This window comes from Taudactylus pleione, unplaced genomic scaffold (genome assembly GCF_031769625.1).
Source record: "Taudactylus pleione unplaced genomic scaffold, aTauple2 ptg000290l, whole genome shotgun sequence".
In the NCBI taxonomy this organism is placed as follows: domain Eukaryota; kingdom Metazoa; phylum Chordata; class Amphibia; order Anura; family Myobatrachidae; genus Taudactylus; species Taudactylus pleione.
In genome coordinates this window covers 9,152,497-9,386,431 of record NW_028284692.1, presented here as the reverse complement: position 1 = coordinate 9,386,431, position 233,935 = coordinate 9,152,497, and the positions used below count along the sequence as shown (strand labels likewise).

At 45.5% G+C, this 233,935-nt stretch overlaps 1 protein-coding gene across 1 annotated transcript; it reads left to right on the top strand.

The window, feature by feature from the left end:
* Positions 1-46,106: 46,106 nt before the first annotated feature.
* On the top strand, positions 46,107-196,254 carry LOC148511885 (cilia- and flagella-associated protein 337-like). The gene is given in 23 exon segments (XM_088482663.1): positions 46,107-46,522; positions 50,063-50,121; positions 84,690-84,966; positions 87,166-87,309; positions 88,471-88,593; positions 89,689-89,860; positions 96,200-96,246; positions 96,332-96,469; positions 97,306-97,494; positions 97,758-97,949; positions 101,093-101,353; positions 115,272-115,436; positions 115,773-115,922; positions 131,443-131,609; positions 131,715-131,813; positions 135,700-135,830; positions 138,095-138,240; positions 144,297-144,514; positions 175,605-175,741; positions 185,896-185,987; positions 187,859-187,981; positions 195,883-195,990; positions 195,993-196,254. Coding segments are annotated over 23 exon segments (3,315 nt in total). The 5' UTR covers positions 46,107-46,414; the 3' UTR covers positions 196,062-196,254.
* The last annotated feature ends 37,681 nt before the right edge of the window (positions 196,255-233,935 follow it).

The following is a 233,935-nucleotide window of genomic DNA, read 5'->3' as shown; positions in this document are numbered from 1 at the left end:
TTCAGAATAGACTGGAAATGAGTGGAAATTAAGGTTATTGAGGTTAATAATAGCATAGGAGCAGAAAAACCCACAAATTCTGTGATTTTAGCTGTTTTTATGCTTTTTTTTCAAAAAAATACAGATCCAAAACACAATACCCAGAACCCAAAACACGGAAGGGTGGTTTTGGCAAAACCAATCCAGATCCAAAACACGAAGAAAGATCCAGATCCAAAACCAAAACACAAAAAGTGGCCGGTGCACACCCCTAGCTAATACTGTTGTAAAAGCAAAGACAATACTTTTTATATGTTTGAATATACAGTAGTCAGTTTTAGACAATATAGTCAGCTGGTACCCTGGGGGCAGCATGCTTCTCTAGGACTTAGGTTTTCCATTTTGATGGATGAGTGGCAGCAGAATATGATTATGGGGCCAATTTATCAAGCGATTCTGCCATTCAAAACTGGAAACTGCTGTTTCTGCATGGATAAAGGCAGAATTAAGTGTCTTTAGAATGTAATAACATAGGAAGTTTCTTTCCAGCAGCCATCCTTCATAGCAGCCTTCCCCACTATGGGGACAATATTTAATAAGACCTGAGAAGCGTAGCTTTTAGGATCTTGCATGAGTGGACTAACATCTGTTAACATCAAAGGGGCTTCTTGATCGCATTGCTCATGAGCAGCTGGATACTTCTCAAACCTGGAAATAAAGTGATCACACAACTAACGGCCCCTGCTGTACTTACCATCGGGATGCCAGCTGTCGGGATCCCGGTGTCGGGATTCTGGTGTCCTGTCCGCGGTTTGGGATTCCGACACCAGGATTCCATCAGCCGGCATCCCTATGGTCGGCAATTTAACTACATCACATATTGTGCAGCCCTTTGGATGAGGTGGAATGTAGATTGGCCATCACTGTTATAAAGTCTGTGCATTCATTCCTGAGCTATATATTATTCCTGAAATACTGATATGTTTATATTTAATCTGTCCAGTATGTTGTCTTTTATGTCCATTAGAGAAAGCGGCATATAGGAGGGTGCTTCTTTAGTTTCCGTTATTATGAGTCCGTTTAATGGAGCATACACACGGTCAGATTTGTCAGATGTGTCAGATGAACGATTTGACCAACGATTTGACCAACGATTTGAACGATTTGAACTATGAACGATTTTTGACTGCATTAAAATGAATGGAATCGTCAAATCTGACTGCAAACACATCAGATGTCAGATATCGTTATCTGACCATCGGGAACGCACATCTTTCATTGTTTAGACATGTCAGATATGTCAGATTTTCCTTCAGATATGAACGATTGATTTGTTTTTTCAATCTGACCGTGTGTATGCACCATAATACTGGCCACACGAATTGAGCGATAGGATGATATTGCAGAATTCTGTATGGGCAGCTTTAAAGCAGAGTTTGCTCAGTATCTCATAGAAATGAAAATAAGTTTGCTGAAAGTATGTAACTGAAAACTACCAACTAACATTTCAAAGCTTCTAAAATTATCCTTAACATGGACAAACAAAATTGTGCTATGGAGGCTATCTGAATTTACAGTAGTTCTTGGCCAGTAGTGAGGTTTTACACTTTTGTCCTGTAAGGCCTGGTACTGCCAGGCTTAAGCCGTGCCTCCCAATTATATCAGCTGTCAGTGAACAGGACAGAGCGAGGCACAGGATTCACAGTTTAGTGACACAGGCTTGTTTGGCATGGCCAGGTGATGGTGCCCTGCTGGCTTGTCTGGAGATCACATAGTAATCCAAAACTTGCTTTTGACAAATGCACTGCTCAAAAAAATAAATGGAAGACTAAAATAACACATCCTAGATCTGAATGAATGAAATATTCTAATTAAATACTTTGTTCTTTACATAGTTGAATGTGCTGACAACAAAATCACACAAAAATTGTCATTGGAAATCAAATTTATTAACCCATGGAGGTCTGGTTTTGGAGCCACACTACAGGCTGCTCCAACTTTGATGTAATGTCCTTAAAACAAGTCAAACTGAGGATCAGTAATGTGTGTGGCCTCCACGTGCCTGTATGACCTCCCTACAACGCCTGGGCATGCTCCTGATGAGGTGGCGGATGGACTCCTGAGGGATCTCCTCCCAGACCTGGACTAAAGCATCTGCCAACTCCTGGACAGTCTGTGGTGCAACGTGGCGTTGGTGGATGGAGCGAGACATGACGTCCCAGATGTGCTCAATTGGATTCAGGTCTGGGGAACGGGCGGGCCAGTCCATAGCATTAATGCCATCGTCTTGCAGGAACTGCTCACACACTCGAGCCTCATGAGGTCTAGCATTGTCTTGCATTAGGAGGAACCCAGTGCCAACCGCACCAGCATATGGTCTCACAAGGGGTCTGAGGATCTCATCTCGGTACCTAATGGCAGTCAGGCTACCTCTAGTGAGCACATGGAGGGCTGTGCAGCCCCCCAAAGAAATGCCACCCCACACCATTACTGACCCACTGCCAAACCGGTCATGCTGGAGGATGTTGCAGGCAGCAGAACGTTCTCCTTGACGTCTCCAGACTCTGTCACGTCTGTCACATGTGCTCAGTGTGAACCTGCTTTCATCTGTGAAGAGCACAGGGCGCCAGTGGTGAATTTGCCAATCTTGGTGCTCTCTGGCAAATGCCAAACGTCCTGCACGGTGTTGGGCTGTAAGCACAACCCCCCCCCCCCCCCGTGGACGTCGGGCCCTCATCCCACCCTCATGGAGTCTGTTTCTGACTGTTTGAGCAGACACATGCACATTTGTGGCCTGCTGGAGGTCATTTTGCAGGGCTCTGGCAGTGCTCCTCCTGTTCCTCCTTGCACAAAGGCAGAGGTAGCGGTCCTGCTGCTGGGTTGTTGCCTTCCTACGGCCTTCTCCACATCTCCTGATGTACTGGCCTGTCTCTTGGTAGCGCCTCCATGCTCTAGACACTACACTGACAGACACAGTAAACCTTCTTGCCACAGCTCCCATTGATGTGCCATCCTGGATGAGTTGCACTACCTGAGCCGCTTGTGTGGGTTGTAGACTCCGTCTCATGCTACCACTAGAGTGAAAGCACCGCCAGCATTTAAAAGTGACCAAAACTTCAGCCAAAAAGCATAGGAACTGAGAAGTGGTCTGTGGTCACCATCTGCAGAACCACTCCTTTATTGGGAGTGTCTTGCTAATTGCCTATAATTTCCCCCTGTTGTCTATTGCATTTACACAACAGCATGTGAAATTGATTGTCAATCAATGTTGCTTCCTAAGTGGACAGTTTGATTTCACAGAAGTGTGAATGACTTGGAGTTACATTGCGTTGTTTAAGTGTTCCCTGTATTTTTTTGAGCAGTGTACATTGCAAGGACAGTCGGACAGGAGGGAAGTGATCCTAGCAGCCTGTTTAAAAAATAGTGGAGTACTACCTATGATGTGTAGGAGAAGAGGCAGGGCCATATTATTAAAGTCTAGGGGCCCCGCAGGGAGAAGTTGCAAGGCACACTCATAGTCAACTGAGGTTTGTTTTGAGACAATGGGGGGAAGGAGACACAGCAGACCAATATCACACTAGCATCGCGTTTGTTACACATCCATGAGAGGACTTGTAACTGCTGCATCAAAGCTGCTGTCACCGCCACTAACTGGAGAAAATTCTCTCTCCTCCAGACCTCAGCACGCACAAGCACAGGAGATTACACAGGACTTGCAGGCATTCCGGCAGCCCACTAGAGAACCACCAGTGCAGTGCAAGGACACCCCAGCATAGGGGTGGAGCCAACTGGATTGAAGATCTTGAGTGCACACACCAGGACAGATGCTTAAGTAAGTGCATAGTGTGGGACACTGCCATGACACACACACAAGGACAATGGAACAATTTTATTCACTTAGAAATATTACAGTATTGAACAATTATACCCCCAAAATGTGCTCTCCTCAAAATTTCTACTTGCGCAATAAAAATCTAAGAAAAAATTGTGAATAGAATTCTTTAGGAGACCCTCAAAATGGATATAGGGCTATGTCCTGCGGTCCAGTACTTACTGTACCAGGGTCAGGCTGTCAGCTGTAGTGGGGTGAAAGGTAGAGGGTCCTCCATTTTGTGTGTTATAGGATCTCTGGCCCTCATTCAGAGTCGTTCGTTAGCATCAGTACGCTCGTTGCGTTCCGATATTGGGAAACCACGCATGCGCCGGTGTTCCACTGCGCATGTGCGTACGGCAGATTGCAAGCTTTTTTTGTCTCGTTCGTCAAATTGCGAACAGGAAGTGACATGTCAAATGTGATTGACAGAACAGGCCGTTTTGGGGCGTTGACGGGGGTGGAGATGGAAAAACGCAGGCGTGGCGAGGCGTTTTTGGGGTGTACATAAATTTTCAGATGCGAACGTCAAATGTGTTCGTACCAAGTCATACGTCACTGGATGATCCTCTTTCCGTGAAAACTGCTCGCACAGCTTGGGGTGTGGATTACTCGACCACAATGGCGATGGCCTTGTCCTCCGTCCCGGGCCTCCACGATGTTTCATCGATTAATCACGGCTTGTCAGAAAAACAATCAACTTTGAATTGAAAACCAGCTTGTAAAGTGTTTTGAAAAGAGTTTTTTTGGTTAGCACAAAACCGTACGCAGGTGGAAATCACAGCAGCTAATTTCAGGATTACACAATCAATTAGCGTACATTTGTAGGAATGTTTTTTTATTTTTTATTTTGGTTTTGTGCTATTGTAACATTAATGTCATCATGTTTGTGTGTATTTTACCATTTTGCTTTGGCCAGGAGAATTTGCATCCTTTTTTAATTTTTAAAGTGTTCCTTAAAGAGACCTTTTTTAAAAAACACTTTTTTTTTTTTTTGGAGGTCGTTTTTGGCTTGTGGGCCAGGATTAACTCTAAACCATTTATAAAATAATGTCACAATACAATGTAGATCATTTTTCTAAATTTTAATTTGACACACACATTTTCAACGTTTTCGGGCCCATTTTGCCCAAACACTTTTTGGCCAGTGTTAGGCACAAAAAAATAATAATTTGGACAAACATAAAAGGTTTGGGCAACTTAAACAAACAAATTAAAAACAATTCACAAGAAAGGAGAGGGAAGTTTTGGCCAGAAAGGAATATGGGGCAAGCACAGAAGGAGTGTGGGAAAATTAGCCAGTGCTGTCATCGTTTTTTTCCCAGTTTGGCTGGGGTAGGGTGGGCGCCAGACCGGGTCCGGGATGTCCTCTGGCTGGCCTGTCCAGAGGCAGATGTTGTGGCCTCTGGACTAGGCACAGGGCTAGGCACATTTGGAGGAATGGCTGTTGTTGTGCCAGAGGTGGAGGATCCTGATGTTCCAGCAGGAAGGGAGGGCGGCTCCACCATGTGCTGGCGAATGAGCTGTTCCAGGGCATTGGTGATTCTGATGTTGGCCCTGGTATTTTCAGCCAGGGCCTGACCAATGGTCACGTTGGCCGCAGCATTTTGCTCCAGGGCCTCAGCCACCCATAGCAGACTGGCGTCCATCCTCTGCAGAATATCCGTATGGTAATCCGATTTAAAATTGAGTTCTGTGAGGAGTGCCACTGCCTGCGAGGGGGATTGCCCTGGACTGGCTTCTGTAGGGTCCTCAGTCGGATGTACTGGTTCCTCCCCTGCAGAGCCAGCAGAAATTCTGTGGCCAAGGCTCCCCTCTGGAGCAGACTCATCCGCCTGTGTCTCTGTGAGAAAAAAGAGAAAAGAGTCACATTAGAATCTACATATTGGCACAATAACATTTCCGAGTTGGTTACATCACAACATTTACCTGGGACAACATGAGGAGCCGCAAAGTCTGGCATGTCCGTATCCATGTTGGACACGCCAAACACCACCACATCCTGCACACACCCCTGTGCCAGCTCTTCCAAATCTGTCAGCTCCAATGACACAGGGGTGGGACCTCCACCTGTCCCCCTTGCGTGCCTAGCCCTGTCAGCCAGTTTTTGCTTCAGGCGATATTTGAAGTCTTGCCATCTGTGGGTGAAAAAGTTGGCATTATTCCTACATTATTTGGCCCTGTATACTTTTTTTTAATTTAGGTTTTAACTTACCGCCGTTTGACATCCCGGGCTAGATGGACATAATCACCCACCCTATTGACAGCACTGGCTATCTCCTCCCACATTCTCCACTTCTGGCTTACACCCATATTCCTGTCTGTCTGTGGCAGGATGTCCACACACTTCTGAACCAAAACCTCCATCTCCTTTTTTGTGAATTGTGGCTGCCTTTTCTATTTTGGCGCTTTGGCGGGAAGACTGGGCCCAGCAGCCTCTTCCATGTCATCCTCAACACCTATTGACATTAAATTATTTTAAATTGAGATGTCAATCTTTCACTATATTCTGATTCAAAATAATCCTAGAATATAAATTATAGAAATACTTACCGGCCGCCTCTTGGCCATTGTTGGGCTGGTCTGTAGCCATTTTTCAATCCAAAACTTGAACTACACCAGACCGTTTGTGTTTTTCCGTGACGTATTTATACATGCGTCCTTATTTTTCGTCCGCATCATTGATTGTGCGTTCCTATGATCCGTCCTTAATTTGAGCGGGAAACGAAACACTATTTTTGGCTGTTGGCGACTCGAGGCGAGGTAGCGGGTGTTGTTTGTTGGAGGTTGCGTGGTTCGGAGTGTATTGTTGGAGGGAGTAGTGTTTGGAGTAGGTTTTTTGGAGTGTGTTCGAGGCGTTTTTTTTTAAAACAACTTTCCGTTCGCATTTTTTGTTCTGGTTATTTTATTTGTGTTGTATTTTTTGTGTAAGTTTTTACCCATCATCCTTGTGTAAAATTTGGTTCTACCATTTTTTATTTTGAGGTCCAAAATAATATATATATTTTTTTTTTGTAGGTTTTTTTTGGCTGTGCCCCAACGACGTTTTTGTTCTGTGATTTATTTATCGTGTATTGGTAAGTTTTGATTTTAACTTGATTGTAAAATGTTCATGTATTATTCTTCGCATATTTTGGACTCATTACGTTTTTTTTATGGTTTTTGGGGATGTTCAAAATGCGAACCATTTAGCGCACTTTTGTAGGCTTTATTCCCCTGTTCAAAATGCGAACCATTTAGCGCACTTTTGTAGGCTTTATTCCCCTGTTCAAAATGCGAACCATTTAGCGCACTTTTGTAGGCTTTATTCCCCTGTTTAAAATGCGAACCATTTAGCGCTCAAAATCGTGTTTTTTTTAATTATGGGGGCAAATTGTGGAAGTCCTCTCAATGTAGGTTTACTATTGTTCGAAATGTGTGCTCACCCCCTTTATTTTGGCCCATTTTCAAAAAACACAAGATTACAAAATGGCCAACCCAAATTCTAATATTTTTTTGTTTTTTGGAAATGTAGGTTTTTGAAATCATGACAATACCCCGGCATGTAAGCATCTTTGGATTTTAACGTAAAGATAAGTATTTTTTTTATTATTTTGGGGCAACATACCTTAACTACAATTCTTACCATTTCAGGTTGATGTTGGTCGTATTATTGTGGCCATGCTGCCGGAAGCCGACCAACCTCAATCTCGTCCCAGGCGTAGGCATCGTAGGCATGCAAGGCCCCAGATATATAGAACACGTGTCACCCTTTTTGGAATGCCCGATGATGAGGTGTTAAGGCGCTACCGTCTTCCGCCCCAAATCATCATAGACACTCTCTCATTAATAGAGAGTGATCTTGAGCGGCATATTGACAGTAATACAGCAATACCACCACTTACGCAATTTATGGCGGTGTTACATTTCTGTGCCTCAGGATCCTTTCAAACCACGGTGGGAATAGTTGCGGGAATCTCCCAATCCTTCTTTTCAAGGATCCTGAGGGCAGTGATGGAGGCCCTTTTCAAGCACCTCCATCATTTTATTCAAATGCCTTTGGATATGGGTTCCCTTAGTGTGGCGAAGGCCAATTTTTACCAAATAGCTGGCTTCCCACACATCATAGGGGTTGTGGATGGTACTCACATACCACTTCAGCCTCCAACACGGCTGGAGGCCATTTTTCGGAACCGAAAACACTATCACTCACTGAATGTAATGGTGGTATGTGATGCCTCCCTCCAGATCCTGTCCCTGAATGCAAAATTACCCGGGAGTGCGCATGACTCATTCGTCATCCGGCAATCAGGGATTTGGCATAAATTAACCAACCTACAAGCTGGTGATGCGTGGCTTCTGGGTAAGTTGAGACCTTTTTTAGATACCAATGCAAAGCTTGATACACAGTGATCCTGATTTTGTGACTTCTTTTTCACAGGAGACAGTGGCTACCCTTGCACGCCCAGGCAAGTGGTGGAGCGCTGTATCGGCCTTTTAAAAGGCCGATTCAGATGCCTCCACCGCTCTGGTGGCGAGCTCATGTATTTGCCGGATATGGTTTAGAAAATTGTGGTCCTGTGTGGGATATTTCATAACATCGCCATAAGGAGTGGTGTCCCAATGCAGCCAGAGGATGCCTTGCCTGAGGATGGCCCCCCCGAGGTTGGTCGGAGGTCAGTATGTGGGGGGGCCATACGCGATGATGTGGTGGCCTGATTTTTTAGGTAATTATTGTCCCAAATGAAGTTATATGATACAATGTAGACATGTAATAATGTAATTAACAATTTTAACTTTTTTTTTGTGTGTGTTTTATTCCATAATTTATTTCGGAAAACCATGACTACTACCTGATCGTAAAAAATTACTTCATGTGGACACATTGGATTTAACTTCTGGACCAAATTTGTCATCAACTCATTTGTGGAATCATGTTGGCATGCTACTTCGTCAAACAGTTCTTGATTTTTTTGATTATGAATATTTTGTGTGGTGTGTATTTATTGTCCTTAATCGCTTTGTGTTTCTTAATTTTGAGTAAATAAATGTTGGTTACGTTAAAAAAAAGTTTTCCTCTCTAAATTACATGCAAGTGTAACCGTGTTCAAAAAATGCCAACTTGCTTAAGGGCTAATCCTGTAATGTTTTAAATTTTGCATTATTTTACCATGCTTAGTGGCTCAAAACAAACACCCAAAGGTATTATGTTGATTCAGTATGTTTTCTAATCTCGGCCTAAACAGGTTTCATTTAATATTTACCTTACCCCCCCCAAAAAAAAAAACAACAAACCTATTAGTATTGTTAGGTGTTGAATGTGCCAGCTTACATAATTCAGCTTTCTAGAATCTAAGTTACATTACTTTAAAATACTTTCTGCACTAGTCGACTTATGTAAGGTTAAACAATATAATATTTACAGAGAAGGAATGAGACTTTAAACAAAATTTTTTTTTTATTTTGAAGAAAACATGGCCAAATTTGGCAAAAACAAAAAAATTAGGGTCGTAGAATCCCCGCCATGTGATCGAGGACCACCAGCATGCCTATAACATGGCCCCTCAGCCTCTGCACACATGCTGCTGCCTCCATCAGCCGCCTCTGGTCCTCTGTGGGTTAAAAAATTGAGGTGCTTAATAAAATAAATCAGTAATTTAGATTGACAAACAACTTCCTAAGGAAATACAACTTTATAAAAAGTGTAAATTTTGCCAAACATTACAATTCAAAGCCAACATTCTTGGCCCAAGTAAATTCATAAAAATGACTCTGAAAAAAAAAAAAAAAATGAGAAGTACGCTGAAAAACTACTTTTGGGGGTACCGTAAACAAGAGATACAAGTATGAGTGTTTGGACATGTGTGATATGTGTAAGGGGCAAACATCATAGACATTTTTAAATCAAGATATATATAACAAACATTATGAAAAAGTCAAATTTGAAAAATGCACAGGCAAAGGATAACATCCCCCCCCCAAAAAATATAAAAAATAAAAGGGAAACATACCGTTGCCAATGACGCCTTGACCTGTAGCCCCACCATCGTCCTCCTCGGAGGTGGGCAAATGCAGGTCAGTTGGAGGAGGGGTGATTTCTGAAGGGGGGGAGGGGGTGTAAAAGAGAGGGGTGTTTGGAGGGGAGGGTGATGAAAAGAGAGAGGGGGGTTGAGGGGAGGGGGAATTTTGAGGGATGGGAAGTATGGGAGAGGGATGGGCGTCCGGGTCTGGCCAGGCTGGGTTGGAGGGTGAATTAGGGGTAGGGTGGGAGGAGGAGGATTGGCTGGGAGTTGGGGATAGGGGACGAGGCCGACGGCGTCGCTGCCGATGCCGGCGTAGACTGCGCTCTGCCCCTAAATGATGGATAACAATGTAAGTTATGATTAATTTTTAACCTTGAAAACATCCTCAAAAATGTTGTTTAAAAAAAAAAAAAACCCATGCACACGCAGATATGTAGTAAATAAACAAACAGGGCAAGAATGAAAACATGCACATGCAGATATGTAGTAAATAAACAAACAGGGCAAGAATGAAAACATGCACACGCAGATATGTAGTAAATAAACAAACAGGGCAAGAATGAAAACATGCACACGCAGATATGTAGTAAATAAACAAACAGGGCAAGAATGAAAACATGCACAGGCAGATATGTAGTAAATAAACAAACAGGGCAAGAATGAAAACATGCACACGCAGGTATGTAGTAAATAAACAAACAGGGCAAGAATGAAAACATGCACACGCAGATAGGGCCGCAAAATAAAAATGGAAAGCGAAAAAGAAAAAACTTACTTTCAGCTATACGCTGGCAAAAACATGCCAGCAAGCGTGGCGTCCGTCTTTGGAGATCCGACCACCTGCTCTCCAGCTGGCCAATCTGTCGGCGTGAGCCGAAGAAGCGCAGGCGGCGGCGAACCTCCGCATAGGCGGATCGCTTCTCTCTGTTGGTGATGGGGGGAGGCTGGCTGGTTATCCGCCGGTCCATTACCTCCGTCAGGACTAGAAGCTCCCGCCTGGTGAACGCAGAGGCTCTCGTCAGCCAACACTCACCACTTTTCCGCGGCAGAGTCCTAGAGCCTTCGTTCCCAAATTGCCAACTGATCTACGATCCGGATCCTCTTCACCGTTGTGTTTTCAGGTTCAAACCAGCCTGACGCTGTAAAAGAATGGGGTATTCAATAACAATCCTCCTATGCTTGGTGGCACAATAACCGCTAGGGATGAACGCGACCTTCACCGGTTGGGAGAATGGTCATCATTGGCACGGGGCCTCAGCTACCCAGTTTTCACCTATACAGAGCTCACACACTCAGGTGTAGTTTGGATCTCACACCGTTGTGAGAGATCCCCTAACCGGTGTTCAAAGGAAGAACAGACAGAGGAAGAGAAAGTATAGGATGTTTGGATCTCTCACCGTTGTGAGAGATCCCCTATCGAACGCTCCAATGAAAGACAGACAGACACTGAGAGATACTCACACTAGCCCCCTTGTCACCTTGACGGGTCGTCCGCCGCCCCTGAGAATCAAACAAAACAATCCCCCCCTTCCTTCACGGACAAACACGCAAACAATGCTGTACCAACGGGGTTACCTCTTTGTATGCCTGGAAGCTTGAACCTTACTTCCAGAAACTTCCTCCATGAACTCTCTGCTATAACGAGAAGATTCAGGGCAAACAACAAATAAACGTCTTCTTACACACTATATTAACTAGGCTTGGGGACAATACACCTCTAGCGGAAACACTCTCGTCTCAGCTGTCCCTCTCTTTCTCTTCCTGGCCGGCCGGCCCTGTCTGCGCCCTTCTATGAACACACCGCTGCCTTGACCTTCTAGGCTAAATCTTCAGAGCTCCCCCTGCAGGGGTTCAGAACCGAAGCCGCACAGCCCCTTGCACTGACTCCCGAGAGGGCTTACTCAATAATCTATGCCCAGTATTCAACCTCACCCAGCTGGGGCTAACGCGAGTGATCCGAGACTATTACTCGGATTACTTTATCCCTTGAACCGCTTATCAGCACTCTGTACCCAGTGGTACAGACCTCCAGCACCGGTCACTCTGTGGCACAGGTCCGCCGACCTGTGGATGATCGCTTTTGGTTCTTACCAGGATGCCTTTCACTTTAAACCCACCTTCCTTCGGCCGATCCCTAGGAATCTAGGCCTAACGCCCAGATCACTTTGGGGCTGGGCCACCACTAGTGAACCTAATGGTCTTTTAGTGAACTGGGCCTAATGCCCAGACCACCTTATATGTAGGGCTGCCTCTGAGGGTCGTTTTAGTGACCTGGGCCTACTGCCCAGACCACTTTATGCGCAGTACTACCAGAGGGTCGTTTCAGTGACCTGGGCCTAATGCCCAGACCACTTTATATGCAGGTCTACCAGAGGGTCGTTTCAGTGACCTGGGCCTAATGCCCAGACCACTTTATATGCAGGTCTACCAGAGGGTCGTTTCAGTGACCTGGGCCTAATGCCCAGACCACTTTATATGCTGGTCTGCCGCCTATTTGAGCCTAAACAACCTGGGCCTAATGCCCAGGTTGCTGACTGTAGCGCCTAAGGATTTTCCCTACAGGGCCTAATGCCCCCTGCTATCCCCGGGGCCTTGTGCCCCTCCTACGTGGCCACAGGCCTAGTGCCTGATGATACCCACGGGCCTTAAGCCCGACAACACTTGATGTACTTATTATTAAATATAAGTAAAGGTGGCCCACGGCCGCCTACCCTGTTCGTTGGGAGAGCCTGCAGTGGGGAACTTCGATAAGCTCTTTAACTTTCCTCCACTGCAGAGCTCTCCGGTCCTCAGCTTCGGCTCCGCTGACCGCCGCCCGCTGCCGTCTTCCTCCTCCAGCAACAGCGCCTCCGTCTTCAGCTGTTGAACACGGCGTCTTCCGGCGTTTTCCTGCGCCTCTGGAACTCTTCTCCTCCGCGGACGGTCTTCCTGGCTTGCTCTCCGCCGACGGACTGACTCGCCCCGCTCAGCGGCGCCTAATATATGGAGCCGCGAGGGGGCGGAGCCATGACGCGGCGAGCCACAATTGGCCCGCCGTGCCAGACTCGGATTGGCTGTCCGCCCGCGAGCCATTACTGGCTCGCCAGCGGCACCAAATTCAAAATCCGCGCTAGTGGTTGGACGAGCTTGAATCTTTCCAGATGCAAGCTCGTCCAGCCCCGTCCTCCGCCGCTGCACCGCGCCGCCCGAACCGCCGACGCCTGCCCGTCCAGCGGTCACTGGATCTCGGGCCGGACCAGGCCCCGCACCGATGACCCCGCTCACAATGGCAATGGTGGATTTTTGTAAAAACAGTTTTAATAAAGACCAGATAATAATTTTGATTGGCTAATGTATTTGGAAAATTAACAGGAACCATTCTATTGGTTAATGTATGAGTCATGTGTTCGACAGGCTAAAAAATCAAATGAGAGATATGATTGGCTTAATGCAGTGACATGCGTTAGCTAATTTAACCCAAAAAATGAAACAAGTAAAATATGCGTCAGACAAAACACAGAAAACAATATGAAAAATGCCCAAAACATGTATTTTGGATAAAGGAAACCATTGTTTAAACCGTACGTATTCTGCGTGAAAAAACAAACACGGACAAGAGTAAAGTTTACTGAAAATGAAAAAAAAACGAATTTCAAACATGTGAAGAGCAATTAAGCTAATTGATCTCTTGATTGGCATGATACGATTAAAGGATGTATGGAGAATGAACGAGCAGGTAATCGAAATCTGACAGGCCCACTTCCGGTTTGTACTTGTGTGAGCGTTCCCTGCATGCAAAATTGGAGATGTACGCTCGCAATTTGGCTCGCTCGTTAGCTAGAGGAGGGGTTTGGAGACTATGGGGCGGAAGATCAGCTGCGTATGAAATTACGAGCGAGCGCTTGAATTAACATTTTTCGGCACGTACGCCGAACGTGCGAACGGCCACTTGCGTCAGGGTCTGAATGAGGGCCTCTATTTGCATAGCTCACTGTAAAGTGCTTCCATAGTTTGAAATGGGGAGTCACTGCAGCATGGCTAGTAGTGGGCAGGGCAGGCTCCAGGGGTAGACGTACCCTGTGCCGGCTCGGTGTAAAGCGCCTCTGGCATGGCCTAATTACCATAGGCCATGCCCCCTAACTGCCGTTATTTGGGGGCGTGCCTGCATGGCTCGCCTCTTGTGTAACGTCAGGCTGGGGGAGAGGCCAGCACTCCGTCACTAGCTGGGCTTCCCCCAGCCCTCTACCGGCACTGAATGGATGCCACACGCATGCGCGCAGCATCCATTCAGCTACTCCGGGTTCCGGCACCGCCGCACTGCTGCGGCAGTGGGGGTGCCCAAACTCCCGGTTTGGGCACCCGCAAGACACTTGGCCCACGGGTGGAACAGTGGGACAATGAAATCGGGATGTTGGGAGGGGGTGCGCCCTCTATGGGGTGGTGCCACTGTTCGACCGCACTGGTCGAACACCCCAAGAGATGCCCTGCTGGCAGAATCTCTTGAGATTAGAACATCAGTATGTCTATTTGAGGATGATGTATGCAGTGTGATGGAAAGAGAGAGGATCTGTGTGATGGATGTGCCGCATACAGTAAAATGAAAAACAACAAACATTTCTAATGCAACCTTTAATAAGAATATTGTGAATATAGGTGAAGAAGAAGATTGCTATATTTCACATCTACTTAGTCTTGTGCTGGGGAGGAAGTTGGTGAAGCTGAGGCTTGAATCATTATCCTTACTGTGCTGGATGATGTGAAGAGCATACTTGTCTACTCTCCTGGAAGGTGACTCCTGTTTTTCGGGTAGTCTCCCGCACCCCCAGAAGACTGGGTGGATCTTCCACATCCAACCCACTTCCTAGTGAAGAGGGCAGGATGGAAAGATAATACTGAGAATCGTGGGTCCTGCAGAGAGGGGATGGGGCTAAATTATGCAAATCACATAATTTTAGCCCTTCCAACTCCCTATGGGGTCACGATTCACTGCATTTTGCCATGAAGTGGGCAGGGCCTAATGACAAAGAGCCTGGCCCTGCCCCCAAAGTGGTCATTTGCATGTCCTTTCCAGGATTTAGGCAAGTATGGTGAAGATTTAATACAGTTTTGTTATTGTTTCACCACAAGATGGTCTAGTGCAGGAATGGCCAACCTGTGGCTCTCCAGCTGTTGTAAAACTACAAGTCCCAGCATACACTGCTTCAGTTTTGCTACTAGGGAATGCTAAAACTGTGGCAGGACATGCTGGGATGTGTAGTTTCACAACAGCTGGAGAGCCATAGGTTGGCCAGGCCTGGTCTAGTGTCTAACATTTTTTGACTTGTGCTCCACTGTCCCCTGCCATGTGCTGATGACCCTTGTATTGAGTAACTCTTCTGTTTCTGGCAACATACACATGCCATAGCATGAGCAGAGGAGTGGTACTCCAAGTAAGTGCACCACAGCACCAACAGCATTCACAGTTCTAGATGGGTTGAAGTTTTCCTGACAAGTTAACAAACTGAGTGAAGCGTGATTAATACTGGGCCTATACCCTTCACTGGCATGCTGCTTCCTAGTGGTGGTACAACATCTGTGTTTGGGGTCCCGAAAGTCCCAATATGCTCATTGTCAAAATTTTAGTTTTCAGTTTATTCCTGCATCATTTTCAAGGGCACTGAGAGGGGGGACAAGATACCGATTACCTGGGCCTGAGTCTCTGTAGGGACCCAGAAACTCAGGGGAAGCAAAACCACTTCCCCACAATGCTGTGTCCATACCAAACTCCCTCTCTCCCATTGTATGTGTGTGTGCAATACATATGTACTGAACAATTGAGCATAGCCATGCATCCTACCTCCCGTGGCCATGAAGACCAGCATCCAGACCCACTGGAAGTCTCATTGACCCTGATCATATTCCTTTCTAATACTGTACTTTGCAGAATTAGAAATTTTTAAATCTGGTCACATTTTAAGGATGGGCCGTAACAGGGCTTTTCTGTGCCCTATGCAGGCCACACCGCACCCCCACCCCCCGAGAGCATGACGTCATGCAGAGGTAATTACAGCTCTGACCAGAGCATCCTCAGGATGCTCCAGGGGTGCTGTTAGAACTGGGAACACGCCACTGGCACTGCAGTAGTGATTCTGGCCTTTCCAGGCACCCTGCTAGCCACATGCAGGGGCCGTGGGTGAGAGGCAGTGCTGGCACTGGTGTGAAATGGTTCAAGTATAGAAGATGTAGTTGGGAATAATTATGGAGGGTATCCATCCACTAAGCGATTTAAACAAGCGATTGCACGATAACGATGTCGTTATCGTACAATCTCTTGCAAATCGCGCATGCATCGGGCATGTTTTGGTCGGAAGCAACCAGCGATGCGCGAGCCCGCTGGTCGCTTCCGACATCCGACATCGCCCGTACATGCAGGTCAACCTGACGATCTCATCAGGTTCAGCATGTGCGGGGATGAGGGATGTGCCGGGACTGGACAAATGAACATTCAGTCCTAGCACATCACTAGCTATACAAACGACAGCACGATTGCAATGTCGCAATCGTGCTCTCGTTTGTATATCGCTAAGTGGATACCACCCATTAGGTAAAAAGATGGTTAAAGATTTTCCTTATGCAAAGGTCTGCCTTGGCTTTTTTTTAAATGCAGTATGTTGTTATAGGCTTAGACATTTTAATGCATCAGGGAAGTCAACATTATGTACTAATAAATAGTAACCTAAGTGCCATGTTCACATAGGCTACTTGCAGAAAGGTTGGATGATCTTTGGTCAGTAATATAAGACAGTAGTGTGAAGAAAGTTCAAATCATTCTAGACAATATGTATAAAATCCCCTGCACTGCGGTTTTCTGGGGATCTCACATATGTGATTGCTTTACTTCTTCCTGATCGCCAGGACACAGGCTCCAATAAAAGCCCATCCCAGCAATCAGGAAGAAGTAAAGAGATTTATAGTGGTACATTTAGGTAAAAAAGAATCCTTATTGCCGCAATATGCAGCTATAAGGGTAATTAATATTGAGGGCGTACCGCATATTTTCATAACTAAGGCCCTCATTCAGAGCCGTTCGTTAACAGCAGTACGCTCGTTGCATTCCGATGTTGATTAACCGCGCATGCCTCGGTGTTACACTGCGCATGTGCGTACGGCAGATTGCGAGTTTTTTTTGTCTCGTTCGTAAAATAGCGTACAGGAAGTGACATGTCAAATGTGATTGACAGAACGGCGTTTTTGGGTGTTGACGGGGGTGGAGATGGAAAAACGCAGGCGTGGCGAGGGGTTTTTGGGGCGTACATACATTATCACATGTGAACGTCAAATGTGTTCGTACCAACTCATACGTCACTGGATGATCCTCTTTCCCTTCAAAATGCTCGCACAGTTTAGGGTCTGGATTACTCGACCACATTGGCGATGACCTTCTCCTCCGTCCCGGCACTCCACGATGTAGCATCGATTAATCACGGCTTGTCAGAAAATCAATTAGTGTTGGATTGAAAACCGGCTTGGTATGTGTTTGGAAATCAGTTTTTTGGGTTAGCACAAAACCGTACGCAGGTGGAAATCATAGCTGCTAATGTCAGGATTACACAATCAATTTGCGTACATTTGTGGGGGTTTATTTTGGCCTCAATTTTTGGTTTTTGGCCTATTGTAACAATAATGTCATCATGTTTGTGTTTTTTTGGCCATTTTGTTTTTGCCTGGTGAATTTGCATCCTTATGTAAATTTTTAAACTTTCCTTAAAGAGCCCTTTTTTTTTCATGTAAAATGTTGTTGTTGCACGTTGTTGCCTTGTGGGCCAGGATTAAATGTAACCCATTTTTACAATAATGTCAGAATACAAAGTCGTACATTTTTGGAAAATTTATTGCTATAAAAAATCAATTTCATGCACATATTTTACACAAACATTTTTTGCAGTGTTCATTCCAAAATATTTAATAATTGTGCAAACATAAAAGTTTTTGGAAACGTAAAGCTAAAAATTAAAAACAATTCACAAGAAAGAAGAGGGAAGTTTTGGCCCGAAAGGAATATGAGGCAAGCACAGAAGGAGTGTGGGAAAAGTAGCCAGTGCTGTCAACGTTTTTTCCCCCGTTTGGCTGGGGGAGGGAGGGCGCCAGACCGGGTCCGGGATGTCATCGGGCTGGCCTGTCCAGAGGCAGATGTTGTGGCCTCTGGACTAGGCACAGGGCTAGGCACATTTGGAGGATTGGCTGATGGTGTGCCAGAGGTGGAGGATCCTGATGTTCGGCAGGAAGGGAGGTCGGCTCCAGCATGTGCTGGCGAACGAGCTGCTCCAGGGCATTGTCGATGCGGATGTTGGCCCTGGTATTTTCCGCCAGGGCCTGACCAATGGTCACGTTGGCCGCAGCATTTTGCTCCAGGGCCTCAGCCACCCGTACCAGACTGGCGTCCATCCTCTGCAGAATCTCTGTATGGAAATCCGATTTAAAATTGAGTTCTGTGAAGAGGGACACTGCCTGCGAGGGGGATTGCCCTGGACTGGCTTCTGCAGGGTCCTCAGCCGGATGTACTGGTTCCTCCCCTGCAGAGCCAGCAGAAATTCTGCGGCCAAGGCTCCCCTCTGGAGCAGACTCATCCGCCTGTGTCTCTGTTGGAAAAATGAGAAAAGACTCACATTAGAATCTACATATTGGCACAATAACATTTCAGAGTTGGTGACATCACAATATTTACCTTGGACAACATGAGGAGCCGCAAAGTCTGGCATCTCCGTATCCATGTTGGACACGCCAAACACCTCCACAGCCTGCACACACCCCTGTGCCAGCTCTTCTAAATCATTCAACTCCAATGACACAGGGGTGGGACTCCCACCTGTCCCCCTTGCATGCCTAGCCCTGTCCGCAAGTTTTTGCTTCAGGCGATATTTGAAGTCGGCCCATCTGTGGGTGAAATTGGAACCATTATCCTTTTGTTTTAAATGGGTTTTGGTTTTAGGGGGGGTCAAGTGTTTACTTACCGCCGTTTGACATCCCGGGCTAGACGGACATAATCACCCACCTATTGACAGCAACGGCTACCTCCTCCCACATTCTCCACTTCTGGCTTGCACTCATATTCCTGTCTGCCTGTGGCAGGATGTCCACACACTTCTGAACCAAAACCTCCATCTCCTTTCTTGTGAATTGTGGCTGCCTTTTCTTTTTGCCAGCTTTGGCCGGAATACTGGGCCCAGCAGCCTCTTCCATGTCATCCTCCTCACCTATTTTTTTAAATGTGGAGAATTGTAAACTTCACAACTTGCACTATATTATGTTTCAAATTAATCATTGTTTACAAATGCCTGAAATACTTACCGCCAGACTGTTGCCCATTGTTTCCCTGGTCTGTAGCCATGTCTGAGCTCAAAACAAGAAATACACCAGAAGTTTTGGTTTGGCTCGTGACGTATTTATACATGCGTCCTTATTTTTCGGCCGCATCATTGATTGTGCGTTCCTATGATCCCTCCATAATTTGTGCGGGAAAATAAACACTATTTATGGCTTGGGGCGTCTCGAGTCGAGGTGGCGTTTTTGGATTGTTGGAGGTTACGTTGGTCGGAGTTGATTGTTGGCGGGTTTTGGAGTTGGCGTTGGTGGGAGTAGTTTTTGTTTGCTTTATTTGCTTTTTGTTTTTCCGTTCGCATTTTTTCTGTTGGTTTTCTTTTTGGCGTTTCTTTATTTGGTAAGTTTTTGGCAGTCTAACTTTTGTTCAATTTGTGTCTTTTTCTGATTTTTCTAAAGTTTTTTTGGCGTAATTTCATCTCTGTTAGGTGTTTTTTTGGCTCTGCCCCAAAGACCTTTTGATCCGGAATCTTATATATTATCTCTTGGTAAGTTCATTTTTTCACTTGGTTAGTAAATGTTCATGTTTGTCTTTACGCAACTTTGTTGGACCTTACACTTGTAACCTTTGTTTTTCTTATTCAGAAAAGTTTCTAAAATGTTGTGTTTTTCTAGCTGCGTATTTTTTAACTTGTATTTGCGAACTAATTTGCGCATTTTTATCTGCTTCTATTGTGACTTGTATTTGCGAACTAATTAGCGCATTTTTAAATGCTTATTCATCCCGTTAAATTGTTTGTGTTTTCACTTTAGCATTTGTTGCTTACATTTGGCCCCAATTTGACATAGTGTGCGCAATGTCGTTTTGCTCTTTGGGCAAATGTGTGTTTCTCCCCTTTTATGTTTTGTCTTGCACAAAATTTTGAAACAGAAATGCCCAGCATAAATTGATGTATTTTTATTTTGTGATTATTTACAGTTTGCACGTATCATGACAATTACACCGGCATGTAAGCATCAATGGATGGTATCATCAAGCTAAGTTAATTTCTTTTGTTTTGAGGGGTTAAAAAGCCTTACATTCAAATTTTGCCATTTCAGGTTTATCTGGGTCGGATTGTTCTGGCCATGCTCCCGGAAGCCGACCAACCTCAATCTCGTCCCAGACGTAGGCATCGTAGGCGTGCAAGACCCCAGATATTTCGAACACGTGTCACCCTTTTTGGAATGCCCGATGATGAGGTTTTAAGATGCTACCGTCCTCCTCCCAAAATCATCATAGACACTCTCTCATTAATAGAGAGTGATCTTGAGCGGCAAATTGACAATCCTACAGCAATAACACCACTTACGCAATTTATGGCGGTGTTACATTTCTGTGCCTCAGGATCGTTTCAAACAACGGTGGGAATAGTGGCGGGCATCTCCCAATCCTCCTTTTCCCGGATCCTGAGGGCAGTGATGGAGGCACTTTTCAAGCACCTCCATCATTTTATTCAAATGCCTTTGGATATGGGTGCCCTTAGTGTGGCCAAGGCCAATTTTTACCAAATAGCTGGCTTCCCACACATCATAGGGGTTGTGGATGGTACTCACATACCACTTCAGCCTCCAGCACGGCTGGAGGCCATATTTCGCAACCGGAAACACTATCACTCCCTGAATGTAATGGTGGTATGTGATGCCTCCCTCCAGATCCTGTCCCTGAATGCAAAATTACCAGGAAGTGCACATGACTCATTCGTCATCCGGCAATCAGGGATATGGCACAAATTAAACAACCTACAAGCTGGTGATGCGTGGCTTCTGGGTAAGTGGAGACCTTTAGTACATTACAATGTTAAGCTTGATACACAGTGATCCTGATGTTGTCTATTCTTTTTCACAGGAGACAGTGGCTACCCTTGCACGCCCTGGCTGCTCACTCCTTATTTGGCTCCCACACCAGGGCCACAAAGTGAGTTTAATGCCGCACTTACAGCCACCAGGCAAGTGGTGGAGCGCTGTATCGGCCTTTTAAAAGGCCGATTCAGATGCCTCCACCGCTCTGGTGGCGAGCTCATGTATTTGCCGGATATGGTTTCGAAAATTGTGGTCCTGTGTGGAATATTTCACAACATCGCCATAAGGAGTGGTGTCCCAATGCAGCCAGAGGATGCCTTACCTGAGGATGGCCCCCCCGAGGTTGGTCGGAGGTCAGTATGTGGGGGGGCCATACGCGATGATGTGGTGGCCAGATATTTTAGGTAATTATTGTCAAAACAACAGTGTTTATACCCAATGTGGTACGGTTTGTTTGAGAACATCTAATTAATTGTTTTTTTTTTCTCCATCTTCTGTTTGTTTGCATAATCTTTGGCACTCCAACGATGACTACTTCCTGCTACCCTTAAAAAACCTTCATGTGGAAACTTTGGGAATATATTATGGAACCCATATTGCAACGCCACATTTGTGGAATCATGTTGGCATGGTCCTTCGTCAACCAGTTCTTGATTTGTTGTGTGTTTTTTTATAGATTTTGGTATGTGTTGTATTTATGATTATCACTGTGTGTTTTGTTTGTGAGTGACCACTTTGTTTTTTTAGTTATGTTGTGAATAAATGTCTTGAGAGTGTAATTTTGTTCTTTTTTTTGCACGTTACAAGCAAGTGTAACCAGGTTCACACACGTTACATTTGCCTAAGGGGTAATCCAGTAATGACGCAAGTTGAGCTAAAATGTAATATGTTTTCTGGGTCCAAACCAACACCCAAAGAAATCCTGTACAATCAGTTGGCTTCGTAATATCGGCCTAAGCAGCTTGCCCCCCAAATAGGAACCTGTAAAATGTAATAATATATAATTTTGACAACACCAAAAAAGGGAAATGAGATTGTTACTGTTAGGTGTTTCTTGTGCCTGTTTTCCTTAAAAATACAACACACAATCTTAGTGACAATAATTGCAAATCCTTGCTGGAAGAGTCTACTTATGTCAGTGTAAACAATCTCAGATTTTGAAACAAGGAATGAGACAGAACGTTAAGTTGAAAATATTAATTTATTTACATTTTGAAAAAATAAAACAAAAAACTAGTTCCTAAGGAGGACCGACATATGGTCAAGGACCACCAGCAGACCGATGATGTTTTCCCGCATACGGCCCACACAGCCGGCTAATTCAGCCCTACGCCTCTGTTCCTCTGTGAATTAGAAAAGTGTGGGGATTAATACATCAATAATGAAACCACATTAAAAAACAAGCCAAAACAAGCAAACCAAAAATGAAAATATTGGGGCACAAAGCATAATTACACCGATAAAACCCAGCCCCCCAAAATGGTCTAGCCCAAAAATACAAGTCCAAAAAACAGATTCCGACAGGTGTGATATGTGTATGGTGAAATCAGCAGTAACAGGTAAAGACAACCCGAAAATTCCCAAAAAGTCTACCAATAAACGCAAAAAAAGGGAACGACACATGATTACATACAAACAGTTTGTGGCGCAAAAAAAAACAAAATAAAAAACATACCGTTCGAAAAAACGGCAGCTCCAGAAGGCACTCCCTCGTCCTCCTCGAAGGTGCCTCCATTCCCCAAAGATTTTGGCGGGGTGATTTCAGATTCCGGGGAGGGGGTAGTTCGAAGAGGGGTGGTTGGAGGAGAGGGGGAATTGGGATGGAGGGGAAGGAGCCTCGAAATATCCGCCACAGGGTCTTGGCAGGCTGGGGAGGAGGGGGGAATATGGGAATTTGGGGTTGTGGAGGGTTGGCTTGGGGTTGGGGAGAGTGGGCGAGAGCGCCGCCTGGGATGACGATGATGCCGTAGTCTTCGCTGTGCCCCTAAAAGATGTGAAACAAAATGTGGTTAGTTTAAACCAAAATCCGAGAAAAACACTATTTTATGACAACACAAATCGGAAAACATGGCCATGCAGATATGAGTACAATGAATAAATAGGACATACATGAAAACATGGCCATGCAGATATGAGTACAATGAATAAATAGGACATACATGAAAACATGGCCATGCAGATATGAGTACAATGAATAAATAGGACATACATGAAAACATGGCCATGCAGATATGAGTACAATGAATAAATAGGACATACATGAAAACATGGCCATGCAGATATGAGTACAATGAATAAATAGGACATTCATGAAAACATGGCCATGCAGAGATGAGTACAATGAATAAATAGGACATACATGAAAACATGGCCATGCAGAGATGAGTACAATTAATAAATAGGACATACATGAAAACATGGCCATGCAGAGATGAGTACAATGAATAAATAGGACATACATGAAAACATGGCCATGCAGATATGAGTACAATGAATAAATAGGACATTCATGAAAACATGGCCATGCAGAGATGAGTACAATGAATAAATAGGACATACATGAAAACATGCACACGCAGTTAGGGCCACAAAGATAAACATGACAACCACAGTCCCTAAAACTTACTTTCAGCGATCTGCATGCGAAAGCATGCCAGCAAGCGGGGCTTCCGCCGTTGCAGGTCCGACCACCTGTGCTCCAGCTGGCCGATCTGGCGGCGTGAGCCGAAGGAGCGCAGGCGGCCACGTACCTCCGCATATGCGGAACGCTTCTCGCGATTGGTGATGGGTGGAGGCTGGCTGGTGATCCGCCTATCCATCACCTCCGTTAGCACCAGCAGCTCGCGCCTGGTGAATGCGGAGGCTCTCATGATGGCAATGGTGTATTTGTTAAAAATCATTTTTAATAAAGACCCGAAAATAATTTTGATTGGCTAATGTATTTGGGTAATTAACAGGACCAATTCTATTGGTTAGTTTATGAGTCATGTGTTCGACAGGGCCAGAAATCTCTTGAGAGTTATGATAGGCTTGATGCAGTGACATGCGTAAGCAAATTTAAATAAAGTAATGAACCCCGGGAAATATGCGGGGATAAAAACAAATAAAACAATTGTTTAATTGGGGCTAACATGTATTTTGACAAATAAAAGCGAATGTTTAAGCCGTACGTATTCTGCGGGTGAACACAAACACGGACAAGATTAAAGTTTATTGCATTGTGTTTAAAAAAAAAAAACAATTAAGCTAATTGATATATTGATTGGCATGATACGATTGAGGGAGGTAGGCAGAATAAACGAGCAGTTAATCGAAATCTGACAGTCCCACTTCCGGTTTGTACTTGTGCGTGCGTTCCCTTCAAGCCATTTCGGGGATGTACGCTCGCTATTTGGCACACTCGTTAGTTAGAGGAGGGGTCGGTTGAGTTTGGGGAGGATGTTTGTCTGCGTTCGAAAATACGAGCGAGTGCTTGAATTTACATATTTTTTTACGTACGCCGAACGTACGAACGGCCACTTGCGTCCGGGTCTGAATGAGGGCCTATGCCCCTTAGATTAACTCTTTGCATTGTGTAGTAATGAGCAGATGAGCAGCTGCCTCGGATACATTCACCCTCATACAAACACCATTGCAGTCAGTAGAACTTAAGTACTGTACCTGTTTGGAATCACACACAAAAGGGCACACAGGAAAACCCCCTTAACCTGTGTACATCTGTGTAGCCAAATGTGTAAGGACTGAAGCGCCCCACTTTTTACGTCCATGCATGCTATAATAACGGTTGGTGCATCCTTACACGCCACTATCGGTCGCCACCAACGACCGATAGCATTATGGCAGGTGCAGTTTCTCCATCTGACCATGGCCTCCTATGATTGTGACGGTGCGCCTGAGAATGCAGTCTCTTATATTGACATGCCACTGACTCTCCCATAACGTGCCCACAGAATGGACCTTTTTTGCTGCATTTCTAGCCACCACCAAGTCACTGATGGTATCAGAAATGTGCCAGGAAAGTGACACCAATCACTTTTATGCCACTTTGCTGATACCTGTACCATCTGAATCAATGGTAACAGCACCTTTGTGCGCACTCTCTGTGTAACACGTTCACCATGGGGGATTTCAGACATTTCCGTGCAGTTGCAAAATGTGGCTCAACTACATTAACATCAGCATTGTGTGCGGATTGTGGTCCCGATTCATTATGAACCGCAACTGCAACATCGCACGCAGTTGGCCGATTGTTGCGTACTGTGCATGCATCACAGTGTGTGAAGGTTACACTGCGATCTCACTGTGATTACGCAGCGCACGGTAAGCCATCGCAGAGTGTGTGACAAGCAGTGAGCCATTGGGGGTGTTGACAGGGGTGTGATCGGAGAAATGCAGGCATGTCTGTCCGTTTGAACGCCCCCGTTACATGGGCGTGCATAAATGACTAAATTAGGCACTGCGATGGCATACGCAGCTTGAGTACTTACCGCATGCAACGAGGTTAGCAATTTGTAAGTAAGGTCAGGGCTGTATATGCACTACGCGGGACTGCAAGGTTTTACGGATGTGAGATGGCGGTAGTTGGCGTCTCTATGCTGGCAATGCGACGGCATTACATTAGCATATTTTCACAGCAAACATGCATGCGATTACGGAGCTGCGATTGCAATAGCGATTCTTAATGAATCAGGCCCTGTGTGCGGCTCTGAATGAGGCCCAGGATTACTAGCTTTGATTCGAATAACAATAAGAAATTTTACCATAATCCTTTTGCAGGTGGTAATATTTGCTGCGTATCTGACCTGCTTAGGAAAGGAAGACATATATACATAAACAAGGGTGCCCCGAAATGAAAGTTACTCTTTCCTCCTCTCATTTCTATGTAACTGCACACTGACTCTGGGGAGCAGCACCAAAACAGCTACCAGACACCACAGGCATTCAACCCCCTACTCAGATGTCAGAAACTAACCAGGTTTTCTCTCAGGGGCAGTGAAAATTTGTGTTAAATGGGAGAAACTGCTTTTGAGGAAGAAAGGTTGCTGCTAGCGTCAGGTAACCCTAAGGGTATATTTACTAAAGTGCGGGTTTATAGAAGAGGAGGTGTTGCCCATAGCAACCAATCAGATTCTACTTATTTATCTAGCACCTTTGAAGATGATAGCTAGAATCTGATTGGTTGCTATGGGCAATATCTCCACTTCTATAAACCTGCACATTAGTGAATATACCCCTGAAGCTGAGTACACACTAGATGATATGTAGTCCGATCCCGCGGATCGGAGTGACTTGTCAGGTACATCGTCTAGTGTGTACCCATGATATGCGCGCTCCCGTGGGTCATTAGCGACATCCCCTGTCAGCCCTACTGCAGGGCCGGTGGGGGATGTCGCTGACGATGTCATGCCGCAGAATGGCGCTCCCTCCCCCCGTTGGAGTGCTGCATCGGTAAATGTGTATGCACTTATTGCATGTCGGGTCCAGTCACCCGCAACTTCGGGCTGGGTACACATTGTCTGATGTGTACCCAGCTGACGAGTCCTACTGCCTTAACCTATTTTTTCAAGGGTGTAACTACAATAGGTGCAGGGAGTGCAACTGCTATGTGGCCCAGAGCTGAGTGGGGTCCACCTCATACTTACATACCCTCCCGATTTGGTCAGGGGCCTCCCGAAAATTGGGTGCTGCTCCCGGCCCCCCGGAAATGTAGGTAAGTCTCCCGGTCCCCGGCGATCCATCTGGCTCGCCGCCTCTCCCCCCGCGAATACAGTATTATCCCCGTCAGCGGGGGGCCCGATGACGCGATTCGCGTCATCATGGCCCCGCCCCCTGCTTCACACTGCCATTTATCTTGGCATTGTGAAGAGGGGACGGGGCCGCGATGACGTGATCGCGTTGTCACGCCCATGCCCCGCCCCCATTGACTAGTCATAGTCCGGATCACGCCCCCTTCTGATGGGACACGCCCCCCTGCTGAGGATGCCCGGCAAACAAGTCGGCAACTCTGGTCCACCTTCAAAGACAAAAAGTTACATGTGCTATACATGTTCACCATTACAAATTTTTGCTATGTGGGCTACAATTAATATATTTAGTTACACCCCTGCCCCTTTTCCTGACCCTGCAGTTATAGATTCCTTAGTCCTGTTACAAAACACTAAGCAGCTGAAAGTGGGCACTCTATCCACAACTGTGATGCTTGATACTTTTGTCCCCTGACAGTGTGCTGAGGCAGAATTCCAAACTGGACAGAGTGGGAATGGTGGTTACTCACCGCAGGATCCAGCAGTGACTCAGACAGTATCAGATGAGGTGAGATCCAAAGAACTGGGTATGAAGGATGGAGAGGCCACAATTGGGGGACCCAATCATTAACCATGTACTGTCCCAGGAAAGAGGAAAAAGAGTAATGTCCATAAGGAACTATGGCCCTCATTCAGAGCCGTACGCTCTGAGCAGAGCGCACGCTCTGAATGAGGGCCGGGCTCCATTTTCATGGAGCGTCCTCCTGGACGCTCGTATAGCTGTGGGTCACCACCCACAGGCTATACGAGCGTGCTTTGTGATGGCTGCGATGGTCGAGACCATCGCGACCATCGAAATTGCGAGCCGGAGCCTGCGGTTGAGGTTTTCAACCGCAAGCTCCGGAGTGATTTTGGCTCTATCAGAGCCAAAATCACTCCCACTGACATCACTAGTGATGTCAGTGGGCCGGCTTCTGACGGGAGGCGTTCCCGTGGGAACGCCCCCGTCAGGGAGGCACGCCCCCGGCATGCCCACCAAAGGGGGCGTGCTGTCAATCAACATTGACAGCACGCCCCCTTTGATCGGACACAACGAGCGAAGGACTTTCCTTCGCTCGTCGCGTCTGGCGCATGCGCACGACGGAGCTCCCTCCGTCGTGCGCATGCTCAGTGCATAACATCGACCCACTTGCGAGCGGACAGCCGCTCGCGAGTGGGTCTGAATCAGGCCCTATGGGCCTTATTCAGAAATGTACGCATTTCTGATGGTGAGAGATCTGCACATCTACTGAGAACGCCTCTGCTCTGTCACACACTGACAAATCTCTAAACTGCCTGTAGTTGAAAAAAAAGAAACCACTCATACAACAATGCAACCGTATTTGGAACATCTACAAAATGGAGTGTATGATTAGTCTTCAAAATAATAATGTGAAACATTTCCGCAAGATTTAGGGACATGTTTAACATTATACTTACTTAACCTTCATACTTATATTTCTACCATCTATTTACCTCATGAGATGGGGGTTTCCACAGCCAGGTGCATTCCTCCACTCTCCTTCCTGCCATCCCCTGTACCCCTCTTCCCTTCCCTTTCTTTAGGGATAAATTCCAACCATATCTGCAAACTTTAAATACAACAATGACAGAAAAGTGTTTATACAAGTGTGTTTAATGATGTTTTTATAATACAATTGTTGTAATTGCAGTTGTTCCATAAAGTTAGAAGTGTTCTGTCTCAAACACAGGATTTTTCCCTCAGGCGTAAAGCGTTCCCTTGCTTGGTCTGCGCTTTATTGGTTCTCACTGTAAAATAAAATATTTGAAACAAAAGTAAATAAAGAGAATGGAAAAATAAATGCATTGAGGTGACTACGTATTTGAACACAGGTAGCTAGTACAAAGCAACATTTACTACACAACAGACAAAATATATTCAGAAGTCATGCAAACTCTGCTCACAGTTATAAAAGCAGAGAAAATGCTTCTTACATCTGTAATTATAGTCACCGTGCTTGGTGCCCAACTGTGGGTGTTTATTCGTAATTGTGGGCTGTTCAGGGATGAGTGTACACAGAGATCTTCTGATGTCATATGGATCTCATGTACCAAGGACAGGGCTGCTGCAAGTCCGCACTGAGGGATTCAGAGGTGGACTCTAATGCCGCTGTGACTGCGACTTTTTCCGCAGCATGACTGTGTCTTTAAACTAATGCCGCAGCCAATGGAATTTATACAGAGACGCCCTCCGGCTGCACCACTAATCCTCTGCTTAGCATACAAAGAAGCACCATCGGTCGCACCATCGAAACTTGCACCAGCACTATGGAGGAGCAGAATGCCTGCCTGAACATGGCCGCCAGAACCAGTGCAACTGCAGAAAAAGACGCATTTGCTAACAGTGACACACCCATGTCTGGTAAGCCACCCCCTATTACCACCCAGGAACGCCCACTGACATTCCCTCTGCATCCAAATTCATTCTGCATCCCCCAGCAGTAACCCTCAGGATGCATGCGCAGTGCGACTCAGACGCATACGCAGACTTAAAACATTGGCCAATTGCATCCGTCATTACCACTGCGTCCACCTCTGAGTCAGACACTGAGGGTGAGATCAGCTACTTACAAAAGGAGGTTGACAGAACTGGTGCGGCCACATAGACGCGACTCTGCATACAGTTATTTCTATAACTGCAATGTGACTGCATCTGCCGCCGACTTACGTACAACTCTGAATTAAGCCTTTGCATTTAACCGGCCATAAACTATTGGAGACTTGGGAGTCAATCCAATTAGGTGCGAGTTTGTTTCATGAAACTCGCAGACTGCGCACCAGAGAATTCTCCAATCCAATTGCGAATTATCAGCCACATGCAATCTGAGAGAAGTGAAAAATGGGGTGACCTTCCTGGACCTAAAAATTACATGTAATTATTGGACTATTTAGCTAATTGGAAACTTCCAGTCATCGCCGGGGGGGGGGGGGGGGGGGGGGGGATGTCCAAGGTGCTCTGCACAGTGTCCCAACAATTTAACCTTAAAAAAAGAGATTTTCCCTTCCATCTCTCACCCTCAGGGTGAACGGAAATATGCGAGTTTACTGGTTCAATTCGAGTTGCTAATTGTATTGCAAAGTGAATTTGCCATGCGACTTTGCAGAGAAAATGGCGAGTAGCACCTCGCATTTCGCAACTTGCACCTAATTGGATTGACCCCCAAATGTCTGATAGTTAGAAGCTAATTTAAAGATCAGAACTAATATATTTTTTTTAGAATAAATATTTTTGAAATGCTGAATTATTTAAATCCAGATCCCTTTCTTAACCTACAGAAAAGCAAATAATATCACACATCACACACATCACCAAATATATATATCTGCACAGAGCCCTGTAACTTACTGCCTGCATTTGCAGAACGGGCCTTTGCATGATTGCTCTTAGTACCTCCTAAGTTGCGGCATGATTGGGCAACACTGACAGTCTTACAAAATGGGGGCATATTGCCCCCATTTTGTAGGCGTGCGGAGGCCAGGGTCTGGCCCTGGCTGAGCTACCATACAATGCTGTGTCTTCAGACGCAGCACTTGGATCTGCGATGCCGACATGAGGCGTCTTTTTTCTTCAGACGCCCCCCTGCTGCATTAGTATATTTTAGCACCGCTGCTGTGTCGAAAAAGGAATGGCATTGTATTGCCGAAGGCTGTATAGCTGCCGGTTCAAATCCCGACAGCGGCTGGCCGAAGGGAGGAAATCCCGACAGTGGAGGTAAGTACAGCTAACCCTCCCCACTCCCACCCCTAACCCTCAATTAGGGGTGCCTAACCCTACCCTTCCCCCTTAGTTCCTAACCCCAACCTACCCCCGTTAGTGCCTAAACCTAACCCCCCCTTCCCCGCACCCTAAACTTAACCTTCCCGGGGGGGGGGATGCCTTACCCAAACCTCCCCCCGGGGGTTCCTAACCCTAATGCCCCCTTCCCCTAGCCTAACCCTAACCCTCCATGGGGGGTGCCTAACCCTAAGTCCCATGGGGTGCCCAAAACCTAACACTCCCCCCCTCCCGCGGCTAAGAGGATGGGTGCCCGTACTTACCTTGTTCAGACCCGCGTCGTTCTGCATTCCGGCGTCGGGATTATGACAAGCGTTGGTATCTTGACGCCTGTTTTAAATCCGTAGTCAGCATTCCGGTCACAGAACTACATCCCATCCAAAGACATTGCAGCGATGTTTATGGTGTACAACTCTGAATCAGGCCAACTATCAAATTATTTGGCCGATCAGCCGATAATTGGCTGATGGGCCCATAATTGGACGTTGTGTATGCAGAAGTGAAGCCAATAAACGGCTTGAAATGCTCTTGCAACAGTCAGATTGGGAGTTTGGAATCTGGTGTGCTGCACACACTATCTCGTTCCCAACCTCTAGTTCCCGTTGGAGAGATCACAAGGAAATACACATACTGAGCTAGAATTTGCTCAGGGTGTACGTGTGCACACTGATCCAATAATTGCTCGGTTGAATCGGAGCATTATCGGATTAGCAGCATTTATGTGATAATTGGTGGTTTTGAAACTGGAATGTAAAATATCAATAATATTAATTCAAAATATGCCTGGTTTTAATGGGTCATTCATCACCACTTTATTTATACAAGAGCTAGCGAAAATTAACATTTTCACCTACTTTTCTATAAATTAAGTATCAGTCCTATTCATTATAAAGGTAATGCTGGAGGATTTATTTTCTTTAATATGTTCTTCAACATTGGCCCACTAGTGTAGGGGTGGGCACAATATGTCTTGCGGGCCATATGTGGCCCACCAAATCATTGGTACCGGCCCATGTCCTATTGCTCTTACACAGTCTACATGTGACCTGCTGCACTGGGATGGCTGCATTGTGGGAGCAGATGCAGGTCCTATATAAATTAAAAGTCTGCTAATTGAATTGCACCCCAAGGGGTCTATTCATCAATACTTAATTTATACAAATGTAAGTAAAAATTAAAATTTTCACATACTTTTGTATAAATTAAGAATTGGAGCTATTCATTACATAGGTAATGCAGGAGATATCTCCTGCTTACCTTTCAGCCCCTGACCTGGCCCCTGTCCCCTAAATTCATCAAGCTCTGAAAATACAATATTTTCAGAGCTTGACTGCGGAAACATTCGCCATCGTACTGATGGGAAGGAGTCTCGTGTTGTGAAGAGGGAGCCATTTGGATTCCTCCGCCTCTGCCAGGTTCTTTCCACCGAACATCGGGGCTTTGTGCGCCAGTGTGAACCCCAGTTCATGCAGGTGCACTAGCACTGCAGAGTCAGACTCGTGTAAAGACATTCTTGGGAACAGCTGATCTTCGGATCAGCTGTCTTCACGCCGAAGCAGTGATGAATTGCTCTGGCGCTCTCGGCGAGATAGAATGTGAATTATCGGGTGCCGTCCAACCCCCGATAAGTAACATAATGAATAGGCCCCTAAGTGTCTGCAATCACAAGATGTCACTCTTTCAAAGGTTATTTGGTTATAGGGGTCTACAGTATGTACTAAGCCGTGAAGAGAGATAAAGTGGATGGAGATAAAGTACCAATCAGCTCCTAACTGTCATTTTTCAAACACAGCCTGTGACTTGGCAGTCAGGAGCTGATTGGCTGGTACTTTATCTCCGCTCACTTTATCTCCATCCAAGGTTTAGTAAATAGACTCCATAGTTTCCATTTGAATTGGCTGAATGTTGATCTTTCATTTCTTGTCACAACATATAAATTACTATTATACGAGTTACATGTCTCTCAATTTTGTCCTCTTGACTCCAAGTTACTCCACATACATTTATCTAGAGCATCTATGCATAAATACGGTACCTGAGTTGTGGCCAGTGGGTGTTACTCCCTGAGGGGTGTGTGGCACTGTAATGATATCCATAGTTGGGAGAGATTTTTCATATCCCCGGAATTTGGAATTTCCTATGGAATTTAAACAAAGGTAATTATCAAAAATGTCAAATGAATTCTTTACATATGGTATTGTGACCATACCACACCTCCAGCAGCTACCAATGGCGGCTAATGGTGGCTGGTAGTAGTGGGGATGAGGTTCTGGGGAGGTGCCACAGCCATATAGAGTTTATACAAAGGCAATGCACCCGCCATGGCATCCAGGCCTGCCAGATGTCTCACTAGCCCTGCCTGTAAACAGTTCTACCATACAGTAGCCATATACACTTTAGACACCAAAATATATAATTGTTATAATACTACCTTATGTGTAGAGTGTCTTCCAAATTATATTGTAAGCTCTTTTGATCAGGGCCATCTTAACCTTCTGTGTCATGACATGGAAAGTAATGCATTGTATATCCCTTCATCGTATGTAGCTACAAACTATGTTGTGCTTTTTAAATAAAGGATAAAAATAATAACCTTTGGAGGGTTTATTTTCTGTAATATGTTCTTCAACATAGACCCACTAATGCAGGGGTGGGAAATATATGTCTCGCTGGGCATATGTGGCCCATCAAATGATTGTCCCATGTCCTATTGCCCTTACAAAGTCTACATGTGGTCTGCTGCGCTGGGATGGCTGCATGGTGACAGATGCAGATCATATATCCATGTCTTGAATGGGCAATGTGTTGTCACTTAGTGCACAGTCACGCAGCCTTTAGCTTTGCACATGTGCAGCCCCGCCTCCCAGCTTTCTCTATTGGCCCTTATCTCCCAGCTACAGGGGTCTATTTACTGAGCAGTGTTAGGAGACAGACTGATCTATTTACTAAGCAGTGTTAGGTAGACAGAGTGAAAAGTGATAAGAAAGTGATAAGGTGCCAGTCAATTAGCTCCTAACTGTCATCTCACAGGCTGCGTTTGAAAAATGACAGTTGGGAGTTGATTGGCTGGCACCTTATCACTTTATTATCACTTTTCACTCTGTCTCCTAACACTGCTTAGTAAATAGACCCCTCAGTGTGACTGACTGGCTTTCTCTGAGCTCCACAGGATCATGATCCAGACTATTTCGGGTTGATGTATTTGCCCATAGCAACCAATCAGCATCCAGGTAACATTCCTCAAGTACATTCTATAAAATGATAGGTAGAAGCTGATTGGTTGCTATGGGCAACTTCTGCACTTGGACACTTCTCCACTTTTTTCACTACTTGGTACACCAACCCCATATTTGTCACAGCACAGGTGTTTCTCTGTTTAAAACAGATTCTCTGGCAGTTGTTTGTGTTGCGATGATTGGCACTCCATTTTGTTATGTCTCATTTTATCCTAAGTTGTGAATCGCATGGGCTCCTGTAGAATCTCTTCAGTGCAGACCTTGCAACCAATTAAGTAAACTTATGTCCTTGAGGGCTCTATTAATTAACATTATTTTGACTAAAATAAAGTGAAAAGGGGTGTTTTCACACCCTTTTCACATTATTTTAGTATCACCTATAGTTGTAGAATTTGTAAAATTCTACTCCAACCCCTAAGTATCACTTATTTTTAGTAATCAGATCGCATTTCTCATAATTGTAATGAAAAATGTGATCTGTCTGGTAGTTACTAAAAGTAAATTGTGAAAAAAATACCTAGGGAGGCCCTGTGATAATAACGCCACCTGGAGGTAGCGTTATCCAGGGTCTCCCCCGGTTACCGGACTCATACTCTGCTCTAACAGGGAGAGCAGAGCCGGAAGTCGGTCCCAGTAATCAGCTGTGTGGTCTAAACAGACCGCAAGCTGATTCACTGCAAAAAAAAAATCTAAAAAAATAGTTAAAAAAAAAATTAACTTACCTGACTCCAGGGACCGTTGGTCGGGGCTCCTTGTGATGTCCTCCCTCCGGTCAGCTGGTCTCCCATGCTGCACTGCGGCCCGGTCATCAGGTGATCGGGTCCCAGTGCAGTATGGGATATCACCTGACCGGAGGCATGGAGGACTTCACCGGAGGCCGGATAATGCAGGTAAGTGTAATTAAGGGAGGGAAGGGGGTCGCGGGGGTGGGGCTTAGCGCCAGGGGGTGGGGCCGGGAGGGGATAGCAGCGGCAGCCGGTCGGCGCATGCGCGGGCACTTTGTCACAGTATTTTTTCCGAAAATACCGTGACTAGTGTGCGGAGGGGATTCGCAGAGACAGAGCTTTATTGCAAGGGATTTGTAGTAAATCCCTTTGATATTGCCTGAATTCGCAATGTGAATTCAGTCGTTAATATTACACTACAATCTGCATTCAATATGTGGATTGTAGTAAATAGAGCCCTGAGTCCCATGTGGGCATTGTGTAAGTCACTGGGAAAATGGTGTGGCCGCCATCCCCCCCCCCCCCCCCGAGATTTGAGCATACAGCGTACATAAATCACTGAAGACATGGCAAAGACGCCATGTTCCCAGAGATCCACACATGCGCAGTAGACTCTGGCACAGTACCAGAGATTACTCGTCTCTGTGCCACGGACAGAGGAGGGGGGGGCCGCATGGAGGTTGCACACGTGCCCCATCCTCTCAATCCACCACTATCCATAGGGCAAGAATTTGCATCTACACTTGCAGAAAGTAATATAACTACATAAGTTACTTCCTGCCACACAGTGAGTCCACAGGTGCAGTGGTAAATATGTGCTGGAAGATTTTCGCCTCTCTCCAGGTCCCCCTCTCTTACTGTAAATCAATTCCTCTTCATGTAATCTCCCCATAGGACGAGTAAATTATAGGTTGTTCCTTACCATGCTTGGAGTGAATTGGTGGTAATGGAGCATCCATCCTGCCCCTGTAGATCTTCCCATCTGAGCCACGTATATTGCCTTCCACCTGCTGGTGCTGGTTAGAGAACAAAATAAAGAAAAGTATAAAGTATAGTATACAGTAGTATTGAAGGTGTGGGCAGTAGAGAGATGTGAGTAGGATAACACAAGTTATGGGGAATATATAGCAGCAGCCAGCAACTCTAGTTTATGATGCAGTAGATAAGAGATGCACTACAAACAGGGTAAGAGAGTACATATAGGGGCCTATTCATCATCGAAGGCCATATGGCCTCCGATGATGAAGTTTAGAACTCGCTGCGAGGGATACTTTAGTATCCAACTTGCAGCGGGGGAAGCCTGACACCGGAGCAATTCATCATTGCTCCAGTGAGGGGACAACTGCTCCGAAAAGCAGTTGTCCCCATGGAAAGTAAAGCAGCTATTTCTGTAGTTGCGTTACTTACCTGCTCCCCCTTTGCCTGGCAACGCATGCGTGACCTCGGGTCAAGCATGCGCACAGCCGCTGGGGAGCTGGTGAGGAGGCGGTAGAGGGATCCCTCTTCGCATCCCCAGAACCCATTTTCGTAGTTTGCTGCCGAGAACAAGAGCCATCACCAGACTTGTATCTTGTAGCCCCGCTGCTTCCTATGGAAAGGAGCAGGTCTGGATCCAGGGGTCGGAGCACCCTGTGCTGACTCTTCAGAGGGCGCCCTTACTTCGCCCATGGTGATGCCGCGCATGACCGAAAATGGGGGTGTGGCAGCATCCATTCAGACTCCGGGGTTCGCCACTGCCGCACAGCTGTGGCGGTGGGGGTCCCCAACCTCCCGATTTGACCACCCGTGGGCCACTTCGGCGCACGGGTGGAACAGCGAGACAGTACTGACCCGCTGAACTCAGGATGTTGGGGAGGGGTGCGCCCTCTATGGGTGGCGCCACTGTGTGACCGCACTGGTCGAACACCCCTAGAGCCGGCCCTGGGAAGGAGTTCCGAGGATGCGAAGAGGGATCCAATCAGATCCCTCCGCTGCCTCCTCACTACCTCCCCGGCAGCTTTGCGCATGTGTGACCCGAGGTCACGTTTGCGTAGCCGGGCCGACAGGGAGGAGGCAAGTAACTCAGCTACATCTGTAGCTGCGATACTAACCGAGGGGACAGCTGCTTTTCGGAGCAGTGGTCCCCTACCAGCAATGATGAACTGCTCCGGTGTCAAGATTCCCCCGCTGCGAGTTGGATACTTAAGTATCCCTCGCAGCGAGTGCAGTACTTCATATCAGAGGCCGTACGGCCTTCAATGATGAATACTAGGCCCCTATATCTTTGTTATTTCAGGCATGCCTCCTTTTTCTTACCTTCAGGCCAGACATCACATTTTCTAGTTGGGCAGATGGAGTGATGCCCTGCAGCTTGGCATAACGCTGGAAGACGGTTAGAGTGTGGCGGCCGCCACAGCTCCTGGGGACTGTCATATGTCCGTTATCAGTTCGCTCAGGAATGCTGTCACTAATAAATAAAAATACACAGAGGATGAAACCAGTCCCTGCAGTATGTGGTCATGAGGTCAACACTCTATGGGGGGTATTCAATTCAGGAGTGAAAAGTCCGTGCTGGACTTTTCGCTCCACATCAGAGGTTTGACGGGGATAAAGTATCGGGCGCGTGCCCGCTTTATCCCCATATTCAATTAGGAAGCAGCGAAAACGGGAGCCAGAGGAAAGGACATAAGGAATCACTATGTGTACCCTCATTTATGCGTGCTTTAGGAAGTAGGGATTTGTAATAGCCACAGCAGGTGCATAAATACAGTTTAAGAAGGAGTGAAGAATAGCACTTAGAGATTATTTTTTATTTTATTTTTTAAACTATTTCAATCAAATTTGGAGTACATGAAAATGTGTGCAAGCATACTTTTAAGTCCCTAAAGTTCTTTTTAAAAATTCTGCAAAAAATGCACTTGCCGCTACTACCCGCAATGAAGAAAACACCTGCCGCATACCTCTGGAATTAATGTCGGTACTTTAGGAGTTTGTCCCTTTTTGTTTTCTTTTTCACCCCTAAATTAAACTTAATTTTTTGGGGTGTCCCAATTTTTTTTTTTTTTACTTTTTTTGACATAGATTATTTTTAGGGGTCACTCCCAAGGGTCCAGGCTATTTATTTTAAGCTTGCACCCCTAAACCCCAATTCTGCACTTTTTTTCGCCATTTAAACATGGTGAAAAGTTATCCCCATTTTTTTTGCACCTGCGAAAAGTCTTTGAAATTGAATACGGGAATAATGAAAATTGGCGAAAATTACATCGATGATAAATTATCGCCGATAATGAGTTTTCGCTTCAAATTGAATACTGCCCTATGTCTACTACAGTGAGTATGTCGACCTCACAATTACGGCTCTGGGATCCTGACACTGGTGTAATGCTACTACAGCATTATTTACCCATTTGTGTGTTAGAACTTTAAATAGGTCACTCACTGTAATAAGTATCCGACACAATGGTGGAAAAGTAAAACTGTGTTTAGTGAACCTCCCCAATGTACATCTATGGCTTCCCATACCCTCTTCATTCTCTCTCGTACTTCTACCCAGCCCTTTATGTGACTCTGGGCCTGATTCAGATAAGTACACAAATTTGTACCCAGCGGATGCATGAAAATATGCAAATGTCATAGCCGCCATCATTTGTATTCAGACGCCCACCAGCGGCTTCAAAAACCAAACAACTGTGTACAAAGTCGCAGCATCGGACACAGATCAGTCCATTATTACATTTCTAAGTAACCCTATGGTCGCGCAGATTGACCACCATAACTGAGACACCGGAGCTATTTCTTCTGCCTACTGGATCATAGTCGCAGGCACGACCCAAAAACATTTGCAACACGTCTTCCTTTTTGTCGCCACCCATCCAGAAACGGTCCCTGTCTGTCAATCGCTTTGCAAATAAATCGTCACTGTAAGTGATGATGGTAATGAAACTTGACGCATGCACAGTGAGACTCAGACACATGCGCAGACCACAGATAAACTCTCAACTACGTTCTCATCGGCATTGTGCCCATCTACGTTCTCATCGGCATTGTGCCTATCTCCAGATCAGGTAATTTGTCTCATTGTTATGTATTTTAATTTCCATGATCTTTTTTTCTCATTTCCTCTAACTTCACTTTTCCAGTTCACTACATAGTTCTCCCCTTTCTGTGGCATGGTAATACATAGACTCTGTGCTCCCGGTCTCCTCTCTCACCTGATGTTACTGAGCTGCAGATTAATCTTGCTGGTTTTATGCACCCTCAGGTTATGGATTTCTGATCTTTGTCTCAATCCTGGGACGCAATGTTTTTGTATCAGTTCCTGCTAAAAGAATCAGTATGTGAGTAAAACACACAATTGGATGGTTGAAATTCAAAGCCCACTAATAAATAGCAGGAAGAAGGGATTGGTAAAGCAGAAGAGACTACATAAAGGAAGAGTAAAGTGGGCCGGAACTGCGTTCCATCAGTAGTATTTGGAGAGGGAACACGTTCTGCCTGTGCTGGCCCACTTCACGCGGCCTCAGTTTCTTTTTCCAAGGTCACTGCAGTGCTGCTGCGGATGCCATACTAAACATCATGCGGCCACACATATCAATAGATGCTGTGTGCAGTCGATGCTAAAGTGACAGACTTGGCCCAGCCCCGCCTCCCCCTCCTATGGCACAGGTGGGAATGACACACAGTGACGCCACTAGGCGACATCTGTCGAATTCCCAGAGTACAAAGAAGGAGAGGACCCATGTGGACACTGACGTTGTTTGTGTTGTGTGACTGCATTCACTGCACAAGCACTACAGACCCAGGCAGGTGACAATGGACACAACAGGACTCCAGGCTGTGACCAGTCACCAGGTACAAGTCATTTCATTACGCTGAGTAGCTGTAGGGACACAGGTGGGTATGCTGTGGAGAGACACAGGTGGGGTGAGTTGTGGGGAGACACAGATGGGGTGAGCTGTGGGCAAACACAGGTGGGGTGAGCTGTGGAGAGACACAGGTGGGGTGAGCTGTGGAGAGACACAGATGGGGTGAGCTGTGGAGACGGAAGATGGTGCTGGAGTGATGCGGGGGTGATGCTGGTGAGACACAGGGGGGGTTTGTGATAAAGAGACACAATGGGGGCTTGTGTTGGATAGATGCAGGGGGGGAAAATGCAGCAGGAATAATGTTGGTAAGACACAAGTGGTGATGATACTGAAGAGACGCAAGTTGTTGCTAAAGAGTCGCAAAGGGAGGTTGGTGTTTGAGAGACGCAGCGGGGATGAAGTTGGTGAGACACAGTATGATGGTGCTGAAGAGATGCAGAGGGAATGGTAGTGAAGTGACATAGCAGCAGATAATGCTGATAGACGCAGTGGGGTTTAAGTGGTAGAAACTAGAGACGCAGGGGGGATGGCAGTAGAGAGATGTAGAAAATGTATTTTACACTATCAAAACCCTTAAAGTTTCTGGGGGCCTAAGTGGCCCCAGGGTCCTGGCCATTCACTTTAAATTTTTCTATACACAACAGTGTGTGTACGTGCTATTATCCCAGTCATATTGAGGTACTTCACTTATTTGTGTTTCCAATGTGTGTTTCCATACCAATATAATTTAAAGAACAGTTTCCAAGAGACAGATCTTTTTTATTTGCTCCTGGTACCATCAGAATTAGTTCCGCCTCTGCCAAGACACCATCTCATAGCAGCTCCACCTAATGTGTGTGTATGTGTGTGTGGGGTGGGGGGGGCCGCAGTGCAGGACATGAGTTCCACCACCCCTCTTTAAGCCCTGGGCGTATTAATATAGAAGTGGGCAGTCTCCACAATCACTCTGCGATGGGTCTACGTGGTCACTGCAATCGCAGTCCCGAACGCAGTGACTGGTTCGTGCACTCGCACACATGCGCAGAATGCAACAATCGGCCGATTGCGTGTGTATTAGCAACTGTGTTCCTTGCTGAATCAGGCCCAGAGTCAATGCCACATAACCGAACCAATTCTATTCCACGCGAAGTGAATAGCGCCGGGAATCAGCTCCAGGAGCTATACAATTCACTTGCGCTGCTAAGCCCGACTAAGGATTTCTTCTCGCATCCCTCCGGGGATGCGAGCGGAAATCCAACAAAAGTCCAGACGCGATGCTGTTTTCTGCCCTTAGCGCCGTGAAAACAGCATCGCGCCGGCAAGCTTAGTCGAATGCCTGTTCTCGCGCCTAAACACCTTGTTTAAGGTGTGAGAACGAGCCTTCCCCGGCCTAACTTCGCGCAGCATTGAATAGCTCCGGGAACTCATTCCCGGCGCTGTTCACTTCGCGTTTAATTGAATCGTGCCCACAGTGCTTATATGTCTCCCTGCAGTTTATCTGGACAACATAATAGTGATCTGGTGGGCACTAGAAGAAGCACTATATCTATATGAATAACGGAGGGCTCGAATGAGCCAGGAGTGGCTTAAACCAGAAGGCCACAGTTTAGGAGTGTGGCTGTTGCAGAGTATAGTGTTGGGTTGGAGGCTTTAGGCCTCTTTCCTGAAGAAAATTTGCCCGCCCGCCCTTCCCTAGTGGTTATTTGTTGTTAGCTATTGTTTTGGGCGTCAAAGTATGGCTTATCATCAGCCCGGGTGCAGCTGATGTATTGGGTGCACTCACCTTCTAGTAATTGTGGAAGAATACTGTACCACCTTTACGGGGGCAGTATGGCCATCTCCGGATGGGATTGTTTAAGGTTTGTGCTTAGTACACTAGTGTTTGGTTTTTACATCCACTGGGCAGACACCACCCACAATGCAATGTTTGGTTGTTTGGTTTGCATTGTTGAGCTGCTGTGTGTAGGGGCCGTACTTTCTAGCCACCATACAATATTTTAAAATTAAAATGAAATTCTTCAAATAAATAGCTGACCTGTTTTAAATCCATTTACTGTCTCTGTGTGTTTATTTTAGATAAGTTTGGATTATGTATGATGATCACACACCCACGACACACCTCAGCCGTTACCAGGTTTAATACTCGTTAGATGGGCACCAAATGTATACTATACTTATAAGCCCATGAGTACAAGGCCAAAAGCAAACCTGCCAGCTCTGAAGGAAAGTATGCTATATTGGTACAGATGTTTCATCCATCAGACCAACATTATATACAAAGCAGCACAGACAGGGCTAGATGAGGACTACAAGGGTCATATAGCAGCTCAGACAGGGCTAGATGATTTGTATAAGGGCTACAAGGGTCATATATACATAGCAATGTAGGGGAGATGGAGATGGAGCATGGAAGTCAGCTTCAACACTCAAATGCATTAATTACACCAGTACTGATTTTACAGTTGTCTGCACTATATATAATATATAACTCAGATTACTGATTGCATATACATAGTATGTAGCTAAGCTAAGGGGGAGTGTGCTTCGCGGCAGATGTCTTTTTTGATCCCAGTGCGTGTCACCTAGCGAAATGTCAGCTTTTGACAAAAAATGCTAATTTGAACTGCAGGAGGGAGGGGCTAGGGAATAATATTGGAAGTACACAAATGTTTTTCTTACCCTACAGACTGTATCATCACTGGCATGATGTTTCTCCATCAGGCATATGTCTTCTACTGGAGCTATGTCCACACATTGTGCCTCTGTTCTTACCTCCTCCACCTTAGCCGACCCTGTTGCTGGCTTGTACATATTCCAGTCCTCGGGAATTTCCACCTTCTCATCTTCAATATTTAAGTGTTTGAGTATGGCATGTAGAAGGGTGTGCAGAGCCCTGCAATTAACCACCCCAATGTCTGGATTCTCTATGGCCATATTGGCCAGATCCAGAAGGGTGGCAACCCTTGCCATACTCACCTATCCAATGTAAATCTATATTAGGTGTTGGTATATAGTTTACAATTAGTCATATTATAACCTCTATATAAAAAATGATGCACTTTCTAGAAAATTAGAGCCTGTTCAAGAAATACCTCCTAGTACTCTCCTTGCTCAAACAGCTCTGTAACACAAGTCCCATGAGCTCATAACCAGCCTCTGACCTCTACTTGTGACATCACAAACAGCTGTTCAGTGGGGGAGGGGCTAGTGTCAGTTGCTAGGCAGAAGCATGGTACAATATTAAAGAGACATTGGGGGAGATATACAACACCTTGGAGAGAGATTAAGTACCAACCAATCAGCTCCTGTCAGTTTACAGGATGTAGAGCTTGATGTAGCAAGCAGTGATAAGAGTGGAGAAGTGGATCAGTGGTCCATAGCAACCAATTAGCTTTGAGGAAGAATTTATCAAGTACTTTATATAAAATGATATGTAGATGCTGATTGGTTACTATGGGCAACTTATCTACTTCTCCATTCTTTTCACTGCTTGATACATCAAGGTAGGAGCTGATTGGTTGGTACTTTATTTATCTCCAATTTATTACTCTCCAAGGCTTAGTACATCTTCCACATTTACAGAATTTTCATGACAATTGTCTCTCCTTATCTTATGGTTAGGCTTCCCATAATATCTCCTAAATACAAGACACCTATGATTTACAGATGTGTCCTCATACATCTAGCCTCCCTGCGCGCTAAACAGCCCTTCTAGTCTTGCTGTAGCAGGGCTGAGTGTACCAGTGCGGTCACTCACCCTGCTACTAGGCATCCTCACCCTCCACGCCTGGATGGTGGGGGTGCCTTGGGGCAGCGGGAGCCCCAGGCATCAGAGTGGGGTGGGATCCGGAGAGATCCCAGCCACGTTCGAGCGTGTGGCGGGGCCCATCCGCAAGCTGGCCGGCGGGTTAGGATCGGTCGTGATCCCACCCCCCATCCGGCGCAGCGGGCGTGGACGTAGCGGCGGATTGCCGCCGCTACTCCACGGGCATGATGGCAAGTCTGAATCCTGGTGGATTCAGACTCAGCCAATCAGCACGTGCCCCTTTGAATGTGGCACCGACTGTGAACCAATCAGGGCTCACAGATCGGCAGCCAGCAGGGGATGGCCACGGCGAGCCAATCGTAGCTCGCTGCGTCATCACCCCGCCCCCTGGCGTCGGCTTGAATTAGCTGGCGTGAGGAGAGGACGGGGAGTGCGACGGCCGGGATGGAGCGATGAAGAGCTCCCGAAGATAGGAGACGGAAGACAACGGAAGTCCCGCAGGGCGGCGGCCATCGAAAAAGAGCTCGCCCAGGCCGCCGCCCGCCGGGCGAAGAGCTGCAGACCGGCGCCCACCAGGAGTGAAGACGGAGAAGGCACCGGAGGCCCTGGGGCAGCAGTGTGCGACGCAAAAGAGCTAGCCCCGGCCACTGCTGGCCAGGTGAAGACTGCAGGAAGCCCGGAGGTGGCGGACGTTGTTCCACCTCCGGTGAAGACCACGCGGAGGCTGGGCCAGGCTCGGCTCCGCCGGAGGCCCCAGGATTGGTAAGTCCCTCACCCCTCCCTAGACCACCAGGGTTCGGCGCTAGGCCGTGGGTCATTGTAATTCGGCGCTAGGCCGTGCCTCATTGTAGTTCGGTGCTAGGCCGTGGGTCATTGTAATTCGGCGCTAGGCCGTGTCTCATTGTAGTTCGGCGCTAGGCCGTGGGTCATTGTAATTCGGTGCTAGGCCGTGGGTCATTGTAATTCGGCGCTAGGCCGTGTCTCATTGTAGTTCGGCGCTAGGCCGTGGGTCATTGTAATTCGGCGCTAGGCCGTGTCTCATTGTAGTTCGGCGCTAGGCCGTGGGTCATTGTAATTCGGCGCTAGGCCGTGTCTCTTTGTAATTCGGCGCTAGGCCGTGGGTCATTGTAATTCGGCGCTAGGCCGTGTCGATGGTAATTTGGCGCTAGGCCGTGTTGCATGGTAATTCGGTGCTAGGCTGTGTCTCATGGTAAGTCGGCGCTAGGCCGTGGGGTATGTTAATTCGGCACCAGGCCGTGGTCACTGTGAGTCTGTGTTAGGCCATAGGAGTTGTTGCTGTCGGCGTTAGGCCGTGATCTTTGTAGTTCGGCGCTAGGCCTTGGACAAGGGACAGTCAGGCTAGGCCACAGGTACGCAAGGGCAGAAGGCCCTAGAAGCATCGTGAAAATTGGTCAGGCGGTCAGGCCCCCATCAAAGGTAGACCGGGCTGGGACCAGGATGATCCCCCCCTCAGTCAGGCCCCCATTAAAGGTAGGCTGTTGGTAAGTCGCTGTATCTCCCACAGTCAGGCCCCCATTAAAGGTAGGCAGTGGTAAGGTATCTGTTATTGTATCGGGTCCTGTGCGGGGCTCTTGCTGTTGTGTTCATCTACAGGTGCTGAGATCAGGACTCGTCCAGCAAAGGGACAAGATTATTTTCGGTGAGCGTAATTGTTTTGTGTGCTGTTTGTGTTGTTTGTCACCCAACTTCCCTTTTCCCTGTCGGGCGTTTTTGTACTTGGCACGTAGGTGTAGCCAGTCTGAGGCCTAAAGTGCCAATGATGACCATCCACTGATCCCAGTGGAGGTCACCCCGCCTTAGCACCTTGTTCTTTTCCAGGGCCAGGAGTGGAAACCCAGTTCGCGACTGTCCGCGTCTGACCTGTGTTCCAGGACCGTCGACGGGAGCGCCCTCGGCGGCCTGAAGGTGAGAGTCTGGGAGTCAGGAGGTAAGTGTCCGAGTCCACCGGCACCGCAGCCGAGGTTTCACACACACAGTTCAGGGTGACCCCCCCCCTCCCACCTCTTACATTGCCATGCTGTGGAGTGACTCGGTAGCGCTGAGCGTCTTTTCGTGCCACTTTTTACCTTCAAATCCATCTTATTTGCACAGTGATGCGAATATTTAGCACAAGCAGCTTCTGCTAATTAAAATGATAAGCAGCATGCCTTGTTCTGTGAGCGAGTGCGGGTGTATCTGCATGCAAAACGCTACATTACAGTGTTGGCGGCTGTAATACCTACATGTGCCGTGACACTAGACCCTGAGATGAAGAGACCTGAGGTAGCCTTAAGCTGGCCACACATCTAAAGATTATCTGTCCAACCAGCCAACTAGTTGATTGGTTGGAATGAAAATCTGGTAAGGTATGAAAGCAAATGACAATCAGCAATTTGCTCCCAAACGCCGGAAAATGGACAAAAACTGTTGTTTGAACAAATTGTTTAGAACAAACATTTAACAAACTTGTCTAACGACCATTTTCATCTGTTTTCTGGCACTTAGGAGCAAATTGCTGATCATCAGTTACTCCCATACGTTACCAGATTTTCATTCCAACCAATCAACTAGTTGGCTAGTTGGACAGATAATCTTTAGATGTGTGGTCAGTTTAAGAGACACTTATCCAGAGATAGGTATCAAGGCAATACACTTACACCTGGCTGCCAGCGGCTTATATACAAGCTTATCGGGAGTGTTTCTGAGATTTACAAGGCCTGATTTATTTCTCCAGCCTGCCACACCATTATTTACTTGTTAAATAACGTAACAATACCTTATGTCTGTAGGTGGATTTTTGATACATGAGCTAAAATAACTGGGGCGGTGATCAGGGTAAACCACTTTTTCCGTGTCAGCAGCTTAACACAAAGGCATGTTGTAGAGATAGTATAAAACAACACAACATGACAGTGTATCTAACAAGGTGTGCTATAATCACTATAAACTGGCGTGGGAGCAGGGGAAAAAAGCCAAAACATCTAGAGGAACGAGGCATAAGCAGCAAGATAACAGGGCCTCCTAGAACCAGCAAACATCTAATAGTTTACAGGGGTCCTATATAATCCCTAAAGCCAGAGAACAACTAAATTCAAAGTATATTCTTTATAAAATAATTATCCATAATAATTTACCATAAAACAAAAACTTTTTTTTTACTTTTTTTGAAAACAATCTTACAGATGAAAAGTCCAGGAGGAAACGTTTATCAAGGTGTGCACTAAGTGACAATGTGTTACAGACCCTTTTAATCCTGACCATACTGAAGTTATCGATCAAGCTTAGTAAGTTCTGTCCTAAAGTGAAAGAGACCTTATGAGGATGCCCCTTCCTCCGATATTACAGAAAAGGGCTCAAGCTCTTCAGAGACAGATCCTGTCTGCTTCTCTGCTCCAAGAACTGGAGAGCTTCCTGAGAAAGAAGGTAAGTGACCTTGGCGAATCATTACTTGACTGCCCTGTAAATCCTGACAGATCTAGATCCTCTATTTCTATGGTGGGGTCATTTTGCTGTGGTATCATTGGCTTTAGTATACTTTACTATTTCCTACAGTGTGTCCTCATGATTTATACAGTGCTACCTTTTTATACTGTCCTTTATATTGCTACTCTTGCTTGTTAGCATGTATATTTTTGGAACAATGTATTAATTCCACTATACTGTACGTCCCCCTTTTAAACTTGTTGTCACTGTCCACAAAAGGTATAAAATCGTCATGGCAACCAGCAATCTAGACCTGGCACATACTGTATGCTGCAGTAATGTTCAACTGGCACAATATCACAATGGGCCTGATTCCGAGTTGCACGCAAAGCGAACCCAGCAGTGTATATTGTTGGTCGCTCCTCTGCAATTTTATGCAAATGGCCTACAAACTACTCACCTTGTGTACATCCGTGCACCCGAATGTGCAAGGACTGATACACCAACATTTACCAATTGCTGTAATAGCAATTGGTGCGTCCTTATACGCCACCATCGGTCGCACCATCAAAAATTGTACAAGCACTATGGCAGGTGCAGTTTCTCCATCTGACCACGGCCCTCCTATGCTTGCGGCTGTGAGCGCACTCGTATGCATCGACATGCCAGCAACACTCCTATATACACCACGGAACAAACAATTTTTGCATGCATTTCAAGCCAGTCACTGCCCAAGAGCGCCCATCACTTTTCTGCCACCTTTCTGATACCAGTGCAGCAAATATCGGCAATATCTGCTCCAATCCCCCGTTTTCTATCGCAAAGGCAGCCTCCATTCTATGATGGCTGCTGTGTTGCAAAATTTTCCAAGCTTGCCCCTAACAACTAATGTCACCTATAGGCTACTTACTGCACAATTTAAAGGGAGAGGGATCTGTAGGATCCCGTTGCGGTAAAGATCGCCCGTGCTTGTGCAGTAGCGCCCCGGGGTCCCTTAAAAGAAGGCATGTGATTGCATTTCAGACCCCCTGTCCCTGTGGGTGATCATTAATACATTTGGGCAAACAGTTATTTCATATTGCCGCTATAAGCGGAGATATTAAATTTTAATTGTCAGGTCCAGAACCCGATGATTAATAAATATGCCCCTCCCTCTCTCTATCCTTTCTCCCAACTTGTCTGTTACCCTCCACTGGTACTACCCTCCTTTCCTGGTTCTCTTTCCTCTACACCTCCATTTCCCAATGCCTCCTCTGCACTGCAAAGCATAATTGTAATTTACTTTGTAGTATGACATGGAAGCTGCAGTTCTGCATTTTTGTAAATGGCATTTGCTTCATGTTATTCTCATAGCATTGGTATCTTACGATTGATGGGGTCACCAAAGCTATGAAGCAATGGGATCTTTCCTGTGGCACCCCTCAAAAAACCCTGATCTTAAATGTTGAGGGTTGCTAGAACTCAAAAACACCTTCATCCTGCAGGAAAGACCATTACTTAGCCAAGTTCTATATTGACAATTTTTAGGTGTGTAGAAGTGTAGGAACAATTTTTTTCATATTTCTCCTGTGCATTTGTATGTCAGGTACAGTATTTCATGCAGTGTTTGATATACTTAATCTGGATTGGTGTGAAAGGCTTGTTATACATCAGTTATTGTAATTCAATGCACAAGATTAATTCTAAACGTAAGCGTCTCAGAATTTGAAAGGGGGACAGTGATTCAATTTCTCACATTCCCCACTTTGCGTCAATGTGTGGTTAGACTTTTTGACCTTACAGCGCCAACTGTATCATATTTGTTTTATATGTTGTTTTTTGTTATTTGTTTATTTGTCACAATTTATAGGGTTATAGATTAGTGTCATGTAGCACTCAATGGGATAATTTTATTTTTCTGTAATTAGTCATTAAAAGACTATAAAATTGCATTTTTTTAAGGCTTTAAGAACAAACAACAGTTAATATAAGAAATTTCAACAACAATTTAATTCACTCCACTTCATAAAATAATGTTATATTCATTTGTGTATTTTACTGCAATTTGCTCATTTTAAGATTATTTCTTATGCTGGGCATACACTATACAATTTATCTGTCAGACATCTGTCCAATCTGGCTGGTTGGAATGAAAACCTGATAATGTATGGGAGCAAATAACATTCGACCATATGTTCCCAAACACTTGAAAATGGTCAAAATCGATTGTTCAAATAGGTTAAATTTGTCTGATTTAACCTATTTGTCTGTATGACCATTTTTGTCTGTTTTCCAGTGTTCGTGAGCAAATGGTTGAATGTCATTTGCTCCCATACATTACCAGAGTTTCATTCCAACCACCCAGATTGGACAGATATCTGACAGATAATTGTATAGTGTATGCCCAGCATTATTAATAACACTGTTCTAAATTCATCCAATATCTTATGTTTAATGCTTCTTCAGTGCCAAATTCAGCAATTGCCCATTTGAAACACTTCCATGGTAATCTTTAAAAAAAAAAAAAAAGACATAAGATTACCTGAGTAAAGGGGCCTATCCATTACACGACTTTGTGAACAATCCGACCAAAACCAGGAGGTTTTGGTACCATTGTTCACAAAGTCGGGTAATGGATAGCCGGCAAGGACCACCGATGCGTGTGCATGCTGGATCCTTGGCAACCCCAACTATCTACTGAACATGCCCATCAACCTGACGACGCTCGTCAGGTTCAGCATGTTCAGAAATAGGAGGTCGGACTCCTGCACTTAATGACGTTCAGTGAACGCCGTTCAGTGCGGGCACCGCTCCTCGGCGACCTGAAGGTCTGACCACTAGACGTTCAGTCTTTCAGGTCGCCTAGGTGATAGGCCCCTTAATGTACTAAATTATAATGGAGTCATAAAATTCCAATTCTGGATTTTCTGGCCACAAATACGAAATTCCTTCTTAAATTCTCTAAAACATGTGGTTAAAACACTGGGGTACTGACATACAATTATAAACTTATCCTGAAAGCTTTCATAACTAACTTTCCTGTATAATTTCCTATGTTTTTAAGATAGAGTGACACAACGCATGCTTGCACTGCCCATTATCGTTTAGTTCATCAAAACCATAAAATGGTTTGTAGGGGCCTCCTCTGCTCAGATTGGTTGAGCCAGGTCAGGTGGTCATGATGACTAAATTATGTTGAAAGCCATCCCCTAATCTATAATCTGCCGACAAAAGCCTTGGAATGTTTTGGGGTTTGCGTTGGGAGGGGGGTTGGTTAAACCGATAGATTAAATCAGAATTATCAGTATTTCCCAGTCATTTCATGATCAGCGTCAACAGTAAGTTAAGGTAGATGGAGACACTGGGGTGCATGTTCATGAATACTGGTATAATGGTTACCTCTATAGGATGTGGGAACAATTTAATTATCCACCACAGTAGCCATATTTTATCTCAGCTATGTATAACTTACACACATAGAAATGAAATTTAAATGTAAATTGGAGTTTGTTTATAACTCCTGTATGCCAGTGCATCTACATCATAGTGTCTTTTCTTTAGGGAGCCCAAAAATGTGATGCCCGACGTCTGAGCTTCAGTGATGAGGAGATCATCTTAAGGTAAGTCTACTAACTAGCTGATTATCTAGCACTTTTCTAAAATTATTCATATACTTATTCACAGTTTGCTGCCCTTGGCAAATGCATAAAGGTTGGAGGAGTTTTACTAGTTGCTCCTTTCATCATCCATATTGGAGTGCTCTGCTGGAGTGCTGAGAAACAGCTGTGTTTGCATTACTATGGTTCTTTTAATAAGGGAGTATATTTGAAAAAAGACTATGCAGACTAGTTACACATAGTGGGGCTGATGCAGAATGACTACTGTAATTTTGTGTAGAAATTTTTCCACCATGACCATATTGACTTCACTGGTCTTGAGGTAAACTAACTGATATGCAAACTAACCTACATAATTTCCTACTATATATTGCATTTCTGTGAATCTATCCAACCTCTATAAGGGGCCAATTTATCAATTATTATTTGCGGGTTATCTCCTGAAAATACCTGTTTTTGGAGGGTACCCACAGATAATAAGTATCCCCGAATGGATCTATGGAGAACAACAGCAGTTATTGGAGATGTCTACTGCAATCCCCCGGTTACATTCGCAAAAGCAGCCCCATAGAAATCTATGGGGGATGCTTTCCTGTTGAGTTTAGCAATCTCCAAAATGTGAAGCATTCCCGAGCTTGGTCCCAATAGCTAACGCCATCTGAAGATGATGGTAGCCATTGTAGCCTATTGGCTGCACATCACAAATGTACAGGCAGAGGGATCCGCATGATCCCTCCGCAGCAGGGCTGGCTCGAGGAGGAGCCGCACTCTGTGCATAGATGGACCGTGGTGCCCCTTACCCTGCCACGCTCCCTAAATGATGCTAATTGGGGACGTGCCCGTATGGCACGCCTTCCATTTAACGTCAGGCTGGGGGCGAGCCCAGCACTCTTTCAGTAGCTGGGCTGCCCCCAACGATCTCCCTGCATTGAATGGATGCCATGTGCATGCGTGCGGCAGCCATTCCTCTACACCGGGGCCGGCACCTCTGCACAGCTGTGGCTGTGGGGGTGCCCAACCTCCCGGCCATCGGCAGGACACTTCGGCCTGCTGAAAATCAGGATGGTTGGGAGGGGTGCACCCTCTATGGGGTGGCGCCCCTGTTTGCCCGCACTGGTCAAACATGCCTTGAGCGAAGAGCGACCCTGCTCCCCAGCACTCACCACTTGCGCATGTGCGGTCACACACATATGCGCAGTAGTGCAACAGCTGCTGGCAAATTAAGTTAAGTGATTACTAATTCAATCACTTTGGTTTTGCAAATCGCTGACAGGACAGGAGACATTGGGTGTGATGCATCAAAACTAAGAATGAGGGTTTGTCCGCATTTTCCGTATGCACCAAGCAGCTTGGACCCAATATTCAATACCATCTATAGATAGTGTTGCCTAATAGAAGCCTATGGTCTTATTGAGAAACTTCCCCGAGAGGAATCCAATAGGATCCTTCCCAGGGTTCCCCGTGGCTCGCACATGTACTGTGCATGCTCAGAGGGACTCTCTGGTCATAAACTCGGAAGTCCCGACACTGCAAAGGACAGCTCTTATCGGAAGAGCTGCCCTTTGCTTTAATGATCATGCATATGGTGTTAATAAACACCAGTATGCATGCGATCATTGGCGGGATGCAAAAACATGCTGATTATGATGACGTGGCTTAAAAAATAGCTGCATCTGCTGCCAATGAGGAGCGGGAGACATCTGAAGGTGTGAACGGCGTCTCTACATACAGTACGTGTGTAATGGTGCCTCCACACATAGCGATGTGCTCACGATCTGACCTGAGGCACGATATCCCCTGAACTCTCCCCAGGCAGCTCCCCGGCAGTCGTGATCATGATTTGGAGTAAAAAATGTCCAATCTGACTTAAGATCTATCGTGCATCCAGTGCATTGTGTCCCAGATTGGCAAATCTGCCCTACAGCTCGGCAGATCTGAAGATGCGATGTACGACGAGCGGGGATGCGCATTCGCTTCGTGATCGTGAGTGGAAACTCACGATTTGGGCATATTTTACACGATTTGTCATCACGATTCATGAAAATCGGCCAAATCAGGTAAAAAATCGCTATGTGTGTAGGCACCTTAAGAATGTTCTTTCTAGAGTCATTCATGAACAAGCCATTTATGGGAACACCTCTGCATCAACTCCAGTGTTTACTAACTGATTATAGAGCAACTGGCAACTCATTTTTTTCATTTTTTTATAGTGCTTTTATACCTGAATTATTGGACAATTTGCTGAGATGTAATAGTTTCATTGTAGGCAGTCATTATGAGTGGAGGTTTTACTAAGGTGAGGTACATTATACTTTATTTAACCACTCTTATACATGTGTATCATATTTATTATCTATGCTGAAATTTATGCTGCTTAATATTTTTGAAGGCCATTCTGATTGCAGTATTAGCTGATACTGATGTTTATACTTATTCTATTTTACTGATGTGGATTATAATTTGGTGTAAGTGCCCAATAGCTTGTTCTTTTTCATTATTTTATAATCTCTATTTTTATAGGTGAAAAGTGTGTTTTTTTGTATTTTACATTATTTTCTTTATACATTTACTGTAGTACTTTATTTCTTGGATCTCTGGCTGCTCACAGCCCATGTTATCTATGCAATTCCAGTAGGTACAGTTACAGAATTGTCATTTATAACAAGCTGTGACACAATAACGTGAGGTCACAGAGTGCTAATGGTACATAAATATAAATAATGTACAGTAAGTGTCACCGCCATCAGCTTCATTATACAGGAAGCAATAACCATTTACGTAATTGTTTGTTCTTCTGTTGCACGCACTAGTTTATCTGGCTGTATATACACATTGCTATGGAGGCAAACTTATACAACTACTGATTATCCTTCAATGTAAATAGAAAAGTGTAATGTGTCCACCTTTGCTTTATTTGCATTTAAAAAATCAAAGGGGCCTCCTAATGCAATAAATCCAAAATACACCACTGTGAAATGACACACGTAACTAACAAGTGAAAAATTAGCCCTGTAACAGATAACATAAAGAGAATGATTATCTGAACCAAACACCAGACGTGCCACTCAGGGTCCACACTTCTGCAAATTCAAGGAGATTCACTTTCCATGAAAGCGAAGAAGCATACTCCAACCATAGTGTAGTATATAAAATGTAAAATATCTATATAATAAGCGAGAAAGTGTGTCTGTCTGTCCGTCTTTTTGTCCTTTATGCCAGAGTTTTGGACCTAGCTCCACCAATTGGCATGGTAGTGTAGTTTGATCAGGATTAGTTTTTTTTGCCATGGTTTGAACTTCGTTAGAGCCACACACTGTCACACAATCTCTAAAAATGGGGTCACTCTTAAATAACACAGGTTCCAGGGCTGGCCCCTATTCAGATAGTGACACCTTTGCTTTCTGATGGTTCAATGTACTCAAACTTTGTTTAAAGCACAAAATTATTAAAAGTATTGTATAAAATTATCTTCAGGCTGTGTGTATAAGGTGTATATGTAACATAAATGTATTCTGTGTTAAGACCTGCATCCCATCCCCTAGAAATCTCATTATGGTATGCAAATATTCCAAAATACGAAAAAATACGATTTCCAAAATACTTCTGGTCCCAAGCATTTTGGATATGGGAGACTCAACTTGTATAATTATCAACCTTTTACTCACACAATGAACTATATTATAAAGTAGCAATGACCAAAAGAGAGTGACCAAGTATAAAAGGAAATAAATAGTACATTTTTTATTTTTTAATGGCATCAAAAAACATACAACGACTGTCTTGCATAAACAAATTACATAATGTTTTTTTTTCTCTTGGGCAGACAATAATTGATAAAAAAAGCACCTTACAACAAATAATTTAAAATCCAATTTAAAGCCAAATAAATGTAAAACAGTATCACATGATAAATTAGGACATAATAATTGATATACCTAAAAATAAAGCATATAATAAAATCTCATTTAGCTTGCAACGCATTTAACAGAATCCAAATGCTTCCTCAGGCAGTGACTGTTCATAATATTAATTATAATATTGTTCTTTACAGTTGAACTGCTGGTCCCAGCAAGGGTGCCAGAGCATGTGGCACTTGAAGAACCACAAGTGTCAACATGCCCAGGCATCAAAGGCCCACTGGAACTGTAGTCCAGCTGTGAAAAAAATGTTAAAATAAACACCGTACACAAACCTAATATAAAAGTCCTTTATTAAAATAAATCCCAGCACGCCTTGATTACCCATTTATTAGTCACACATTCCAAAGGGATAGGTCTCCTTACTTTCATGTAAGCATTCACGGGACTTGACAGAAAACTTTTAAAGAGCTAAAGATGGCGTTACCCACCGGGCACATACTCCGGAATGTATTCTATAGCTTGGTACATATGGAAATGTGGACAAAACTCTGAAAACAGGGTTTTTTTTCTGAGTTTTGGCCGCATTTCAAGCTTCAGTACATTCAAATCAAATGCAGGTTTCAGGACAATCTCATACAGTAATACTAATTAGCGATTGGAGAGCTGGGGCTGTGGGTCCTGCAGCCCCTAGATAAAATCTGTCACTGAATTATTATACACTGTACTGACGGTATGTAGTCAGGAAGCCGGCGGTCGAAATGATGACCGCTGGCTCTCCAACAGTGAAATCCCGGCATGGGACTAATGACAGGCGTCTAAATACCGACGCCTATCATTAGCCCCACGCCAAAATCCCGATGCCCGGCATTCTGATCGTAGGTAAGCCAAGCATCGGGAGCGGATAGCCGCAGGGGGGAGGGTTAGGTTTAGGGCCTCCCGCCGGGACTTAGGGTTAGGTACCCCCCCCCCCCCGGGAAGGTTAGGGTTAGGCTAGGGGAAGGAGGGGTTAGGGTCAGGCACCCCCAGGGGGAGGTTAGTGTTGGGCACCCCCCCTGGGAGGGTTAGGTTTAAGGTGCGGGGGGGGGTTAGGTTTAGGCACCCCTAAGGGAGGGTTAGGGGGGGAGAGGGTTAGGGATAGCCTACTTACCTCCCCTGTCGGGATCTTCATCTGCCGTACTTCCAGCGTCGGGATTTCATCTGCCAGGCTGACGTCCGACGGTATAACATACCAATTCCGTACTGACTACCACCCTAAGTACAAATATATCTGAGAACTTTGGGAATTTGTAGCAACTATCATTTGGAGACAAAACGCTCCACTGATGTAGTCATGTGTTATCTGCTTAGTGATACGACAAACCTGGTTATACTGATTACTAAATGTATTAAAAAAATTATACAATGAAAAAAACAAATTGTACGACCACACCTCCAAATCAGATATAATCTATATATAAGATCTGAATAAGAACTGACACACAACTATTGAAAAAGATTAATCCATAATTTCATATCTTCTATTTTTTTATTATTTCATTATTTTTAAACATAATTATTCTCAATTGAAACAACAAAAGTTATTTTTGTCTAAAGTGATTTAACATTTGAGTGCCCTACATATAGACAATCATGTTTCTACCTCTTATCATTAGGGGTGTGCATCGGCCACTTTTCGTGTTTTGTGTTTTGGTTTTGGATCTGGATCTTTCTTCGTGTTTTGGATCTGGATTGGTTTTGCCAAAACCACCCTTCCGTGTTTTGGGTTCTGGGTTTTGTGTTTTGGATCTGTATTTTTTTAATAAAAAGCATAAAAACAGCTAAAATCACAGAATTTGTGGGTTTTTCTGCTCCTGTGCTATTATTAACCTCAATAACCTTATTTTCCACTCATTTCCAGTCTATTCTGAACACCTCACACCTCACAATAGTGTTTTTATGTCCAAAATGTTGCACCGAGGTAGCTGGATGACTATGCTAAGCGACACAAGTGGGCGGCACAAACACGTGGTCCTTCTAGGAGTGACACTGCAGTGGCAGACAGGATGGCAGTTTGAAAAACTAGGCCCCAAACAGTACATAATGCAAAGAAAAAAAAGAGATGCAAGATGGAATTGTCCTTGGGCCCTCCCACCCACCCTTATGTTGTATAAACAGGACATGCACACTTTAACAAACCAATCATTTCAGCGCCAGGGTCTGCCACACGACTGTGGCTGAAATGATTGGTTCGTTTGGGCCCCCACAAAACAAGCTGGCAATTAATCTGTCCCTGCACAAACTGGCTCTACGGAGGCAAGATGTCATCCTCATCCTCCTCATCCACCGATTCCGCACCCTCTTCAGTGTTGTGTACATCCTCATCCTCACAGAGTATTAATTTGTCCCCGCTGGAATCCACAACCACAGGTCCCTCTGTACGTTCTGGAGGCTGGTCTCCCTGGAAGAGTTGATAATTCATTTTTATGAACATCATCTTCTCCACATTTTGTGGAAGCAACCTCCTACGCCTTTCGCTGACAAGATTCCCCGCATGCTTGTCGCTGCTGCTTTGAGGATGCAGGTGCGGCTACAGCCCACACAATTCACAAAGAGAAAAAAAAAAGAAGAATGAAGAATTAGTAATCACTTAACTTAATTTGCCAGCAGCTGTTGCGCTACTGCGCATATGTGTGTGACCGCACATGCGCAAGTGGTGAGTGCTGGGGAGCAGGGTCGCTTCGCTCAAGGCATGTTTGACCAGATGCAGGTGCGGCTACTGCGCATACATTTCACACACAAACACAGAAAAAAAGAAGATTATTTTATTTTGTTGGAGCGCACTTTGGGGGTAACACCACCCTTTAACAGACAGACGCACGCTTGTCGCTACTGCTTTGAGGACAGTATCATATGCAGTGACAGTAGACTTGTCAGAAATTGTTGGCACGTCCTTCAGTCCGGATGTCCAAACCGGCCCTTGACTTATGACACAGGCGCACGCTTGGCACTGCTACTGTGTTGATGCACAAGCGGCTACATCGCACACAAGTCACAAACACAGAAAAAAAATGTTTTTTATTTTTTGGAGCACTTTGGGAGTTACACCACCCTTTAACAGACTTATGGGACACAGGTGCATGCTTGGCACTGCTCCTTTGTTGATGCACGTGCAGCTACAGTGCACACAATTCAGAAAGACAGAAAAAAAATAATTTTTTATTTTTTGTGGAGCGCACTTTGAGGGTTACACCACCCTTTAACAGACAGATGCAGGCTTGTCGCTGCTGCTTTGAGGATGCAGCTGCGGCTACAGCCCACACAATTCACAAAGACAGAAAAAAAAAGAAGAATTTTTTTATTGTTTGTGGAGCGCACTTTGAGGGTTACACCACCCTTTAACAGACAGATGCCCACTTGTTGCTGCTGCTTTGAGGATGCAGGTGTGGCTACAGCCCACACAATTCACAAAGACAGAAAAAAAAAGATTTTTTTCTTATTGTTTGTGGAGCGCACTTTGAGGGTTACACCACCCTTTAACAGACAGACGCACGCTTGTCGCTGCTGCTTTAAGGATCCAGGTGCGGCTACAGCCCACACAATTCACAAAGACAGGAAAAAAAATAAGAATTTTTTTATTGTTTGTGGAGCGCACTTTGAGGGTTACACCACCCTTTAACGGACAAGCCAGCCGGCCCTTTACTTATGACACAGGCGCACGCAGTCGCTGAATGGCAAAAGTAGCCAGAAATTTTTCGGGCCACCCAAAGCGTCTCCTGCACGCCCCTGTCACTTTTCAGAAAATTCTGCACCACCAAGTTTATTGTGTGAGCAAAACATGGGACGTGCTGGAATTTGCCCAGATGTAATGCCCGCACAGTATTGGTGGCGTTGTCAGATATCACAAATCCCCAGGAGAGTCTAAGTGGGGTAAGCCACTGGGCGATGATTTCCCTCAGTTTCTCTAAGAGGTTGTCGGCGATGTGCCTCTTACTGAAACCGGTGATACACAGCGTAGCCTGCCTTGGAACGAGCTGGCGTTTCTGAGATGCTGCTACTGGTGACGCTGCTGTTGTTGCTGCGTAAGGTGATACATTTATGCAGTGGGCTTTCACAGTCATATAGTCCTTAGTCTGCCCTGTTCCACTTGTCCACATGTCTGTGGTTAAGTGGACATTGGGTACAACTGCATTTTTCAGGACACTGAGGACACTTTTTCTGACGTTTCTGTACAGTCTCGGTATTGCCTGCCTAGTGAAGTGGAATCTAGATGGGATTTGGAACCGGGGACACACTACCTCCATCAATTGTTTAAATCCCACTGCACCAATGGTGGATACCAGATGCACGTCTAACACCAACATAGCAGTCAAGGCCTTAGTTATATGTTTTGCTTCAGGATGACTGCTGTCGTACTTCATCCTCCTCGCTAAGGACTGTTGGAGGGTCAATTGTTTAGTAAAAGTAGTGGTGTTCCTACTTCCTCTCTGGGATGATGAACAACTCCCAGCAGCAGCAATAGCACTAGGAGGAAGTGGTTCTTGATCTTTCCCTATTTTATTTTTATCGGAGAAAGTTTGGTCCTCCATTTATGTTATATTGATATATACGTGCGGCTAAGGCGCACACAAACACAGAAAATATTTTTTTATTTTTGTTGGAGACTAGTGCAATTTGTGGGTTACACCACCCTTTAAGAAATGAGCCAGCCGGCCCTTTACTTATGGGACACAGGCGCACGCTTGGCGCTGCTCCTTTGTTGATGCACGTGCAGCCACAGTGCACACAATTCACAAACACAGAAAATATTTTTTTATTTTGTTTGGAGTGCACTTTGGGGGTTACAGCACCCTTTAATGGTCAAGCAAGCCGGCCCTTTACCTATGACACAGGCGCACGCTTGGCGCTACTTTGTTGATGCATGTGCGGCTACTGCGCACACAATTCACAAAGACAGAAAAAAAAAAAAATTGTTTGTGGAGCGCACTTTGAGGGTTACACCCACCCTTTAACAGACAGACGCACGCTTGTCGCTGCTGCTTTGAGGCTGCAGGTGCGGCTACAGCCCACACAATTCACAAAGACAGAAAAAAAAAGAAGAATTTGTTTTTTTGTTTGGAGTGCACTTTGGGGGTTACAGCACCCTTTAACGGACAAGCCAGCCAGCCCTTTACTTATGACACAGGCGCACGCAGTCGCTGAATGGCAAAAGTGGCCTGACTCGGATCGGCCTCGGATCGGGGGGGCTCGGGGGGGTTCGGAATTCAGAAATCCGAACCCGCTCACCCCTACTTCTCATGTGTACTCGTTATTAGTACAGTACCACCCACTTGAATACATACGTTACATAATATATTTATGTGAATATAAATAGGGGTCTACTTCTTGATTGCCAAATATATCTAGTGCAGATTAACATTCTCTTTCTATCTACACAGTGCAGCTCTCTTCAGACTTCAGTTTCCATTATCCCTGATTAATTTTGATAGGATCATGATCTGGTGTAATGGTAAAAGTGGGACTCTCTGAACGTAATCATTTTCCCCCATAATCATGATAATCATATGTAGAGACTGTAATAACCCCACTCTGTACCTTACTCTCTGCTCTCAGCACAGATCTAAACCTGTCTGGACATTTAATGAGCGTTAAAGTTGCCACTGGCAGAATAATAAGTCTCTTGGCAGATTCATTTATCTCCTGGAATTGGTCAACTGTGATCATATTAGTCCTTGTGTCACAGACGGCTTACAGGTTTCTAGCTGTACTGTACAGACACATTTTCATTAGTATCATCTGGCTCCAATCATTTATTAAGGTTTCAAATAATATAGTATGTTCTGCAAAAATATTTCTAAAATATAAATATCATCTGCTTCACTCGTTACTGTACGAACCCTGAAGATATTGGTACCCATTTATTAATAAGTTTTATCACCAAAACGAGTGATACATTTCACTGTGTATGATAAATGGTGCTCCAGCCAATCAGCTCCCAACTGTCATTTTTCTGACAATTTGACAGTTGGGAGCTGATTGGCTGGAGCACCACTTATTATACACAGTGAAATTTATCACTCGTTTTGGTGATAAAACTTGTTAATAAATCCTGTAACAACCAAATATTTATTATTGTTGTATTTGTATTTATTTTCTGCAAAAAAAACTGCTAAATGCTATTCTTCACCACATCTGCAAAGACGCTAATTAGCAGCTATTGAGATCATTTAAGTACCCCAAATACCTTCAGCAGGCCTATTCAGGGGTATCTATAGTCATCCCCAATGTCAGTGCATCTTTTGGGGGGTGTCAGGCTGATTTCCCCAAATCCCCAGGTCCGAATTCGCTGGGTCCCGTTTTCGACGATTTCTAATTGAATACGGGGATAAATGGGAACGAGCACAATACTTTTTCGCATGCAAAACCAGCGATGTCGGCAAAAAGTCCGGGATGCGAAAAGTGCGGGACTTTACGCGGCTAATTGAATATGCCCCATAGAGGGAAGAGAGTCCTGCTTGCAAATTCATAGTCTATAGCATTGAATTGTATGCTATAGGAGGAGAACTAGATGCTTTAAGACAGAGATACTGTATGTATTGTGGCAGTGTCACCAGAGATGGCGTTTGTGAGCAGCAGATTCTGTGAGGAGTTGGAGAGATCCTCCCACACAAGGTATTAATACTGAGTTGTGATACACCTGTGCCTGCCTTGTGGAGAGAGCTCAGGTGTGGGCTGATAAGGAGGCAGACCAGTCAGGCTGCTGTTGGAGACAGTCTATGTGGGACTGTGGCAGCCAGAGAGCCCAGTGAAGCTGAGCAAGCCATTGGGGGCCAGGAGGCCTGTGTCTGGACATTGCAGGAGGCAAGGGGGGCCATAAACCTCTCAGACTGTGTGACATTGAAGCAGCTGAGCTGCAAGCTGAGGAAGCCAGGGCCTACTGTATACTTGGAGGATACAGGGAAGGCCACAAAGACTGATGGTGTTTGTACAGCTGTGCAAGCCAAGCCAGGCTGGAGCTGGCAATAGACCTTCAGAGAAGCAGGCAGAGACTTTATTGGCAGACTAGCTGCACCTTGATAGAGAGGGTTCAAGAAGTGAGCTAGTGCCCTAAGAGAGAGCTAGGTTGTTGGTTATTTTCTATTTTTTTCTATTTCTTTCCTGATTACCATGCACCATTTTCTTTATTTTACTGGAATGCCATGTGTGGACTCTAATTCTGCACCTAATCACTGCACCACTGACCCCAATCTACCGAGCTAATTACCCCAAGTTATCACATATGGTGGAGAATGCGGGCATAAAGATTCTATGCAAGAAAGGTCTGTGCAAAAGTGGATTACAGCAGGTACAGAAAATGTGGAGTACAAATGGAAAGATGGATGCTTATTGCACTACATAATTGGACTCTCTAAAGGAGGCTCACTGCACCTGAGTGATGGAAGGCTCGTCAAGGTGGTGAGTGAAGAGAAGTCTATTGTGAAGTGTTGTTTAAAAAAAAAAATTGTCTGCAAGTGTGCACTTTTTCTTGAAAAGAAGAGAAATAAGTGTTACACAAGTTGCTGGAGACTTTTTGGCTTATGGGAGAGGCAAAGTTTGCCAGAAACAGAAGTATTGAAGTGTTTAGCAAAAGTGAAGTTGCAAGTATATTTTCTGCTAAAGAGAAAAAGTTAAAGTCTGTTGAAGTATTTCATGGAAAAGTTGTATGCATGCCTGCAAATCATGGTTTAGAGGTGTGCAAATTTATTGAAATGACCAGTTATGCAGTATATACTGTGTCTATGAAGATAAATGTGTGTAACCTCTAATGTTGAAAACCTGCAAGAAAAAGTGGTTTATGCTGCTGAATGCTTAGGACCTGCTCGTTAATTTCAAGGTGTGTTATTCTGTGTCCTGGACTTTTTCTTTTGCAATTAAAGAGAGAGACTTGTTATATGCTGTTGATTGCAATCAAAGTTGGTGCAAGTGACAACCAAAGCAGTTACTGTGTTATATTGTGAAGTGTATAAATTTTATAAACTTGAAAGCCAAGTGTTGCAAGTTAAAAACTGTGTGCTAAAAAAAAAAAGCATTTAAACCTTAAAGTGACAGACACCCAATTTGTTGTGGCTGAAAAGACCTGTGTTCCCCATGAAGGTGTAATTCGATGATTATTAGGCAAGTCAAATTCTGCTTCACTCTTACCCTTTGAGACAACATGGATGACATGGTGAAGCAGCTCAGCAAGAAGCCAACAAGCAACAGTGGGCAAATCTCAAGGCGTAAAAAGAAAGTGGTCAGTGTATGCTGCAAGGTCTGTCCAGAGAGGACTATATCAGCCTGGAAGAATTTGACAGTAGGCGTAAAGTTTTGAATTAAAGTAATGCATATTATGCTGGGAAGATTGATGACTTAATGGAACAATTGGCTGATGAGAGAGATGTTCATGAACAAGCTGAAAAGAAATTATGGAGTGAATTGTCCACTTTGAAAATGGCATTTGAGCAGGAAGAAATAAAAAACGTAAAGTTCTTAAAGAGACAGACCTCAAATTGGCAGCTATGTCTGAACACCTTTAGGAAGCTAAACTTTTCCGATGTGTTACAAAGTATGAGAATGATGTGCTCCTAGCAAATAATGACTTATTAGAGCAAGATGTTGTTGAGTTGCAGCAAAAGTGTGTGGTACTTCAGCAGGAAGTGGAGGAATTGAAAGAAGGTGTTCAGAGTGATGCAGATCGCACGCAAGTGAAAGTGGTGGATCTGACTCTGGTGTTAAAAGAAAAAGACTCTCTAATTGTGTGCACTCAAGTAAAGCTTCAAGATTGTGAATTGTAGAAAAATTCTCTGGCAGAAAAGTTTTGTGAAGTAAAAGATGCTGCAGACTTGCTCTCAGTGGGAAACTGACCGTGAAGGAAAAGAGATGGAGATGGTCCGTCTTGAAGTCAGCTGTAAGGAGCAAGTACAAACTCTCCACTCCAATTTAGCTGCAGCTAGAGCAATTTCAGAATGTCTGACAGAAAGAAATGTATTCCTGGAGGAAAGTCTGCATAAAGCCGCCAAGCATAATTAATCTTTGGAGAGAGAGCTTAACCTTGCCCATGGCAGGGCTTGGAAGTTGCAAGAACAGAGTGAGAACCTTGAGATGTGTCTGCTAAGTACACAGAACCAGTTGCAAAGATTCCAAGTGGAGAAGAGTACCAAAGAACATGAAGTTGTGGAACGCAATCTACTGCATTCTGAGAGCAAGTTGGAAAGCGCCATGGTGAAAATTGCCCAGCTGGAAGAGCAGCTGTCTATGGCTCAGAAAAAGTTCCACATGGTAGTGGGAAAATCAGAAGAGGAAAAGAAGTTAAATAACATTCTGAAGTTGGACTCTGGACCTAAAATGGCGTCCGATGTCTTCGCTGAACCCAGGGTGGCAGAAGTACATAAACACAGGCAGCAATTGTTACAGGTCGATCCTGAAAAGGCTGGCATGCAGAGTGATATGCTACCGGTACATAATGTCTTGTGTGATGAGCAGTGGGACCATAGAGATGTCTTCATTAACAGTACCAGTGTACAAGAAAAGACAGAAGTATAAAAGTTGGGAAATTCCCTAACGGACAGTATTTTAAAAGTAGATGAGATTCCTTGCAGTGACTTTCAGCTTACAGTGATAGCTAAGGGTATGAAGTCCTCCAAAAGGGGCACAGGTCCAGATTGCAAAACTGTGTCCAAAGTTGTTAATAAAGAACTGACGTATACAGATGGTGATCGCATAACCTGTTAAGCAAAGGTACAGAAGTCTACGGATATAGTGATGGCTTCAAAGGATGAGACTCTCTTGTTGCTGTGTGTTCAGAGTGATGAGAATGTGACTCAGTCACACAGTTTTGCTGTGGGAAGCAGACCTTTGGAGAAAGTTAATTCTGAGAGTCATGTGAAGAATACTACTCGTGTTTGTGAAACAATGCCTACATGCAAGCAAGATGGAATATGCAATGCAGCTGAATTTGTCTGTGGGAAAGTGGAGTGGTCTCACATGATAAAGCTTGAAGCAAGTAGTCCAGCTAGACAGTATTTGAAAATGAAGACCTCTGTGGAGAGTGAACTTCAAACTGTGCTGGTGGAACATGTTGAAATTGTTCATCATATTTTCAAGGCTCAGAAAGCAGGAGCACAAGAAAATGCAAATGATATATGCCTTAATGAAGTGACAGATAGCCATCAAAGCCGTGAGATAAAGTCTGCGGATTAAAGGAGTAAACACTCAAGTATCTTACATGGACATGAGAGTCTGGATTTTGATGTAGGTGGCTCTCTGGCTGCCACAGTCCCACATAGACTGTTTCCAACAGCAGCCTGACTGGTCTGCCTCCTTATCAGCCCACACCTGAGCTCTCTCCACAAGGCAGCCACAGGTGTATCACAACTCAGTATTAATACCCTGTGTGGGAGGATCTCTCCAACTCCACACAGAATCTGCTGCTCACCAACGCCATCTGGTGACACTGCCTCATATCCCCCTCCCCAGCTTGAAACCCCTGGGTTCAGCAACATGAGACGAGGCATTCTCATGACGATGTCCCTCTTCACTCTCCTCATGAGGGAAATCCACCGCATCCACGGTCATACAAACTGTTGTGATTTCTGGGGGTCTCATCCCCCAAGTTCCAGAGTTAATTTTTCTTCTTACTTTTTTCCTCACTTTATGTTACCAATGGTGGCACTTGTTTTCTTTATGCAGTACTTGAGGCTCACCCATAGGTACCACATGAGGCATTATTAACTTGAAGTAACCTTTTCCAAAGAGACATACTTCATCTTTACTCTTGCCACCTACATCAAAATCCAGACTCTCATGTCCATGTAAGATACTTGAGTGTTTACTCCTTTAATCCGCAGACTTTATCTCACGGCTTTGATGGCTATCTGTCACTTCATTAAGGCATATATCATTTGCATTTTCTTGTGCTCCTGCTTTTGGGGCACGTTTCACACCTGCATTCTAGTGCTACAGGAGCGCCTGTTATTTTAATTGTGGCCATTGCGAGTAATTCACTCTGCTCACTCACATTTCACTCTGTCTTCCCAATCTGTGTTTGTAAATGCCTAACCCTAACCCTAAAAATCATGAAAAATTGTGTTTACTTTTTCTGTTTCGATCATTTGTGAGTTGACCTTTTGACCATGTCGACCTTATGAGCCCATTGACTTTAGTTCATGTTGACCTTTTAACTGTCAACCTTTTGACCTTGTCGACCATTTGCATGTTGACCATCTGGTGTCGATCTTTTGACTGTCTATCTAGCCACTGTAGCTCTTCCATTCCTGTACCCTTCTGCTTATACTGGGATTTAACATAATGAAACCAACCAATATTTGGAGCACATGCGTGCTATATCCTGTGACCCCAGGTCTAAGGACCTCATTCAGAGGCGGTCGCAAGAAGCGATCACTGTCTCTGAATGAGGGCAGGCGCTTTTTTTTTTTGGTGCGGCCTCCTGGTCGCATGCTAAGCTGTGGGTTACCACCCACAGCTTAGCTAGCGACCAGGGTGATAGTCGCGATGGTAATCACCATCGCGACCATCGGGGCTTGCGACCAGACCCTAAGGTTGGGTCTGGGCACTCGCAAGCCCCAGGGAGCTTTCTGCTCTGATGGAGCAGGAAGCTCACCACTAACATCACTGATGTCAGTGCGGCCGCCCACAAAATGGTAGGCATTTCAGTTTTGGAAACCACCCCCCCCGGCCCGCCTACAAAAAGGGGCGAGCTGTCGATCAACATCGACAGCCGCCCCTTTTGTAGCGAGCTCCGGAGTGAGAGAGTTTCTCTCTCGCTCCGGGGCTTGCGCACGCGCAGTGCTGCTGCTGCGCGTGCGCAGGGCTACCCATCGACCCGGTTGCGAGCACATCGGTGCTTGCAACCGGGTCTGAATGACCCCCTAAGAGTGAAGTTTCACTGTCATTTTATCTACTTTATAACTATACTTCTCTTTAGACAAACCACCTAATACCCCTTCAACATTAAGTCACACATTTACCAGTCCCAGATCATATCTTTTCTCTTCCGCATTCACTAGTAGGAGGTTATCCTGTCTTTTATGATTATACAACCATTGCCATTACCCCACTAGGGAATATCTAATTATTAGATTAAAACTTACTATCACCCCTATAATCATTATTTTGTCCATTCTTCCAATATATTTTGGGACTATGTTGAATCAGTAAGAGGTAGCACTAAATCCGGAGGATAGATCCCTATCCATGGAACTCTGGCCCTGATTCAGAGCCGGACGCTCTGACAGAGTGCTCGCTCTGAATCAGGGCCGTCCCTCCTCCTTTTTGGAGCGGCCTCCTGGGGTTTCAAGCTGGGGAGGGGGATATGAGGCAGTGTCACCAGATGGCGTTGGTGAGCAGCAGATTCTGTGTGGAGTTGGAGAGATCCTCCCACACAGGGTATTAATACTGAGTTGTGATACACCTGTGGCTGCCTTGTGGAGAGAGCTCAGGTGTGGGCTGATAAGGAGGCAGACCAGTCAGGCTGCTGTTGGAAACAGTCTATGTGGGACTGTGGCAGCCAGAGAGCCCAGTGAAGCTGAGCAAGCCATTGGGGGCCAGGAGGCCTGTGTCTGGACCTTGCAGGACGCAAGGGGGGGACCATAAACCTCTCAGACTGTGTGACATTGAAGCAGCTGGGCTGCAGGCTGAGGAAGCCAGGGCCTACTGTATACCTGGAGAATACAGGGAAGGCCACAAAGACTGTTGGTGTTTGTATAGCTGTGCAAGCCAAGCCAGGCTGGAGCCGGCAATAGACCTGCAGAGAAGCAGGCAGAGACTTTATTGGCAGACTAGCTGCATCTTGATAGAGAGGGTTCAAGAAGTGAGCTAGTGCCCTAAGAGAGGGCTAGGTTGTTTGTTATTTTCTATTTTTGTTTCCTGATTACCATGCTGAAGTAAAGCACCATTTTCTTTATTTTACTGGAATGCCATGTGTAGACTCTAATTCTGCACCTAATCACTGCACCACTGACCCCAATCTACCGAGCTAATTACCCTAAGTTATCACAGTATGTAATAATTGCTATTCTGAACTTTTGAGGCTTGTAGCATTTGGTGTGAACTGGCACTGAATTCTCATGACTTGCACTAATATATTCTGTAATTATCAAGATAAACACTAATATATTCAATAATTATCATGATTAATACTAATATACTAAGTCAGTGGTTCTCGACCTCAGTCCTCAGAACCCCACACAGGTCACTTATTTCAGGTCACCCAGCAGGTGCACAGGTGTACTCAATACTCAATGACACATTTTAAAAGATCCACAGGTGGAGCTAATTATTTCACTTGTGATTCTGTGAGGAGACATGGAAAACATGCACTGTTTGGGGTCTTGAGGACCAAGTTTGAGAACCTGTGTACTAAGTAATTATTATGATTTGGGCTAATATATTCTGTAATCATGATGATTTGCACTAATATATTCTGTAAATATCATGATTTGCACTAATGTTCTATAGTTATTAAGATTGTCACTAATTTATGCCGTAATTTATCATGATTTAGACTAAGATGTTCTGTAATTTTCATGATTGCCACTAATATATTCTGTAATTATACTGAAGCAAAGAAAGATAACAAAGAAGACTCCTTTTTGGGGGCACTCGTTGAAAATAAATATATAGTAGATATGAATGGAAAAGAATGTGAACTTATAAAACATAAAAAAAAAGTTGCTATACCGAGCACCAAGAAAATAGACAAATAAACATATATATCCAATATTTGGCCAAATCGGGCCGATATCACTCCAGTTTAAGGATTAGAGGGCCTGATTCAGACCCGCTTGCCCAAGTGCGCATGCACACGACGGAGGCGGCTCCGTCATGCGCATGCGCGAGACCCGAATAACGACGGCCAAGCCGTCGTTATGGGTCTCGCACCAAAGGGGGCGTGCTGTCGATGGTGATTGACAGCACGCCCCTTTTGGTGGGCATGCCGGGGGCGTGGCTGCCCAGACGGAGGCATTCCCATGGGAACGCCTACCGTCTGGGGCCAGCCCCACTGACATCACTAGTGATGTCAGTGGGAGTGCTTGCGGCAGCCAGACCCAACCACAAGGGTCACGTCGCAAGCTCGATGGTCGTTGTGGTCTTGACCATCGCGACCATCATTTTGGCCGCTCGCTATAGCTGTGGGTGGTCACCCACAGCTATGCGAGCGGCCAGGAGGCCGCTCCAAAAAGGAGGAGGGACGGCCCTGATTCAGAGCGAGCACTCTGTCAGAGCGTCCGGCTCTGAATCAGGGCCAGAGTTCCATGGATAGGGATCTATCCTCCGGATTTAGTGCTACCTCTTACTGATTCAACATAGTCCCAAAATATATTGGAAGAATGGACAAAATAATGATTATAGGGGTGATAGTAAGTTTTAATCTAATAATTAGATATTCCCTAGTGGGGTAATGGCAATGGTTGTATAATCATAAAAGACAGGATAACCTCCTACTAGTGAATGCGGAAGAGAAAAGATATGATCTGGGACTGGTAAATGTGTGACTTAATGTTGAAGGGGTATTAGGTGGTTTGTCTAAAGAGAAGTATAGTTATAAAGTAGATAAAATGACAGTGAAACTTCACTCTTAGGGGGTCATTCAGACCCGGTTGCAAGCACCGATGTGCTCGCAACCGGGTCGATGGGTAGCCCTGCGCACGCGCAGCAGCAGCACTGCGCGTGCGCAAGCCCCGGAGCGAGAGAGAAACTCTCTCACTCCGGAGCTCGCTACAAAAGGGGCGGCTGTCGATGTTGATCGACAGCTCGCCCCTTTTTGTAGGCGGGCCGGGGGGGGTGGTTTCCAAAACTGAAATGCCTACCATTTTGTGGGCGGCCGCACTGACATCAGTGATGTTAGTGGTGAGCTTCCTGCTCCATCAGAGCAGAAAGCTCCCTGGGGCTTGCGAGTGCCCAGACCCAACCTTAGGGTCTGGTCGCAAGCCCCGATGGTCGCGATGGTGATTACCATCGCGACTATCACCCTGGTCGCTAGCTAAGCTGTGGGTGGTAACCCACAGCTTAGCTTGCGACCAGGAGGCCGCACCAAAAAAAAAAAGCGCCTGCCCTCATTCAGAGACAGTGATCGCTTCTTGCGACCGCCTCTGAATGAGGTCCTTAGACCTGGGGTCACAGGATATAGCACGCATGTGCTCCAAATATTGGTTGGTTTCATTATGTTAAATCCCAGTATAAGCAGAAGGGTACAGGAATGGAAGAGCTACAGTGGCTAGATAGACAGTCAAAAGATCGACACCAGATGGTCAACATGCAAATGGTCGACAAGGTCAAAAGGTTGACAGTTAAAAGGTCAACATGAACTAAAGTCAATGGGCTCATAAGGTCGACATGGTCAAAAGGTCAACTCACAAATGATCGAAACAGAAAAAGTAAACACAATTTTTCATGATTTTTAGGGTTAGGGTTAGGCATTTGTTGGAGGGTTAGGGTTAGACTGCAGAAGGGTATGGTTAGGGTTAGGCACTAGGAGGAAGTTTATAGTTAGGCACTAGGGGGAAGGTTAGGGTGAGGATTAGGGGTAAATAAAAAAGCGTCAACCTTTTATGTGGCGACAATTGGTGTTGACCTTTTGATCATGTCGACCATTTTCACCCTATTGACCTTAATCCACCTTAGTCCATATCGATCATTTAAACAGTCAACCATTTGACCTTGTCAACTATTGCATGTCTAACATATGGTGTCGATCTTTTGACTGTCTGTCTAAATAGTGTAGAACTTTCATTGTAAAATTTGTTGCAAGTTGCAGTGGTGGATATTAAATTACCAAAGTAATTCAACATTGTTTTGGTGCAGGAACTGCTGTTTCTGTGAACAGTAACACTGCTACTTCAGAGATACTTACTGCAGGTCACTCACTCACTGCCAAGGAGGCAGAGGGATACACTCGTAACCCTCTTCACAACCCCAGACCTCCTTCTTATAGGAAGGTGTAGAGCGCTGGGAATGAATGCCATCTGAAGATGGTGTTGATTCTCGCAAGTCAACTTATATTCTAAGCGTGTGTACCACCCACAATCGCCTGGGTTTGGTATGGGATGCCAGTGCTTGGGATCCCGGCGGTCAGAATCCCGACGCCGGCATTCAGATGGTTAGGATACCAACCGATCTAACCCTAACCCTGCCGTTCTGGTGCCAAAAGTTAACCTCTCCCCCAGTCCCTAAATCTAACCCTCCCCCCTTAGTGCCTAAATATAACCCACCCCCTACTGCCTAACCCTAAACTAGGGTTGTGCACCGGCCACTTTTCGTGTTTTGTGTTTTGGTTTTGGATCTTTCTTCGTGTTTTGGATCTGGATTGGTTTTGCCAAAACCACCCTTCTGTGTTTTGGGTTTTGGGTAGAGATGTGCGCCGACCCTCGTGTTTTGGATCTGGATCCCCCTGGTTTGGGATCTGGATTGATTTTGCCAATGGGGGCCTGACTGCAGAAGGTGCAATGACAAGGTGACTTACAGTACCATGGGGCCTTACCAAAAGCTATAGGCAGGGCCGGAAACAGAAATCTTGGGGCCCGGTACACTTATATCTCTGGGGCCCCCAAACCACCCCTCCCAATGCCCCATCTTGACCTCTCCTCCAAGCACACATGCCCAGGTCCACACACACAGAAACACACACACAATTATTACAGATAGAGAAATGCACACACACATATATATATATATATATATATATATATATACACATATACAGTATATATATATATATATATATGTATATTCGTGTGTGTGTGTTTATATACACAGATACCCACATATTTTATATATATATATATATATATTATATATATATATATACACATACACATACACAAACACGCACGCATATGTACAAACAATATGTTAAAAATTACAATAACACAGTCACTTACCTTCATGCTGAGGCTTGGGTTTGTCCCTACATTCTTCAGCTGGACCACTAAGGAGGAGGAGGAATGTGGGTGCCGTGAGGGGGGGAGGAAGAGGTGCCATGAGGGGGGGTTCGGGGGTGCCGCGAAGGAGGGTGATCTGTGCCACGTGAAAGAATTTAAACAACAGGGGATGATGGGAGAGGAACAGGAAAAGAAAGTGGTAGGAACCCAGGAGGAGGAGGAGCACTGCCCCCTGCGTGTCACGGTGTGAGCTGATGTTGTGAGCCTGGGGAAGGGTGTCAGTGGGCAGGGCTTCGGCTGGATGGCTGCTGTAAAAGCACAGCAGCTGTTTAAACAGTTTTAATAGATGCTGCTGCTCCTTTTTTCTGTTCCTGATCCTCGGGCGCCCCTCTGATCCTTGGGGCCCAGTATGTACAAAGTCTGCCAGATGTTTTAAAGTGGCAATAATTTTCGGGCAGACTCGCAGGAATCTTGCTGATGCCTTTAAGTCGCAGACTATTACATTTCCCCCTAGATCTTTTAAAGTTTGTATTTAATAGAAATTGATTGGGACTTTTATTTTGTATTTGCATCTGAATTTAAATTATAGTTCACATGGTAACACTGATAACATAGACTATATTGTGTATGAACTGGGTGCTGTAACTTTAGCCCTTTAAGTCACATCTCTTGGTATAAATCAGGTGCACATGCTACTGTTACAGAGATCAATGGCAAACGCAGTGGGGTGTCTGGAAACCCCCCTCCCCAGCCCACACAATCGCCACAACAGAAATAGTAATATAATACAATTTTACTAGTGCCGCATCTTCTTCTCACTATCACAAATGAAATAATTAGCACCACCTGTGGATATTTTAACATGTGTCAGCCAGTAATAAACATACTTGCCTACCCTCCCGATTCAGCGGGAGCCTCCATAAAATTGCTCCCGGCCCCCCGAAAATACAGTCAAGCCTCCGCCCCCACAGTTGTAATCACGGCAGCAGGGGGTGGGACATTATGTAGAGGGGTGGGTCCAAAATGACACATTCACGTGGCCACACCCCCCACTCAGCCCACAAATGCCAGGTAAGATGTCCGGCCGCGTCCCCCTATGCAGGCCACGACCCCTGCTATGCCGATCTGGCAGTTCCCGGAAGGGGCAGCCAGAATGTCGGCAAGCATGGTAATAAATTGTTACAAGTCGCAGTCACGACTTTTCTCCTTCGAGCAGTTTACCAAGTACTGGCATTATCCAGGGTCTCCACCAGTTACCGGACTCCTGCTCTGCTCCAACAGGCAGAGCAGAGCCTGGAGCCGGCCCAGTGATCAGCTGTGTGGTCTAAACAGACCACACGGTGATCTCTGCTAAAAAAAAAGAAAAACAAATTGTAAAAAATGAAAAACTTACCAGGGACCAGTGGTCGGCGCTCCGGTGATGTCTCCCCTCTGGTCAGCTGGTCTCCCAGCCTGCACTGGTGCCCGGTCATCACCTGACCAGGTCCCAGTGCAGTATGGGATGTCAGCTGACCGGAGCCACGGAGGACATCACTGGAGCACCGATGACTGCAGGTAAGTGTAATTAAGGGGGTGGGGCTTATTGCCAGGGGTGGGGCTTAGCGACGGTCGGTCGGCGCATGCGTTGGCCCTTGTCACGGTATTTTTTGCAAAAATACAGTGACTAGTGTGCGGATGGGATTCGCAGGGACAGAGCTTTATCGCAAGCTATGTCCCTGCAAGGGATTTGTAGTAAATCCCTGTGATATTGCCTGAATTCGCAATGCGAATTCAGTCGGTAATATCACACTACAATCTGCATTACAAATGCGGATTGTAGTAAATAGAGCCCTCTTCATGGACTGGCCCCACTCACTCTAAAAATCAAGAATTTGGAAACCCTCCTCCAGAAAACTTGCGTTTGCCACTGACAGAGATGGATACATTTTGTGAGACGTCCAGCTCTCTGCAAGATGCACAAAATGCGCCTTTTTGGGGCACGTTTCACACCTGCATTCTAGTGCTACAGGAGCGCCTGTTATTTTAATTGTGGCCATTGCGAGTAATTCACTCTGCTCACTCACATTTCACTCTGTCTTCCCAATCTGTGTTTGTAAATCCAGTCCTTTTTTTCTGATGGTACACAGTGCTATGCAGGACTGGCGTCTTTCATTCTTATACCTAGTTCTGGCAATAAGAAATCAGTGAAATTTTTTCAGAAATGAATAAAATAGCGTCTGAAGACTTGAGTGTAGAAGCTACTATAAGTCTGGTAACTTTAGGTGAGTACATGGACCTTTTTCTGATTTTACAACTCTTATGCTGGGCACACATCTGGACGACTTGTCAGCCGACCCAGGGATCCGATGATCGAGCGGCCAAATTGTACATGTCTGTGCTGACAACTAAGTGCCCAGTTGATATGTCAGTCACCATAGGTCCCTGCAGTAAGTGTACAGGCGGTCGGCGGGTCACCTGTACACACAGCTAGATGTACCGATATATCTGCAAGATGTATTGGCAACGGCTGTGCTGAAAGGCCGATGCGATATGTCTGTGAACAACATAGTTCATAGACATATCGTCTGTACACACCCACAATATGTCGTTCGTCGGCTGATTGAACATCATATTGCATAGTGGGCCTGATTCAGCAGCGATCGCAGCTGCGAATTCGCACGGAAAGCAGCTGCGAAAATATGCTAATGCTTGCCAAAGCACCGCTGACATAAAGACACCCACTGCTGCTTTCTCACATCCGACCACTGTATCTTTTCTGTGTAAACATTGGTACCTTCGACGCACATCAACCACTCACGCAGCATTTTCACCATGTCTGACCTGCCGCATACACTGCAAGTCTCTTCGCACGCAGTGGGCTCTCAAGCTGTGTATGCAATCACAGTGGCTAATTTATGCATGCCCAAGCAACAGCGTTTAAATGGACAGGCATGCCTGCGTGTTTTTCCTACCACTCCCCCGTCTCCACCACTAAACACTCACAGCCAGTCACTCACTCTGTGATGCATTCCTCTGTGCGTACGTCAGAGTTGCCTACCTTTGAAGATCTCTTCCTGGGAGAAGCCCGGGTAAGAGAAGCAGGAGGGAGGCAATGGGGGGGCGGAACCTGACGATTCACGTCATTAAGCCCTGCCCCCTCACAGTAAAATTGCCGCGATTGGCTAGAATTTGCATAGGGGGCGGGTCCAAATGACGTGATTAATGTAGAATCACATTTTAAGCCCCGCCCCCTACCGGGAGACCCGCGATCGCCGCTGGTATTCTCCTCATTCTGCCCACTTAACTAGGAAGTGGGCAGAATGCGGGAGACATGCCTACCCTTCCGGGGGTGCGGGGGGTTACCCGAAAAATCGGGAGCCTCCCGCGAAAACCGGGAGGGTAGGCTTGTATGGCGTACGTAATCGCAGTGCGATCGCAGTGCATGCTCTGTGTGGCTCATACGCATGTGCAAGGGCAAACAATGGCTCGATCTGCATACGTAGTTGCACTTGTGATCGCTGCTGAATCAGGCCCAGTGTGTGCCCAGCACTACGGTATCATTAAAGGCTAAAGACAGACACAGATTTCAAAGATCACACAAGCACATTGCATTGTTTAGCAATTAATTGATTGAATTCTAGTTGCTAAAATCCTAGACATCATTGCTTGTAAGATGCACTTCAACCCAGGGAACATTTTTTTGTAAGGAGTCGCCTCAACCCCAGAAGCTGCTCCATGTAGCAATTATTTTCCGGTGCCTCCTTCCCTGACAATCCGAAAATCAGGGGTAGGCTGGCTTTTTATCTTCCTGGTCTATTCAGGCATAGGATAAACCAGAAAAGCCCCATGAAAAATAACTGGATATGTGGGGGGGGGGGCTTATTTTAGGGAAAAATGCTTACTAGATGGTAGTGACATGCAATAAAATGTTAGTCCACTAAGTGTCGCTATTTGACTTTTAAATCACTGAATAACTTGCTATGTTTTTGAACTCCACATCATTTTCTTAGTTAAATATTAAATTGCAGCTTGGTCAGTGTAGATTAAGCAAACAAAATTTTTCCAGAAATGTATATTTATGTGTTATGTGCTCTTATATTCGGTTTACTTTCCAGACACAATTTCAAATCTAGTATTGTCATAGGCTTACTCTGTTGATAAGTAGAACATTTTCTTGGAGCTTATTGTGCAAAATTAAAAGCCCTTTGCGCTGCAATTTTGGAAAAAATAAATGGCTATGACAGGTGAGCGATACTCACCTACGTTGTTGATAATAGTCCAGATTAGCAAGGGTTAACTTACCACCTTGCCAGGCAAATGTGCATATGTGTGAGCTGGGATGTAGTTATTATACCTACCACTGGGATGCCGGCTGCCGAAATCTCGGCACTGGAATCCGAACCACAACCAGAAGACTGGTGCCGGTATCCCGACATCAGTGGAGATGCTGATGCCGGTATCCCGATCGCAAGTATAGCGGGCACCATTAGCTGTTAGCCGCGGGCTTAGGTTTAGGCACCCCGTGGGGGTTAGGGTTAGGCTGCGAACAGAGAGGGTTAGGGTTAGGCACCACCGGGGGGGAGGTTAGGGTTAGGCTGCGAACAGGGAGGGTTAGGCACCTCCGAGGGGGAGGTTAGGGTTAGGCGCTAAGGAGGAGTGTTAAGTTTAGGTACTAACCGGTAGAGTTAGGGTGCGAGGTAGGGAGGGTTAGAGTGCAAAAAAGGAGGGTTAGAGTTAGATGGTTAAGGGGAGAGGGGTAGAGTACTTACTGTGCCTCTGTCGGGATACCGCGCATCGGGATGCCGCTTTTGACAGCCGGCATCCTGACTGCCGGTGTCCCATACCCAACCCGTATGAGCTGGATTTCTGGCTTGGGCCAAACTTGGGCTTCAGGCCCTGATTCAGAGCCGGACACTCTGACAGAGCGCTCGCTCTGAATCAGGGCCGTCCCTGCTCCTTTTTGGAGCGGCCTCCTGGCCGCTCGCATAGCTGTGGGCGACGAGACCCTTGCGGTAGGGTCTCGCTGCCGCAAGCCCTGGAGTGCTTTTGGCTCTATCAGAGCCACAAGCACTCCCACTGACATCACTAGTGATGTCAGTGGGGCCGGCCCCAGACGGTAGGCGTTCCCATAAATTGCAGTTTCTGCATAATTTTATGTAAAAAACAGCTTGATACATAGGGCCGGCCTGAGCCCTATTTTTTTGTTATGCGAAAATATATTTCTGCCCCCCAGGTGTACTGATAAAAATTAAGGGGGCGTGGAAAAGCCATACCCACAAGCCACACCCCATTTTTGTTACACTGGAGGCATGCCCAGTACCTCGGGAGAGAGAAGGAAGCCAAAGGAGGGCAAATTCAAAGGGGAGAGAGACTGTAAACAGGTGCAAGGCATTTGAGAGAGACAGCAAGAGAGGTAGAAGGAGAGAGAGGAGGGGGGCAGAAATATGAGCACCCAATGTGCTGCTACATGTCAGTGTAGTAGGGGCCTCCTGTGTGACACCATGTTACCCCTCCAAGTCCCTCCTGCTGCTTCAGCTCTTGGCGCTTGCGGTGCTCTAGAGGGGGAATCTAAGCCCTGCCCTGTCCTGGCTTTCAGTGCACAGGTTGTTATAAAGGCACTGTGTCACACATTGCTGCAGGCTGGGTAATGGTGCTCTTGTCCTGTCATGGGTGTTAGTGTCGGGGGCAGGCAGGGGACAGAGTTAGTAACAGTGACTCGGTAACTAACTGTGGTGGCGCATGTCTGGCTGTGGTGCCCTCCTCAGACTGACACCTTACTCAGCTACGTACCCAGCGTAACTGTAGGGCCGGCCCTGACCTCACCTCTCCTCCTTAAGTCTCTCAACTTCCGCTTGCCATGGCTAGTGACACAGACTGCTTCATCTGTGCATCATGTCTGGTGACTCCTCTTTATACTCTATGCACAAAGCAGTGGCGTAAGTTCATACCAGGTGCCTGGAGGTAAGATAATGGTTGGTGTCCCCCTACCAACAAGCCAACCACCACCAAACAGAGACACATTCCCTCAACCACTAACATCTCAACCTCGGCAGCACCAAGAGACAACTCTCCCTCTAACACCCCATCCTCAGCAGCACCTATAGTTACTCTCACTTCAATCTAACTTACTTTAGGGCCCCCCCCCCAGCTAACCCTCTCTATTCTGGTTGTAACCCCAGTGCCGCTGTCCTTCTTACCCCAGCTAACCCCGTCTGTTCTGGCTGTAACCCCAGTGTTGCAGTCCCTCCCTTGCTCTTAGTCCTCTTACTGTGACAGACACCCTGCCTGCTGCTTAAAGGAACCATGGTGGGTGGTAGTATAGTATGTAAAACCCCAACCTAAGACAAACAAAAATTGGGGGGATGGGAGTTTCACGCTTGTCTTAATTTGGACATTCATTATGCAATTATTGTCCCGATCTGCTGATTATTGGTGGATGGGGACGATAATTGCATACTCTCTGGCATGAGAAATCTTCCAACATGCCCTACTGATTCGATCATTGATCGGCCGCATCCGGCAGCACATTCACTACTGCGGCTGACCACCCAACATTACCCCTATTCCTTCACAGGGAATAGGGACAACTCTCCCTCTAACACCCCAACAGGGAAATGTTTCCACCACAGGAGATAAAACCAGACATATCTCATGGCCTCGATATCCGCTGGATTTCAGGCTGTCAGATAAACTGTATGTTGGTCTGACATACATTTTATCTGACAGTGTATTCCCGGGATTAACATTAGCAGACAGGAGCAGACAGATATCTTCTGGATGACATGAGTCAGTTTGCATTTGTCCAAACTTAGCAGATATTTCTCCTGAAATCAGTATGATACAGTGATGTGGAAACGGCTTAGACAGGGAAGAGTTACTGCAGATTACAGTGATGTGGAAACGGCTTAGGGAAGAGTTACTGCAGGTTGGGAGAGGGAGAGAGAGGATTTTGTCCTAAACAGAATAACAGAATGTTCTCTCTCCTTTGTCTGATCATCCCAGGAGAGGCATCTACCTATTATACTATAACCGAGACACCAAGCCGGACAGGTCTATTATTTGTTGTTATAGAAACCTGCAAATTGCGACTGGGTAGATTAAATTAAGAAAAAGATACGACACACAAAAGTACCTGGCCCCTTATTCAGCAATGTTAACAATATGCTTCATTTCACCAGTCTGACACACTGTGATTTGTTTTTACTGCCCTGTGTCAGCAGCCTTTTATTCCATATGCATGTGGCCATAAATCGGAGCTAGTATAACATTATTTATATTTTATTATATGGTACAGAAATAACTGTTATTTTATTATATGGTACAGAAATAACTGTACTTAGCCCACTCTGATAGAATGTCTGAGAGCACAGTGTTTTTTGTTTGTTTTTGTAGAACAATATTGGAGAGATTTTTTACGAATGTGTTTATCAATGTTTATTGGGTTAACATAAAAATATAACCTATAGGAATATATTTATATCCATAAAGGTGTGCGTTGCTTAAATTTAGAAATGAAACACTGGAAATATTTATTTTCTATTACATAGTTGTTTCAACCAAAACTGTTCACTTGGTGTAGCGAAACCCATACCCCAACAGGAGGGGTCACTGGTGAAAACCACCAAGTGAGTTAGACTCCGCGCCTCTGGGAGGGTCTAGCCAAGCCTGGGTTTGGCCGCAATAGGGAGACCTAGTCATTTCCACTCACCTAGGGTTCCCTGGCTTTTGTCTCACCCAAACCTCTGGCTTTTGTTCTCATCTGAAGAACCTCTTTTACAGATTGTGACATACTGTACATGAATGCTAATATTGCATTCATTTGACTCTAGTATTGGTTAAATAAGAATTCTCAATATTCGCTTGGATGATGTTTCTCCTGTTCTGTCTAGTGGGAAAAAAAAGGTGATCAGGGAATTCTAAGGTGTCAAGTGGGCAACACAATAATAAGGTAGTGGAAACAACACTGATCCCATTCATATGCACATGCCAATGAACCCTGCATACTACAATGGAGACCGTTTGGACTGCCATTGTAAGCAGAGCCAAGTTGCCCATTAGGCAGTCTAGGTGTATCCTGACCACCTACTGACAACCATTTAAATTAAAAAATTTTATCACTTCTATTTTTTTACACTACACTTTACACTATCAACCCAGCAGCCACCGGCCAGGGGCGACGGGAATAGCCCTGGACTATCAGTCCGGGCCTGGGCCAGTCTGAGCTGAATAGTGGTCAGGGGTAATGCTTTGGCCCAGGGGACCCGGTGAAAGGGTTCCCCTGGCTGTGGCACTACTCCCCCGCTAGAAAGAGTCCAGTGCTGGTTATGAAAAATCTAGGGGACCCCTACTCCTTTTGTCCACTGTATTTCCAAAACCAGAACTGGCTCGTTTAGCCCAGTGCTGCTTGTGCTAAATACAGGGGACCCCTACGTCTTTTTTCCTCTGTATTTTCACAACCAGCACTGGCTTTGAAAAGCCTGGGGTGTGTTGTGCTTTAGGGAGGGGAAGGGGGGGTCACATTCTTTTTTTTTTTACAGTTTTAATAAAAAAAATTTATGCATGCACGGATCACTGATCTGTGCATGCACCTTTGTCATATAGTCCAGCCCATATATTGCGCACAATCTAATGATTTGCAAATCATTAGATCGTGCACGATATATCGTTTGTCAGATTGTACAGTTTATGCACCATATCGTGTCCTGGAGCGCCGGGGAGAGCTCAAGGGAAATCACTGATGAAATGGCATTTTTTGCAGGTCATCTAGTGTGTAGGCACCTTATGTATGTCAGTGTGCATGTCCAATGCAAGCAGTTTAAAGATGAAATAACATCTTTAATATTTAAATTTTTCTGTGCAATATTTCCTCTCTTCCACCAGCTTAGTATTCTTTTGCAGTATATCACAATAGTTCACCACTCTGTTAAACTTGCGATAGTAAACTGTGAGATCTTCTCCCACTGATATTTCCAAATACCTTTTGTGGCTTTTTAGTAAATCATTCACACATTGGTTAAATATAAACTTTAAGATCTGAGTTACAGTGCCATTTACTTTAATACTTCTTTGTCCTGAACTCACCGTCACTGAACATGTCATCTCACTGGTCCATCTAATCCACAATCATAATATGTCTAAACTCATCAAGGTGATTAACAGCCCATAACCAGCATGTTTTAGCAACAACACAGTTGAACATTCTGGCTTAGATAATGATTAGAACTGGGTTACCATTAGATACCATTATTTGTAGTTAGTGGGCTTAGTATTTAAGTGCCAGCTTCTCAATAGAATGGGAACAAGCTGTGTGTGGGTCAGATGGGACCACTGGCCTAAACCATATGAAATATCAATCTTGCTGGTACAAGGGATGCTGTAACAAATATGATCAGAAAAAACACAATATATGAAGATGAACTACCTACAACCATCAAACGGTAAACCATTTAATAATACTGTTTGTACTACTAGTGCAGAGGTTCCCAAATGCAGTTCTCAAGGCTGCCCAACAGCTCAGGTTTTAGTGATATCCATGTTTGAGCACAGGTGGTTAAATCAAATTGACTGAGATACTAATTAAGTCGTCTGTGCTCAACCTTGGATATCTCTAAAACCTGAACTGTTGGGGAGCCTTGAAGACAGTGTTTGGGAACCTCTGTACTAGTGTATTAAAGGACGCATAAAATCTTTATTTTATTTCATACAACACATTTTGCACCTTTGTAACATGAAGCTTATAGAAACTTAGGATGTTCTCCTATAGGTCAGTTGTCCATTTCTAAAAAAATATAGGTGTGGCAGATTTAGATGGCTGTTACTGCAAAAACTCAGTGTCACACTTGGGGGCATATCCAATTAGGTGCACATTTACAAATAATCTCGCACCTGCAGAGTTTTCCCACAGGTGTAAGTCTTTTTTGTATTCAATTAGGCGCAGGGTTTTGATTTTTTTTTTGAGTGCTGAAGTTTTATTTTTGTCCCTCCAGAGCAGGTTAAATTTTTCCTAAAATACATATTCTAAGGAAATATTGCCTGCACTTGCTCTAGACCCCTTTGGACAGTCCCCCTAATGACTAATTCAGCAACTGTAAGTTCCAATTAGCTCAATTAGTCCTTAATTACTCACCCCTCGGAAGTGCTAGTGCGTCTGCATGAACTGGGCTTCACACAGGCACACAAAGCCCCGGGACCGGCGGAAGGAGCAAGACAGGGGCAAAATCGGAGCTTGATGAATTTAGGTCCCCATACTAGTGTACTAGTGTGATGATGAATAGACCCCATAAACTTATTTTTGTGTTTCAGCGACATAAAACACAGTCTGCAACATACAGCCTCATTAACTGCCAACACTAAATCACATCATAACAAAACACAGGAGGAATTCATAAACATCTTAACAAAAGATGTAAAGAAAATAGGCACAACAGTGTTGGGCAGTGGGGTGGGATGGGATTCATGCACTCGATGAACAAATTGAAGGCAATTATAGCAGAGACATAAAAGATCATTTTGGAAATCTTCATATTCCTTAACTCATATTTGTGTCCTTCCAAATAAATAAATATAATTTGTCCCACATTTTCAACTGCATCCCATCTTCCAGAGCGTATTTGGATACAAGAGGTGTGGAATTCAGTGGGCGCTCCTGGGAGATAACAGGGTGGTTAGACATACGTGGGCTTGTCACTGACAGTGACTGCATTTAAGACGTATTAGTTCAGAGACAAGATGTCATGTTCAGATGGAGAAATTGCACCTGCCATAGTGACCATCACCACCAAACTTTGATGGTGCGACCAGTCGTGCATCTAAAGACGAACCGAGATGGATTAGCTCCACAGGCAGTGGGCATCTCAGTAGGAAGACGATCAGTCGTGGCATTATCATAAAGACGCAGACGTGGAAAAAGATGCAGACACCACTGCTTGCACCTCTGAATCAGGCCCAATGTTTCAGTGTTGATCTAAGAATATATTTTTTAATTACTTTACATTTTGCTGTGAATGAAATATGTTATTTTGATCACGCTATTGCTATTAGAATTGCTAGAGGGGAAATGTATGAACTAGACATCATTTAAATTGATAGTCCTCCAGGAACCGGGGGGCAGAGTGCCAGTACATTTGTGCAGCACTAGGGCTGCCACTGCACTCTGTATACATACCAGTGACCACCGGGAAGGTTCCTCTGCCTGGCTTCTGGCTGTCAGTGTCAGGCTGCGGTACAGTGCAGCTAGCATGAGAAGGGAGGCATACACACACAGTTTCCCCCCTAAGGCCCCCCACCAGATCAGCTTCCCTTCCTTGGCTCTCCAGTAGCCCCATCCCCAGCTCTCTTCACTTCCTCTCTTCTCCTCCTTACTCCCTGCTTCTATTGGCACCACACAGATAAAGACTGACCCTATTGTAGCTGCAGTGGCCACCACAGAGGTACTCCCTTTCCCTTGCAGTCTCTCCCACTGTTCCCTTCTCCCCTTCAGTCTCTCCCATTGGCCCCTTGTCCTCTGCAGTGTCTCCCACTGTTCCCTTATCTCCTGCAGTCTCTCCCACCAGCCTCTTATCCCCTGCAGTTTCTCTCACTGTCCCCTTCTCCCCTGCAGGCTGTCTGACTGGTCCTTTGTCCACTTCAGTCTCTCCCACTATCCCTTTAGTCCCAACAGTCTCTCCCACTGTCCTCTTCTCCCCTGCAGTCTCTCCCACTGTCCCCTTTTCTCTGCAATCCCTCTGACTGTCCCTTATCCCCTGCAATCTCTCTCACTGTCCTATTATCCCCTGCAGTCTCTCCCACTGTTCCCTTTCCCCTGCAGTCTCTTCCACTTTCCCCTTATCCCCTGCACTGTAGTTTCCCTCACTTTCTCCTTTAACTCTGCAGTCTCTCCCACTATTCTTTTCTCCTGCAGGCTCTACCACTATTTCCTTTTCTCCTGCAGTCTCTCCCACTCTTTCCTTCTCTCCTGCAGTCTCTCCCACTATTTGCTTTTCCCCTGCAGTCTCTCCCAGTATTTCATTTTCTCCTGCAGTCTCCTCCACTGTCACCTTTCCCCTGCAGTCTCTCCCACGATCTTCTTATTCTCTGCACTGTAGTTTCTCTCACTATCTCCTTTACCCCTGCAGTCTCTCCCACTATTTCCTTTGCCCCTGCAGTCTCTCCCACTATTTTCTTTGCCCCTGCAGTCTCTCCCACTATTTCCTATTCTTCAGCAGTCTCCTCCACTGTCACCTTTCCCCTGCAGTCTTTTTCACTGTCTGAAAAATTTGAGTTTCATCAACCTCTCCATATACGCCTGTACTCCCTCCCCATCTGTGCCTCTGCCCCCTCCCCATCTGTGCCTATGTCCCCTCCCATCATGTTTGCCTCTGCCCCCTTACCGCTTGTGTTTGCCCCCCAGGCTAAAAGTTGCCAATCAGCCCCTATAGTCCTCCCTCTGACCACTGCTGTTTGTATTTCCCCAAGTGGCCCCCAGGTAAGCTGGGCTCCACAGTTATACCCAAACATATGGGGCCTGCTGAGTGCTATGAGGAACACTTTACCTTTCCCTGCATTACCTATTACCATTACTAAGTAAAACAATCAATGTCTGATTTATGTCATTATAATATAACAAGATGAACACTATGGATGGTTAGATACGTACAGTGGTATATGTGCGGCATTTGCATAGGTCATTATATCATAAAAACAAGAGCAGATTTTCGGTAGAGATAATTTAGTAAAGGAGGCATGATGAATGACTACAATATTTGTAATTATCTAATGAGAGTTCAAAAAATTATTATTTTACAATTTTTCCTCATGATGAATAGGCCTCTAAGTATTTAGAAATATGATTTGAATTAAAAAAACAGATATAGATGGCTTCTGTTTGACATTTAGATATTGTAATCATTATGGAATGTTAATAAGCAGGTCTATTTCTGCAACAAATTGACATGTTGTCTTTTCTGATGCAGCTACTGAATTGTTATTGTTAGCACGCAAGTGTCTGCCAAGGAGTTTCTCAACTACTGGATGATAATACCAAAGTATACCTAAAGTTGGCACTAAGGAGGAACAACTTAATAAAGGGGTCTTCAACCTTGGCCCTCCAGCTGCTGTGGAACTACACATCCCAGCATGCACTGCCACCTTTTTGATATAACAGCATGCTAAAACTGCGGCAGTGCATGTTGGGATGTGTAGTTCCACAGCATCTGGAGGGCCAAGGTTGAAGACCCCTTACTTAATATATGATGAGCTAAAAGATGACTGTTTATTTCCAAGAAAAATAGATGCCATAGACCAATCACAGACAGGCTGCTTTATATATTGAGCTCCTATAGACAACGCAGTTAAGGCAGTTAAAGGCTGATAATATATTTGTCGATTTCTCGGAATTAGAGTGACCTACTAGTTATGATTATGAACATGTATTAGTCTAGGTAGTTTAAAGTGAATAAACATCGAATGTATTGAGATATGTTAGGGTTTTTGGATTGAAGCCCTATCTTGAGTATGCCTGAGCTGTAACTCGAAAGAGCTGATTCTGTAACCCACTTTTATTTTTATAATACATTTTATTCCTACTTGAAACAACTGTGCGGACATTCGGTTATTTAATTTTAATAGATTATTCTGTAATTGTGCAAAAATATTCTAACATGATTAAAATGTACTAATTGTTAATATAAATTATTCTTATAAGAGGATCATGGAAGTCTGCTCTCAGGTTAAGAACACCTAGATAACAGAAAATGTAAATATTCCGCTATGGAAATTATAGTTATGAGGGCATCTGATAAAATGCATCCAATGAATCCATTGTTAATTGCCCTAAATATCTCTGTCCATTTCTGTTGTGTAGTTTTGACCAGAAGGAAAACATGCGCTTGGAGGAGAAGTTCCGTCTGGACGACTTGCTGCACTTGGAAGAGATGTTCACCAATCATAATCTGCAGGCAGTGGAGGTGGTGGAAGCTGAGGACACAGCAGAAGCTCGTACATTCCCATTAAAGAGACACAAACCCAAGGCGATTCCTCGAAGAGTGGGGAACATGACCCTGAAGGAGTTTCAGAATGTCCTGTCTAATATATTTGAGTCAGAGAGTTGGGATGACAACATGGAGCTTTTATGTTACAAGGTATTAACTGTCCACCTTACTCAGTTGGTGGCCACATAGGAGGCCCTATCACTACACTGGTTGGCTCAGTCAATTAAAATATGATGGGGTTTGCAGGTCGCGCCAGACAATCAGCGGCCGCTAACTGTAGAGCAGCCGCTGATTGGCTCCGACTACTGACTGTTCCCACGTGGTGGGACCTGCAAACCCTGTGCAGTCCCTTTAGCTGGCATTCGCGAGCTATCTGTATGTGTGGCAACACACATTCAGATCCTGGGTCCGTCTGGTTTGGCTAAGTCGTTTTTCTGTTTTTCTAATTCCGGGGATGCTTCGGAGATCAGCGCCAGGATGAAAGTGAGTATAGATTATTTTTTGCAGGGCCAGTCATTATGGATTCTACATGGGGAAAGTGGACAGACCGGCTGGCATAGGTAAGTATGTGGAAGTGGGTAGGGGTATGAAATAAAGTTATACTTGTCACGGTGTGTGTGTTTTGTCTTTCTTTAACTATTTATTTTACAGTGGGGGTATGGGTGCCAGCATCTTGCTGGCACTTGTAGTTCCACAAGTGCCAAAGGGCAGGCATGCTGGCACCTGTAGTCCCACTGTAAAATACAATAGTTTAATTCTATTCTTTACATTATTACCACCCCCGTACACAATGCTCCAGGGGTGTGGGGAAGAGCCCCGGGCTTCAGTCCAAGCCTAGGGTTTCGTGGGGGGGACATACCCCTTCTTGGGGGGTTCCCACTTCCCTTGAGTTCTCCGGCTTGGCCTGAGCGGTTTGGGCTGATAATGCTTTGGCCCTGGAGACCCGGTAATAGGGCCTCCAGGCTGTGGCATTACAGCCCAGCCATTTTGGGTCCAGTGCTGGTTTTAAATATAGGATGTACAGTACGCAATTTTTTTCCTCCTATATTTAAAACCAGGACTGGCCCTGTAGCCAGATGTTGGTTTCTAAATTACAGTGGAACCTTACTCATTTTGTTCCCCCGTAATTTTAGAAACCAGGACTGGTTGGCAAGTCCGGAGCTGGTTAAGCTTTAGGGGGGGTCCCTATGTCATTTTTTTTAAAAAACTTTTAACCTGCTTTTTTTACGGAATAGAACACAAGCAGCTTACACATATCTCACTGATATGTGCAGGGTGCTTGCTTGGGAGAGTTTTGCAGAGAAAAGACACTGCAATGTCGGGTGGGTAATCTCCTGCAAAACCTTCTACTCGGGGGAGAAATCTTGTTCTGCTTCACCATCGGACATCTCACTCTCAGCTAAACTCACTTCTTGGTACATTTGAGAGTCTCAGGAGCCTCAAATCACCAGAGTTTCGGCGTAGCTAATCGAGTTGAAAAAAAAACTCTCCCAGACTTGATTCTTAGTAAATTTACCCCCTATAGTAACTTTTGCAGTACATAGACTTTTTTTAAATTCAATTTGTATTTATTCTTCAATGTAACTTTAGACTTTTAAGTGGCTTTTTTATAATATACAATTATTGGCAATACCAATGCTTAGGCCCATGTCAGCACTTAGCTCTTCTTTATACTGTATTTTAGCATTGTGTTACTAAACTTGTTTGAGGAGTAATACAATTCTGTGTACACTTTGCTGATTCTTCTGGTAGAAAGAGAGAAGTTTAATTTAACAGACATTTGTAACTCGCATTATTTTAGCTTTCTGGTAAATGTATTAGCTTGGAATTAACAATGGTCAGTATAAGGCAATGTACATGCATGCATGAAATATTCATAAAGACTTTGCAACATGATTTATAATTAAATGCAGTGTGAAAGATGTTATGTATTTCTTTATAATGGGAGTATAACTGAAGTTCTTTCAGATACTGTTTTGTGGTCTTTTGGACTTGTCTCCTGTCTAGAGCTGTAAGTTTAAAGTTTGGTACAGAAATAGATTTTGGACATAATATTATAATGTTTATACTTCAATGTAATGTTTACATATATACCAATTGTTTACCTATACAAGGTAAGGGCAGAGAACTTTGCTTACCCCTTGTTTGAAATTATTTTCACTACACAATAAAGAGTACCTAGCCTTGTCAAGTCGCAAAGGTAGCTGAGATGGCTTTTTCACAGCCTTATCCATCCAAGAGGCCTTATGGTGGCCCCAGTCTTGGGGGGCTGATTTTTCTTTTATAATACTAAAAAGTAATACATTCAGTCCAGTTGCCCAATGTCTAGTTGGTGCTGTCTCTTCTCAGGTGGACACATCCTGTGATGGGTTCATTGACTGGAGTGAGTTCTGTACATACCTGTTACTTCAATACAAGGAGCAAGACTACATGACAACAAGGAAAATTACATTTCTTAGGGAACCAGTTATGAGGCTGTGTACCCGTAACAAGGTCTGTATATTCTCATGCATCCAATTGTGTCTGAATAAGTCAACCTCAAATTATACCTCACTAGACACCTGTAACCTATTATACCTCCACAGACTCTTGCAATATACAGTATTACACCTCCACGAAGACCTGCATTACAGCTCACCTATACAGATACTTGCAATACATTACAACCCCATATACACCTGCATAAAAACTTAAAAGGACCTACACTGAGGACTGTGATACTATATGTTCTACTAACACTGAAGCCTACAAAGTTAAACCCCTACCATACCTCCTGACATTTGGGAATTCAGAGTTGGGGAAGCACAATAAGGTCATGACTGCATCAAAGTAGGCTTGACCTACTGAGGCCTGCAATTCATTACACTTACATTGAGGCCTGTTATACAATCCACCCCCATTAAGGTCTGCCATAAATTATACCCCCATTGGGTGCTATCATACAATACACTCCCCATTGAGGCCTGCCATGTAATACACTTCCACTAAGTACTGCCATACATTACACCTCCACAGAGGCCTGCCATACATTACACCACCACACTGGCCTGCCATACATTACACCACCACACAGGCCTGCCATACATTACACCACCACACAGGCCTGCCATACATTACAACACTACAGAGGCCTGACATACATTAAACCACCACACAGGCTTGACATACATTACACCACCACACAGGCCTTCCATACATTACACCACCACAGAGGCCTTCCATACATTACGCTACCACAGAAGCCTGCCATACATTACGCTACCACAGAAGCCTGCCATACATTACGCTACCACAGAAGCCTGCCATACATTACACCACCACACAGGCCTGCCATACATTACACCACCACAGAGACCTCCCATACATTACATCCCCAATGAGGCCTGCTATACATTATAACCCCACTGAGACCTGCCATGTAATACACCCCCACTGAGTCCTGCCATATCCCCCCTAAACCGAGGCCTGTCACACATCACACCACCATAGAGTTCTGTCGTACATTACATCCACAATGAGGCCTGCCATACTTTTCACTTCCACAGAGTCCTACAGGATCAAAAGTTACACCCCACAGAAACCTGCTACAGAAGGTTGCCATACATTTTCCGTTTTACTAAAATGTATATGCTCCTGTTCTCTCTTCTCCCACAGCAAGAGCCCACATGCCGGATTCTGGCAGTTAGCTGCCCCCCACCTCTCTGGTTTATGAGCATCAGTAAAGGAGGAGTTCTCACTGTATGGGACAGTAACCTGCACCCTCAGAAGTCATATGAGGTACATAAAAGATTTAAGGGGCATACACACGTAACGATTTTGTAACCAACAATTTTCTGTCAGATTTTCTGTCACATTTTCCCTTGAAAAAGTGAACGATTTTTGAAGTGTAATGAATGATTTTTGCAACGATGAACAAAATATGTTCCTTCCCTTGACGAAAATCGTTTTGTTGGACAGTCTGAAATGGACGATAAACGATAACTACAAACTAGAAACGATTATTGTTCATTGTTATAACTCAGAAACCAAACGATTTTTTTGAACGATAACGATGTCGTTAACGACAAATAGTTAAAGAAATCGTTACGTGTGTATGCACCTTAAGGGAGTATTATTAGAGGCCAACAAACTTTACAAGTCAGAAAACTTTTATTCACTCAGCATTTATAGGAGCCAAACATCAACAATATTGTTTCAAAATATATAACTATGCTATATTAAATGCACCCTGATTATTTTTTTTTGTTTATAACTGTGTCCTTATTTAACAACAGGCTTTTAATAATATAGTATTGTTAAATTTATATACTAAACTGTTATGCAGGGTAAGATTGAACTATGCAAGACGATGTTAGACACTGTAGGACTCTAATGGAGACTGTGTAATTTTTAATATACAGTAGAATTCATATATTAAACTGTTATGCAGGGTAAGATTGAACTATGCAAGACGATGTTAGACACTGTAAGACTCTAATGGAGACTGTGTAATTTTTAATATACAGTAGGCTTTTGGTGGACGCCCATATTTGGATCTGGCAAACACCGACGGAACTATTGGCCTTTGTTGAATCATATTGTGAACCTCTCATAGACTGCATCTGTAGATCACAGATGTATTTAACTATGTAATACTATATTGGACTGTAGTACCATTTTGGATGCAGTAAAAATATGTTGAACTCTGTAAGACTGTGTTGGACTTTGTAGGCCTCTGTTGGACTATGCAAGACACTGTAGGGCTCTATTGAACTTTATACAGTAGGTCTATATTGGAGTCTGTCATCTTCTAGTAAGAATAGATAGACCAATTGAACTTTATACACTCGCTACAGGAAGACTTAAGACCGCTTATCCTCTTTCTCTTTGTAGATCACAGTTGATCCCTTGGAGTCACAGTCTGGGAAGAGGAGATTTAAGTCTTGGGCTACTGATGCAGTGTACTTGCCAAATGTTCATAAAATTGCCGTGGCTACGACTAGTCGCGATATCCACTTCTTTGATGTGTTTACAATGAATATATTCGAAGAGTATCATCTGTATGGTAGGATTGAAGAGCCTGTGTAATTCTGAAAAAAGAAACAATTGTCCTCCCACATTTTAATAAGTTACCTGATCTCTCTGCTGATTAAGTAAAATGCAGTATATGCAGTTGTAATGATCTCTGTCATAATTTATTTTCCCACGACTATTACCACTAGGACACGATGTGTTCTGCCTTTAATAAAGTCATCCCTTTTTTGTCCTGCTGTATAAATTGCCAGAAAAAAATGGGATTTTGAAAAATTGCCGATCATTCAGTTTCTCCCATTGTCTCATTTTGTACTGATTAGCAGCACCCCGGAAAAAATGACTGTTGCTATATTCTAGATTTTGACGAAAGGTTGATCAAAATTCAACTTTGTTACTTCATTCCAAGTTTTTACAGTAATAAGCTGATGCTTTACATTATACTTTATTGAAATAACCACTGTTATATAATTAAAAAATTACAAGTTGGAAAAGTGATTTTTTTTTTTATTATCACATAGTTTTTTATAAAAGACTGTGGGGTTTATGGGCCTACAGATTAACAATAGTATGTGAATCCACCTCTAGCGCTCCTCTGAACACAAATTCACATAGATCAATGTAGAAAATATAATAAAAATACTCACCATAAATGAGTCCACTTGATAATGGGGAAATACACAATAAGTCCAATAGGAACTTCTTACAAACAGATGGTTGATGACATCTATATAGAAAAAAATCTCCTCCATTTGTGTGTTAATAAAAACAACACCAATAGGGAGAATGAGAAGAGAGACAAAAAATAGTGCAGATCAAACTTGGACACATCAATTTTAATGACAAATTTGCACTTACAACATGTAGGTTTAAACAAGCATTTGTTTAAAAACATCAACAGTGGTAGGCTGACAGCACTCCCAAAGACTCCATCCTTCACCTCCTAGATAACAAATGGAGGAAGGCAATAACCCAGCTTCGGATACTCGGATATGCCAAACAGGAAGGGGTACTCCAGAAAGCGCTCCACCACTTAGCCCACGCTTAACGCGTTTCAGACCATCAGTCCTTCATCAGAAGCATGTATATGGCTAAACATACAGGGTATATATACCCTCCCTAATAGATCCAACAGCTGCCCTTAATTGCAGCTAATCAGCATCTAATTCACGTCCGTGCATGCGTCAGTCCTCGAGATCCCGGAACCAAAATGGCCGTGCGTTCCACGGCTCCTGGAAGTAGATTACATACACGTGTTATGTGTTCCACCAGTATCTATTTACCGCTGCTCGTGTGACTGCGTATTACAGTCACATGATCCCACCAACATAATGGATATGCGTTCCAGGCGCCCGGAAGTCCTTATTCCTGGATGGCCCATGCGTTCCATTCTCCATTCATAACTTTTAACGGGTCCAAATTTTTTGCTGACATGTTCATTATTTATCTCCTCGATTAATCCAATACAGGCTAGAGGAAGTCATATAGACTGCTTCAATAAAGTTGTCTGTGAAGGCATTGAAAAAACTATACAGAAAGGAGAATATAAAAAAGATTAAATTTAAGTAAGAAAGAATTTGAAGCCTTACAATCCTTGAAAGATGATAAAAGTTTAATTATAAAACTGGCAGATAAGGGTGGAGGGGTAGTCCTTATGAATAAGGATGTATACATGGAAGAAATAATGAAACAATGGAATGATGGGGTGACTTATAAAAAATTAAAGGGTGATCCTACATCAAGGATAGAAAAGGCTCTAATAGATTTAGTCAAGAGAGCTTTAGATGATAATGTGATCACCAAAACAGAATCTGATTTCTTGATAATTAAGGAGCCTTCTATACCCACCATGTATGTACTTCCTAAAGTGCACAAGGATCCCCTCCACCCTCCTGGTAGACCTATAGTCTCAGGCTGTAATAGTCTTACAAGTAATCTATCAGCGATGATAGATTTTTACTTGCAACCACTTGTTCAAAACACTAAAGCCTATTTAAAAGATACTAGCAATGTATTAAGAAAAATTTCAGAACTTGATTGGCAAGAAGGTGACATCTTGTGTAGTGCAGATGTCAGTACATTGTATACTATAATTGACTTAGAAAAAGGATTGGAAGCTGTGCAATATTTTTTAAATATGAGTGATTATGATGACAAAATTAAGTCCTTCATTTTATTAAATTTATTTTATTAAATAATTATTTCTATTTGGATGGAATATTTTATCTGCAGATTGTTGGCACTGCCATGGGCACCAGGTTCGCCCCCAGTTACGCAAATTTATTTATGGCGTACTGGGAGGATGGCTATATATGGAAAGACGGTAGCCTGGTGGCGAACCTGGTGTCCTGGCAGCATTTTACAGACAATGTATTTTGTATTTGGAGGGGAAGTGAAGAGGCTCTTTTATATTTTTGCACTCTACTAAATATTAATGATTTCGCTATTAAGTTTACATTTGCACATAGCAGTTTAGAAGTTTCTTTTTTAGACCTTGTAATTTATATTCAAAATGGTTCAATTAATACTAAAACTTTTAGAAAAATGACGATTCAAATGGATTCATTGAAAAAACTAGTGAACATCATCCAAATTGGTTGAATGGAATCCCTTATGGACAGTTCGTAAGGATAAAAAGGAACTGTACTGAGGGTGATGTATGTCAGCAACAAATAGATGAATTAGAGGATCGTTTTATATCTAAAGGTTATTCAGTGGATAATCTTAAGAAAGCTAGAGAAAAAATAGAAAGTGTAGATAGAGCCGATTTGATTAAAAAGAAAACAGCTAAATTAGGTCCAAACGTTGTACATCAGTGGGCTTTTATTACACAATTTAATTCAGCTTATAAACAAATAGAAAAGGTCTTTAAAAACAATTTAAATATACTTAGGCAAAATCCAATAATTGGTAATGTTATTCCAGAAAGACCTAATTTTATTTACAGAAAGGCACCTTCCTTAAAAGATAAATTGGTCTGTGGTAGTAGTGATGTTGAAAAAAGACAGAGTATAAGAACAAAGGGCTTCCACCGTTGTGGAAGCTGTTTAATGTGCAAAACAGTTAAATCTAGTGAAAAAAAGGTTACAGAATTTACCATCAATGGTGTGGCATATTTTATCAAGGATTTTATAACATGTCACTCAAAAAATGCTATTTATATTTTGGAATGTGCATGTGGCGTATTTTATGTAGGCAAAACTAGTAGAAGTCTAAAAATAAGATGGGCAGAACATATATATAATATCCGTAAAGGATTAGAGACACATGTGGTCTCAATGCACTTCAAAAAACATCATAGTTCTAAGGAATGTTTTCTAAAAAGCTTTTTAGGTATACAAGTAATTTTACCAAAATTGAGAACAAGAGATTTAGATAAACGTCTATCACAAACGGAGATGAGGTGGATCCAGCAATTAGGGACCCTTGTACCCAGGCGACTAAATGGGGATTTTGAATTGAAGTGCTTTCTAACCTGAATTCTATGGGAATATGCTTTGCCGGCACATTTTATCTATGTATATGTAAAAATGTTTTATTTTTTTATTTTATCTACTGTTTTCTATGTATTATATTGATTAATAATAAATGTTTTAAATTTTGTTTTTTATGCAATAGCCATGGATTTTATTTTTTGGACTTGATGTTCTGATTGGCCGCTATAATCCATATAATGGACGTGAGATAAATAATGGACATGTCAGCAAAAAATTTGGACCTGTTAAAAGTTATGAATGGAGAATGGAACGCATGGGCCATCCAGGAATAAGGACTTTCGGGCGCCAGGAACGCATAGCCATTATGTTGGTGGGATCATGTGACTGTAATACGCAGTCACACGAGCAGCGGTAAATAGATACTGGTGGAACGCATAACACGTGTATGTAATCTACTTCCGGGAGCCGTGGAACGCACGGCCATTTTGCTTCCGGGATCACGAGGACTGACGCATGCGTGGACAAAAATTTGCTGTTCACCAACCCCCCTATATATGGACAGATAAGCATTGAATATTTTTATGTCTTGTACGTGTGTTTTTTTACCATTTTTTGGATACTGTGTCAATTAAATGTCTTTTTAAATATAATCTGTCTTTGACCCTGTAATACGCCTTAAAATAGTTTTTTAGGTAATTGGGAATAAACCCCTAAAGGGTCTAGCAGATTATTATTGATTATGAAGTTATACACAGTATAGGATGGTACACACTATGTGGTTTTCTTGTTTTTTCTTTTTCATATCTCTTTCATTGGTCATTTGACCGAAGCAACATCCGTTCAGATAAGTAGTGGATATTACGATTCACTTTTTTTCACAAAAAAAAAATAAAAAATTTTTGTTCACTTGTTTTCATTATCTTTTTATGCACTAGTAGGCGCTCCTTTATTTCACTTATTATTATTTATTATGGGTGCCATACCTTATCACTTTATTGGAGCTGCCACTCAATGATCTTTGAGGAGTGTCACTTATGTTTATTTATTTAATTATTTTTTGAATATCTATTGTCGTGTTACTTTAAGTATTGTTGGGTTTATTTAAGTGTCACGTTGTAACCTAGTGCGCCTCTTTATCTCCTACATTCATATATATATATATATATATATATATATATATACACACATACACACACGTAATAAAAGGCCGGCACCCCACCTTGCAGTTCCACCAGCCCCATTCCCCCAGACCTAGTGATTGTCTCAGCCCCATTCCCCTAGACCTAGTGTGTCTCTCGGCACCATTCCCCCACTGTGTCAGCCTCATTCTCCCCTCAGCCCCAGGGTATGTCAGCATCATTCTCCCCTCCAGCATGTTTCCCAGCCCCAGTGTGTCAGCCTTTTTCCCCCCACCCCCAGCGTGTCTGCCTCTTTCTCCCCCCAAGCCCCAGAGTGTGTCTCAGCCTTGCCTTCCCCCTCCAGCCCCAGTGTGTCTCAGCCTTCTCCCCCCAGCCCCAGCCCCAGTGCATGTCTCAGCCCAGCCCCAGTACGTGTCTCAGCCTTCCCCCCCAGGCCCAGTGCTTGTCTCAGCCTCCCCCCATCCCCAGTGCGTGTCTCAGCCTCCCCCCCATCCCCAGTGAGTGTCTCAGCCTCCCCCCATCCCCAGTGAGTGTCTCATCCTTCCCCCCCAGCTCCAGTGCGTGTCTCAGCCTTCCCCCCCCAGCTCCAGTGCGTGTCTCAGCCTTCCTCCCCAGCCCCAGTGCGTGTCTCAGCCTTCCCCCCCCAGCCCCAGTGCATGTCTCAGCCTCCCCCCCATCCCCAGTGCGTGTCTCAGCCTTCTCCCCCAGCCCCAGTGCATGTCTCAGCCCCCCCATCCCCAGTTCGTGTCTCAGTCCCCCCCATCCCCAGTGCGTGTCTCAACCTTCCACCCCCATCCCCAGTGCATGTCTCAGCCTTCCCCCCCAGCCCCATTTCGTGTCTCAGCCTTCCCTCCCATCACCAGTGCGTGTCTCAGCCTTCCCCCCCCAGCCCCAGTGCGTGTCTCAGCCTCCCCCCATCCCCAGTGTGTGTCTCAACCGTTCCCCCCCATCCCTAGTGCATGTCTCAGCCTCCCCCCCAGCCCCAGTGCGTGTCTCAGCCTTCCCCCTCCCAGCCCCAGTGCGTCTCAGCCTCCCCGCCCCAGAGCCGCCACTTACCTTGGCTGCTTCTTTTCCGCGGCTCCACTCGATCCTCTCCTTCCAGCAGCCCGGCTCCTTGTTATGACACGGCGCGCATGACATCACGCTCGCCGTGTCATAACAAGGGGCCGGGCCGCGGCGGGGGTGGCTGTTATGTTGGTGGAGCCGAAGCGGCCGAAGCGGGTCCGCTCCGACTCCAACTATTTAAATAATGGGGACCGGGTTGGAATGAGCTTCTGTGCAGAAGCTCATTCTGACCGGCTGACAGGTACGCTGCCAGGTCGGAGCGGAGCTCCGATCGCAGCAGCGGCAGAGCCTTGAATGCCCCTAGGCATTCAAGTCGCCCCTAGGCATAAGCTTATTATGCCTATGCCTAGGGCCGGCTCTGACAGTATAGAAAGTTGTAACATTACAAATAGAAGACTTTACAAAAGTATAGATATATATTTACAAGTGTACATCCATAATATTCTGCGGACACAACTAAACCACAAGTTCTCAAACTCAGTTCTCACGACCCCAAACAGTGCATGTTTTCCAGGTCTCCTCCGAGAATCACAAGTGAAATAATTAGCTCCACCTGTGGATCTTTCAAAAAGTGTCAGTGAGTAATGAATACATCTGGACTCCTGTTGGGTGACCTGGGAAACGTGAGCTGCGTGGGGTCCTGAGAACCAAGTTTGAGAACCACTGATCTAAACAATGTAAATCTGTATTAATGTGACTCCAGTAATCCGTTTGATGTTCTTTGTTTTCCAGCTTTAATCCATGTTCCCACCTGCTTCTATTACTGGTACAACATAAAGGTATTGTATAAAGGTGCCATCTTCCTTTTGGGTGTTTGTCTTGTGTCAATTTACAGCCTCAGTGCCACAACTCTTGATCCCATAGGTCCCAGGAAGCTGCTCCCTACTCCTATGGGGAGATGACAAGGGTGGTGTGAGTCTTTTGTGGTTGCTAAAGCCCAGCTCTGGACTGTTTGAGAAAGTATTCACCCACCAGATGGGTCCCCACAAAGTGTACATGCAGGTGTGGAAATATAACAAGTCATTTAAATCAAATATCTGTGTAAATTTAGCAGACTGTATCTTGGGCTTTTGGGAAGACGTAAAGGTTGAAAACTACTGCAAAGCCCTCAACTGAGTGTTGTAGTACCCAAAAGAAAAATGTGTTAGGGAGCAGGACGAGGGAGAAAAAAGGTACCATGGATGATCAGCTACAGAAGCCCATGAAAGCTCAATCATATAGCTGCAGCAATAAGGATTGGTTTTTGCCAAAAGTGATTGCCAGTTAAGTGGTTTAAACATGTCCCCGCTAGACATACAGGGCCTGATTCAGACCCATTCGGGTCGATGTTGCCCAAGTGCGCATGCGCACGGCGGCGGCGGCTCCGTCGTGCGCACGCGCGAGACCCGAATAATGACGGCCAAGCCATCGTTATGGGTCTCGCACCAAAGGGGGCGTGCTGTCGATGGTGATTAACAGCACGCCCCCTTTGGTGTGCTTGCCAGGGGCGTGGCTGCCCAGACGGAGGCGTTCCCATGGGAACGCCTACCGTCTGGGGCCGGCCCCACTGACATCACTAGTGATGTCAGTGGGAGTGCTTTTGGCTCTGATAGAGCCAAAAGCACTCCAGGGCTTGCGGCAGACGAGACCCTACCGCATGGGTCTCGTCGCAAGCCCGATGGCCGCTCCAAAAAGTAGGAGGGATGGCCCTGATTCAGAGCGAGCACTCTGTCAGAGCGTCCGGCTCTGAATCAGGGCCACTGTTCTAATGGATCTGCTCAGAAAAGTTGAGTGATATTTATAATACTTTTGATGGTCTCCATAATCAGCGTCTATCCTTGTTCTTCTCTTTACTTTAGGAGTTGAGACAACACAGCAATTTTCTAAGCTATCAATACTTTACTGATGTCCACCCAGAAGCCATCAATAAAATCATGTACGTCCCAGGACAGGACCTCATCATCACATCATCTGACAGCTCACAGACCTCCGTAGTCATCATGGACATCAACAGCAGAGGAAAAGCTTATATGTGGAAGATCAACAAGGTCTGGAGAGATCAGTCAAGCATTGGAGAGAGGGAAGTGGAGAAGTTGTCCAAAGCAACCTATCAGCTTCTATCATTTTAAAGACTAGATAAATGACAGTTAAAAGCTGATTGGTGGCCTTGGGCAACTTCTCCACCTTATTTCTCTCCTATAGGCTTGATACATCTCTCCTATAGACTGTTCTACTTCTGTTCTCCCTGATTGTGTTTGCTAAATGTATGCTCCAGTTACTCATGTAATGGGCATGGTCTCTTCTCTTGTAGGGTGTGCAATGTTTTGACTACTGCAAGACCCTGAACTTGCTTGTTACAGGGGGACTAGATCATAAGGTGAGACTGTGGAATCAATATGTCCCGAGCCGGCCCATTGCCTTGCTCCAGGAGCACACCATGGCTATTCTGGATGTGGCTATATATGAGCCCTTGAAACAGATATTCAGTTACTCCAAGGACTCGGTGAGTGAATAGGCATTGCTAGTGGGAGTACTACCACCTCTGCTGGGAGGCTATACCATGTATGTACAATTTCAATACGAAAATAAAAATGTCTTTGCCAGATGCTTTTATTATAAATAAGTGACTCTGTGAAGTACAAACTAGATATGAGCAAAAGTTTACACAAAATGATTGCATAACGCATTTGGCTGTGACATATTTAACTGGTGAAATTTGGCCTTCAGTGTTTCCAACCCCATCCAGGGCCACTGAGACATCAGAAGCAAAAGTTGAATTCAGACATTGTGTTGATAGAGCTTTGTATCTCTTGTAAATGGCCTGCTCCACTGCAAAACTTGATTCACTTGAGATTTAGCAGCAATTTAGTTCAGTTCTACTACTAATTTTACTATAGCTAATCCCATTTACAGTGTGGCATTACATTTCAGTTCATCAAATAATGAGACTTTAAAATAAAAAGAATATGGGCATGATTCTGAGTCGCACGCAATGCCGATGTTGGCACAAATGGTCGATGATTTTCTACTGTGCATGCGTTTAAGCCACTACAAACCCGCAGAGTGTATGCATCCCATTGTACACAGAGGCGCCATTACGACTGAGACTTATGGTCTCAGAAATGTATTGGAAATGTAATAGGCATTCCTTAGAGGTGGCTACTCAGACACACAGACATGTAACGTCTTATTGGCATATTATGGGAGTGTTGCAGGCATGTCGCAGAAGTGATTGCAAACTCAGATGCTTGTTTACATTGAAGGCCATACTGTGACGGAGAATTTACACCTATAGATGTGTCCTTAAACACCTAGTGTCCGTACGCCATACACAGGGATGCCCTCAGCGGCCCAGAGAGAGAGGGGGCCTGGTGGCAGTGGTGTGGAATGCACCGGGCTGCAGGCATGACAAAGAGTATCGGCTGCGTTTGAAATATGAAGCCGGCCGCGAGCCAATCACAGCTCGTGGAACGGCAGCCAATCAGGAGCTGCCGCTGCCACTCTCTCTCAAGAAATGGCACCGAAAGCAGGTATGCTGACCCTGCCCTGCACCCCTCCCAGTCAGCGTTCCCTGCGCCCCTTCAGTCCTGCTAGCCTTCTAGTCCAGAGAGCCTGCCTGCCCCCCGCAGTCCAGCCAGCCTTCTAGTCCAGCCAGTCTTCCCTACGCCCCTTCTCAGGCAAGCCAGCTTTCCCTGCACCCCCTCCCCCCTAGTCCAACTAGTGAGCATGCCTTCCCTGCCCTGCCCCATTCCAGCCAGTCTTCCCTACGCCCCTTCTCAGGCAAGCCAGCTTTCCCTGCACCCCCTCCCCCCTAGTCCAGCTAGTGAGCATGCCTTCCTTACCCCTTCAGTCCTGCTAGCCTTCTAGTCCAGCCAGCCTGCCTGCCCTGCCTGCCCCCTGCAGTCCAGCCAGCCTTCTAGTCCAGCCTTCCCTGCGCTCAGCCAGCCTGTCTTCCCTCCCCTGCCCCATTCCAGCCAGTCTTCCCTACACCCCATCTCAGGCCAGCCAGCTTTCCCTGCACTCCCTCCCCCCTAGTCCAGCTAGGGAGCATGCCTTCCTTACCCCCCCCTCCCCCCAGTCCTGCCAGCCTTCTCGTCCAGACAGCTGAACTAGTTGATGGTAGCGCCAATAAGCTTATACTGGACCCAAGAGACACATCAATACAAATATAAATATAATAATGTATTTATTGCAATAGAAAAGACAATTCCTTATCATTTCACATAAAACATTCTGCATGCAGAAACAAATATAAAAGCAAATACAAAAGTCACGGTCTTATCCACATGTGTTAGAGGAGCATCAGCTGTATACTCTAAAAATTTGTGGGTTAAAACTCAAATTAGCTCTGTTGTGCAATCAATCCTCTGGAAAAGGTATAAATTAGAATGTGGCATATGCATGTAACATTGTATCACTGCTGCAAACAAAATGTATACAATCATGGTTAATCCTAGTAATTCCTAACTGGGACTCCAATAGCTTTTTTGTGACTTTTTTATGGTCTTTAATGAGCTGCCGCTCCATAAAAAGTTCCATATAGGTGTAAATGTGGTTACATGAGGCTAACAAGGTCTTAATCCTGCCTCTTGTAACCAGGGAGCTGCTGCACGCAGATACTGTAATTCTGCTCCCCTGGTAAGTATAGTCGGCGGTGAAAGCCGGGTCCCGCTGCTGTAGCTGTGACCAAGGAGCTGCTGCACGCAGAAATGTCCACTCATCTGCTAGGTGCGGCCGGCGGTGAATGCCGGGTCCTGACAGCAACTTGGTTCTGGGCTCTGGGATAGGCACCTAGGTAGGTTATATCCAGGGAGCTGGCAGCAGTAACAGAGGGTCTGATTCACTACGGATCGCAATACTGCGTACGTATGCAGTTCAACTGTATTTTCAAGGCACTCCACTGTGATCGCAATGCAAACTCAGCACTACATAAGGACGCCAACTTTACCATAGGCACATCCGTAATACTTAGCAGAAAAGCAAAACCATCGGTACAATCGAGTACCAAGAGACCCATACGCACACTTGCACAAGCCCTGACCTTACTCAGAAATTGCTAACAGCCACACACGCTATGAGACCTCAGGCTGTGTATGGCATCGCAGTGGCTAATTTATGCACGTCCGTGTAACGGCTGTGGTAGATTACAAGTATAAAAACAATCGCACAAGATAGAAATCAGGCGCTTATAAATTCAGTCAATAATGTCAATTAATTACTCTCTTTATTAAGAGCTGCTCCTATAGAGTATATCTGTTATACCCCAGCTTTGAATATTAGTTAAAAGTTATTTTTACATAACAATGAGCGCTTTTGAATTTGACAGAAATGCAATACTTAATAACATGAAACATACATATCTAAAATTCCTTTGCAGAAATATACACAATAACACAAGAAAATACTTTGGTATAGATTGAAATATACTGTACTTTACTATTCAGAAAAAATTAAAAATCCGTTGTGTATAAACCCCAATGGGAGTAGCCACTTTGTATCCTTGTAATAAGTAAAATTATGTAAAAATAGATTACAAGTATATTGCATAGAAATTACACTATATCATATGTAGGTAATACGTCTATTATGTATAAGTGATACCCACTGATCTCTACAGAGGAATTATTGCTTGCGTCCATCATGCAGGTTTTGAAGGTGTGGGACATCTCCTCACACAGATGCCTGCAGACGTTGGTGCTGAAGTTCCCCTGTATACAGCCAGGAAGGACACAAGAACAGGGGAGTTTCCCATTCCTACTGGTGCAGATGCCACCCCATCGCCTGCTTGTATCGTTCTCTGACTACATTGGGATGCTGTGCTTTGCTCATACTGACACCAATGAGGAGACCCTGGCTACACACGACGCGCCACTCTCTGGGGTCCTCTACAACAGTTTCTTTCATCAGGTCAGTGTTACCTGCTTAATTATGGATCCAATACAGGTCCATGTTCTCCTATCACATTGTCCATACAACTGTTTGTATTATGAGGGAACAGCTCTCTAGGGTCCTCTTACACAACAATAGCTGAATATTAATAATAACACCTTTTTATTAAACATCCTTTAAGCTAATGTCAGCCTATATAAGTTAATAGAGCATATTGTGGGGAAATTGGTCAGCTTTAGTTATTTACTGAAATGAAGGAAATGGTATGGTGGCAAAGAAAGAATGTCCCTACGCACTGTATCGCCATCTTGCCCAAATAATCCAACAAAAGGTGTAGATGAGGCCAACTGCTAGCCCATTACCAACAACTCAACACATCCAAACTCCCTTACCAATGACACACAAACAGGGCCACCAGGACTGGTGGTGTCACTGACCCCAATAGGGTAGAATCAACCTAAACCTGTGTACTGGTGGGTAGAGCACCTCAGGACCTACTGTACAGCAACACAGCCACTGTTACCGTTCTTCCCACAAAATGATAATATAGTGCAGAACATTATTATTACACGGCAGGGATAACTTTACTACAAAATGAAAATAGTACAAATGCAAAACAATAGTAAAAATAACTGTGAGTGATTCCATACAGCTAGAATTAAAAGCGGAATGACCAAAAATACAACACTACATTAATTAGCAGCACAAATGGAAAATAATTTAACAAATTAATAAATTCACTACAGGTATAAAATAAACTATTCTTTTACTGGTATAATGTTTTTTTAAGTATAATTTAGTGATAGCATAACACTGTCAAATTATACAATGGAAAAAAAGAAATCCTAAGTAATGTTCTTGTAAAAAGAGTATTACATTTTTTATTTGAATAGTGGTTTTCCAATTGTGTTTCTAATCTACAGTATATGGTGCAACTTTATAACAATTTCACTAAACTGACCAACATTGATGAATAATAGTATGCAGTGGCGTAACTAGGGCAGGGCCCCGGGGCTCATGTCCTGGGCGCCGTGGGACCGGTGGCGTAGGGGGGGTGCCACCGGCCACAGTACAGGCTCACCCTGGTCACTCAGTGTAGTGCAGACCGCAGTGAGATCGGTCCACACTACCAGGGCCGGACTGGGACTAAAAATAGGCCCTGGCATTTAAAGAGCACACTGGCCCAACTCGCGTCAGCATCTGTCTCCTGGCATAGACTCCTCCCCTTACTATTCCTGGCTCCTCCCACTTCTTAGTCTATGCTCTTAAAAATATAATTAATATTAGAACAACATACAAGTACACATCATTCTCTGTATTAAAATACATACAACAGAGCTCATCCTGCAGGGGATTCAAACATCAACAACAACATAATAACATATTGTATCCGTTTTATTATAATAAAGGATGTGTTTAATACAAGGAGATAGATGTATTGCAATCTCTCAACAATATGTAAATGACAGTCAAATAATCCAATATAGCAATGGTTAGTCACTGCATAAATTGATGTTGTCAGTGTCATAAATTTATTAGTTCGCTGGGTAATCAAGGATTATTCCAGATCTTGTGCACAATACATACAATATGTTATTATGTTATTGTTGATCAATTATCATAAAAATGGTCTGGTTATTATCAAGGATTATATCCCATCCTGATTCCCTAGTGAATTCTTGCGTGACTGTTGCTGCTTGAGAGGGTTATTGTATCACTAAACCTCTACATATATTGAGTAGCGGTATGGTTGTATTTAGTTAGGTCTATTGGTAACAATGTTGCTGTTCTTATCCGCTATTGGGTAACATAAATTCAAGCCACCAATCTTTTGTGCCCAATGCGCGGAGTTGTTAATCTCCACTACCCGCTCTTTCCATATGCAGCATACAATTTAAACACATACATTTATTATAATAAAACGGAATAATTAAAGAGGACACACACGGAAGAAAATCAATTTTATTGCACATTTCTGTTTCTATACACAAAATCTGTCTCTTTATTTTTAAACCATTATTTCGCTGAACATTATTCCCTCTTGGGATTAGGAACAATTTAATTTTTTAATGTATATCTAATAAAGTATATGACTTTTAAAGAAATTCAAAACATGTGCGCCGAAACATAGACAAACTATCTCTTTTCTGTTTTGTATAACAAGGTATTTTGTACCATTTGTCTTTTGGCAGCACCCCCTACAATAAATATATATCATTTCCTAAGTATTAAATATGGGGTCATATTACGCAATCAAGAGATGTGTGCGGGTATAAACTTCCCATTAGTAACCAGACAGATTTGACAGATATCTATAGGCGTGTACACAATTAGGTAAAGCTGGCACTACATTGATGTAGGTCACACACAAAGAAAAAGTAAGGCATTTTCCCAATTGACCAAGCCCTAGTTTAGCAGTTGTAGAATATTAGATAGTGTTCACTGTAGAAAATTTTTAGGGCAGGGGTGCTGAACGCAGAGGACCCATCTGCGCACACCAAAGCAGAGCCGTAACTACACATTTTTAAAAAAGAGCATTTGTGCGGCCAACCACAGGCAAAGCAGGGAGATCCAGGTGTGGTGGTCTCGGCGTAACCACATAATAGTACCCCCAATTCAAATTATGCCACACAGTAGTGCCTCTTAGTGACATTATTATTATCCTCTCTTTATAAGTCGCCAAAAGTGTTCCGCAGCACCTTACAATGCACATAAACAAATAAGTGAACAAGAAACCAGTGACTTACAGTACAATACAGGACAAGAATATGCTGCATTAGTGATCATAGGGCCTGATTCAGAGCCGGACGCTCTTTGAGAGTGCTCGCTCTGAATCAGGGCGTCCCTTTTTATTTTTCAAGACAGCCTCCTGGCCGCTCGCATAGCTGTGGGTAACCAAAAAATGGAGCCAAACCAACTGTCTTTCCAAACATAGCTAATCATCACCTGCCAAGACTCGTTGGCAGTAGGTGTGACTCCCCTATTTGAAATTTGGACTGTGCTGCAGCCCCACCTCTGGAGCCGCCAGTGTTCGCAATGGTGATCTGAGGCAGCACAAATGGACGCTGCACTAGGATCTCTCAGGTGCAGAAAGGAGGTGCCAGTGGCGTAACTAGGGTATTTGGAGCCCAGGGCAAGTTTGAAAAGGGAGCCCCCCTCCCATGCGCAAGCTGCAAAAAAATGGGGCGTGTCAACATGACACACCCCTTTATTTTCAAACTGAACATTCCTATCCATATGCACCTTAACCCCAGTAGTACCCCCAGTATGCAGTTGTGGTCCCTCTCATGCAGGCCCATAGTAGTGCCCCTTATACAGTATCCCCAGTAGTGGTCCCTCTTATACAGCCCCCAATTAGTTCCCCTTTCTCAGTACCCCCAGTAGTGGCCCCCGCAAATGCAGTGCCCCACGTAGTGTTCCCCCTTATGCAGTGCCCCCAGTAGCAGTCCCCACAATGCAGTGCGCCCAGTAGCGGTATCCCCTTATGCAGTGCCCTTTTATATAGTGCCCCCAACAGTAGTCCCCCCCATGCAGTTTTCCCAGTAGTGGTCCCCTTATGCAGGCACCCTGTAGTGATCCCCCCTATCTAGTGCCCCCTGTAGTGGTCCCCACAGTGCTCCTAGCAGTAAGCCCCTTATATAGTGCCCCCAGCAGTAGTGTCCCCCCCTCCCATGCAGTGCCCCCAGTAGTGGTCCCCCTGATGCAGGCTCCCAGTAGTAACCCCCCCCCCTATCCAGTGGTCCCTGTAGTGGCCCTTCCTATTATTTCCCCCATTAGTGGTCCCCCGAGTGCAGTGCCTCTAGTAATACTAGGCCCCTTTTAGAATGCCCCCAGTGGTAGTCCCCCCCCCAAGTAGTAGTCCCCAGTTGAGTAGTCCCCAGTAGAGTTGCCCCCCCCAGTAGAGGTCCTCCCAATGGCACCCCCAGTAGATGTCCCCCCCAGTAGATGTCCCCTCCAGTAGTAGCCAACCCCTCCCCCGTTGTGCATATAGGTTTAAAAATAAATAAATAAATATAAAAATATACTTACCTGATTCCACGCTGCTCCTGTCCACGATGCCGCTACCGCCCTCCAGTCCGCCCAGGCTGGCGCGCTCAGCATTATGGGACTGACGTCATGACGTCAGTCCCATTACCCACTGCAGGAGCCGGACGGAAGTCCGGCTCTTGCAGTGGGTGCTGCAGCAGTCAATGAGAGTCTATCTGACTCTCATTGGCTGCTGTTTAACACACGCATCGCCGCCAGCGCTGGCGGCGATGCGTGTGTTATGTACAGCCTGAGCCCGCCTCCTGGTGCTATTGGGCAAGCGCTCAGGGGGAGGGAACGGGCTCAGGCGTGCAGCACAGGACCAGTGCTCAGTGGCGTAACTAGGGTATTTGGAGCCCAGGGCAAGTTTGAAAAGGGAGCCCCCCCCCCATGCGCGCGCGGCAAAAAAATGGACGTGGTCACTTAAAAATGGGGCGTGTCAACATGACACACCCCTTTATTTTCAAACTGAACATTCCTATCCATATGCACCTTAACCCCAGTAGTACCCCCAGTATGCAGTTGTGGTCCCTCTCATGCAGGCCCATAGTAGTGCCCCTTATACAGTATCCCCAGTAGTGGTCCCTCTTATACAGCCCCCAATTAGTTCCCCTTACTCAGTACCCCCAGTAGTGGCCCCCGCAAATGCAGTGCCCCACGTAGTGTTCCCCCTTATGCAGTGCCCCCAGTAGCAGTCCCCACAATGCAGTGCGCCCAGTAGCGGTATCCCCTTATGCAGTGCCCTTTTATATAGTGCCCCCAACAGTAGTCCCCCCCATGCAGTTTTCCCAGTAGTGGTCCCCTTATGCAGGCACCCTGTAGTGATCCCCCGAATCTAGTGCCCCCTGTAGTGGTCCCCGTAGTGCCCCTAGCAGTAAGCCCCTTATATAGTGCCCCCAGCAGTAGTGTCCCCCCCTCCCATGCAGTGCCCCCAGTAGTGGTCCCCCTGATGCAGGCTCCCAGTAGTGACCCCTCCCCCATCCAGTGGTCCCTGTAGTGGCCCTTCCTATTATTACCCCCATTAGTGGTCCCCCGAGTGCAGTGCCTCTAGTAATACTAGGCCCCTTTTAGAATGCCCCCAGTGGTAGTCCCCCCCCCCAAGTAGTAGTCCCCAGTAGAGTAGTCCCCAGTAGAGTAGCCCCCCCCAGTAGAGGTCCTCCCAATGGCACCCCCAGTAGATGTCCCCCCCAGTAGATGTCCCCCCCAGTAGTAGCCAACCCCTCCCCCGTTGTGCATATAGGTTTAAAAATAAATAAATAAATATAAAAATATACTTACCTGATTCCATGCTGCTCCTGTCCGCGATGCCGCTCCCGCCCTCCAGTCCGCCCGGGCTGGCGCGCTCAGCATTATGGGACTGACGTCATGACGTCAGTCCCATTACCCACTGCAGGAGCCGGACGGAAGTCCGGCTCTTGCAGTGGGTGCTGCAGCAGTCAATGAGAGTCTATCTGACTCTCATTGGCTGCTGTTTAACACACGCATCGCCGCCAGCGCTGGCGGCGATGCGTGTGTTATGCACAGCCTGAGCCCGCCTCCTGGCGCTATTGGGCAAGCGCTCAGGGGGAGGGAACGGGCTCAGGCGTGCAGCACAGGACCAGCGCTGGAAGCCTAGCGCCGGTCCTGTGCAAATGTGTAGCGCTGACCGCACTCATTGCGGTCGGCGCTACACTGGCTAACTAGGGTGGGCGGGCCGGTACCGTGGCCGGCGGCACCCCCCCGCGCCGCCGGTCCAACGGCGCCCAGGGCACGAACCCCACTCGCCCTGCCCTAGTTACGCCACTGCCGGCGCTGGAAGCCTAGCGCCGGTCCTGTGCAAATGTGTAGCGCTGACCGCACTCATTGCGGTTGGCGCTACACTGGCTAACTAGGGTGGGCGGGCCAGTACCGTGGCCGGCGGCGCCCCCCCGCGCCGCCGGTCCAACGGCGCCCAGGGCACGAACCCCGCTCGCCCTGCCCTAGTTACGCCACTGGGAGGTGCCCATTACCTACAGACACCTCCTGCTGCATTTCTGGACATTATTGCACAGCTGCTTCCTTGCGGCTATGTAATACCGTCTGACATTACATGCACACGTGTGACTATGACTATCTCTACCAGGCTTCAGTTTTTTATAAGAAAAATCGAACCAGTGAGTGCTGGACTTGCGCTATATATATATATATATACATATATATATATATATATATATATATGTGTGTGTAGCCAAAGGCAAACAGACAGTGGCACTCGTTGCTTTGAAATAAGTTAAGTCTATTGAAATACTTCATATATTAGGGCCTTTATATGAAGTATTTCAATACACTTTGACTTTTTTCAAAGCAACCAGTGCCACTGTTTCCGTTTACCTTTAGGTGCATGTTCGACATTCAACTGTTCCAGCGAGCACCAATACCTAATCTGCAGACTATACTCAATTTTCTGTAGCAGACACAATATTTACTGTCACTTACCTCATAATAGGTTTGTGCAGTGTCCTCTCTCCTCTTCTTAAGGGACAAGCAGCTGTCACACTGGGTCACATAACTGGGGCTACCTGGGAAACGCTGAATCGGAGTCTTCCTGGTGATTGTGCGGTGCTCCTCCTCACTCAGCTCTCCTCCTTCCTTCGTGGAGCGTGGTACACTGCACATACTAAGACTAAGCGCACAGCGTGACGTCATCACGTTGCGCGCATAATTGTGGGGAAAATAGACAGCCGTCAGGGGATATGCAGCTCGGCACAGGAGGCGGAGCTACTAGTCTCAGTCCTCCCGGTCCTGACCAGAAGGGCCACGGCGGAGGCGAAGGTCAATTCAGTGGCCGCACTGTCGCATATAGAGTTGCCAGCTAACAGGCAGATTCCCATTGCCATGGGGCTTGGCTGCGTCATGACGTTAGTACGCTATGACGCGGCCGCTCATTAGGGCAAATTCCTTGCTGAGCATGGCGCAGTCCAGGAGGCTGTACTGCCGGGCCGGGTAAGCCTGCGCTCAACCAAACCGGCCCATCCGGGCATCGGCCCTTCTGGCATTTGCCAGAAGTGCCCGATGGCCAGTCTGGCCCTGCACACTACACAGTTCCATACGCATCGCAGCTGGCGCTGGGTAGTACAGTCGTACTACCCGGCGGCAATGTGTGTGTTTCAGCAGCCAATGAGAGTCAGACAGACTAAGGGGGATCACTACTGGGGGGATCACTACTGGGGGCACCGCATATGGGGGACTATGTAAGGGGCACTGCATAGGGGGGCACAGTATAAGGGTGCACTACTACATGGGGCACTGCTACTGGGGACATTATATAAGGGGCACTACTACAGTGGGCATTGCAAAAGGGGCAGCTGCAATTACGCATGCAGACCCACTGAGAAAATATGCTAATGTTTGCAAACGCAATGCCATCGCAGCCCAACATAAGGACGCCCACTTCTGCTTACTCATATCCGTAATACTTTGCAAGTCTGCGAACCATCGGTAACATCGAGTACACTCGGAGCGTAACATATAATTACAACAGGTCTGACCTTACTCAGAATTTGCTAACCTCTTCGCACGCAGTTAAAGCTCAAGCTGCGTATGCCATCGTAGTGGCTAATTTATGCACGCCCCTGTAATGGCATCCACCCACCCATCAACTCCCCCAAATGGTCACTTCCTGTCAATCACTCTGCGATGGATCTGCGTGTGATCACAGTGGAGCCTTCGCGCACGCACACTGCAATGCATATGCATGCACAGAACACAACAATTGGCCATCTGCATGTGTAATCGCAGTTGCGATCCATAATGAATCAGGCCCTAAATTGCTTCCTAATGCCAGGTAAATACTAGATGATATGTCATCTGATCCGGCGGATCTCAGGGTCATATCGGGCACATCGTCTAGTGTGTCCCCGCTAAGTCACTGAGGATGTGTGCTCCCGCATGCCGTCAGCGACGTCGCCAGGGGCATCTTAAGAGAGGAGGGAGCCCATGTGCACTCTCCATGCCGGGCCCCCTCCTCTCTCCCCAGTGGCTGGCGGCTGGCCAGCCACCATAGCATTAGTAGACTCCGGGCACTAGAGTGTGCCCAGAGTCTACTGCACAAACCGCGGAGGCTATTTTCCGGTGTTCTGAGCAGCGCTGACGCCCGACGCAGGACCACGGACAGGTACGTTTAAAATAATATGGGTGCAGGGTGTGCGGTGCGTGGCCCCCCTAGACCCTGAGCCCATGTGCCCCGCACACACTGCACCCGATATAGATATGCCACTGGACAGAGCCGTAACTAGACTTTTTGGTGCCCTGTGCCAGAAAGAGCATTGGCGCCCCTCTAATTTTTCAAAGGGACATAATGCACCCAAAAAAGGGCCATGGCTTCATGGGGAACAGCCAGGTAAGAGATAGGAGAGACCAGGAGATGCTGGGGATGAAATAAGAGGAAGCTACAAGCAAGAATGATAATAAACAGAAATTTGACAGGCCCAAACAGCGCCCCCTGACCTGTGGTGCCCTGTGCGATGGCACCGGCCGCACTACCCTAGCTACGGCCCTGCCACTGGACGTCGCCCTTCGGACCCAAATGCAGCATGGTGCCCGCTGTTGCTCCCGGCATCGGCAAGTGTGTATGGACTATGCACTTGCCGATGCTGGCTCCCCATTGGGTCCCAGCGCTAACGAGGTCGGTACACACTAGATTCCTTTACACGCATTAATTATTTTACCAAAAGGCTGACTATGTAGTTAATGCCTACAATCAACTGTATATTATAACTTATTAGTTATAAAACATTAGTGACAGTTCTAGAAAAAAACATTAAACTTTGCCCTAATATACAATCACTATGTTGCATCCCCTGGGGGAGATGTATCAAGCCTTGGAGAGAGATAAAGTGGAGAAGTTACCCATGGCGGGATTCATGAAGTATCGCAATTTGCATGAGATGCATCCCGCAACTGATTGCATGCATGCCGGTGTTAATTACGCCGATATGCATGAAAAAAATCACAAAGGACAGCTCTCTCAGTAAGAGCTGTCCTTTGTGAGTGAGGGACTTCCGGGTCTATGACCCAGAAGTCCCTCTGGTGTTCTACTGCACATGCGCAGAGGGACGCACGTGCCATGGGGGTTGCTGGGAGGGATCCCATCATGAATAGAAGCTCATACAAAGATGGCGTTGTCCACTGCATCCAAGCCCTGCAATGTATTGCATTCCGGGGCTCGGTGCATAAGAGAAATGTGGTCAAACCCCCGAAAACTGTATTTTCAGGTATTTGCCTGCATTTCTGACATTGGTGCATCCCACCCCGGGCATTTATCTAGCACAGTATTTGATTTGACTGTTAGAAGCTGATTGGTGACTTTGTACAATACTACACTTTATTCCTCTCCAAGGCTTGATACATCTTCCCCCCAGCCCCAAATGCTGACATACTGTATGTATGAATACTGTATAACCATATACATCACTACTCCTCTGTTATAACATGAGCTGATAATAGTGAATTTCATGCATACTTACCTACCCTTCCAGGGGGAAGAGTAGGCACTTCTCGCCCAACCTGCCCACTTCCCCGCGGTCCATAGGGAGGTGACGGGGCTTAATGATATGATTCTATGGTAATTGGCTTATGTGGCCCCACCCCTATTCAAATGAGCACGATTCATGGCATGTCGTCATACAGGGGGTGGGGCCTAACTATGCAAATAGTCTGCGCCACCCACATGACTGCCCACCTGCATCTCTATCCGGGCTTCTCCCTGAAAGGCGATTTCAAAAGTAGGTAAGTATGATTTCATGGGATGAATACTAGGTTTGTAACCCAGAATCAGTTTCCAAAAATGGGCAATACATAATTTTGAGTCTGGGCCTCATTTGTAGTTAGCAGTATATCATACTTGCTGTCTTCTGAGACCTCCCCTCCAGGATATCCCGGAGAGTAGGTCTAAGTGGTAAGCGCGGGAGGCTTTCATCATTGTGGCCCCGCTCCCCTTGTATGACATAATGCTGCAAACTACGTAGGTGGGGGTAGGGTCATGATGAAGTGATCCCTAAGTTCTCTCTCGGGTGTCAGGGTGCACTCTCCAAATTTCAGGCGTCTGTTGGTAGTTCCATGAAAGTAGGCAAGTACGCAGTACTGATAATACAGCTAAAAGGTGCAACTTTGCACATTGTCAAAACCATCTTACACTGTAGTAGTTCCAAATTTAAAATGTGCGTATAGGGCCCGATTCACTACAGATCGCTGTTGCGATCGCAGCTGCAGTTATGCACGCAGGTCTGCTGCAAAAATATGCTAATGACTGCAATTGCAAAACTGTCGCACAGCCAGCATAAAGACGCCCACTACCGCTTTTGCCTATCCGTAATACCTTGCATATACATTGGCAACATTGAGTAACGTCGGCCCCTCACGCACAGTTACAACAGGTCTGACCTGACTCAGAGATTGCTAACCTTGTCACACGCAGTGAGTACTCAGGCTGTGCCTGCGTTTCTCCGACCACTCTCCCGTCACCACCACCAAACGCTGACCTCCTGTCTATCATTCTATGATGGCTTTGTGTCTCCGTAAGTGATCGCAGTGCGTTCCTAATGCTAACTCACGCACGCGCACTGCGAGGAATGGGTATGATATACCGCCGGCCGCATGGCCGGCGGTTCGATTCCCGTCAGCGGCAGCCCGACAGGAGCAGAGTGCGAAGCAGCGGAAGCCCGACAGCGCTGGAAATCCCGATCGTGGATAGGTAAGTATAGACTAACCTAACCTAACCCCCTAACCCTAACCCTCCTTAGGGGTGCCTAACCCTAACTTCCCCGCAAGTGCCTAACCCTAATCCCCCCTCTAAGTGCCTAACCCTAACCACCCCCTTCCCCGCTGCCTAAACCTAAGTCCCCCGGGGGGGTGCCTAACCCTAAGTCCCCCCTGGGGGTGCCTAACCCTAGCCCTCCCTCCCCCTAGCCTAACCCTAACCCTCCCGGGGGGGGTGCCTAACCCTAAGTCCCCCCCAGGAGCCCTAAACCTAACCCTCCCCCACCGAGGCTGTCCGCTCGCGGCGCCCGGCATCACTACGATCGTGATGCCGGGCGCCGGTCTCCCGGCATCGGGGAAATGCGGGCGTCTACATCTAGACGCCCGGCATTTCGCCCATGCCGGGATAAGACAGTCGGGAAGCCGGCTGCCGGTATTTAGGCAGTCGGCTTCCCGATTGCTTCCCCACTGCGATGCATACGCATGCGCAGTTCGCACCATCGACCAACCTGTGTACGCTCTTACAGTTGCAATCCGTGATGAATCATGCCCATAGATTTAGAGTTGGGAGGGTTGTGTGTCCCATACAAACTTTAATTCACAGTCTAAAACTAAAACTGTCCAGTATTTGTGTGCTACATTTTATGTGGCCCGACTGTGTGGGCCCAAATACAAATATCATGCGGCCCAAACCTCTACCACGATCGGAGCTCAGCTGTTTACTGTATTTAAAACTGTGAACACTGGTCTCTGAAGCTATCAGAGACTAAATAAGTATCTGATCACTTCAGAGGCCAGCGTTCCCAGCGAGTGTGATGAGAGGAGCCTGCGCCTGCTGAATCTAGTTAGATCCAGTCAGCGGCAGTGTCTACGTAGGTGCCCAGCGTGAAGAGAGGTAAGTAGGAGAGAGATAAGTACTGCAGTGGGGCCTGTTCAACACTGAGAGGAGGCACAGCATAAGGGGCACGACTAGGGGCATTACTGGGGGCACAACATAAGGACACTACTGGGGGCACTGCATAATGGCCACTACTGGGGGCACTACATAAGGGGGCATTGCATAAGTGGGTCTTATACTGGGGGCATTGCATAATAGCACAACTACAGTGGCATTGCATAAGGGACTCTAATACAGGAGGCATTCATAATGGGCACTACTACAGGGGGCACAGCATTCGTTTTTATTAATAATAAACCTTTCAAAATTACATATAAGACTTTTTTTTATTGCGGCCTACACACTCTTAAGCTGCGTACACACGTTCAGATAAAGTGAACGATTTAAACGATAACGATAAGGAACTTATCGTTATCGTTGAAATCGTTCACTTTAATGTCCCTGCAAACGACCAAACTTTGGTCGATGCGCGGGTACGAATGGTCGTTATCGACCATCGTCCGTCGCCCAGGCAAACCGGCATACATGGTCGATTTCGACCATGTTAGCCTGTTTACTATAGGGACCTGCGATCGTTAATCGTTAATGCATGTGTTGGATGTTCGATAACGATCATCCAACACATGCAGAACGATCAGATAATGATCGTTATTGTTATCTGATCGTCGCTGTATCTCAACGTGTGTATGCACCTTTAGACCTTGATTATTCGGCCCGGTTGGTATTTTGAGTTTTGACTTTCCTGTTCTAGAAGATAATAGCTAGAATCTGATTGGTTGCTATGGGCAACATCTCCGCTTCTAAAAACTCTCACTTTAGTAAATTTACCCCTTTATGTGTAATTGGATGAAGTGGCCAATATAATATAATATAATATAACAGTGTGTCCAGTACTACTGACAGTGCAGGGGTTAATTGCAGTAATGAGGCCGACACTCATCAGAAACGCTCTATATCTGATGTTCTGCACAGTCTCCTTCATGCGAGTCAGCATTAAAAGATAGAAAAATAAAAACATGTCCCCAGCACGCTACACCGATTCCCGAACTTCTCAGCGCTTTCGTCCAGATTCACCACTATAAAACCCATCAACTGACTTCTCACAACCTCATAAAGCCTGGGCAATTTAACAGCAATTTTGACATGGGAATTTGCATCTCATTGCCGGGAAGCTGGGAGAAAGTGCAATTCATTGCGGCTGATTGAGCATCCGAGTAACAAGAATTAATTATTCAGCTCTCTCAGCCAGAAAGAGAGTTATATCTGCATTGTATGATCCATGATTGTTTAACCTTTGATTGCTAGACAGTCCATTAACTCTCAGAATTCCAGAGTGCTTTATATGGACCTGCTGGAGTTGAAGAAAACTGCTACACATGCTAAGGGAGGGGTGGTACAGGCAGCTGCCAAATATGTCAGGAGAATTGGGGCACAGATTTAGCACTCCTCAATCTATTCTCTATACTCTTTGCATTATTTCTTTTTTTTTGCTGACATATTAATGAAAGTAACATAGGGGCAGATATACTATAGCGGAACTTATCACATAGTGCTCCCGTCATTTGAACACTTCCCTACATTCATACATGCAGGGAAGCAGTAACTGCAGCAAATAACGTGCGCTGTTACCGAAAATACAGCTAATAAACCTTCATACATCTCCCTCCCATAGTGCTATTAAATAAATAGCAGGGAGATGTACTATAGCCGCACTTAGCGTGCCGCCATAGCGCTTCCTGCTTCGCCACTTATCGAGACAAAGGAATAAGCAATAACTTCAAGCTATATTAACATCTTGGCTGTCTGAGTGCGGGAGAGAGAACTCCCCCCTCCAGCGATCCCTGCAAGACCCCAGCGCATCAGACTCATACTGAGGCGCTGTGTCTTACTTCCTGGCCAGCCCCACTGCATATGCGCGAGATCCCGCAAAACATGGTAAGATCTTGTGTGCAGAGGAGACTCTTACAAAGAAGCTGCCAGGTCGCCATAGGAATGTACACATACATCCTATCAATATGTGAAAAAAAACATAAGCCACAAATGTGCACTTATCATTTTTTAATAACTTTTGGAAGATTTTCTGTCGCCATACAATAGTATTATGTTATGTTTTGTCTAGTTATTTCTCAAATGTTGCTGTAACTTTTATACACATGCACGCATGTACGCACACACATACATACACACATTGCTAGGTAAAGAATTAAGATTTACTTAAGATAGCTCAAATCAATTGAATTGCATTTGATGACAAGGTAAGGACATTTTAACCCTGTGGCTCATATACGGTTTGTACAGGTGGTTACAGGGAGTGAGGATTCCAGCGTTGCTGTCTGGGATGTGGAAACTGGTAATAAATCGCTCCTGCTCAATAATGTACATGGACAGGAGGAAATCACATGTATGACATTTGACAACTCCCATAGGAAGCTGATTACAGGTGCCAGGAACGGCACAATTAAGGTACAACATACATGTTAGGAGCAGCAGTCATTCTTAACCACAGGACTTTCCTTTCAGGCTGCCTACATTATGTAATATATATTCTTAATATTATTTCTTTTGTTTTCTGCTGCTTGAAAAATAAGTATATATTCCTTATTCATATTACTAAACTTGTTTATAATCGAAAATCACTCTGTTTATTTTCATAATTCATAAAACAGCATGGATGACAAATTCATATTATTGCTTATGAGCATGCTGCCATTGTATTCAATGTTCCTACACAGCGTTATATAAAACAAAGTCTGTTGTTGTGAGACTATCCCCTGACACCTTATCCTCCTTCTGTCCTAGGTCTGGAATATTCAAAATGGCCACAATCTGCACAGGCTTCAGCCAGTGGAGGAGGCGGAAGTCACCTGTGTTTTATCGCTGAAAGAGAAGACATTGCTCAGCGTTGGTTGGAATAGGAAAATTGTAATTTATGATATGACAAAAACAGAGGCAAGTATCAAGCCATATAAACAAATCTGGTGCAAGTCACTTATCTGACACTAGAGGGGCCAAGTTCACTTGTCATTCCCCTTTACATTTAATTGCTTCATGCCTTAACTGTGATTGGTGTCACCTTTCTTACCCTCATTACTTTTTACATGCTTAGTTTTTGGCAATCTGGAGATAAATATTACCCAGGGGGAAGTGTTAGGCTCAGGTTGAGGGGGGGGGGGGGGGTGTTGTTATGTTTTGGCTGCAGGGAGGGTAAGGTTTAGGCACTAGAGGGGGATGTTATGTTTAAGCACTAGGGAGGGAGGGTTAGATGTAATGTTAGGGGTTAGGTTAGGCTTACTTACCTCTGGGCGTTAGTATTCTACCCTGGTCAGGATGCCTGCGTCAGGATTCTGACTGCCAGGATCCCGAGCGCCGGCATCTCGTACCCAACCCCCTTAGAAGAAAGGTTAATCATCTTTATTGCATTACTTTAACCACTTAACTGGCTAAAGAAAATGTTTTCGAAAAAACCACTTCGAAATTGACAAGTTTTTTTATGATTGAATTGGGTCAAGAACATCTATTTTAAAACTTATCCAACAGGATTTTATATAAAAAACACATGACATTAACATCGATTTTCTAATATCGGTCATTGATATATTGGACCATCGATGTTCGGAACATCACAACTATCAGGAGAGAAGCTGCCAGGTACACACTGGTGGCCTGGAGGGGTGTTAAATTACATTTCACCGCCGGCTGCTCCTCTCTCATAAAGTGCAGACGATTATAATCATTTATGTGTAGAATATGATTTCTAGATTTACATAGAGGGTACTAGTCAGTGGCGTCACAAGGGGGATGCGGGCCGCACCCGGGTGTCACCCGCCGAGGGATGAAACCAAGGTGCAGGCTCCCCCTTAGTGACAGGAGCCAGGTGCTGCACTGTAGCATTAAGTGCAGCACTCGGTTCCTGTCACAGTGAGGGAGCCGGCACTCCGCATCTCCGGCATTCCCCACCACCCCAGCAATAACCTCGGGCCGCTAGGCCACACTCCCGTCCACGATACCAGGTCCCCTTTCGGTGGTGCCACACGCATGCAGGGCCGGATTAACAATGGGGCGGATGGAGCTTCAGCTCCAGGCCCCTCATTAAAATAGGCCCAGCATCTTCTGTTCCGCTGTAGACAGGAATTTTTTTTCCTGCTACAGCAGCCTGCTAGCGGGCATCCAAGACTCTTTCCCCTCAACCGCCAGTCGCAATTCCCCCTCCCACCCCGGGATCAAATACTGGCACAAATTGATTACATAGCGGCGCAGAGAAAGGCTTCTCTAGCCTTCCCTGCACCGCATACACAGAGTCCCGCGCCTTGTGACGTCACGACGTGCGACGTCACTTAAGTTCCACCCTGTCTGCGGTCCGCGGCGGTGCCCAGAAAGAAGCAGTCCGGCCACGTACTATCGGTCATCTGTGAGGTCTGTTCGACGGCCAGGAACTGTCCATCTGAGGTGTCATGCTGGCTGCTGGTGATCGGGGGACACAGAACAGAAGCCTCTTGCTGGCTGCTGCAGTGCTGCTGATAATCCGTTTGCAGGTACTGACAAGATATATGTGTGTGTGTGTGTATGTATATATATATATATATATATATATATATAAAAGTGCGTGTATATATTGTCAGGGGCGTAGAGAGCCACGCCGGGCCCCGGTAAAGGGGGCGTGGCCTAATTTCAGGAGGCGTGGCCACGCCCCCTTGAAAAAAAAAAGATTTTTGCAGATAATTGAGCAATAAGGGCCTGATTCAGACCCGGTCGAAAGTGCTGTGCGCTCGCAACCGTGTCAATGGTGGGCCAGTGCGCATGCGCACGACGGAGCCGGCTCCGTCGTGCGCATGCGCGAGACCCGGATAGCGATGGGCACTCCGTCGCTCCGGGTCTCGCAACAAAGGGGGCGAGCTGTCGATGTTGAGTTACAGCTCGCCCCCTTTGGTCGGCGGGCTGGGGGAGTGGCTGCCCAAACGGAGGCATTCCCATGTGAACGCCTCCGTTTGGGGCGGCCCCACTGACATCACGAGTGATGTCAGTGGGAGAGATTTTGGCTCTGTTAGAGCTGAAATCTCTCTGGGGCTTGCAGCAACGAGACCCTACCACAAGGGTCTCGTCGCAAGCCCGACGGTCGCATTGGTCTTGACCATTGCGACCATCTTCCTGGCCTCTCGCTATAGCTGTGGGTGGTCACCAAGAGCTATGCGAGCGGCCAGGAGGCCGTTCTAAAAAACCAGGCCGGCCCTGATTCAGAGCGAGCGCTCTCTCAGAGCGTCTGGCTCTGAATCAGGGCCTGAGTCCACTTGTGCTTAGTCTATGACCTCTGCTCTTTAAAAGGGTCGCTTCTCTTAAAAGCTTCACCCAGCCCGGTATTGTGTATTCTAGGAACAGGAAAGCAGAACACAATTGTAAAGTGTATAAACACTTTATAGTATACAAGCAATCAGTTATGCTCTGTGTTCAGATAACCGGCAGGGACTCCGGAACACAGAGTGTTACAGGAGTCCTTTCGGGAAACAGTGCTAATGGGTCCTTGGAGATCAGCGACTGCACCAAGCTTGTTCCATGCTGCTTATTTTAAACTTTGAATGTATGTAACTGATTGCTTTTATATTATAAAGCTTTTATATATTACCAATGGTACAAGCAACAGGAGGGTGACACAGGCACTCTGGACACATAAAAATTATTTAAACAGCAGCCTCTTAAGTTGAACTTTTCAGAGAACTTTTACTTTTTTTTCGTCAGGCCTGATTTTATGAACATCTTTTATGCGTCGAGAGTGCTGCTCTCACCATTCTGTTGCATATATATATATATAATTTATATATATATATATATAAATATATATATGCAATATGCATATGTTCCAAAGGGGAAAGGAGGAGATATGTCAATCTGGTCACTTCTGCTGCAGCTGTCCTGTCCTGCTATTGGGATGCCTTGCTAAAGAGAGATCTTGCAACCCCTCTCTGGTGCAGGACGTCCCAAAATGCTTTGCAAATTTTGCCAAAAGAGGAAAGCAGGAGATTCCATCCCCATAGATTTACATGGGGACGGTATTTACCAAGATCAAGAAAGCTTTATAGATCTGGTCTGCATGGGCTAACACCATCTTTACCTGCTATAGGACTGTCCTGCCGAAAAAGGGATTTTGCAATCCCTCTCTGGTGGGCTACAGGACGTCCCGAATTGCTTTGCATCCACAATCACATCACTTCTATCTACAGCACATTTGCAACTGCTGCGCATGTGCGGCTTTCCAATAGTCACAAGGAGGTCCGTAGATAGAAGTAAAGTGATTGTGGATACGTTTACTTTAATACTTTCTCATCGTCAGGACGGGCTCTTATCAGAGCCCTTGTCCTAGGGATTAAAATGGATACATCCGAGCGGAACAAGAATCTCTATTGCCACAATTTTGAGTCTTATGCTGCATACACACGTAAAGATTTTCTGTCCAACCATCCAACTAGTTGATTGGTTGGAATGAAAATCTGGTAAGGTATGAAAGCAAATGACAATCAGCAATTTGCTCCCAAATGCCGGAAAATGGACAAAAACTGTTGTTTTAACAAATTGTTTCGATCAAACATTTAACAAACTTGTCTGACGACCATTGTTTTCTGGCATTTGAGCAAATTGCTGATCATCATTTACTCCCATATGTTACCAGATTTTTATTCCAACCAATCAACTAGTTGGATGGTTGGACAGAAAATCTTTACGTGTGTATCCAGCTTTAATTTTCAGGGGTAGACCACATTATTGAATAGACATATCCCTATAGCTATTAGTAAGGTAAGGTCTCTCTTTTTGCATACAGAGGGATTTCCCATTCATGACATCACTAGGTGACCCACATAATAGAGGGGTTTCATATTTACATCATCATTAAGTGCCACTTTTCTTTTTTGTCATATTACAGTCACATTAACACACATTTATTTGTAGACTATCACATTAAGCGAAGAGCAGAGGGAGATTGAGGGTTTTTGAAGGTAGGCGCTAGTCACTCTCTCTCCAAATATCACACCCTCTATGAAGACCACACCCCCACATCATTAGTCACACTCTCACGGCACTAGTCACACACCCCTGCGCCGCACACAATAGGCCCTTCAGAAATTTCAGCTCCAGGCCCATGTAGACCTTAATCTGGCACTGCACGCATGGCATCCCTCCCCGCACCGGGTGTCACTACACTTAAGACTTGTTGGTTTCTGACTCCTCCCTCTCCCTTTATTTTGTGGCCATGGAGTAGGGTTACAGCTAGATCCCCTTCCATGGATTGACCCTGGCGTCATCAATTACTGTCCAACATCATTCCTACCATCAACGTGGGCATAGAGGGGGAATATAATCTTGTGGCGAGCAAAGCAAACCCAGAGGGGACAACTTTCTTCTTTTGGTGGACAGTATGGGCAGAAAACTGCACTTCCGTCCTCACTTATGTCACTTCCAGGTACAGAATCTGAAGGGGAAATATACCTTACCATGGAGTAGGGCACGTGTCTTCCTTAGTGTAGGAGGTATTTATTTTATTCACTACATTAGCGTGTAAAGGTGTTCTATTAAATGCCTGCAGTAAGAGTGCAGGCTCTGTGCTGAATACTGCTGTGCTGAGGCTACCAGCTGTCCATCAATGGTGAATTAAGTAACCTGTGGCTTATATAGGCACCTGGACACAAGGACTGCAGTCAGCAAAGGCTCTGATAACTGCTGTGCTGAGGCTCCCGGCTCTCTTCATCAATGGTAAATTAGGACTGGGGATCTGTGGCTTGTATAGGCACCACCTGACTGCAGTCAGCAGAGGCTTTATCCTCAGCTGTCCCAGTCACTCACATGTACACATGTAAGCGGTCCTCTCAGAGTGGAGGGCACCTCCCTCTGTGGAGAGCCTGTTTTGAAAAGATAACAGCTATTAATACTGAAGGAGTGCTGCTGCTCCCATCTAAGGAAGGAGACTCGCTGGATCACTCCATTCACACAGGGCTGACAAGCGGTACATGATTTACATGACTGGGGAGAACCTCTGAGAGGAAGACACCCACCTCTGAATGAAAGTCTGGAGTAGAGATTGCCACCGATGGCCGATGGTTTGCCATCAATGGTGGAGGTCAGAGGGTCCTCTGCTATCGATGAGGGAGCTATGTTTTTTTCTACTCTGTGCAGGGTGCACAAAGCTTAGCCACCCTCTTCCCTCATTGGCCCACTGCCTGCCAATCCCCAGATATGTCCATCAAGTGATGCAAACCATCAATACTTTCCCGCTGATGTTTTCATGCCATCTATGTTAAACACTGACGGCAACATCGACGGTGACCATCATTGCTAATTTATGTATGCTAGTACGATGTTTAGAGACGTGTGTGTGTGTGTGTGTATATATATATCTATATATATAGATATATAGATATATACACACGTCTCTAAACATTGTACTAGCATTAAGTTATGTGTAATAATGTGAAATGACACAGGGAAAAAGTATTGAACACATGAAGAAAAGGAGGTGCAAAAAAGCATGGAAAGCCAAGACACCAGCTGAAATCTTTCCGTAATTAGAAAGCAATCCTGCCCCTTTAGTGCAAATTAATATAAGCTGGTTCAGTCCCAACTGATGGTCTATTAAAAGGTGTCTCATTACCAAGGTGTCACACATGGAACATCTCATGATGGGTAAAACCAAAGAGCTCTCTCAAGACCTTTGCAACTTTTTTGTTGCAAACATACTGATGGCATTGGTTATAGAAGGATTTCTAAACTTCTGAATGTTCCAGTGAGCACTGTTGGGGCCATAATCCGGAAGTGGAAAGAACATAATTTCACCATAAACCGGCCAGGTGCTTTTCGCAAGATTTCTGACAGAGGAGTGAAAAGAATTATCAGAAGAGTTGTCCAAGAGCCAAGGAGAGCTTCAGAAAGACCTGGAATTAGCAGGTACAATTGTTTAAAAGAAAATAATAAGTAATGCACTCAACCTCCATGGCCTGTATGCACACTCACCATGCAAGACTCCAAGAAATAGCATTTTGAAGCTCTGTTAAAGTTTGCTGCACAACATTTGGACAAGCCTGTGAAATACTGGGAGAATATAGTCTGGTCAGATGAGACCAAAATGTAACTCTTTGGATGCCATAATACACACCATGTTTGGAGGAGAAATGGCACTGCACATCACCCCAAAACACCATACCAACAGTGAAGTTTGGAGATGGGAACATCATGGTGTTCGGCTGTTTTTCAGCATACGGTACTGGCATACTTCATAAAATTGAAGAGAGGATGAATGTAAAACTGTACTGAGACATTCTTGATACATATCTGCAGCCATCTACCAGGATAATGAAGATGAAACAAGAGTGGACATTTCAGCAAGACAATGACCCCAAACACACAGCCAAGGACACTCAATTGGTTTCAGAGAAAGAAAATAAAGCTGTTATAATGGCCCAGCCAATCACCTGACTTGAATCCAATTGAAAATCTATGGAAAGAACTAAAGATCAGAGTTCATAGAAGAGGCCTACGGAACCTTCAAGATTTAAAGACTGTTTGTGTGGAAGAATGGTCCAAAATAACACCTGAGCAATGCATGCGACTAGTTTCTCCATACAGGAGGCGTCTTGATGCTGTCATTACCAACAAAGGCTTTTGTACGAAGTATTAAAAATACATTTCAGTAATTGTGTTCAATACTTTTTCCTTTTGTCATTTCACATTATTACACAAAACTTTATTTATGGACATCTATGGTTTGATTTCTTTGCATGTGTGGAATGCATGGGTTGTTGCTGACATTTGGTGAAATGTTATTACAATAGCCCAATTACAAATATATTTACTGAGCAAAAATGTTGATGTGTTAATACTTATCTTACCCGCTGTATGTATGTATGTGTGTGTGTGTGTGTGGTGTTCGGCTGTTTTTCAGCATATGGTATGTATATATATATATATATATATATAAATAATTTTATATATATATATATATATATATATATATATATATATATATATAAAATTTGTATTGTGTTGCAAGACCGGGTTGAGAGTACCATCTCCTTGGGTAAACAGCAACACCTTGCATGCAGCAGCCATTTAGTAGCACACCAGGGCCTTGGTACTAGTATCTGCATCTAGTTTTATTTCAGAGCACATAATAAACAAAACATAAAAATAAATCCTAGCCTGTCCGGCTCTTAATAAAATACAATTTCCCCTATCAAGGTGGAAGGACCTACAGTAGTAACCAACTCACCAAAAACAGCAATTACAATAGCACAGCATTTGCAATCACAAGCAATGGTCTCACTTTTTTGGGGGCGGGCATCAACCTGATCCGCAGGCAGTGAGAGACAGACTAGAGAAACTCTTCTTTAATCAGCCTCTCACAAGTGGTTTCACAATCAAGGTCGCTAATTACTGTATCTGTGTACCAAAAAATAAGTAATAAACCTGGGGCATGTATATCTCCCCCAGGGGGCTGGCCCTACCATTATGCCGTGTATTCAGTTGAATAAGACGCAACAGTCAAGAGGGAACCGGCTCTCTGTAACAGACTGGGACTCAGAGCACTGCAGGAGGAGAGGACTTATATGAGAGGGAAGGGGTGACACCACACTGCCTGCATGTTCCATGTCACTGACTGCAGAGAATGCAGTGCAGTGCAGTACAATGTCGGGGGTGGGGGGAGGTTTGGAGGCTTATTAGACGTACCTTCCTGTCTGTCAGATATCTGCATTCAGTGGCATGGACCATGCAGGCAGTGTGGTGACCACTCCTTCCCTTTCCTTGGGTCCTCTCCTCCTAACTTCAGAGTCCCAGCCGGACAATCAAATATGAAGCTCCGCCCCTCCAGACAAGGAGTTGCTGCCAAATTACTTCTGCTTGGTAAGGATAATTAATGTGTGTGTAAGTGTATGAATGTATGTGTGTGCAGTGGCGGAACTTGTGAGTGGTGGGCCCAGGTGCAATTTTCTTTGGGCCCCCCTCCTCCGCACTACTCCAAGTTCAAAGTGCAGTGGGTGACAGAGAGAGGTAGAGGGTGACAGGGAGAGGCAGGAGGTAGACAAAGAGAGACAAGAAGGTGACAAGGAGAAGGTGACAGGGAGAGATTACAGGCAGTGGGTGAGGCAGTGGGTAACAGGGAGAGGGTGATAGGGAAAGGTGACAGGCCATAGGTTACAGGAAGAAGCAGTGGGTGACAGGGAGAGGTGACAGGCAGTGAGCACCTGTAGTGCCCACATATTATGCCACCTCTAGTGCCCACGCATGCTACACTGTAGTCCCCACACATTATGCCACCTGTAGTGCCCACACATTATGCCACCTCTAGTGCCCATACATTATGCTACACTGTAGTCCCCACACATTATTCCACCTTTAGTGCCCACACATTATATGCCACCTGTACTGCCCACACATTATGCTACATTGTAGTCCCCACACATTATGCCACATATAGTGCCCACACAGTGTACTCACCAGCAGTATCCACAGGCAGCCGGCAAAGCAGCAGTCACAGCCTCACAATGAGTCACACCCATGAGGCTGAGCTGCTGCTGGGTCAGAGGAGCATGTGATGGGCTCCTCCAATCAGAGCTCAGCACATGCTCCTCTGACCCCACTGCAGAGACTACTGGGATTTATTACCCAGTAGTACACTGCAGTGCTGAACCAGCCTGCACTGTGCTCCGGTCTCCTTCAAGTAGCTGCCGGCCGGGTCAGTCACAGCCTTGATGACTGCTTGGCAAGCAGCTGCACTGCACTTGCCATACAGACAGTGTGGACCCCTATATTGCGGTGGGCTCCAGTGCAGTGCACCGGCTGCACCACCAGTAGTGCTGCCCCTGTATGTGTGTATGTATGTACAGATGTGTGCTCTTATGTTGTTGCTCAAGTCACGCCATACAGGCTTCTAAGTCGCGGCATGAGAATAGCGTGGTAAGGCATGGTAAGCTGCGGTGAGACTTGCCAATATCCATGGCATGCAATACACAGCTTCACCGCTGGGTGGACAGTGCTCCACTGATTTAAACTACAGTGGTGAATAAAACAGCAATTGATGGATATGGCACTACAGAATACAATAGTACAGTAAGCCCTGACAGGGGGCCAATCACATACAGTAATGCACAGTGTAAACAGTGTATTTAATACAGTATAGAGTACTGTAGTAATTCTGCACAGCGGGCTATTTTATGAAAGACTGCCTGTGCGATTACGGCAATTTCGGCAGTGATGTGTGGCACTCACACAGTGATGGCATGCCTTAGAAATTAGTACTGGGGTTTTAGCAGCGCTGTATGTAACCATCATTGAACCACAAATCTCTGCACAGAAAGAGGCGTCTTTGGATTACGGACTGACTGTGCATGTTCTGTAGCACACTTGCAGCTATGTCAGCACTGCTGTGCTGCTAGGAGTTAGTACAACATGTCGCTGATCGGTACACATAACTAAGTGCTAGTCACTGCAGCACTGTAGACAGTGGTATGCAGCGCTCACACAGTGATGACGTGGGGTTTGAAGGGTGCTCAATGAAATCATCACTGAACTACAAGTCTCAGCCCAGAAAATGGTGTCTTTAGATTACAAATTGACTGTGTGTTTTCTGCAGCACACTTGTGGCAATGTCGGCACTACTGTGCCGCTAGGAGCTTGATGCTAATTGGTACACATACCTAACTGCCAATCACTGCGGCACTGAAGACAGTGATGGCAATAATCACTGAACCACAAATCTCAGCCCAGAAAGAGGTGTCTTTGGATTACAAACTGACTGTGTGTCTTTTGCAGCACACTTGCAGCAATGTTGGCACTTCTGTGCTGCTAGGAGCAAGTAGAACCTGATGCTAGGTACACATAACTACTGTAACTGCATTGCGTTGTGCAGTGCTCACACAGTGATGGCATACCTGAGAAATGAACAGTGGGGTTTGAAGTGTACTCAATGAAATCATCACTGAACTACAAGTCTCAGCCCAGAAAATGGTGTCTTTAGATTACAAACTGACTGTGCATTTTCTGCAGCACACTTGCAGCATTGTCGGCACTACCGTGCTGCTAGGAGCTTGACGCTTATCGGTACACATAGCTATGTGCCGGTCACTGCAGCACTGTAGACAGTGGTGTGCGGCATTCACACAGTGATGGCATGCCTTAAAAATTAGCAATGGGGTTTGAAGGGCGCTCAATTAAATCACTGAACTAAAAGTCTCAGAAAGTGGTGTCTTTAAATTACAGACTGACTGCATTTTCTGCAGCACATTTATGGCAATGTTGGCACTACCGTGCCGCTAGGAACTTGACACTAATCGCTATACATAATTAAGTGCCGGTCACTGCAGCACTGTAGACAGTGATGTACGGCATTCACACAGTGATGGCATGCCTTAGAATGGCGTCTAGCAGCGGTGTTTAAAACCATCACTGAACCTCAAGCCCAGAAAGGGGCTTGAGCACACCACTTTCTACAGTGCTGTAGTGACTGGGACTTACAGATGTGTACCGATTAGCAACATGATGTACAAACTCCTAGCGGCACAGCAGTGCTGACATTGCCACAAGTGTGCTGCATCAAATGCACAATCAGTTTGTAATTCAAAGATACCTCTTTCTGGGCTGTGACTTGTAGCTCAGTGATGATTTCATACAGTGCCCTTCAAACCCCACTGCTCATTTCTAAGGCATGCAATCACTGTGTGTATGCCGCACATCACTGTCTACAGTGCTGCAGTGACCAACACTTACTGATATGTAACGATTAGCATCAAGCTCCTAGTGACATTGCCATAAAAGTGGACTACAGAAGACACACAGTCAGTTTGTAATCCAAAGACACCTCTTTCTGGGCTGAGATTTGTGGTTCAGTGATAATTTCATACAGACCCCACTACTAATTTCTAAAGCATGCCATCACTGTGTGAGCGCAGTGCACCACTTTCTACAGTGAGGCAGTTACCGGCACTTACTGATGTGTACCGATTAGCAACATGTTGTACAAACTCCTAGCGGCACGGCAGTGCCGATATTGTCACAAGTGTGCTGCATAAAATGCACAGTCAGTTTGTAATCCAATGATACCTATTTCTGGGCTGAGACTTGTAGTTCAGTGATTACAGCATGGCATCACTGTGTGAGTGCCGCACATCACTGCAGTACCAAGTGCACAGCACAAGTCACACGGACCAGCACTGACTTTCCTAAAATGAGGTGTTATCATGTTGATATGTATATCTAGCATAATATACTGTAACAATGATGGCAGAACACATTTATAAATTGTTTTTTAAAAGTGTACTCAGGACTCACACACCAAATGATTTAATCCTCTATTACACACTCCATTACAGCTCTCGATCCATGACAACTATAATGTACTGAATGACAGGTTCAGTCAGCCAATCAGCGGGCGGTACTACAGACATTGCATTGTCTTTTTTTATGCATGCACAGTGCAGTTTGGGAAATGCGACATCTGGTCTACAGAAAGTTGTATTACACTCTCCGGCTTTTCCAGCATCTCTGGACGTTACGATGCAACTCATTACACCACGGCACAGTGCAACTAGCAGGGGGCGCTACATGACGTATGGAGCAACCCTTGAGATATGAGATTGGACTGTGGTGGCCACGGATAAAATCTTAGATGGTTGTGGTCAGCAGTTATCTTATTCCTTCAACTCCAGGGCCTCTGGTCTATAGAAGAAATGTCACATCCTATCTATGTCCAGGCATTCTTGAGGGACACTCCAGTAAAATTTCAATCAGACAATATGACAGCAATGGCTTAAATCAATCACCAAGGGGAAACCAGGAGTCAGTTGGCCATGCAAGAAACATCAAAGATCATGCATTGAGCAGAATTTTAATGTTCCAAACATTTTGACAGTCTGCATTCCAGACGTGGACATTTGGATAGCAAAAACTACCTCAGTCAGCAGACCATCCACCATGGAGAATGGTCTTTTCACCCAGAAGTATTAATCAAATAATATAATGGGACAGCTGGAGCTCAACATGATGGCCTCTTGGCTAAACCACAAAATGTGAGGAAGATATCATGATGGTCCCTTGGAACTACAATCTAGTGTTGATGTGGTGGCTGGCTAACTCAAGCCCCTTCCTCCATCAGCACATGACCCGTCTAAATTTCAGGGCAAGGTCCTTGATCTTGTAAGCAAAAGGGTAGTCAGAACAGGTCATTCAGACAGTAACCTAGGCTTGCAAACCAACTTCTTCTAGATGAACATTGTGTGTGGAAGGCACATCTTGTATGGTGTACAATGAATGGTGTTCCCAGTTCTTCTTTTCGGTTGACAAACCTTCTGTCTTTTTTACAGTACAGCCTGTATGTGAGGTTTGTTTCTGTTAACACTCAGATTTTCTGTTTTATCTATATTTTGTCATTGCAAGCAGACAGATATCCCAGAAATGCATTCCTTTTTTCAATGTGTTTTTAAACATCTGACTACCTTATGTACCACCTGTGGCCAAGTGGAACCTTAATCTCGTATTCACTGCTTTGAAATCGTATCCACTCTGGCTTCTTTAGAAATTTGAGCTGACATTACTTATTTAAAAGTTACCTTTCTGTTAGCCATTTCAACAGCATAGACGAGGGAGTTGGAGATGACAGCTTGTCTTGTAACCTCCTTATCTCATATTCCACATGGTTAGAGCTGTTCTTTACATGAAGCCCTTGTCAACCCAAAGTTATATTTCATCTCAACAATCTCAATCAGGGAATTTTAATTCTAGCTTTTTCGCCAGATCAATCGGAGAAACAGATTTTATAGTAAATACAAAAATCATATTTAAAAAATGCAGCTACAGTATCTTACACTCACCTGTGTACTGATTATGCAATGCAATAGGAAGAGTGTAGTTAACTGTAAGTTGATGTGATCATCACCCAATTACTCCCAAAATGGTGTATGAAGGGCAAGTAGGTGTCAGGCAGTGAGGATAAGGTAAGGCCTAAGGGCCTGATTCAGAGATGGATACTAATGCAATCACAGCTGCGATTTAGCACGGAACTCAGCTAAGCATAAAGCACAGCCAGCAGAAAGACGCCCTCTGCTGCCTTTTCACATGTGTGCAACGTTGCTTATCTGCGTAAATATCGGTAACATCGAGCGGCCATATTGCCCTTGCAGCAGGTCTGAACTGCCGCAGATTTGGCAGCTCCCCTGGCACACACAGCTGCATAGGAGATCGTAAGGGCTAATTTTTGCATGCCCATTTAATCAGGGCCAGCTCGAGGCATGTTCGACCAGTGCGGTTAAACAGGGGCTCCACCCTATAGATGGCGTACCTCTACCAACCATCCCGACTCTCAGAGGGACAGTCCCGTTTTTCAGGCACTGCCCGCTGTTCCACCTGCGGACTGAAGTGTCCCGCCGGTGGCCAGGAGGTTGGGCGCTCCCACCGCCGTAGCTGGAGTAGAGGAATGGCTGTCGCGTGCCTGCATGCGGCATCCATTCAGTGCAGGGAGAGGGCTGGGGCAGCCCAGCTACTGACGTAGTGCCGGACTTGCCCCCAGTGTGACATTAAAGAGAAGGCGTGCCATACGGGCACGCCCCCAATTAGTATCATTTATGGGGTGGGGCCTATGGAAACTAGGCCACACACCCTTTTCGGGTAGGGGGCACCACGGTCCATCTCTGCACAGGGCTCCTCCTTGAGCAGGTCCTGCATGTAACGGCATTCAGAGGGTCAGACGTGCCTGCTTTTTTCTGACCACTCCTCACTAACACCCCCAAGTGCTGACAGCCTGTTACTTACTTTGCGATGGATTCCTCTGTGCACCCGTAATCGCAGTGCGATCGCTGCACTCACGCAGTGCAGCTTATAGGCATGTGCAATGGCAAACAATCGCTTCTCTATAACCTGTGTAGCTTTGGTATAATGTTTTACTGTTAAATATTACAGAAAGAGAAATTATTTGCAGAGCATGCGGGATGCAGCTTACTGCCACCTCTTCTAATATGTTTTTTTTTACTCATTTATTAGATTTTGTCCTCTGCAACTTTATATCTGGCTCAAACTGAATATCAGTTTTTCATGCCCCTAAAATCGCTGATGCCTGTTGTTGCATTGCTTTTGTTGAAAATCAAGCATCTGTGGTAGTTTTCAAGTCATAAAGCTGAGGAATGTGAAAACAGAATGTTCCCTTACAGGCTGTAAAACTTCATATAATTCTCAATTATACTGCTAGACATTATATTTGTCACATTTACCAGTCCAACCCCATGAATCATTGTTCAAAATTCCCATATTACTGTATTTGCATCTCTTTTCGCAAATGGCCCCTAGTAAAAGAATGGGCACTGTAGGTAATTGAGAAGAGGAGATGGATTCGGAACACATTCCATTAGTGGAAGATGGAACATGACACGGTATGTAAATGAGAGTAAGGCAGGGTCAGAATGGCCCACAGGGGAAATCCCCGATAGGCCTCACTCACTCCTCTAGGGGTGGAGCTGGATCATGGATGAACTTGGGTGCTTGATTTGTTTCTTTGGAAAGTACACCAAGATTAGCCCTCCTGCCAATCAAAGTGGGTGGTCCCCTCTTTTATAAAGGGGCCCTGTCCTTTGCATGTCCTCTGTAATGGTTAGTTACCCAAGTCCATCTGTTATGGACCTCTCTGGTGGCTGGCCACACCCCTTAAGCTTGGGCCCTTACTGCTGCATTCCCTGGTGGGCCCTTTATGCCACAGTCCGACACTGGAAGAAGGAGACAGATTCAGTAGACATCCTAGTAGTGTTAAAAGAAGGGTGACTCTTGACAACGTATGTTAATGATAAGGGGGAGAAAGACTCAGCAATACCTCCCAACTTTGCTCAGTTGACCAGGATAGCACCGATGAGGGTACTGACCTACAATCCTCTCTTTATAATTCTGTATGTTACTGTTATAAAAGTAGTTTGCAGATCTACCTAGGTACTAATGGAGACAGAAAGGAACTTTGCTTTAAAGCTTTAATGATTGTAGTTTTGTGAGTGCATGAAGTGAGGTAGATGTTTGAGCGCCAACTTTTCTAACTGATTTAATAAATATTAACTGAAATCTTTAAGTGGATAGGTTAGATACAACTTGTCTTTAATATTTGCTGATTATTGCAGAAAATAACAGAACAGTTCATTTCAATTTGATTTGCAAAGCAGTATTTTATATGGAAATGTGACTTTAACATTTATTACTGACACTGTCAATACAATATTCTCTTTTGTGAAAATGAAACTTCATTATGTTATATTGTGTATATATAGGATAATGGGACTCTTGCATTTACTACTTACACCTTCAAGCCACATCTCTATACTATCGTTGGGTGAAAATATGACTTAGAAATACAGCTGTTTTTCAGCATACATTCGGGACACAAAATGCGTTTATGTGGATGTGATGGATTAGTTTTACATTGCATTAATTATTTAGATAAATTGCTAACTCTGCCTCCTAAACTGCCCAGAACACTTATGTTTCTGCGGATGAGTCATGGAAAGGAGGCCACCTGCACAGAGAGGACATCCTTGCTGCAGATTACTGTCCTTCTCTGGGACTCTTAGTGACGGCAAGTTTTGATGGCGAGATAATTGTGTGGAACACAGAGACTCAAAGGATGTATCTTTATCTAAGGTAATAAAAATACATTGTCTCACTAATGAATATGCAGCAGTTTGGACTCACCTATGATTCATTGTATTATCAGTTGAGACTGACATTTTTATTTTGGTTCCGCAGAGACTCCAGCAAACTCAGCAGACTAAACAATGGCGGAAGAGCTGAAATCTTAAGGCCAGTGAGTCGTTATTGTCAGAGGAGCCAAAGCTGCAATCTCAGGTGAGGGTTGAACTTACAAACCTCCAAGATTTACTAAAACGTCTAAAAATTAAAAGTGGTGGTGTTTCCCATAATAACCAATCAGATTCTAGCTATCATTTCTCTATTGCATTCTAGAAAATTATACTCCATACTTGCCTACCCTACCGATTCGGCCGGACCCTCCCGAAAATCGGGTGCAGCTCCCGGCCCCCCAGAAAGGCTGGCAAGCCTCCTGACGACCCCCTCCCCCCGGGATTTAACAAGAGAAAACCCCGCAGAAGGTGGGGGCCGTGATGCGATTCATTTCCCCTTGTGCTGACCAAGCCCCCCTGCTATGCCAATCTGGCTCCTCCCTCCCGGGCTTGGAAACTCGGGCACCGGTACAACTGTGCCCCTTGAACATACCTGTCTACGAACCTGCTCCTCTGCGCTCCTCTGATAGCTGGAGGCCGGAGGACAATGCTTCCATTGCCTCCGTGAGTTCCGTCACTGCTTAGTATGTTAGATCATATGAACAGGGCCCTCATGCCTCTTGTTCTTCCCTAGCACACTCCATGTCACCAGTGCTCAACACCCTAATCTCCTTCTGCCCTTCAGTGACTATGTCTCTGTTTGTTCACTCAAACATCGCTACAGGATCACTGAGTACTGACTCAATTCCCAACCACAACTCATCACTGTATGCTCCAGCTAACTTAAGTGAGTTGCCTAACCATTGCCGCTGTTATCAGTCTCTTTGGTGTGATATTAATGTTTGGTAGTTTTTAGTGATCATTCTAGTTTCTTGATCAGGCAGGGAGTCAATCAAGAAGCAGGGCACATTAGCGCTTGCCAAAATTGGGCCTCTTGGGGAGGGGCATGGACTTGCTGCAGTCCCACCTTACCTTCCTGTGGAGCAGGCCCAGTACTCACAGAGATGCTGGTCTGCCACCAAGCTCTCCCTCCACTGTGAATCTATTCAGCCTCTGTTGACTGCTCCCCCCCAACTTTAACACCCCGTGGACACTGCGAACTGTCTGAGGGGGGGGCGGAAACAGGGAGAGACAGTGCGCCGTGGGCCTGTCGGCATCAGGCTGTGATCAGTTGGGCATCGGGGCACCTCCATAAGGGCCGTGAGCATTTTAGCCTATTGAAATCGTACAGGACACAGCACCCCGCTTAAAAAGCCTAGTGGGAACGCTAGTGATGCTATGTACACCACAGCCCTTGCTTCTGGCTAGCCTGGAATGGCACTCTGCAGCCAGTGTCACAACCGGGCATTAGGGACACCTCTGTAGAGGCCAAGAACCGGGGGGTTAAGGTGGTAGAGCAGTAACTGACAGGGGTTACAGTGAAAATGTCTTCTTATTGCGGCCAAACCCAGGTTTAGCTAGACCTGCCCAGAGGCGCAGAGTCTAACCCACTTGATGGTCTTCACCAATTACCCCTCCTTTGGGTTTCACCGCACCAAGTGGGCAGGTCTCAGCATTCTGGACAGGTACCTGGGAGTGGCAGAAGACAGGAATATAACACTAGAAAATAACACTGAGAATTATTGGAAAATGTAACTACACTGGGAGTTACTAAAAGCTGTTGTAACACTGGAGATTACTAGCAATAAGACAAAACTGAGATTTAGTAGAAATGGGATGGCACTGGGAAACACTGGAAATGCTGGAAATGAACCAGATGCAGGCTTGCTCTGGGAAACACAGGAGATCCTGAGACTGACTTGCTGTAATGAAACACAGAGATGTGGACACAGGAGTGTACTGAGAATTGCTAGAGATCCAGACACTGAGTTGCACTGAGAAACATAGAGTAATGTGGACACAGGCATGTACTAAGAATTGCTAGAGAGCCAGACGCTGACTTACTCTGAGAAACACAGGGAAAGAACTGGACATGTAACACAAGAAAATCAGCATGAAAAGGGTAACTCAGAATACTGGTAATCAGCTTAACAGCTGAAACATGTAACACAGGGAGAGAGCTGGACAGCACACCTGAATTCAGAGCAAATACATTAAACACAGGGATTCAGCAAGAAAAGGTGAACTGCACACTGGAGAGAGAATCACTGGAATTCACTAGAAGTTGAAAACAACAGGGAGCCTGGAGTGAAGTAAAAGTACTCAGTCACTGGAACACTGAAAACTTCAAGTAAATGAGGAAATTAAGTTGATCAGGCAAGACCGTAGGACTACCATTGGGAGTGAATAGTCAGGTGATATGGACCAACATGGCTGTGCCCATTACCGCTACCACGGAAACCAGGATGCATGCACGGAAGCCCTAGCAGACCCCGGGAAGAATACTCAGTCATCTCTCCACTGCCAGCGACTGAACACCTAAGCCCAAGGACGCCGGTGCAGAGGTGAATAGCGACCGATCCCAGGCCACATCCTGACAGTCAGGATCACTGCTACAGTGATGCAGGGGGTCATTTAGACTCTCCAGACAGGCACTCAGAAGTGTCCTCAGAATGCTCAGCTAAGTCAACACTGCACTTACTGATGCTGCTGCCCCCTCCACGTGACATAATAACGTTGGGTGCTAAGGGGGTGGGGCTGGCACAGCTGTATTTAAGCCCTGTTATGGCCCTGCCAGTGGGATCCACGATGCTATAATATAGAAAATCCATAGGCATTACTGTACAAACAGTTATAAACTGAAACAGGCACAGAGAGGATGATGTATCCTTTATAATGCTTTATAATATACAGTATGTCACCACATCACAGTGTCGGTATGTACTGAATAAAAGTCTTCCTTTGACCCAAGGTGCAGCACCCTTATACCTCCACTCCCGACTCCCATCACTATTTAGTTGCATGGTGCAAATTGCAAACACAATGTTGGCTGTGTTGGGTTTATTGATATATCTTTCATGATAGTAATGTGTGCATAATCTCTTGCAAATAATATCTTCACAAACTAGTGACAGCATCACTTCAGCAACTGTTATGGAAACTTGTGCCTTATAACTTCAATGTGCGTATACTGTATATATATTAGATTAGAAGTCACCTTGGAATTCTGTGTTCCATTGTTAAAGCACTTAGCTTAGAAGGGATTGCATGACACACATTTTCTTAGTGAATACTGAGTTGATGACATCAGAACTCCTTTTTAATTCTGAGGTTTATTAATTCCAGGAGTTTATAAATACATTAGCATAAAGGAATATTCATGTAGTTTATAAATCAGCTTTCAGAAGTTTCATTGAGGTTCTTGATTTTTCTGTAGAGCAATAAAATAAATGCATCCTTCATAAAACTGTATTTAGCAATGTGTCCCACTAATTAGCTGCTAATTAATTTATAGTGTCCTGTATAAAAGGTTCAATTATAATCTCTCTCTTACCACTGAGTAGTGTTTCTCTAATTAACTTGTAACTATGCATATATAAGATTATGAATGATCTGCCGCAATGTCACCTTGTGTCACGCATGTTATTCTATCTTAATGTAGTTTTATGTATAAATGTAGCCAGACATAAGACACAGTAATTGTTTTACTCATTTAGTTTTCAGCTTGTCAGTTACACCATATACACAGATTAAAACTTTACAATAAGGATTTCATTCAAATTAGAATAATTAGAGTAATGTAAAATAGGCATTTTGAGATTAAAAGTAAATTGAATAGAAAGGGCCTGAATTTGAGTAGGATGTATCTGCAGATAAGGATGCCCCTTGCGGATATCACCATACTGAGCAGTTGCCAAAGAAAGAAATTGGCAACTGCCCATGTGCAGGATCACACATAAGCTTACTGATGGAGATTGCTGCTGCAAACTGATTGAACTCTCCACACTTACCAAGACATTGATGTTTCTGGGCGGTGATTGGCCGATGACTTAGCAAACTCACAAAACTGTTCCAATTGTAAAATAATATAGTCTGCCTTTACTCTGTGACAGGTGTCACCCGCCAGTGGACAAAGTCTATTTTCTGCAGCATCGCGCAGCTCAGAAAGAGGCAGCTATTCTCATCAGCTCCGAGGCTGGGACCCTGCACTGGTGGAGCGTCTTTACACATCAGAGAATATTTGGTAAGTTTTCATAATTGTTGGAAAATCTTCTGGATATATTCATTATTACAAAAAGAGAGCAGACACCGCTAATGCACATTATTACCATTTAGAAATTCTCTCCTACTTTTTAGAGTTTGCTGTTGATAATTTAGTTTTGTTATTGTGTTCACATTATTAGAGTTTATGGTTTCCAGAAACATGAACTCAGAGCTTCTCATTCTGGAAACATGTGAAAGGATAGTGAGCTAAAAAAGATATTTAGAAGTGTTATAGTCTCCTTTTAGTTTTATACTACCTTGTAATGAAAGGACACAGAGCCGTAACTAGACTTTTTGGTGCCCTGTGCCAGAAAGAGCATTGGCGCCCCCCTAATTTTTCAAAGGGACATAATGCACCCAAAAAAGGGCCATGGCTTCATGGGGAACAGCCAGGGAAGAGATAGGAGAGACCAGGAGATGCTGGGGATGAAATAAGAGGAAGCTACAAGCAAGAATGATAATAAACAGAAATTTGACAGGCCCAAACAGCGCCCCCTGACCTGTGGTGCCCTGTGCGATGGCACCGGCCGCACTACCCTAGCTACGGCCCTGAAAGGACACATCAGATCCAAAGTCTTTTCTGAAAATTCACTGACTTTCTTGCCGAGAGTACTAGCAGTATACAGCCTATCTCAGCTGTGACTAGTCTCCAGGCTCTGGTGTATGCTTGTATCAATAGCTCCCAAGTCTTGATCAGCCATATACAAAAACATAGAGCCACGCTCACAAAAAGCAAGGGGAAGAGTTGAGATAAACTTAGAAATATCTTTATTGAGGTTCCAGAAATGGGTCTGCTCATCAGACAGTAGCCTAGAGGTTATAGTCAGACTTGCGGACCTGTTTTTAGCACCTCAATAAAGATGTTTCTGTTTTTGGACTAAGTGACCTGGAGGCTACTTCTCTTGGTGTGAATGTACAGTTCAGCGGAGTGCCACTGTATTTGTCTCTGTACCATAATCCAGTGGTTCCCAAACTGTGCGCGCTGTACCCTGGGGTGCCTCGGGACACTTGCAGGGATGCCTCAGGTTGGTGGTCCAGCACCAAATCAAATTCTTTATAGTCAATGTAATATAAATATGTGCACAAACAGAAGCACAAACCTGTCCACCACTATATAACCAAACCTAAGGATGACAGGGGAGCACAATTTACTTCACTTTACTACTTCATTAAATTTTTTTCTGAATTTATCAATAACAAACTTTTGGCTTAGGGGTGCCGTGAAAACAATGCTGATGCACTAGGGCACTGTGATTCAAAAAAGTTTGGGAACCACTGATAATCCATTTATCTCCTCAGGGGCGTTTTAAGAGAGGAGGGGGCCCGTGTGCACTCCTCGACTGACGCGGCTGGCCAGCCACCGGAGCATTAGTAGACTCTGGGCACTAGAGTGTGCCCGGAGTCTACTGCGCATGCGCAGAACGCTGCAAAATAGCCGCCGCAGCCACGGTGGCCATTTTTCCGGTGTTATGAGCAGCAGTGACACCCGACGGGGGACCTCGGACAGGTAAGATTAAAAAAAATATGGGTGCAGTGTGTGTGGTGCGGGGCCCCCCTGGACCCGGGGGCCCGTGTGCCCCGCACACCCTGCACACATTATAGATACGCCACTGTATCTCCTCCAAAATGTCCCCTTCCAATCTTCTGCTAATCCCCTCATTTTACAAATGTATGTGGATGTGATTTAGGCAGAAATTATTGTGTTATCCCCAAATTATATTGTTTCATAGCCAGCACACAAACAAATACATTTTTTGAGTATATATTTTCTCCTGCCACAGAAAAACCTGAGCAAGGAAAATTGTACAATTTAGAATTGCTTTAATACAACATGTCTCTGCTCGTAAAAAGGATCTGAAAAAAAGCTACAGGCAGATTTTATGCAAGATGCTTGTAAAGAGCTCAGATCATAGATTTTATGGAACATTGACTTTTATACACCGAGGTCTCAGGATCAATACTTCTGTAATGTCCTATCTTGTCCTGAGTGTGCTGAGAATTGCATTCCGGTAACCAAACAATCAAAGTTTAACACTGCTGGTATATATCCTTGCACAGGCTTGCCATGTATATATACAGATTTTCACCTTGGCATAAACAGGGAATTTTAACTAGCCTTTTATTATACTAGACATTATATCATATATTTGCACATCCAGTTACACTAATTGCATCCAGATGACACTGACTTCAATACAATCCATCTGTGATCCCCAATAATAATAATTCTACATTTAAATGCAGGGTATTTCTACGCCCCAAGTAAAACAGATGAGTCGGTGTTCGGGTTAACAAGTGATGAAAGTAATAGTGTCCTAGTATCAGGTGACACTGCCGGTTTTATCCAAGTTTGGGACATTTCACAGTACGGATTCCAGGCTACAGACAAGGTAAATCATTTACTGTGGGTGTCAAAAGCAGCAGCTCCTTCTGCATATAATGGGGACAAACACATGGACAAACCACCTTCAAAAGTACCAAGGTCAATGGGCCTGATTCAGCAGGGATCACAAGTGCGAATACGCACGCAGACGGCCGAATGTTGTGTACTGTGCATGCGTATGAATCGCAGTGTGCGAAGACTCCACTGCCATCGGGACTGCGATCAGTAACTACGCAGACCCTTCACAGAGCAATTGTACCATTTGGGGGTGTTGACAGGGGGGGGGGGTAGTAGGCGAAACACAAGCGTGCAAGTGCATTTGACCGCCGTTACAGGGGCGTGTTTGAATTAGCCACTGCGATGGCATACGCAGCCTGAGCTCTCACTGCGTACCGGAAGGTTAGCAATTTCTGAGTAAGGTCTGACCTTGTGCAAGTGTGCGTGAGGCTCCGATTATACTCCATGTTACCGATGTACTTGCAAAGTATTACGGATGTGTGTAAGGTAAGGTGGGCGTTGTGTTGTGATGGTAAAGAGATCACAGAGATTAGCATATCATCGCAGTGAGATTGCGTGCGTAATCACAGCTGCGATCACAATAGCAATCCACGCTGAATCAGGCCCAATGAGGACAATTATGAAAACCGGTACAAGGAACCATCTAAAGGCCTCATTTATCAAAAAGTTTTATCATTCACACGGAGAGATAAAACTAGTTGTGTATGATAAATGATGCTCAAGCCAGTTCCCAACTGTCATTTTCACACAGATGACATGTAGGAACTGATTGGCCAGAGCACTATTATCATACGCAACAATTTTTATCACTTGTTGTGAATGATAAATGAGGCTCTAATGAGCTTCTGTAATGTTCCTAGCACAGCTCAGAAATGGAATAAAGGTATCCCATGTCCAAGCCCAATTGTAACCTATCCCCGAAGGAGAATACCACACTTGCCCAATTCTTTATCACCAGGTCTGGTACAATTTACAGGCCTAATCCCAATTTTCCAGGAATTTGTCACCTAGTGCCATACCCCTGTTTTGCAAGTATATTTTGTTTATTGTACGCTTCTTACTGTCTCTACTTTTACCATATGTCACACTGTTCTGCACTCATACACCTGTTGTTTATAACTATGTTGAATAAAGAGGGATTTATGTGGTTGGCAGAAGTTGCATTACATCGACTAGTCCTTTTGCCTGGAAATGCCCTGACAGCCATGTTGGTTACAAGCTCAATTAGTAAAGACACATTTCTGCAGTACTCTGGAGTCCTGTCATGTTTCACACATGGATTCCTACACCAGACACACACTCTCATTTACCAGAGCACAGAACCTTCCCTAATGCCGCCTGACCGTTCTGGACATGATTTACAGTTAAGGCCCCCATACATCAGAGATTGATTGCAGCAATCGTGCAATTTGCAATCGATTGTGTATAAAAATCTTTCCCTTTTTCAATCGATTGTGGCAATTCTGCAATCGATTGAAAAAGGGAAAGATTTTTATACACAATCGATTGCAAATTGCACGATTGCTGCAATCAATCTCTGATGTATGGGGGCCTTTAGACGAAAGTCCAATTGCAGGCTTGAAAAAATCTGCTTTGTCTTTCAATGCATATGTGGTAAATGAATATGCATCTGCATTTAGAGTTAAAATGTAATGCAACGTGGAGAGGTATCTTAGGCGCATGAAAGAGCAAGTGAAGTGTTGGAATATGTATTTACAGCTGGCGGTTGTATGGAAGAGTGTAGGTACACAGTAGTGGATACCCTGAGTCAATAGCCCAATTGGGTGGTTTATTCTGCATCAATGTGAATTGTGCAGCCGTACTCACAGTTATGCATATACATCACTCTCAATCTCTTAACTGGGTTGTCATGCCGAGAGGAGTGGGTCCACCAGTACCCGGAAGAACAGCATTGCTCGGTGTATCCTCAGGAGGTGGCTGTTTAGGCTGTGGTATCCATGTCCGGAACATCCAGGGATGCTACTGGCAGCACCGCAACACCGATTCTGGCTGCAGAGGCACCCTCCTAGCCAGATGCAGAGACCATGGGGCATTGACGGTGCTGCCCACAGGGCTCTGCACTTTGTGCCGTGCCACCTCTCGCATGCCCCTAGTTATGGCCCTGCAGACTGTTTACATGGAGCGTAGCCGTTGACTCTATGTGGGTAGTGGTGCAGGATGCAAGCGTCTCTAGCTTGTGCATCAGCAGAAATACACAGGGTCTCTCTGAGCTAAGTGGAAGAAAGACGTCTGGGATACACACCAGGGGATGCCCAGTTCGACAAACAGCCCAGTACTTAACAGTGGGGTGGTTTATTCTGCAGCAATGTGAATTGTACAGCCAAACTCAGTTATATACAGACTCTACATGGAGAGGAACATACAGGTCGCCAGCTGGTGACTGTACGTGGGTAGTGATACAGGATGCAAGCGGTACCAGCATCTCTAGCATCATGGATCAGCAAGCAGTAATACACAGGGTTTCCCTGAGCTAAGTGGAAGACATCTGTCTACCCCTGTGGTGCTCCGGCACAGAGACAAGATGGCACAACGCATGTGCAGAAGCAAAGTCGGCGGCCATCTTGGTTAGGGATTGAAGACTCCCTGTAAGAACTAATATGGAGTATGCTCTCCAGCTTCAACACCCTCCCTCGTTACAAGCTTCTCCATGTTACACAAACATATACTTTCAGCTTCTTGCAATAAAATTGGGTTAGACAAGCAAGAAAACATCAACATTTCAAATGGTCCTAGTCCACTTTTCTTGGCTAGATACATCAACAAGACTCCTCTCACTGACTGCATGGACTATATATTAATAGTTTCTTTCCTCACGGTCTGAAAACTGATGTCACGTTCACAATTATCAATGTCTTTCACACTTGCGACACTCGATTTTTGCAAAGACTCTTTGCCCAGTCTTGACATCCACTTATGCCAGTCAACTCTTGACTTTGGTTTCTTGATGTCTTGAAAATATTTGCTAACTCCTCATCGTATCTTTTAGGTGGTTTTCCAATATTTGATCTTGCAGAAATTATTTTCTATGGTTGGATATCCAGGCTGGTAGCCTCTGGTTCAAATATGTATCCAGCTCCTGGCATATCCAGTGAGAAATATTTGCTGTGCGTTTCAAATTTCAGCTATTCTGTAATTTGTGCTGTTTCTTTAAATATGACATCTCTTGAATTGACAAGCTTTCTAGTGCTTGGGTTCCAGAGTCTGTAACCTTTACTTTCATGGCAATAGTCAAGCATGATACACTTCATGGACTTTGAATCCAGTTTGCATATTCTCTCTTTTGCTATGTGAATGTAGGAAGTACTCCCAAAAGTTCTGAGATGCTTTACATTTGTTTTTTTTACTGACCATGGTTCAATTGGTGTTTTGTCTTTAAGGCAACTGTGGGAAAGTGATTTATTTTTTTAGGTAGATTGCTGTTGACACTGCTTCCACCCAAATTGCTTGTTTAGGTCTGAGTCCTTTAGAATACATGTAGTTCTCTCCATTAATGTGTGATTTGCTCGCTCACTTACACCGTTTTGTTCAGGAGTGTAAGAAATGTCCAAGTCTATTTTTTAGCAAGAACTCCACATCTTTGTTTAGATATTCGCCATCATTCTCCCTTTCATGCACCTGTAAAAGACCATTAGTTTAATCAGAACAGCCATTTTATATTACTGTTCTGAGAGGCATTGATTGGCATTTGGAGGGTTAGCTGGTTTCTGTAGTGCAATTTGGAGGATCTTGGTGTACCTCCAGGTGAATTGGCTCTCAACTTAGATATTTTAATGTAAGTGCTATCATCATGTGGCACAACAGTATGCAATTTTATTACCCAAAGTGGGTGTTATTATCATGCAGTGGTAGGAACACCGGTACAGAGATGCCTACATAAAACACATCTTGGATTTCTGTGGCTCTTGTTTTAGCCCCAATTCTTAAGAGGGCTGTATTTGTTCCAACTGTTGTAGCTGTAAGCACTTAATTCCCAATTGATTTGATTGTTATAGGATCAAATGTGAATAATGTGTTGAACCACTCTTCATTGTAACTGAAATGCCTGGTCGCACCTGCAACAATATACCAACTATCTTTTCTGCAACTGTGACACTCGATGCTGATTAATCTTTGTCATTACACTTCTTGTTCGGCATACATTCAACTGCTTTGTGACCTATTCTGTGACAAATATAACACTTGAACTTGAATTTTCTGCGCTTCTCAATTTTAGTATGTAAGGCAGTATCCTCAGCATCCATATCAACTGGTATGCGTTCCTGGAACAGACTGTGTGTGTGGTTAACAAAATAGGAGCAGAGATTAGATGCATACAAGATTTATCTACAAAGTTAAACATGCCTAATAATAACTAATAATAAATAACTTAATACTACACGCACAGGATTAGTAAATATTTGGCTTCGTATTGTAGCTGGAAAAAAAATATTCCAATGTCTAAAGGCGCCTACAGACCAGATGATTTTTTGCACGATTTGGCCTTATCCGACGCATTGGAACGACAAATCGTGTAGTGTCCACGAACGTTAACAATGCTGATGCGCCGTCCCCGTGGGTCATTTTTCATATAGCTTCAGATCTTACCTACATGCAGTAAAATGTGGAAATCTCGTTAATGAGATTAAGGTCGTTGGTCAGGTCGTTGGTCAGATTGCACTGTTTAAACCCAATATTGTATGTCCGAGAGTGACGGGGAGTTGCAGGGGAGATCAAGGGATATTGTTGATGACATTGCATGGTTTGCAAGTCGTCTAGTGTGTAGACTAAGGCCTAAGAGATAGGAGACTTTAGAAAATTGATTGGACACTGCGCTCTGAAAGATTGGGGGGGAGGTTGGTTGGAGATGAGGTGTGTGTGGAGGAGAGGGGTTGGTGGAGGGTGGGGAGAGGTGGTCTGTGAGCAGCCTTCCTTAGAGTTGTCCGGTCTCTAAATAAGCATATGAAGGTGAGAATAAGCAGCGCTGCACAGGTGGGATGGTGCAAAGTAGGGGCAGGGGAAGGGGGGATTGGGGAAGGGCAGCAGCCATGGGATGGTGTAGTTCTGTCTGGTGCTGATAAAGTGGTGTGCAGGTATTATGTAGTGATAACGTGAATGAAGACTGGAACAGATCGTACAGGGTGAATAAATGTTTATTAGCAGTACACAAAGTGAGACATAGTGCTCGAGGATACTGTGGGCCCAAAACTAAACTCAGAACCAGGTGATGATCCTGGTGAGTTCAAGTACGTTCAAACCCTGCATATGCTGATGGTGATAAAGTCAATCATGTGATTAGCTGGTGGGCTTGGAGCTAACACAATTCGGTTTAGTCCAGTACTAGAGGAGGTGTCCCGCTTAGACTAGGTCACTTACCGGTGAGTGTGGTGGTTGAGGGAGTTAGTTGCTGGTGCCTTCTGTCCTCGTCGCTGCGGTGTGCTGGTGTGAGACCGGGGGCACTGTAATGTGTGCTCGCTCGGTCCTGGCTCCTGTGTCGGGATCACATGTAGCTGTGTACCACAGGCTGTGGTAATCTGGATGCTGGCCAGGATGGACTGGCTGTGTCTTGTTGTGCTGCGCACCATGATGCTGATGGTGGTGCCGGCGGGGGTATTGTTTGGCACTGGCTATGTCTTGTTGCACTGCCCACTGTAACGCTGATGGTGGTGCTGGTGTGGGTGTGCTCAATGTCCTTAACGACATTGATCATACACACATTGAACGATATCATGTACGGTATCGTTCAGTGCCGGCTCCTCCCTCTTCCCCGAACCTGCACAACCTGATGATGTTGTCAGGTTGGACAGCAGGTTTGGGCGATGTACAACGTTGTCAACAACCAGAGGGAGCGCTCATCGCTGGTCGTTGACGGCATATCCACTAGCCGATATAATGAACGATTGAACGATAACAATATCGTTATCGTTCAATTGTTCATTTTATCGGCTAGTGGATATGCAGCTTAAGAAGTTATAGAACAATTACTTTCCCCTACCAATACACCTCTAACCCAGTCTAATATCTTTGATTGACTGTTTCCCGTTCCAGGAAGAGGAGAAAAGACCACCACTACTCTTCTCCTGGTCGGCTCACGACAGCACAGTGGTGGGCGTGGAACATTTCATGTTTGGAACGGATCAATTTATCATCAGCGGCTCGTCAGATCATACAGCCAAGCTCTGGACCTGTGACGGAAGACTTGTGGGCATTTTTGGCCAGTCCAGAAATTGGAACCTGAGAAACCAGTCAACATTCCTGTATAACACGTAAGACTGAGATAAACATTTACTCCAATGCTTAGATCAGTTTCCAAAGGCCTCACCAATGGGGCAAATAGTAAAAAAAACTCCTTGCTGGAAATCAGGCAAATATGTAAAGTTGATAGAACCACTGATTAATCCACCTGTATTCCTGTAAGAAGGTCCACAAATCATGTCCTGCAGGAGAAATGTACTTTTTACCAGCTCTGAGCTAGCAGACCTTTGTCCTTGTTCCATACTAATAAGATGCATTGTACAGCTTCTAGTTGTAGATATAGAGATGCACTTCTCTCGGTGCACTTTGCCAATATAAAAAAAAAAACGCAGAAAAGCTTTAAATGCATGAAATTTCCACATGCCAAAAAGACAGTCCTGATGTCCCTTTACTTTCATAATCAATTTAAGCCATAAATGAGAAACTGAGATGTATTTTAGGAGACATAAACATTTTCTTTAATGATTTGGTTGGCACGAATGTGGTAGGAGGTTGTACTCTGATGTGGAATATGCACTTTTGCACAGTGCACCTCTACAGATCATTCCACCTCTCCGCACACATGGGTGCAGCTGTAGTTTGTTGATGCATCTGCTGAGAAAAGAGAGTAGGAGCGTACGGGAAGCAGTCGGGAAGCCGATGGACGAAATCCCGACCTCCGGCTTCCCGGCTGTCCAATCCCGAAAAGTGTCTAATGACAGGCGTCGAAATCCTGACGCCTGTCATTAGACCTACGCCGGGAGCCCGACACCCGGCTTACCGATCGAAGGTAAGCTTGGCGCGGACAGTCGCAGAGGGGGAGGGTTAGGTTAGGGGCTTCCGGGGGGGACTCAGGGTTAGGCACCCCCCCAGGGAGGTTAGGGTTAGGCTAGGGGAAGGGGGGGGTTAGGCACCCCCGGGGGGGAGGTTAGGGTTAGGCACCCCCCCTGGGAGACTTAGGGTTAGGCTGCAGGGAAGGGGGGGTTAGGTTTAGGCACTTAGAGGGAGGGTTAGGGTTAGGCACTTGGGCGGTAGGTTAGGGTTAGGCACCCCTAAGGGAGGGTTAGGGTTAGGGGGGGAGGTTAGGTTAGTAAATAGAAAATATACTTACCTGTCAGGATCCTCACTGCCGGGCTTCCGCTGTCGGGATTTGATCCGCCGGCCATGTAGTAAATCATACCGATTCAGAGCGTACCATGAAGTGTGCTAAGTGGACCATTTAGGTCAGTGTCTCCCAACCTCTGTCCTCAAGGCACACTAAGGGGTCTATTTACTAAGCAGTGTTAGGAGACAGAGTGAAAAGTGATAAGAAAGTGATAAGGTGCCAGCCAATCAGCTCCTAACTGTTATCTCACAGGCTGTGTTTAATAAATTACAGATGGGAGCTGATTGGCTGGCACCTTATCACTTATCTCTCTGTCTCCTAACACTGCTTAGTAAATAGACCCCTAAGAGTCCAGGTCTTAGTGATATCCAAGCTTGAGCACAGATGGTTAAATCAAAATAACTGCAGTACCAAGTAAGACACCTGTGCTCAAGGGAATGTAGTTATGAGACCGGCGGCCGCAATGCCGTCGGTCTCAATAACTATAGTGAGATCCCGACAAGGGACTTAAGAGAGGTGTCGAAATAGCGATGCCCATCTTAATCCCAACGCTGGAACGCCGAAGGACACGAGGAAAGTCAGGGCACCCTTAGCGTTAGCCGCGGGGGGGTGGGTTAAGTTTAGGGAGCGTAGCGGGGTTAGGTTTTGGGGGGAAGGTTAGGGTTATACACCCCTAGGGGGGAGGATTAGGGTTATGCACAAATGGGGGGGGTTAGGGTTAGGCACTAAGGGCTCTATTTATTAACATTATTTTTACTAAAATAAAGTGAAAAAGGGTGTTTTCACACCCTTTTCACATTATTTTAGTATCACCTATAGTTATTACAGGGCAATTGGAGTAGAATTCGTAAAAAACTCACTTAATTTCAGTAAGCAGAACGCATTTCCCATAATTGTAATGATCTGGTCAAAATTACTACAAATAAACTGTGAAAAAATACCGGGGGAAGCCCTGTGATAATAACGCGTTATCCAGGGTCTCCCCCCAGTTACCGGACTCCTACTTTGCTCTAACGGGGAGAGCAGAGCCCGGAGCCGGCCCCAGTGATCAGTTGTGTGGTCTAAACAGACCATAAGCTGATACACTGCAAAAAAATAAATAAAAAGAAGTAGTAAGAAAAAAAAAAACTTACCTGAGTCCAGGGACCGGTGATCGGGGCTCCCGTGATGTCCTCCCTCCGGTCAGCTGGTCTCCCAGCCTGCATTGGTGCCAGTCATCACCTGACTGAAGGCCTGATTCAGAGACGGACGCTCTGACAGAGCGCTCGCTCTGAATCAGGGCCGTCCCTCTTGTTTTTCAGAGCGGCCACCTGGCCGCTCACATAGCTGTGGGTGACCACCCACAGCTATAGCGAGCGGCCAGGAAGATGGTATCGCGACCATCGGGCTTGCGGTGAGACCCTTGTGGTAGGGTCTCGTTGCCACAAGCCCTAGAGTGCTTTTGGCTCTACCAGAGCCGAAAGCACTCCCACTGACATCACTTGTGATGTCAGTGTGGCCGGCCCCAGACAGTAGGCGTTCCCATGGGAACGCCTCCGGCTGGGCAGCCACGCCCCCGGCCCGCCTACCAAAGGGGGCGTGCTGTCACTCAACATCGACAGCACGCCCCCTTTGGTACGAGACCCGGAGCGACGGTTTGCCCGTCGCTATCCGGGTCTCGCGCATACGCACGACGGAGCCGGCTCTGTCATGCGCATGCGCACTGGGCCACCATCGACCCGCTTGCGAGCGCATTGCGCTCACGAGCGGGTCTGAATCAGGCCCTGAGTCCCAGTGCAGTAAGAGATGTCAGCTGATCGGAGCCACGGAGGACATCACCGGAGCACCGATGACTGCAGGTAAGTGTACTTAAGGGAGGGGGGTCGCGGGGGGTCCGCGATCGCGGGGGCGGGGCTTAGTGCCGGGGGTGGGGCTTAGCGAAGGTCGGCGCATGCGTCGGCACTTATCACAGTATTTTCACAAAAAATACAGTGACAAGTGTGTGGAGGGGATTCGCAGGGACAGAGCTTTATCGCAAGCTCTGTCCCTGCAAGAGATTTGTAGTAAATCCCTGTGATATTGCCTGATTTCGCAATGCGAATTCAGTCGGTAATATAGCACTACAATCTGCATTACAAATGCGGATTGTAGTAAATAGAGCCCTAAGGGAGGAAGGTTAGGTTTAGGCACGATGGGGGGGGTTAGGTTTAGGCACTAATGGGGCGGGTTAGGGTTAAGGTGCGACATGGGAAGGGTTAGGGTTAGGCTACAAGAAGGGAGGGTTAGGGTCATGGGGGGGAAGGGTAAGACCCCTGTCGGGATACCAACCATGAGGATGCCGCTGTCAGTATTCTGACAGGAGGCATTCCAACAGCTGGCATTACATACCCATTCCGTGCTCAAGAATAATACTTAAAACCAAATAGAAAGCAATCCTAGAGGGTTATGTAATAGGGTCTGAGTTTTCAGAAGCAGCACGATTCCGGCTGCAGATATAAAGTGGCAATCATTTACCAGAATGAACTAGTATTTAGGCATTAATTGAAAAATTTGCAAAAAGAAATAATACTAATAGCAGCAGCCACCAGGTGAGTTGTGTAAACTCACTAAAAAAATACAATCTACGAAAGGCCTCTCAACTAAACAAAACCAAAAAAGTGATGGCGCTTATCAAACCTTATAATGGTAGAAATGGACTCAAAACACCATAGATATAATGATATGATGAAAATAATTTTATATAATCAGACAATTTTTAAAACATTTACGCATGTAGAAATAAAAAAGAAGCAATATGAAGCAGTATAGTAATTACTGACCTCATTTAATTTAAATTATTGCCTCTTTATATCTGCAGCTTAGATTGCGGGAATCACGCTGCCTCTGAAAATTCAGACCCTACTACATAACCCCAGAATGTTCGCCTCTGCTCCATATACTCATTTTGTAGATTTAACCCCTCTTTGTTTGAACTACATTTTCTGCTCCCTGGCTTCTCAAACACATGAATAGGAGCTGATTGATCAGTGGAAGAAAAGCGTGGTGGTGAAAACAGGAGGATTTGCCCGTTATAGGGCTTTTTCTTACTTCACCCCATACATGAAAGAGTTACAGCAAGCATTAACCCCCGCTAGTGTTATGATGTGCAGGCCATGGCTTCCCCATGCCTATGCACAGTGGCAGTTGAAGGCAAGGGTTAGCAGGGCTGTCGCCCGGGTGTGCCATAGCCTGAAGGGTACAGCCCTGTGCGCTGCCTGAACAGATGCTGGCTCCTAAAAATCCAGAAATCCACCCGCTGGAGTCATTGGTATAATCTCGGGATGGGAGCAGGGGAAGGAAGGGGCGCGACAGTGCAGCACAGGACGGCGATGGGCGCAGAGAAGATATATATTTTATTTATTTCCAAAGTAGTGGAACTGAAAGCCAAATCATAAATATGCTTATCTGCAGAGACTGGTTAGTGCTCAGCTGCCCACGTGATTTTCTTTAAGGTAATTTAGGATTTTTTTATCACCACTGTAAATCAGACATGGGGTATGGGTATTGGAAGCTTGGTAAATAAGCTTCTAAATCTTGGTAATTTAGTATTTTTAAATACTCATGCAATCATTGCAATGATTTCTCAAGAGTGAGTCAAACTGACTGCAAAATGCTGAGATCAGCTAATAGTCATATAATCGCATGACAGCAGAACTCTGAATTCCGGGCCTGATTCAGAGATGTATGCATTGCTAACACGGTGGTTAGTGCACATTTCCGATGTTTGGAGGACTGCGCATGCACAGCAGGTGTACTGCTCATGGGCAGCCCGCTAGCAATGTGCCCAAGTCGCAGCCTGATTGAGAGGGTGCAGCTGTTTGGGAGGTGGAGCGGGGGCATTCCCTGGCAGCGTTCCCGGAAGTAGGGGTGTGTAGCCTCCGTTTTCCGGGAAGGATGAAGCCAGGGTCTGTGTGGGTGCATGCAGACTTCCTGGCCTCGCAAGCTGCCAGGACCCAGCCAGGCTGTGGGAAGCTTTAGCTCCCACAGCCTGGCCAATGGAGCATCGACAACAATCGCGATCATCAGTCGCGATTGTTTCGATGGTTACCGATGGTGACCCCAGGCTGCAACCTGGATCGCAGTGCTGGGATCACGCAAATGCAGCAGGGAGGTGTGTGACATTACCTTCTGCATTTGCATTTTAGTTAAATGGACGGAATTGCACAAGCACTTGTGTGCGGCTGTGCAATTCCGTCCATCTCTGAATCAGGCCCTCTGTCCAGAAATCAGTGTACTGTGTAACATCCAATAAGAACAGGAAGGAAGGAGGTTCCTGTAACATGGTTTGCAGTACAGCCACACCCTGATATTGTTCTGGAGAAATATTTTGGATGGCTAATTAAACCTAGCCCTAGAAGTAATAACAATAAACACAGCTAATTAGGAACAGATGGAAATGCTGCAGGGTTCATTTATCAGCAAAATTTAGAGAGATTGTATATAAATGCATGTATTCTGGAACACGCTATGTTAGTAATGAGAGTTTACCTATTAACCCTGTGAAACCTGCTGCAGTGCAGTGTTTCTGTATAAACCAGAGTTTCCCAAACTCCCGACATTACAGTCCATATTTTAAGGATACCAATGCTTGAGTCCACATGATTAAATCAAATTGACTGAGGTACTAATTTAGTCACCTGTGTTCAAGCATAGATATCCTTAAAACCTGGACTGTAATGGCAGAGTTTGGGAACCTCTGGCATGGGATGCAGTTTATAGACCGGCGGACTAAATGCCGCCGGTCTATATCCTGACAGGAGAAACCCGACAGGGGACTTAAGACATAGTTGCCTACCTTTCAGTTGCTCTTCCCGGGAGAAGCCCGGGTAAGAGAAGCAGCAGGGGGGGTGACGGGGGCGGGGCCGGACAAATCGCGTCATTAAGCCCCGCCCCATCGCGGTAAAATTGACACGATTGGTTAAAATTTGTATAGGGGGCGGGGCCAAACAACGTGATTCATGTTGAATCACGTCTTAAGCCCCGCCCCCTACACGGAGACCCGCGATCGCCGCCAGAATTCTCCTCATTCTGCCCACTTCACTAGGAAGTGGGCAGAATGCGGGAGAAATGCCTACCCTTCCGGGGGTGCGGGGGGTTACCCGAAAAATCGGGAGCCTCCCGCGAAAACCGGGAGGGTAGGCATGTATGACTTAAGATAGGCGTGAAAAAACAGATGCCTAACTTAATGCCGACGCCGGAACGTCGACGGATGCCAGCCCGAACGAGGTAAGTAAGGGGCGGCCTTAGCGTTAATCACGGGGGAGTGGGTTAGGTTTAGGGAATGTAGCAGAGTTAGGGTTAGGTTTTGTGGGGGTAGGTTAGGGTTAGGTACCCCTAGGGGGAGGGTTAGGGTTAGGGTGCGGGAAGGGGGGGTTGGCTTTAGACACCCCGGTGGGGACTTAGGGTTAGGCACCACCCCGGGAGTTTTAGGGTTATGCACCCCTAAGGGAGGGTTAGGGTTGGGGGGGGGGAGAGAGGGGAGGGTTAGGGTACTTCCAAGCCGGCTTCGGGATCTCCTCCTGTCTGGCTTCTCCTGTCGGGATTTGAAGCGGCGGCTAAATGGTATTTCATACCGATCCCCTCTGGCATATGCTGTAGTGTGTGCTCTGTATGCACATAGTATACTTACATAATATTTTATAGAAATGGTATTCAATTGTGGAGACTTTTAGCCGGTGCGGAAACTCAATGCAATGAACCCGGTGAAAAAGTTTCATCTAAGAATAGCAGTCGAAAAAAAGTGCAGAATTGGGGTTTTGGGGTGCAGACATCCAGAAGCCACTCAGCCCCCCAAAGGTAAACTGTGTGAAAAAAAGTTTAAAAATACTTAAGAACACCCCAAAAAAGACTTCATTTTGGGGGAAAAAAGGCCAAAGTTGGGGGACAAACTTAAAAATTAGCAAAATAGACTCCAGGGGGATCCCCAAGCATGCGCCAGGTGTTTTTGGGATTGCAGTGCTTGCAGCAGGTGTTTTTCTTTAATGTTTTTTAAAATTTCACATTAGTAACTTTTAAATGTGATAGCACGCATTTTCATGTACCCCAAATTTGCTGGGACTAGTTATTTTGTTGAAAAAATATTACTTAATGCCATTCTTCACCACTTATGCAAAGACGCTAATAGCTAGCAATTGAGAGAACTAAAGTACCCAGAATAGCTTTATTAGGAGTACTAGGACTCGCTTATAGTGATCCCCTATGTTAGTGCAGCTTTTCGGGGGGTACAGAGTGTTTTCCCCATTTTTTAAAGTACTTTTCGCCAGGTCCGAATTCTCCGGGTGCCGTTTTCGCTGATTTCTAATTGAACACGGCGAAAAAGCGGGGATGAACGCAATACTTTTCCATATGGAAAACCAGCGATGATGGTGAAAAGTCTGGCATGCGAAAAGTTTTCGACTTTTTGCACCTAATTGCCTTAAGTATCTATTCCGTAAAGCTGTCATTTTTGCGACGACAGCTTTTTGGGAAATTTATACTTTTCCTTATCTACTCCTACCTTACTGTAACAGTAATCAGTGCTGCACATGCGCTGTTACATCCGTAAAAGCAGCGCATACACAGCACTGCCTGCGGCTGCGGTAATTGTGTGTGTGTCCTCCGCTTACCTCCCTGTCCCCCACTTACCTGGCCGCTGCAGCCACCTCCGGCTCTGGCTGCTGCTCTGAAACTATATTCTCCCGGCAGAGCACAGTAAAGTTTAGAAAGAAAAAAAAAAAGTTTTTTTTTTTTATCTAAACTTTACTGTGTCCTGCTGGGAGAACACAGTGTCAGAGCAGCCACCGGAGCCAGAAGAGGGACCAGGGAGCGCTGGAGGGAGCCGAGGAGGACCTGCTCACCCCAGAGTGGCGTATAGTAACACCATCAAATTCCGAAAATACATAATTTTCGGAATTTGATGAATATAATAATTTCCAATAATTAACACAGGCGGACTTAATCAGGAGATGTCAGTGATATCTCCTATGTTGTGTCATCATGAATACTAAAATAACAGTAATTAAGGAAAATGTTCTTAAAAACTTTATTTTAGTGTTGTTGAATAGGTCCCTTAGCCTGGTGTATGGTAGAGCCTTCAGAGTGGTTGCTGGTGTATGTCAGACTGGTGGCTGGAGTATGGCAGAGCCCAGAGGTGCCGAGAGGGGGGGCGGGTACTACTTACCCAGACTTGGTTGGAGGGTCGCGTCTGTTTAGCTGCATGGCCACACATCAGGCAGCGAGAGATAAGAGACTGCTGCTGCTGCAGTCTCCTCTCACTCCCACATGTGCCGCGGCTGCACTGCTATATAGACACGGCCAGGGAAAGTGGGCAGGGAGTAGGTGTCCTCCTGGAGCCACCCCCTCTGCGCTGCGGTGCAGCTTCACAGTAGTTTATTCAGGTTTTTGTTCTAGGAGGAGGTCTGACCACATCTCCCAAGAATTGGCTATGCTTCCTCTCACCACCACCAGTACCTGGGCCCATCAGTGCTCTTGGCGGCACTGGCATGTTTAGTGGCGGAACTGCGTGTGATGGGCCCCATGCAAAATAATTGTATTCTCTTTTATAAGGCCATGGTTATTGATTGATAGATATTTGAAGTTTAAATATCTATCCTTAAAAGTGGCATTAAATTGAAAGTATAAAATGGATTTTTCTAATAAGCATCTAATATTAATATAATTAGAAGTTATAAGTATTAGGGGTGAGAGGGTTCGGATTTCTGAAATCCGAACCCCCCCGAGCCACCCGATCCGAGGCAGATCCGAGTCAGGCTCGACTTTTCCCACCTGACTCGGATCTGAAATCGAGGCAAAACGTCATCATCCCGCCTTCCGAGTCTCGCGGGTTTTGGATCCTATATAAGGTACCCGCGTCGGCGCCATTTTCTCACTCGGCTGTGGACAGTGAAGAGGGAGGGTGGGAGTTAGGGCTGGCTGGGCTGTGTAGTGTAGTGCAGTGTAGTGTTGTGTAGTGCAGAGTAGTGTTGTGCTGCTGTTGTTCACTACTTCAAAGTCCATAGGGGCTGGCTGTGTTGTGCTGTGCTGCTGTTGTTAATAGGGGCTGTGTCCACTACTTCAAAGTCCATAGGGGCTGGCTGGACTGTGTTGTGCAGTCAGTTCTCCATAGGGGCTGTGTCCACTTCAAAGTCCTGTGCAGTGTCCCAGTCCTAAAGGGGTGCTGTAGTGTTGTCCAGGGGGTGCTCTGTCCATCAGGGGTGCTCCCCCCAAGTGCTAAAAAAATAATATTTTTTGTGTGTTTGTGAATTGTGTGCGCAGTAGCCGCACGTGCATCAACAAAGTAGTGCCAAGCGTGCGCCTGTGTCCTAAGTAAATGGCCGGCTGGCTTGACCGTTAAAGGGTGCTGTAACCCCCAAAGTACACTCCAAACCAAAAAAAAAATTATTTTCTGTGTTTGTGAATTGTGTGCGCAGTAGCCGCACGTGCATCAACAAAGGAGCAGCGCCAAGCGTGCGCCTGTGTCCCATAAGTAAAGAGCCGGCTGGCTCATTTCTTAAAGGCTGGTGTAACCCACAAAGTGCACTACACTCCAGCAAAAATAAAAAAATATTTTCTGTGTTTAGCCGCGCGTATATATCAAATCGATATAACATAAATGGAGGACCAAACTTTCTCCGATAAAAATAAAATAGAGAAAGATCAAGAACCACTTCCTCCTAGTGCTGAAGCTGCTGCCACTAGTCATGACATAGACGATAACATGCCATCAACGTCGTCTGCCAAGGCCGATGCCCAATGTCATAATAGAGGGCACATGCAATCCCAAATGACAAAGTTCAGGAAAATGACCTTGAAAAAAACATTTAAATCAGCTGAAGAGAAACGTAAACTTGCCAATATGCCATTTACGACACGGAGTGGCAAGGAACGGCTATGGTCGATCCCTAGTATGTTCATGACTAGTGGTTCAGCTTCACATGACGATGGAAGCCCTCCTCCCACTAAAAAAATCAAAAGAGTTAAGCTGGCAAAAGCACAGCGAAGAACTGTGCTTTCTAAGAAGATATCACAAATCCCCAAGGAGAGTCCAAGTGTGGTGGTGGTTGCGATGCCTGACCTTCCCAGCACTGGACGGGAAGAGGTGGCTCTTTCCACCATTTGCACGCCCCCTGCAAGTGCTGAAAGGAGCACCCACAGTCCACTTGCTGATATGCAAATTGAAGATGTCACTGTTGAAGTACAACAGGATGAGGATACTGGTGTAGCTGGCGCTGAGGAGGAAGTTGGCAAGGAGGATTCTGATGGTGATGTGGTTTGTTTAAATCATGCTCCGGGGGAGACAGTTGTTGTCCGTGGGATGAAAAAGCCCATCACGGTCATGCCTGGGCAGAAGACCAAACATTCCACCTCTTTGGTCTGGCAATATTTCTATCCAAATCCGGACAACAACTGTCTTGCCATATGTACCTTATGTAAAGGTGGAATAAGTAGGGGTAGGGACGTTAACCACCTAGGAACATCCTCCCTTATACGGCACCTGCAGCGCATTCATAATAAGTTACTGTCAAGTTCAGAAACTTTGGCTAAGACCGTAATCAGTCCAGGGACACCTAAATCCCGTTGTCCTGTTGTATCCAAGCACCTGCAAACCACACCGTCAACTCCCTCCTCGTCAATTTCCTCCTTAGTCAGGATCGGAAGTAGTCCTGCAGGCCTTGTCACTGGCATGACTGACTCTCCTATCGGGGATTCCTCCGGAGGATCCTGCATTGCTACGCCTCCTGATGCCGCTGCTGCTGTTGCTGCTGCTAGGAGTCGTTCATCATCCCAGAGAGGAAGTAGGAACACCACTACTTTTACTAAACAATTGACCCTCCAACAGTCCTTAGCGAGGAGGATGAAGTACGACAGCAGTCATCCTGAAGCAAAACGTGTAACTGAGGCCTTGACTGCTATGTTGGTGTTAGACGTGCGTCCGGTATCCGCCATTAGTGCAGTGGGATTTAGACAATTGATGGAGGTAGTGTGTCCCCGGTTCCAAATCCCGTCTAGATTCCACTTCACTAGGCAGGCGATACCGAGACTGTACAGAAACGTCAGAAAAAGTGTCCTCAGTGTCCTGAGAAATGGCGTTGTACCCAATGTCCACTTAACCACGGACATGTGGACAAGTGGAACAGGGCAGACTAAGGACTATATGACTGTGACAGCCCACTGGGTAGATGTATCACCTTACGCAGAAACAGCAGCAGCGTCACCAGTCGCAGCATCTCAGAAACGCCAGCTCGTTCCAAGGCAGGGTACGCTGTGTATCACCAGTTTCAGTAAGAGGCACACCGCCGACAACCTCTTAGAGAAACTGAGGGAAATCATCGCCCAGTGGCTTACCCCACTTAGACTCTCCTGGGGATTTGTGATATCTGACAACGCCACCAATACTGTGCGGGCATTACATCTGGGTAAATTCCAGCACGTCCCATGTTTTGCTCACACAATAAACTTGGTGGTGCAGAATTTTCTGAAAAGCGACAGAGGCGTGCAGGAGACGCTTTGGGTGGCCCGAAAAATTTCTGGCCACTTTCGCCATTCAGCGACTGCGTGCCGAAGACTGGAGCGCCAGCAAACACCCTTGAACCTGCCCCGCCATCACCTGAAGCAAGAGGTTGTGACGTGGTGGAACTCAACCCTCTATATGCTTCAGAGGATGGAGGAGCAGCAAAAGGCCATTCAAGCCTATACATCCACCTATGACATAGGCAAAGGAGGGGGTATGCACCTGACTCAAGCGCAGGGGAGAATGATTTCCGTGTTGTGCAAGGTTCTCCAGCCCTTCGAACTTGCCACACGTGAAGTCAGTTCAGACACTGCCAGCTTGAGTCAGGTCATTCCCCTCATCAGGCTTTTGCAGAAGCAGCTGGAGAAAGTGAAGGAGCTAAGACGGAGCGATTCCGCTCGGCATGTGGGACTTGTGGATGAAGCCCTTCATTCGCTTTGCCAGGATTCCAGGGTGGTCAATCTGTTGAAATCAGACCACTGCATTTTGGCCACCATGCTCGATCCTAGGTTTAAAGCCTATGTGGTGTCTCTCTTTCCGGCCGACACAAGCCTGCAGAGGTGCAAAGACCTGCTGGTGAACACACTGTCAGCTGAAGCGGAACGTGACACGTCAACAGCTCCTTCTTCATTTTCTCCCGCAACTGGGGCTGCCAGGAAAAAACTTAGGTATCCTAAGCAACCCGCTGGCGGTGATGCAGGGCAGGCAGGACCAAGTTTGGACATCTGGTCCGGACTGAAGGACCTGGCAACAATTTCTGACATGTCTACTGTCACCATTGACAGAATGGTGGAGGATTACATCGGTGACAGCATCCAAGTAGGCATGTCAGACAGTCCATACCTGTACTGGCAGGAAAAAGAGGCAATTTGGAGGCCCCTGTACAAACTGGCTCTATTTTACCTGAGTTGCCCTCCCCTCCAGTGTGTACTCCGAAAGAGTGTTTAGTGCAGCCGGGAACCTTGTCAGCGAAAGGCGTAGGAGGTTGCTTCCACAGAATGTGGAGAAGATGATGTTCATCAAAATGAATTATCAGCTCTTCCAGGGAGACCAGCCTCCAGAAAGTACAGAGGGACCTGTGGTGGTGGATTCAAGTGGGGACGAGTTAATACTTTGTGAGGATGAGGATGTACACACTGAAGAGGGTGAGGAATCGGTGGATGAGGAGGATGAGGATGACATTTTGCCTCCGTAGAGCCAGTTTGTGCAGGGACAGATTAATTGCCAGCTTGTTTTGTGGGGGCCCAAACGAACCAATCATTTCAGCCACAGTTGTGTGGCAGACCCTGGCGCTGAAATGATTGGTTTGTTAAAGTGTGCATGTCCTGTTTATACAACATAAGGGTGTGTGGGAGGGCCCAAGGACAATTCCATCTTGCACCTCTTTTTTTTCTTTGCATTATGTACAGTTTGGGGCCTAGTTTTTCAAACTGCCATCCTGTCTGCCACTGCAGTATCACGCCTAGATGGGTCACGTGTTTGTGCCGCCCACTCGTGTCGCTTAGCATAGTCATCCAGCTACCTCGGTGCAACCTTTTGGACATAAAAACACTATTGTGAGGTGTGAGGTGTTCAGAATAGACTGGAAATGAGTGGAAATTAAGGTTATTGAGGTTAATAATAGCATAGGAGCAGAAAAACCTACAAATTCTGTGATTTTAGCTGTTTTTATGCTTTTTTTCAAAAAAATACAGATCCAAAACACAAAACCCAGAACCGAAAACACGGAAGGGTGGTTTTGGCAAAACCAATCCAGATCCAAAACACGAAGAAAGATCCAGATCCAAAACCAAAACACGAAAAGTGGCCGGTGCACACCCCTAATAATTATATTATTAGATGCTTATTAGAAAAATCCATTTTATAACCAAACCTACACATACATTACATAAACAAGATATACTACACACATGCATAGAAGTATAAACCTACAGAGACATATAGGGCTCTATTTATTAACATTATTTTTACTAAAATAAAGTGAAAAAGGGTGTTTTCACACCCTCTTCACATTATTTTAGTTTCACCTGTAGTTATTACAGGGCAATTGGAGTAGAATTAGTAAAATTCTACTCCAACCCCCAGTATCACTTATTTTTAGTAAAGCAGATCGCATTTCCCATAATTGTAATGGGAAATGTGATCTGTGTGCAAGTTACTAAAAATAAATTGTAAAAAAATACCGGGGGAAGCCCTGTGATAATAACTGTGATAATATCCAGGGTCTCCCCCGGTTACCGGGCTCCCACTCTGCTCTAACAGGGAGAGCAGAGGCGGGAGCCGGTACCAGTAATCAGCTATGTGGTCTAAGTAGACCGCAAGCTGATTACTGTAAAAAAAATAAAAAAAAAAATTAAACATTTTTTTTATTCCTTACCTGAATCCAGGGACCGGTGATCGGGCCTCCGGTGATGGCTCCTCTCCGGTCAGCTGGTCTCCCACAGTGCACTGGGGCCCGGTCATCAGGTGATCGGGTCCCAGTGCAGTATGGGAGATCACCTGATCGGGAAGCCCGGAGAAGATCACCGGAGGCCAGGAGGTGCAGGTAAGTGTAATGAAGGGAGGGGGGGGGTCGCGGGGGGGGGGTGGGGGGGTCACGGGGTCCGCGATCGCGGGGGCGGGACTTAGCGCTGGGGGCGGGGCTTAGCGTCGGTGGGGGGGTAGTAGCGACGGTGGGTCGGCGCATGCGCGGGCTCTTAGTCGCGGTATTTTTTCCGAAAATAACGCGACTAGAGTGCGGATGGGATCCGCAGGGACAGAGCTTTATCGCAAGCTCTGTCCCTGCAAGGGATTTATAGTAAATCCCTGTGATATTGCCTGAATTCGCAATGCGAATTCACTCGGTTATATCACACTACAATCCGCATTCAATATGCGGATTGTAGTAAATAGAGCCCATAGACATCACATGCATGAACATACAAACAGGGCACATATACACCTAAATGTATATAGGCTAGGCAAGTAGATTGCACGGCATATAACTGTAGGGCAACAGCACTTTTCCTGCTAGACCTGCTTTGTGTTAGACAATGCTCAGGGAAGGTCTTTGTGTAGATTAACATACACCTTTACTTACATCAGTATGGAAATTATGAGTAATAGCAGCTCCTGCTCCTCTGGGTTTATTTACGAAGTGTGGGGTTGTAAAACCTGACACTTCTGTTTGTGTTTATGCCAAATATTTAAAAGGGCAGTGTGTTTACTTGCAATACACAGCTAGAAAAAGCAGTGTTCTTTTAAATATTGGGCATAAACATGAGCAGGACCAGACACTTCGTAAATAACCCCCTCAACTTCAGGCTCAGAGTCATGACCATTTTCAAGTTCTCAGGGGATGAGATGTATGATGTACGTATCATCACTCAATGTTTCTAAAGCTGGGGTTGATCCTATTTCCTCTTCAGCTTAAGGACCCGGACATGACACCAGTCAGGGTGGAAGTGCGGTCACTCCTCATCTGGCCACCAATAGTAGAAATTTGTACCCTTCGCTCACCACAGGTTACTATTCCCACTCTGTCCACGTGAATAGTAACAGATGACGTCAGGGTCCGTTTGGTGAAGGGCATCTAGCCGTAACCCTAGCGTTGAGGCCGACGTAACTGGAGGAGAGGAGCCAGCAGCAGGTTGGAGGCAGGGAGCTAGCGGGGCAGACGAGCGCACCGCTCATATATGCATTGTGGTGGGCGCCAGCACCAGTCACATGCAGTCAGCCAGCCACTATCATACTTAAAAGAATTGCTGGGTGCCGCTATGAGGACTGATAAATGATTGGGGTGTTGGCAGTTGTACCCTGGATGCAGGCCCATCGTTGTGGGCCTTGGTGTGCATCGACTTCACCACCAGTTGTTCCGGCCCTGGACAGAGCCTTTAGACAGGTGACTGGGGTATGGCTGGACCTCCAGAATTTTAAACTCAAAGGGGGGGAATTAATTTCTCTACACCAGTGTTTCCCAAACTCATTCCTCAGGGAGCATTAAAGGTGCATGGATCCATTTTCCTGGTTGTGCACAGGTTTATTTATTACCGGCTGACACATTTTAAAAGATCCACAGGTGAAGCTAATTATTTCACCTGTGATTCTTTCAGGAGACTTGTACCCCTTTCATACTACAAGCAATAACCCGGGTTAATGCACTTGAACGTGCAGCAACCCGGGTTACTGTGCAACGTGAAAGGGACAGGTTGAAATAAGCCGGGTCGACAGACCCAGCATTACAACCCTGGTCATGAGAAGGATTGAACGCATGTTCAACCCAACTTGCAGGGCAGTGTGAATGGGTAACCCTGGTCAAGGCGACCCAGGTCCCGTTCACTGCATAGAAAGAGCCAGCGGTTGCATCGGTTCACCATGTGATGGCGGTGATATTTCAACCCGGCATTAGTTCCAAGTCGAGCCACCACTCTGAAAGGGGTCTCAGCCGCTTCGCACCCAGGATGGACGCGTGAACAAAATCCCGGCACACAGATGTGAAATGTTTAGACAACCTGGGTACCCAGCCGGCAGTATATGCGACAGAACGACATATTGTGCAATCCGTACACACCACATGATCTGGTGAAAAACCGCAAGCTATGTTGTTCCCTCACTTGCCGCATCCTGCTGCATTGAAATGCATGGGGTCATCAGTCAGATCTTCCGATTGAGCACCAGGTATAGCAGATCTGAAGATGCGACGGACGACCCTGCGGGAGCGCGCATACATACTGGACAATTTGTTGTTCTGATCCATTGGAAATTGACAAATAGTTTAAAAAAAGGTCTAGTGCATAGTACCCAACTAACGTGCTCCATGAGGAATGAGTTTGGGAAACACTGCTCTATACAATGTGTCTGTCATCTTAAATTTTCCCTCATAGCTCTATGGGGTGCAAGGAAAATTTGCGTTGTTGGCACTACTGTAAATAGCTGATATACTGCGTATGCAGGCTAATTTTTATAACATAATACTGTATCTACTTATTAGAAGTGGCTCAATAAATTCAGATACCTGTCACAAAGCACTTTATATATGTGCAAAATGCAAATACAGGTTGAGTCTCCCATATCCAAAATGCTTGGGACCAGTGGTATTTTGGAAATCGGAATATTCCGTACTTTGGAATAATTGCATACCATAATGAAATAACTTGGAAATGGGAACCAAATCTAAACACAGATTGCATTTATGTTTTATATAGACCTTATACACACAGCCTGCAGAAAAAGAAGAAATACAGGTGCTCAACTCCAAATTAACTGATTGTATATAAATAAATACATTTTTGCAATGTATTTCGGAATATTTGGATATGGGAGACTCAACCTGTATATACATTGTTTCAGCAAGACAGTATTTTTAAAAATGTAGTAAAAAAGAAAGAAAAGAAATCGAATAGTTGTCGTTAAGATTTCAAAATAAAATATTGATTGAATGAAAAATAGCACCCCCTCCACAAAAAGAGAAACTGCACAAAGAAATGAGCAGGAGTCTATATATTATTTATTTTATTACTTATAATTATGGATTTGTATATATTAGTTTAGGAGTTTACTTAGGAGTACTTCCGCAGTGTACAAGTCATCGACATACAGTCCGAAGCAATGACAGTACTGTAGCACTAAGATTATTTTATAGGCTGAATTGTTTGCTGTCTCCACTATGAGCAGTCAGACATGTACTTTACCCTAGGGCAGTGTACCTTGCCCTAAAAATGTCTTGTCTTCAACGTGACCGGATTTAACTTTGTACAGTAATGAAAAATATTGATCTCTTCTCATTAAGGGGTCTTTGCATGATGCAATGCCTTTACTTACAGTATACTCCTAGGATCTGGATTGTGAGATAATAAATGTTACACTGACATTTGGTTATTTTAGTGTTATGTACTAAAAGTTCAATAAAGATACTTCCAGACTAACTAGTATTTCAGGTTAGTGCGTAATGGCCTCTTCCCAGCAATCATAGCCCTCAAGCTGCATACACACGGTACGATCTGTACCACCAACGACTTGAAAGATATATTTGAAAGATACTGTATCTTTCAAAGATATCTTTCAGTGAATTCATCCTGCCACATCTATGAACAGGCAAAGTTGACAATATGGTTGGCCTGCATGTACGGACGATCATAGATATCTTTATCGTTCATGCGGGGAACGCACGTCGTTGGCTGCATAAAAATTAACGATTGAACAATATCGTTATCGTTCATATATATCATATCGTGTGTACTCACCTTAACAGTACATTATATCACAGTTTCTGATTAAGAGACCTGAGGAGTTAAATTATAACTTTAGTCAAGGATTATAGTCTCACATATATGTACATGTAATGAACAGATTACTGTGTAAAGGTAAATATCAGGCTTAGTTTACATTCATATTAGTCACGATGAATGGTTACACCCTGTCACTGTGTAACCAATTTAACACATAATCCAGATGCTTACATTACCCTGGGTGTAGGATTATCATCGAGCATTAAGATGTCCTTCTCTATCACTGGTACAGATAGAGTTTTAAGCTCTCAAAAGTCCTCGTTTCACTTGGACTAGAGCGCACAAATCACTTTACTACCCAAGAAGGCTGATCTGTTTAAAAATGGACAAAAGTAGTTCATACGGATGTACTCAGCTATTTTGTTGCTCATGGCATGGCGTGCAGGCCTCTCAGTCGCGCCATGGACTTGTGGCGTGGCGTGCAAGCCTCTGAGTCGCGCCATGGACTTGTGGCATACCGCGGTATTCTTCAACGAAGGATACGCTACGGCATGTAATACAGCGCTTAACCACTGGGTGGCGAGTGCTCCACTGTTGTAATTTGTACTGAATGCCTTGTACTGAATGCCATACTGTTAAACTTAAATTGGATGGATATCATATTCACAGCATTTGCATGTTCGCACAACCAATATTTTAATGTCACATAATGTATATACAGTAAGATCTTATAACAGGATGCAAATCAGTGCACATACAGTATTGTACATAACTGGACAGTAGAGAAGTTGCCCGAGTTGTTATCATGGTATAACCGATACTGTAGATTAATGAGATGCACGCACAGCTTTCACTGAGATGGGATGAATTACAGTATTCAAAATTTTTTCTTATAATTAAAACCAGCAGCGGGAGGAGTGCACAAGGATGAGGCCGCTCTGTGCGGTTCACTGTAGCTGGCGTGTGGGCTAGTGGTTAGGTGATCACTTTGGAAGAATTATGGTCCCAGGTTCGATCCCTGGAAAAGAATGTTTTTTTATTTTTTGGCACTGTCTGCTCTCGGCACTATAGTGAAACTACGGTACTGTAGTAGTGTTGTACTGTAATACTGTAGTGTTGTTGTTTAAAAGGCTGCTTAAAAGTAAGACATTACAAACTGATTGTGCGTTTAAATAGTGCAAAACTTTCGTCAATGTCTGCGCTGTGGTGGCTGTCAGCTCCGAGGGGTTGCAATGGGATTTCTTGCGCATGCCCAGTGGAGGGGTTACAATGGGATCTGTGGCGCCAAGCCATACGCCATGTAGCGCTATGCCATGGCGTGTGGAAGATCATCACTGCGCATGCGTAATTGTCTGTATTACTACAGTACTGTATGGTATGCTGTTGAATTTTCACCCTTGCGCCACTCTGCGCTGTCCAAGACTTGTACACAATTGTCATTTCATGACTTCAGAAACTGCTACAGTAGTGCGCTCTGTTTGAGAGGGAAGCTCTAAATTACAAACTGACTATGCGTTTAAAACATGAATTTTGCACCACTCTCTACGCTGTCCTAGACTTGGACACAATAGTGATTTCTGTATTTATAAACTGACTGCGTTTAAAGCGCAAAATAGCGCTACACCGTAAACTTGCGATAATACAGACGTGGTGTCAGCCTTGCACACCATAGCGACGTCTCTTGAGCTGTAACTGAGAGTGGCCTCAGCCTCTGAGAGGGTTCTCTGTATTACAAACTGAATGTGCGTTTGAAGCGCAAAATAGCGATACATCGCAAACTTGCGACAATGTCGATGCTGTTCCAACCTTGCACACTATAGTGATTTCTCATGTCCAGTAAGTACTGGGTAGTAGTGGGATCTGTATGAGAGAGCTCTCTGTATTACACGGTTGGCGCTATGGTGGCTGTCAGCCATCTCCGATGGATTAGAAATGGCATCTCTGGCGGGCACATGCCCAGTAGGAGGGTTGCGATGGGATTTCTGGCGCATGCCCAGTGGGCCGAGAGTCATACACAGTGCATCAGGTCCCTTCCCCCAAAGCAAGCAAGAGCCTCTCATTACCATAATAAAGGACGCCTTGTTAATCCATTTACTGTAAGCAGTCAGCTCTGCCCTTGTGTCCTGAAAAAGGCTACGAATAGTGACCATTGCCAAGGACACCATCCCCCAACTGCTAGGACAACTAGTGTGCCGCTATGAATGTGTCTGTACTGTAGTATATTAAAAACTGAGGGTGCGGTTGAATTTTGCACCACACAATAGTGATTTCATAACTGCAGAAACTGGTAGTGAATGGACTCTGGCTCTGATTCAGAGCCGGATGCTCTGAGAGAGCGCTCGTTCTGAATCAGGGCCGTCCCTCCTACCTTTTGGAGCGGCCTCCTGGCAGCTCGCATAGCTGTGGGTGACCACCCACAGCTATAGCGAGCGGCCAAAATGATGGTCGCGATTGTAAAGACCATCGCGACCATCGGGCTTGCAATGAGACCCTTGCGGTAGGGTCACGCTGCCGCAAGCCCTGGAGTGCTTTTGGCTCTATCAGAGCCAAAAGCACTCCCACTGACATCACTAGTGATGTCAATGGGGCCGGCCCCAGACGGTAGGCGTTCCCATGAGAACGCCTCAGTCTGGGCAGCCACGCCCCCGGCACGCCCACCAAAGGGGTCGTGCTGTCAATCACCATCGACAGCACGCCCCCTTTGGTGCGAGACCCATAACGACGGCTTGGCCGTCGTTATTCGGGTCTCGCGCATGTGCACTTGGGCAACATCAACCCGCTTGCGAGCGCTCAGCGCTCGCGAGCGGGTCTGAATCAGGCCCTCTGTACAGTATGAGAGAGAGGTCTCTGTATTACAAACTGACTGTGCGTTTAAAGTGCAAAATAGCGCTACAACGCAAACTTGTGACAATGTAGATGCGGTGTCAGCCTTGCGCAGTATAGCGACGTCTCTTAAGCTGTAACTAAAAGTGGCCTCTGTAATACTGTATAGTGTACCAAATCACCGCTTCTGTCAACCAATCATCGGGCGGTGATACAGAACATACGGTACATTGGAAATCAGACGCATGCGCTATGTAGTTTAGGAAAAGTGAGCAAAAAGTTGACGTAATGACTTTTTTCCAGCGTTACGCTACGCTACATTACTAAACTTTCTTTGTGGCGTGACTCATGGCATGGTGTGTGGCGCGCCATGCGTGGCGTTCGAGATAACGCAATGATGCAACAAAATAGCTGGGTACATCGGTATGTATATTAGTCTGGTAATATCACCTATTATACTTATTATGGCTAGTTAATGTCTTGTGACTAGGGGGCCTATTCATCAATACTAAATTAACGTTTTTAAGGACATTTTCCTTAAATAACGTTATTTTAGTATTCATGAAGTATCTTAACGCAGGAGATATCACTGATATCTCCTGGTTAAGTTCCCCTGCGTTCAGTGGCGGGCTGGGCTGGGGGGCAGGGTACCATCTGCCCCCCGGGCCACTGCAATTTTTGTATTCCAGGGCCGTCAGGCTCCAGCAGGCAGGCAGCGGATGCTCCTGCTCCCTGCCCAGCTAGAGAGATGATTGTGCCACCCCCATGTCCCCCTAAGCCGGGTCGGCTCATACTACCTACCCGGCCGCATGGCGCCGCAGCTACCCTGAGCGGAGCTCCGATCTGGCATCAGAGTCCTGGCTTCCCTATACTAAAATGGCTGTGGGAGGGCTGCCGCGCATGCCCAGCCGCAGCAGCTCCTCCCATGGGCCTTTGCGGAGCTTGTCCTGGGCACTGAGATTCACATGTGCAGTCTCCGCCGGCCGGCCGGGCCAGCGCGGTGCAACTGGACACAAACAAAAGCCGCCCGGGTGAACTCCCTGGTGGTGACAGCTTGGCCGCATCCTTCACCGGCAGTTGGAGCGTGGCCAGGTGTGCAGTGCGCATGCGCTATAGTAATGGACGCCCCCGCATCATAACATGTGATGTTGCGCCCGCGCTGGCACTTCTGTACCTGCCTGCCTCCCTCCTTAGTCCTTACCCTGAACGCAGCAGCCTACAAGGAACTGGAAGAGGCAATCCCAAGCGAACATCACGGCCCCGATGACATTGACTTCAGACACCAACCCCAGCCCAGGGGCAGCCGCAGCACTGTCAATATAGTTTTGTGGTAAGTGGCTTTTTACTTTATTTTTATTTAAATCAGTATATATATATATATACATATATATATATATATATATGTGTGTGTATGTATATATATATATATATATATAAATGTGTATTTATATATGTGTATGTATGTATAAATATGTGTATTTATATATAGATATGAGTATGTATGTATGTATAAGCTGCCTGCGTTAATTTCCGCACTCCCCATACATTAGTATGGAGATATGGAAATTATGGTGTTCATCAAATTCCGACAATTATGTATTTTCTGAATTTGATGGAGGTACTATAAGCCACTGTGAGGAGGCGAATAGCAGGTGAAACTTACCAGCTTACAGCTGGATGGGTCCCCCGGCGTCTCCCTCTGGCGCTCTGGTGCGTCCTCCTGCTTCGGAGGCTGGTCGGACACTGTGTTCTCCCAGCAGAACACAATAAAGATTAGAAACAAAAATTTTTTTTTTTCTAATCTGTACTGTGGTGTGCTGGGAGACCACATGTCAGACCAGCAGGACAGAGCCGGAGGCTGCTGCGCGGACAGGTAAGTGCGGGACGGGGGGTAGGTGAGCGGAGGGGGGAAGGGGGGTTTGGGGGGGTACACAAAATTACCGTAGCTCTAAGTAGTGCTGGGCATGCGCTGGGTTTACGAATGTAACAGCGCATGCGCAGCACGGATTCCAGCTGCGGTAATGCAGTGTAGAGAGGGAAAACTATCTATTTCCCGAAAAGCGGTCATCGCAAAAATGACAGCTTTTCGGAATAGATAGTTATGGAGAGGAGGAATGATGAATTCCTCCTGTAATTAGGTAGAACTCCATGCAAGTTCTAAACCTAAGTACCTCCATCAAATTTTATGTGTTAATGAATAGGCCCCTCAGTAGCCTATTTGACACTACCAGTATACCAAAGCAGTAAAAATGGAAGGCGATAAAACAGATGTTTCTCTCGGCAGGTTCCTTGTATAACCTCATTTTGCTTTAGCCTATATGGCTTATTATAGAGAAGTATACATGTGGTAGATCACAACCTAAAATATATTTTTTTAAGGGCCTATGTGTCAAGCTGATTTTTACGTAACATTATGCAGAAATGTTATATATCTGTACTGTAGCATAATGCAGTAGATTTCACAGAAATCATGGGCGAAGTGTAGTAATAATAAGCACTGCAGATTGCAGTCCCTATTATCAATGGGAACTACGATCTGACTCCTATGTACTAAACTCCAAAAAGCTAAGCTTTTTGGAGTTTAGCACCAGTAGTTTACACCTTCTTCAGCACTGTAAACGGTTTAGGTAAAACAATAGTATTCACAATTTCTGTCACTTTTTTTTAGACTTTTTATGACTACAGTGAATGCCATTTTATTGCTTTTCTTTAAGCAATATTTAATCTATAGGTTACCTCAGCTGACACCACACTGAAAGGCTCCTAGTTTTGAGGTGCAACAACACAGAATGCTCTAGTCTCTCTTGGTATTTTGCATTTGGACAGTCCTCAAGACGCACCCTGAGTACACCATCACTCGTCTGTTCTGCCTCTCCCTGCGTGCTGTTATAAAATTAAGTAAATATCAATGAATTAGAGGAAAGTTAACCCTAGCCTCACCAGAAACCTGCCAGGCTATCTGTCTCGGCAAATAATGGATACAGCCAACGAGTTAAACAAATCCAGAACTCAGTCGTTCCTCTTTGTCTTCTTTGCACCGATATTCTGCATAGAACCTCATGCTTGTAATCGTGTGTGGATTCAAATGTATGTGACTGTCTCATCTTGCTTATTGCACCGATATTCTGCATAGAACCTCATGCTTGTAATCGTGTGTGGATTCAAATGTATGTGACTGTCTCATCTTGCTTTTTGCACCGATATTCTGCATAGAACCTCATGCTTGTAATCGTGTGTGGATTCAAATGTATGTGACTGTCTCATCTTGCTTATTGCACCGATATTCTGCATAGAACCTCATGCTTGTAATCGTGTGTGGATTCAAATGTATGTGACTGTCTCATCTTGCTTATTGCACCGATATTCTGCATAGAACCTCATGCTTGTAATCGTGTGTGGATTCAAATGTATGTGACTGTCTCATCTTGCTTATTGCACCGATATTCTGCATAGAACCTCATGCTTGTAATCGTGTGTGGATTCAAATGTATGTGACTGTCTCATCTTGCTTATTGCACCGATATTCTGCATAGAACCTCATGCTTGCAATCGTGTGTGGATTCAAATGTATGTGACTGTCTCATCTTGCTTATTGCACCGATATTCTGCATAGAACCTCATGCTTGCAATCGTGTGTGGATTCAAATGTATGTGACTGTATCTCTTGCATAGTTTTTTTTTTTTTTTCTCTTCCTGTATAGTCTGTATTGGTCAGTGAAGCATAGTTTATGGTATATATCTGGCCTGGTTTTTGCTCCAACTCAGAGCAAGTTATCTCCTTTGATCAGCAAGCCAATTGAGTCAGTTGTAGCCTGTCTTAATCAAGGGATACCACTCCTTATATTCAGTCTAGGGGCAGCTGGGGTTAAAAGCCCCAAGTGTTAAATGCACAAAGTGTGATTACAGAACAGTTAATCAAACAGCTGAACAAACATTGACCAACATCTAAGGTAATTTCAGATTAAGTTACCATTACTTTAAAATTTGTCTAAAAAAACAAACCTAAAACTCACCATGTACTACACATTTCTTTTTTTCAACTCCCTCCTTTGTATTTTCTCTAAGGATATAACATCCCTAACTCCCCCTGCATCTCACCTCTCTGGGCACACTGCCGCCCTATTGAGTCACTCACCTCCTCTAAAAACTAATGAGATTTCTTTTCATCAAAAATTGACTATTACAGCCTCATTGTGTCATTATAAAAAATTTTTACACACCTACAACTATATCTACTTCTCCATTCTTCTGCTTTTATTATCTGGTGACATATCACCAAATCCAGGCCCCACACACGGACAGCGGATATACTATGGAATAAATATCCTGCAAACCTCACATGTCTCCCATCACCCTCCAAATCAATAAATGTGCCTTATAGAATTCACACTTGATCACAACTTATTATTTTACATCTGAACATCTCTTTACCATAACTACTTTTATCAATTTCTACATTTACCTGAGACTGCTGGTTTATACGTTAACCAAACTCTCTAAATAGCCCTTCATGAAGTGGCTTCAGCTACCCGTCAGACTTCACGTAAACTGATATAACAGCCATGGCTTTCCACAGACACCTACAAAAACTGCCTCTTAAAGTAGAATGTCAGTGGCATAAATCTTAATTCAAATGACTTCCACACATACTGTAAAATAGGAATCCACCCATCTGTCATCCTAACCCTCTGTCCCATGCTCACTTTCTACCCCATCCGTGTCACCCCTGTCTGTTTGCCCATCCCCTCTAGAATGTAAGCTCTCACGAGCAGGGCCCTCTTTCCTCTTGTGCTTATCCTCTTTACTTATAATATCTGTCTTAAACTGTATGACACTGTTTTCTTGTTCTGCTCAACTGTCTATGTACTATGTTTGTGCACTATGTTTATGTACTATGTAAGGCGCTGCGGAACCCTTGTGGCGCCATATAAATAAAGGATAATAATAATAATAACAGCTTCAAGTCTTTATAACATTAAATAAAATCATTTTCTGCTTGCTAATATTAAACAAAGGAATGTTGCTCTAAACCAGTTTTGCTCAACCTCAACTCTCAAGTATCCCCAACAGGTCATGTTTTCTGGATTTCAATCTGTGGAAGCAGGTGGGATAATTACTGACCCAGCAACTCACCTGTGTATGATTAAAGAAATCCACAAAAGATGGATTGAAAAGCACTGCTCCAAACCTGTGCTTCTGAAACTCGGTCCCCAAGACATGCTAACAGCTCAGGTTTTAAGTATATCCATGCTTGAGCACAAGTGATTTAATTAGTACATCAGCCATTTTGAGTTAACCATCTGTGCTCAAGAATGGATATCCTTAAAATCTGAACTGTTAGTGTGCCTTGAGGAATGAGTTTCAGCAGCACTGCTCTAAATAGTGCTGCCAGTTTTTAGAATAACCACATAAACAAATACCCTAAAAATAGGCACTTCCTGTAATGCTCATTGGTATGGGTGTGGTATAAAAGATCGACAATATAAAAGGTTGACAGACAATTTGTCAACACCAAATGGTCGACATGCAATAGGTCGACGTGCAAAAGATTGACAGTTATAAGGTTAACAGGTTAAAATGGTCGACATAAAAATGGTCTACACATGTTTGTTTGTTTTTTACATTTACCCCTAATCCTCACCCTCTCCCTGGTGCCTAACCATAACCCTCCCCCTAGTGCCTACACCTAACCCTCATCCTAACCCCTAACCCTTATCCTCCCCCTAGTGCTTACCCTCACCCAACCCCTAATCCTAACCTTAATAATGTTGAAAAACCATAAAAAACATGTCAACCATTTGTGTGACGACCATTTGAACGTGTCGATCTTTTAACCCTGTTGACCTTTTGTTCCTGTCGACCTACTGCATGTCGACCATCTGTTGTCGATCTTCTATCTGGATCAGTGCTCGAAGTGTGCCGGTATGCAACGGTATACCATACCGGCACTTCAAGCAAGCACTACTTTTTTTTTTAACTAGGTTTGAAGGAACAGATCAAGCGCGGAGACGTGGCTACAGCCGCAGCGCTGAGAGAAAGCTACAGTACATGACTCCGCCCACTACACTGTATGACACCGCTCAGTGTCAGTGGAGGACAGCCCCTAGGACCACCCAAACCCCTAGTGCCGCTGACGCCGCCCACCCGCCAGTGTGCTCGTCCCCCACGAGCAGATCCCCCCTCTGCTAAGACCAGGCTGGGCAGTGGGCTGGGCGGGGCGGCAGGATGACATCTTCCTCCTGGCCGCTCCCATTTTAAAAATAAGGGCCGCTGTAGCCGCGCGCTGCAGAGCATTACATACCCTGCGGGCTGCAGCCGGAAGACAGAGAGAAGACGCTCCCCTACCGTTCCGTTCAGTCAGAGCGGCCGGGGAGCTTCTTCTCTCTGTCTCCCTGCTGCCTGTCACATAACTGTCCTGCAGCCGCAGCGTCCGACGATGTCTGGCAGAATGCTGATTGGTGGATGGCTCTAGTCCCATCCACCAATCATAGTGGTGGGATGTCTCCCCACACTGATTGGTGGATGGCTGAAGCTATCCACCAATCAGAATTCAGAAGGCTGCAGGACTAGAAACCAAGAGATTGCAGGCAGGGTAAGTAAGTACAGCAGGTTCCATGGTTGGGCCGCCTCATAGATCTGAGGTCTATTACACTATTTGCAAGGAGGGAAAGAGGGAGAATAGATATGAACCATACATTTGAATAAAAAGGGAAGGCAGATGTTTAATGAGGGGATATTTGTGGCATTATTTTTCATTTTGTAACGTGTGTGTACTGCATTATTTTTAATAAGGGGAGTGTGTGTGGGAGGGTGGCAAATCTGTGGCTTGATTCTTCATGTGGAGCACTACTACTATAGTGGGCACAACTACTATGGGCAATGTATAGAGAGCACTACTACTGTGGGAAATGTATAGAGGGCACTACTACTGTGGGCAATGTATAGAGGGCACTACTATGGGCATTGCAAGGGTGCACAACTACTTTGGGCAATGTATAGAGGGCACTACTATGGGAAATGTATAGAGGGCACTACTATTTAGGGCATTGCATAGGGGCACTGCTACTGTGGGTATTGTATAGAGGGCACTACTACTGTGGGCATTGTTTAAGGGGAACTACTACTGTGGGGCATAATGTGTATAAGGGGTACTATAGCGCGGTGCACTACATTAAGGTGCACACCTTAAGGACACAACCCTTTTAAATGGCCACCCCCTTTACCCGCCGCACGCCGAAGATGCGCGCATAGGTACAATCTTATATTTTCCATACCCCTACTTCAAAATTCCCACTTCGACCACTGATCCGGATACCCTTTGGCATAACTTGCGAGCTACTGACTAATAAATTACCTGTTAAGGTACACACCCACTAGACAATTAAATTGACCAATGAACGATAACTATATTGTTATTGTTCAATCGTTTGCACATCGTTTAAAAAAATGTCTAAAACAATCAGCGATGCGCGCTCCCGCTGGTCATTTAGACATCTATCATCGGGCAAATATGTTGTACAACCTGACGATAACGTCAGGTTCAGCATGTTTGCAGATGATTGATGAGCCTACACTGAGCGACTGCTCGTTCAGTGTAGGCACATCACAGACTGACAAACGACTGCAAGATTACAATGTCGTCAACGTGCAGCCGTTTTATTGCTTTAAGTGGATGTGTGCCTTTAAACTGGCCACACATCCTTATACCCCTTTTACACCAGAGCTAAAACCCGGGTTATTGCAGGGGAAACCCGGGTAGCTCCTTGGTGTAAAAGGGTAAAGGGTTGGATTGCCGGGTCGAGTGACCCGGCAATCCAACCCAGGTAACTTACAGGGTTTAACCCAGTGTGAACGGCGCGTTCTGGGTCACGATGACCTGGAGCGCGACGCATGCGGGCCGATTAGTCCAGCTTCAGTGGTGCTTGGAGATGATGTTATCTCCAAGCGTCCACTTCAACGTCGGAAAAGCCGGGTCAATGCAGACCCGGCTCCGGTGTGAACGGCACCAACTCAGGAATATCCTGGGTCGGCGCCGGGGAAATTCCAGATGTGATGCGGATTGGAACTCTGGGCCTGATTCAGACCCGGTCGCAAGTGCTGAGCACTCGCAACCAGGTCGATGGTGGCCCAGAGCGCATGCGCACGACGGAGCCGGCTCCGTCGTGCGCATGCACGAGATCCGGATAGTGACGGGTAGTCCGTCGCTCCGGGTCTCGTACCAAAGGGGGCGTGCTGTTGATATTGAGTGACAGCACGCCCCCTTTGGTGGGCGGGCCGGGAGAGTGGCTGCCCAAACGGAGGCATTCCCATGTGAACGCCTCTGTTTGGGGCCGGCCCCACTGACATCACGAGTGATGTCAGTGGGAGAGATTTCGGCTCTGTTAGAGCCGAAATCTCTCTGGGGCTTGCGGCAACGAGACCCTACCACAAGTGTCTCATCGCAAGCCCGATTGTCGCGATGGTCTTGGCATGGATGGCAGTTTTTAAAAAAAAAAAAAAGTCCGGCCCTGATTTAGAGCGAGCGCACTGTCAGAGCGACTGGCTCTGAATCAGGGCCTCTGTTCCAACTCCGGGTCAGACACAGAATTTCGGTGTAAGGGCCTGATTCAGAGCCGCTCGTAAGCGGCCGCTAGTTCGTTCCGAGCGATGTTTGCACAACTGCGCATGCGTACGGATCGTAATACGCGTGCGCGAACCAGTCAGTGCGGCCGAAAATCGTTTGTTCGCTAAATAGCGAATGCCTGCTATTTTGAGTGACAGGAGGAGGTGGTAACAGGGGAAGGTGCTTGAAAACGGGGAGTGGAGATCCGAACGCAGGCGTGCTTAAAGGTCAAAACGGGCGTTTTATGGTGTGCATAATTAATACAGCAGCGTCATTGACCACGTCACTGGGTTATTTTATAGTCAGAACTGCTCGCAAGATTGCGGTAGGAAAAACCAACCACAAGAATAGCGAGCAGTTCATACGCTGGTCGATGTACTCGCTTAATCTAATAAATAGCGGACATGATGTAGGATGCGAGCGGCCAGGGGGCGTAGTTTAAAAAAAAATGACCGCAAGTTTTGTTCGCTCGTTCAGACATAGAGGCGTGAACAGACCGCAAAGAGAAAACGGTTCATTTGAATAGCCACCCCTTTTTTCTGAACGAGCGAGCGCAAATAGCGTCCGGCTCTGAATGAGGTCCTAAAAGTGATATAAGATTATCTGTCCAACCAGCCAACTAGTTGATTGGTTGGAATGAAAATCTGGTAACATATGGGAGTAACTGATGATCAGCAATTTGCTCCTAAATGCCAGAAAACAGATGAAAATGGTCGTTCAGACAAGTTTGTTAAATGTTTCATCTAAACAATTTGTTCAAACAACAGTTTTTGTCCATTTTCCTTCATTTGGGAGCAAATTGCTGATTGTCATTTGCTTTCATACCTTACCAGATTTTCATTCCAACCAATCAACTAGTTGGATGGTTGGACAGATAATCTCTAGATGTGTGGCCAGCTTGTAGGGCACAGGTTCTCAAACTCGGCCCTCAGGACCCCACACAGTACATGTCTTCCAGGTCTTCTCACAGAATCACAAGTGAAATAATTAGCTTCATCTGTGTAAAATGTATCAGTGAGTAATAAGTACACCTGTGCACTTGCTAGGTGACCTGTGTGGGGTCCTAAAGACCGAGTTTGAGAACCACCAGGTGCTTGAAAACGGGGAGTGGAGATCCGATCGCAGGCGTGCTTAAAGGTCAAAACGGGCGTTTTATGGGTGTGCATATTTAAAACAGCAGCGTCATTGACCACGTCACTGGGTTATCTTATAGCCAGAACTGCTCGCAAAATTGTGGTAGCAAAAACCAACCACAAGAATAGCGAGCAGTTCATACCCTGGTCGATGTACTCGATTAATCTAATAAATAGCGGACATGACGTAGGATGCGAGCGGCCAGGGGGCGTATTTTTCCAAAAAACGAACGCAAGTTTTGTTCGCTCGTTCAGACCTAGAGGCGTGAACAGACCGCAAACAGCGAACGGTTCATTTGAATAGCCAGCCCTTGTTTTAGAACGAACGACCGCAAATAGCGAGTGGCTCTGAATGAGGGCCAAAGTCAGTAATGTATAGCTTGTCTTGGTTTAATCAGTGTTATCTGTGTGTAATGCATACTGTATGCATATTATTTCTTGTCTGTATATGTCCCCTGTATTGTGCACTGGACAGATATGGATCTATTATCCCCTGTCTCTATATGCTACTGTACTATATACTGCATGCATAAGCCGGTTAGTATGTTCCTTGTAGTAGCACACGTTCCTTGTGGCACCAGCCTCGGCTCATTGTCATCTTATTTCTAATCTGCTGTTTGGATGAATAAGCAAAGTCCCTGACTTTTTCCAATACAACGTGCTTTCAGCCACCCACACACGGCCTTGGTGAGACTTACAGTAGCATATAATGTAAATTGTGTACGTCTGTATTCTTGTTTCTATAGGACAGGAGACCCTGGAAAAATAGAAAACAAGGATCTGTTGTGTGAAAGGCAGGCAGCATCTGGAGGCAAGATAGCAGGAGGGCCCCAGGGCCACAAAGAAGAGAGGAGTACAAGAGATGAAATGACAATGAGTAAAGGTGAGTCTGTGATTTCTTTAAATTATTATACAGGTGATACATTTTACTGTAAATTATACCATGGCGTGGTAACTCCACTGACTTTTCAGGATGAACCCAATTACCATTGTAAAAAAAAAATATTTATAACAAATCACACAATTAAATACCATGACAAATCCCAGTTAGGAATCTGGTAACCCTGGACTATAGCCCCATCTACTAAGGTAAACGCCCCCATACATCAGCAATCGATTGTGGTAATTCTGCAATTTGCAATCGATTGTGTATAAAAATCACCAATGTATGCGCTTCACAGATCGCAGATTGGAATTGTTAAATCAGATTGTCCAACATGTTGGATTTCACAGATGGATTGGGGCTGTAGATTGCTAGTGTATGGACATGATCAGCAGATTTGCAGACCAATACTAGTAAAATGATGGGCCTTTCAAGATTGGCAGATCTGTTTTTTGCTACAATTGATCTGCAAATACTGAAAAAGATCTGTAATGTATGGGCGCAGATTGCTGGATTGGGAAATCCTAAAATTGGGCGAAAAATCTTCAAATTGTTCAATTGTGGTTTTCAGATTGCTGAAGTATAGGGGCCTTGACTTGTGCTGTCCTTTCTCACCAGTGTAATAGAAGGTGGTCTACTTTCTGGCATGTAATGCTGGCCATACACGGGACGATTGATCACACGATTTGGGCAGTTTCTACAGGTTGGACAGAGCAATCTTTTGAAAATAGTTGTATTTTGAGTCTTCTGCGACCCCGATGCTAGTCCCCGCTGAGTTTGTGAAACTCTGGATTATACCATATAAACTGTGCCCTGCATGATATAGCTAATATAACTATATCCAAAATACAGACAAATACCCTATTTTACATGTTATCAAACTCGGTCCTCAGGACACCAAACAGTGCATGTTTCCTCACAGATTCACAAGTAAAATAATTAGCTCCACCTGTGGATCCAGGGTGGAATTAAGGCTTGTGGAGGCCCCGGGCAACTAGGTTGTGGGTACCCATCCATAAAATTGCCACGGCCTTGTCTCCGACTACTATGCCGTTTACCTTGTCTCCAGACTTTCCCCTGACCGGCAAGGTCGCATTATACTACTTCATGTCCACGACACTGCTAGGAACCGACTCACTGCAGCATAGCGGACATGATTTAGTACACTGCCAGGGGCAAATGCAGGATTTTGAGTGGGGGGTTGGAGAGAGAGAGAGAGAAAGAGAGAAGGAGGGAGACAAAGGGACCTATTCATAAACACTAAAATAATGGTTTTAAGGACATTTTCCTTAATTACTGTTTTTTTAGTATTCATTAACACAGGAGATATCACTGATATCTCCTGGTTAAGTCTGCCTGCGTTAATTTGCACACTCCCCATACATTAGTATGGGGATATAGAAATTAGGCTATTCATCAAATTCCGAAAATTATGTATTTACGGAATTTGATGGTGTTACTATAAGCCACTCTTAGGTGGCATACAGCGGGTTACACTTACCTGCTTTCAGCGTCAGCAGGTCCTCCTCTGCTTTTTCCGTCGCTCCCTGGTCCCTCCTCTGGCTTTGGCTGCTGCTCTGTGTTCTCCCGGCAGAACACAGTAAAGTTTAAAAAAAAAGAAAAAAAACAGTAAAGTTTTTTAATAAAGGTAGGTGGGGGAGGGGAGCAGCAGGGGGGTGGGGGAGTGTTGGGGAGGACAGAATTACACAGAAAACAGAGTTGCAGATGCACTATGCGATCATTACTGTTCACATTTAAATGTATTTTGTAATTAAATATAATTTCAGAGGTAGTTAGCATATCAGTGGCCAATGATACAGGCCTGCCCACCATCGTCAAGGTCACCTCATTGAGCAGATCCCTAACACTCTGGGGTTCACATCTGGGACGCAGGGCACCCCAAAAGACAGGCCAGCCAAAGACCTCCCCAGGGCATCACACGAAAAAGAGTGACAGTGATGTGTTATAAAGTATCAGGTGTGTAAAAGTAGCTAATTAGTGCTAAAATAGTAATAAAGGTAAAATATGTGTGAAAAAATACATAAATAATAAACAAACATGAAGGTGATATACAAAGTCACTATGTGTATTAAGTGGTGATGCCCTGAAGAGGTCCAGCCAGAACAGATCAGGGGGCCCCATGCCCTAACGCTCACCCCAAATAAACTGACACTATAACAATATAACTAGGACTTACTTTGGATTATACCTGTTACCTGGTGCAGTCAAATGCTAGGTCCCTGCTTAAAAACATATATGTGGGGGAGGGGTGCAAATCTAGACTGGAGCAATCTCAGGCTTTAGATGTGTGTATAAATACACATAATATAGAGTCACATGACCAGCGGGCACAAGGGAATAAGGTATTAGAGTATTTTTTATGTACCGAATAAATTATATGAATTTACATTGACTTTGATATCCGTGACATATGGGATTGCCTTACAAATAAGCCTAATGTGATTAATAGAAATGTTTATGCAGGACGGTTTTATCTGATGTAATTGGAGCCAGGTGCAGATACTTATTTAATTAACTAACCAGTATATATAGGGAGAACTGGGACTCTGTGCAGTGTGCACACATGTGCCTGAGGAAGCTGGGCTATCCTGACCCAGGGAAACGCATTGAGCTTTTGTAGACCACTTTGGTCTTTTACTTTTGTCTCCTGGACACCATTTGGACCCTTTTTCCTCAAGTGAACTGTAACTGCGGCTGATCACCAGTGGGCTACGAGCACACCGATACTTGGACTGAGTGCTTACAGATACATGGAGATTTATCACAATGCCTGGTAAACCTTGCTGCTAATATCTTACAGAAGAGGTCCTAATTCATTAAGAGACTTGGGAGTTTAACAAGTGGCCTATATTATATTATTTATTATACATATAGATGCTTGCTTTTATGATTAGAGTTTTTTTATATATGAGTAAATAAATGCTTTTATAATAATTTTGATAACAACCGTCATGCTTTAATTATTGATATATACAAACTTCGATATCAGGTCGCACTCCTGGGCATCACTAATATACCTCACTCTCTACCTTTTTATTTGAGGAATAAAAAGGGAGTCTGCTATATTCTTGATAAAGCCCAGGAGTGCGACCTGATATCGAAGTTTGCATATGATTTGCAAGTTTGCATATGTTGGCGTGACCGCATGGTCGTGAGCACCCGGGTATTTGTTCATTTGTTGTACTGGAGTGCCGGTCCTAATGCAGGAGAAAATCTCCCCCTCTCCCTCTCTGTCCCTGACGACGGGAGTTTGATCCCGAAACGTAGGATTAAAGGACTTTTTATTTAAATTGCTCAGTCTCGTGTGTGTGTGTATGTGTGTATATATATGTGTGTGTATATATATATATATATATATATATATATATATATATATATTATATTTATATATTTATTAGAATTATTTTTTTTTTTAATTCTCAGCTAGCGCTGGTATACATATTTATTCTTTCTTTGCTAGAGGATTGACAACCCTCATATCAGCTACTATTTGATAGCGCACCTTATTTGTTTTATAGAGTCTCTGGGCATGTCCATCTATCGGGGTCGCAGAGGAGAAATAAGAATGGAAAAAAACTGTACATGCACAGTAGCACCGGGGCAGTAACTAGGGTAGTGCGACCAGTGCCATGGCACAGGGCAGGGGGCGTTGTTTGGGCCTGTGTTTTCCTGTTTATTATCCTTCTCACTTGTAGACTCCTCTTCTTTTATCCCCAACATCTCCTGGCCTCCCGTATCTCTTCTCTGGCCCTTCCCCATGTGGCCATGGCTCTTTTTCAGGTGCACGATCTTATGTCCCTATTTAAAAAATGGGGGGGGGGGGGCAGCCAATGCTGTCTCTGACACAGGGCACCAAACAGTCTAGTTACGGCTCTGAGTAGCACATGTCGGGGGTCACGCCTCCTGGCAGACCGGCAGCAGGTCCTAGAGACCGCTGGCTATGACTAATGGATGGAGGCAGCACAAAGCACTGAGGACCTCATTCAGAGTTGGTCGTAAGCGGCCGTAAGCACCTAACGATCGAGAATCAGAAAAAAAAACAATCGCACGGGCGATCGCAATCAAACTGACGCCCATACATGAACAAAGCACCACCTCTAGCTAACGAGTGATAGCAGCTAGCGATCGAGTCGGTCGTTGTCAGTCGCTGTATGTTAATTTTCTTCTGATGGTTGCGGCCGCTTGTGTTCTGTACAAATTACTCCAAAAATTATCAAAAAAACGCATAGAATAAGCCATCCCCATGAAATGTATTTATTCGCTAATGCAAACGCAACTGAATCAATTACAAGCCAATTAGCAGTGTTATTAGCTTCCACAAACGATTATTAGCTGCTTGCATTGTGTGGCACAAAATAGAAACCTCAACATTAACATCAGTCACATTCGATAGTATCGATTGTACTCTTGGGCTTGAGAGAGCACATACTCAAATTCAAGCTGCACGATCAGCCAGGCCTCTAAACTGCTCGCCGAGTGACGTTTTTCTACTTCCGGCCTTCTATGTCGGTCGTAGCAGGAAATGTATGTACGCCCCTGAAACGCCCTGAAAACGGTGAGGAACGCCTGCGTTTTTAGACCACCACCCCCGTCAACACCCACAAACGGCCTTTCATGTCAATCAACTCTCGGAAGCCACTTCCTGCTCGTAAGCCGTATGATAGACAGCATTTTGGATCGCAAGGTCTCGTGCGCACAACTAACCGTACGCATGCGTGGTTTGGAAACATCGGATGCGTACGACCAAGCAACCACTTACGACCGACTCTGAATGAGGGCCTGAGTCCTTATCCAACAATATTCGCAGCTGAGTCATTTGTGTATGAACCCCCTATATCCTATATCTTGAGGAGTCCATTTAAATGTGCCTCAGTACTTTGCACCATAAACCAAAGTGCCAGTGTGTAGGAGGCCTTACTCTATCATCTTTCTGAATTCATTAACACCATTTTGAGTGCAGTGTGTTGAATTATAGTGTTTTGCAATCTTAAGATGAAGAGATGATGGTATTTATATAACATGTAGTTACAGATAATCGGTGACCTGTTGTGCTATAATACATAAACAACATAAATGTCACCATATTTTGTAGTATGCATATTTTATTATGGTGGATGTTCAGGTCACAAGTTACATTTTCCAACTGTGGGCCTGATTCAGACCCACTTGCGAGCACTGAGCGCTCGCAAGCGGGTCGATGGTGCCCTAGTGCGCATGCGCACGACGGAGGGAGCTCCGTCGTGCGCGAGACCCGAATAGCGACGGTCAAGCCGTCGCTATGGGTCTCGCACCTAAGGGGGCGTGCTGTCGATGGTGAGTGACAGCACGCCCCCTTTGGTGGGCGTGCTGGGGGCCTTGCTGCCCAGACGGAGGCGTTCCCATGGGAACACCTACCATCTGGGGCCGGCCCCACTGACATCACTAGTGATGTCAGTGGGAGTGCTTTTGGCTCTGATGGAGCCAAAAGCACTCCTGGGCTTGCGGCAGCGAGACCCTACCGCAGGGTCTCGTCGCAAGCCAGATGGTCTTGACCATCGCGACCATCTTTTTGGCCGCTCGCATAAGCTGTGGGTGGTCACCCACAGCTATGCGAGCGGCCAGGAGGCCGCTCCAATAATGGGTAGGACGGCCCTGATTCAGAACGAGCGCTCTTGTCAGAGCGTCCGGCTCTGAATCAGGCCCTGTATTACATACACTTCATATAGATTCAACAAGTGTTTGGTTTCTGTTTTCACTGTGTAAATAAGGTATCGGTGAAAGGTGCAGCATGCATCATTACACACCTATTACAATGTGCCTTGTCTGGTCAAATGCGTATATGGTAAATATCTCTGGGCAGCCACCTCAGCAAAGGAATTTGATCTGTCAGCTGCTTTACCCTGATTAATTACCAGCTTATTCCACAACTGCACTCAATGTAAGCTAGGCCTAATTACCTTTCAAGCGGCTCTAACATAATCCCCTCGCGAAATAACTCTATACTGTATATAATAACAGAAATAATCCTTACAAGTAACATTTTATTCCTCTCACCAAAGCTACAATATCTTATGTTTATCTTAAGGCCCCCATACATCAGCAATTGATTGCAGCAATTTGCAATCGATTGTGTATGTTTCCCTTTTTCAATCGATTGCAGATTGCAGAATTGCCACAATCGATTGAAGAAGGGGAAGATTTTTATTCACAATGGATTGCAAATTTCACGATTGCTGCAATCAATTGCTGATGTATGGGGGCCTTTACTTAGAAATCTGTTGATCTGACCTCTCCCCTTTGTGCTGAAGAGGGTGGTGATTTAACAATATATAGAAAACACATTTAGATTATATTTTTTTAATTAGCTTTTTATTTTTTGAGACATGTAAATAACAAATTAGGTACAGTTACATTAATGATAATAGGCCTAATTCAGTAAGGATCGCTATTGCGATTACGCACGCAGTTCAACTGCGGTAGTATGCTAATTCATTGCAATCGCAATGCCGCCACAGCACTACATAGGAACGCCCACTTTACCTTACACACATCCGTAATATTTAGCAAGACTGCGAAACCATTGGTAACATCGAGTACCATCGCAGCCTCACACACACTTGCACAAGGTCAAACCTTACTCAGTAATTGATAACTTCAGCGCATGCAATGAGGCCTCAGGCTGCGTAGGGCATTGCAGTGGATAATATATGCACGCCTCTGCAACGCGTTCAAAAGCACTAACGTCTGCGTTTCGCCGACCACCCCTAGTCACCTTCCACATACGGCACTTCTTGTCAATCACTCTGCGATGAGTCTGCAGTCACTGCTGATCGCAGTGACCGGTTCGCTTTCGCGCACTGCGATACATACGTATGCGCAGTACACAACAATCTGGTGATTGTGTGCATATTAGCAACTGCGATCCAAGCTGCATCAGGCCCTATGTGTGCAAGTTGTTGGAGGAGAACACTCTGCTTTGTCTTCTCTGCACCACCGGGACCCCATACTGCCAGAGCAGCGTCACAATGCGACCTCCGATCAGGCCATACCCCATTCGATCATGGCTACTGGAGTTCAAGGAGAGCAATACAGGACTTATTTTTATTTCCAACAACTGTTTACCCTGCTTATAGTTATCAAAAATGTTGTCAGTCTGGTAAGAAACATAGGTATTCTAATAATTGGATGTTAAAACCAAAGTACTTTAAAGAGAAATGACTATATTAATTAATATAAGTAGTTTGTGAAGCTGATAATGTTACGCCACTACTAATAGATCAGAAAACAACAATTAGCTAACATTCTGCTGGGCTAATATTTCAATTGTGAGTGTAGAGTTGCTCAGTGGCTATTTAGAAACATTGGAGCTCATTCAAACCTGCTTGCAAGATGCGCGTTCGCTCGCTGGTCAAAAGGGGCCAGATATTTAAATGATTTGCTCGCACTGCGTCGCTTAAGGACGCCCACTATGTTTTAGCAAGCTATGGCAAAGTGCGTTCGCAAGTGTGTGAAGACGCCCCCTTGCCACTCGTAACACACGTCATCTCCGGAAAATGACTGATTAATCGGGACCATCTGAGCAGCTCACAGCCCTTGCGCTTGCCTTAGCCTGCCGCAAGCACTGCGATCAGTGCTGGCTGAAATACATCAGGTGACGAGTACCATGACGCTACTCTGATAATTATGCATGCCCTTTAAACGGCGTTTGCCCTGCCTGACACGCCTGCATCCGCACATCCACTCCCCCCGTTCACAAGCACAGTCTCCTGTTACCACCCACAAACGGCACTACCTGTCACTACCTATACAGTAGTGTATGTGCCCGGGTTACTCCATGATAGAGCAGTAGTGTATGAGCAAGGTTTATTCCAGGATAGAACAGAAGTGTAGGTGCCCGGGTTACTCCAGGCTAGGACAGTAGTGTACAGTAGTGTATGTGCCTGGGTTACTCCATGATAGAGCAGTAGTGTAGGTGCCCATGATAGAACAGAAGTGCAGGTGCCCGGGTTACTCCAGGCTAGGACAGTAGTGTATGTGCCTGGGTTACTCCATGATAGAGCAGTAGTGTAGGTACCCATGATAGAACAGAAGTGCAGGTGCCCGGGTTACTCCAGGCTAGGACAGTAGTGTATGTGCCTGGGTTACTCCATGATAGAGCAGTAGTGTAGGTGCCCATGATAGAACAGAAGTGTAGGTGCCCGGGTTACTCCAGGCTAGGACAGTAGTGTACAGTAGTGTATGTGCCTGGGTTACTTCATAATAGAACAGTAGTATGTGTGCCAAGGGTTACTCCATGAAAGAACAGTAGTATCTGTGCCCAGGTTACTCCATGATAGAACCGTAATATAGGCATATGGTTTACTACAGGAAAGATAACTATTGTTTGCACTAAATTAGATCAATAGATGTGGTACAATAGTACTAAATGCTAAAGTTAGAGTAAACCATTCATGCACTATATAAGTATATAGTATATATCCGCACAGTGGGCTTGATTCAGAGATGGACACTAATGCAATCGCAGCTGCGATTTGTAACACACAACATAGCAGCGAAAATATGCTAATGTTAGCAAAGATCACCCGAGCATAAAGCCCACTGCTGCCTACTTGCCTGCGTGTGACGACGCACACCTGCGTAAATATCGGTCACATTGACGCACATTGGCAGCGATCTTATCCTTGCGGAAGGTCTTACCTGCCGAAACCTTGGGAGCTCTTCTGACATGCAGAGCTGCGTATACAATCGCAGTGGCTAATTTACGCATGCCCATGTAACAACGTTTAAATGGACAGGTACACCTATGTTTTTCTGACCACTCCCGGTTACCTTCCCCAAACGCTGACAAACTGGCACTCCCTTTTTGATGGGGTCCTCTGTTGTGATCGCTGTGCACGCGCAGTGCGGCCTATACGCATGAACAATGACAAACAATTGCTGGATCTGCGATAAAATCGTATTAGCTTCCATCTCTGAATCAGGTGCAGTGTTATTAATAAATATTCGCATTTAATGTGTAAAATGGAAATAAAACCAGAAGTACTAAATAAGCTTAAAAGATCAAATGGGAATGACTTCACTTTTGTAAATATCAATGTAATAATGTGAGCGTATAACAGCTACACTACAATAGTAATAGTATAAGTGGGATTGGTTTAGAATTTCTTATCCAATCGAGCTGATTGTCTGTCTTTATCATCAGTTCGTATTTTGAACTACAGTAGAAGTTGAGAACCTGCAAGTGATCTGCCTCCTGCAGGCTTATATGTGTCTTTCTTGTGGTTAGCATGGACGCATATTGCACAACACATCCTTACTGTACTCTGCCCATGTTTGCACACCTGTCCAAGCACAAAATAAGAACCAGTTGGCATAGGGTAGGAAAAGTGAGAATATTTGATGCAAACAAGTAGTACAAAAAGACATGATTTGTGGGGAGAGCACAAGTTGCTTTAATTCTAAGGCCCCCATTTATTAATCACTATTGCAATGCGATCGGGACATGACATTACCGCCCATGATCGCATTGCAATATGCGATCACAGCGCCCGGATGTATCTGGCACATGCAGGGACTTGGGCTTTGGGGAAACCCTTCACCACCTAATTATGTGCAGTGTAGCCCATAGGCTACAGTAGCTAATGCCACCTTCAGATGGAGTTAGCTGTGGGGGCCAATATCTGGAATGCATCGCATTCCGGATATTGGTTGGTAAATTTGGCAGCATCGTATCATCCATAGAAACCTATGGGGGATGTGGCTGTCTGCAGGAATGGAGGGGTCACAGTAGGTATCGGCTGCGGTCCCTACTTAATACATCCTGGGGAAACTTAATATTTGTGGTTAAGCCCTGAAAACGTGGCGTTTTCAGGGATTATACCTCGAATATACAATAACTGGGCCCCCAAATGTTTTACATAGAGAAATGTGTTCCCCTAAGATGTAGTAATGTGATGCTACACACCTTCAAATAAGACATTTACAGGTTTAGGCATATGTTAGGAATGCTACAGTGCGTCTCTGACCTTTATTTATTCAGTATATACAGTAACACTCATCTTTGGCTAAATAAAGTGGATTTTGTAATTCCTCTCTTTCATAATGTAATGGCTAGTTTCAGAATTATAATCATTTCACAAAATCTTCACTTACAGAGCCTAAGCCTCCTGGTTTTTCTGAGCCTCCTGGTTTGCTGGAAGAAAATGCTGCTGAGCTGACATGGAAGATGTCCATTACTGATATTGAGGTGAGCACAATATATTTACTAATACCCCTTTTCCACCTAAATTCCGGGTCTGACCCGGAGTTGGAACAAAGGCCCTCATTCAGAGCCGGACGCTCTGAGCAGAGCGCTCGCTCTGAATGAGGGCCGTCCTCCATAAAAATGGAGCGTCCTCCTGGACGCTCGTATAGCTGTGGGTCACCACCCATAGCACATACGAGCGTGCAGGATGATGGTCGCGATGGTCTTGGCCAGTGCGACCAGAAGCCTGTGGTCGGGGTTTTCGACCACAAGCCCTGGAGTGATTTTGGCTCTATCAGAGCCAAAATCACTCCCACTGACATCATTAGTGATGTCAGTGGGGCCGGCTTCAGACGGTAGGCGTTCCCTTGGGAACGCCTCCGTCTGGCAGGCACGCCCATCAAATGGGGCGTGCTGTCAATCAACATCGACAGCACGCCCCCTTTGATCAGACACAACGAGCGAAGGAAAGTCCTTCACTCGTCGCGTCTGGCGCATGCGCACGACGGAGCTCCCTCCGTCATGCGCAGTGCACACCATCGACCCACTTGCGGACAGCCGCTTGCGAGTGGGTCTGAATGAGGCCCAAAGTTCCTATCCGGATCAGACCCGGAATTTTGCTGACTCTGGATATTCCCGAGTCAGCGCCGCTCACACCGCAGTCGGGTCTGCATAGACCTGGCTTTTGCGGAGTGAAAGTGGTCGCTTGGAGATGATGTCATCTCCAAGCGCCACTGAAGCCGGACCAATCGGCCGGCTAGCAGCACATTCCAGGTCATCATGACCCGGAGTGCGCTGTTCTCACAGCAGGGTTTCACGGGCTACGCCCGTGTTAAAGCCTGCTTAGTTACCTGGGTTGGATTGCCGGGTCACTCGACCCGGCGATCCAACTCTCTCCCCTTTCACACCAGGGAGCTGCCCGGGTTAACCCTTCAAAAACCCGGGTTTTAGCTCCGGTGTAAAAGGGGTATTGAGCCACTAATCTAAAACAGAAGTTGATTCTAGATGTTAAGGTGTCATTTAGCCTACACAAATATATATACGTGCAAAAACTTCCATCTGTTTACATATTTTAAGATATTTCTAAATGTATGTTTCCTAATCCTTGTTATCAAGTTTAATTCCAAAAGATTCAGTAAGTATTTTCAATCTTCCATTATAAGGAATTAACTTTACAGCAACTATACTGTTGCCTCCACTGTTATAGGTGCAGAGTTTTTGTTACTGTCACATATAGCCCTTCCTTATAAATGGAATAGGATTGAAATACCGGCCACTCAACAGCCACCGGTTCAAATCTTGACGGTGAGAGTCCGATAGATCGAGATCCCGACGGGCGTTAGTAAGTACCCTAACCACCCCTCCTAGTGCTTAACCCTAACCTCCCCCCCAGGGGTGCCTAAACCTAACCACCCCCCCCCCCCCCCCGCACCTAACCCTCCCGGGAGGGTGCCTAACCCACCTCCCGCCTAGTGCCTAATCTTAACCCCCACTTCCCCTAGACTAACCCTAACCTTCCCATGGGGGTGCCTAACACTAAGTCCCCCTGAGGATGCCTAAACCTAACCACCCATCCCCGGGCTAAGTGCTATACTTACACGTCAGCAGACGATCGGGATTACGGGGATTGGTCCTCCGGCGTCTGGATTAAGATAGGCGCCAAAATGCCAAAACCTATCTTAAGTCCCTAGTTGGGCAGGTCCAGTCGGGATTTAGACCGGCGGCATTGCGGCGTCCGCCGGTCTATTAACTACATCCCCATATAAATATGTGTGAGTTTCTGCACATAGAGACAGTTATAGACACATCTGTATTATTTCCAGACATTGCTATAGTTGTTTAACCAGAATAACACTTGTTCTTTTGTCATTCAGAAAAATCAAATGAAAATGACAGTGAATAAAAAAGTGCGCAGACATCTTGCCACCGACATCGACGTTAGCAAGTGTAACCGCTTCGGGCAGCTCTGCTCCCCTTTCCAGGCACTGAATATGACTGTAAGATGGTGAAACCCTCAGTATTTTGAATATTATCGAGTGAGCAATACCAGACTTGGGGCCGCTGAGAGGTGGAAGGCAAATACAAAGCACAAGCCCTATGGTGCACAGGTAGAAACAGTAGGAATCAGAGGGAGACTATTCTCTTGCCCTGGACCCATATGAGTTTGCGTGCACACACTAGTATTCATAAATTAATTTGTGGTATAGTGTACCACATTTAGATGTACAGTGCATCCGGAAAGTATTCACAGCGCTTCACTTTTTCCACATTTTGTTATGTTACAGCCTTATTCCAAAATGGAATAAATTAATTTTTGTCCTCAAAATTCTACACACAATACCCCATAATGACAATGTGTAAAGTTTTTTTTTTTTTTTCGATTTTTGCAAATTTAATTAAAAAAAAAAACACTAAGAAATCACATGTACATAAGCATTCACAGTCTTTGCCATGAAGCTCAAAATTGAGCTCAGGTGCATCCTGTTTCCACTGATCATCCTTGAGATGTTCCTACAGCTTAATTGGAGTCCACCTGTGGTTAATTCAGTTGATTGGACATGATTTTGAACGGCATACACCTGTCTATATAAGGTCCCACACTTGACAGTGCATGTCCGAGCACAAACCAAGCATGAAGTCCAAGGAATTGTCTGTAGACCCCCGAGACCGGATTGTCTCGAGGCACATATCTGGAGAAGGGTACAGAAAAATATCTGCTGCTTTGAAGGTCCCAATGAGCAGTGGCCTCCATCATCCGTAAACTGAAGAAGTTCGGAACCACCAGGACTCTTCCTAGAATTGGCCTGCCGTCTACACTGAGCGATCGGGGGAGAAGGGCCCTAGTCGGGGACTTGACCAAGAACCCGATGGACACTCTGTTGGAGTTACAAGCATTCCTCTGTGGAGAGAGGAGACCTTCCAGAAGGACAACCATCTCTGCAGCAATCCACCAATCAGGCCTGTATGGTAGAGTGGACAGACAGAAGCCACTCCTTAGTAAAAAGCACATGGCAGACCACCTGGAGTTTGCCAAAATGCACCTGAAGGACTCTCAGACCATGAGAAACAAAATTCTCTGGTCTGATGAGTCAAAGATTGAACTATTTGGTGTGAATGCCAGGCGTTATGTTTGGAGGAAACCAGGCACCACTCATCACCAGGCCAATACCATCCCTACAGTGAAGCATGGTGGTGGCAGCATCATGCTGTGGGGATGTTTTTCAGCTGCAGGAACTGGGAGACTTGTCAGGATAGAGTGAAAATTGAATGCAGCAATGTACAGAGACATCCAGGATGAAAACCTTCTCCAGAGCACTCTTGACCTCAGGCTGGGGCGACGGTTCATCTTTCAGCAGGACAATGACCCTAAGCACACAGCCAAGATATCAAAGGAGTGGCTTCAGGACAACTCTTTGAATGTCCTTGAGTGGCCCGGCCAAAGCCCAGACTTGAATCCGACTGAACATCTCTGGAGAGATCTGAAAATGGCTGTGCACCGACGCTTCCCATCCAACCTGATGGAGCTTGAGAGGTGCTGCAAAGAGGAATGGGCAAAGATAGGTGTGCCAAGCTTGTAACATTATATTCAAAAAGACTTCAGGCTGTCATTGCTGCCAAAGGTGCATCAATAAAGTATTGAGCAAAGGCCCTGAATACTTATGTACAAGTGATTTCTTAGTTGTTGTTGTTTTATTAAATTTGCAAAAATCTCAAACTTTTTACACATTGTCATTATGGGGTATTATGGTGACATAACAAAATGTGGAAAAAGTGAAGCGCTGTGAATACTTTCAGGATGCACCCTTATACCAGAAGGAAATGGTAATATGTTATTTTACCACATTCCTATACTGATCAAATTAGTGAATAATATTGTCATACAATCTAACTCAGACCATCAAACTAAGACTATAAACATTCTTCAAGTACCATGTGCTCATTTGTGGCCTGATCTGATCCCTATTGTAGTTAGGAAGCAAGAGTAGAGTCAGAAGAAGGCATATTCTCTTGTCTTAGACAAGCCAATGTGAGATGTTGTGTGTATGCCCTAGCACTCATTTATTCTTACATCTGTGGAAAAGCGCTGTCTAGAGGTGAGCAGGATCCAGGTGCGCCACTTGCTCTTGTATAAGCATCTGTACATGTACTACAGTGACCACACTCCCAGTAGGAGACTCCTGCTCTGTCACAAAATGAGAATACTGGTGCACAGAATAATGGTCAATGAACACCTTGTATCCTTTTCCCCATAAGGTAACAAATGTACAATATACCCATTACCACTCCTATTATGTTATACAGACACTAGAGTAGGGGTGGGCAATTAGCAGCCCCCCAGCTGTTATAAGACTACACATCCCAGAATGCTCTGTCACAGTTTTGCGATTTGGCCTTGCTAAAACTGCTGCAAATCATGCTGGAATGTGTAGTTCAACAACAGCTGGACAGCCGCTTTTTGCCCACTCCTGCACAAGAGATACCACATTTAGATGTTCACCACAAGGAAGGGGTAAAATATTCAGCGCCATAACAGGGCTTTAGTGCCCCCTGAGCGTGTTTGATGTCATGGCATGAGGGCAGGGTCGCCAGGGTCGGGAAATCCAGCACAGCAGAGAGCATCCTCAGTATCTTCCAGGGAGTAATACGAGTACACGCTGCAGTGTGCAAGTCTAGAGTGTCCAAAGGATGCTCCTGGCAGCAGTTCAGCAGAGATTTAAGCTGCTGTTCCAGGCACCCTGCTAGCCAAATGTAGGAATTATGGGGCAGAGAAGTTACCACCAACAGGGCTCTGAACTCTGTGTGGTGGTACCACTCGCAACACACCTCCTAGATACAGGCTTGAATATGTTATCCTATCACATCCCTACACTGATCAGGTTATTATATACTATTGGTATGCAAACTCATTCAACCCATCAGACATTCTTCCAGTAGCATTGGATGGCTGTTATACAATGGCATTGCATTGGGTAATGTTTAGATCTTTTCATCCTGCCAATAGATCAGTTTTATGCATCACTCCATGGGTTAAACAAATGACCTAGGCAAATAGTGCGTGACAGATGCACCATTTAAGCCATATAATAAGCAAGAATGCGTGTCTGTCCTTCATGCACGGACAGTTTTGGATATGGAAGCCAATCCCGGGTCGTCTTTTCAATCCCGGCATTCGAGATTGAGTTTTTCAATGGGGCGGATGGGAGCAAGTGAAGTGGTGGGCTGGCGTGGGCCTGCACAGCGTGACCTGACATCACGCTGCGTATAGCCGGGGGCCGTGGCAGCGTCTGAGTGAGTGCTGCAGATGATCAGTGCTGCCTGGCATAAAAAAAAACTAAACAGCGCATGAGATCACTAGTCCCGAAATCCCAGGATTGGAAGCCTGCCATTTTTAGGCCAAAATCCCAGGATTCCTAGTTTTGGACCTAGGTCCATCAAATTTAGCATGGTGGAAACTTTTCGGAGCAGTTGTCCCCGCACCGGAGCAATGATGAATTGCTCCGGTGTCACGTTTGCCCGGCTGCGAGTTGGATACTTAAGTATCCCTTGCAGCGAGTTCAAAACTTCATAATTTGAGGCCATACGGTCCCCATTTCATCGTATAAGGTATCCCTGGTACACCTAAACAAATAAAGAACCAAGTGATGTTGTGTGATTGCGCCTAGGCTGCTTTAATTAAACTTCTTCTGAAAGAGGAGGTATCCTAATTAACCTCTTATAAGACTTAAAACAAATATAGAAGTAGAGGCGCTCAGGTATAACTACTTCTATATTTATCCATGGTACACCTGCCTAAAGAAGGAAGATTCTGTGACCTGCCAAGTTCCGTAGTCTAACAGCACTGAAAGGAAGGATATGCAGTCAGAATGCCCCTTGTAAGAATGTCAACACCTACAGAATTTGACATAGAAAATGTCTTAATGTTATATACACAAAACCAGAGTTGCAGATGCACTATGCGATCATTACTGTTTACATTTCAATTTATTAAATAGAATTTCAGAGGTAGTTAGCATATCAATGGCAAATGATACGGGCCTGCCCACCAGCGTCAAGGTCACCTCATTGAGCAGGTCCCTAACACTCTGGGGTTCACATCTGGGACGCAGGGCACCCAAAAAGATAGTCCAGCCAAAGACCTCCCCAGGGCATCACACGAAAAGGGTGACAGTGAAGTGTTAAAGTATCAAGTGTGTAAAAGTAACTGAGTGTTAAGATAATAATAAAAGTAGAATATGTGTGATAAAATACATAAATAATAAACAAACATGAAGGTGATATACAAAGTGACTATATGTATTAAATGGTGATGTGCTGAAGAGGTCCAGCCAGAACAGCTCAGGGGGCCCCATTTCCAAATGCTCACCCTTGACACTGGTGGGCAGGCCCGTATCATTTGCCATTGATATGCAAACTACCTCTGAAATTCTATTTAATAAATTTAAATGTAAACACTAATGATCGCATAGTGCATCTGCAACTCTGTTTTTGTGTATGTTACTTTAAAATCTCAGCATGATGGCACCTTTCATTACCAGTAGGGTGTGCAGTCTAGTCTAGAGCCCCTCCCTATTATCATAATGTTGACATTTCCAATAGTTAGGCATGGAATTACAGTAAAAGCACATTGTTGAAATGTTAACAATGTAGACATAATGAATGTCAACATTACAATCATATGTAGGGAAAAAGAAAATGCAGGTGCACAAGAATATTTGATGATGATCAAAATAATTTTGATATACTCCATGTTAATTGTAGAGTTTAAATGGGGTTCCTAGCACCTATTTGGCCAAAAATGCATGCTCATCTACCACATCACGGTGAACACCATCAGATGGGCCCCTAAAATTATTTTGACTATCAGTATTCTCAGTGCTTAGAGTGTGCACCTGAATTAAAATGTTCCTGCATAGGACTACAATTCTCAGCATGGTAGCACCTCTTATAATGTTTAAAATTGGGGTGTGCAGGCCAAGCCCCACCCCCCCCTTTAACAACTATGTCAACATTGTGAATGTCCACTAAATATACCACACCCGAAAGCAGGCCATACCAAAAAAACTTTTGACAAAGTACCCAAGTTACCATTAAGAACACGCAGTAAAACTAATCTGTTGTATTGTGTATTGTTCTCAACGTTACTGTTTGTATAGTCTGAAATGTTTGTCACGCTTCACTATTTTACTGTAAATGCTATTGACTTGCATGCGCTTTTGACTCTAAAGCTAGGTACACACTAGACGACTTGTAAACGATGCAATGTCGATGTCGTCAATGATTTTCCCTGAACTCCCGGGCAACAATCTAGTGCATACACAGTGTGCAATCTAACAACCAAACAATATACTGTATCCCCTATCGTTTGGTGGTTATATAGTTAACTATATAAGGTAACCATATGGCCTGATCGTCCGGTAGTGCGTACACACTGCACAATCTGCGGCAAATCGTTAACGAGATTGACAGATCTTCCTGCATGTACAAAAGATCTGAAGATGCGACAAACAACGCCTTGGGAGCTCGCATAGGCCCTGATTCAGAGCCGCTCGCTCTGAATCAGGGCAGCCGCTTTTTTTTTAAAAAAACAGCCTCCTGGCCGCTCGCTAAGCTTTTGCGAGCGGCCAGGTGATGGTCGCGACCATCAGGCTTGTGGTAGGGTCTCGTTCCCGCAAGCCCCAGTGAGCTTCCTGTTAGGGTTAGGCACCAGGAGGGAAGGTTAGGGTTAGACACTTACCGGAGGGTTAAACACTTACTCAGATGGTTAGGGTTAGGCACTTACCCCGACTGTTAGGCACCAGGAGTGTAGGTTAGGGTTAGGCACTAGAAGGGGCGGTTAAGGTCAGGCACCAAGGGGAGGGTTAGGGTGATGATTAGACCTTTAGTGAGTCGACCTTCAGACCCTGTCGACCTATTGCCTGTCTAACTTCCATTGTCTACCCAAACATTGTCTATCCTTGATATATTGGTCTTTTAGGCACTGGACAGTGGTGAAAAAATGAATAAAACATTATAGCTATTCTCTTACACACCAAACCAAGATAGAAGTGGATGCATTTCAGCTGCTATGACGTGAGCTGCAGCTATAAAGTAGTATTCTTTCCTGAACTGGCATTAATTATCCTGGTTCTTCAATCAAGGGATTTGTGTCATTTAATACATATGAAACTGAGAAACCTGCTGCAAGAGGATTAAGGAGTGCTTACTAATGCTTTATGAACTACAGAGAAACGCATACCTTTATTCCACTGCACTGGTTATAAATCCCACCTGCTATTTGAAATAAAGTATACCGAAATGGATTCAACAAAAAAATCTATTTATTAAGAAAAAAATTTTTTCATAATGTATTAATAATAAATATTGTGATGAATATGGAGACCACCAGCAATCACCACGTGTGAGAGAACATTTGTCACAGGCAATTACTAAATGCAACAGGAAAGAGAAATTATCTCACATACAGTAGATAACTGTAGGGGATACATTTACTAAATTGAGATTTTTTAGAAGTGGAGATGTTGCCCATAGCAACCAATCAGTTTCTAGCTAATTTCTTCTAGAAGGTGCTAGTTAAATGTTAAGTAGAATCTGATTGGTTGCTATGAGCAACATCTCCACTTTAGTAAATTTACCCCTAGGTGTGTTGCTAACCCTTGTACTAGCCAGTGAGCAAAACATTTTATTAGACCAGATTTGGACATCAGTTCCATGAATTAAATAAAAAAAGTCAATGTTACTTTAAAAGTTTAAAAAATATTTTTAAATGTTAATGTATTTTTTTGAAATGCCTTTTTCCCCAGACTAAAGCATTTTTTAATTAGGATCTGCCATAAGTATACAATTTCTAACACAATACTTAAGTAGAATTAACCAGTGGTATTATCTAGGTATTTAAAGGTCCCCATAGCAAATGTATGTAAGGACCCCTATATAACACACAATGGTGAAAAATGTATGTAACACTGATAACTTTGACAAGGAAGATGGGGCCCCCCTTAGTTCTGGGCCCCATAGCAGCTGCACCCCTTGCACCTTTGATAGTTAAGCCTATGAAATTAACCATACCAGTTGCTAAAATTTTCATATACTGGGTGATGGGTACAGGCCGAGTCGCTGGTGAAAGTAACTATTTTATGGGGTATATTTACTAAAGCTTCTAAAAATAGAAAGTGGTTGTGTTGCCCATAGTAACCAATTAGATTCTTACTATCATCTATTGCATCCTAGAAAATAGATACAATCTGATTGGTTGCTATGGGCAACTAAGCTTTAGTATATCTACCCCTAGGAGTCTTTGCTTGTTGATAGTGTTAGTGTTCCTTTAATATGTTTAAATATGATATTCGAGATCCGAGTACAGGTCATACTTGCCTACCTTTGAAAAATCATTTCAGGCAGATTGTGAAGGCAAAACCTATGGGCACGCATTAAAATGGACGTGTACTGCTACATCTGAGAGGTGTGACATAAAATTGACTTACATCCACATGTAAATGAGCCCCAAAGCAGTTCGTAAGATCTACTTGTTGATGAAATCACACTGATAAATTTTCAGAAAATGCACGTAGCCATAGGGATCATTGTGCCTTATATCCAATACAGGGAAATTATACTAATAATCTTAATTAAATGTATATATCTCTGTTTTTTTTGTTTTTGTTTTTTAAATATATATATAACAGCTTCATAATATGGGTAAGGTGCAATCAGGGAGATTGCTATACTCTTCAGGGAGCCAGGGAGATTGCTACTATTTCAGGGAGTCTCACTGACAATCAGGGAGAGTTGGCAAGTATGGTACAGGTTACAGCTCAGTGTCAGGGGATATAAACTCTTTTCTTGTTCATGGAGAATATTTTCCATCCTACCGACACAGTGTCTCTGCTATGTGTTCCAGGAAATTCAAGACATTGAGCTGCCCAAGAATTTCCCCAAAATAGGGACAGGGAACAGCTTGGAGTGGGGAGCCCAGCACCAGGAAAACCAGAGGAACTTCAAATCACAGGAGAGAAAAATATCACAGACACTGCAAGCCAGATCATCACTCCTGCCACACTGAAGATACCACAGCAATAAAGCTATCTGTAATGCAGCACTATACAATAAATAGGTTACTAATATCCAATTCTGCTCTATGTTACTAAACTATCATTAGCTACATAAGGCAGCTGTTAAGAGAGGGAGGGCTTTATCCACTTACAGCTAAGGGGACTGTTTAGTAAAACATGTGATAATAGTAACAACAGAAGGCACATTGCTTGTAGAGATGTATTCCAATTTCAATCATATTTTATTTTACACAATATACCACTGTAGATATAGTATATTGGCAATCAATGACATTTTGGACTGTCACACTATAAATTGTAACAGTAAGGTAGAGAGTGACAGATAATATACTATACTGGCATCCGTGTATTATCTAATCCTGTATTTGCTGCCCCCTGCAGTATCAGTACCTTTAACAATGTGCCACTACCCAATGTGCCATAGTATGCACCTGCTATCAGATTTGCACATGCAGGAAGCCCAAAACATGTCAGGTTTGTCACCTTTCATTTTTGGGAGGTATGTTAAGTCCAAACAGAGCTTTCATAAAAAAAAAAATCTAGAAAGGTATGAAGTTACATTCACAAAGCATAATGTATGCAGATAATAAATGAGGCAGACCTCTCAACCCTCCTGGCCAATTAGGACAGAGCCCTAAAATCGGGACAGTTGGGAGGTTAGATTTGGGCACCTTACTATAAGAAGGGCATAGAACTAAAACAGTGGGAAACTTATAAAGGGAATAACGATTTTAGAAAAACTAGATTTAATTAAATTTAATTCATTGTCAACACAAAAGATTTCCCTGATAAGCTTGACATTCACAATCAGCATAAAAGTCTGTACAAGTATGGTACACATCATGTGATGTAATAAAGCTGGCCTTGTGAGGTCTGATAGAGGAGGTGGTCTGTGGGCTGCTCTTCACATCACAGCTCCATAAGTCAGTGCAAAGTGCCGGTTACATCATCAGCACCAGTCACTGGTGAGGTCACAGTTCCCTCCTTCCCCTCTAGTAAAGATTAAAAAATATGTAACAAAGAAAGAGTGGAAGTGATCTATCTCATGGGACAGAGGGCCTGATTCAGACTCGCGAGCGCTCGCAAGCGGGTCAATGTTGCCCAAGTGCGCATGCACACGACGGAGGTGGCTTCGTCGTGCACATGCGCGAGACCCGAATAACGACAGCCAAGCCATCGTTATGGGTTTCGCACCAAACGGGGCGTGCTGTCGATGGTGATTGACAGCACGCCCCCTTTGGTGGGCGTGGCTGCCCAGACGGAGGCGTTCCTATGGGAACGCCTACCGTCTGGGGCCGGCCCCACTGACATCACTAGTGATGTCAGTGGGAGTGCTTTTGGCTCTGTTAGAGCCAAAAGCACTCCAGGGCTTGCGGCAGCGAGACCCTACCGCAAGGGTCTCGTCGCAAGCCCGATGGTCGCAATGGTCTTGACCATCGCGACCATCATTTTGGCCGCTCGGCTCTGAATCAGGGCCAGAGTCTATTTACTAAGCCTTGGATAGAGATTAAAGTACCAACCTACCAGCTCTTGTCATTTTTCAAACACAGCCTGTGACATGGCAGTTAGGAGCGGCTTGGCTGGTAATAATGAGGGTTGAGGGCATAATGTGTTACTTAAGAGGAGAGGTATCAAGTCTTGAAGTGAGGTAAAGTGGGGAAGTTGCCGTGTGGGTCAAAGCCAGAAATTTAGTAAATGAATTGTAAATGTCGCAAACCATGTAAAGTGTATTGAAAATCGTTTTCCGGCTTTTTCAATGCAGTTACTATATTTTTGGCTTTCTAAATGTATTTAATATGGCTCTTCCCTCTTTCCATTTCATAGGCAGTGATAGATAAATGACAGTTAGGAGCTGTTTGCTTGGTACTTTGGAGTCTACTTACTAAGCCTTGAATGGAGATAAAGTCCCAACCAATCGGCTCCTAACATCCCACAGACAGTCTTCGAAAAATTGTAGTTAGGAGCTGGTTGGTTGGTACTTTATCTCAGTTCACTTTATCTCCATCCAAGGCTTAGTAAACCCCTAAATCTCTCTCCACTCTATCTCTCCCAAAGGCTTGATACATCGTCGCCTCAGTGAGAATGTGGGAGGGGGCACATAATACGTAATATAAGGATAGTGAGAAAGGGCATAATGAGGGTCATGGTGAGGGTTGGGTAACGTGTGACAAGGGTTCGTGATAATAGTACATTTAAAATATTAACGACAGGACACTTAAAACTGTTTTACCATCTTTTTTAAAGCTAGGAGAGTGTCCTGCCATTAATATCCCCTCCTGTGTCAATTAAAGATGAGTCACAAAAATAATTTGACTGTTCTTTATTTCTGAATTTGCAGAGCCCCAACTTATATGATGCAGTGGGGGGGCCAAATTAGGAAGGCTACTTCCTTGGTGATAATGCAACAGTGGGCAAACTTTTTAAAACTATAAGAAGGAGTGTAGTGATAACCGATCCATTAACCGTATTTAAAAGGTAGTGTACTTTCTCTCTATACTTTGCCATTGCGGATCACCTATTTTCCCAGTAAAGTTAATAGGGAGAAGGGTATACTGTATGGCTCTCAGTTATTACTTAAAGGGGCAAATTAGTTCACCTAGCCGTGGGCAGTGCTAAAAAACTGATAGATTATACTTCAAATACTTTTTGTCTGCTCTCGAGAGCAAACAAAAAACAAATGTAATCTCTGCACACTGCATTTTATTTTACCTACAGCACAAAATGCGATTTGCTGGCAGAGCAGATAAATCAGACAGTAATTATATCTTTCTAAGACACGTCTGGGTGATCACAAGCTGTAATTTTATATTACTGCAGCCCAATCTTTTAAATTAGAAGCAATGCTTAACCCCTGCAGTTATGGAGTCTAGATAAGCGTGTCTGTACCAGGCAGGAATAAGTCTGTCTCTTCTAGAAATGCAGAATATCTTCGTAAAGGCTTACTAAGGATTACTGTACCTCACCTGGAACACAGATGCAGTATTTACTAAATACCTCTGCAGTAGCTCTGTATAATTCCTTGTCTTTTCACAGATACGTTTAAGTCTCTTCTCTTTTTGGCAAAACTCACCTGCAGGTCTGGCATGATCTGTCTGAATGAACTCGCACCAGCATTGTCAGATCAGTAATTGGAATGTGCTCAGTAGCAGAATAACATTGGTTTCTCCATTCTTCATTTATTCCCTTTCTCTAATTTGTCTTCTCTTTCCTTCTTTTGCTCCCCTATTCCTTCTGTCCTCCAAAACATTTGGTTCTTTGGTGCTGAGATTTGAGCAGTGGGCATGAACATTGGTGAATGTTGCATGGCATAGCAGCCGGTTAACCCTTCCTGGTTCGTACCACTAATGACGAGAAAGCTGGCAATAATTTCTCTAATAATTTGCGGCAGTAACGTTTTTTTTTTGGGGGGGGGGGTTGCTGCAATAAAAAAACAATGGCGAAAACCCCATACTTATCACAGTGATGGAGCACTCGATAAAGACTAACAACCTGTGATTTTCTCAGTTTGATCTTCTAATACTGTATTCTTCAGGGTTAATTTCATCTATATAAAGAAAAACAATGCTCTATTTTTTCCTTGTGCAGATAGCACACAGCACACAGCTTATGATATGACTGAAGGGGCTGGAGTTAAGCTGCAGAAAGTTATTGATATGGTAGACAGTATGAGAGATGGTGTGAACTCAGTATGTCGTCATTGACAATGGGGATATTCAGAATGCCGGCAGTAATGATGTACACATGGTTAGAATGTTGACATAAATATCGACACCTGAAAAGACGACATGGACAGAGTATCGACGTATGAAATGTTGACATTGGGGTTAAAAAGTGTTGAAATGCTGACCATGACATTTCGTCAGTGTCTACATAATTAATGTTCACACAGTATACCGAAGCCTGAGAGATAGGTTGCAGCAAAGTTTATATATGGCTATTGGGATGTGATTTAAGGTTTGGCTTCTGTGATGGAGGAGGTTATGTGTTGCCTCGGGCCTCGGGGTTATGTTCACTGATGAGACAATATTAGTAAGAGATACAAATTTTATAAAACCTGCAGCTGAAGGAAGTGCCTTTCCTGTAAAAGTCCTATTTGTACATGAGTTTTGTCACCGTTTCGCGGTACATGGTGTCCCTTGTAAAATTCCGCTATATGGGGCCAACAAAAGTCTAGTTACGTCCCTGTTAGGATGCAGGAATACTAGCCTTGGGCACTATAGTCAGGCTTCAGGGGGAGTTAGAGTTAGGCAGTGGAGAGTGTGCAATGTCCCTCATTTCCCAATTATACAATATATCCAGATGTTCATCATACAGGACAGACTATTATATAGATATAATTTCACTAGATGAATGTCTCCGGCACTTCTGGTTCTCAGTGAGTAGAATCTCTATCTCTCCTATTAAGCTCTGCTGAAATGTAGTAGTTAATCCTAACCCCTAATAGCCATCTACTGAGATTCTTCACAAGCCCGTCCTCTGAGACACTTTCTAATAGTTCATGCCCGTCTATGGAGGAAACTATTGATTCGCTGGCAGATTTATAGCTGATGAGCAGCACATATAAAATGTGGTCTTTTCCATTGTAGCTGGGTATGATATAATGCAGGGCACAATTCTCTTCCTCCCACTGGCTGTATGTTTGGGAGATCGATATGTTGTGTCACTGAGTAAAGCTGAGAGAACTATTGAATGTGACTGTCCTTTTTTTCTTGCAAAAATGAAAAAGTGAAACAACCCTTCTGTGCCTCCAGTAATATGTAACCATGTGCGGGGCCGTAACTAGGGGTGTGCGACCTATGTTGTCGCACAGGGCGCAGCACCTTGGGGACTGCAATCAGCGCTGCCCCACAGCACCTGCATGTGGTTTGCCAGGTGCCTATAGCACCCTGCAGCCAGTAGCGCTGCTACATGATGTCATTGGTTTAGAGGGTCCTGTTATGGCGCTGACCATTTGATGCAGTATGGCCCACATAATAACAAAAATTATAAGGGCACGGTCATGCCCTTATATTAAGGCTGCATCGAATAAAGGAATTTTCCCATAGAGAATTCCTGAGAGGGGGGCATGGTGTTTAAGGGGCTACACTTATTGAATGTACTGAGCTGAAATTTGGCATGGATGGGTAGAACTGTCGCTCAGTTCTGCATGCCATTTCAGGGGGAAAAAAAAGAGTATTTGGGAACAATCTAAAGTTTAAACTGTCATTTTTTTCTTCCAGTTTCAGTTAGGACCACTTTCTACTTCAGGGTCCATAGGGGGTCCACAGGGTTGACCTTGGGGTATAGGTTGGGAACCAAATCCGGGCACCACACAGTTAAAGCTTTTAGCTCCCAGGATGCACTGGGTCCACTCTCCCTATAGCCCCACCCCCAAGCCGGGGGCACCTCAGTTTAAGTTGGGTCACCGTTAGCGCAGGGGGGGCTGATTAGCAGCCCCTAAGCTTCTTTTATTTTATGAGTTCTTAGGTTTTTATTTTACTTTTGGACTCTTCTAAGTGGCAGCGTCGAACTGTCCATAGGACGTCCAAGCCGCCGCTCCGTCACCCCGCCGGCGCTGAGACACCAGTACAGATCTGGGGATCTCAGCGGGACCCCAGAATCTTTACTAGCCGGACTCTGCGCTTGCGGTGATCCGCACATTTCCAAATGCAGTCCGATGCCTCTGGTCTCTGGGGACAGACCGGAGGTGCCGGCAGTGGAAGGCCCCCCATACCCCCCGTGTCCACTAGACCACCAGGGACTTAACGATCGGCGCTGGGAGCCGGCGTCCCGGGGGTTAATAGCCGGCCAGGGGAGGAAGCATTCCCTGTTGTAGCGGCTCTTCCCCTCATCTCAGCACGCCTTTCAGTGATGTAGTCTGGCGTAGCTGAGCTGCTTCCTCCGCAGGCCACGCTTCTTCTGAGGTCTCCAGGCGGACATTTTCTCTGTGGTGCAGCTGCAGAGATCTCCGGAGATGGCAGTTGGTCCAGTCCCCCTGCGTACCTCACCATTAGGTCAGTGTACACAGCGCTATGACCTTCCCAGACACTGAATCTGGGCAGTTGAATTTAGCAACATTGTGCAGTATATTATGTCATGTTCATGTGTGTGTGTGTGTGTAATATATATATATATATAATGTCTGCATTGTATGTGACTTATGCTAGTGCTAACTGTCTGCTTTATCTCTCACCTGTCAGTATATATCTATCCCTTTTCTTTACAATCTGCCCTAATACAGGTGTACCTGGGGTGGTTCTGAGACCTCACATATATATACTTGTCAATATTTGTAAGGTTTGTCACATACTGTTGCGTGCTGCATGTTGCCATATTTTAGGTGGAACTTTTTGTTGAATACGCTGATAATGGGTTCCTGCAGCTAATCTTAGAATCAGTCAGGACCGGTATGGCGCTGCTTAATATTTCCGCCAAGATGGTTAGTCAGATATGTCTGACCAGGAGATAGAGAGCGATACTGCACCCATTTTTTTGCTATCCTGCAAGCCATGGACTGCAGGTATTAGTGCGGAGGATTTGACTCAGATAGGGTTATGTATGCGGCGCCATCTGGTGCCGGGCCCCTTACATGACCTCCTTGGGCGGTTTGTTTCTCGGGTTCCTCTCCATTGCGGATGGCTGGGCGGGCCCCATTGCCGTAACTCACTTGGGGTTACTTCACCATACTGCCCTTTTCAAATCAGGGTATCTCGCAGTTTCTTGCACTTTACCCGTGTCACAGACTATCGCTCCCTGCCGGGGTTTTTCACAGTACATGAATTACCTCCGGTACCACAACGGTCTGTCTTTCCCCTTGCAGGGATTACCACAACAACCACCCTGGTGGATGTCGTTTTCTACTAAATACAAAATGGCGTGATAAACGCCCTGTGGTTGCTTCCCAGTTGGCTCTGCCATGAACTGGATGATGTATTGGGCTTTTTCCCTCTCACATGGTGGGAGCCCATTTTAAGTATTATTATTATCTCTGCTTTGGGGCTGGTAGCCAGGTCCATTCTGGTTATAGAGATTGTCGATGCTGCACCTGTATCATACATTCCCCATTTCTGTCCAGCGGGTGGATCTCATGGCGGGAGTCTGGCTGTCGCAAGATACGAGGAGTCACAAAGGCTTCCTGTTTCCCATTCCCTGAGGGTCATCACAAGTAATAGAAATCACCTCCTGGGGTGGATTTGTATGTTAATCGTCTGATTACAGGCATTAATGCACCTCCGATTCCGGCGGATTTTACGGATCCGTAGGTGGTAACTTTGCCTGAAATCAATATACTCGCTTTCAGGGGTTGTTGCGCGTCCTACCATGGCCATCGCATGGTTGGTTAATACTATTGCATACTGGGCTGATGCATTTGTAATGTTTTTCCCTCCAACACGTCTGGGGTTCAAATGTCTTTTGCCGCTCACATAAAATATGCAGTTGTCATATGTGGGAATACCTACATTGGATGCCAGTTTCCTAACCTCCTGGGTTTCGGCTGTGACTGCATCTGCCGCGATACACTATGGCTGCTCTCTGGGAAAGCAGAGGTGCAGACACCATCTATGGGGATTTGTTTGGTCCTGATCTTAACAAGATTGTTGCATCATTGGCAGTATCACTAATGGGAAGATACCATCTTTAGCTACTCCCACTACAATCGGACTAAATCTGTTAAGTCTTTTGGTCCTCAGGGTCAGCCTTAAGGCCTGTTTTTTTCTTAGGCTGTCGGCCTCCACGAGGGCCACCATATACAGTACACCTGGACTTCCAGACGACCCTGCTTCTAAGCCTGACGGGACAGGTCTACATCTGGGGGATTCCAGAGTGAGATACCGACTTTCTCAGTTCACCCAGTGCTGATGTCAAGTCACGACGGATGCTTGGGTAGGAGTTGTAATCTCTCACGGGTACGACCTCTCATTGCTCATGTGGCCTCCTCACAGGTGTTGTTACACGGGCCCTTCTTCAGACCCGATCAGGGCCTTACAAATCCAGAAAGCTATACAGTCTCAGCGAGGGACTGGTTGTTCTACTTTCTTTCTGGGGCAGTCCTCTGTCTCAAGTCCCTGAATCAGATTCTAAGGGTACCTGGACTCAGGAGGAGTCCACCATGCTCCATCATCCGATATTTGGAACCTGGGGACTTTATGGTATCTCAGAATATTCAGGACATGTACCTACAGGTACATATAGAGCCCTCTCATCAGCATGGGCTCAGATTTGCTGTGCCACAGCAACACTTGCAATTTTCGGGCTCTGCCTTTTGGGACTGTGCTCAGCCCCACCAGGGTTTATGGATTTTCTGACAGTTCACCTGTTCTGTGTATCCGACTGCTCCGGTATCGGGACTGTCTCCTGCTCTTAACAGGATCACTGAGGTACTTTACAGCCAGGTCAGGATAACCGTGGCATCTTCTCGGCACAGATGTTTAATCAACGGGGAAAAAGTCCTCCCTGCATCCCTCACAGGGTATTCTTCATCTGGGAGCCCTGCTGGATTCTTAGAATCTGAGAATTCTTCTGGCGTAAGACGAGATCTCCACTCTTCAACTAGGAGTGCGCGGATGTCTACGCAGTCAACACATGTCATTACACTCTGTGATGCGCGGTCAAAAATCCAGAGTGTCTACCTTGGGAAAGGTGGAATATGCTCGGTTCCATTCCAGGCCTTTCCATAATTGGCTCCTCCTCCAGATGGAACAAGTTTTTTCCATCGCGTCACTGTTCAATCGATGATGCTGTCTTCGGAGGCGAGTCGGTCTCTGTCCGGATGGCTATGGCCATCTCGTCCAGGGTATTCTTTGCTATGGACAGTGTCTGGTCCGCATTCGGACAGTTGGAAATCTGTCGATTCCGCCCTGCCAATTAACTTGTTGGCACTTTAGGCTGTCTTGGGCCTTCACTCTGGCCTAACACATATTTCAAGGTAAACCTGAAAAGGTTCAGTCCGACAGTGTCACAAAAGTGGCTTCCATCTAGGCAACACTGGTCGTTGGGTGGCAATGACAGGAATGTCACACATTCTGACATAGTCTGAGGGTCTCCTCCCGGCCATCTCTGCAGTGTTCGTTCCAGGAGCTCTCCATTTGGAAGCGGGCTTCCTCAGCCATCACGACGTGCATCCCGGGGACTAGTCTCTTCTCCAAGAGAGGTTTCAACTCCTGGTGAGCAGAGGGGGCCTCCCTGAGGTGATCCTCATGGTCTTCTAACTCTATCACACACTACCAGTGTTACAGTCCAGCACTAGGGGTACTGAAGCAACCTTCAGTGACTCTTTGTCAGTGAAGTGGTCCTTCCACTTTGTGTACCTGTGTCCTCCGGTCTCCCTTCTTCCTCGGGGTCTTCGGAAGTATTTACTCGAGACGGAGGGGCTTTCCTTCTGGTGGCTCCAGATTGTCCCAAACGTCACTGGTACTTGGATTTTCGGAGTCTCCCCATCGATGCTCCGTTCCTGCTGCTTCACTATCCGGACCTGTTGTCTCAGGGTCCTTGTTTTTCCCTGGACCTGGATCGTTTGTCTTTGACAGCGTCCCTACTGTGGTCCTAAGGCTTCCCTGGCTCTGTCATCATTGAAATGTTTAGAGCGCATAGGCCAGCTTTTGCTGGGATCTACCACAGACTGTGGCATACATAATTCTTATGGTATCGTACCTATCACTACGATCCTCCGGTGTTTAGGATTTCCAGAAGTTCTGGCATCCCTTCCAGCTGACTTGGGTCTCGCCTTCTGCCTGGCCTTTCTGAGAGTGTGGATCTCTGCACTGTCAGTGGGGTTCGGCTGTGGATTTGCTTCACTCTTTGGTATCCGATCCATCCTCCAGGGTGTTTTCTGGATTATGCCTCCCTTTGTCTCCCCTAGGGGCTCCTTGGGATTTGATAGTGGTTCTTCGTGCCCTCCGGGGACCTTCATTTGAACCACTAGCTTTGATTGCTATTACATGGTCTATAGCTTAGTCTTTCTCTCTTTTATGGTGTTTGCATCTGCCAGGAGAGTGTCTGAATTGGGAGCGTTCTCATGTGGCTCCCTCTTCTGATTAGTCCACCATGTCAAGGTTGTGAGTTGCACTCGCCCTGTGTCTTTTCCTAAAGTGGTTTTTAAGTTCCATATTATTCTGGAACTTATGGTACTGACATTTCAGTCACCAGTCCGCTCGGCTGGTGTGGCCTCATTGACTGTGGTCCGGCCTCTCCGGATTTATGTCATTCGTTCAAGTTCCTTCAGGAAATCAGACTCCTTATTTGTGGTCTTTGGATTTCACAGGAAAGGTTGGCCGGCCAATAGACTGACATTGGCTAGATGACTTCGTATGACTATCTCAGGGGCCTACACATAGGATAGGCCTTTCTGTTCCTGTTGATGCTTATTCTACTCGAAGTGTGGGTGGATCGTGGTGGCGCCTCGGCTGTTCTGCCTTGCAAGGTGGTCATGTGGTCTTCTGTCCACACCTTTTTAAGGTTCTATGCATTGGTTTCCTTTGCCTCTCAGGATGCTTCCTTTGGGCGACAAATTCTCCTCTCAGCACAGGAGCGTCCCCATCCTTATAAGGACTGCTTTGGGACATCCCCAAGGTCAACCCTGTGGACCCTGAAGTAGAAAACAAAGGTAAGTTCTTACCTGGCTTTATATGGACTGTGTTACTGGTCACTGGTTTCCCGTCTCCTTCTCTGTGAGTATGGTTATTGAGTGTTCCAGTCTTATCTCTCTTTCTTTCCTCCTCCGGCCTTTGGCTACTTACAAACTGAGGTGCCTCTGGCTTGTGGGTGGGGTTATAGGGAGAGTGGACCCAGTGCATCCTGAGAGCTAAAAGCTTTAACTGCATGGTGCCCGGATTTGGTTCCCAACCTATACCCCAAGATCAACCCTGTGGACCCTATAGACTTCGTAGAAACAGAGATAACAAAGGTAAGTTCTTACCATATCTCTTGTTTTTCTGCTTTAGTCTATGGTGGATTTTTGTGAAGGCAGATGATGAATGAGGACTTGGGGTTTGTTTTATTAGGTAGATCTTGTTCCAGTGTAGGTGCTTTTGGGGTTCAGGTAATTGAGATGGCAGGGCTGCCATCAGAAATTATGGGGCCCGGGACTGCCAAAATAGGCAGGGCCCCCCCGAGCCCCAGCCCCCAAACACCCCAGACACTTACCATAGTTTCCTGAGTCTTCTACTGTTCTGGCTGCTCCTCAGTCTGCATACATCGTGGCTTCTCCTTCTTTCATTCTTTCAGTGGCGCGGCATGACGTTATGTTGCCCTTGCTAACAAGGAAACTTTTTTGGTAGGGGCGGAACTGGGGGGCGGCTAGGTGTGAAGTGACCCAGGAGTGACTTCTGTTGTGCGGTAGCGGGGGTAGTAGTGGGTGTCACGCAGGTAGGAGTGGGTCCCCAACCGGGCCTGTCATTCACAAGATAATTGTGGTAGCGGGCTGCCGGTGGTACTAGGCACCAGCAGGCCCGAGTGTCCAGCCACGGCTTTGTTAGGACGTGGAGCTGGTAGGTGTCCCTGTGCTTGTATGATGGCAGCAGTGGGGGTATGAGCGGACAGGCCCCTAGAGTGTCCGGGCCCGTGACTCCAGTCAGGGCAGTCCCCCCCTGATGGCAACACTGTCTTTAACTATTGGCCCACAAATGACCCATTATAGAGATAGGGAGATTCAATTTGGTGCGCATGCTCAGTAGGTGGCCTCCTGCAGGGGGTGTACATTGGCTTCACTTGAGCGCACTAAGATGGCTGTTCTCTGTGGGTGTTAGCAGCGGCGGGACCAGGCGAAGGTAGCGGGCATTAGCAGTGGCGGGGACCCGACCACCCCCACCATCAGCGTGGCGGCGGGCATGGAGATGCGGCGGGTATGGCACGGGAGGCAGCAGCGGGACGAAGCTAATACCTTGCAGAGTTCGGCAGCGGGCAGTGACGCGGCTGGCTTCCCATTTCAAAATTGGCGTTGCAGCATTTTTGAAATTCAAGATGGGCGCAGCGAGCCAATCACGGCTTGCTGTGTCATCACCCCGCCCCTTTATGCTAAGCCAGCGCGTGGCAGCTGGTGTCAGTCCAACGGCGGAGGAGGAGGAATGAAGAGCTCCTGGAGATGGAAAACCCCGGGGAAGTCCTGGATGGGTAACGGCCATGTAAAAGAGCTTAAAGATCGGTGCCTTCTAGGTAAAGATGCAGTGGAAGTCCTAGGGGAGGCGGCAACCATGTAAAAGAGCTTAAAGGCTGTCGCCCCCCAGGTGAAGGCATAGCAAAATAAATTATTAAAACATTTGGTGAAATGTTTTTATTTTAATATTTCTTTTACAGGTATATTATAGGTACCAGCGGGCCCTTAATGCAATACTTGTTGGTACTTGTGGTTCTCCAAGTACCAGCATGCGGGGTAGGCTTGTAGTTAACCTGCAAAAGACAATATTTTAACTCTTTATTTGCACTACACAATTAACCCTGCACCCACCACCCAGGGGTGCTGGGGATAGCCCCAGGCTATCAGCCCAGACCGCCCTGGAGAGATGGACCCCTTTATTTGGGGGGTCCCCAGCTCCCCATAGATTCCTGGCCTGGGCTGACTAGCAGTCAGGATTAATGCTGAGCCCAGTGCTGGTTGTGCTAAGTACAGGGGACCCCTATATCTTTTGTCCCCTGTATTTTGACAACCAAGACTGGCTCAGAAAAGCCTGGTGCTGGTTGTGCTAAATACAGGGGACCCCTACATTGTTTGTCCCCTGTATTTTCACAACCAGGATCGGCAGTGAAAAGCCTGGGCCTGGTTGTGCTTTGGGGGGCACTTTACACAATCTTCCCGACACCCACCGGCCAGAGCTATCAGCCTAGACCTGGGGTGTCCTGGAGAAGGGGGCCACTTAATTTTTTTTTGGGTGGGGGCCTGGGCTGACTAGTGGTCAGGGGTAATAGTTTGGCAGTAGGACCTGGTGAAAGGGTTCCCCTGGCTGTGGCATTACTTCCCCGCTAGAAAGAGCTCAGTGCTGGTTATGGATAATACAGGAGACCCCTAATCTTTTTGTCCCCTGCATTTCCAAAACCAGGAGCGGCTTGGCTGAGCCCAGTGCTGGTTGTGCTAAATACAGGGGACACCTACGTATTTTGTCCCCTGTATTTTGACAACCAGGACTGGCTCGGAAAAGCCCAGTGCTGGTTGTGCTAAATACAGGGGACCCCCGTCAGTGAAAAGCCTGGGGTTGGTTATGCTTTGGGGGGGGGGAGGTCATGTCATTTTATTTTACACATATTCAATTTCTAACAGATGCATGGATGGAACTCACTGATATGTCCATGCATCTGTGTCTTATTGATTTTATTTTCTCAGATGCATGCCCAGCACAAGTGAGCCCGTCGCCTGCTGATGCCCCTGTGCACTGCCCCGCTGCTGCCACTGCCCTGCACACCTGCAGCCCGCCCCCACAGCCGTCTCTACCTCTCCAACCCCAAATCACCTCCTGTGTGCTGTCCCCTCATCCACCCGCTTGTTTACCATTTGGTTGCGCTTTTCCCCTGCAGGTGGCCGCCAATCCTGATGGTTAATAAATTATAAAAATGCAATGAAATTCCATAGACAAAGAACCTTACGGTTTCACATGTCCCACATGATCTGAAATTTCACAAAACCTACTGAATTTCTGCCACTGAAACTAAATAAAGCTGATGCCTTAATGGACGTGTTCCTTGCGCAATACAGATATGGTATGCCATCACACCCTGTGGTTAACTGCATTTGGCACTCTCACAAAGTGAGATTGCGGTCACTCACAAAATGATGGAGCTAATTCACAGAATTGTGTGCTCATTGAAATACACACATGCAGTCTATGCAACTGAGGTCTGAGCAGTTATGTGGCACTCACATCCCACTCAGTGCCCACAATCTTCCCATTCGGTCACCACAACAATCCCACTGGGTTCCAATACACTTCTCAATCCATACATCAATCTCATTCAGAATACACATTTAGCTCCCTAATTGCTAAAACTATCATACTCTGTCTATTCATGTACACTTTCTTCCCCTATACCCCTCCATGCTGCTCTAACTTCCCCAATCTGTTCTGCTGTATGGTCTCCCAACTGTGCTAGTCTGTGTTCCCTCATTCGCACCAATCTGTCTTTCCCCATCCGCGCTGCCCTGTATTAGAAATTCAGTAGGTTTTGTGACATTTCAGATCATGTCTAAGAAGCCTTAATGGGGCATGTGAAACCGTAAGGTTTTTTGTCTATGGAATATAGCTATATATGTAACTGTTTTTAGGACACCAGCTATGCCTAGCGCACATTTTGGCCCCTGCACTTTTGAGTCCTCAATGCACCTGGAGCCGGGCGGTAAAGTTCATAGGAAGGGTGATCTTTTCATGACTTCTCAACACATTGCCTCCTCCCTAATCAGTTACACTATTCAGTTATAGATCCCATCAGTGTCCATCATAGATTGACTCAGGAAACACCCAATTGACTCCCTATAGCAATTTAAACGCACACTCACAGGTAAAGGAGGTGGTGAGCTCATTGGCACATTTATTGGAATGCCTTGTAACCTACTGACCTGAAACCTGACAACTGGTGGTGTAGTTCCATCTGTAATATAGTGCAAGAAGTACAGTGTAATGTAACTGCAAGCTGATAATAAGAGAATGACAATAAGATGCAAAACACTTGAAGAATAATATTAAGTGAACAATAGTGTACAGTATTAATACTTGAAGAGACAAATTACATAGGGAATCATAAAAACTATGGGCCTGATTCATAGGCGGACACAGTTTAAATTCGGTCGCAACTGAGCGATGCCGAACTGCACGTGTGTTCCCTATTGTCTTGCGATTCTGGTTGCAGTGCGGCTTCAGAAACAGCCAGAGGGACTTCTGGGTGTTAAACCCATTAGTCCCTCTGTCCGGAGACATCGCAAAGGACAGCTTTTATCGGGAGAGCTGTCCTTTGCGATATTCTAGGTACATACCATGGTAATCAAGACAGGAGGGATGTACAGCATTGCTGATGCTTAGTACATACCACCCTATATATGGTTGCACTCCCCAAACATCAATTAGCACTACCATTTACAGTAAGCGGGGATGGTGGGTGTATTTCAGTTACAACCGAGTAATGGAAACAACTTAAGATACAGTGCAGATAGAAACTTACTTTTGATGATGACTAATAGAAGACTGTAAAGGCCTCAATACGTCTGATCTGTTCTGCCGATATTGGGGTTGGGGGATTGGGGATGTTCAACATCTTCAACATTCCCCGATCCAGACCCAAAAAATGGTCGGAATCAAGTTGGGGATTTTTAACATGTTGAATTTCCCTGATCCACAGACGGATCGCTGATCATCCAAGGAAACGTAGCTTTGGTGTATGGGGACCTTAAGGCAATATGAAGATGAGATAATAATATCTGAATGCAAAAAAGAGAACATTAAATGCAATTGAAAATAAATAACAAGTTAAAGACACTTTGAGGGTGATTTATTTAGCTATGTTCTGCCACTGGAGCCTCACCAGATGTGTAGCTGTGTGCACTCTCAGATTTTACAGTAAGCAACCTCACACCTCTATAGGACCTTGAGCTAAATCGAATCAGCCCCTTTAAGGGAAATAATGTAGGGGTCCTTTCAATACAGTGCTGTTAAGACACAAAGGGGAGAATTCAAATCTTGGTGGTGTCTGTAAAAAGTAATAACAAAAACGCCATGGGAACAAAGGGACACTACACTCTGCAACAACCAACAGCAGCCCAAAGCGGCACATCAGAAAATGAGCAATGTTGGACTAGACAATTCTCCGTGATGTGCTCAGCTGCACATAACGATAATTCAGGTCCCCCCAGTAGTGTTCAGCAGTATAGTGTGCTCAGATAAATAATAGAAAATGTACAGGAACCATGTCACACTAGTTCTATATTTACTTGTACATGGGTACCAGGATTAGGTTTTTGACTAGGTTTGAACTTCGTTGGGTTCATACACTGTCACACAATCGCTAAAAATGGGGACAATCTTAAATTACACAGGTTCCAGGGCTGGCTCCAGTGGAAATTGGCAGTCTGCCATAAACCTGTGAGAAAGCTACAAAAGTATCCTTTAACGTAAGTCTGAGCAAACTTGATGACTCATGCAAGTTTATATTAAATCCAGAGCTTCTGTGTTTGCGTGCATAGGCGTAACCAGAACTTTGTGGGCGACATAACAAGATCGTAAAAGGGCCCCCCAGAGTTAAAAACAAACACATTTGACCCCACACAAAGCCCATTCATGTTATGCCACACAGTACCCCTTATACACATTATACCACGCAGTAATGCCCTTTACAGATTGTGCCACATCCTAGTAGTGCCCCATACAACACATTATTCCCCACAATAGTAGTGCCCCTTACACATTATGCCCCCCCAGCAACTCACCTCTCCATGTCCCTCCAGCAGCTGCTCGCCTTTCCCTGTGTGCCATAAGCAGGCAGCAGGCGTGGATTTGGGGCAGACGTGGACAGACAGCGCCTATCCATTTTGAATCTGGTGCCGGTCACGAGCCAATTGGAGCTTACAGAACGGCAGCCAATCAGGAGCTCTGATTGCCTGTCTCTCTATGACTGACTGCAAGTGTGCCAGCTGTAATCAGCTGGCAGGCCAGCACCAAATCAACATTGCTGACACCCGGGACCCCCTCGATGGCCCTGACTGGACCAGCCCACCTTGTGTGCATGACTGGGTGGAGTGGTAGGCCAGAGTCAGCTCGGGCACCATAGCAGCTACACCCCTTATACCCATGGTAGTTGTGCCACTGTTTGCAAGCATGTTAGCAAAAAGTGGGGCCCTTTTCAGGATCAATGGAATGGGGTTATAGGCAAGGACAATGTAGATAAATAAAGGTTGCAGGTGTACTTCAGGGTCCAGTCTTAAACCCAAGCACTGCAGGGGGGATGTAGTTATATTGCCAGCAGACGGGCTGGCGACCCTCGATATACCAATGCTGGAATCTCGCCGCCTGGCAAAATGTCGATGCAGCAACCCCATTAGGGATCAGGATACCGCCGTCAGAATCCCGGCAGCCAGCATTGTGAACATAAGACGACTGAACAAGGTAAGTCTTAGCTACGGGGGGGGAGGGTTAGGTTAAGCCACCTCCGGGGTGTCTTTGGGTTAGGCATGCCCCAGGGAGGGTTAGAGTCAGGCTGTGGAAAGGGGGGGTTAGGCACCATCGGGGGGAGGTTAGGGTTAGGCACGCCCCCTGGGTTAGGTTTAGGGTGCAGGATGGGAGGTTAGGGTTTGGGGGGGTGAAAGGTTGGGATAGAATACTTACAGCTGCCATCGGGATTCTGACTGTTTGGGCTGCCACTGTTGGGATTTGAACCGGTGGCTACTGAGCCGCCGGTATTTCATACACATCCCCCGCCAGGTATCCCAGCTAGTATATATTAATTGGTCTGTTTGTCTGTCTGGTTATGCATTCGGACAACCTTGCATCGATTGGGATGAAACCAATGCGATATGGTCCAGTTGGATCCTGGCCAAGTTTTAGGGGGTTAGGGTCCCAGTCAGACCTCCTGTTGGTGTATGTTGGGCAGAACTTTGACCCGGGAAACCTGTTCTGGGCCTTCCATTGGATGGATTTGACTGAAAACTTCGCAGAGAGGTGGCAATTGGTCTAGGACACCTGGCAATTGGTCTGGGATGCCAAACTTAATGATTAGGTCTCGGTCAAACCTCCCGTTGGTGTACGCTGGGCAGTACTTTGACCTGGGGAGCCTGTTCTGGATCTTCCACTGGATGGATTTGGATGAAAACTTCACAAGGGGTGGCAATTGGTCTGGGATGCCTAACTTAATAACTGGAAGATTTAAACCCGGGCAATGCCAGGTACTTCAGCTAGTTTAAAATAATTTAAATAATAAACAAATATACATTTTGATATGGAAAGAATTGCATCTAAAATGCAGAAAATGGAGAACTGTACTGTGAAGTCAGGGCTGCCATCAGAAATTGTGGAGCCCAAGACTGACAAAATATACCACCACCGCCGCCCCTACCTAATCCCTACAAGACCCGATCTCCTATTTCTGTCTGTGATCTGCTAAAAAAAATGTATTACTTACCTTCTTTGGCTGGTCTTTCTGTCCTCTCTGCTGCAATCTTTGCTCACACCATCTTCATCACCTTCAGCAGCAGAAGAGGAGGAGAAAGGTAAGGAGTAAAGTAGGCAGAAGTGGAAGAAGAAAGGGGGAGGTGGGAGAAGGTGCAGGACAAAAATAACTGTGGTTTGTGAAGGACACAGGGAGGGTGACTGTGGGTAAAGATAGAAGTGGGTGGGGATATATTATAGGAAGGGTAATGGAAGACACATCCAAAAGAAGAAAAGGAAAGGCCAGACACACTGGGTCCTGGACATGGAGACAAACACGCTGGAGCCTGGGGGGTCATGGATACATATGTATTGGGGTCTGGAGGGGACATGGAGCCACACACAGGGATATGGGGGGCAGGCCCGGTGACAGGGGGCGGGCCCCAAGGGTCAGGCGGGCCCTGAGGATTCAGGGACAGAAAAAAATGGGTCTACAACACCTACTTTTTAAACGGCTGTGCTGCTGTAGACAGGAATCATACAGCGGCAGCAGTCCAGCAGTAGCTTCTCCCACCGTCACCCTTCCTTCCTTCCCCCTAGTGAAAACACCGGCCACACTGTCACGCGGAGTCCGGTGTATGTTTCTCCTCCTGGAGCTGCATCCCCATCTGCACCCAGCTCCAGAAAGCGGCAACGACAGCAACCCGTTCAAATTCTCACCCCTCATGCTTCCTATTCGTCTCCCATCGGCTTGTTGTCCAACTCCCCATCACTAACCCCCTTGCAGCTCCTCCGAACCCCCCCCCTCTCGCAGCACCCCCAACCCCACCCCACTTGCGACCCCCCAGACCTCCACCTTCGCAGCACCCCGACCCCCCCAATCGAGGTACCTCTGCCCCCACTACTTGCAGCACCCCTGAACCCCCGTCCCCCCACCACACACACACACAGCAAGAAGGAACGGCGGCACTCAGCGTCTTCAGAAATACTTATATTTATTCTGATGCCGCCATTCTTTCTTGCTGTGTATGTATGTATGTGAATATATATATATATATGTGTGTATATATATATATGTGTATGTGTGCTTATCAGAGCTGGCCCTAGCTAATTTGGTGCCCTAGGCAAAGTTTTGGCTGGTGCCCCCTAGCAGACATCAAGCCTCCCACCGCCCCCCCCCCCCCCCCGCAGTAATGATTAAAACCCTCGCAGCCGGGGGGAGAGGGCGGTGATGCGATTCGCGCTGAATTGCGTCATCGTGGCCCCCGCCCCCTGCTTCACATTTAAAATGTGTGATGTCTCTATTTGTTTAATGCCACAGTACATACACATGCTCCATAATACACATGCCGTGACACAGTACATACATATGTATCTTTAACTGAGAACAGGGACATTCTTGGTGCTGGAGAAGCCTCTGAGAATGGGGACCAGATCAGTCCAACAGGACCAGGAAAAGTCATATCTGCAGAACCTCATGGCTCATTGTCCTGCAGCTGGCACTAAAGGCTCTGCACCTACCATACAGCACACACAGTGCACATTATTATTACAGCACATGACAGAGAGCCCTCCTCTGCACCCTGGCATAGGACTACAGTAATGTCAGCCATATAAGTACAACAAATTGGGAATTCAGGCTGCTTTTGGAACATTGTGCATGTGTAGGTGAGTGTCTCTTTCTTGCAGCATTCTCTTATCTCCCCCCTGCTCATATATGAAGCTGTCACTGTCAACAAGATCTGACAGTTCTGCTACAGTACATTTAACCCCCTCTGCACTGCCTTAGAGTGCAGTTCTATTAACCCATATTGAACTGTGTGGTCTTTCCAGACCGACACACATACACAGCCTCCTATTCTTATACAGGACAATATAAGTTGTTGCTGGTACCTGTATAAGTTGTTGCTGGTTGCAACAGCAGGCACAATGACTGAAATGCATGCCCATTTCCCCAGGTAGTGAGGGGGTAAATAGGGGCGCTGCATCACAAAAGCAGAAGTAGCAGCATTCCTCTTCATAGAAGGTTTCCCCAGCCGTACTGCACTCCACTCACTGTTTAGCCGGGAAGCTGTAGCCAGACACTGCTGGTGCTGGGGGGCCCTCGAGGGGGTTGCTGAAGAACAATGCACTTCCTTTTAAGTTGCATGTATCCTGAAGAGTACAGAGAGGAAGAATTACCCTCAACACCCCCCTCCACTGGCCCGATCAGAGAGCTGAGCTCTTATCAATCTCGGCAGCAGCCAGCAGAGCGTGGAATGCCCCCAGAAATTCCAGATGCCCTAGGCATTTGCTTAGAATACCTATGCCTAGGGCCGGCTCTGGTGCTTATATATATATATATATTTAAAGAAGGTGCGTGAGTACGGCACCAAAAGTTGTTTATAGTGGAGTGTGTTTACGTGTATAACTTAATAATCAATAAAATATGCCAACAAATCCCAATATTTGTGGGCATCAGCTCTAAGTAAAAAAAAATACTGGTAAAAGTATTAGAAGAAATATAGAAAATGGGTTGACTGTAGAGCGACTACTTTGCTAAAGTGCACTAGTGATATAAGTATAACACAGGTCAATACTATTGTCCAATATTCTAACCCATGATAAAATCCCCTTGATGCATACTTGCCTACTTTTGAAAAAGCATTTCAGGGAGATTGTGAAAGCAGCACCTATGAGCGTGGCGGTAAAGTGGACGTGTACAGCTACATCTGAGGGGCGTGTCATAAAATTGATTTACATCCACATGTAAATGAGCCCCAAAGCAGTTAGTAAGATCTACTTGTTGATGAAAATACACTGATACTTTTCAGAAAAGACATGTAACCATACAGATCATTGTGCCTTATACACAATGCAGGGACATGATACTAATGATCCCATTTGCATGTATATATCTCTGTTTTTTCTTTTATATAACAGTGTCATAATTGGGGTAAGGTGAAATGATGGAGATTGGTAGACTCTTCAGGGAGACAGGGAGATTGCTGCTATTTCAGGGAGTCTCCCTGACAATGAGGGAGAGTTGGCAAGTATGCCTTGATGAAGTCCCAGGATGAAAATATCAAATTCTATCTACTCCACTCAGATAAGCTGCTATTTATTTATTTATTTATTAAGAAAGGAATGCTTCCCCTTTTTTAAATTGCATGAAATAGTGACAGCTGCGGATACTTTCTGTGATTTTATCCTTCTGTTTTAATCCTTTGATAAAGGGTTATATTTTAGCATTGCAATTATATATTTTATCTCTATTTTATTGTTTATCCCCCCTTTTTTTCTGTGTCTCTAAATAAATTGTTTATTATTTACATATATATATATATATATATATATATATATATATATATATATACAGTGTGCACCTGCACTTTATTTCTTTGAATTTTACCATGGGTTCGCATATTGGACAATAGTATTGACCAATATACGAACCCTATTGACAATAGTATTGACCTGTGTTACACTTATATCACCAGTGCACTTTAGCAAAGTAGTCGCTCTACAGTCAACCCATTTTCCATTTTCTACACATATATATATATATATATCATACAAACTCGGCATTCACATGCTTTTCAAACTGCAACTCCTTTGCATACAGGGAATGTTGGTTCCAAAATATTGCAATAATTTGTTAAGCTGACCACCACTTCACGGTCATTGCCATCTGGCCAGTCCCTACACTGATTCTCAGATAAATGATGGTGTGGTCACATACCAAGGGTACCCCAGATGGTTGAGTGCCGTGGATTAAGCCTGTCGTGTTATATATATATATATTTTATTTTTTTAATTCATTTTTTTTACACTAACCTATACATGAGCTAGATAGAGAGGATACAGGCCCTCATTCAGAGTCGGTCGTAAGTGGCCGCTCGGTCGTACGACCGCAAAACTGAAAAAGGATGCAATAGCACGGCTGGTCGGTCGCAACCAAAGTGACGCCCATACGTGAACAATGCACCCCCTCTAGCTAGCGAGTGATAGCAGCTAGCGATCGAGTCAATCGTTGTCAGTCGCTGTATGTTAATTTTCTTCTGATGGTTGCGGCCGCTTGTGTTGTGTGCAAATTACAACAAAAATTAACAAAAAAACGCAGAGAATAAGCCATCCCCATGAAATGTATTTATTCTTATTATTCTCTAATGCAAACGCAACTGAATAAATTACAAGCCAATTAGCAGTGTTATTAGCAACAACAAATGATTATTAGCTGCTTGCATTGTGTGGCACAAAATAGAAACATCAAACATAACATCAGTCACATTTGATATTATCGATTGTACTCTGGTGCTTGAGAGAGCACATACCCAACCTCAAGCTGTACGATCAGCCAGGCCTCTAACCTGCTCGCAGAGTGACGTTTTACTACTTCCGGCCTTCTATGTCGGTTGTAGCAGGACCGTCAGGTGTCAATATCCTAACCCTGTCAGGATGCCGGAGTCGGGATTCTGACCACCGGGATCTCAATGAAGGGGGGGGGTTGGGGGACCCAGAGATATCAGTGTACCGGGCCCAAAGGTTTCTGTTGCTGGCCCTGATGGGGGGACATGGATACCTGGATAAGTATATTGGGGACTGGAGGGGACATGAAGACATATACACTGAGGCCTGGGGGGGGCATGGTGACACATACTGTGGGAATGACAAGGTGACACACATTGGGGCCAGGGGGGGTGACATTCATTCTGGGGCCTGGGGGGACATGGTTATGCATGCATTGGGGCCTGGGGGGTCATGGAGACATGCACAATATACCTGGGGAATCAGGGTGACACACACAGCCTGGGGGGACTACATGGTGATACACATTGGAACCTGAGGAGTACGTAGTGACTCACACACTGGTGACATGTAGACATACACACTGTCATAAGCAGGGCAGAGCAGATGGTAAAGGAGGCGCTCAGCACAGGGGCGCAGCATTTGAACAGGAAGAGCTTCGTCCCTATATAGGGTCTGTTCCAGGAACAAATTGTTAAAACCTGGACATTTGGTAACTATAGTGAACCTTTGTTTCCATTCTGAAGTCCCATCTATTTGATTGCTCTTCTCTGCAAATATTATTCGTCATGAAACTGTCCAGGACAGGGTGTCATGACCTCTAAACTTCCCCATAAGTATGTAAACAAATTCAGGTGCCCAGTCGCATGCACACCATCACAAAGAGGTTGACAAAGGTTAATCTAAGCCTCTTCGTGTTGCTTTCATAAACACCAGTTAACACTGCGCACAAAATACTTAAATGCAGAACCATAATTCTTCTTTAAAGTCACCACAGTGGTTCTGTGGATCATGGGTACCATTTCAAGCAGGGTGCTGTCTGCATGGAGGTCATAAATTCTCCACATGTCCATGTGAGTTTCCACACAGATTCCAACATATACTGGTAGGTAATTACCACTCCCTTATAATTGTCTTGCAGTTAGCGCTAATAGCAATCCCGCATGGCGGAGATTTATCAATATGCAATATTAAAAAATTGCAGGTTTTCAGCACTTTTGTGGGTGGTTTTCAAACTGTTAAGATTTATTAAAAACAACACCACTGGAAAATCACAGCAAACCGGCTATTTTCAGTCCTAACACACTACAACGTGACATCCTGATTTTTTAAGACGGTAAAAATATAAATTGTTGGATATATTAAACCTGCAGACAGTTAGAGCTATCATGATCTTCACAAGTACTTAGCACTCATCTTTGGTCCTAATATTGATTGAAGTGTGTGAGTGTGTGTATGTGTACTGGTGGCAGGAGGTTATATAAAATGAACAATCTATTTATTCATAAAAATAATCAGGACCGGATTAACAATGGGGCAGATGGAGCTACTGCTCCAGGCCCTCCCATCAAAATAGGCCCACTGGATCCGCTGTGATGCCGTAGACAGGACATTTTTTATTTCCTGTTACAGTGGCACAGCCTGCCAGCGCTACACAAGGCCCCGACAACTCAAACCCCACCCAACCTCCACCTTTCTGCATTTCCTACCGACCCATGATTCAACTACATGGCGGGTTACTAGCTCTCTCTGTATACTGTGCCACAGTACACATTTGATTCTTAAAGTCCCAGAGAATTGTACTGATTGCTGGGCATTAGTTTATGTACAGTATGTAATGTATATTGTAAAATTTAAAAAAATGGAGCTTTATGCTCGGCACTCAGCAGCTTAATTTACATCACCATTACTGGGGGGATTGAGGTATTTAAGGGTAGTCACATCCCACAGCACACGCCATACCCCCACGACTCTGGTCACCCCACCCCCTCCCATGCTGGTCATACCCCTGCGATGATACACAATAGGCTTTCCTAAATTTCAGCTCCAAGCCCATGTGCAGGGGCGCCGAGAGGGGGAGGATGGGTACTAATTACCTGTGCCCGGGCTTGCTGGAGGGGCCTGGGTCCGGCACCGCTCGCCACCTCTTACATCACAGCAGGCAAGCACACGCGGCGCTGCAAAACTTTATTTTTTTTTACCTAATGGGGCGTGACCATGCCTCCCATGATTAGGCCACACCACCTTTTTATTGGGTCCGGTCCGTATGCATCGCAGTGCGCAAACCTTAGCAAAAGTTTGCAATGCATTCTCTCACTGCGCATAGACAGCCCAGCAGAGTGAGTGACGGGGAAGCCGTTTGTAGGTGGTAACGGGCTGGCCATTAAAAACGGGGGAGTGGAGGTGCAAATACAGGCGCGCCTGAGCATCTCAACGGTGTTTTAGAGGTGTGCATAATTATAAAACAGCATCATAGTACATGTCACCTGGCTTGTTTTTATACTGAAGTGCTCGCAGTGCTTGCGGCAGGGTATGGTCAACCTCAAGCGCTGCGATAGCATCCGATGTTACCCGATGGTTGCATACACTTCCTGGACATGACGAGCACAAGTGGGCGTCTTAAGACAGGCTGGTGGGTGTCTGCATACACTATGTGATCGCTCTCTAAGAAATACTGGGTGTGCTAATGCATTGCTGTGCGGTAGCACTACCTACGCAATTTGCATACACATTGTGCGAGCGATCACATCTAGCGATCGGCTATGAATCAGGCCCTTCACTTCCTTAACCTCTCACTAACTATGATGTAATGCCCTGGGCCAAAATGTATTTTCCATAAGATAAGTTTTATTTTAAAGGCCCTTTTGAGTGGCTTCTTTTCTAAGTACTATATATATATATATATATATATACACAAGTATATATAATATACTGTATATAATTGTTTTTCTATAGCTCCACCCCCAGTAGCTCCACCCACAGTTCCTGAACATATTTTTCCAGCAAAATAGCCCTGCGTACAAGTCCGATGGCGGTGGGACTCCACATGCGCATGACTTGTTCTGCAAGGGCCCCCTAAGTAGCAGTGCCCCTTAGCTGCAGCCTGATTGTCAGGCTGCGGCCGTTTAGGGCAAGGACCAGTGGCATTGGGCAGCATGTTATCCCCGTTTTCTGGGAGTGCCAAGTCCAGAGTCTGCGTTTTCCAAAGCAGAATTCCTGGCGTAGGCTTACTCAGATCGCCGATGGCTACCCAATGGTGATCTGATGCTGCGTCCTCGGATGCGGCAGCGGATCACAGAAGCTAGCAGTAGCCATCTATTTATACAAGACTCCTCCTGCTGCATTAGCATATGTTAGCATCACTAGTGCGTACAAACATGCAGCAACGATGCTAACAGTGTACTACTCTGAATCAGGCTCATCATTCACTATATGGTACTGCACTAATAGCCTGGAATGGAATGGGTATGAAGTCCCGGCAGCTGAATAGCTCATATCCCAACACCGGCAGCCCGAAGCGAGAATATCCTGACAGGGCAGGTAAGTACCCTATCCCTACCGCTCTCCCCCCCTTAGTGGTGCCTTACCCTAACCTCCCGCCTAGTGCCTAACCCTAACCAGGGATGCCTAACCGTAACTCCATCTTACCGCTCCCTAAACCTAAGCCTCCCGGGGGGGTTGCATTAACCTAACCTCCCCCCGGGGGTGCCTAACCCTAACCCTCCCCCCTAGGGGTACCTAACCCTAATCCCCCCCCCTCCCAAATCTAACCCTGCTAGACTTCCTAAACCTAAACCCTCCCCCACCTGCGGCTAACGCTATGGTCGCCCCGGACTTACCTCGTTCGGGCTGGCGTCCTCTGCGTTCCTGCGTCGGGATTAAGATAGGTGTCGGTATTTCATCAGACAGACTCTCATTGGCTGCTGCGCCCACTAACGGAGCCCGACTGGAGCTCGCTCATGAGCTCCCGCAGTAGGTGAAGGGAGGGATGTCATGACGTCTCTCCCATACAGAGCAGGAGGACAGAGGAGCGGACAGTGGCGGGCGCAGGGATTCAGGCAAGTATAATGTTTAATGTCTGTCTGTGTGCCTGTTTTATGTGTGTGGGGCACTGCATATGGGGGCCACTGTATAAGGGACTCTGCATAGGTGGGACCAACTACTGGGGGCACTGCATAGGGGCACCATAGGGGGGACCACTACTGGGAGCACTGTATAGGACCAATACTGAGGCACTCCATAGGGGTACTACTACTGGGGGCACTGCATAGGGGGGGCCACTACTGGGAACACTGTATAGGACCAATACTGGGGGCAGTGCATAGGAGGGACCACTACTGGGGGCACTATATAAGGAGCACTACTGAGGACACTGTATAAGGGGCACTGCATAGGGGGACCACTACTGGGGACGCTGTATAAGGGGCACTACTGAGGGCACTGTATAATGGGCACTGCATAGCGGGAACACTACTGGGGGTACTCCATAGGGGGGACCACTACTGGGGGCACTGCAGAGGGGGATCACTACTGGGGGCACTGTATGAGGGGCACGGCATAGGGGGACCACTACTGGGGGCACTGCATAGGGGGACCACTACTGGGGACATGCATAGGTGGGACCACTACTGGGGGCACTGCATAGAGGGGACCACTACTGGGGGCACTGTATAAGGGCTTGTGTAGCTAGGAAAGGGGGGGCGCTAGGCTGAAGCTATGCCTTTTTCTTGGTGTTTAGTGGTACTACTGGGAATTAATTTAAGTAATGCCCAGTCTGTGGGGTCAGGGATACCAATAAGCTTTGAGTGGCCAAAGACAGGCCTCTAAGGGGAGCATAGATGGTAAAGTGGTGTCCCTTCACATAAAGATGTCCAAAGAACCTTACAGGTTGAGAATGCCTAGGCCTCCTTCTTTTGATCCCAGCATCTTCTCTTGTCCCCTGAAGGCTTCACCTGGACAACAAATATTAATAACTCTCTTTTACAAAGAGAGTCTTGGCTTCAAAGCCTTCTCTATTTGACTTGACATTTTCTGATTTCTTCCGGCCAATGGCACCTTCTCTCTTGTTGTCTACATCAGAGCTTATTTTCTTGATGCAGTGCTTATTCTTATAGGTTGATCCCACCATATTATTCTTGCTTTCCAGCACCTTCTTTCCTGTGCCTCTTTGTCATGCAGTTTTCTTCTGTCTTTAGGAGCTCTTCTCCACTCCCTCTCAGCTGACGGATGAAAAAATTATTAATAATACATTATAGTTGGGAGCACAGGTTCGGAGAATCTTTTTCAGAGAGAAAACACTCACTAAGCAGGCATTGTGTGGTTCTCAGGAAGCTGCTTACATAATTCAATAAAAAAAAGAAGACAAACTAAAGACAAAACTAAATGATACTGTAAAAAAGGCAAAAGATAGAGTTGAAACATTACTCCACCAGTGCTCACATAACATTAATATCCCAAGTACAGATTACATTAATGCCTGAACTAAAGCCTTAAACTGCGTACACAATACATGATGTGTACCCAGCACGACACGGCCGGCAACAGGACCCTGCATGCGGCAAGTGCACACACACTTGCTGATGCCGGGTCCAACAGGGGGGAGCTACAAGTCTTGTTGCATTCTGCAGCATGGCATTGTTAGGAACATCCCCCTGCAGCAGGGCTGATGGGCGATATCGCTAGCGACCTGCGGGAGCGCGCATATCATGGGTGCACACTAGACGATGTACCTGATATGTCACTCTGATCCACGGGATTGGAAGACATATTGTCTAGTGTGTATCCAGCTTTAGAGAAATAACTGCCAGCAAACACAGGGAGCAGTCCCTCGGATACCTCGGTGCAAGCTTGATTGATCAATTTCTTTATTTGTTGAGTTATATCCCAAAAAGAATTGGGAAGATCTCAGTCATTCTCATAAGAGATTTGTTTTCTACTGCCTGCATAACATCTACAGATTGCTCAATGTGATGAGGGTGGTGTGACGGTGGTGGTGGGGGACGTGTTTCCATAACGGTGTCAGACGTCCCACTGGGACCAATTTTAAAAAGCATTTTCTGCCTGAGGAGCAGTTGCAGATACATAACTATCAAGTCAATAGATACAGAACTGATAATGATTCCTAACTGTAAAGCTAGCAGAGAGAAATAAGCGGTGTGTCGTGTGAGCAAGAGACATTACACACTTGGGGTCCTAGAGCCAGTCACTCCTTGTTCTGTGTGACTGACAAAGTAACCCGACGGGACACAGCCAAGCACAAATTGCAAAACTATAAATGAGGGAGATGCATTCAGCAGTATTAAAAGCGAAAAATAGATTAGCTAATATGTAACTTAAATGGGACAAAATAAGTGCACACCACACAATAAACAGCATTGTAAAGATGCACTTCTGAAGCACTAAAGCTGCTCCCAAACCCTTTTCCCTACCCCAAAAACACCCTTGAATTGCAGTGTGTGGCGAAAGCACCTGCGGCTAGTGCACACATCAACTGATCTCAGTGATGATTAACCTGCTCACCTTAGTGAGCGTGGATATACCTATTAAAGACGCGTGACTTTGGGCAAACATGACAACTTGCAGGACAGTGGGACAGTCCCCTCCAACTAGGACAGTCCTCCTGAAATTGGAACAGTTGGGATGTATGCTATGTACAGTTTGGTAGTATAAAAAGATGACATCTAATGTCATAGGGCAGGGTCTTCAACCTTTAAGACCAGTGTGGGCCACATTAAAAAATTCAACGAAGCCTGAAGGCCACTAAGCTATACTGCAGTATTTAGAATCTGTCCCCTACTCACACAATTATGCCTCATAACTGCCCCTCCTACAATTTTAATTAGGTCCCAGAACGGCACCCTTCCTCCCACAATTATAAATATGCCCATAACTGTCAATCCTACTCCATTAATTATGTCAGATAGTTGCGCCCATCGTCAAACAATTATGTCCCATAACTGCCTCCCTCTGCAGTGCCCCCAGTAGTGCCCCTTACACAGTGCTCCAGTTTTAGTCCCCCTTATGCAGAGGCCCCAGTAGTAGTCCCAATTTTGAAGTGCCCCCAGTAGTAGTCCCCCCTATGCAGTGCCCCCAGTAGTGCTCCTTATATAAAGCCCCCAGTATTAGTCCCCTCTATGCAGTACCCCTTATACAGTGCCCAAAGTAATGTTCGCCCCATGCAGTGCCCTCAGTAGTAGTCCCCCCTATGCAGTGACCCAGTAGTGGTTCCCCCTATGCAGTGCCCCCAGTAGTAGTCCCCCCTATGCAGTGCCCCAAGTAGCCCACCCTATTCAATGCCCCCAGTAGTAGACCCCCCATGCAGTGCCCCCAGTAGTAGCCCCCCCTATGCAGTTCCCCCAGTAGTAGCCCTTATATTGCGTCCACAGTAGTGGTCTCCCCTATGCAGTGCCCCCCCAGTAGTAGCCCCTTATATTGCGTCCACAGTAGTAGTCCCCCCTATGCAGTGCCCCTTACATATATTGGACAAAGACACAAAAAAACAACACTTACCTGAATCCCCGTGCCTGCCACTGTCCGCTCCTCCGTCAGCATCCTCCCGGCCCGCTATGCATTATGGGAGAGACGTCATGACATCTCTCCCATCAGCCACTGTGGGAGCCGGAAGGCGGAGCTCCTGCAGTGGAGCTGTCAGTCTGTCTGACTCTCATTAAATGCCAAAATAAACACACTGCTGATGGCTGTGGTGTGTTTGTTTCTGTGTAGTGCGGATCGCACTCACTGCAGTCAGCACTACACTACCCATCGGTGGGCCACTGGGAACGGCTCCAGGGAAGACCCATATTATAGGGTTCATTAAGATTACATACATCTATATTTCCACTTTTGTTTACCATTGACTTGTGTCTCATTATGCCTGGAGAGCAGGAACAGAAGAGGGAAAGTGTCTGGCAAGTGTAGGTCAAGTAGAGTAAAGGCCTGTTCACATCAATGTGACTCAAATAGACATGGACAGACCCATATGCAGATATGCCTATGAGAAGGGTACAGGGTGCCGGCGTCGCAATACTGACTAGTTTGCAATACCAACACCTGGAGGCAAGTTGTCTAGCCCTTCCCCTAACTCTCCCCCCCCGGGCAGCCTTATCCTAACCTCTGCCCCCCCAGTCTAACCCTAACCCTCCCCCTAGTGCCTATCCCTTATACCTCCGGGATGTGAGCGGTCGGTATGCCGGTACCGGGATTCTAACCAGTCGCGATTCTGGGGGTCATTCAGACCCGGTCGTTAGCGCCGATGCGCTCGGACCGGGTCGACGGCCCCCCACAGAGCATGCGCACGACAGCACCGGCACCGTCGTGCGCATGTGTGAGACCCGCTACGACCGACAGCGCCGGTCGTAGCGCGTCTCGATCGAAAGGGGGCAAGCTGTCGATGTTGATTGACAGCTCGCCCCGTTTGGAAGGCGGGCCGGGGGGGTGACAGCCCAAACGGAGACGTTTCCATGGGAACGCCTACCGTTTGGGTGCGGCCCCACTGACATCACTAGTGATGTCAGTGGAGAGCTTCCGGCTCAGACAGAGCCAGAAGCACTCCGGGGCTTACAACAAGGGAGACCCTATCCTAGGGTCTCGTCGTAAGCCCCGATGGTCGCGATGGTCTCTGACCATCGCGACCATCACCGGAGCGGTCGTTAGAGCTGTGGGTGTTAACCCACAGCCTAACGACCGCAACAGAGGCGGGCGGTCAGGATGCAAGCGGCCGCCCAGTTTCTGAGCGACCGCTTGCATCCTCCGACCGCCTCTGAATGAGGCCCTCTGACCCTTGGGGATGCCAACTACATTCCCTTCCAGGTGCCGGAGGGGTAGTGTAACGATACACAGTGATGACGATCAGCAACACTATCCGGCTGCTTCTGATTGGTCAATTGCATATGCAGTGTATGTGATCAGAGGCAGCACAGGAATGTCTGCAGCTGGGGTATAATTGCTGGGATTTTCACTAGTTTCTCTCACCTACTGTTAAGTATAACTTTACTTAATTTTCGAAAAGTGTCATTTGTTTCTACTGTTAAGTATAACTTTATTTAATATTAGAAAAGTGCCATTTGTTTGCAGTGACCATTATCAACATCAAGCTACCTGTTGTTACAGCTCCTGCTGTTATTGTCAAAAGACACCAGCTTATTATATCTTCTTCTGTTACAACACATTTATTATACAGTCTCATTATACTCACATTTTTATTCTACTAATCCAGCAATAACCCTGTGATCATCTGATAATTGTATAAACCTCTACGAAACTGAGTTTAAGATCTGGCGGCATCTCAGTACTGCTGAGAGCATCTCTCTCTATGGGATAAGGGCAGTTGATATAGGCAGAAGACCTCTGTAGTGTGGTTCTAGAGCAGTGGTCGCCAACCCATCGCTCGCGAGTGACCTGTGGCTCACATCCGCAATCTGGGAAGCTCTCTTTACGGCGACGGCGGTAGTAAGGTGGGGAAACTTGCCTTACGGCTCTAACCTCACGGCGTTCAAGCCGCGCTTGGGACATGCATGTCACGCGGCGGCTGTCACTGCATGACAGACACTACCAGCAGGCTCGCCGCTAACCACGTTAAGGGAAGCACTGACCAGGCACTGTTTGGTGGGAGTGTGGGATCAGGCCATCCACTGTACCACAAGCATAATACATCCAGCAGCACCCTGCCCCCCCTGACAGCTCTCAACAGGCATCAGAGGTACAGTTTGGGTACTTTGAAAAGGGGGTGTGAGACCATAAAGTAAATGGAGATAAAGTCCCAGCTAATCAGCTCCCAACTGCCATTTCAAAGGCTGCGTTTGAAAAATCGCAGTTAGGAGCTGGTTGGCTGGCACTTTATCTCCGTTCACTTTATCTCCATCCAAAGTTTAGTAGCTTTATCACTGTATTAATATATGCATTGTTGTTTTTCTATAACAAATTTGGTTATTAGCCAAATTTTAGCTTTCAAAAATAAAATGTGGCTTTTCAAGATGTATAATTTTTCTCAAGTAGCTACCACCCCAATTATGGCTGGAGACCAGAGGTTATGCAATTGTTCAGGTGTATTATAACAAAGATGTCATTCATCACTCACAACCTGCTACATTGAAGCTCTTATCTGCATTGAAGACTCATCTTTATGAGGTTTCAAGATGCCATCATATAGTGACCCTTGAATCTCAGGACCTTTCGGTATGAAGTTCTCCATGGGCTAATTTGATCATTTAACCACAGCTAAATATCTTACATTTATATCAATAAACCTGTGATTTTTACTTGGACTATTGGAGTATATATTGTATTATTAAAACACTAATAAATAAAACAATTTCCCTACATGTAACATATGGTGCAGCGGGGGAGGTTCCTGTGAAGTAATGTACAAGTGGGAGCTTGTTTTAATTATTCCTGTAGGCATTTTTTTTGCATTATTGTTGGTTTTGTTGTGGCACCAATATTCTCCATATTTACTAATTTAGAGACAAGATATTTAATTGGTTAAAGAAAACGTTGATAAATGGTTGAGTAATCACCTAAATGGGCTCAATCTGGTCACTGGGTTCCTTTAGCTCACAAGTTGTGCAAATATGACTATGGAACCTAAAGCTGGGTACACACTGACACTGGCCAATATATCGTGCCACTGTCGGCCAGTGTGTACAGACGATATGTCTGTGAACAACGTTGTTCACAGACATATCGCACTGGCTGTGCTGCACAGCCAATGAACAGATATGTCTGCAGACATATCTGTCCATCGGCAAGTGTGTACGGGCGATCAGCCAATCGTCCACGCCCCTGCACACTCCCCGGCACCCAATGCAGCACAGATGATGGTCGTTCAGTGTGTATGAACGACCATCATCTGCAGATATATCTGCGGAGCACTCGATCTGCAGATATATCTTTCAGGTGTGTACCCACCTTTAGGGAAAGGAGTTGTATGAATGGTTATGATACAGTTCCCTTGGCACTTGCAGATTACCATTCCATTGTGTTAAAAGTGAAGTAGTACAGGCCAGATTTAGCACCTTTCATTCATTTTATGAAAAAGTTAATTATTGCTAGTGGCTTGAAAAGGTTCTATGGGTCTGATTCAGAGATGGACGCTAATCGCAGTTGCAATTTCACATGGAACGCAGCTGCGGAAATATGCTAATAATACCAAAGCTTGCCCGAGCATAGGGATACCCACTGCTGCCTTCTCATCTGCATCCAATGTTATGTATCAGCATAAAAATGTGTAACATCGACCAGCCATGCCTTTGCAGAAGGTCTGACCCGTCTCAAATACGGCGGCTTCTGATACGCAGAGAGCTCTCATGCTGCGTAGATCGCAATAGATAATTTATGCATGTCCATTTAACGTCATTTAAACGGTAAGACACCTGCGTTTTTCTAACCACCCCCCGCATTCTCACCCCAAGCCATTCAGGCCAAGCCTGGGATCTCAGGGGAGGTGGGGACCCCCCAAAAAAGGGATCCCCCCTCTCCCGAAACCCCAGGCTTGGTCTGAAGCCCGGGGCTCTTCCCCGCATCCCTGGGCTGTGGGTACGGGGGTAATAAAGTGTAAAATCAAAGTAAACTATTGTATTTTACAGTGGAACTACAGGTGCCAGCATGCCTGCCCTTTGGCACTTGTGGAACTATAAGTGCCAGCAGGCGGCCGGCACCCGTACCTCCACTGTAAAATAAATAGTTAAATAAAGACAAAACACACACACCGTATACAGTATAGATTTATTACACACATACCTCAATCACACATACTTACCTGTACCAGCCGGTTTGTCCTCTTCTCCAATGTAGATATGGCTTTTGGGGGGGGGGGACCCTACGTCATTTTTTTAAAAATAAAAACCCTTTACATTAGGTATACAGACAGAAATATACACAAATCACACTGATCTGTGTATATTTCGGCCAAACTCGCAGCTCTATTTGAAACTTCAATTTATCAGCGAGTTCGCTACAATCTCACCCGAGATTGTAAACTCGAATCTTAGTAAATTCGAGAGTTGCATCTTTTTCATGGAAAGTACTTCCTAGTTTGGCCGATGGTGAGTTTTTTCGAGTTTGCTATCTCACACGAGTTTTAACAGTGAAAAGAGAAAACTCTCTTCCAAACTCACTCGAGTTTGTCTTTAGTAAATTTGCGAGTTGAAAAACATGCCTGAACTCACGTGAGATTGCAATCTCACCCAAACTCGATTCTTAGTAAATGTCCCTCCAGGACTTCTTGCAGCTACAAGGAGCTGACAACATAAGGTAATGGGGATACGAGACCTCTTAAGGCTACATGTAGGCAGATGAGGTTAGATTTACTGAACAGTAGATGTACTAAAGAAAATATAGGAAGAAATCCCAGAGCAGGGCACAATTGTCAGAAATTGGTAAAAAACGGAGCAAGGAAGTTTAGTACCTGTGATTGAAATAGGTGTCTGATGTGCAGAATGCAGCTCCTCCTATCTCTCCTCTGTATGATAGTACGAGATAAGATATAATGCATATGTAGATGTCAGATTAACAGGGGAAGGGATGGATCTTGTCACAGGGTTTGTGGCTGACAGACAGGTCTCCCATAGAACATCCACTTCCATTAGGGTTTGTAAAGCGCATGTACTACTTCCATATGTTTTAATGGCCATTTACTGAAAGAACCAAAAACAACCACAGAAAGTAAATTTCCTGCTAGACACAGGGGGCGGGATGTACTAAGCATCGCATCCGTGATGCTGTACATTTCGCCACTTATCTTATCGGGTACAGCGATATCGACAGAAAATTGCAAAGGACAGCTCTCCCGTTAAGAGTTGTACTTTGCTATAGAGGGACTTTAGGGTTTATGACCCAGAAGTCCCCCTGGCGTCCTTCTGTGCATGCGCAGAATGACGTGCGCACTGCCGGGCACACTTGGAGGGATCCGATTCAATCCCTCTCAGTGACAGATGCGGAAAGAAGTCCATAGGCTTCTATTGGGTAACGTCATCTAAAGATCATGTTACCCACCGGGCCGAAACTCCAGAATGCATCACATTCCGGAGCTTAGTATATATGAGAAATGCGTTCAAATCCCCGAAAACGTCATTTTCGGGGGTTTGACTGCATTTCTGCCGTTAGTACATCCCGCCCAGGGGCTGAAGTCTCTTTGCTTCAAAGGTCCTTATACACACATACAGCATCAACAGGTTTTGCAAGTTGTAGTGCTTGAAAGGTTATGAGGAAATTACACAAACACCTAGAAAGTGAGATACATGCAAATAAGATAGAGGGCCTGATTCAGCAAGGAACACAATTGCGTATACGCAAGCAATTGGTCGATTAATTCGCACTGCGCATGCATCGCAGTGCGAGAGCCAGACACTGCGGTCAGAACTGCATACGCAGAGGCTACGCAGACGAACGACAGTGTGATTGACAGGAAGTGCCATTTATAGGTGGTGACGGGGGGGGGGGGTCGGGCGAACGCAGGCGTGCCAGTGCATTTCAACGCCGTTGCATGGGCGTGCAAAAATTATCCACTGCGATACCAAACGCCTCCTGAGTACTCATAGCGTGCGCAGAAGATAGCAATTCCTGAGTGAGGTCTGGGCTTCCTTAACTGTGCGTCTGGGTTTGATGTTACTGATGGTTTCCCTATGTTGCCCTAGTATACGAATGTAAGGGGAAGTGGGCGTCCTTATGTCAGACTGCGTTCGCAATGCGAATGCAAACATTTAAATATCACCGCTGATATTAGCAACGCAGTTGCGTGTGTATAAGCAGAATAGCGATCCGTGCTGAATCAGGCCCACAGTCCCCTTTTCCATGCTGAGATATTACTGTCCAGTTTGCCAGATAACATTAATGGGATGGAGATATATACTGAGGAGGTGGGGGAAATTGTGGAGATAAAATGGAGAGTGGTAGTGCCAAGTGGACACCTATGTACTGTACATATAACTTAGTGCTACACCTGTGAATTTTAAACAATATTGTATACTTGAAGGACCTATAGAAAAACAGAAACTACAGTATACATTCTATATTATAGATGTATTTAAACGTCCAGTGAATCCATTCAATGATACAGTGTGGCCAGGGCCGGCGCAACCCACTCAGCAGTTTCTGCATGGCAGGGAGGCGCCAGGCCGGAGAAGCGCTCTCCCTGCAGCTGCTGCTGAGTCTACCGCTGTTACTGCTGCTGGCAGCCGCTACACCTGTCAAACTGCATGACAGGCAGCCTACTACAGAGAAGCGCAGCTGAACCTGTCCTGAACTGCTCTTCACACAGACTCCTCCCACCCCTTGCTGTACCCTCTCCTGGCCGTCCCCTTCCCTTCCTCCCCTCTCCCGAGTCCTCCCCGATGCACTGATCCTCCTTACATGTTGAATGCTGTTAAATGACAGACAGCCACCCACACCCCCGCCGCCTGCCCCTACCCTCCCGCCGGCGCCTTGTAATAACTTATTATTAGAGTGGGGGACTGCGGGGCACTGAGAAATGGGGGCTGCTGGGGACAGAATGGGGGCTGCTGGGCACTGAGAAGGGGGGGCTGCTGGAGACAGTGGGGGATGCTGAGGCTGGAGACACAGAAGAGGGGCTACTGGGGACACAGAAGACAGAGAAGGGGGCCTGGACGTGAAAGGGAGGCTGCTGGTGCTGGGGACACAGAAGGGAGGCTGCTGGTGCTGGGGACACAGAAGGAAGGCTGCTGGTGCTGGGGACACAGAAGGGAGGCTGCTGGTGCTGGAGACACAGAAGGGAGGCTGCTGGTGCTGGGGACACAGAAGGAAGGCTGCTGGTGCTGGGGACACAGAAGGAAGGCTGCTGGTGCTGGGGACAAAGAAGGGAGGCTGCTGGTGCTGGGGACACAGAAGGAAGGCTGCTGGTGCTGGGGACACAGAAGGAAGGCTGCTGGTGCTGGGGACACAGAAGGGAGGCTGCTGGTGCTGAGGACACAGAAGGGAGGCTGCTGGTGCTGGGGACACAGAAGGAAGGCTGCTGGTGCTGGGGACACAGAAGGGAGGCTGCTGGTGCTGGGGACAAAGAAGGGAGGCTGCTGGTGCTGGGGACACAGAAGGGAAACCAACTTCTGTTTCCTATCAGGTTGAGTGTTAGCAGCAATACAAATTAATTTGAACTAATATTATACATCTACAGTACTGTGTGCGCATCCTGAAGGTGCGTATCAACTTGTCGATATAAATGATCATGTAGTATGTAGGAAACGACCAGCGATGCGCGGTTTCCAACATCAATCATTGCCTGTACATGCCGGTCAATCTGCCCATAACGACAGATTTGGCATGTTCGGGGATGATATAGGGTGCCTGCACTGAACGACATATTATTCAGTGTAGGCACAGCATAGGATGAGGAACGACTGTACGATTACAATGTTGTAATCGTACTGTCGTTCCTCTATTGGCAAGTGGATACGCACCATTGGGCTTCTCCTTTAAGGATACTGGAAGCAAAATTTGGTTACAGGTTTACAGAGGAAAAAGTGACTCTTCTAGAACAGTGGTTCTCAAACTCGGTTCTCAGGACCCCACACAGTTCACATTTTCCAGGTCACCAGGCAGGTGCTCAGGTGTA